General features: G+C 50.2%; 1 protein-coding gene across 10 annotated transcripts; it reads left to right on the forward strand.

Annotated features, from left to right (window-relative positions):
* The first annotated feature begins 30534 nt into the window (after positions 1 to 30534).
* On the forward strand, positions 30535 to 192454 carry PTPRS (protein tyrosine phosphatase receptor type S). Of its 10 annotated transcripts, XM_056335715.1 has the most exons (35): positions 30535 to 30698; positions 34401 to 34480; positions 93556 to 93723; positions 112563 to 112708; positions 113661 to 113802; positions 121961 to 122149; positions 131831 to 131941; positions 144703 to 144972; positions 147142 to 147723; positions 148617 to 148750; positions 148918 to 149062; positions 154992 to 155297; positions 156720 to 156913; positions 157347 to 157373; positions 159184 to 159301; positions 162852 to 163442; positions 164119 to 164216; positions 164710 to 164963; positions 165385 to 165478; positions 165696 to 165911; positions 167675 to 167832; positions 170690 to 170802; positions 173165 to 173212; positions 177392 to 177489; positions 180213 to 180336; positions 183130 to 183305; positions 183890 to 184009; positions 184137 to 184291; positions 186163 to 186448; positions 186942 to 187120; positions 187951 to 188077; positions 188157 to 188282; positions 189364 to 189518; positions 190232 to 190367; positions 190854 to 192454. In XM_056335715.1, the coding sequence occupies exons 3-35, from the start codon at positions 93636 to 93638 to the stop codon at positions 190920 to 190922; spliced, it is 5775 nt and encodes a 1924-aa protein (XP_056191690.1). In that variant the 5' UTR covers positions 30535 to 30698; positions 34401 to 34480; positions 93556 to 93635; the 3' UTR covers positions 190923 to 192454. The 10 variants fall into 10 exon arrangements, with proteins under 10 accessions (XP_056191690.1, XP_056191689.1, XP_056191695.1 ...); XM_056335714.1 differs by lacking the exon at positions 34401 to 34480; XM_056335716.1 differs by lacking the exons at positions 30535 to 30698; positions 34401 to 34480 and adding an exon at positions 56662 to 56784.
* Positions 192455 to 207083: the final 14629 nt, after the last annotated feature.

A 207083-nucleotide genomic window follows, 5' to 3' on the forward strand; every position in this document is an offset into this window, starting at 1 on the left:
ATTTGTTTTCTTTTTGATATACAGCTGCAATAGGAAGCCATGTGTGAAGTTTATTAAGCCTGGGTAATTTTCTATCAGTTCTGCATGCTATTGATTTCATCTGTACTGTTATCTTGCTCTGCCTGAACCTGAAAAGTCATTTAAAAACCACCAAAAAAAGCATATAATTCTTGAAAAACGCAACTATTATGGGATGTAGGACGTTGCCATTTTGGATGCATTAACAACATGCTGAAAATGAATGCGTTGGAGATACAAATCTTATTAAGGAGGCTTTGATGATACCGAGACGAAAACAGAGGGAGCGCTCTGAGCTGAACCAAAATGCAGAGCCGAATCTGAACTTCACTCCACAAAAAATATCTGTCTCAGAGGTGGAAGGAAAATTGGATTTGCTTTGGCTCCCCGCCAGCTTTGCTTCATCCTGACTGGCTATCCACTGTCCAACCTCTCCCACGTCCTTGGAGTTACTCCCAGTTTATGGCATAAGCAAGAGTGAGCTCAGAGCGAGCAGCTCTGCCCACTGTGCTGGCAACCCTGGGAGCTGGCACAGGGCCACCTTGGGCTTGCAAATCTTGCACGGTGTCAGAAATGCAGATCCTCAATGCAGAAAACCAAACCTTGAAGCCTCCTCCAGACCACAAAGCATTTGCAAAGATCTTCCCATGTGCTCCTCCATGTAACAACAGCATCCAGGGGCCATGGGATGGAGGGGACCGTGTCCTACCGCCCAGCCCTATGCCCAAGGCCAGCCATCCCAAGCCACCAAAGCTTTTCCCATAGCTGCAACATCAATTTGGGGCTCCACAAATCAAAAAGACAACAGTGACAGACCAAGTTAGACACGGGTCCCAGCCAAATCCAAACCTTCCCAGAGCTGTGGGATGCCAGGATTTGGGTCAGGCCCATCTGTATTCAATTCATCAGCTCTCTCTGCTACTGGCACAAACCACCCTGTGGTGACATTTAAAACATATTAATTAAGAAATCAAAATTTAGTAATTTAATTTAGCCTCTTCCTCAAGCCCAGCTCCTTGTCAATCATGGGGACTGGCACAACCTGCCCATCTCCAAGCTCAGCTTTCCCTGCCCTAACCAGAAATACCCCTTTTCCCCCTGATTTTCCATGGTTTTAGGTCACCTTCCTTTTCTTACCAGTCAGACCAGTGTAATTCAGGGACATCAACCACCCCAGACCCACAGCACAAGGAGAATTTGACCTAGCTGGACTTGAAAAAAAAAAAAAAAAACAACACCAAAGTACAGCTGAAGGCTGCAAGATGAGTTGCGGGAATGAGAGTGCTTTGTGGGACATCATCCAGTTCCTGCTGGACAAAATCCATCATCCCCTCAGCACTCACCTGCCTCTGCACCAAGAGACACCAAAGATAGCTAGGAGCTTCGGAGACCTCCAAAACTTCATCCTACCAACTTGGGTGGAGCACTTTAGGGGACAGAGAGGAGAAGCCCCAAAGGAGATTGGTAGAGCTGAGAAGCATCCAGAAAAACCCGACAGGAAGCAGCAGGGCTGCTCACCACAGCCCGTAACCTTGTGGTTGTCCCAGGTGTTCTCCAGACTTCCCTGGAGAACATCTCTGCAGCACCCTGCAGGCAGCCCAAGGGAACAGCTCTGGGATGAGCTCAGGCTTAAATCTCCTCTGCAACTTAGCTCATTGCAAGCATCTGTGGGCATTTGGGGAAGGGGCGAGATGCCTTTATCACCTGCCAGCCCCAGGTCTCATAGAGATATGAAGGGAAATATTTGTGTTGGTAGGTGTTTTGGGTTTTTTTTCTCTTTTTTTTTTTTTTTCTTCTTTTTTTCCCCAGTGTATTATTGGGGAAAAGATGAACAGAGTGGAGGAAATGACAAACTTCATCTGTAATGCTCCATCAGCAGCAGCTGAAGGCAGCCAGGCACTTCCCAAAGAGCTGAGGAGCAGCCCCATGGCTGTGACATTTGCGATGCATTAAGTTTAAACATTTTCAATAAAGAAAAACAATCCATTCAGACTTGCTTTATGATTCATAGTAATTGCAAATAGAAGCAGTTAATATAATTGTCCAGCTGAGACCAGCAGGCTGGGAACATGTAGCAGTGAGATGTACAATCAGGGAAGGTTGGGAGGGAATTTAAGTGCAGGTTAAGCAAATGCATTACTTTAATAACACACAGAGACAGCCCTTGTAGTTATAAAGAGGATAAAATAAATATTGTACCAGAAATCTACAGAATGGGCGGTTTTATCACCAAGAACTGCCCGCTTGCTATTTACTTTCAATTTAGATTTTACAAAAGCTGCACTTGCCATGTTTTTTATGTATGGAAGAGAATGACTTGAATTGACAAATGACCTTATTTCTCCATAAGTTTTACAATGGAGCCTCAGTTTCTCAAAGAAAAATGATCACCTCCCAGCAGTTGTCCTGGAGAAAGATCTTTTTTTCCTTTTTTTTTTTTTTTTTTTTTTAAAAAAAAAAGGACTATAATTCAAAGAGGAGATGGTGCTTCTGCTCCTCTCTGCCTTGGAGGTGGGCCAGCCCCTTTGACTTCAAATCGCAGAGGGAAGGGGCCAGCTCCTCTGCAGTGGTTCTGTGCCTGAATTCCAGCCTTTTCCTTACTCTGTCTCAGATGTGACTGTGGTGGTTGTTAATGGCCTGGGATGAAATTCCAGCTTTGGGGCACGGCTCTAACGTTGTGCATGATCCTACTTTAGGTTTCCCAATCCTGAAAATCAGGCTTTTCCCCCTTTTAAATAATTAACTTGAGCTGGTTCAGCATGAAGCATGTAAAAAGGAGGGCGGTAAAGAAGAAGCAATTGAAAGACATCATCATCATCATCATTTATCCAGCTTAACCAAACTCTGGCTCTCCAGAGGAGAACTATAGTGCTTTATTTATTAAAAGATATTTCTGAGGGCAACACATTAAATTAAAGTATCTTGTTTGCAGCCTCCCAACTTAACGACACATAAACAGCTAAACAAAATAGAACATCGGCTCATTACAACCATTTATAAAATATTAAGGGTCTTAAAAATTAACTATTCACAGGCACCTTCTGCTTGTTTATGGGGGGAGAATGAGGATATATGGGCTCGAGCGGGCTACCTGCAATACAGAAAGAGAAATATTGTTGTAAAACTCCCTCTGCATGCTAGCTGGTGTCCCCTGGTATTTTTTTTTTTGGGGGGGGGGGGCGGGGAGCGATGGATTAATGAAATGGGTTAATTCTGGGGTAGCAGTGCCTGGGTGTTGTCACCTCCACAGCAAGCTGCACCCTCCTGCATACCCCATCCAGGTGAAGGGCTGAGAAATGCAGGACAAGAAATGCAAAATGTATCAATATTCACCCCCCCACCCAAATGAGGAGCAGCTCCTGCAGGGCACCCCAGGACTGCCCATCATGCTGCATGGTTGCAGATGCAGTAAACAAGCCTGTATCCAGAGGGCTTCATACCAGGGGAAGAAGACAGGGAGTGTAATTTTAAAGTCGCAGAATTTAGCATAAGAAGGTAATGGGATTGCAGTCGCTTTCCAGTAAATGTCATTGCTGTAATTAGGAGAACAATTATTGTCAACCGGCAGAATTGTCCCCTATCTGTCATTTCAGCAGGAGCAGCCAGAGCCACAATTAACACCCACACAGGTGGGTCGCCCAGTTCAAACCCAGCTAAATGGGATCAGTGAGGGCAGAGCAGCCCACACTCTGGCCAGAGGTGCTGGGGATGGGGATTTCTGGGGATCCATCCCCACCGGTCCCACTCCTGATTCACACTAGCCCTGCACAGGGCAACCTCACATCTCCAGTCTTGATGGAGCTGTTTATGACGGCACCAGCACGATGCTCTGGGCTTGTATAGGAAGGTCTTTAAGGGACAACTTAATCTGGAAAAAAATAATGTGTTGAACTGATCTACAAATTTGTGCCCTTGGAGGCCAAACCTGCCTCCACCTACAGCAGAAGGAAGCTGGAGGAGCTCCAGGGAGGAGGAGGAGGATACCCCAGCGATGAAGCTAGCCCAGGAATGTGTGTTATCACCAGCCTCACCCCCATCTAGTGATTTTCTCGGTGAGAAGCTGCTGTAAGTGCAGCTGACAGCACATCCAAAGTATGGGGCACTGATGAGTAAAACAGAAGTTCCTGTGATGTTAGGGAAAGGAGGCGGCTGCAGCCGTAACCTGCTGTTGATGGCATCTGAGCCCCCAGAGAGAGCTTATCCCCAGCTGGAGCCCTGCATCTCCTGGTACACGGCCCTGAGCCCCCCAAATCCCCCTTCCTCATGGCACAGCCTGACGTGCAGTGCTGCTGCTGTTGAGCTGCGATGCAAACTGGGGCTCCAGGGAGCACGGCCCTGCCCCGACACAGAGGGTGTCACCACCAGCGAAGCTGAAATAAAAAAGGCAAGTGGTACCACGCATCCAGATTTCTCATCTTGGGTAGAGGAGATGTTCCTGCTCAAAAAGGGAAAGGGGATGCAGCGGAGGGAAGGAACGGGGGGCGATGACATCCACTGAAAGAATTTGCACCATCTTTGTAGCTTGCTATGATTAACTGTGGCCAGAGTGCTATTAGCAGCCTGGTATGATGATTAACAAGCTCTCCTAATAGCTGTTTTTAAACCTGCATTAAAAAAAAAAAAGCTGGAGCAGAGCTGGAAGGGGGTGGGGAGACCTGGTGGTATCTCCAAGGAAACCAGCAACAAAATGGGCTTTGGCACATCACAGAACCAGGCGGGTAATCAAAGATTACAACCAGTTTTAATTTAAGGTTAATTATTGTTTACTCTCTGGAGGCTGCCCCATCGGGAAGCAGCAGTTGGTCTGACCTTCAGCAGCTCGTGGTGGGGCCCTCCGGACCAAGCCCCCCAGAAAGGCCAGCCGGCATCTCTCGGTCGGAGTGGGGATGGAGGGGAAGAGACAGGAGCTTTGAGAGGGAGGAATCGATGGAGGAGGATGGTGAAAAGAAATGGAGATGGAGGCATCTGACCCTGAGACGGATCCTGCCCCAGCTTCTGGCTGAAAAGCTTCATTCCGCTTTATTGCAATGGCTGCCCCCCACTGCAGATACAGTTAATTAATATTGGAGTCCTATCGATTTCCCATTCAGTGGAATCACACTGGCATTTTTGCCCCATTTTTATCAATGAAAATGCCACATGCAGAGGCATCTTCCCCCAGTGAGATGATCTACACCCGTGGAGGAGGAGATGGAGGCTTTAATATGGGCAGATCATGGATGCTTGCTCAGGGGGGGGATCCTTCCTGGGGACGGAGCCAGCCAAATGTGAGGATCTGGGGAGCTCCTCTTACCAGGGGCCACGACTGATCAGGCACCAGCACAGCCCCCAGCTCTTCCTGCAGCTTATCCAACGGGTGGGTAAGGTCAGCCCCTTCCCCCAGAGCAGACACGATGTCCATACATAGCAGTGGGCAAGGATGGGGGCTCAGCACCCCACGCTCACACATCTCCATCCCTTTTTCTCCTCCTCATCACCCAAAGATGCCCATGAATCCAACTCAACCAGCTGAACTCTGACTTCACAAAACACCCCTCCTGCTCCAACACGCCCTTGCTCTTCTCCAGGCTGGATCCACCCTGCTTTTAAAACACCAAAGCAGAATGCAAAGGCACAGGACATTTCTCAAAGTCTATCCTGGAAGACATTTCCCCCCCCCCAAACCACATTTTGCCACCACCCTGACAGCGCTGCTGAGGAATGGCAGCTGAGATTAAGGATGGTGACAACTCCCCTAAGCTCTCCTCCCTTTGCTCGGAGACAGACATATTTAATTATGATAGAAAGACAATCCTGGTGCGTGCTGCAAATACTTAAGGTGATTTGAAGCATGAAGCTGCATATGGTTGGCAACATTTGAGTTCCCAGTCTTTTTGGGCTTGTTTAGACCATTTCTGCTGTCTATTCCCTCTGTATTTTCACATGCTTTCTAGCACATGGGGACTTCAGAAAGAAAAGTCTGAAAAAATCGTTGCAGAGAAGTTTCGATAACTCCATTCCCATGTGATGCCTGGGATGAAACCCATTAGCAGCGATGGGAGCGTGGGGTAGGGTGAGGAGGGGATGAGTCCTGGAGGAGGCATCACTGCTCTCCAGGAGCAGTTTTCAGTCCCTCTCTTTGGGATTCGTCTCTCTCTTGCTCATCACCTTACTGATCATTTTGCTTTGGCTTCACAGGGGTTTGCGAAGGTCTTTGTAACCAGGTGTGTGTATTGGGACAGGAGGGAAGAAGGAGAGGGCTTCCCCACGGTGCTGATCCCTTGAGGTGAGGTCTATATGTTGCTCTCCCCCTGCTACAAAATTCAGGGTAGATGCGGTGGCATCAGCAGGACAAGGACACTGATGGTCCTCGTGGTGCAACATGCCCAGCACAGAGAAACCTGGGCTGCCATCAGCGTCCCCTTCTCCTGCACGCCTGCGGCATGGAGAGCCAGCAGAAAGCAGCTCATGGAAGTCAACATGAACCTTGGTCACCTCGCTGTTCCCCGACCCAAGTGGTTCACATGTGGATCCTGGAGATCAAGGGCTGGTTTGGGATCTCCCCCAGCTACCAGTGAGACATGAAGACAACAGAAAGCAGCTCTGGGAAGTCAATATGGGCCTTGGTTGAGCCTCTGTCCTCCAGTCCAACTGGACATAGATCCCAGAGATAGAGGGCTGGCCTGGGATCTCCCCAAGCTACCAGTGTGTCTGTTTGCTTTTAATCCCGGCAGGAGCTGACTGATAGCAGATTTCAGACCTGGAATAAACCCAGGTTTAAATCCTGCCTGGTTAGAAACACTGCAGATATTTGAAGAAAATAAAACAAATGGCTTTCCAGTGTTAATATTTACCTGGGAGATCAAATGATTAAACTAGAATCTCCTCAGAACTTTTCTTCTAAGTTGCCTTTGAATATATTTATCACACTACCTTCTGCAGCATCACTATCCCTGCAGTGACCATGATGCCCTCCAACCCCAAGGAGACGCGCCCATTTCCACCAAAGAGGCCAGAAGCAGGGCAAGAACTTCAAGACAACAAAGTGCTATCCCAACACTGCCCCATTTGCCCCAAACAGCTAGATCTTGGCTCCTTGGCTGTCGGAGGATGCTCTGGAGCAGACTGTCTTCCCCCAAGGGAGGTATCTGGGCTGGAGAAATCACCCTCCCACTGTCAAATGGAGCTGGGATGACTCCAGGTGGCCTCGAGTAGGCCTTTCCCTGAAAGCTGCCCGAAATCAGCAGAGTCCTTCAGCCACAAAACATCTCCCTTCCAAGCTGACGGATGCTCTGGCTCCAGTGCTCACTTTGTCGCTGTGCTGCCTTCGTTTCCAAAGATGCACTCAATTAAATGCAAACTTTCTGCATTCACTTCACCGAACCAGGTTTTAAGGTGCTCAGCTACAGATAATTAAATCTTACAGATCCTAGAAATTGCTGAAGATGTATTTCCTATAGGAGATGTGCTGCGGTTCCCTATAGTATCATTTCTATAGACACCCATTGCTTTTTATCCCCATTAAATACTACAAGCATCTCTTAGGATTTCTTTTGTAAGGACTTGCCGTGATTCCCAAGACAGTAACTTATATTAATCTGCCTTGGTCCAGCTCCCAGTACAGCCCTGGAGCATTGTACCATTGGGTTTTGCTGGGAGGTCTGATCCTGGCCGGGTGCAGTGAGACAACAGCAGCCACACAGTCTGGCTTTGGCTGAGTCGGGGGCTTTGACCCAGCCAGTGGGTATTGATGAGGGTGAAAAGGCAAATATTTCCCTTGCTGGAAAATAAATCCCAAGTTTTAGGCAACCAAGAAGCCACCATGTACATAAACGTTGGATTTGGGACAGACCCTCAGCATGGCACAGCAAACATCCAAAGCCTGTGGTGCTATAACTGTCACACGCTGCATGATGTCCCCAGGCGCATCCCTGTCCTGAGCTCCTCCTCATGTGCACTGTCACAGGGTCCCTGGCACACACATTTGCACATTCCCAGGGTGCGTCATTCCTGTGGACACACAAGGGCAGCCCTCAGCCCTTTCTGAGGGTGCAAATGGAGCATCGTACCCTGCTGCTACAGCTGCAGCGGGGACATGGACAGGGGTGGCTCAGCCTTGGTGTATGTGGCCATTTCACACCTTTCTTGGGCTTATTTCCCCCTCTCCAGCTAGTGAAGCAAGGAGCATGCCCCAAACCCTAGTGGCTCGGTGGGCAAGATGGTTACCAACTCTGCACTGAAAAAGGTGCAAAACATGGAGAGAAAAACTAGCTATTTTGATAAATATCCTCACAACATTACCTGTTTGAGATATGGGCTGGGAAGGTGGATGCGCTGGAGAATGGGATGGTGCAGTTATTTACACCTCGGGTGCAGAGGGTGCTGGGCAGCAACAGCTCCTGAGCTGGTCCCAAGGGAAAAAAAACAGGCTGGGGGGAGCGAGGCAAAAGGGATGCTCTGGGTTTTGTGGCGTGGAGGACTTGTTTGTTTTGCATTTTAAGCGGCAATTTTGCATCCCTGGTTGCCATGGCAGTGCAGAGCAGACCATATGCCGCAGAGCCGGGATCAGCACTGCCTTGAGCAGGGCTAGTGATGGCCAAGCACAAGTGGGGCCCCAACAAGGTGTCAGAGGCAGCCCCAAACCCGCAGCGAGCCTCAGGGCAGAGCGAGGAGCCAGCCTGGAGCCCTGGCAGAGGGCTGGGACCTACAAACAGGGACACATGCCGTCCCCTGCCCGGGAGCTCCTCGGCCACCGCTTTCTGCAGGACCCTCCGCGCTGCCCCACCACCCTGCAAATGCCCTTTTAATGCGTATCAAACACCAGCCAGGCGGGCTGGCAGGAAAGTCTTGCAGCTTTTTTTTTTATTATTAAATTGGTTGGAAACAGAATTGCTGAGGTACTAATAGGCTGACTCCTGTTCTTACCTCTGCCATCAAGTGTGGTTCCAAAGAATGTTTATTGATATGCTGATAGGTGCTTTATATATATAAATATATAGATATAAAAAATTAAACAGCCAGACATGACACTTCTAAACCCAGTGGCAGCTACAAAAAATTAGCACCTTGCCCTTCCCACCCAGGGTGACCCTGGCAGCACCTTCTTCTTGATCTCATCCTCCCGATGGCACTAAGGGGCCATTCCTGCTGCCGCCCATGCAAAAGGGCACAGCAGCGAGAGACACAGGAGCCCAAATTCACACCTTCAGCACCTTTCCTGGCTGCTGTTTCCCTTGTGGTTGCTCCCAGCATCTCTGCTCCCATCTCAAATCCAGGCTGTCCTCCCCGTTACCTTGAGTGCTTCTCTTTATTGTCCTGTTTGTCTCCTCTCCACAGTGTAATTTTATCTTGTTAGAGTGACACTGGGCTTTGCTTACTTTGTTATACTTCTGTGGTGCTTTTTATTCTAAATTCTCTTCATCTGGGCAGCACTTTATCAGCAAGGGAAAGCCAAAGGAAGCTATCTTTCATCCTTATCGAGATTCCTCTCCTTTCATTATCTCCAGTGCTGCTACAGAGCATCAAAAGGGCATCTTTGTTCTTGCAATCTAATGTAATTTTGAATGTAGCAATTCAAGCCTTTTGAGAAAATTATGGATGCAAACACACATCCATTACCACCTCTCTCCCCCCACACACACACCCCTGCAGTACCCCCATGGTTTGGGCTTAAGAGATGCAAGGTGAAGGAAAAGGACATTTTTAGGGCCAGGTGGGCTGAAGACAGAGGATGGGGATGAGCCAGTCTTGAGCATCTCTGGTCCTCATGCTGTCCTGTGGGTGTAAGGATGGCCCCAAGGTCTGGGAGGGGGCAGTGGGACCAGTCAGGAGCTGGCACTGGGCAGCACTTTCCTCTGCTGATGTGCCCACGCTTGGCTGGAAGCACTGCTCCATGACAGATGCCATGCGAGATGGTCCAGATGTTTCCTTCTGGCTCCATCTGTGGCAGAGCCATCTGCAGTCATCAATCTCATTGCGCCTCCCACACAAGGAGCGGCGCAAGGTCCAGGGTGGGCTGAGGGAGTCGTAAGCAGTGATGGATGATGATGATGATGATGATGATGATGATGATGATGATGATGATGATGATGGGGAGTAGTCCAGGCACACTAGAGGAGGTCATGGGTCTTCCCTTGCAAGATGTGACATGGACAAGGTGAGTGGCCAAAAGGAGATGAGGAAAGCAAAGTCATGGGGAACTTCTGCCTTGGAGGGTTTCCTGGGCAAAGGGACTCACTGGAGAGGTTTGAGGGAGGATCTGGCTTGAAATCCTCCTTGCTGGGGCAGCCAGGAGCCCCACCCATCATGTTCCTGCTCTCCCTTAGTCCCAACTAAGATGAAAATCCAAATTTTGCTCAGCCATCAGACAGAGCCAGTGCAGGGTTTTCACCTCAAAACCCTATGTGACTTCCTAAGAACATTCAGTAAAACCCGGTTCCCCCAGCCCAGCCTGCACCTCCAGCTCCTTTTCTCCCCCATGCCCATCCCAGCACATACCTGGAGGTCTGGATATGGCCATGTCGCAGCCCAGCGTAACACAGGCACCTACGTCCCCCTCTGCACCCCTCCAGCCGCTTTGTCCCCATCACTGCTCCAGCCTGACCCCTCTGCCCAGCTCCTCCACATTTCAAAGGTAACCAGGTGTGAAGGTGGAAAGGCTTTTTAAAGCTCCTGGAATTAAGGAACTTGAGGGGCTTTGGATAGGTTTTGGAATAAATTGCCCATGAAAGTACTGGGGAAAACCTATCTAGGGAAAAAAAGTGAGAAAGAGGGTGAGACAATGATATATCTAGGAAGGAGAGGAGAGGAGAGATTGGGAAGCGACTGGGTGATTGTTCCATAAGCACCTCTTAAAAGCAAACACAATAGACATGAGCAGTTTTTAAAATGACAGACAATACAATGGGAGATAATATATTTAAAACCCATATCAGTTGTTAACAGACCATAAAAACGCCGGTACATTAATCTATGCTGTCTGTCATAGACTCATGAAGCAGCTGTGTTATTTTATAGTATCATTCCTGCGGGCTTCTCTGACACTTCCACAAATACATCTCAATTTATTTGGATAAGAACAAATAGAAATATTGAATTCTTCTTCCTCTGCTGCTACTCCTTTTATATTTTTTCCCCCAGCCCCAACCACTCATGGAAGGCACTCGGTGCAGCTTTGCCAGTGTAGTCTTATCTGCCAAAATGACTGTTTTAGGAGAAATGTACCATGCAGATGCATGCCTCGTCCCTCACTTCAGACTTTCTGAGCTCCTTTTAAACTGAAAGAGGGGAGATTTAGATTAGATATAAGGAAAAAATTATTCACTGTGAGGGTGGCGAGGGTCCGGCACAGAGTACCCAGAGCAGCTGTGGATGCCCCATCCCTGGCAGTGTCCAAGGCCAGGCTGGATGGGGCTTGGAGCAGCCTGGGCTGGTGGCAGGTGTCCCTGCCCATGGCAGGGGGTCGGAACCAGATGATTTTTAAGGTCCTTTCCAACTGAACCCATTCTGTGATTCTTCTGTGCTTCACAGCTAGCGGGATGAAGGCTGGGCTCCTGCAGCACCCCTGGGTGCTGATCCTGGCTGGGCTGGTGGTACGGTGCAGAGCAGGCAACTTATCTGCATGGGGCAGCGCTCTCCATCCCACATCACTTGGGACTCAGCCAGATGGTTCTGAAATGCCAAAGCAGGATGTGATTTCTGCCTTAATAAATGTCCATCTTTCACCTTTACTTGCAGACCTCTGTCCCATTCCCCACCTTCTTTCTCCCCCTGCAAGGTGGGACCATCCCATCCCTAAATCCCATTGCCTTCCCTCCCTATTTGCTTTTATTTCTAAAGAAGGAGGGGGAGAAATAATGTTCTCCTTTGCTCCCAGGGAACATAAAGCATGGATGAGGTATTTGCTCAAAGCCATAGTTTTGTTTTCCTTCTAAATTTGCACTCATCTTTGTTAAGCATCAATTTTGTCATTATAAATACACACACACACACACTGCTGTCGATGGCAGGGACGGCAGCTGCTCCCAGCCTGCTGCTTCCCAGTGCAGAATGGCCTCCAGTGCAGCTTTTTTCCAGGACCCATCCTACCCCCAGCCAATTAACCCCACGAGCAGCACTGCTCCCCAGGGGCTCTGCAGACCTATGGGCACCCCCACAAACACCCTGGAGATGCTCTCCCCCGCTTTGCCACTCTCTGGCACAGCCCAGCAGTAAGGGGAGTTCTGGTCCCCGCACCACTACAAGCAAATGTTTAACATGAATTATTCCAGGCGATGACACGTGGTAGGTTCAAAGCTGGGATACAGGCTTTGGTGTGGGTCCTTCAAAGAAGAGGCATTTCTGCTTCGTATCCCATGGGATGCTGGTTGGGAATAGCTTAAGAAGCTGCAAAGCGCTCGGTTCATGTCTCTAATGAGGGTGGAAGGAGAGCAGGAGCCTGCCTGAGGAAAAGCAGGCAGGGGTCTGCAAAGGGCTTGTGATGAGGGAGCCGGAGCGGCTTTTTTTAATGCTGAACGAGGAGCTTCAATCAGCCTTAAGATGTGAACTGAGGCCTGGTGCTGCCTGCAAGGGGAGATCATCGTGCCCCCTCCCCACGCAGCCTGGCTGGGCCATGGCCCCCGCTTGCCACTGACGGCTGCTGCAGCTGGTACCCCCAAAACTCAGCACCCATGGGACCACTGCCTGCGGTGCTCCCGGGTAATCTGAGCTGCTCCCAGCAGCAGCAAAAGGAGGACAAACCTCTCTGCCCTGGCAGACAGGGAAAGCACCCACCCAACAGCTACCATGGATGAGCCCATACCTGGGAACTCTTCACCATCCCACTGGAATTTCCCCCATTAGGAAATCACTGGTCAGATCTCCATCACTGCCCTGGGAGAGAGAAAATCATCTTCAAAGCAGATTGGGTGTACAGAGAAAAAGCCCCACCTTTATTATTATTATCATCATCATCATTATCTTTCTTCTGCAGCCACTCGGCTGAAGCAGAGCTGGGCTCCGACCCGTTCTTCCTACCCTGCCCCAAAGGAGGAGGTGCACACCTGGAGAACGATTGCCATTCAACCTGCCAAGCCAACACAATTACTGCCCTTCAATCATAAAAGTATACAAATAAACATCTGTCATCCACACATAACCTTTTGGTTTGGCAGCTGAAATACTGCTGCTGTCCCCAGTATATTTTATGTCCCAACCCAAGCCCGTCCCTGCTATCTCCAGATCTCGGGGCTGCCACTCAGCTGCAATTTCCCACTCTGGATCTGCAAGAAGGAGAAGCTGCGAATCCTCTGGCACTGTCAGGATATCATTAACCTTTGCTTGGGATTTAAATGGTCTCTTCTTGTCAGTTCAGAGCTGTGCAGTCATTTACTTCCAGCCTCCTTGCTCACAGCCTCCTTCCATCCTCCAGGTCTTGGGCAGTGCTTCACTCGGTCTCAGCCCAACTTGGAGCTTGCACGTGCCCCCCCGCCACGCCCTCAGCAGGCAAGTGTGTCTCTGTCCCACTGCCGTCTTCTCCATCTCCAAGGAGGATGCCCATGGCAGGACCGGCACATCCACCCAGGAAACCCAGCTCTGCCGCAGCACCAGATCAAAACTGAGCAGCCTGATGCAGTGGAAGATGTCCCAGCTCATGGCCGGGGGTTGAACTCTATGACCTTTAAAGGTCCCTTTCCACCCAAACCGTTCTAGAGTTCTATATTCACCAGCATGGCAGCAAACCTCATCCCAGCGGTCCTGACCATGCTGCCACTCTCAAACAGACGGGATCTCCTCCAGCTTGCTCCACGCACACATGGGCTGCCAGGCACGCTGCTCTCATCACTGCTTACAACACAGCAAGGGATGCACAGGCCACCTCCTCCTCCACCCAAACTCGCCTTTCCTCCCCTATGACATGTAAAAATGAAACACTCACTGCAACCCCAGGTGCCCCTTTTCCCCCTTGCTTTTATCTTAATTTGTGCTCATTACCACAGGCTCCAGAGAACAAACCAAGCAGTGGAAACAACAAATTTCCACATCTCCAATTTGATGTCTTTCCCCAGCAGCCCTGGTTTCTCCCCTTTCCAGCCATGCAACGATTTTAATTACAGAGGCGGCAGCGCGGGGGAAAAGGCATTGACGGGGAGGGTGGCTCGATAATGATATTAGCTGCTTCTCCCCCTAAATCACTCTCCAGCGTTGATTTGTATTTCCCAAGGCGCTGGGGGGGTGGCAGGGTTGGGGATCGTGATCCTGATCCTGCGGATGCTTCAGGGCTGATAGCTTTTGGTCCAGTAACTCATTGGAGTTTTCTCCCTTCCACATCCAAGGAGCTGCAGGAGCATCAGGAGCATGGCCAGCTCTGTTCCTGGGAATTTAGTAGCAAAAAAGTGGTAACTTTTAGGGGTAGATGTGAGATATGAGCTCCAGGTGCATTTATAGCAGCTCCTTCCTCAACCAAACCCTGAGACATCTCTTTGGTTCATGGTCTCCCGTCACCTCCCTGTGGTCCTGTCACTATGGGCTGCCTGGATCAAGCATATAAAAAATAAGAAAACCCCCAAACATGTGACTTTTCCAAATGCAAAAGGTGACTCTGCTCCTCTGATGCTTTTTGCACGAGGTGCAGGTAGAAAAACCTTCAGCTGCAGCTACTCTGCACCTCGCTCAGCACCCAACAAAGCAAAATAGCAAAGACCACAAATTCCAGAAGCGTTTGGCTCCTGCGGCACCCAGGTCCCGGCTGGGGATGTGCATCACATCCTCCTCTGTCAGCGGCCAGGAGGGCTGTTGGCAGCTTTCTCTGCTTTTGCTTTTCACAAAGTTTCTCTCTCTGTGTTTCCTGGCTTGTAAACAGCTGGGGCTGCGGTGATGTGGCAGGGCTGGAGTGGGGACGGATGGTGATGGATAAATTGCAGCCTGAGAGTGACTCTGTCAGGCTCCCAGAGAGACTTCACCTTCCTCTTAAAAAAAAAAAAAGAAAAGAAAAAGAAGAAAACAAATAAAAACTAGAGAAGAAGAACGAGGCCGAGATCAGATAGCTCACTCCGGAGGGCTGACAGCAATGAGATCTTCACGGATGATTGAAGAGACACGGCCAGGCTGCCCCAAATTGCCTTTGCCACGGTCAGGAGAAGCCAACCACATTTTGGTGCAGAAACCAGCCGTTTGGTGATGGAGCTGCAGAGCTCTGCGCTGCCGAGGCATTGCTCTCTGTTGAGGCCCAGCGCCACACGAATGTTAAATGATCATCAAATATACAAATATAATGAGGAGCGGGAGGGAGCGAAGCCATCAAATCTGGGATGGGAGCCAGGTGCTTCGCATCGGCCCCGCGTCGCTCCCAGGAGGCAGCGGCAGCTCCCAGAGCTCTCATGGCAGGCACAGAGATTTGGGGTTTGCTTTTGAGCAAGGAAACAAGATTTTCTTTTTCATTATTTCTGCCCCCCCCCCTTCCCCCCAGAAAGGGAACTTTCTTCTCCCAGATCTCCTGTCCCAGTCCAGAGCCAAACATTTAACATGAACTAATGGGAAATGGAGGTTTTTGCAGAGGTTTGGGAGCCAGGCAGAGGGGAAAGGGCAGTGCTGGGAGAGGATTTCAGCAATATCAGATATTTCCGTCATTTTAAAATGAGTCCTGGTTTTTATGCCACTTTGCACGTGAATTTGTTCCCAACTCAAGCTGGAGGAACAGGAGAGTTTTTCTTTCTAAGCACCAGAAAGGAAGTTTTGATCATTTCAGACTAGTTTTGTCCATCAAAACCAAATGTGCAACTCAGGGAACATGCGGAAATCAGGTCTATCCAGTGGAAAATTTAAGTTTTAACACGAAAAACACTTCTGAAAATGAAAAAATAGCTGCAGATCCCTTCCAGCTATGTGATGACAGGAGCTCTGGGTGCTCATGGCAGATGCAGGTGGACCCCATCATCTCTCCTGGACAGAGCACAGGCTGGTGCGATGGGGCTGCAGAAGCCTGTGGCCCCATTTTGGCCTGATTTTGGCCCAGTTTTGGCCCCACTTCAACCCCGGTCAGAAGTGTGATGCACGGGGGGTGGCAATGCTGCTCAGCAGTGTGCTCCAGCTCGCCCGCACCTGTGTGCTGGACATGTCTCCCCACGGTGCCATCCTCCCAGATCATTAGAAGAAAACAATTACTATGCAAAACTTAATGAATCAAGGCCGCAACCCACAACTGGGAACATAAATATCAAAGTGCAGGCTTCGATTGAAGGCAGAGGAAGAACTGTAATTAATTCCATCATGAACTGCCGCCCCACTCCAGCCAAGAGCTGGGCTGAGACTCACCATGGGGAGGACAGATATAGATGTGCCCATGCACTGGGCTGGAATCGGGGTGCCGGACCTCATCCCATTTGGACAGTGCTCCCCCCCGCCCCGAGGACACAGCTCCGTGTATCTGGATCTTGGCTCCCGGCTCAGAATTAAAACGTTATTTGAGACTTTGCCAATTGCTTTTAATCTGGTGATGAAAGACGATGATAAATCTTAAGAGACCCAAATTAATAGAGAGGAAATTGATTTTGTAACGTGTGGACTTGTTTTATTAGACTCCTGCAGGCTGGGCGAGATTGGGAAGGCAGCAGCGTGCGGCTGGAGAACGGCACCAGCACGTCACTGCCAGCCCCATTCATGCTGGCAGCATCGCATCCCGCGCAGGCACCATCTCCCCCTCACCCACCTTTACACAGACATGGGCAAAACAACCCCATCTCCCGGCCCTGCCCCCACAGCACCCCTTGCCACAGGCCAATGGGTGCCCATGCAGGTGCCCAAACCCTTCCCCATCTCTGCCTCCTTCCTTGCCATGCAGCAAGAAACATTTGCTTATTTAAAGGCTGCAGATGCCACTTCTTCTCCCTCTTCCACAAATTACTCCCCAAACCCAGAGCATGACCTTCCAGCTGTGAAGATCTCAAGGGCCGGAGTGACAGCTTTGCAAATAAGGGAGTTAGCAGCCAAAGGACCCTGCGCCTGCATCTGTTTATTAATTATAATGACTTGCTGTCGTTCATTAAGAGCTGGAATGTATTTATCAGGCAGAGGTGGAGTGCCATGCAGCATTAGGGTTTGGTTTTGTTCTGTGAGATAGCAGAGGAGCCCAGGAATTAGGAATGAGTCTGTGCATTGGGCAGGAAAGAGATGTACAGATCAAGCTAATGACATGAGAGAGAAGGAAAATTGAGATACATGGCGCATGCCTGCTCCGCTCCAGAGGAGTAAATGGACGTACATATTATTATTGCAATATAATTTGAGCGAAGTATTTTCCTAGGATCCAGAGCATTTGCTATAGTTAATTGAGATCCTGAAGTTCAGTGCCTTTCATTACAGCAAAGCTCTGGAGCAGAATACTCTCAGCTAATGATCAGAGCAAGATGGAAAGGGCATTTACTGGAGCTGCGTAATGCAGCTCAGAGGTGGGAGAGTGTCAACAAACATGCTCCCACTCCCACGCTGGGGCTGCTCTGAGGCATGGCAGTGTAAACCTGAAGTAAGCTGCAAAAACCTTCCTTGGGTACAAAAGAAAGTTGGAGTTTGGCTCAGTGGAGTGAAGGGCTTGCAGGGAGAAGCTTTGCATGTCTGAACTCAGGGAGTGGGTGAGCATCACAGCCTTGCAAACAGGGTTTTGCTCTCCAGGTCTGTGTCTCTGCACAAGGATGCTGCCTCCCCGTAAGCCCACCTTCCTGGGGAGGAGTGGGACTGTCCCCTCCAGCAGCCCCCTGCAGCCTTGGGGGACTGCAGAGCTTCCCCTGCCTTCTCCCCCAGCCGCCCTTCCCAGCTCATCATCACACCATTTTCCGAGCAACAGCTTCTCTCTGCCTTTCTCCATCCCCAACTAACCTAAACTAACAACAGGAGCAGTTATCCTAACAACCTCCACCTGGCTGGAGAAATAATTACTGCAAGTCCAGAAGCAAATGTTAACAAAGTCATAACAGAGCTCAATGACTGGCTGAAGTCATGGGATGGGAGCCTGGTGAGCATGCCAGCAGCAGCTCCGGCTCAGCCCATGCCACCATCCCAGCCTAAACCCACTGGGGACAAGCTGGACGCCTGATACGCCTTTGCATCCAGGAGGAAAACCCACTGTGGACCCTGTCAGGGTGACAGCCAGGTCCTACGTCTGGCAGGAGGCAGCAAGCCTTGGCTCCTGGGTCATTTTCATGCACCTTGCATGTTTTTTACACCTATTCTCATATTTATGCCCATGCAACCATCACAGCATGACCTGACCTTGCACCCAGGGGATCAGCAAAGCACAAACCAGAGGCTCGGTTTGCACCGCCGGAGCGATGCTGCCTGCCACAATCCCTCTACCTCTCGCCTTTTCCCAACGCAGAAGTGATATTTTATCACTGACCAGGCTGCAAAGGCATCGAACACCAGGGGCTTGGGGGTCTCGTCCACTCACACCACCCCCCTCCCCCCAAAAAAGGCTCCCCTGGGAAATGTGAGCCCTCAATCATTTTGATGTGCACACCTCAGCGCCTGTCATCCGTCCCACTCCACCTGTGCACAGCAGGCTTCGCTTTTCATTAGAAATAAAAATAACCCTTGTCAAAAGGTGGGGTGTTTTTCCCCACGGTTGAATGTGGAGATGGCAGATGAGTGTCGGCTGAGCCGGGGCCCCCTGGCAAGGCTGGAAGCTGGAGAATTTCTCTGGAGTTTTTCTAGGTTTAGCGAGGCGGAAAATAGACAAGGAGAACACAAAAGCAAAGGCCGTCACTCAGGGTGGCTTTATCTCAAATTAATCCTGCCAAAATGTGGCAGTGAGGGAAGGGCTAGGGGGGAAGGGAAAAATAAAATCAAATGTAGTATAGAGAAAGTTATAATAAAAAGGTGTTTTTTCCCATGGCAGTGGCACAGGCATTTGCTCCCTGCCACAGCCCCCAGGGTGCCGGATTTCTCCCACCAGATGAGGAGGGTGCCCAGCACATCACAGCATCTGTGAGCGAGGGATGCCCCAGCACTGGCAAATTCAAGGTTTCAACCAGCCAGAAGGCAATTTCAACTTCATTTTAAAATTGAGACTTGGGTGGGGTGGAGGGCCAGCCCCAAAAAGATGGGTGCTGTGCAAGGCTGGATGGTGCTGGGGACGAAGGGATGACTGCACCCAGCACTGCAGGAGGGAAAGGGGGATGAAGAAGACCTGGCGGGTGCATGGAGCTGGGATATGTGCTGGGCTACACTGGAGTCTGGGAGCACCCAGAGGCTCTGGCACTGCTTCTTCTCCCCCGTGCACTGTAGCTGCTCTTTGGAAATTAAATTGAAAAGCTGCGTGAGAGAATCATCCCCCTGGATGCTTTGGCAGCAGGCACCCCACGCCGCGCCCCGGCATCACTGGGTCCTCTCCTCCTTTTACCATCACTTTGCTTCCCACCAATGCTTTTATTTTATTTATTTCCCCTCTCAGCTGATTCCAAGCACCTTCACCCGGTTGCTATAGCACCTCCTGTGCCAGAGATGCCCTCCTCGCCCACAAATCTGCTGGATTTCAGCCCGAAAGTGGCTGGGTGGCTGCAGCCTCTGCCCATCGCGGAGGGAGGGCAGCCTGGGGTCACCCCACCACCGGCTTCGTGGCTCCAGCGCCATCACCCCTCTCTCCCCGGTCCCTGTTTCTAGCTGAACAGGTTCTCACTGGAAACAAAAAAACTCCTTATTGATGGAAAAGAAAACCTATGCATCTGCCTGGGGTTAAGCAAGGTGTTATTTTAAACTTGATCTGCTTTAAGATGGTGCCGGTGCTGGGCGTAGGGGTGGAGTAACGTGTTTACACAAGGAGCTGGGGAGACCTGTGGTATTAAGCCTTGTCATGCAGAAAACACCTTATTTCCAGCCGCTTCCCCTCCTTCCTGCGTTTTTTAACCCCAATGCCCCACATCTGGTGCTTTATTGGTGTGAGAAACACAGCCAAGATCTCTCCCTGCTACATCCCCATGAGCAAACTGGGACCCGTGCAAGAGTCATTGCTGGGTGAGAGCTGTGGGGCAGCTTGTTCAGAGCAAGGGATAGCTCAGCCCCAAGCTGCAGCGCTCTCTGCACCTGTGTTATGCTGGTGTCAATGACCATGTCAGTGCCAGGGAAGAATGAAGTTGTGATTTGGGCTAGGAGGAAAGCAAGCTTAAAATGCAGTGTTCATTAAAAGTTAACGCCAGAGAAGAAGGCTACTGAAAAAAAAACAACCCCAAACAAAAAACCCACAAAAAAAACCCCAAAGAAACCCACGCAAAACCCCAGACCCACACCATCAAACCAAAACCCCTTCCAGATCTTATTTCCTTCTTTCTTAGCCCAATTTCCCCCTGGAGGAATGACATTTCCTCTGTGAGGGTCACTCCGCAGCCTCCCGCACCCTGCGCTCCACCAGTTCTGCTGTAGCCCCTTTCCTCCTGTTTGCTGGTCTTGAGATTTACACCAGGACATTAAGACTGTCCCAGAGGTGGGTAGGTGATGCAGGGTTCAAGGGGCAGCACCCACATCTCCCCCACCACCACAGTGCACCTGGTAAGAAGGAAGGGGGTAGATGGGTGCAGGGACACATCTGGCAGACATGAGTCTGCTCAGCCCTAACACATCTGGACAGATGAGCATTCATCTGACAGAGCTCATCAGGCAGGGAGTAGGCAAGGGCTCTGCAGCATTAACCCCGCAGGTACTGCGTGCGAGGCAAAGCTCAGCTGGGAAAAAAATAAGCAAATCCCAAGGCATGCGGCAGGGAGGGCTCTGGTCTGGTTCCCTGGTCCCAGTCTCGGTCTGGCTGGGTGACCCTGGAGGTGAGCTGGGTGTGCACTCATCTCCCTGAGCACCCCATGCATTTGGTGGTGGGTTATTATAATAGCACCCTTGTTAAATACTACAAAAAGCCACCCAGGTAATACGGACAAATGGCCAACGTGCCTTTGGAGCTGCTCTGAGAGCGTCTGGCACGTCCGTGGGAAAATCAGCCAAGCCATTTGGTAAGCAGCCAGGTGGCAACCTGAAGCTGGAAAAGGGCTTAAAACTCCAAAGATTTACAGCCGTCCGCCCTTGGAAATCCTTTCACGTGATTAGTGATGATCATGGTCTGTGTGTCAGGTGAAAGCAGGACTGCTGGTACCCAGCATGGAGTGCATGCCGCCACAATGTATCCAAGCCCCATTCGGCAGAGAGAAAAAATAGAATGAAACCTCTATAGGTGCCTGTAGGCTCATATATGACAGAGCAAGGATCACATACACTGATGATGGCATATCCATGTATTGGTGTGACTGGTACCTGAATGGATGCCATGAACACAGGCAGCACATCCCTGTGTTGGTGAGTAGTAGGTGCTGCACATGTAGCTGCGGGGCATGTGAGCCCATGTTGTGCACAGGGTGCCCGAGGGTGGGCTGGCATGTCCTGGTGAGCCCAGGGAGATGCTTCCTCCGACGTTACCTGCAGGTCACTTCCCAGCACTTGCAGAGAAGAAAAACATTTTTTCCTGCCCAGCGACCAGGTTGAACTTCCCAAGCTGTTTGAGTGCCTGTGAGTGAAAACTTCAGCTCATTAATTAAGCCCAGAAAATTAGAAACTGGCCTAAATATAGCTGCCCAATAAGACTGCAAAACGAAAGGAAAACAACCTTCCAAAGCGCCTCACCCGCCCACCCACCTGTGCTGGCAGACAAATAAAAGCCAGAATTTCCCATTTAAACTCGACTTCCCCCATGCACGAGTGAAGCTTCAGGGACCTGTGCACAGGAGAAATTCACTTAGAAAAAGAGCTGTTTGTGAAGAGGTTGGTCCTGTCTCCCATCCTGCGGGTCCCTGGGATGCGGGAGCTTCCTCCAGGATGGGGAAGCCTCCACTTTGCTGCACACTGTGAGCGTGCGGAGCCTGTTTCCAGGCTTGTGCTGCCAGCAGCCGGGTCTCCAGGGCTCTCTGGCAGACATGGAGCCAAACCTCTGCAGTTCCCTTACCAGCCTCTCATTTGGGAGAGGACAACAGGGAAAGGGACAGAGGAAAGAAGGAAGGAAAGAAGGAAGAAATATAAATTCTCTTCCTCCTCAAGGGCAGGCAGAGCATGAAGACCTCATTTGTTTAGCACAGAGATCACCAGTGTCCCACATGGCACATTTCAGTCAGCCTTAGTAGACTGTTTCCTATTTTATATTCCAGATAATTTAACTGAGTCCAAACAGAAGCTTCTCTCCCTGCTCCAAGCACAGCAATTCCCCAACGCACCTGCACACGTCAATGGGCACAGACCTGCAAAAAGCCTTCCTGGGGGGCAGAGCTGGATTTTTTTACCCCTGGGTACATGCTGGAGGGTCATTCCACTGTTAGGTCCTACAGGACATATGCACACACACACACAGATTTCAGGCTAGAGTATTGCCATAATTTTGCATTTCCTTCTGATGGACTTTTCCGTAAAGAGTCACCGGCTTCATCAGGCACCTTTGCTGGACCAGGGGCAATGGAGGTGGTGATGGTAAAGTGTCACTCGCTTGTGCCCATAGACAGTCCCAGCCAGCTGCCACCTCCTAGGAGGTGACGATGCTCTGGCCTCAGCACCTGAGCCTGGAATTGTGCACGGGCTTTTCCTCCTGATGCCTCTTGCCACAACTCCTGAGCTTGCTCTGGTCCCTTCTGTGGTGATGTTCGCCTGCAGTCACTCCCCAGTATCAGTGGGAAGGGCTTTGGCGTTGGAAGGCAGTGGATGTTTTGCCATCACATTGCCATTTTCCCATGGTGGGGCTGGTGCTGGCTCAGTGGGTGCAGCACCCAATGATGGGTGCCAGCCTGTGCAGCTGTGAGTGGAGCCAAAACAGCAGGACCTCTGCAGCCACTCTTGCTCACTCGCTGCAAACTGTGGCTTTGCTCTCTGTGGGCAGCAATGCTGCAAACCCCGTGGACACCCGGAGACGGCAAAGCCAGCAAAGCAGCCAGGATGAAGGGCTGCACACAGGCACGTGGCGTGATGGCATCTCCCTTGCTCCCGGGATACAGACTGCTAGGGTAATGAGGGCTGTATAAATACCAGGCATCAATCGGCTATAACTCCCCAGCCGAGGAAAGCAAGGTGGTGGGTTAATGACAGCCTCCAGGGCCGGATCTTCAGCTGCATAAGAGGAGAGCAGAGAGGGATTCCCTTTCCTCCCTGCGCATTCCTCGGGCTCGGCAGCCCCGGCTTGTGTCCTGCCACACCACAGACGTCCTGCCATGGCCCATTGGAATTTACAAGCCCGTTTGCTGCTTCTGCTTCCCCCCTCTTTTAGCTTCCAGAGCCCATGAAGACAAAACCAAAAGCAGAGACAGGCTGAGTGACACCCATAAATCCAGCCCCACTGGCACGGGGGTCTGAGTGCTGGGGCTGGAGTGAGTCAGCTTGCAAGCGACAGCAATGCTTGAGTGTCTCAATTAGCCGTGGCTCCCAAAGAAAGTGAAATGACTAATGACTAATCTCACCATGCTATTCCAATCAGTTTTGTTCTCATTTCATTCAGACAAAAAGCCTCTGCTGCCTGCTCTTGCTGGGGAGGAGCTGTTCTAAGAACAGCAGTAGCAGTAATGCTGGTGGCTCCCATTCGTGCTGTGCTGCACAAAGGTGGGGTTTTTTTATTGGCAGCTTCATGGGGCGACCCCAGGCACAGGGGAGGTGGGATGGGTGATGAGTGGGACTTTGGGGTGCAGGGCTGATTGGGACTCAGCCCTGGCAGCAGGGATCCTTCTGTGTTGGGCTGGAGGAGGTGCACGCAGCACGGGAGCAAACCCAGGGGAGGCAAGAAGGTGAGGATAAAGCCTGGTTTAGCAGCTGGAGGTGGAAGAAGAGGTGATAACTAAAGGTTGGAGAGTGGGAGACCCATGGGGACTCAGCCCAGAGGCAGGAGAGAACCCCCCAAGATACACCTTGCAACATGCTCTCCATCCAAGCGCTGTGGGATTGTTTTGCCTTCAGGAAAGTCTGGTGCCTGGCTGATAGCAGCATCGCCCAGGGTGCATGCCCATGGCTGTGGCCAGCCCAGCTGTGATGTGCCACCTCCTCCCGGCCCCTGTGCCACCTTTTCCACTGCAAAAGGGAAAATTCACTTGCAGCAAGGAGGGGAAATTCCTGCCGTTGCTTCTCCCCTCCTCCCTTGTGCTCCCGCAGGGTCCAGCCGGTGCTTGGGAAGTTGGCCCGGCAGGGCACCCACCATGCTGCTGTTTCACATCAGCTTTGGCTCATGGTGGGGAAAGCCAAACCCCAGTGCGGGTGTGAGCTTGGACCTTACACACAGAGTGGGTTACATTCGCAGCGAGGCTGTTCGCAGCATCCCACGCAGCTTTTCCTTATTTAGTTCATTCCATATCTATCCCACGGGCTCCTCTACCCACAACACAACCCATCTCAATTCAGCCATGGCAGAGCAGGGGGTGAACTCCAGCCTCACTGAGTAGCTGAGCTGGAAACATCCCTCCTGGAAATGAAACCGGAGGGAAATCGACTGATGGCTTATTTCCCCAACAGATTGCTTTCTGCATCTAACAGGTTGCTGTCAGCACTGGGCACAAGGATGCTGCTGCCTTGATCCAGGGCACCCGCATTCGCACCGAGCCAGGCTGGAGCACAGAGAGCTGTTCTTAGGCTTGGAAAGGAAAAAGATCCATCACGATTTTATAGCTTTTGCTCTGCAGTTATGAAACAGTGACCACAAGCCAAATACCTCTGTCCTTTACCTTCCTGCAACACCAATGACTTTGGTGCAACGGAAAGCAAAATTCAGCCTGCCATTTTTCACTGCAAAGACAGAATTCAGCCTGTACCAAAGCAAAGTACCAATGACACAGCTGAAAAACATCAGTGGAGCAAAGAGCAGTGAAAACTTCCCTGGGCTTCCATATGGCAGCGCTCCATCTTGGACTGCGTTGTTATTATTATATTTCATCCAGCTTTAGCTGCTTTCTGTGTTATCTGACGCGGGGAAAATGTTGATGGGGAGGACTTGGGTACAGACACTTGGCTTTTCTCTCCCGCCAGTGCGTGCCGCATTTGTATTCTCCCCAGTACTGCAACGTTTTCAAAATGTTTTGTTAAGTTAATTTGTATCCGCAGCCACTTGTGAATTTTTCAGATTATTTGATCTGTAACTGAACTAACATGAAGAGTAACTATTGTTCTGCAGGAGCAGACGGTGCCAAAGCATGTCTTATGTGTTTGATGCGTGCCCATCTTCTAACCCCAAACAAGGTCCCCAGGCATCAGCAATGCTGCTGGAAACCCCTCTGGGGATGGCACTGGGTGCATGGCCGCAACGCTCCAGCCCGAGCTGCCACCCCGCAGCCTGCAGGCACCATCACCCTCAAAAAAAGCCTTTCTGGAAGGCATTTGCCTCCACTGTAAATCACCCCAGATTACAGATTGTGCCTAAAATGTGCTCCTGCAGCCCAGGGAGCTTTTTCATGTGTCTCACGGACATGTGTTTTCTGGGGAACCTCCAAGCAGAGGCAGCTTCCTCGCAGCGCATCCCCTGGCTCTGCTTAACGTGGCAGGGGGGTTCGTTTTTCTTTATCAGTCTTGGCAGCTCCATGGCGTTTGGGCAGTGTGGGGGCCAAGGCCGGGGCCGGCAGGCAGCCCACGCAGGTTGGATTCACATGGACTCCCCCATTGCTGTGATTGGAGACGAATTTATTCCTCACCGGTTTTCCCTGGAAAACAATGTAGTAAGGATTTGGGAGCAAGGACAGAGCACAAAGCTGCAGCAAAACCTCCTGACGGCAGCAGGGAGCTGGGCTTTACCCCCTTCTGCTGCTCCATCAGCCTGGTTGGCCCGGCACCGCTGCTGCGCGGGAGCCGGGTGCTGGTGGGGCGACAGCGGTGGAAAGCCACCCTAAGTTAGACCAGGAGTTTCTGCCTCAGGAGTGCCCCGGGACGAGTTTTTGCAGTGATGTCTCAGCCGCTGATGAGACACTGCCCAGGAGGGTGTAAAGCAGGCTCTGGAAAGCGGCGGGGTCGGTCGCTCCCCATGGCGGACCTGCCAAAATCTTCCAGTGACCACTGGAACCGCTGATGCGCTCTGGTTGGAAGCAAATGGAAACGAAACAGAAAATGCGATGAGAATGCAAACTCGGTTATCCCCTAGCTTGTCTACCCCAGGTGGCAGGTACGTACGCACTCAGCGTCTGCCAGAAGTGGTAGCGGCAGCTACGGTCCTCGGCATGGGGCCGTGGCACGGGCTCCTCGCCCAGCGGCTGGGGTTGATGGATCCACCTGCCCTTTCAACCAGCCGCAAGCTGGCATCGATCGCGTGCCGTGCTTGCTCTTGAACTTGTTGTTTTACCAGCTTTAATTTAAGAACTGAATTCAAATGCCGTCAAGGGGGAGATCAATAGCTTTTTTCATGACCCACCAGTGACCGCACCTAGGCACAGCGGCTACAGCTGCTGGAGCAGCTTCACTTTCCACACGGCTTTTAGATGAATTAAAACCCAGGGGAAACAAAAAACAGGTTGCAAAAGAAGTTGGGAGCAAAGTCGGCTTCAGCACAAACCCCAAGTGTCAAGGTCAAGACCCAACCTTTGATTCCCTTAGGTGATGCCTTTGAATGGGGGTGCTGGGTTTACAGGATAAGGGATGCTCCCACCTTTGAAAAGTCGTGCTGTGCTTCGGAGGACCCACAAAACATCTGCATGGGCCGGATCACATCATCTGGGGGCAACGTGATGACAAGCTGGCATTAAAATGTGACTATCGCACACCGCAGGAGCACCGCAGAAGCTTCTCCGCACCAGCCGCCGCTGGGCTTGTGAGAGGATGTCACACGCTTTAGTGGATCAACCGATAAAAAAATAAAAAACAAGCGGGATTTGGGGGCACATCTCCGCAGGCTCCACGTGCACCTGAAAATTCACCCATTAGTCATAGGACACCCAGCAATTGCGCATCCTTGCAGTCATTCACGGCTTTATGGCAAGTCATGAGATATTTGGTATTTTCCTTCAAGCAAACAAAAGCAGATGATTAAGGAAGAGGCGCAGCTTGCTCGCTTTCAGGAGGAAGACAGCTTGCAAAATGCAACTCTCAGAGCTTCAATAAAACTCCAGAAATCAAATAAACAGCCTGGCTGAGAGGAGAAGGCTCCCAGTTTCCTGGATTTTAAGCCACATTTTGGATTCTATGGGGGGGAAGGATGGGGATTACCTCCTGCAAAACTGGCACCAGTGAAAATGCCATGAGAGCAGGGATGCTGAAAGGCAAAGAGAAATGTGTGTCACAGCCCCAGCCTGGCTTTTCAGGCTGTATATACACCAGAAACTTCTCAAACCTGGAATGGGAAACCATTTCCAAATGGAAAGACAAAAAGAAAGCAGCTGAGTTTCACCTTTTTCTATTATTTTTTTTTCTGGGGGGTGTGTGTGTGTATTCTTTTCATTTCCAGAGCCATTTTCACCTAAGGCAACATGTTTATACAATACACTTCACTCACAAAAAAAAATAATCATAAAAAAAGAGAACTATTTGCAAATGAAAAAATATGCTGTCAGAAATTTCCCGGCCACCTCTCCATTTCATGCCAATGCTTTGCACACTTGGAAGGGCTATAAATGACTGTGCAGCAGGAAATTTGGCCACTGAGATTTTAAACCTATAGCAGCCCTCTATGCACAGGATTTACCCCCCACACACACTTATTTTACACTTTCCTTCACAACTATCTCTCAGCTATAAAATATACATGGATGCATTGATTGCTCGAGTGATCAAATATCCCTCCCTTCAAAAATATAGCCTATCCAGAAAGCATCCTAATTACGAATATGTTGGGGAGTTGAATTGCAAATGAATCAATTCCTTCCTAAAAAAAATAAAAATCCAGTCAAGCGAGACCAGGATGGGATGGTTAATAATTGATATTTACATTTCTCCCATGTCTGATCAAAGGATTTGATTGCATGACAAATGAGGAAATTGCTGTAAAGTATTATACATCCATTAAGAACACAGATGCAGCAGATAGGACGCGGGAGCCGCGGTGGTGCGGTGCTCGCCACCAGGCTCTGCAGCCGTTCGGGAAGGAGTTGGGCTGATGGCAAAAGCGGATATTTTCCGGATGCGGAAGAAAATCAGCGCTCCATCCCTGGTTCATAGGAGATGCTGCAGGAAAGCCTGGGAAGGGGTGTCTGGAGCAGAGCCTGGACTCTTCCAGGAGACGGGAAGGTGGGGCTGGACCCTGCCGCAGCATGGTGGGTACCTCGTAGCCAGTCTTATGGGAACCTATGGGCTCCTATGGATCCCTGTGGATCCATATGGGACTCTTATAGGTCTGTGTGGGTCCCCATGAGATCCTGTGAACCTGTCTGGGTTCCTCTGGGCTGCTATAGAACCCTATGCATCTGTATGCGCTTCTACGGATCCCCACAGGTCTGTATGGACCCCTACAGACCCCTACAGGTCTCTATACGCTTCTGTGGACCCCTGCAGGTCTGTATGGACCCCTATGGACACCTCCAGGTCTCTGTGGGCTCCTATGGACCACTGTGGGACCTCACAAGCTCCTATGGGCTCTCACAGGTCATGTGGGTTGCTATGGACCCCTATGGATCTCTATGTGCTTCTGTAGACCACTATGGGCTCTTACGGACCCCTATGCATCCGTATGGGCTCCTATGGACTCCTATAGGTCTATGGAGCCCTATAGATCCTGACAGGTCTCTGTGAGTTCCTATGGACTTCTGGGGGTTTCTGTGGGCTTCTGTCAGTGGAAATGGCTCTTTCTTGCAGAGGAAAATGAATTAGAAAACCGACATGAAGGTTCCCTGTGCTGCCCCACAGCCTCCTGCTCACGCGGCACCTCCGCCTGCCGCTCTGACGCCACTGCTGAGACCTGATGGCATTTTCCCGGTGTGTGGAGGGACAGGGAGCAGGCTGAACACCCACATTTTCTTTCTGAGGCTGTACCACCGGTGGCTGGCTGGCCCAGCAGCCGCGGCTCTCCTCCCGCAGGAAAACCAGCAAACTCTGAATCGAAGCATGTGCCCTGCGGCTGTGAGGCGGAGCGGCCGCCCTTGGCCCCGGAACAGCAGTGGTAACGTTTTCCTGCTGGATTTTCCCGGAACAGCCCAAACTCGGTGCTTGGCTGACGTTTGGTCGGTATTAGGAGGTGTAGGAGGGGATCAGGTCAAGTTCACGGGGCAGCAGATGGGGGAGGGGTGGTCACCCTTGGAGCGAGAGCACCCACCTGCTCCGCCACTGAGAAGGATTCGGGCCCCGGAAAGGAAAAAGAGAAAAAATTGTATTTTTTCCTTTTCCTCCCCCCTGCCCCCCCCTCCCATCCTTTGGGGTAAATTTGTGCCATTCTTTTGCTAATTTTTTTATTTGGCCGTCAGAGACGGGGGGGCATCACAGGGCAGCGCGGGCTGTGGGGGCACCAGGGTCTGGCGATGGGAAGAGCAGCCACGGTGGGGCCAGGCGGTCCCTGGCAGGGGGCTGCGGCCATGGGGAACAGCAAGGGGAGGGACAGGCGAGGCACTGAGGTGGGAATAGCAGGTGCGGGACGTATATTGGATACGGGGATTTATTAAGTACGGGGATTAGATTAAATAGGGGGAATATATTGAGTATTATGTATTAAATAGGGGGAATATGGGAAATAAATATGTTGGCTGTGGTGTAGATATTGGGTATGAAGAATATATTAAATATGGGGAATATATTGAATATGAGGAAAGTATTGAATATGAAGAATATATTAAATACAGGGAATATATTCAACGTATAGAATGAATACATTGAATATGAACAACATATTGAATATGGGAAACAAAAGTATTGAATGTGGGGTAGATATTGAGTACGAAGAATATATTAAATATGGGGAATATATTGCGTATGAGGAATATATTAAATACTGGAACTATACTGAAAACAGTAAATATATTGAATATGGTGTATATATTGAATATGAAGAATGTATGACATATGGAGCATACATTAAACATAGGAACTATATTGAATATGAGGAATACAGTGAAGGTGTGAAGTGTCAGCTGTGACATCTGTATCGCAGGTATGCGCCACACAGAGCAAACCGGCTGCGCACAGGTAACACACTGAACACTGGCAACGCATCAAGTGCGGCAAATGCGCCGCACAGGAGCAGGTTGGCTACCAGGGGCGTCGGGGACGACTGTCGATGTCCCCGGTTGGTCGCGGCTGGGCTCAGTGGCCCATGGGAGCCCAGCGAGGGGGGACCCTCGGCGGCAGGTAATGGAGGCGCGCCCGCTAGGGGGGACACACTGGGAAACGGGCTGCAACAGCCGGCGCGCAGCGGGAAGACCCCCATCCCCGCCGGAGCCCCCCGGAGCCCCCCGGCGCTGCGCCTCCCCGCGGCCCTCGCGCCTCCGCGCCCACGTGCGCGGGGGGCCTTTAAGGCGCGGCCACGCCCCTCGCCTCCGCGGTGACGTCAGCCGCCCCCCGCGCCCGCCCCCCCTTCCCCTCCCTCGGCCGGGATGGGAGGGGGGGGTCCCGCCCCGCGGTGACGTCAGGCGGCGGCGGCTCAGGGAATGACATCACCTGTGCGAGTGGCCGGCGGCGGGCGGGAGCTCGCGCCGCAGTGTCCCCGCGCCGCGGGCCCAGCGCAGCCGCCGGGCGGAGGCGGAGGGAGGAGGCGGAGGAGGAGGAGGAGGAAGGCGGCCGCGGCGGCCCTTCCGCGCCCCTCCGCCGGCCAGCATGGGAGCGGGCGGCCGCGCCGGCAGGTACGGCGGGGGGCGCGGTATAGCGGGGGTGTAGCGGCGGTGGCTGGCGGGGCGCTGGTGTCGCTGCGGGGCCACGTTGTAGCGGGGCAGGGGGGAGCGCCGGGGGGGGGGGGGGGGGGGGGGGGAGTCGTGCTGGGGAGGGGTCGCGTTATAGCGGGGGCCTCAGGGTAGCGACACGGTGCGAGAAGGGCGCAGGTGGCTCGCGCTGGGGGCAAGGGCTGACGTTATAGCGGGGGGGTGTCGCTGGGGGGGTGTGCGGGCAAGCTGCGTTGGGGTCTCGTTGCCGGGGGTGCGGCCGGGTGGTGTTGGGGGTGGGGGTCGCGTTGTAGTGGGCAGGGGGTGTGCGGGTGGGTGGCACCGGAGACCTGGGGGCGTGTTATGTGGTGGGGGGGCTGCACTGGGGAAGGGGCCGCGCTATAGCGGGGGGCGCAGGGAGGGGGCGCGCTGGCCCACCGGCACTTACAGCGGCGGGGGGAGGACGTGAGGAAGAGCCGGGCTGGGGGCTCCGCGCCGCGCTGGCTCACGGGGAGGGGGGCAGCTGGCCCGGGGGGGCCGGGGGCGCGTCCCGGTGCTGGTCCGCGGCGTGAGCCAGGCTCCGCGCCCCGGTACTGGGCTGGGCTCCGGTGCCCGAGCTGGGCTCCCCGCTCCGTCTCGCATCCCAGTGCCGGTTCCCGGGGAGGGCTGCTCCGTATCCCGGTACTGGGCTGGGCTTCCCGCTCCATCCCACATCCCCGGTGCCGGTTCACCGCGGGGGGTCTGCTCCATACCCCGGTACCCGGGCTGAGCTCCGTGCTCCGTCCTGCATCACAGTGCCGGTTCACCGGGAGGGGGGACATGCTCCATGCCCCGGTACTGGGCAGAGCTCCCTGCTCCATCCTGCATCCCGGTACCGGTTCACCGCCAGGCGGGCGCCTGCTCCAGTCGCCGGGCTGGGCTCCCCGCTCCATCCCGCGTCCCAGTGCTGGTCCCCAGGGTGAGCCCCTCTGCGGTGCCCCGGTACCTGGGCTGGGCTCCCCGCTCCATCCCGGTGCCTGTTCACTGGTGGGGGGGACACCTGTCGGACAGGGCCCCCCCATCGCTGCCGCGCTGCTCCTGGGTCCCCCCTGTCCGCCTCTTCCCGCCCGCGGTTCCAGCGGGTGCTCAGTGCGGGGTGCGGCCCCCTGGGATGGGTGTTGTGGTGTCACCCCCAAGCAAAGGGCTGTGCTCCTGCGGAGCAGCACTGTGGGACCACCCGTGCTGGCGGGGGGTGGCCGAGGGCCCATGTCCCCTCTTGGTGGCTTTTCCACCTCCCACCACCTGCGTGTGCCGGGGATGCTCCAGTGGCCAAGCCGGTGTCGCTCCTGGAGCTGCATCGCCGGGGCGCAGGTGTTGGAGGAGGAATCGGAGCATTCCCAGCAGGGCAGTGTCGCAGCTTGGGGACACAGCTCTGTCCCCCTGGGGTGCTGCCCTCTCCCCACCCCAAACACCGGTGACACCGGGGCGTGCCTTGTCCTCACCACCAGCTCTGGAGCTCATCAGGAACTGAGTTTCACCTTGTTCCTCCTGACTGTGTGGTGGCCTGGTGATGGTGACAGCAGCAAGGAAGGGTATGGGTCATCCCAAAACTACGCAAGACCCTGTATTGGAATTGGGGGTGGGGTGGTGTCCCCCTGCCTTGCGGCAGCTGCACCAATCCTGTGCCTCCTGCAAGGTGTAGCTGGCTCGGGGGGGCTGCGGGATGCCCCTGGGGTGGGCAGCTGGTGGTGATTTCCATCCACCCTCAGGGATTTCAGCTGAAATCCTGAGCCCTGGAGCCATCCTGCGGTGGGCGAGAGCTGTCCCCAAGCCAAAACTGTGACATGGAGGGTAAACTGCACCCCGCCACCCCCCCAAAAAATAAAGAGTAATGATTAATAGCGTTTGTGTTTCACTGGGAGGATCTTGTTGCAGTCCCTCCTGGGGAAGGAAATGGTGCAAATGTAGGGTAAGGGGGGGGAAAAATGCTGGTGAAGAGGTGACACCTGTGGGAGGGGTGCTGGGCTCTGCGGGGATGGGCGCTGTGCTCTCCAGGGCAGGGGGCAGCTCCGCTTTTTGGGCATTTGCCCTCTCTGAGTCCCAGGAGGCTTTGTTTTTGGAAAAGCGATCGTTACAATTGGGAAGAAAAAGCTGTTTTGGTTGGGGCTGGGGGGGGCGGGTGGGTGTCCAGCCCTTCCTCTGAGCCCGGACACCCCACGGGGGTGAGGGGCTGCACATCTGGAGCCTCCCCCCATCCCCTCCCCAGGCAAACCCCCTGCCAAATTTGCAGGGGACGTTCCCCACGGGCACTTGTGCTTCTCCTCCTGCCTGCAGCTCGGCTTGGACAGGGACTTGTGTCCTGAGCAGCAAAATATTATGGATTGACATATATATGTTAATATTTTATTTTCCCCTGTAAAGCATGTTTTTGGGGTTGCATACCTGCACCGGGCTGGGGGAGCTGGTGGCATGACCTAAAGGGGGTCCCGCTGCGGAGGACAGGGCTGCTCGTCCCCTCAGGGTGCGAGAGGTCCTGGGGGGGCGAGGAATAAAGTAGCATCTGGGTGCTAAGCATGGAGCCGCGTCCGTGCTGATGCGGGGACCCTCCTGCCCTTCCTAGGGGGAAGGTTCCCCCCTCCTCCTGCCAACTTGACGGTGGGAAAAGCTGTTAATTGTTCCCTGCCAGATTGACTTATAAATTAACGGGTTTGCTGGCACTCTCCTCCTTCCTGTGCGTGGTAAGGGCCCATATTTCAAATGGGGGAAAAAGTCATACTTTGAGTAATGCAAGAGGAGCTTCCAGCTGAAGCTGTGCCACTAACGTGGGGGGCTGCCCATGGGGAGGGGTTCCACCCCCAGCAAAGCCATTCGTGGGTGTGGGGTGATGGAGGTAATGGGTGGCAGGGGGTCCTCGAGTCCTCTTGTAGTTGACTTCTGGCATCAGCCTTGTGGACAGGACGGGTTCAGGTCCCTTGGGTCTCTGTCCCCCCGGTCCCTGGTGCTCTCTGGGTTTTATAAATGCGAGTTGGGTAAATGCAGCATCTTCCTGGGGTGTCTCGCCCCACTGGGCATGGGGGGTTGCTCCACCTCTGGTCTGGATGCTGGAGAATGTGTGACGCAGTGCCTACAGAGAGGAGGCAAAATGTGCCTCCATGAGGGTGGGTCCTTGTTATCACTTTATGCTGCTGCTTTGGGGGGAGCGGTGGGGCTGAGGGAGAGGAGACACCTGAGGTCCAGCCAGGTGGGATGTCCAAGGAGATGATGTGGCTGCACCCTGGAGAAACTGAGGCAGGGGCATGTTTGTGACCCTTCATAGCATAGGAGCAACTCCTGCCTGCTGCGCTTGTCCAGCGGGCTTGGATTTAGGGACCCCAAAGCTGTCGTTGAGGTGGGAGACTGTCCCACCTGATGCTGCTTTGAGATCTCAAAATACAGTGGCTGGCGGTGGGTTGGGATGGATGCCCTCTGCAGTGCCCAGCTCAGAGCAGGGTGAGGGTCCCATCCAGCTGCTCGCCTTGTTGCTGAACAACTCAAGGTAGTAAACACATGTTGAACTGTTTATCTGCTTTTGCACGTGGCACGTGAGGTTGCGTGGGTGGTGAGTTGCTGCGCTGGATGCGAGATGTTGCCTGTGGCCTGCCAGTGCGTATGGATTTTATTTAAACCCTCTCTGTTCCCAACTAAAACAGTTTTTCTCTTGCATTGCAGAGATAAAATTGCGAGCATAGGATACAGAGATAAAGTGAAGCCAGATCTAACCCGAGTCAGTGTGGCAGTGCGAGCATATGGTAAGGAGAGAGGTTACTCGGTTCCATTAAAAAGGTGCTGCTAAGTAGTTTAATCCACACTTGGTGAACTTTGAGCTTTAAATTCTTCTTATATGAGTTGAGAAGAACATGCATATTATTCATAACTCTCTCCTCCAAAAAAGAAAATCTGCAAATGACTCCAGTGAAGTATCGTTGCTTCAGCAGCGTGAAAAATGTGCCGAACTTTCTGCTTCCAATAGTCCCTTCCCTGGGCCCAGCTCCCCCTGCCCATGGAGCTCTTTGCTTCCCGCTGTGAGTGCGGAGGCTGGCTGGGCGTCCTGGGCTCTGCCCCAGGCTGGTAGCTCCAGGCAGGATCCCCAGAACGTTTTGATATTTGGAAAGGGAAGAAAACAGCTGGGCTGAGAAGCTTCTGGCTATAACTGTATTATTATATTTTTAAAATTATTGTCATTCTTAAAATTGTGAGCCCTGAAGCAGTAAAGCTCAGGCCAGCCTCCTTTCTGCAAAGTTTATTTCATGATAAGCTGGAAAAATCTGAGGGCTCTATTAGACTTTTTTTTTTCTCTAGACCTCTTTCTGATTGTTTACTTTACAACTTGACCAATATATTTATTTTTTTTTACATCAGCCTAGCAAACTGTAAATTTGTCCTGCAGATCTCCAAGTCTGATCCAACATGATACTCTTCAACTTCTTTTTTTCTAGTTCGGTTATCATTGTCTTGGCTTAGTAATTTATCGAGCTTGGCATTCTCATCGTAGTAGCTGCCTGCGCTGTCGGATTATTTGCTGCTCACCTGAACAAGCTCTCACAGAGCCATATGTCCTGCATGTGGAGCCCACGTCCCGGTGCAGCCCCACCATCATCCAAAAAAAAGTAATTTTCAGCCCGTGTTGTCTTCTTGACATCCCTTGATAAGGAGCTGGCTGGGAGGTGTGAGTTTCTTTGAACTTATTTGTTTAATCTGTGAAGCCTCTTGGCTCCTGGTCTCCCACCGGCTCCCAAGGGTGGGTGGGCTGTGCGTGGCTCCCACGCGCGCAGGGCGCAGGTGCCAAGGGAGGAGGTGGAGGTGCTGCCGGGGCAGAGGGAGGGGATGTGTCCCCCAGCCCAGGATGTCCAGGTGTGAGAAGGAGCAGGGTGCAAGGAATGCAGCGTGAGCTCTGTGCACACCTGAGGTTTTTAAAGGAGGCGCAGATCTTCACCGGGGTTTGCGGTGCTCTGCTCTGTCTCTGGATGCAAAGGGGTGGTGATGAGGGGGACGACAGCTTAGCTTGTGGGCACGGGGGGCACCTTAGGACCCCATGCTGAGATTTTTCCCTGGGAGGCTTGTTTGGCCCCATCAGGGACTTCTGTGCCCTGCTCCGGGAAAGCGAGTATGGCTGTGTCCCAGCCCAGCCAGCCTGCTGCTGCCCTGGGCTGTTTGGGACTCCTCTGGGTTTGGAAAGCTCCAGGCAGAGCGGAGCCGAGTTTTGCAGCCCTGCTGTGTGGCCAGCTCAGAGACATGGGAATTTTAGCATTCCGTTCTTCCCTTCACTGCCATAGCTGGGGCCATTGCAGTTTGAGTGTGGTCATACAAACAGGCTCTGTCATCACATCCGTGCTCCAGTTCCCTGGCAACATCCGTGCAGTTTTAAGAGCAGCTTTAGATTAGAAAGCAGATCTCAGTTTGTCTAAACAGGTTTAAAACCTGATCAAATTAAACTGGGCCAGGCAACTCATACAACGTGCACACGTAAATTGGTTTAATATTTGCATAAATCAGATTAAATCAGGGCTGTGGGATGGTTTAGGTTAGGAGGAAGCCTGTGGCTGTTTCTGCCCAGCTCCTGGAGGTCTCCACTCCTGCTGTGGTGTTGGGGCTGTTTTTGCAGAGCGGCAGCTGAATCACTTGTTCGCAGCCGTGTGTTGTAGGTGACCGCTCTGTACGGCACTGGTTTACATCACACCAGGGCATTGCAGTTTGGCTGTGACCCCACAAGCGACCAGGATGCTCCCACCTTCGCAGGGATGTCCTAACCAGGCAGGGAACCCGAAGGCCGGGTGGGTTTTGGTGGCACCATTCGGAAGGTGGGAGGGCAGCCGGCAGCACGTGGCTGCAGTAGGAGATGTGGATTGTGGCTGGTTCGGCTGCAGCCACGATCTGCAGTGCGTGGCGGGTCCTGCGGGTGGTTTGCAAGAAGGATCTGTCGCTCTGGGGGGATTTTTAAGCCTGTTAGGGTTTGAGTAGCGAAGTGTCTGTGTGTGAGTCCATGTGCGGGGAGCGCGGTGCCTGGGGGACCCTGCCCATCCCGCTGCTGTCTCCCTGCTTGGCTCTTGGCCATCTCAGACTGTAGGTCTGTAGGGGCATGAAGGGTGGGAATGCATCTGGTGTCCCGCTTTCGAGCGCTGAGTTTCCTCTGGTTAACCAGTTTAAGAGCACAAGAGGTAAGCCTGTCTGCCCAGACCTCAGGAATGATTTGCTGTCTTCGGCACCTGCTGCTGTGTTCCTGGGAGGTGGTGGATTAACACGCCTGATGGAGGGATGACTTGAGATACACCAGATCCTAACTTCAGAAATGCCCTAACTTCACATAGTGCTGCTTTCAGGGGTCGTGTCCCGTCCCCCCTGCCCCGCCCCCGCCCTTTAATTTCTGTTTGTGGGCAGTTGACATGTGAAGTGATGCTGTTACATGGGGTAACCACATGTGCTGGGTGCAGAAGGCACCAGGCTGGAGGCCAGGTGCTCTCGATCTCCCTTGCTTGCAACCACTGAGCTGGGATCAAAAATCATGGGAAGGTGAGGGAGGGCACAGTGTGCTGGTCCCTGCGTGACTTTTCAAAATGCAATAATCTCATCTCAGGGAAACAGCAGCCTTGTCTGAAATGCAGTGTGTTGACCCTTTGTGGTGCTTGAGTTGTATCTCAGCATCTCTCCCTCTGAGCTGTTGCTTAATTGTTTTTCTTTGTGGTGTCCCCGTATCCAAATCCATGTTGCTAGTAATTCCACAGATGATTGCAATGTGAAAGGTTCTTTCCTTAGAAGTCCTGATGGTGCTTCCCTCCATTTTGCTTTTGTGAAGACAGCAGAGGTGGGCAGACTGCCTGCTTGCTGTGCTGCAAATGCATATGTGTGCATGTGTGCAACATCTGCAGGAATTGGGATTTTATTTTTTTTTAAAAGAACTAATCTTCAGCTCTGGTATCATCAAGAGTTTGCTCTGATTCCTGTGAAATGGAGATGGCTGCTGCTACTGGCTTGCACCGATCAAGACCTCCCTCCTTCTGCTTCTTTCCTTTGTTTTCCGCGGTGCTGTTGCTCGCTGGCAGTGGCTTTGACTCTTTCCTCTGTGGGCTGCAAAGGGCAGTCGGAAGCTGAGCAGCAGTTTCCAGTCACCACGTGAAGTTCCCGTGTCACCCAACCAGCACGGCTCAGGATGTGCAGAAAGCAAAGGTGATGGGCAGAGCCGTGTCCTGCCAGGAGCTCTGAGGTGGAGCAGGCAGGTGGGGGGCAAACCGTTCTTTCCTCCCCACGGGAGGGGACATGCCTGGGGCAGAGGGGTGGCCCTGGGTGGGCAGGGATGGTGACTGGGAGGATGTGCTGTCAAAGCACATCAAACGTTTTTCTCAGGATGCTGTGGTTTCCACCAACGAATTGTTGTCCTCTGGGATTCATCCTGTCCTTTCCAGGCAGCTGGCCAGCGCACCCAAGGTGCCCTGGGTGACCTGGGGGAAGGGGAGAATCGGGGCTGAGCACAGCCCTGCACCCATACCTGAAGGCAGGCACCCGATGGGCCGCCTGGGTGGTGGCAGAGCTGTCTCCTGCCCAGGCGTGACCTGGCTGAGCCAAACACCCTCAAAGAGCAGGGGGATGCTGTGGAGCCCAGAGGCACAGGTGCAGGAGCGATGCAGAGGGCTAGGCGTCCTGGCGGCAAATGCATGAGCCTTGCCCAAGTGCAAACCAGTTTGTGAACCAACTGGTGTTCCTGTCCTCTGGTCCCCAGCATGGGGTGGCTGGTGGTGGCACAGGCCTTGGCCCTGCGGCATTTAGTGCTGGAGTGGCACAGCACCCTCCCACTCAGCTCCTTCCCTCTGAGTCGCCATTTTATTTTTCTTAAACGTTTATGTATAACTGTACACTAACCTATAAAAATTAGTTTAGGATGGCTGCCAAGAAAATCTCTGCAGTGCCTTGTGGGTAACTCCCTGTGAATTACCATAAAAGCTGTAGTGCCGAGGCTGCTGTGGCAGTTGTGAGGATGCCAGTCATAATGCTCTGTATTTAAAATTCAGATGAATGTGTAATGCATTCGTGTCTGGATTGCAGCAGCTTGTAGCGTTTCTGGCGCCCCATCCCTTGCATGCTGCTGCACCCACTCTTGCTTTTTAATGTCGTCTTACACTCTTCCAGTGTTTTGCCTGATTAGAAAATGCAACAGGTAGCAAAACGTGGACTAGCCACGCTTGGAGGGAGAGTGGTTTCTGATAGCTTCCTCCCAGGAGGGACGAAACCTTCTGCTTCCATTGAGCCGGCGGCAATATTTCACTTAAGGGAAAAGCCGCTCCATAACCCTTCCCCTCCGCATCCTGCCCGGATGACGTCCTGTTTCCGAGGGCACTCTATTTCTGGGTATGCTAAACGCTGGGACCCGAACTCGCCCAAGTAAATGAAACACAGGCTGTCCCCATCCTTGGCGGAGCCACTGCAAGGAGATCTCACTGCTGTGTTGGAGAAGACTGTGGCTCCCTTGCAAGCGAGCGTTACTGCTTCGCTGTGTGCCCTTGGAAATACGAAGTGCTTTTCTTTATCTCTTGCTGCTATTTTTCCTCAGGAGCGGAGAGCCAAGGTGACTGCAGGGCTCCAAAGCGGAGCCTCGGTCGAGAAGCCGCTCCACTCGGTGCGGGTGCTTGGCAGAAGGTGTTGCTGATCTTCTGCTGGGCATGATGGATCATTTCATTTAAATTTTCCTGAAATATAATATTCATCACAGTGTCAGTGTCCCTCCTTCATTATAGCTTACTGATAAACATCTCTAATCGGAGAGTGATCTCTCTGCCCTGCCAGAAGCCGCCTGGGGATAATGAATACATTTTTGGAGCTGGGAGAGGGTGCCTCGGGGATGTGTTCCTGCTCTCCTGCCTGGGTGTAGAGAATCGCTTGATAAATAAAGAAGCCACTCTGTTTTTCCCAGGTGTATTGGTGGTGTTTGTACGTGGCTGTTTCTGTTCGGGGCTCTAAAATGGTGGTGGTTCCAACGTAACCTGGTGTCCTTGGCACCCGCCCATGCTTTCTTGTCCAGGGATTTCTGGAGGGACCCCTGGATGCAGCCCCTGTCCTGCCCGCGGCTGGGGGTTTAGGGCAACACTCCAATGCAGCTTAACCCCCACCACACTGGGCAGCCGGGCTACCTCTCCCACCCCCTGGGGTAAATCCCAGCCGCTGTCCCGGCTGGATTGTGGCAGGAGGGGATGTGCCACAGGCTACCGGGGTGGCAGTGGCCCTGCATGCAGCAAGGAATGTGCCATGTATGGTTCGGACAAGCCGTTCAACCCTTTTGCCTGCATGCCTGGAGCAAGGATGGGAGCCTGCAGGATCCAGCAGGAGTCCTGGGAGTGGTTCAGCCGCTGGCAGGCGGGGTGTGATGCTGGGCGGACTCAGGGCATGTAGCACAGCCACGATAGCCTCTGTGTCCCCACGGTGCCAGCAGCCAGGGAGCATCCATCAAAGTGCTGCTTGTCTCATTCTTCTCTTAATTGGTTTTACCACTGAGGTGGGGCTGCGGTTGCATGGAGAGCTCTGGCCAGGGGAGCTCAGCAGTGGGGTGGGCTGGTGTGTGCCAGCTCCTGGCCTTGGCCACCAGTTCCAACAAGGAGGTGATGTCTGCTGCACCCAGGATGAATTATTTTTTTTTTTGTCTGCACAGCAGTGGGAGATGGCAGCTGCTGGTCCTCTGTGCCGTTGGGACTTCAGCAGGGAGAGTTGTTGGCTAATTGTCCTCTGAGCCCCTTTTGGGGAAGACCCTGGAGGTTTTGGCGAACCAGCTCCCGGATTGTCTCTGGGGTTTTGACTTACGGCATCAGAATCAGTGTTGTGAGTCCCCAGAAGCCTTGTACAGACTTGACCCCTCAGGCCGCTCTTCTGGAAAGGGCTTTCCTCTCCCTGCACCTCCGCTTGTGCCTCCGTTTCCTCCTCTGTATTTGACCCAGAACAAGCTGAATTTTCCTCTGGTTTGGGATTTCCTGTTACCTCTGCTCCTCTCCGGCATCCAGGCCCTGAGACTCACAGCCTCTTTCTGTTCTGTTGCACAACTTGTCAGGAGGAGGAAAGTCCCCCTGAATTTGGAGTCGCCGGACACCGTCCATCCGTAATGTGCAAACTCTAGCTTTGCTTCCAGACCTGCTCAGAGCCCTGAGAAGGGCAGCCGAGTTCCCTGCTAACTCCTCCCTGGAAGTACTTGTTACACCATACTGATAAGAAGATTTATTTTTTCCAAAAGCCCAAAGCACAACTTGGCACCCTCAAAAGCCGAGGATAAACCTGCTGTTGTGCTCCAAGCAGGGCTGGGCATGAGGCAGGAGGTCATGGCAAAGTCCAAGGAGGAGCCACCATTGCTATGGGTCCTTCCGATGTTGTCCTGCTTCCCTGGAGAAGGATGAGGAGGGAGCTCCAGCAGCCCTGACCACATTTCAGCACCTCAATTTTAGCCCCCCTGGGGCTGCCCATGGACTACGTGCCCTAAAGCCTTTGCTGCTGGTCCCTGTACCGGGATCCCAGTGAGGCCGTCTGGGTTTTGAGAACGACCACAGACCTCCAGCGCTCTCAGCATCTGCTTGCAAGCTGCAAGATGACCACTTTGATGCTTTATCCCTTCATCTGTCTGCAAAGCAGCTTGAAAATCCCCAGGCGGAGCAGCTGCCCCAGCGGTGCAGGGGGCATGAGCGTCCCTTGGCTTCCTCTCCCGTTGGAGGTTATACAGGGGATGGCACCCATCCAGTGGCTCCAAGATGTGCTGACCTAAAAATAGGTGTGAGGTTGCTTTGGAAAGAGGAAAAGTAAGGAGGTGGGGAGGAAGTGAAGTGTTTCTTAGAAGTAAGAGAGGCAAATATTAAATATTGTAATGGCCCTTGCAGCTAAGGCTTCTTATCCCGGCTGCCTTGGGGAGTGTGCTGCATGGGTTGTGGGTGCCCAGATGGGTGCCGTGGCCCTCTGATGTGTGCCCAGCCTGGCAAGGAGCTGGATGTTGGGCTGGGTGAGGAGCAGTGAGGAGGGGATGAAGAGAGGAGGTGCAGTTTTCATGCCTGGAGGTGTGTTTGCAGCTGGCAGGGGTCTTCCTGGTCCAGGTGTGTGCACAGAGCTGCATGTCAGGACCCACCTGCGACATCGTCCTCAATGTCCTGCCTCATCCTGAGCTTCAGTTACCAGGCTGTCCCCACTTACCAAGGACAGGTGATGTGGTTGGGTCTCTGCTTGTGTCCAGGGGAGCTGGGGCAAAGCAGGGGGGCCAGGTAGGTCACGTCTGTGTGTCTTCGGGTGCCCCCTCAAAGGGGTGAGCTTGCTGCATGCTCGAGTGCCTCATGCTGCTGGAGCAGCCCATGCCCAGTGTGTGCCGGTGGGATGGGAAGCCTGGAGACAAGCACTTCAGCTCTTGCCCAGAGCTCTTCTGCAGAATGCTTGGCAGCAGGGCAGAGGGGTCTGTGCGCTCCAGAGCTGCCGTCCCCAGTGCCAGTCTGGCCGCTTCAATCCCCGGAGCACGTAGGCTTGTATTTCACTCTTAAAAACCACCCAGAGCCAGGCTGTAATTAGGCTGCGTTGTCTTGTAACTGGATCTTCCAGCCCAATGCTTTGTTCTTGGCTTACCCTTGACTTTTTCCAATGTCTTTGAGCGAGTCATATCCCTTAGTTGTGCCTCAATTTTTCATTCTCCATCCTGGCTCCTGCAGGACAGATGCTCTCGAGGCAGGGGCTGTCTGGCAGTGTCTCAGGTGCTGCTTGCCTTGGGGAGCCTTGCTCTCCTCCTATCCCTCTCAGCCTTCTCACGAGGAGTGTTTATAGGTGACTTGATTGCAGGTTTTTCTAGGAAGTATTGGATGAGCTTGTGATGCCGAACTTGCATCAGGCCCCCAGAACACGCCATGGCGCGCTTTAATCTTTAGGATAAAATTAAAACAAGACTTTCAACATGGATTTTTCTTTGCAAGTCACTTTATTTTGAAACCATTTTTTTTCTTTCCTAATTAGGCTCTTAGGAGGGGGGGAGGAAAAACAACATATCCTGAAATCTTGCCTATGTAGATAGTTGCTGGTCTTGGGCTTTTTTAAGTCACGAGATGGCTGTACTGCTTTCCCAGTGCACTCTGTCAAGGCAGTGCGGAAAGCAGGGGCATCAAATGGAGTCCTGTCTGTCCATCCCTTTCGGTCTGTATGTGCATCTCCTGGCTCCTCTTGCGATCACAGCCTCCGGATGTGGGGTGCGGGACAGAGGTGCCCTTCGGCACGCTTGTGCCTGCAGTTGGCTGATGCCGGGAGCACGTGCTTGCTTGCCATTGAGTCTCTCAAAGTGTACTTTGGCACAACTAGGCAAAAGCTGGGAAAACCCACGGTGCTGCTTGGCAGCACCGCTCCGGCAAGGGTTTTGGGGCTCTTGAGAAAGCTTTGGGGCAGGCGGGATGGGATGAGCCGGGAGCGCTCAGTGCAGGCGCGTGGGGGAGGATGGAGCGGGTGGCAGCAGACGGGTGCGCGGGGGATGCCGCTGGGAAGGAGGCGGTGGAAGGGACGCCAGGTGCGGGAACAGCCCGTGCAGCTCGGCGGCGGAGGGGGTGCGCAGCCCCGCTGCTCAGCTCAGTGCCAGCTGCCCCCTCTCCGGCTGTGCTGCTCTTCCTGGCGGGGCTCCGTGCCATGGCCACCCCCTCCCAGGAGATGCAGGAAAGCTTTGGTGGAGCCCCGTGCTGTGGGAGTGGGAGCTCCCTGCTGCCACAGGAGAGTCCAGGTTCTATCTCACCCCCATGGATGCTCGTGGCGTCTCTCCCACGGGTACTGCAGCACCGGGCATGGGGCTGGCGGGCACTGCTCGGCCAAGCTTGACCAAAGTCACGTCTGCCTGTTCTCTGCTTCTGGGCTCTGGCTGCATGCTGCTGCCTGGGTCAGGCCCTCCTGGCAGTGCTTCTCTTGGTTTCTGTTTTTCCTTGTGCCCCAGAGACAAACTGGTGCAGCATCCCTGCTCTGCGTCTTAGGCAGAGAAGCCAGCAGCCTTTCCCACTGCTCGGATCAGGAATCATCCAGCGAGCCTGGCAGGCCGGAGTGGGAAGCAGCTTTTGCTCTCTCAGCTGGTACCTGCTGTGCTCTGGGATGGGGGTATGGCATTTTGGGACAGGGGTGTGAAACCCCAGCGTGGGCTCCCATGTTGCATCACATTGTTGTGCTTCAAGTGTCACACAGAGCCTGAGACGTCAACCAGCAGTGCGACATCCCCATAACCTTTTGCCTGCAGGCTGGTGGGAGGGATGGAGATGCTACAGCTGACCTCGGCTGCTGACCCCCTGTGAGTGCGTGTGAGCAGAGGTGCCTTTTCAGCCAGCATCAACACACGGGGAGGCTCCAGCCCTGGGAGGCTGGGGCTGATGCACAGAAACCTGCGGCAGCTCATTTTCTCCCTAGACTCCTGCAATTAAACACGCAACCAGAGCGGTGTCTGCAACAAAGCTGCTGCTGGTGGACTCGGCGGCTCTGACCCTGGGAACAAACGAACACCAACCGTTCTCATTTTCAGGTGCTTTTGTGATTGCAGGCTGGCCCTCTCGCTGTGGGGTGTTCTGTTCTGCCTTGCCTCTGGCATCGGCCAGTCTGTAACTGTATGTTCCCTGCTGTAAATTCACCCGTGGGGGGAGGTCTCAGCTTCCCTCCTGGCCGGAGGGGTGACCAGGAGCTGCAGCACTCGCTCCCTGCCCCGTGCATTGTCTTGGTGGGGAGCGCAGCCCCGTCTCTGGCCATGGCCCCTGCGGCTGGCTCCCGCTGTGCTGGCACAGCTTTTGGGTCCCTCTGGTTTGGAGGCAGGGTGCCCTGAGCCCTGCTGGGTGGCTGGCCCTTCTGGGCATCCCTGCGCTGAGCCCCGGCTTGGCAGAGGTCAGAGCAAAGCGCTGTTGCGTGGTTCACCAGCATATACCGTAAACATGGGCTCTGCCCTGCCTCCGATGCTCCCACGGTGTCCTGCCCAAGCAGCAGGTGCCCTGAGTGGCTGGGGGGGGGGGGGCAAAACACTTTGGCTTTGTCTGTTGTTGCTGTTACTGCCTGTGGTAAAACGGAGCAGCATCCCGGGGGCTCTGGGGTACCTGAGAACTGGTTCTGGTCTCTGCTGGGGCACAGGGAGCTGCTTGGAGTGTTACTGGCAGGCTCCGAGCAAGTGTTGTCCCACAACCAAACCATTCCGGGGTGCAAACTTTTGCTCTCCTCCAGGGAGGGATTTGCAGTGGATTTTCCACCCTGTGGTGGGACAGCTGGTGGCACGGCTCTTTCTTGGCTGTTGGGGCAGATCTGCCATAGTGCATGTTGATTGTTTATTCTTTTGGGATGCAAGAGCTTGGCTAAGCATCCTGGCTATGTTATTTTGCTCTGGGGAATCGCAGAGGCAGAATGAGCCCTCTGTTACTCGGGGTGGTCAGAGCAAGGTGGGGAAGCTCAGGGCAATGCGATGGTCCCAGCTGGCCCCTGAGTCGAGAGGAGTGTGGTGGAGGGGGTTTTGGGGGCCAAGGCTTGTTTGCAATCGCGAGTGGTGCTTGTCCTCTGGTGCTTCATGTTATCGTCCCTCTGCACTCTGCTGAGAGCTCATGGGACTGGGAGCACTGGGCTTGCACCTTGGGCAGCATGGGCTGATGGCCTCGGTGGCCCTGTCTGCCTCATCCCCCTTCCCTTGGAGCTGAGCAGGGGCAGCTCTCGGAGAGCCTCTCTTGACCTTTCCAGCTTCGTGCCCTCAGCTGCCACCAAGTGACACGGTGACATTTCACGTCTTGCATGTCTGAGCAATTTCATAAAGAAAAAGCCAGCAGAAATGAAATGCTTTGGCTTTTTGTGTCCGACAAATTGGATTTGTTAACCTGAAGCTTCATCTGTCAGCTGGCAGGGCCCCTCCGTGGCCAGCGGTGGATCAGACAGGGTGGTAGAGGGAGGGAAAGGGTGGTAAAGGGAGGGAAAGTGCAACTGGGACGCAGGGAGGAGGAGCTGGGGGGGTGTTACACAGCCGTGTGTAATTATTTGCTGCATTTTCAGCAGTGCATTTCTGGAGGTCTTTTTGGAAGAGATGGGTCTTTGCATCAGGCATGGGACAGCTGAGGTGTCACTGCTGCAGTGCAGCCTGGTCGAGGTGGCAATTCCCGTTTCTGTCTCCCAAGCCGGGAAAGTGGAGTCTGTGCCTGCCTCTGTCGATGAGGTGATGCTACCCTGTGCTGATTTACCCTAGCATGCTACAGTGGCAAAGCAAGATCAATGCAAACAACTCTGCCGCAGAAACCACAGCCTGGGCCCGGACAGGTCTGGACAGGGCAGCGCTGCAGCAGCTGCCAGGCTTGGTGTGCACGGCCCTGGGCACGAGCCTGTCGTGTTTGCACAGAGCCCAGGCCCCGCTGGCCAGGGTGGGAGGCAGGCACCAGCCCATGCCGCTGCCTGGCATGACTCTACGTGCAGCAGACTATTGCACAGAACCCACTTTTAAATAGCATGCTGCGCGTCGTGTTATTTGTGGTGCGTGTGTATGGCAGGTAGAAGGTGCACCCCTGTGTCCCTTCTGTCATCCCTGGGGAGTGTGTGTGCAGGGGGAGGACATTTCCTCTGCTTTCAGGCTCTTGGAAAGCTCTGTTCAGACTTAATGCATTTAACCTTGCTCTGAGGATGGATGCAAAGAGTCCTGGGTCCCTGGAGAATTTGAAGTTGCTTCCCTTCCCGTTTTCTTTTTCTAAAGAACGCAAACAAACAAAAAAGGCTCTCTGTGGAGCGCGTGAATGTGCGTGGGGAGAGCCAGCTCCCTGCCAAACTGTGGCAGGCAGCAGCCACCGCTGCCTTGGGGCTTTGGGGACCCTGCACCAGCCCAGTGATGCTGGCAGCGCTGGAGCCGGCTGCTCTTGTTCTCTGTCCCTGCGTCCCCTCAGCTGTGGCACATGGCTGCTACAGCTCCCTCCGCCTTGCCTGTCCCCAGCAGTGGTTTTGCTGTAAGTCCTCGGTAGATCCATCACTGCCCACGTGGTCCTTGTGGCAGCTTGCAGCCTGCGTTAGGGTTTTGCAGGTCTCGCTTGGCTGCTCAGCAGGCTGCAGTGTGGGATGGCTGCAGGCTCTGGAAGACTCTCCAGTCCTGCTCATATGGAAAACACTCTCAGTAACCACAAAGAACGGAGATGAAGCTTAAAATATGCAATAAAAGGTCATCGGTAGGGTCCTACAGGGTGGGGATATTGAAGCTGCCTGGCGTAATTTCTGCTGGGGTTGTGGGACTTGAGAAGCTCCTTCCCCTGAGGGATGCTGTTACGAAGCGGAGCTGCACAAGGGACATTCCATCCCGCGGGTGTCGTTGGGCTGGATGCTCCCTCCCGCCCATGCGCCCCGCCGGGCCAGCACCGCCAAAACAGCCGGCTGGCAGCCCTGGTGACACTTCCTCGGGAGGGCTGATTAACTCGGGTTTTTTGGTCACATGAGTCCTTGTGCTTCAGCACTCTTGGAGCAATCCCATGGGAGGGCAAAAAGCGAATCTTGAATCCTCCTGTGTGAGCAACCACGGCCATTGGGACGGGAGAGGAGCTTCAGCTCTGATGAGGACGTTGGCACCCGCGCTGGCCCCAGCTTGCTGCTGACCTCAGAGGGCTCCAGGAGGGCTTGGGGCTGTGGCAAACATCTTGCTTGGGTCTTGGAAGGGTGTGAGAGGACTCAGCAAGGTGCTGCTGCATTGTGAGCCACTGCCTGGTGTCTCCCATGGCTGTGTTCTTCCAGGAGACCTGGTAGAGACAGAAGCAGCTTCCAAGATTATTTGGTTCCTGATGACCACGTTGCCATTTTTTCTGTCCTAACATCACCCAGAAAGTCCCCACCTCCCTGAGCATCAGGGATGTGCGGAAAAGTCCAAGGCCAGGGTCTGTGTTTGAGGCTGAGGTGTCCAAACCATCCCTGGGCTTCAAGCAGACCAAGGCTCAGGCACAGCAGGGAGTGAGTCCCATAGAACGTGGCTGCCAGAAGAAACCCAATGGGGTAGAAAATCCCTTTATTCAATTTTCCCATGTCTGCAGTGCAACTGGGAGACTTGGATGTGGTTTTTTTCCCAATGCAGAGAAAGGGGCGAAACCACCTGCCCAGGCACCAGTGCCATGGATGCGTGTGGCATGTTCTCCCTGGTTCCTTTGCCTCGATTTGAGGATTTGATGTATCCTGATGTTTAAAAATAAATAGCTAGTTATTTTGGGCCAGGTAGGCAAACAAATGAACAGGCTAGTGATTTCTTCAATCATCCTGCACGCTGTACAGGGGAAAAATTAATAAAGTACCTGCCATCCCCAGAAGCTATTTGTTAAAGCCAACGATAATGATGGGCAAAATTGAGTTCCTGCTTATGACGGGTTCACTCAAGCTCTTGCGCTCCCACTCCCTCCCCAAGACATTGCTGTTCCTGACAGTGCCGTGGTGGGACAGGAGATCCTGATCTGCCATCCAGGTCTGAGATTTTCCAGCATTGGCAAGAGCAGCACAGGGCTCCCCAGCCTCTCTGGGGACTTGCTTGTGCTCTGAGAATTGGGTCCTTTTCGGTGTTTTGGGCTCTGTGAGAAATCTGGATTATCCATAGTGTCGTTGTCCTGTTGTTATTGCTCATTTCTTGGTGAGTTTGGGCTATTGGAGGGTTCTCAGGGCTTTGCAGAAACTGCGCCCAGCACGTGCCTGGTGAGAAATGCCTCATGTGGTGGCTGTTGGAGGGAGGATGGTTGGGAGCAGGCTCCATTCTCTGCTGCAGACCAAGGGAACATTGTTTTTCCAGTTCATTCCTGAAGTTTCTCATCTGTGAAATGGGCACACACGGAGCCGTGCTTCATCAGGCATCCAGGCCTCAACTCACTGTGCATCTATGAGGTTTTCATGGGACAGCCATGAACTTAGGAAGACCAAGCTTCCCTTGGGCTACTGATGATTCGCTTAAAGCAGCAGCCAACGTTACCTGGCTCCTTGGGGCTGTTGGCTACTCTGTGTTGGCTCTTCAAAGTTAACCAAAAAACATTTGGCTTCTGACATTGAGAATAAAGCACCGCATTGTGGAAGCACCCAGAATCTCTTGATTGCAGAGTTAATGGTGCAGGAAGGCTGAAGGAGCATCCTCACCTCTGGATCTTGTCTCTGCAGAGCAAACCCCCATGGACACCAAGTGTTGTGTGTCCCCTACTGAGCCCCTGTGTTCAGTGGCATCCAAAATACTCCTGCAGCCTGGTGGCAGGGACCTCCCACAGCTGGATGCAGTTTTGGGAGGCTGCTGTCCATCTGCCGCTGTTGCGTCTCCCTGAAGTTTTCCTCCTGGCCAATTTATTTGAGGGATATTTAACGCCAAGTGATAACAGTTCAGGTTCCCGTGTCAAGAGAAATGGAGGGTTTGCCCAGCTGGGAGATGGGGCTCTTTGTTTACTGGCGTAGGGCTGTGTGTGTATTGCATTGCTTTTGTGGAATATTAACTATGTAAATGGCAGGTTAAATGGCTGTAATGAGTGTAAGAGCCAGCCCCAAACACGCTGGTGTGGGGGCCAGAGGGAAAGCTGGGCAGGTAGACGCTCCCATCCCACAGCTCGAGTGGACAGAGGTCTCTTGAGAGATGGCTTGAGAAGAAAAACCTTTCTCCCCCCTGCCTGGTTTGGTAACGCTCCATCCTTAACCTTGTCCACAGGAGCCCTGTTGGCATCAAGGAGGCTGAAGGCCGTGTGTGCCGCTCCATGTTTTGGGGTGGGGTTTTTTTGATGAATATTCTCCTCCCCCACAAAATATCCCCCTTCAGGCTGCTTTCATGTTCAAAGCAAGAGGAACGCGGCTCCTCCTGCTAATGAACCTTTGCTGGTTGCCCCAGCTTGTGGGTGGGTGTGAAGAGCAGATCTGGATTTAGCTCGCTGCTGGCAAGGCTTCGGGAAGAGGGGGGGAAAGTCCCTTTCGAGTTTACGGTTGCCGTAAGAGATGCAGGCTCCGTGGCTGGCGCTAATTGGGGAACGTGGCCATGAGGCAGGACGAAGCGGCCGGTGAGCTGAGGGTGAGCTCCCTGGTGGGGGATGAAGCTCCCAACCCACTTACCAGATGGCTCATGGGTCCTGTCTCGGCACCACTGAATATTTAAATCAAGAGTTGATCTGTGTTCAGATAATTTAAATTAAATGGAGTGCAAGCTGTATTTTTAAGCTGCTGGTGGTGAGCTCCCATGGGTGGAAAGGACCCCTGGTCAGCGGTGTCTCACCATGGCCAGGCAGCCCCTGCCCCTTTCCAGCAAGGTTTGTTGTGGGGCTCTGGGTTCCCCAGTACCTGTCTCTGTGCATCCTGCACCTCTTTGCAAGCAGAACGATACGTGGTCATTTTAGTGAAAAAACATTAGCCTGCAGTGATGGCAAACGAGCTAAAATGTCACTGCTCTTGGAGGAACAGAGATGATCTGGTTCATGCTGGGTGTAAGCGACGGGTTGAATCCCAAGTCCTGTCCTTCGGCTCTGGATGTCTGTTTTCATCTCGGAGTGGCAGGTCTGAGGCTGGACTACCCCAAGACACCCTCTCCTGGGGGCCAGGAGGAGCCCATCTCCTCTTTGAGGGCCGGGTTGTGTTGGGGCTCCAAGCTGCTCCCATCCCAGTGTGCGGGGACCTCGCCATGAGCGCTCCCGGTAACACCGTGTGGCAGCCACTGCGTGCGACTGGGGCCTTCTCTGGCACAGAAAGGACAAATTAAATAAACATGCTTGATTGCTTAAACATTTGTTTTTTAAATTAGCAGCAGCTTTTTTATATTAAAGTATGTGGATATGCTGTGGGGAACACTTTAGCAAGTTGTTTTTTTCTTCCTGGTGCTACTTTTCCAGAGTGATTCCTGATTTAAAAACCAAATGCAAAACGCAGGCCAAGTTTGAGGTTTAATCCTGTAAGAGATGTCGATGGGAAGAAACTGCGCTGCTCCGAGCTGTGGGGCCCTGTTTGGATGCATGATGAGACAGGCCTGAAGGCAGCGGCGTTTGCAAACTGTGCCTTGCAAGTGCTAGGGAAAAGGGTCTATGAACGGCTCATGAGGGGCTCCACGACCGTCCGCAGCTTCTTGGGAAAAGTTTTAGTGGTCCCTGAATTGTCAAAACATTGAAATCTCGTGCAAGGAGGTGTTGGGTGATGCTGTATATGGGAGTGCCTGTGCACTCCCAGGGATGTGGATCTGCAGCCCTGGGGTGGTGGTGGTCTTGGGGACCAGCTGGGCTTGAGCTTGGCATCTTCCCCTCCACGCATGGCATGGTGGTGACCCTGTGCCAAGCTCTTCCCTGGCTCTGCCTCTGGTTTTGGTTTTACTCTTTGGTTTCTGTCCTGTTTAGATGGCAGAGACAGCCCGGCATGAGGGTTACAGCTTATTTGATGTTATGGGATAAGGGCATTTTAGATGCTGCTCTAATAGTAACCAAGATTGCTAAATAACATCTCTGGGAAGGCAAAATGCAGCCAGGGAGATGCTAATGCTTCAGACTGACCTTGCTTGAAGTGTGTGAGGGTTTCGCTGTTTCCATAGGCTTGCTATCCGTGTCCTAAAATAGCATCTGTCCGAAAAAAATAACACCAATAACCAAGCAAGGATCCCTGTGTGTGTACCTGTGGGAATACTGGCCCTGTGAGGGCTTTCTGGGTGTGGTGGCATTGTGGATTAAACTGTGCTCCTGCAATTTTAGAAAAAAAAATAAAAACTGAATTTCCACAACCCTGCTGCTTTTGGTGTCCTTCCTCCAGGTTGTAGCAAAGCTCTTGGCAGCTGGCTTGGGGGCCAGCCCGGCTGGGGGGACCCCATGGGAGGACCCTGGCCTGGCACTGCTCCCTTTCCCTTTGCATGGACCCCAGGCCATATCCTTAATTTTGTAATTAATGGATGCATCCTGCATGAGCACAGTTGCAGCTCACTGGCGAGGGTCCGTGTGTGGCTGCAGGATGCAACCTGAGCAGGGAAGGGGATGGGGGAAGCAGAGGCTGCTCCATGCCCTGGCTCTGGGCTCTTCCTAAAGGCAACCAGCAGTGGGTTTTGTTGTTGTTATTTTGGTTTTTATATATTAAAGGTTTAATAAATGGAATTAAATACTATGAAAGTTCAGGTAATTAAATGTGGAAGCAGAAGGAAAAAAATTGTAAAGCATCCTCTCCAGGAAACTAATAGGCTCCATGCCTCCTTATCGTAATGATTTTCATAATTTAGCTGAATGCAGAGATAATGGATCTGATGAACGTTTCTGGAGCTAACTTTAGATTTAATGGGCTTCTTGCTGGGGAGCAGGGTGGGGGCAGGTGCAATCAATGCACTTGAGGAGGGAGATAATAGCAAAAGAGGCTGAAATAAACAGCCAAACGGGTTTTCTGAAGACTGAAAAGTTGCTGCGTGTCCACTCTTGAGTGCTCCCTCCTTCCCACCTGGAATTAACCTCAGAAATCATGTTCAGAGGCCACATGATTTCCTCTGGTGCGGCGCTGCCAGCAGGTTTTGCCTCTCTACACAACCTCTGACCCTCCCCGGGACGAGGGAGCCGCAAAGCCGGGATCATCTCTGTTAATCTGGTCTCATTGAGGCGGGATCAGTGAAACCACCTCGCAGATTCACTGTATTATGGAGCAGATTGAGGGACTTAGAGAGCAAATTTAATAAATATCATTTCGATATTACTTGGTGGAAAAAAAAAATATATCTGCTGAGTGGCTGATGTCGAAGCACTCCGCGAAGGGTGAAGAAGGGTGTGATGTGTTTGGGGAGAGGGGATGGGGAAAATGCTGAATATTGATGTGGTGTGGTGAGGATGGGGGAAAAAGACATTCCTCAGGGCTGGCCTTGGCCAAGAGCTGGGTGACAGCAGCACGTGCACAAGCAAGTAGGGCTGAGTGTGCTTGAGGAAGGGGGGGAATGGTGATGTTAGCTAAGGGATGGAGGTAGGACCTGCAATTTTGGTTCTTCTCTGGTGCCGTCGCACGTTTCCTGCTGCCTCCTCGGCTCTGTCTGCACAACCGGGATGCGCGGGGTGCTCAGGCTCATTTAGGAGCAGGGTTGGGTTGGCCCTGAACCTGAAGCAGCTTTGCTGTGTCAGTGCAGTGATGGCTGCCCGTGATGCAGAGCAAGACAGACCTCCGTGTACCCAGGGCCAAGCCAGCACCTCTCCATGGGCACTCCAGGCAGCATAGCGAGTGGCTTGAGAGCTGGTGGGGAAGCTGGGGTTAGTTTTGCAGCCGGCTGTTTGAAATCAGCAGCTGCCATATAGGTTTAGGGCTGCTTTGTGCCGGGGAGGTGGTACAGCATGGTGGTACAGTGTGGTGCCACATCCAGGGAGGCTCCTGGGACAGCCCCAGGTCATGGGATTTGGGGGTCCCGTGGTGCTTTTGTGTCTCAGGGCTCCCTGTAGTTCCTGGTGGAGTCTTTGTTCTGGGCTCTAACATGTCCAAAGTCTCTTTGGGAGCTTTCCAGTGGAATAATCAGAGCTGCTCTAACAGGCCAAGGCCGTGAGTGGGGGGACATGAGGTGGGTGCAGGCACCCGGGTTGCCTGAGTGCGACCCTGGGAGCCGGTGCTGTGCCCGCGCTGCGATCCATGCTCTGTGATGGGTCCTGCCTGCAAATGGGGTCTTCTGCCCAGCTGCAAGCAGAGCGGTGCAGCCAAGCAAAATCCTGCCGATGGGGCTGGGGGAAGGTTCTGGCCACAGGGGAAAAAGGGAAAGCGATTGCAGTGGAAAACCCCAATCCCTTTCTTCCAGGGAGGGTTGTGGTGAGTGAGGGTTTGGCTGTGCCGTGGTGTGGGGGTGGGTCACTGTCTCTCGTGGGAAGTGGGAAGTGTGCCTGGATCGTGCACCTTCCTGAAGCGCGCCAGCGAGGGCAGCGTGCCCGTCCTGCGCTGGGGACCCCCAGCAGAAGGTGCAGCACTTGCAGCCAACAGGCAGCCGAAGGGGCTGGTTTTCCTTTGTCCCCGGCAGGACCCTCTGCCTGCTGGAAAAACACTTGGATTAGGAGAAATGTGTGACCTCTTGCTAACCCCCTTCCCCTTCCCCTCATGCTCTGCAAGATGTTAAAAAGGAGAAAGAAAAAAAAAAAAAGAAAAGAAAGAAGAAAAAACCCCATGCTGCGGCCAATCCAAGGAGGGTGAGAGCCGGGGACCATATCATTAAAATGCTAAAAATGAGCGTGCTGAAAACAGACACAATTGGGTATTTAAAGCGCTGAATGAAAAGAGTGTGTGTTAGCTGGCTTGCGGAGAGCCAGTCTCCCAGAGCCCCTGGAAAATATGTGGTCAAGCCCACACCATTAACTTTTTGTTTCTGGTTTGTAAAGTAGTTGTGAAATCCTGGGGAGGGGGCCATGGACCCCACATCCCTGCCAGGCTGGGGAGGATGCCCATGCTCTGCCAGAGGGATGGCTTTGCCAGTCGCTTGATGTATGTCGGGTAGCAGCTTACGCACACCCTGAGCCTTTTGCTCTCCTGCGGCAATCTTTATTCCAAAATGCAGTGCTCAGCACAGGGACTTGTGTGGCAACTGTGTCCCCGTGTCACCAGGGACCCCTGTGCCACCTCTGTTGCGGACCAGGTGGGATCTGCACCAGCCGGTGCCTCTTGCAACTGAAGTGTGGAGTGCGTGGATGGAGGGGTGAAGTGGGAGACGCGACTCCAAGCGGCAGCTGCTTCAACCACAGATTTCCTCCCGGGTGCATTGCCGCTACGTCACTTCAGGGTTGTGGCATCATTTGTTTGCAGCTTTTTAAAACCTGGGCAGCTTGGGCTTCTGGGGTCTGCCAGCTCAGGTGCCCAGGGCTGTGCCAGGAGATGTTGAGGTCCTCCCACGGTTTGTGGTGCCTCCTTTACGTGGCAATGTGGATCTTTGCAGGGCTCGGGTTTGCCGGTGCCAGCTCGTCCCTGGGCAGAGGCTGTGGCCCGTGTTTAGCTGCAGGTTGATGTGTGCCATGCGGGAGGGCGAAGGTGTGTGCGGGGTCATCGCAGTGCATGGATGCAGGTTTCTCTCCTGTGTGTATCCAGAGAGATCTGTGAGGGTGCAAAATGCCCCTAAAATGTCGCTTAGGGGCAAGTATTAGCTGCCAGGCTGGGCTTAGCTCCAGCAGGCAGGAACAGATGAATCAGACACTTAATGGTAAAATCAAACCTCTCAAAGTATTAAAAACAACCCAGCTCCAGTGGGGGCCTCTCTGCCAGCCCTGCAGCCCCAGCGAGAGGGAGCGAGAAGGTATTTTAAACCAAACTGGGATTTTTTTGGGGTCACCCCGTCCCCCCCATATCTCTTGGCTGCCAGCCTCTCCGAAGGGGAAGTTTTACCCCGCCTCCCGCGGTCTCGGATGTCAGGTTGGCAAGAAAAATCCCATCTGTTTTCAATCTGGATCCTCACTTCCATCCACCCAGCCTTTCTCCTCCTCGCGCTCCCCCGCTCCCAGCCCCCAGAGCTGGCGTGCGCGCCAGGCAGGCCTTGGTGGTGCTTTTTTTTTCTTCTCTTTTTTTTTTTTTTTTTTTTTGGTGGGTTTTTTTTCATCTAAAAATGTATGTGGCCTCCTTTGCCCCCTGCATCCCCCCCTCCTTCTCCCAGGCACATGCTCCAGCACAGCCCTCTGCGCTGGGGCCAGCCAAGAGCCTCTCTGCGCTCTGCCCTGCTACAGTCGCTGGCTTGGAGAATTCCCAAGTGACCAAGGATTTTCAACCCTGAGCTTTAAAAAAAAAGAAAAAAAACAACAGACACCCCCCCCCAACCAACCAACCCCCAAAACCCCCAAAAGCAAAATATCTCTCTGTGGTGGGTGGTGGGGGTGGGGAAAAAAAAAAAAGGCAAAATCGAGAGGAGAAGGAATTTTGTTGTGATTTTTGTTTTGTTTTGTTTGGTTCCAGCTTCTTGGTGTTATTTGGAAGAGAGCAAGTACAGAGTGTTTTGTTCCTGCCCAGAGATAACAGAGCTACTCTGAAATCCTATATAGAGTCAATGCAAAGATGTATACATAGAATGGTGATATCCTAATCTCTCGCTGAAGAAACCCTTTTGTTGCAAACCCCTCTCGCCTTCCTCTTCACTGTCCTCTCTTGCAGCGTTTATATCTTATTTAAACTATGAAGTCCTCAGGCTAGGAATTACCTTCTCTCTTTACAGATGGCTGCGAGAGCTTTGCACGTCTGTAGAGTTCCATGAAAAATAAATGAAGAAGGTTGTGCCTTTTGTTGTTGGGTTTTCTTTTCTTTCTTTTTTTATTTTTTTTTAAAGTGTTGGGAGGTGAGAGTTTCTCTGATCCTAGAGCCCCGCCCAAGGTAGCCAGAACCCGATGAGTGGTGCTGGGCTTTGTATTGCCAAAAATCCCAGGGCGGGGGTTATCCTGGCTGCCCCTTCCCTTTTGGCTCTGCGCCGGGCCGGCATGCGGCCCCTCCAGGTTGCCCCGTGCTCCGAATTTTGCGCTGTGCCTGGGGTCTGGGGGGCTCAGGGGGAGCCCCAGCTCCTGCTTGGGTGGCGTCTGCTGAGGGTAGACCCCCCGGGTGCTGCTGGCTGGAGGGGATGGGGTGCATGTGCTGGCTGTGCTGCCTCAGTTTCCCCATCGGGCAGGCGCTGCCAGCGGTGGCATGGCTGGGGGTGCTGGGGGGAGCGGCGGTGCGCCCCGGTTGGAGGGGGGACGGGAACTTCTCTTGCTTCTTTTTTGGGGGAGCACTGTGTGGGCTGGGGGGGGGGGCAAGGACCCCAGCGATCCCAGGCATGGGGGGATGGACCCCAAAGGGCCCAGGCACGCGGGGATGGACCCCAAAGCCCAGGCAGGACCCAAGGGCAGGCTCCGGGAGAGCCTGAACGACCAGGCTGGGGTGACCCCGGGGCCAGGCCGGAGGCGGGGGCACCCCAAAGGCTCAGCTCCGGGGGCACCGGGTGAGGAGTGCGGGGCCGGGCTGTGAGTGACCCCGTGGCCGGGCGCTCTGAGGGGGGCACCGGCCGGGCCTGGCGGGCCGCCCCCCCGGCGCCTCCCCCGGCCCCGCTCCCCCGGTGCGGGTGGGCCCCGCGGCCCGGCCCCGCCCCGGCCCCGCCTCCCCCCGCCCGGGCCGCGGCGGGGCTCCTCGGCGGGGTCGCGGCGCCCGTGGGTCCGTAGGCGCCGAGGGCGGCGCGGGTGGGACGGCCGGGCCCCTCCCGGTAAGTGCCTGCCCCGCGTTCCCGGGGGTCCCCTCGGCCCGGGGCCGGCCCGTAGCCCCGCCGGCACCAGACTCCGCACAGTCGGTTTGATTTAAAATTTTATTTTTGTACTCATTTTTAAGAAGGGGAAGCACACCCCTCCACGCCCCCTCCCCCGCCGGAGCGCCTTCCTGCGGGGAGCATCCCGCCCGGCCCGGCCCTCCCGGCGCCCCGTGTGGGACGGGCCCGCGGCCTGGGGGAGCGGCGGGGGCGGCCGGGGGGGGGGGGGGGGGGCGGCCGGGCCGGGGGTGGCGGGGCCGGGTCGCACTGATGGATGCGTGTGGAGGCACCCGGTTCTGAGCGGCTGCGCGGGGCCGGGCCGGGCCTGGCCTATGAGCTGGGGGGCAATGGGGAGCGCTGCTTGGGTGGAGGGGAGCGCGGCTGGGGCTGGGGCCGCGATGCGCAGGGACCCCCTTCTCCTCCTCCTCTTTCTCCCTCCTTCTCCCCCCCCCCCCCCTCCCCCTCCCCCTCTCCCCCTCCCCCAGCCCGGGGCTCCTGGCAGAGAGTTGCTGCGGAACAGGACACCGAGTGCAGCCCCCCATCCCCGGCTGTGCGGGGAGCGCTCGCCGCGTTGCAGAGGGCCGGCTCGCCAGCTCATACTTTTTCTTCAAGTTACCCCTTTTACTACCTTTTGGTTGTTTTTTTTTTTCATACTGGAAAATGCCTTTTATTTTTTAATGAGTGAAAGGTAGCTCTGGTCCGCAGCAGTCGCCTGCAGGATGCTCTCCACAGCTCGGGGCTGGACTTGGGCTTTGGGCGTTTGAGTAACGTACAGAATTTATTCACTGTAAACATTGCACAACTGCTGTGCTTGGTTCCCAGGATTAAAATATAACTGGCTTTCTCTGTTCTATGTGACTTGCTTGCTAGCCATTACATTACTGCTCAAGCTCAAGATGCAGATTTTTCTAAAATGCATAATTTTAGAAACATAAGAGAAGAAAAAGAAATGCTGCATTTTGTTACGGGAACCGTGTAGCTAGAACTTTCCTGAGAAATGGACATATTTTATCCCTTTATGATTTCTTTCTCACTCTGCAAAGGCAAAATACTTCTATGTTGCAGGTAACTTTTACGTCAAGGCTCTAACTTTGAATTTGCAGCAGCTGGTCTGACTCAAGGCAGTTAAAGGAACAGTTGAAATTAAATTTAAATTTATATTGTTTGTTGGCAGAGGACTCTCCTGCAGTTAAGGAAAAAAAATTAAAGATTAAGTTGATCATTACTATACATGAAAAGCAGTTTCTAGTGTTAACATTATGGTTCCTCTCTTAAAAAAAAAAAGCGTTCTCTAGCCTGTGCTTTGTTTAGCTGCATCTTGCTATTCTTTAATTTCCCTTTTCCTGAAAACGTCACTTAACAGAGAAGAGATCACAAATTCTAGTATGCTGGGATTGCCACACGTGGAAAAGAGGAACATCTGTTGAAAAGAGACTTTCTGAGAATAACAAACCACCTGCGCTGGGAAATTGTTCTTCTCTCATAACTAGCTTGGTGTTTGTTGGGTGTGCGTCAGTAATCCACTGCTGGTCTGTTTCTGGCTGCAGAGGTGCGTGTCAGCCCTGGTGTTTTACAAGGCTAATATTTATTTACAGACTTACACTGTTGGTTAGGGTTTGGGTTGGTGGTGGGTTTGGGTTTTTTTTTTTTTTCACCAAAAGGAGGAAGTGAAAAATCTGCGTTTGAGCTAATTGAGCTATTTTAACAGTTTCTTCGTGATTTGCGTTTTCTCTAACGTAATGAGCGTCTGGAGTTGATTGGTGCCTTTCAGGCCACCCCCTCACTTCTTGCGGAGGAATGTGTTGGGTTGGGGGCTTGGAGATGGTGAGTAAGGCTTGCTCAGATGGCAGCTCTGGCTAAATGAGGTGGTCCTGCACCTGTGACTGAGCTGGAGGAGGGGCTGCACAGAGGGTGGCAGCTCCCAGGCTGCGCTTCCCTCTTCTGCTTTTCATCCCTGGGTAAAAACTGTAATGCTCACCATCCTTTCGTGTTACTGTTCCAAGAACCTGGCAAGTAGAACAGAAAGTATCGTTATCTTTTATCATCTGTGGATTGTGTCGTTGATCCCTAGTGCAGGAAGAGGTGCATCGTCTCTGGGAGAAGTGCGTACGCTTGTTCCAAGTCCAAAGCCTGTCGGAGTGGGAACAAGGGAGTGCAGGAACGTCAGGGCTCCTGCTCTGCCATCCAGCTGCTCTGCAACCTCCTCCTGCAGCCAAAGTCAAAGCAGTAGTTTTTCAACGTTGTCGAAACCAGAGAAGGCCCAATTACACTTCTGACATGGAAGAGATGTGTACCATTTTTTGGGGGAGGTAGAGGTACCAAAATAAACCATCTGATGGTTCAGTGTGCAGACAGAGAGTGAATTTAGTATTGGGTACTAAATTCCTGCAAAGGTGACAGTTGCAGCAGGTATATGAGGAAATCCCTCATTACGCTGCAGAGCTGGAAAAGCAGGATATGGTATTTTATTATGTTTCTTAACCTTGATCACAGCAAGTTTCAAACACCCTCTTTACCCTAGCTGTTGAATCTGGCCTGTGGGTACAGATTCTTGTAAGGCAAAGCTATTTCTCTAGATTTAATCTCTAAGGAGCGTGCCAGAAAAACAGCCTTGGGGAAATGGCAATCTGCTAGCTTCCTTGTCTGTAAAATGGGAATAGCAATGCATAACTTCTTTCCGTAAAGTGTTTTAGGGTTGACCAGTGAAAAGCGCTGAAGTGCCAGGGGTTGGATCGTTCAGCCAAAAAGAGACGAGGCAGAAGCAGTAGCGAGGCTTGCCCAGGCTCATGCGGCAGGTCAGCAGCGATGCCAGGAATAGAGCCGGTATCTCTGTTTTTGGCTCTAGCGTCCCTGTCTGCTGCGTGTGGGCACAGGCCAAAAAAGAGCAGCAGTGCCAGTGTCACCCAGCTACCTGTAAAGGAGAAAACTGAGGTTGCATAATCCTGTCCTTGGTGTCTTTTCAGGGTCTGTCCCATGGTGCCAGGTGTCAGAGTGACAAGTTGTCTGACACTGGTCCACGAAGAGCTGGATTGAAGCCACTTACTCATTTCATGCTGGCTTTTGTGTAGTCGTTGTGTAGTAATGACTTTGTAGATGCTGCTCACCTGGGCTGAATTTTTAACCAGTCACCTGGAGATGAAAGGCACTCGATCCCATTACCATTCCCCCCAAGCCTTCCTCTGCCCTCTGTTTGAAGAGTTTTTGAACCCCAAGTATGTTTTATTCCCATGCAAGGCTTGGCTGTTGGACTCAGCAGAGATTGCAGTGCATCCTGTGGCACCAGGGAAGTGTAATCTTGTTGCATTTGAATTTATTTCATGCTGTGTTTGCAGGTGTGAAGAATGAACTGGTAAAATTAAGGACTGCGGAATGTGAGACACCGTGTTTGTTTGAATGCTGATGGTGGGAAAACATCTGTTGGATGCTCTCTTTGAAGGAGTAGCTGCCCTTCCAGAACTATTTTGTAGGAGTTAATAACTGTTGCAGTAGGTGAAGCCTTCTGCATCAGGAGGCACCTGGGAGCTGTGAACGTGCAGGGGCTGATGCAGGGATGGAGACCTATCAAAGTGAACCCTGCAACACCTTTATTTTTCCTGTGCATCTTCTGTCATTTCCAAAGTGACTGCTGCCTTAATTTTGTATGAGCTGACACGTGCTTGGGTGAGTTCAGGTTTTTAAAGAAGCTGTTCTGCCTTTCCTGTCTAGTTATGGATAACTCTTTTATGGATTTGTAAGGGTGTGTTTCAATTTCTCCCTATACCGGTTAGTGCTCTCGTTAGCACTTAGTAAGTGCATTGCGAGAATTCTTCATTAAAATCTGTGCAGAGGTAGGTTTTACTCATGTGAGGAAGCCACAAGGTGCTTGGTTCCAGCATCAGCTCCCAGGCTGCGGGATGACTTACCTGCTGATTTTGACTCACTATTTACAGCCAGGCAGGAAGCAGTGCGTTGCAGCTGAGGGAACTGAGGCTAGCCCCTTGTTTATGGTAATTCTAAAATAGTTCATTTGGGCGTAATGCCTCTTTTTACAGCTGATTCTCTACTACAAACAGATTTTCTGATAATGGCACCTGTGCCATTCAGATGGAATCATTATTATAATAGCAGCAAGTATTGTTACGGAATCGGTATTTGGAATTTATGTGGGATCGTTATAATGACAGGAGTAATACCATAAATAAAATGATGCTGTAACAGCAGCACTAAAGCTGGGTGTAGTAGGGAAAATGACAGTTCAAATTTCCCCCCAGCCTCGGTACCTCCAACCTTGGGAGGATTTGTCGTGTCAGGTCCCTGTGTGCAGCAGAGGTGGGAGTGTGGGTGGCTGGGGAGCGCAGGGGCTGTCCCCACGGCACAGGGATGCTCCGGTATGGGAGGGAGGAGAGGTGCTCCTCCCGTACAAATCGGGGAAACCATTAGCTGGAGCCATTTCAAAAGCCAACCGGGGAGATTGTTGCAATTAATTAGTTGTAGAAACAGGGCATTGCTCTCATGCGGCAGGGAGCTGGGTTTTGCTCATGGGCTGGCTCCACTAACACAGGTTTTTTTCGGGATGGGTTTCAGGCGGTGCTGTTGCACACACAGCCTGACCCTCCTGCGCGGTGCTGGGACGGTCTGTGCTGGCTGGCATGTTGCTTCTCCCATTTCTCTGCAGGAAATGTAGGAAAGCTTGAAATTGCATTTGTGAGATAAGGATGGGGGGTTGAGGCTGTCAACTGCCCAGTGGGACTTGACAGAGGAGGCTGATGTAAGTAGCATGCCCTAATTCTGGAAGCAATAGTACCAAACCCCCACAAATGAAGGAAAAGGGAAGAAAGGGTAAAAAATCAGTGCATTTGAAAAGGTACTGAATATGTGGAGTGGAGAATATCCCCCCTCCCCTTTTCTTTCTATGAACAAATCCCTGGAGATGGGTGTGTTGTTTTAAAGGCCGGTGTTGCGGTTGGGTTTAGCAAATACAGATAATCCAGATGGCTAATCTGGAGCATGGTTTGGCTAGCAAAATCCTTCTGGCAGGCAGTGAGGAGGATGCTGGGAAGAGGCTTGCAACAGTCATATTTAAACAAAGTCGTTGCTAATGCTGCTTCAGCCGTTGTGTGGACAGAGCACAGATGTCTTGCTTGGGTTTGATTATTTTTTTTTAAATACAATCCCTTTTATTTTCCATCACTGACCCCTGTTTTAAATCCCTGATCCAAGAGGGGGAATTGTAACCCTTCGGTGGGCTCAGATGCGGTTAGAGTTGCATTGCCGTGGCCCCTCACCGGCGCTGGTGCCCGGGGTGTGCAGCAGCAGAAGGATGCTTGCTTGCGCAGGTGGGTTGTTGCGCTTTAAACTCTTTTTTTGCCCAGGGGCCCCAACGGGACAGGAGTGATGGGGCGACTGCTTTTTGATGCTTGGTGCTGCCTTTGTCAGTGGACATCTGGTGCCAGGATTGCTGCTGTCGGGGCTGGGGGTGGGCTGCTAGCCCAGGGAATTTGATGGATTAGTGTGGTTGGAGGGCTGGGGGAGGGGATGGGTAGGGTTTCAGCTCTTGCTGCAGGTAGAGAGAGAATTTGGGGATTAGGGGCACTTTTCTGCAAGCTGCAGGGGGGGAGGATTTGGAGAGGAGGAAGGTTTGGGAAGAAAATAGTCTTTCCAGTTTTCCCAAAGAAATTACATTTGTCTGCTCTGTAAGGCAGCACAAGGGAAATGTGTGTGTGTCTGAAGCAGGGGATGAAAAAAATCCACAGCAAATCTGGTGCTGGTCTGTCCCTCCAGCTTTGTAACCCTTGGGAATTCTGCTGGCTTGCGCCTGGCCTCAGGGTCACTTAGTTCATTCCCTGTTGCTTCCTATGGATTCAATAACCTTCTCTCCCCAGAGATCAGCTAAAATTAAAACTTCATCCTTTACTTAAGGAAGCGCGCAGCAGCTTCTCCCCATGCTCTGTTACAGGATCTGGGTAGTTGCATGTCCCTGTCCATCCGTCTTTCCCCATGGTCACCAAATGGGCTGCACTGGGAATCAACAGCTTTTGAGCCGGAGGAGGAGGGGGATGTGGGATATCTTCTGCCCCATCTCATTGAGTGAAGGAGTAGAAAGGAAAATCCTGTTTTCTAAAAGCCTCCCCTGAGGGCAGATGCTTCAATACGCTATGGTTTGGAAAGGGAAAAATTGCTATTTTTCTTGGAGTAGGACCAGCCTCCTGGGGATGTCGCCGGGATGCATCGCATGGTCCTTCCCCGGAGTGCTCTGCCAGCCAGTGTCCATGCGTGGGTGGAAATACCCTGTTGCTTGCCTGCCTTCGAGAGCAGGAGGGTTTGCATAGTGGTGAGAACTGCTGGGAACTGGCCGAAATGGGGACCTCGAGGAATAGCCACAGTGAAATCCAATCTCCGACCAGCACCGTGTTTGAGGATCAAGTCCACGTGTAAAAACTGCCCAGAAAATTTAACGTCTGCTGGCTTTGCCTCCTGGAAATGCTGCTGCAGGGAAGTTGGCTCTCCAGGAGGCACTTTCAGGCCTTTGATTCATGTTTTGGGGGCTACACGTGCACACAAGTGCGTCATAAACGTTGGTTTTGTTCAGGACTGGGTTTGTTTCGCGTGGGGAGGGATGTCCAGCCGCCCCGCACACAGCTCCTTTCCTCCTGCCAGACACGGGCAATGTACAGTGGAGGCAAGGCCCCAGCCAGGCAGGGAGCTTCGTGCTCGTGTTGTAAAATAAGCCCTTCTGGGTGATTTTTTTCCCTCTTTCCAGCAGAATTCAAGAAAATTGGGGGTGGGGAGGAGCAGGAAATTAATCTGTAATGAAGGAAACTTTGGGTTTGAGCTGAAGGAGGTACTGTGAAACATGAGACACCTGAGGAGTGTTGGAGGGTTTGAACCGGTGGATCTTTTGTCTTTCCTTATGTTGCTGTAGCCATAATGTCAAGGCTGTGGAACTGCTGTTTGAATTTTGATTTCTTCTCTGTGTTGAACAAAGTGGTGGCTAAGGGCCATGGTAATGCAGCAAGCCTTGTGCCTGCAAGGTTTCTGAAGTTGGAAAGCCTGGAAACACTGGTCTGAAAAGAGGAAAATGAAAAATAAGGTATAAAATTATGACTGCCATCCTGAAAATGTGTTTATTTGAATGGGGGAGAGGAGGGAAGAACTCACTGTAAAAACACATGCAGGGAAGTGAACAGCTGTGTTGTTCTGTGAAATGGGAGCTGCTTGATTTCAAAGGATTATTTCACTAACCAAGACCTGGGTTTGCGCTGAGGCTGAAGGCTGTAGCCCCAAGTGCGCAGGCAGGAGGAAAGCTTGCGAAATTCAGGCTGCTCCAGGCTTCCCAGGTGGGTTAATTCCTGCTGGAGACGAGCCCCGCTAGGCAGGAAGGCTCCAGTCTCCCCAGCAGTATCCCTGTATTGTAGTATCTTACGGTTCCTGTTCTCCTTGGAATGCTCTTGTGCCATCCGTGCCTTGCACCTATTGCATTGAGTATGTGTCAAGGAGTGAGAACTCAGTTTTGCCACCGTTTCTCCAGCGTTAATGGATTTGGTGTCTTGGATGCTGCAGAATGCCATTGGCAAGCGCTCCTGTCTGGTCTCTGCCCCACCAGACTTGATCTAGTCCTGCTTCAGGTCCTCTGCCAAGCAGTGGTGGCTTGGAGCTAGGGAAAAACTTCACCCAGACAGGTAATGCTTCTGAAGCGTCTGCTTTTGGGTGCTGCTGGTGATGGTGTGTTGGACTAGATGAATCACTGTTGCCTCCAGCCTGACGTGTTTGATGCTTGCAGCGCTGCCTTCCTGGGGAGGAAGGATTGTAGTCCATTACCAGGAGTCCATTTCTCTTACGAAGGTGGAGCGTCACACAAAGCACTGAGTGCCACTCGCTGAGTGTGCCCGGTTCCTTGCAGCAAGCCTCGCTCGTGTGCCATGAAACACTCGCTTGACAGCACGTTCCGGAGCAATATCCTGAAATGAATGATGGGCCTGCGCTGTGTTTTATGCGCTGCCCCGAGAGGTGGGAATGTGTAAATCGCACCATCCGTATGATTTAGCCCCAGGTGTAGTTGTGATTCAAAATGAATTTCTATCCCTGCTGCTCCCTCGTGCCAGTGCTGGAGCAACTGCTTGCTATAAAGCAGAAGATTGCAACAGCCAGCGTGCCGGGCAGGTTGTACGGGGCTGGGCTGGGAGGGGGTGTGGCTGCCCCTCCTCGGTCCCCTGCATCCTGGGGTCTCAATGTGCAGGCGCAGGGATGCAGGGTGGAGGTTTGATATTGGTCCCTCACTGTCTCTGGGTGATTCATCCAAATCTGTGTCTGTCCCTAAGCGGGGAGCCGCGTGGCACACGGTTTCCATTAGACTTAATAAGGAAGATGAGTGACATGTTAAAAGTGGCTTTAGGTTTTATGCAAAGCCAATGATGCTTAAGACAGCTAGTGGATTTTAGGGTTTTCAGCAAGTTTCATTGGACAAAAATATTCCTTTGGAAAGCATCTCAGGTCTAGTGTGAAAATTTGGTGGAGATGAACACGATGGGAGTTGTGGGTGGCTTGTGGTGCTTCACACCTTGCTGCCCCTTTGGGGAGTTGCTCATCTTCCCTCCTGCTTTGGGGGAAAAATGGCAAAATCATGAGAAATACATGGTTTTCTTTGTGACGAGGAATGAACATTAGTATTAAAATGTTTGAGGATTATGTTTCTAAAGATGTGTTTTTTCTTCTTGGCTGGTACCCTGGTTTAGAGCTCCTGGAATAGCTTTGGAAATGCAAGTCTAGGCAGATACGTAGAAAAGATGAAGCGTCAACTCCACTTGCAATTTGTGGAGCTCTTCTAGTGCTTCACTGCTCTCTGGGTGCTCCCTGATGTCCAGGAGTTGGTTGTTTCTTAAAATATAAAGGTCAGAGGTACCAGAGGAGGGATGAACCCCAAAGACTCCATCATTTTTTGAGGCTTCAGCTGTCCTCCTAAAGCAGACCTGGCATGGGTGCTTTCTTCTCAGGGAATTCTTAAGTCTGCCTGTATTAATTTCATTGATTTGGACTCTAGAAATTAAAACATGCTGGTAGTTTCTACAGAAAAATATGCATTTGCTGTTCTTTGCCTGTTATGAAGCATGGCTTTGTGGATAGCCAAATAAAATTCTCGGTTTGACGTGTTTCAGCAATGTGTTAAAGTTTATGGAGCATTTAACAAACTTTTTTAGTGTGCAATAGTTTATAGTGCCAGCAAACAGCCAAGTGTCACATCAAAGTTGTAGTCTTTTCTCACTTAATAGCACAACGTTTAGTGCTGCTTCGGTTTTTCTTGGGTGGCTTTTCAGTGTGCAGTTCTGCATGGCTTTTTCTTTCCTTCTCACCCACCCCCCCAAAAAAAAACAACCAACCAAACAAACTCTAAAAAGCAGGTTATGAATACTGATTTAGGGCCCACAATTCAAGCAGAGTGGTTGGATTTCCTTTTATCTTTAAAGACAAAAAAAGGCAAAAGCAAATAATCATGGTGACTTGCAGTGGTGTTCTCCCTGGGCAGTTCCCTGCTGGGCTGGTAGAGCAGAGCAGTGAGATGACATCCGCTGTCACTGAAGGCAAGGAGAGTTTTGCCATCAACTTGTACAAATCTGTAATGATTTTTTTTTTCATGCAGGAGCTGGGCTGTGTCTCAGACAGGGCTGGTCTCTGCAGCTGAGATTGGGCAGATACGGTTGAGCCAGAGCCCACTGACACCAGCATCAATGAGGCTGCAAGTTTGGTGCATTTCGCCTGGATTTTGGGATTTGCTACTCTTCTGGGCTGGAAGAGGATGAGCTTTGGAGAGCTCTGCAGGGGCTCTCCTCTGCCCCAGTGCTTGGGATCGCAGTCACGTAGGAGAGGAATGAGGCGGCAATATACAGGGAGTTAAGCCTCCTAAAGCAGCTGTCTCCATTGGGAATGTCCTAGAGCTTGGGGTTGTCATTTCTACTAAATTAGAACTAAATAGGTGTAAAAACTCAATAACAGTTTCTGGATAATGCATCATAAACTGTCTTACTTTATTGTAGATTTAATTATGATAATGCATATACATATAATTATGTCCACACACAAGATCTATTCAGTAGTAAAGGGTTTCTATAACATTATAAATAACGAAACCTGAGCTGTATCAGGGGCTCCCAGTAGCATCCTTTGTCATATCCCAGCAGAAAGTGGGAAGTCTCCTCGTCCGTGTGAATTACACATGGTTGGGATTATGGAGGTGCAGCCATTTCTGAGAGGTTGGGTTATATGGCACAGGGTGTGATTTTCATCACGTCCCCTGCATTTCAGTCTTCATTTGCTTTGGAAATTTTCTGAGAGTGGAAGGCAGCAAAAAATGTCTTATTAATGTTGATGAGATCTGTCATTGGCAGTAACCAGTGAATTGGTGTATGAGAGGGGCATGTAAACGAATTTGAAACCAAAATAATCTGACTGTGCATTATTAAAAAACAAGCCAATATGCAGCAATGTAATATAAGGAAATTCCATTTTGAGTTTCTAACAACAAATCTTTTGCACGTTCCTCCCGTGATTTATATAATTGCTGAATCGCTTTGATGGCTTGATGGAATTACAGCTCTGCATTACACGATGGATAATCAATCAAAATAAACTGTGTTTACCCCTTTGCTAAAGCATGTGTATGAAACAGATACATTATAGTGTGAATTATTCTTTAACGCTGGTGTTTGTACTGAGTTTCGGGTGTGATTTCAGGATCTGATATCTGTGTGAACCTGAGCTCACCTTGTAGGCTTTGAAATCATGCTGGCTTAAGCAGGGGCTGTAGTAACTTGCTCTTTCTATGGTGCATGTAGGAACATTTCTGCGTAAGTATGCAGTGGGCTTGTTTGTTTAAATATCACAGAAAATAAAACCACAGCAAGGAGGCAAAAGGTGCCAACACCCGAGCTCTTTGTAAAAGCTAGGTAAGGCTTGTAGGTTGAAATCCTGCCTTTCTAGGCAAGCTTGGAGTTGGTTGTGTCTGATATTAAATAGGCTGTTCCCTGCCTCATTTGCCGCACAAGTTATTTGCGTTTTAGTCTACGGCTTTAGAAGAATTTCTTACCCTGTTTACCAGATGTGCTGTTGTGAGATGTGGAGAACCTCTCTTTCTGAGGGGTTGCTGGAGTAAAAATTTAAACTGGGCTTTGTAGTGAGTGATAGCTGGGATAACGTACAAGTGGTTAATACTTGTATTTAAATAGATGACTTGTGCAGGAGATGATCCTGTTTCCTGTAACATGGAGCACAGTTGTACCCTTCAGTGGGCCTTTCGCTGTTGCCTACCCCCATTTTTAGTCCGTTTTCCTCATGGCAGGCTCTTTTTTTAGGGAGGTTATGAAGCGCAGTGTTTGTTTAAATGGCTTCTGTGGAATTACAGACCTGGGGCTGTGCGTACGCGGCGTCCCTTTGGTGTCTCTCCTCCGCATGCAAAACCTGCCAGATTCTGATGAAAGGGAGATAAAATGGATGGACTCACCCCACTCATATTCCTTGCCGCAGCATCTCCATCTCCGGCTGGGGTTTATTTTTGGGCCTTTCTCCTGCAGGAAGGCGTCTCTCCGCGTGGCTTCTCCCCGGAGAATCCCTTCGCCTCTCCCTCCTTGCCTCGCTGTAAGGGGATCACAGCTGCTGAGTAAATGTTAAGATAATAGTGTTATTACGGAGTAATTATACTGCAAGTTATTGAATTAAAAGTGATGAGACTGCCTGTAATGCTGAATGGGGGAGAGGAGGGAGAGGAGGGAGAGGCTGGGTGGGAGACTGCAGACCAGGGAAGGTGGAGAATAGAGAAAACCTAATAAATTTTCTCTTGTCGAGAGCCCCTCGCTGCCGCTGGTACTGGGACTGAGAATGAATGAAAGGGAAGCTCAAAGAGCTAATAAATAAACCATTTCCCTGAGAATAGAGGGTATAATTAGAAACCGTGGCCCTGTGGTTTTGTGTCTGCCCTGGGGTGGAATCTGCTCAGCACTGTACTGTGGTGATAAAACAGGGAGACAATGCAGAGATGATGTCGCACAGTTGTTAACTTTTGAGGAAGGAGATGCTTTGTTCCTCTCTTTTTCTAGGAAAAAAAAATAAAATTTAAGCTTTATGTTGCAAAACTTCAATAACTGACTATACCCTGGAGCTTCTTCATCAGTAACTCTGGCTGATCTTGCATTTTTCTTTCTGTATATTTTCGGGGGGGGGAGTGTGGTTTTCACTGTAGACCTTAGAAGACTTTACTCTTTTTTTTCATTTTTCTCCCCAAATGTGATTGTTTCTTTTTTTTTTTTTTCTTTTTCTCCTGTGTCAGGCTGAGATTTACCTATGAATTGAACATCTCTCATTCTTACCCTGCTATAGCACTGGTGTTGCTGTGCTTTTAAGGATGGTTTGCTAATTGATGGTTCCCGTTCCTCTGAGTTTTTATTTTGTCCTTATTAGCTCAGCCTGTGTCTGCTCTGGAAGATCCCACCATCTCAGCTGTGGCATATTGGCCACAGGACCTCCCAGCTTGCAAGTATGAATGGCTAAAACTTAACCCAAAAAAAGGATAATAGCGTGTTAAACTCAGGTTTGCATTTGAGCTTCAGTCTCCTGCTTAGACCTCAGGGTTCCTCCGTGAGCTTGGACAAGCCGCTGCCGCCTCTAGTCCTTCCATTCTGCATCTTTGGGTTGGGGATAACGGGTGCAATGGCAGATGCGCAAAATGTCGTGGAGCTCTGCAATAAATGCAGCAGTAGGTGTGTGCCGGGGATGCATAGGTGGGAAGCTACAGGAGCATCAGTAGCCTTACAGTCACAAGGAGCAGAAGGAAAAGGGGATGTGTACCCTGCTCTCTGGGTGTGGACAGCCTTTAATAGCCATGGAATTTTCATAGTTGAAAATTTGCTGTCTCCTTCATCTCCTGACAGAGGATGTATCGGTGTCTGCCTGCGGCCTGTTGCTCTGCGGCCATCTGGGTGAGGGTCAGGGGTTGGTACCCTGCCCGTGCCCTGCTCTTGGCGCTGGAGCCCGACGTATCTGCAGAGCCACGGGCTGGCGGGAGCGGGGCTGCAGCAGGGCCAGGCAAGCTGCTCCTTTTGTTCATCATAATCAGTGGATCTTTAAAGAGAGGAGACAATAACTGGTAATGAAAGCCTGGGGGAGGAGGGAGGAGAGTGCATTTTGCTGCTGTTCAGCTCAGAGTATCTTGGGTGGCTTTGGCTGAAAAGGGGGATGATGCACTCCTGTCTAAATAGGAAGGGTCCCCCCACGCGGGTGTTTGTGGAGCTTAAGTAATTATTTCTGAAAAGCGCTTTGGTAGGTGCTAGAGAAATGTGGAGTGTTTACCTTACTTTACAATTTGAAAAGCCATAATAAAATACACAACAGGAGTATTAACAATGAAACTATTTCGAGGATTATTAAGCTATTATAAAAGAATGGAATAAAATCTGCCTGGCATTATGTTCTATGCCACTAGATATTTAAATTAATGCCTTTCCTATAGCAGATCCTTCAGAAATCTCAAGGCACTTAAACATCTTCAGTGAATTAGATACTTGGTTTTGTTAAGTAGCTCTTCAGCGTTCTCTATTCATGTAGCACAGGGGGGAAACTGAGGCAGAACGATTTGGCCAAGACATTCGCTGCTGGAAGAGCTAAGCGGGGATCTGATTAACTTGGGTTTCTGTGACCCTTTGGCATGACATATGGTGGAAAATGTCCTTTTCTAGCGGTGCTTCCCACTGCTTGGGGATGCCAGACTATATTTCTTTCCTCTTCCTCATCTTGTCCTGCCGTCGTAGAGCAGAGCCATGTTGTGGGCCCCAAGAAAATCCTTATGGCTTTGCCTTTTGCCTAATTAATGCCATTGCAGTATTTACAGCGCTGCCTGTGCCCATCTCAGGGAAGCCCATAAACCCTGATATAATGTTATTTATTTGTAAAAGGCAATTTGTACAGATCTGTCTGGGGGCTGCTGTCACCACATCCACGGGATTTATTTCCTATTTATTTACGGTTTGTGCCCATGTATATGCGGTGGTTCTTTCCCATCATAATCCGAAACTTGATTGTTCTTTAGACTTTGCTGTCACTTGCAGTGTCAGCTGCGTGGGTCCCAGGGTTGCCTCTCACACAGTTTGATCCCCCCCAGAGGATGGAGAGGAAGATCTGTAGGCATTACATGAACCTTGGCCTTGAAATTTGCTTCAGGAGGAGAGAGGAGGGCATGGAGCTTCTGGTGCAGTTATACTGTGAGTGAGCTTCCCTGAAAAAAAACCCGCCCTTTTTCTTTCTTGCTTTCCTTGGTTTGGCTGCTGGGGGATTTGTCCCTGTATCTTTTTATTTTCTGCAGTCCCAAACAAACGTTTTTTCTTCCCCTTTTCAGACTTCTGTTGGAAGTGAAGAAACTTAGCTGAGCAAAGGATGGGAGATAGCACCTCTAGGGCAACCTGGGTCCTTTAGATCAGACAGCAGATGCTTTTTTCCTGCATTTACCCCTGCCCAGAGCTGCCTGTGCTGCAGAGTAGATAGAATTAAGGGCTGCTTGCTTCCAGGATGGTGGTATCGACCAAGCGTTGCTTAGAACAGGGGCATGTGTGCTACAGCAGCTCTTTTGCAAGCGGTTTGGAGCTGCATCTGGCTGGGCTGGGGGAGGCTGCAGCTGCCAGGCCACTGGTAGCGGGAGGAAGCCGTTAACGTGGAGCAGCCACCCCCACCAGCACCACCACAAAGATTGCGTGTAAAATTCTTGGCTTTAGATTTGGGTTAATAAAATGAAGGATTTCCTGGCTTTGATGCATGAATTGTTTGGTTCAGGGATGGATGACTGATTTTTAAGGGATGATTTGTTCCTGGTCACTGCAATCCATTTGTGGTGGGGTCTGGGGACTCTTCTTGCTTTACCTGTTCTTAAAAGCACAGAGTGTAGTAGGGCAATACATGGAAATACTCGTTTAAAAATAAGGATGCAGCATCCAGGAAAGGGCTCCGATGCTTTAAAGGTCTTCAACTGCCAAAGTTTGGTGGATGCGTAAGATTGCTCCTTGCTTACACTCATAATGATCCCACCCAAGAGAAAGGCTCAGCTCTCCTCCATGCTGGATATCCTTGATGGAAGACAACCTCTGCCTTGAAGGGAAGCAGCCACTGCAGATCTGCGACTGAGCTGGGAATAGCTCCCAGATCTCAAGCATCAATGTGCAGTCCCTCATCGAGCAAACCTTGGAATAGATCCTGGCACAACCACGGTCCTGGGCGGACATCTGAAGCAGTTGTTGTGGTAGCTGCTGCTGCAGGGGTGCTTTCTTCAAGAAACAGTTCAGAAAAGGGACTTGAACTGGTGGAGTCATTCCGTACATGGAGGAACACGCTGTAGATATTCTGAAAAAAACGAAATCAAATAGGAGAGCAGGTAGTAGAGCTCTTTGAAAATTGTTCAAAGGGACCTTGTCAATGTGAAACTCCTATTTATGTTTTTTCTTCCTCCTCCTTTCTTTTGTTGATACAATCTTGGAAGTGGGAGGATTTACAAAAATGCATGTGTTTTTAAGCCGCTCCTTCAGACACCTTTTTTCCTTCGTAAATATTGTGTAAGAGGCCAAAATGAAAACCACAGAAAACAAACATGGAAAAGTCCTCATCAGACCCTTCCTCTAATCACTTCAGAACCTGAAAATCAGATTTGTTGTTGGATGTGTCGTAAATGTACCCCCACAGCTTTGCAGATGCACCGTAAAACCCATCACTGGGACCCTCCTTTAAGCCAGACCAGTGACTCCTTGAAAGGTCTGGTCTGCCGGAGAAGGGATGCTCAGCACCGCCGGGGCTGTCAAGGGAGGTGCCTCTAGACTCCTCAGCCCGACAAGGCTCCTGCCTCCGGGAGCTTTGGTCCTTCTTCTGGTGGACCCATCCAGTCTCTGACTGGGAAGAATTACTTTGGTGTCTTCAAGGGCGTCTAAAGTAACCGTGAAGTTGATGGAAGAGGAGCAGCCTTCAGCCTCCCCTGTGCTGGAGGGACTTTCAAACCTCTGCTCCCCATGTTGGACCTCATCAGGGCATCTCCAAGGATGGCAATGAGGAGTGCTCCAGTGGAGAGAGGGCTGCCAGCACTTCAAGCAATAAAAGTGTGGTTTCGGAAGGTTTTCTGCCGCTGATTTCAGTGCTAGGGTGGCATGAGTGACATACAGACCTGGCCCACAAAGCCAAAGGGAATTGAGGAAATGATGTGTTTACTAAAGTTAGCACCGAAGGCTCTGTGGATGCTGCTTTTTTTTCTCCTTCAGGTGGGTAACTGGCTACTTGGAGGCTCAGGAGAAGGTTCCATCAGAGCAGACTTACAATTTCACACGAATTAAGAAGGGAAAGCAAAACTTGTGGGGTCCCTTGGCTTTTCACTCACCACCTAGCTCATGGGAACTCTATATGTACTTTGGCTTCTGGGTGATGCTCTAACAAGCTCACGTTAAAACCATGCCAGCCCAGAGTTTGCGAGAAACAGTTTCTTAAATCACAGTAAGTGTGTTTATTGTGGATTTGCATTGGTTTGGCTGAACCGTTTGCAAAGGTGTATGTGAACAGGGGAGAGGTGATGGCAGAGCTTTCCTCCCTGGCCAGGGCCATGTGGCTTCGTGCTGGCGGGGTAGTCTGTGTGACACACGCAGGCAGAGAACAAGAGCAGGTGATGAAGGGTGTAATTACAGGGAAGGATGTGGAAACCTGTGCGCTCAAAGGCAAGATGATTTGCCCAAGGACATGGGGTGATGGAGCTGGGGTTGGAGCTCAGCAGCTCCGTTTCGTGTGCTGGAGCACTGTGTCCAGGCTGGTGCTTCTGCTGGGAAGTGGTTTTGGGGTAGATTGCCAATACCTTTACCTTGATTTTTCTGGCTGTCAAAAAACCCATAAAGGCCTGGAGGACTTGAGTTCAGATGACTGGTCTGAATGTCTCTCCCTGGAAGCTATGGAAAGCAGTACTTGCAGTCCTGTTTGAACTTGTTAGTCGACAAGTTAAAAGGTTGTTTTGACCCTTCAGGATATTTAAAAAAAATAATATTTCTTTCACCTTCCTTCTCCCAGTTTTATAAGAGGACTGAGCCAAGAGCTTTGTATTCAGCAGTAGGAGTGTAATTACAGCAAGTCCAGGCCAGCGATTCTCCCCCAGGGCTGTTTCATACTTGGTTTTCAATTCTTTTTTTTTCTTTTTTTTTTTTCCCCTCCTCCCGCTCTATGTTATTGCTCTTATTCCTCCGCCTCCCTACGCACGTGCGATGCCGCAGCAGCTGCGGGACCCCACTCCTTCCCCCCGAGCCCTGGTGAGAGCGGTCCGGTTTTGCTGGGGGATGCAGCCCTTGCCCACAGGATGCAGATGAAGCAAACTGGAGCTGGAAAGGAGCAGCAGCCAGCGGGGTCCGTGGCCAACCGACCCTGAGCCATTGCAGCAGAACGGCTGGACAGGACCCAGCGCAGCTGCTCTGGCCTGGGGAGCTGAGCCCAGCTTTCAGCCCGCCTGTCTGTGCAGACTGGAGCTGGGCAGGACCAGGGGGCAGATGGAGGGCTGCCCGCCTGGGAAGCGGCTCCCAGCTCCCCCTTCCACAGCGGGGTGGGCACGCGGGGTGTGTGCCGCCGGCGGGGCTTTGCAAACTCTTGCTTTGCTTGTTTGTGCTGTGTTTTGTGAGCAGAGGTTTGGTTTTTTGGTTGCCTCTCGCCTCTTGGAAGGTGCGTAACTGCTGCGGAGGCTGCGTGTCCTCGGCAGCTCTCGGCCTGTGAGTCTGTGGCATCTCAGGCTCTGCTGTAGGAGCACAAGGGCAGGGGAGGCTCAGGGAGCAGCCGCTCTCATGGCGTGTCCTTGTGTTCCTGCTCTGAGCTGGCTTGGGTCTGGTTGTGCAACTGCTGGGCATCTTGTGCCCTGCTGCGATGCTGCTTGCTTTTTTGGGTGTGGAAACAAGCACTGACCATTTTCACGGGGGAGGGAGCAAGTGTGATCAGCTCAGTCTCCTTCCCTGCTGCTGCTGGTGGCATCTGAGATGGCTACAGAAGCTGGGGGGTAGATGCATGGCTCTGCCACATCCCTGCTGTGTGACCTTGGTCATGCTCAGCTGCATATAGGATGTGAAATCATCATTCCATAGAGGAGAGCGTGGCACGCACCCTGCCCTTCACCTGTGGCACCCTGGCCCCTGAACTGCCCTGTGCCTCTGACCCTGGCTGCCTCTGGCACATGCCTGTACAGCACTTCCCTGGGGTGCACGGGCACTTTGTGGTCACACATCCTCTGTTGGAGGGGGTTTCTTGGGGGGGCTGATTGCCATTAACCCGCCTGAGCATGTTTTCAACCAGAATGAGCATGTGAGCCGGAGCATGGAGAGCATGGACATTTGCTGTTGTCCATGGAAAAGCCGGTGTCTTTGGGGTCTGATATTCTCCTGTGCACATGTGCCTTTGCATCTCAGCTGGAAGGCTGGATTTATCCTGGAATAAACTGGATGCAACCCCAGATCTTTTTTCTGCTGGTAGAGCAATGATCATTGAAGTCCCCTCGATTCTCAATTAGTCTGTCCACCCAAGGCTTTAAAGTTGGTTAGATAAACCACATTAGAAGTTAAATCTGAATTAACCTTTCCTTGCATAGGCGACCCCTTGGAGCCCCGACTACAGCAAAGCAGGACTGGGTGCAGAGCAACGGGTTCCTGTTGGGGCACCCCCTTTCTGGGGCTAAAGTGGGTGCTTTTGGGTGCGTTCCTCTTGCAGGACACCCATCTGCTGCTCCTCTTTCCATGGCTCAGCCCTGCCATGAGCTGACCCTTGGCACAGGGCTGCCGTGCCAGGGTATTTTTAGAGAAGATAAGAGTGATGGCAGGAGGGAGGGCTCCATTCCAGGGAGCTCCAACTCTTTAATTATGTTTTTGGTCTAGAAAATTATATGGTTCCTAGAGCGTAAATAGAGAATACATGGAAGGTAATTGCACCTTCGGGTGCAGATTAGCTGGTAGCAGAGAGAGGCTGTGTAGAGGCTGGGATCAGAGGGAAGAGCTGGGTGGAGGGAGAAGGAGAAACCAGCTCCTCGGGGCTGCCAGGCATTGCCCTGCTGCGGGGCAGCTGCACCCTGCCTTGCCCGGGGCTCCTTGCACCCTCTTCCTCTACACAGTGCTTATGGGGGACCCCACAGCAAGTGGTTGGGGGGCCCCCAGCCCCCTAAGGGTGAGGACTAGTCCTGTGAGCCACCTCATTGCCATTAGTCCCTGCGTTTTGGGGGCGGTTTACTTCAAACCTGCCTCGGGGGATACCACGTTGGGACCTCGCTGGGCACCAAGGCTGGTCCAGGTTTACTGGAGATGATGGAAATCTGCCCTCTGCCTCTTGCTGCCTTATGCCCTGACCTGCATTTGGCTCCATAGGACGGAAATAAATTTAAAATGTATTTTCATGCTTGCGCCTTCCACCCTGCTCAGGAGTGGGGTACATGCAAGGAGAGCCTCAGTTTTCTCTGCATTTTCTTTTTCTTCAGAGGAGCCGTGATTTCAGATGTGTAATCCAGAAGTGCGTGGGTGTGGGGTATGGGGCTCAGTGTGCATCCCTCGCTGCTGTGTGCTGCCAAAAAAGATGCTCTCATTCTGCAGCAGAAAGGGAGAAACCAGGAACTTTTTCTTTTAAGTGCCTTTTTTTATTATGGACAAGCTTAATTTTTGGTGCGTCCTTTTAAAGAAAGCATTAAATGAAAAAAAACGCCCAAAGTTCTGCGTTGGCAGCAGTGATTTTCTGCGTGGTTCCCTCTCCCTTCCCTCCTTCCATGAAGTGCGAGCAATTTGGATGGAGGATCCTGCAAACAAAGAGAAGGGTGTGAGCTGGGGCTGGCTGCACGCACCCAGGAGGACGGTGAAGGGCAGTGCTTTGAATCTGCCGGGTGCTGCTGAGCGTGACTGGTCTTGTAGAGCCAAGTGCCTGCAGCAGCGAGGAGCCAAAACCTTCATTAGGTGCAGGAACGTGGGGTAACTCTGTCCCTGTGTTTGCATGGGTCCTTGCTAATAGAGACTCCAGGTGGGACCTCATTGTCCAGGCACCTCCCAGTCCATCCCTGGAGTCCTGATCTTGGGATCTAGAGCCTGTATTCTGCCTGAGTCCAGCAAACTCGTTGCTTGAGAGGAAAATCAAATGTTTTGGTGATGGGAGGAAGCCTGGCTGCTGGAGCCGGGAGATAGGAAAGGGACTCTGGAGAAAACAACTGGGATTGGATAAGGAAATTTGGGCCTCTACCTCAAATCTGTCTCCAGCTGCTGTTTGTGAAGCTGTTTTGCAGAACCTTCCCCCAGCCTCCCTGCTTCGGTTTAACCCTCCACCTGGCCAAGTGCTGGGGATGTGGGATTTCCCCCACCGCCACCTTCTTCCTCCCAGTTCTCAGCATAAACACATGGAGCAAAGCCGCCAGCTCTGTTTATTGAACACAAATAGAAGATAAAATAGTGGAAAACTAATTTTTTCATGCTCATTGGTGGGAAAGATTAAAATTATGCAAATCCTCGGCAGCGAGCTTGGTGCAGAGATAAGGGGATGTTCAAGTCAGCTGGCTGCCTGCTAATTCACTCATTGAAAAAGAAATGAGCAGGAAAGCTGTGATCAGCGTCACCAGCCCCTCGTGGCGCTCACGGGGCTGGGATTTCTTTGCTGTGCTGGGAGGAAGCTGAACAAAGGAAACCTTTTTTTTGGAGGCATGCAGGATCTGTGCTGAGATGCTCACCCCAAAATCATGTGTCTACCGAGTGCCGGCCACGATTGCTGCCTGATGAGCTCTGGGATGCAGCACCTAGACCTTGTCCAAGGTGTTTTCTGCCAGCCTCCAGCCAGTTTGCAATGACCTGAAAACCCCTGGATGCATTGGGTTTTCTTTCCCATAGCTTGAGGATTCCAGGGGTGAATGAGGTGAAATCTGCCATCTGGATTGCTCCGTTAGATCCATCCCATAAGCAGAGCAAGGCTGGGAGTTGAGTGGCAAAGCGCTGAAAATGAGTGATGCTGGTGCTTGGTGCTTTCTACTGCAGTGGTGTGGCTCTTGGGGGGCTGCAAGGGGCAAAGTGGGGGTTTGCAGGAGGTTCACTAACCCAATACGAAGGGTTGTGCGAGGCAGAGGAAGGGCAGGTCCCTGCCACGTACTGGATATGCACTTTATTCCACGATCCCAGTGCTGCGTCGATGAGATGGTACCCATGTCTCCCCAGGAGACACCCGCTTCGTAGCGGAAAGCTAGTCTTGAAATTCCTTGTATAGGCACATTAATTAGTTTTTGCAGACCAGCAGTGCTGTGGGGGTTTTCCCGGGATGAAAGGCTTGTGTGTGTCCATCCATGAAGGATCGGGGTATGTGCAGATGTGTTTGTGGTCAGGAAAAAGCGAGTGTGAAGCGGCATCCCATCAGCCCCCTGACTCCGGGTCTCTGACTCAGCCCAGTGCTTTGGCTGAAGGAGAGATTTAACCCCTTTAAACCAAACTGAGCCTGTAGTGCCAGAGAGCGTTAGCTGGGTGCTTCTCCCCTCCCAGAGAGAAATTAGGGCAAATAGTGAGTCTTCTGCTTGTTGTGCTGCACACTATGTCCAGCACCGGCTCCTTGGCTGTCCAGCCCGTGCATTTACTTCTTGAAATAATTCCTCAAGATGATGCCGGTGAGCGACACCCGGCCTGGGGGGGACTGGTACCCCCTGGAATCCAGAACCCTGAGAAGCAGCTCAAACTGCCAACTGTGCAAAGGCACCCATAAAATGATGACGGCTGCTCGTCGTGCTGGGAGAGGGACCTGGTGCCAGCGCGTGTTTTTGGAAGGGTTTGTCTGACTTCCTGTCAAATCAATATTTATTCACAAATCTATTTGTTTGCTTTTGTCACTGAAAACTCTTGTGGGCTTTTTTTGTGTATGTGTGTGTGTTGTTTTGTTCCCCTTGTGTATTTTTGGCTGCGCAGTGCTGGCGAGAGGGAGCTGCTACAGCTTTTGCTGGCTCCAGTCGTTTCAGCTGCTTCTCCTAACTCATGGTTTTGAGCCTCTTTTATGAGGAGGGACTTGGCTGGCAGCTCTCCTCCGGCTGGGCACGTCTTTCTCCCCGCACCCTTGGGCCAGAGGTGACAATGCTGCTGGGATTGGAAGGGGTTGACCTTAGCCAACGTGGATGGCATTTTTCCATGACTGCATTATGGATCACGGTGGATGAGGGGTGGAAGAGATCAGCTGTCCTCTGAGGTGCAGGGACGGTATCGGTGCTGGCTCTGGGACCTCTGTGTTTGGTTTCCTTCATCTGCATAGCTGTAGCCAAAGCCATTGCTAGTTTATGGAGTCATAGAATCATTTAGGTTGGAAAAGACCTTTAAGATCATTGAGTCTGACCATTAACCCAGCGCTGCCAAGTCCGTCACTAAACCACATCCCCAAGTGCTGCATCTACACAGCTTTTAAACACCTCCAGGGATGGTGACTCCACCACCTCCCTGGGCAGCCTGTCCCAGTGCTTGACAACCCTTTTGGGGAAAAAATTTTCCTAACATCCCATCTAAACCTCCCCTGGTGCAACTTGAGGCTGTTTCCTCTTGTCCTGTCACTTGTTACCTGGGAGAAGAGACGGACCCCACCTGCCTTCAGCGTCCTGTCAGGCAGCTGTAGAGAGCAAGAAGGTCCCCCCAAACCTCCTATTCTCCAGGCTGAGCACCCCCAGTGTCCTCAGACCCAACCCAGGATATGAGGTGCAGCCTCACCAGCGCTGAGTACAGGGGGAGGGCTCGATGGGAGCACTCTCTGGGTCCTGCGGGGCGTGGGACACCCCTTGCATCCACGCGAGCCCATCGGTTGCAGGAGCTGCCTGGGTGGCAGCATGCTGTGCTGGAACCCCTGCGCCACCTCTCCCTGCCTGCCCTGGCAGCCTGCCTGGGACCGGGGGAGGGGGGGGCGGCGCTGTGTGCACCAGCATTTCCCTCCAGGATTGCAATCGTATTCAAGTTTCGCCATCACCACTAACCTTCCCGTTCATTTATTTTTCCATTTTATTGCAAGTGAAACAAATAATGGCTTTAGCTTCGCCCTCCCTCCCACCGCTCTCCCCCTTCTCTCTGCCTCCATCCCCTGACTCATTCCCAACCCCCTGAGCCCATCCTGCTGGTGTTTGTTTTCCTCCCTACCCATGCTCTAGCTTTCTTTCTGGTTTATTTGCGCTGCTGTAGTGCTTAGCGTATGGATGGGGACCGTGGATGTAGCACCTCTCTTTTGCTTCCAGCTGGCGTGGGTCCAGCTGTTTGCAGAGCTCTTTACACCTGCTAAAAGCTTGTGTCTGATGAAGATGGTGCTGTGATGAAGGCACAGCCCCAGGGCTGGGGGTTGGAGCTGCAGGTGGAATAAAAAAGGGGGTTTTTAGCAGCTGGTTGAGGACCTGCAGTGTTCCAAGAGCCCCTTGGGTGTGGGGTGAGCGTTGCCTCCTCTTGGGGTTGTCTGCAGAGCCTGGTAGCTGGAATATTATTTATCTCCCCCTAGCCAAATCATGCAAAGCTAAATTGAGCTGTGGCAGGCAAAAGTGTGAAGCGTATTATTAGGAACAGGGAGCTCTTGTTCCACAGCTGCTGCTGCTTGCTGCCGTTGGTAATTAATGTTTGAGGAATTGCAGATCTTCATTAGGAGAACAATTAGATTAACGAGAGAACCCGAGCAGAGGCTGTAGTGGGAAAGGATTGGGGGGAGGCTTTAAAAACAAAATAAAATCCCGCCCTGGCACCCTGCCTTGCTGCTCCAGGGACATGCTGATGCTCCTGGAGGTGTGCCGGGGGGAGACGGGTCCCTTCTGCCCGAGCAGTGACAGGCGGTAACCGGCTTGCGGCTTGCGTGGAGGGGGGCGTGCACGGGGGGATCATTAGGGAGAGGAAAGAAGCAATCTACGATCGTCATAAATATTTAAGGCAGGCAGCCCAGCACCCATTGTTCGGCTGCAGCACTGGGTTATTAGCAAAGGGAACACTGGGTGAGAGCTGCTCAGGGCTTAGCAAGGTCCTGGGTGTGCATCGTTAAAAGCTTTAATTGGTGGCCTTGTTGCTGGAATCACTGACCCCTCCCAGGCAACAGCCATGCTGGCCACAAGGTATCACCTTCAGGGTCTGGGCTTTAATTCAGGCCAATGAACAGGCCTGAAGTTGAGGGGTTCCGGATGCTTCTTGACATTATTTTTTTTTTTCAGTAAGAGGTGTTTGGGGTTCCCCCCACCCCTTCTTTTCCTCCCCATGGGCTGCCCCCCTGCTGGGTCCATCCCTGCACCTGCAGTGGGTTTGCCCTCACACTGCGTGGCCAGACTAAGGGGCTGCACAACTGGCTGATGAGCAGGATGCAGCAGGAATTTGCTCAGAATAAATGAACCGTTTAGAGAGGCTGTAAAATCATAGAAAGTAACGACAGAAGGGAGGTTGGAAGGTCAATTAGTCCCTTTCGCTGGCCCAAGGCAGCGTCGTGCTTTTGGAAGTCGTTTGAGGTAGATGCATGCCTGGCCTTCGTAAAAACCTGCGGTGATGCTGTTCCCATCCCTGGGATGTGCTCCCCGTCTGCCTGTGCTGCCTGGCTGGGGTCCCACTGCCAGCTCAGTCCCACGCGGCCTCTCCTGTGGGACACCAGTGATGCCCTCCCCTTGGGAAATGCTCCCCATCGGTCCTCCGGACTGGCCACACTATCCCCTGCATCTGGTGAAAGGGATGGGATGGGGGATTCTCATCTCCTCTTGTTTTAAAAAACTGAAGCACAAGAAACTGTTTTCCAGCAAGGTGGAACCCCTGAGCAGGGCAGGCAGGAACGAACTGGTGGAGGCTGTGGGTCATCCCCCAAAAGCAGAGAGTGTGGGGGCTCGGGGGGTTATAAAGCCCGAGTGTGTTGCAGAGGGGGCTCAGCTCTGTCTCACCCATCTCCCCTTGTACGGGGAGAAAGCAGAAAGTTTTGCCTTTCAGGGGCCGGTAGATTTCTCCCTTCAGTAATTGATGAGGAAAAAGAAGTTGCATTTCCCAGTGACTCCAGATGGTGCAGTGAGAATAAAAGCATTTTCTGCAATATGGTGGCTTCTGTGCGTCCGAAGGAGAGATTTGTTGTTGGACCCGTTCCTATTTGGCTCAGTGCCTCTGAAGACGGACAAGTCCTTTCCGAGTGCTCATGCTGGCTGGGTGGGCAGAGGGGTCGTGGGCTCTGGAAAGCTTCCTGCATCTGCACTCATCAGGAGTGAAAGAATCTGCTTTTATCAGGCAGTGCTCTTCCTTGCCCTGCTTGAAAATGGAGGACAAAAAGCATCCTTCTCCCTGGCCAGGCTTAGCTCGTTGCACACTGATGGTCTTCACCTGCGAGTAAATATTATTGCATGTTTAATTCATTGCCCACTTGTCACGGGGGCTGTGTGTGCCCGTGCATATGTGCTGTTTGGCATTACAAAAACATTGCTGTGAATACTCTGCCAGCCTACTCAGAAGAATCTCTTTTTCCTGATCTTTGTCATGATTGACTGGTAACAAAGACCACCTAGATGATCTCACCAGCTTGTCAAAAAAACCCTTATGCTGGTTTAAAGTAAAATACAAAGCGATGTGCCTACTGGGTCGAGTCTTTTTGAATCCTGGGTAATGGGTAGGTTCTCCCAGGGTCCTTTTGCAAGCTCCTTTCCTACAGCCTGCTGTAGGAGGGATATTATCAATCTCTGAATGCTTATAAATGTTTTAAGCTGCCTCTGATGCATTGCTGGCACGGACTGGCTGTGTATGGGTTGCTTTATCGTAACCAATGAAATGCAGCTACTCTGGGGTGGGATGTCAGCAGGACCATGCTGCTACAGCTGCTCAGAGCAGAAAGGGAGGAAAATCATATTTAATAGAAGTAAGCCAGCCTGGCAAGATGAGGCTGTCAGGCAGGAGCTGGAATATCGTGAGGGTGATGTTACTCCCAGTTTCTGCTTATTTAGCAGCCTATTAATTTTGCATCTCATATGGAGGATGAAAATTGCAGCACAGCCCTGCCTGGCTGAGCTGCTAGGCTGAGAAGCATTCCTGGCTTGCACCACTCGGGCGCTGCTGCACGCTGGTGTGTTTTGTGGGGCTTCATTCAATGCGTTAAGGTAACTCATGGAGGCGCCCGCTCGAGCTGGGGCACTCTGCAGGGACGTGACAAGGGCCAGAGGCTTCCCTAGATAGACAGGCCAGAATTAAATGAGAGGGAAAGCAAGCATGGAGCATGGATGCAGCTTCCTAGCCCTGTTGCTGACCTTGAGTAGTGCAGCCTAAGACCCTGTCCAGGCTGCTCTGGTGTCTGCTGGTTTGCAGGGCTCCACCAGCCCAAACAGTGACCTACCATCCTCCCAGCTTAGCTCTTAAATTCAGATGAGATCATGGCAGCAAGTGATGGATGGGTTTTTTTCTTTCTCTCCTCCTTTCTTAATCTCCCCTGGCTGGTGGGTCTGAGACACAGGATTCCTGCCAGAGCAAGGGAAGGGATTTGCTCATCTTCTGTCTTGCAAGCTCAAAACCAAATCCTCTTTATGGAGTTTAACCCCTCTGTTGGCTGGCAGGGCTGGAGCACCTGACAAGGAAATGGTTGGGGGAGAGATGCTGAAGGAACAGGCAGGTTGAACTAGAGAGATCGGGGAGGTCCAGGAGCGATGTCTCAGTGCCCAGGGGGTGCACTCTGCCTTTGTGTTGGTCTTGATTGCAGCATGCTTGATCCTGGGGTGGAAAAAACACACATGGAGGCGCTGATGGGTCTGTGGCTGTGGGAGCCATGTTGCCCTGTGTGCTGGCCAGTGGTGGGTCCTCATGGCAGGGTGGAGCATCCCTGGTGTGCCAAGGTTGGGTAAATGTCCTCCCGTGCAGTACTTCTGAGCAGGCTGCTGCAAAACCCAGGGAAGATAGCACTTACTAATAACCTTGATTGGCTTTACTTGCTGGTCACTAATCAGCAAGATGCAAGCTGTGGCGGCGAGGCCAGCTCTGTGGTGTGGACAAAGAAAGACAAGAATCTTTATCCTTCTTACTGCGGCTCAGGATCCCCGTCCTCGCTTGCTGGGGGATTTGCTGGTACAGTGGTGCTGTGCAGAGCAGCAAGACTCACCCTTCTGTTCCCACTGCTGCTTCTAACCCTCCCTAACTGAAGCACAATTTTACCTTTTTCATGGGGTATGAGGTAACAAAACAGATCATCAACTGCACTGATGCCGCAATGATTTTCATTTACCACCACATGGTAATTGGGCTAAACTTTACATATTTGCTTCACTACTTTTATTTCCTCTCATTTGTTTTTTGCTGATAAGTGGAGTGTGTGCAGGCAGCTCCATCCTTGCACAGGGACTGCGCACTCCCGTCTCGTCTCCCAGCCTGGCTACCCAGGGACGTGCAGACAAGAGTGGCCATGTCACATCCAGGCCATAGAAGGAAATAGATTTCTTTCCTTTTTTTGTTTCCCAAGGCTTTTGGCTTGTCTCTGTGTGGGCTTGAGCTGTTCCAGCCTCTGGAGTTTAATTGCCTTTTCCAGAATGGGAAAGCCAGAGCAGTCGTTATGCATGTCTTGGCCATGGGCAACCCTACAAATGATAAGCAGGGGGTCAAGTTTTCCTCTTAGTGTAAATCCAGACCAACTTGGTATTACTCAGCAGGAGCCCCTCTGGATTCAGTGGGGTGTGAGGGAGCAGGGTCCTTGCCTGGGTCTGTAGTGATGGGTTGAAATTCTCCAGGGTGTTGTGTTTGGAGAGAGTTTGGGGGTTTGGTTTTGGCCTGAGGGGTGTGTATGTGTGATTTGGGGATCTTTTGGGTTATTTCTATTTATTGTAGCTCATATTATTGGGGATTGTGTCTACCTGGGGAAAAAAAAGGAGTCATGCAAAATCCGGACAAAGCTGGTGGTAGCATTCCCCTCCCTGGGGTGATGCTGGTGGTAGAGGGGTGCCTGCGCCAGGGGGGTGAGCTCCTGTGGGAGCACCAGGAGGGTCTTGCTGCCACCGTCCCATGGGGCCCAGCAAGCTGCCTGGGTGCTCGGTATTGTGTTCAATGGAGAGCTCTGAGAAGCCCGAGCGCTGATGGAGGCAATTGATCAGCAATTGCCTGTAATGAGAAGGTTGTTCTTGCAAGAGGACTGGTGGCATCCTACACTGATCCAGCACTCTAAGCTGGAACTGATGAAGTACGCCCATCTTCCTAATTAACTTATTTTCTTTAATATTTTTTTCTGTCTTCTGCATGGGCTGATGAAGGCTGGCGTAGGATGCTTTACTTGGACACAAACTCATAGCAGCAATGGGTGGGCAGGCTGTGTCGCTCAGCTGCAGTCCTGCCCCAGAGTGATGCGCTCTGTGGGAACTGGCCTCCCGTGCTCCTGGCCTGGCTGCTGGGGCTGGGAACCCACCACTTGTCCTCAGGGGAAGGTTTGCATGAGACTTTTTGGTAACAACCACCTATTTTCTGAAGAAAGCAGGTTAAATTGCCCTCAGAGGGCAGCAGAAAGCTGTAGGAGCTGGAGGAAGGCCAGGCAGGTTTCTGTCAGCAGCTGAGCTGCCGTCAGTGAGGAGCAGCGTTGTCAGCCCCAGGAACAAGGTTTGACCCCTCCTGCTTGCACAGGGTTTTGGGGGTGAGGGGAGGGGGCCATCACCTCCTCCTGCTGCTGACAGCAAAAGGAGCCCCTGTGCAGGCCTGGCAGAGGGTTTAGAGAGTGGAGAAGGCTGCAAGATGCAGCAGCATCCAAGTTGCCATGTGAAGGGAGCAGTAAGCCAAAGCTGGAGGGATTAGCCTGTTTGGAGGGACAGATGCCATTTGGATGGACTCTTCCCAGTACAGGTCATCTTCATGCCATGCTGAGAGTCAGGAAAGCACTGTTTCCTCATTGTTCAGTGTTTTTCTCATATGTTCTTAGTTTGACACACACAGATGTGAGTCCAGGAAGTCTTTCCCGGGAAGGTGGAGCGCTGATCTGATCCTTCATTTGATCTGGGGTGGAAAAATGCTTTTTCTTAGCTTGGACTCCAGACATGAGAAAGACTGTTGTGGTTTTGCTGGCAGTGGGCTGTTGTTTGGTTGGGCTCTTTGTTGAGGTTTTTTTCTGTTTTTTTCCTTTTTTTTCTTTTGCTTTGTTTGAGTGCTGCTTGATATCTCTGATTTGGAAAAGGTCCAGTGATGATTATGGCTGCGTTGCCCGGGTCAGAGAAAGGATGGCTGTGATGGGGAGAGGTGTTAGTGCTCTTGCCAGTGCAAAAATTTCAGTGAAGACTTGCGCTACACGACACAGACTGGCAGATTGCTAACAACCAACATGAGTGTAAATGATGTCAAGTCTCTTGCAAGAGATGGTGTGTGTATATATGAAGGAACTGCAGCCTGGGGCGCTTGCTGTAGGTCAGAGTGGGCGTATATTCCTTTTCTTCAGACTTGTTCAGGAATCCCTACCTGCTGCAAACATTTGGGCCAAATTAAAAAAAGATTTTTGGTATTTTTTTTAAATCATGTATAATCTTAGTTGGCAGTGTGCCTGGTGTCCCAAAGGCCAGTGTGGTTTGGTGCTGGTGCATGCTCCTTTGCTGCCTGGCGTTTCCCCACCAGTCTTGAGCAGGTTGCAATAACCCAGCATCACCCATCTGCTGGGCTCCCAGGCTTGGGATGCACATGCTTTGGGAGGGGAGGATGTTGGTGATTTTCTCCTTGGCATTATTTTATTGCAGAAGATCGTGTTTATTCCCCTTGTGGAGGCTGGCTGGTGTGCTGTGCTAAGGATGCTGTGAGCTGAGACTGACGGACGATTATTTACCCAGTGCTGTTGGTGTGCACATGGCAAGCGCAGAGACGAGATGCAGTCTGTGCCCCAAGGAACTCCCAGTCTGTCAGGCAGCTAAGCTGGGGCTAATGATGAATGACTTCCTAAATAAATAAATAAAGCTCGAAGACCTGAAAAAAGAAATGTGAAGTATTACCCTGAACCACAAGGAAATGTAGTTGTCGATGATCACTGATGCTGTCTGGTGCTCGGCAGAGATCTGCGATGGTTTGTTGGTAAATTCTGAAGGATAGTGTATGTTTGCGTGCAGGGGAAGGGGATGGGGCAGAGGGGAGCCTGGGTGGGTTTCTTCCCTGCCTTGTGCCTTTGTGCATCCCAGCTCCTGCCCTGCATGCACAGAGGCAGAGGAGAAGCTATGTCTTTAGCTCAGCTCTGTGCTGGGCCCAGAAGGATGCTCCTGGGGTTTCTGGTTGCTCTGGCATTGCCTCCCTCTCACTGGTGATGCCATGGTGCTGCCACTAGCACAGGCTTTTTGCTCTGCCTTCACTGCAGCAGGGGTGGTCCTTCAGGGGTGCTCCCTGGGCTGCAGCCACAGCACCTCACAGTATGGTTGGGCTTGGGCTTAATAGGGGTGCATGCTGGCCATGGGAGTTGTGCTTCCTCCTCCTTATCATCATCATCATCCCCTCACTGCTGGTTGCCTCTGGCTATGGCAGTGTCCCCTCTGCCCCTGTCTGTGCTGCACCACACCTGCGGAACGCTTCCTGGCCGCCACAGATGCATCACCGCTTGTCAGAGCTGTCACTGCAGGGAACGTGGTGGTGGGAAATTAATTTCTCCTGACCATTCGAACCCAACGGGGAGCTCTCCTGTCTCATTTCTCCTCCGGTGACCATGGCTTAACCCTTTCTGTGCCATTACGCCCCTGGGCAGGGAGTAGCATCTCTTGCAACACCCGCAGTGCTGAACCCCAAAATGCCCTTCGTGCCTATTGCTTGGCGACAGTGCTGGGCACTTTGCACGCAGGAGGACCAGGAATGCTGCAGGGACAGAAAAAGCGTGTGCATGTGTGCGTGCAAACACAGCGAGAGGCAATATGACTTCATGCTCAGAGTGCTGTCTTAGTGTGCAGTTTATTCTGGTTTCTCACGTTGTAAAAAGGGATAATACTGTCATATTAAAGCACTTGGAGATCTGGGGATGAAAAGCAGCGTATAGGACCAAGACAGTTCTGATCAAAGCTCTTTTTTCTCCATCTGTGTTTGTTTCCCCACGGAAGATAATACTCTGCCTCATACTTGTAAATATATATTTTTTTAAGATCTGAGTAACTCCCTGATAGATAAACAGTCATGCTTAGCTCTGAAGGATCTCTACTGGCCGCTCTAAATGTGGTTGCCAAGACCATGGCCTGTGTTTTGAAGTGGGTTGGTCTGACACCTCCTTTTTCAGGCAGACTCACGCGTTTTGAGATCAGTCCTTCCTGCACAGCCCTTGGAGCCGGGCACCTAAAGCCACCAGTTAGTCTGGAGATGAGCTTTGACGGTGAATGGGGTTTGTATTTGGTTTATTAAGCTTTATTGAAGCACTGTGGGGGAGGTGGGTCCTGTGGGAGATGGGAGCGCGGCAGTCCCACGTGCCCCAGCAGAGACTGGTCCTCTGAGCAGCAACAGGCTCCCCCACACCTGGGGTGTCTTTGCTGAGGTGAAGAGGCCCAGAAGACAAAGTCATTTTAGGGGCTTTGCTGGCCTGATGAGGGCGATTCGGGAGGCTCAGGGTGAGGGGGCTGCAGAGCATTAGGAGTTTCCCTGTTGTGGGGGAAGGATGTGCATGGTTCTGGCAGCAGGTCTCGCTGGGACATTTAGCATTTCTCTTTTGTGGCTGGCAGGTTTCTTTTGGTTTTTTTCTCTCCCATAAGCTAACCCTGTGAGCGGCAGCAACAATACCATTGCGTGCAGACCCTGCTCTCTGGGTGAACTTCCTCAGGGGCTCTCCTGTCTAACCAAGATTTGAGGTCGCGTGGCTGCTTTCTGAGCAGGGGCATCAGCAGCATCTTCCTCTCTGCGCCCCCACTGGCTTTCAAATTCCTGATAGGGAACCACGATGGCTGCGGTTTACCCCGCCCCCCCCCCCATTAAATAGGGTCAGCATGTTAGTGCGTGGGAAGGGGGAAACGAGCGTCAGAAACACATACTTGGAAGCTCGTGTCTTCATGCTGTGTTTCCTACATGAAAAGAGGCTAATACTTGCAAACAAAGCAACCTGAGTGTGGAGACACGGGCTGTGCAGGCTTCCAGGATAGCATTGCCTGTTGGCATCTCCTTGCTCCCCAGTGCCCATGGGGACCTGGGCCAGGTCCAAGCAGGCAGCTGCCTGCGTTGCATGAGGCACCAGCACTGGCAGCCCCATCCCAGCGCTGGCGGGATTGGGTTTGCCGAGGGCAGGGTGTTAGGTAGGAGCAAGACAGAAACGTGGGGTAGGAAATTTAAATTTCATCTCTCCCCTCCCCAGGGGAGGTGACAAATGAGCTAGTGGTTGTGCTAAAAGCTTTTCTGTCTTTCTTTAAAGAGGTTGCTGGGAGGAAATGAAGTGACCCACTGACCTTTGTTAATACGCAGCACAAACTAAGCTGGTGCTGCTGGAAGGAAGAGAGCCCTCAGTTGCAGCCCTCTGCCTGCAAGGTGTTTGCTTCGATTGATATGTCTAATGGGAGTAATTCTCCCGCAGCAGCTACTGAAAATGAAGATGTTTAATCATCCGCTAGATCTGTGTGGAACTTTTTGCAGAGAATTTTTTTAAAGTCACCCTTCTCCTTTTCACATGCAGGTGAAACAGAAGAGAAGCCCAAGTGCTTTTTTTGTGACGTTTTTTCAGGTTGTAATATTCTAATCTGAAATGAAGATGTGGTCCCTCCCTCCTGTTTTTTTTGTAAATGCTGAGCAAACATTTTGATCACTGGCTCCAGGGGGATTAAGAAAAAGTAACATGTGGCAAAATACCTGCGTAGCTCTGACCCATCCTGGTGCCTGTAACTGTGCAGACACTTGTTTTTAGCAGCATTTCCCACAGGCTCCCTCTTTAAGCATCGGGGACCAAGCTAACCAAACTTACCTGTAAATAAAGCCCCCTCCTCTTATCCCCTCAGATACCCGAAGTAGCTTAAGGGAGTTAGGTGTCCAGCACCCTCTGAAATGGAAGTTGCTGGGAGGAAGATCTTCAAAAGCATCTTAGCAGCTTAGGTTAAGTCCCTTTGACTCTCAATGGAACTTAAGCTCTTAAGAAATGTAGGCCCTTCTGAGCATTTTACCCTTTGTGCCTGGCACCCTTGGGTCCCTGGAGATCCCTAGCTCGGTACTGGCTGGAGGAGCCACAGTGGGAAGCTGCTTGCAAATGCTTCTTAGTTTTATTATTTTTAATAATACTCTTCAAGGTCCTGTGCTCAGCACTTACAAGATGTACACATGTACATACTTAGAGCTAGAGATCAGGCAGTGCACAAGAATGAATGCCTTGCAGGAGCTCTTTTACTGTAAGAATTAATCTTATTCCTGAAATGTGACCGTATCTAGCACAAATCTGACCCCGTTGGGGGCCATGGCTTCACTTAATTGCATTCTTTAGCAAGGATTGAGGTCTATTAGGTAGTTTGCTTGTGTTGCAGGAGATCCTGTGCCAGAGAATTTAGTGAGGGTTTGCAGGTCCGTGGAGCAGCTCAGGAAAGCTGCCATTATGTTTACTCATATGGTGCCAGGAGCTTGGCTGGGTGCTCAGCAGACAGGCAGGAGGAGCGATGCAAACCTGCTTCAAAGAGCATAGACAAGGTAAGCTGTGCCCGTGCAGAGGAGAAGAGAGAATGGGTGATAGAGCCCTTATGATTTGAGCATTCATCAAAGCAATTCCTACCTGAATTCAGCACCACTGGGAGGGCAGGAGAGCCTTGTTGCATGGTAGCTGGGTTTCCAAATGTTGCGTGTTCTGCCTTGTAGGCAGGAATCGTCCGTGGGTAAGAGTCTGTTTGCAGTCTTCCTATTGGCAGGGTGCTTCTGGGAAGGCAGAGCAAACTCCTGTCCCAGCTGCTCCTTGATACCCGCAGGGGAACCAGGTGGGTGCACAACTTGCTGTCCTGAAAATCCCATATCTGGGGGAGACAGCCAGTGATGTACCTGCTCTGAAGGATGAGTTGCTGGATTGAAGCTGACATGTCCTAATATCTCTGCCAGCACTTTCTGTCTCCATCAAGGGCTCAGGAAGCACATTAGCACCGGAGCGGAAGTGTCACCCTCTGGCATCTCCTGCTCTAATCTTGGAGATGTTGCTATATCCCCTTTACCAGACCTTCTCTATTGGAGCCCATTATACGGCATGAAAAGCCACACTAGATCCGGGACAAGACCTTCTCTATCTCTATCTTTACCAGACCTTCTCTATTGGAGCCTGTTATATGGCATGAAAAGCCACGCTAGGTATGCGACAGCAGAGCTGCCAGGCTCCTCTCTTCGGAGGAGGCAGAACATTTCTCTGACATGCCTGCATTCAGCTCTGTTATCCGGGGGACTTTGGGGGCATGCTGCATGGGGCAGCACAGCTCTTGGCTACTCTGAGCTGTGGAAGGTCACTGGTGCCGCATCTGGAGAGCAGATGAGGCTCAAGGAGATGTTTGGTAGCATTTACTGGGGCTGCGGGGGGGATATTGCTCTGATAAAGAAAAACAGTAGTTTCTGAAATGCTGACTGAATTAGCCCTATGTTGTTGGTTTTTTTAAATCTAGAGAGCTAAAATGGTTGGGGGGATGCTTGCTCTTTCAGACTCCTGCCCTCTCCCCCTCCAGCCTCTCTGGTGGGAACTGGGAGCTGCATGACTGAAGCAGGGAGAAGGGAGAGCCAGTGAACAGCAACTCAGTTCCATTTGTTGTGCTGGCATTGATACCACATCCCCAGTTTAATTAACAATTACCATCACAGCTATTCATAATGTTCCCGGTCTCTGCTCGCCTCTGACAACAACAAAAGAAACCCCAGCGCGCTGTTCTGTGCCCTTGGAACCCTGTGAACCCCACATTAAGTCTGGCTGGAGCCTCTGTGTGTTTCTCTGAGTGCATCTAGAACAAACATTTGAAGAGATTCCCAGTGGTATAATTCAGATTTTTTCTCTTTTTTGTAAGAGTATCGGTATTTATGCTTGGTTTTCACAAGCCAGCACTGAAGCACAATGGATCTAGACTAGCACAGAGCACACAGCAGAGGCTTTGTAATCCTCAAAGTGCAAGTCCAAAGCTCCTTGCTGAAAAGTTGCTCTTTAGGGCTGAGTGCATATGGGGACTTCTTGTTTATCCTGGCTTTTCCTTTAATTCTGTACAGTTCAGCCTTGGAGAGTTAATGGGACAGAAAAAGATTAAAATGCCCCTTCACATGGCCTGTCCCGATGGTCTTATACCCTGATGTGTATCAGAAAGCTTAAGCAACCTCACTATCCCCTTACTCCTTTTAAAGCCTTTGATCACTGTACAATATCTCCTACCTGGCTTTTCTCCAAAAGGTGATAAACCCCGGTTTTGATTTTTAATTGGGGTAGCTGATAGCAGGAAGGAATCCGTACAGATCTGAGAACATCCTTCACAGAACTCTAACCCATTATTCTGGTGCTCAGAGCATGTCTGATGGAGGAACCTCTTAGCTGCCGACCCTGTGAGGGGGTTGTGACAGCAGTTTTCACTCTATTTTCATCCCTTCTGGGGCAAAGCTTGTCTCTATCACTGAAGGAAGCATTTACCAGTATTGACACACAGGACTGGGGTAGTTGCTAAGAATACAGCTCCCTTAATGCCATTCCAGCTTTGCAAAAGGATCAGGATAAAGCTGTAAGCAGGCAGCTCCGTTTGGAGTCGGGAGTTGTCTCCATGGAAATGTGCCAGCAGGGCAAGGGGAGCAGGCTGGTGCTGGGCTTGCTCCGCTGTCGCAGCTGTGCTAATGTGCTGGTGCTTTCCTGCAGCCACGTTCTTCCACATCCAGGGCAGAAGCGGTCAGGAGAAAATCTCTCCTGCACATCCCTTGCAAGTTGTTTGTTTGCTGTGCCTTTTGGTCCATCAGGATCAATGGTGGTACCCCCTGCTCCAGGTTTTGTCTCCTCCAGCTTTGTGTTAGCTCAGTAACGCCGTTCCTCTGTGTGTTGCGGGTGGGGAAACTGGGGCACCGAGCAGGGTAGGGACTCTCAGCCGTGCAGCGTAGCTGCTGTAATCCCAGCTACGGTGAGTAGCCTGGGAGACTTGCGAGCATGCATTTGCCTTGCAGGAGGGGCTCTGGAGCACCTACGCTGATTCCAGGGCTGAGGTTCAGGCTGGCTGCATTGGGGTGAGTGCTGCACAGCACAGAGCCTGCCTCTGCAGGAAAGAAATCCCTCCCCCAGATGCACGGATCCTCAGCAAACAAAAGGGAACACGGGAGACATCTCCTGCTTCATCTTCCCTCTTGTGGGGGATTTTTTTTCTTCCTTTCTGGGTTTTTCATGAGTGAGGTTTCAGTTTTTCTTTGCCTGCCCTGTGCTTTTGTGGAAGAATCGCCCTTTAAGAGGGTCCCTGAGCCCTGTCGGGTCAGATCCCTTCACACCTCATTGCGTGTGTGCTGCTTGGCCAGCGCTGCCTTTCTCCTCTGTTGGGGAGGGGAGAGAAGCTGATGGGTGTTAAACTTCAAACACGGGCTCTGTGCAGTTGGTGCCTTCTGATTACACTTTTCTTTCTTGTGCTGTTCCCTCCCTTTGTGTGAGTGCATGCACAGAAATGCTCCATTACCTGCTGAGGCAGGGAGGCTGGAGCAGGCTGGCCTCATGCCCCCACCAGTCTGCTTGGCGATGGAGCTGGCCAAGTCCTTTGTGGTATCAAGGCGAAGGACTGCCTGGCCTCCCCACAGAGGCCGTGCACAGCAGTCGCTTTCTGGGGACCCTGCTGGTGCTCTGGGCACTGCTCAGCTGCCCCCTCCCTCTGCAATGTCGGCTGCCCTCGACCTCCCTCCAAGTGCTCACCCCTTTGCCTTTGTGCATACGCAGGTGCTGACAACGCTGGGGAGACGCTGTGAGTCCTGCTGACCCGGAGCCTTCCTGGCTGGAGCTAAAGGCCATTGCAGAGGATGAGGATCCTTCCCAGCCCTGGGATGTCTTCGCTGGTCTCCCTCGTGAACCTTCTCTCCGTGCTGCTGATAGGGTGCATAGCTGAAAGTAAGTGACTCTGCTGTTCCTCTGCTCCTTATTTTCACCCATGCTTTGCAGGAACAAGCCTTAATGCTTAGAGCCAGCAAAGTATCCCCCTGTCCTTTTTAGCATCAAAGAAGTGCTTACTACCTGATCATGTATCTTAATTTTCCAGCGTCTTTAGCTTTCCACCAGTGCCTTCCTGTTGTTCCCAGTCCTGTCTTAGAGGGACGCAGGGCAGCTATGTCCTCATAGCCTGCGTTGAATCTCAAGTTGCACCTAAGACTGCCAGAGAGCTGGAGAGAAGGGGAGGGAACTGCCTGACAGCTCTTGCCAGAGCCTTCCTCCCCTTTCTCCCGGCCCCATCTTCACCCAGCTCACCCATATTGTCCTCTCCTGCTCTTGCCTTTCAGGCATCTGTCAGACACTAGTGACCGTTGTCATGTTACTTGCTGGGGCTGGATTCAAAACAGCATCCAAAGAAAGAGCATTGTGTTTCTCCTTCCCCTGAGTGAACCAGTTCCAGTTTAACACCGTTTTTATCTTTCACTGCCTTTCAGTTCTTGCTGTAAAAAATGAAAACGGGAAGAAAAAAAAAGTTAAAATCTTCAGTGACTTGAATGTAATGTTCCTTCGACACGAAGGCTGATCACTTGGGATCAGTGGGGAATAGACTTTTCCAAGCTGATTGAATTACGACTTTTTTTTCTTCCCCAGCAAAGCTGCTTGAAGCTGGTGAGAGGGCTGCTTTGGTCAGTGTAGCCCTTGACAGCTTTTAACGTAATCGCTTCGTTATCAGGGTTTATTAAGATGATGCGGTCACCGAGGATTGAACGGATCCTCGACCTTTTGTTGCTGGGAGATTTTTTTCTTGAACGTGGCTTTCTCTCTTCACTGCGGTAAGCGAGTGGGGTTATATTTGCCATTGCCATGATCGAGTTTTGTTCAGTTCATGTTCAGCCCCCCTTTGGTGGGACAAATGTCCTTGTGAGGAAAGGTAATGTTTCCTTTTGTTCTTCTTCATTTAATGAGCCCGGGAAGTGAGCTGGGCTCCGGGGGGATTCACTATATAGGGCCATTTTTTTGGCATGTAGCTGTGGGTCAGTCCATACCTCAAACGGTGCCACTAGTGTTCAGAAAGACATACCCAGGCTTCAGTTTGAGCTGCCTGTCTTGAGCAGCAGGAGCAGTGCAGTGGTTGGCAGCAAGGAACCGAGCATGAGCCTTTTGCCCAAGTGTTTATTCCAGGGTCCTACTTGGATGTTGCAGCCGATGCTCTTGTACTCTGTCTGAGAAGCCAACGTGGATGGTTAAAGCCAGCTGCTGTGTTCCACCTGGGCTGCGGTGGCCTTGGTGGCTTGTGAAAGTGGGCGCTGGTGGGAGGTAGGCTGCTACCTGCATTGGCTCCTGCAAAAGCAGGAGGCTGCAAAGCAGAAATCTCCATTCCTGGCTCTTTGTGCAGTAGAGTCAGGAGGGGAGGGGATGCAACAGTGGAAAATCCAGTGTCAGGGCTCCAGAGTCCCATTCTTGCCACTGGTTTGCTGCAACACTCCTGGCCAAATCACTTTGTCCTCCTTTTTACAAAACAAGCAATGCAGCTTTGCAAGCGCAGATGGAGATTTGTGTGTGCAAGTGCCTCTCTGTTTAAGTAGAGCCCTGATTCATCTGCTGTGATGTCTTGAGTGCCTGTGAGAACTGAGGTCCTCTTTTCTTTTAAGTGTACACCAAGCCATGTGTGCTCACTGCTGGGAGTGGGCACTCTGCAGAATCAAAGCTCCACAAAATCATGGCTGTGTGGCTTCAGTTTTTCTGTGTGTGTGGTTTTCCTGGGAAGGAACGAGCACCTTGTCTGTCCCTGTCTTCTGTGGGGCAAGACTTGCTCAGAGGTTCCAGCAGAGCTGGGAGATCCCACATGCTGTCTGACTGCTACGAAGCACTTTTGGTGGAAATGTGCCCTCAGGAAGGGCTGATGCTGATCAGACACAGAAGGCACCAGTTGTGTGGCCCAAGCCCCGCTGAAATCTGTCACTGCTCAGCAGACACCTTGCCGCTAGCAGCCAAGTTTCTCCCTCCTGTAGTTCTGCAGTGTCCTTGGATTCTGAACAGTGAGGTTTTGCGCTTTTTTTTCCTCTTGCTGCTCACAGATGTACATACAGGAACTTTGCAGGTTGCAGGACTCGGTGTCCAAGGCAGGGCTGCTCTTATCTGCTTGATGCGCAGGTGAAGTTGGCCAAGCGGTGTCTCTTCTCCTAACCTGTAGAGCATGTCAGCATCTCCCTGACCTGTTTGCCCTTGGAGATGCTCCCCGTTATGTTGCCAGTTGTTTGAACTGCTCTGCAGCTGTTGTTCTCTGCCTGGTAACGATGAGTTGAGAGCTCCTGGTTTTGGAGGGGCTGCCGAATCCTGCCTGGAGGAGGCCTGGCCTGTGCCAGGCCAGTCAGTAGCATCTGAGCTGGTCTGCAGTGCTCCCCACTGAGGCGTGCAAACAGCAAACAGCTTTGTCTGTCACAACTGCAGAGACTGTGTGAGGACCTGTCACTCTGTTCTGACAATGTCCTCTCCCATCAGATGGCCCTGGGCTCTGTCACACTGCCTCTCGCGTAATCCCTTGGCCAGCTTCCATTTGGCTGGCACTTGCCACGACGCTGACCCGATTTCCTGCCCTAATTCACCAGGGGGGCTGCCAAGGCATTACAGCCCCCCAGGGCGTGCGATGCCAGGCAGTGCCGGGGTGGTGCCCCCGCGGGGGCCAGAAGCCTGTATCACAGGTGGGAACCCCCTGGGCTGCTGGCTCCTGGAGGGCACCACCTTCCCAGCGTCGCCGGGAGGCAGCTCCCCTTCCAGCAAAGTGTGGGGCTGAACGCTTGAACTTGCCTCCTCTTCCAGTGCGGCACTGAAGGAGCTGCGGCCTCTGCAATCAAAGGACCATTAAAATACTTCCCTTGTTTCTGAGGCTAATTGATCTCAGTTAGTGATTTAAATCTTTCTATGGCAGGAACATTCTATTTAAAGGAAACTGCTATTTAAATTAAAAAACCAAAGCGCCACACTGCTTTCTGCCTACTGTTCTTCCCTGTGAAGCTGAAGAGGATAATTGAAAGGTATAAAGCAGACCTGTTTCTTCTCTTTTTCTTGGGTTGCGTATGGACACTTTCTTTGTTTCTTCTGTTTGGTCAAGTGCAGCCGTAGAACTGGAAATTGCTAACTGTGATTATTTTCAATGGCTTCACATTCAATGGAATGTATTAGCGTTTTGTTAAGAATTCAGCTGGTCGTGTGAGTAACGTTAATCGGCATTACTGCAGTGAGTTAGGGGAGGCCTTTCCCAAGAGCTGTGCCTTGCTGTGCTGCACTGCACAGCCAAGGAGGCAGATCTTGTGCCCCTTTGAGCTGATAGCAAACCAGACAGCACAGATAGGTGAGGTCTGGGTATGGGTCCAGGGAGGGGAACAGTTTCCGAAATTGCTGACGTACTTGGGCATGGAACCAAGCCTTGCTGTTTCCCGGTCATGCACCCAGCCCTAGTCATAAAATCCCTGCAGTGAGCACCTTAAAGCATCTCATTTTGTGCAGAATCAGTCTTGTCTGGCTGGCTGTGGCTGGGCAGGATGTTTTCCTGCCCGCACTGGGCAGGGTGCAGCTGCATTTGACTGGGGTTTAGGGCAGTGGTCAGGTACTCCTGCCCTCCTGTGCTATCTGAAGGAACAACATGCCCACTTTAAGTGCTCCTCAGTTGCAGATAAAAAGCCACTTATGGTATAGAAATGGGGTAATTTTTATAACTGAAATCAGCATGCTCGCTGTTTTCAAGTGGATTTTTCCATTGATTAAACCTTTGCGTTTTACAGTAGTGCTTTGCTAATTGGTACTTTGCATATACAGAAGGCTGGCATGTGGCTCTCTCCATCCCAGCAAAGATTTAATAGCAGATGCAGTAGTGAACATTACTTATTACTTAGGTTTCCTTCCTTTTATAAATCACATTATAGAACGCTTACTAGCACACTCTGAAGTATTACCATAAATAATTAAATCTAAATTGCAATTGACAAAATAAAAGAATAAAGCCCTTTTTATGATGCATTACCCTGGCTTGCTTTCCTTTTAATTGCCCTTGCTCCACCATTAATTTGCAGAACACAGTAATTCATGCCACGTGCATGTGTGCGGGAGGCTCTTGCGCTTCATGAGCTGCAGTGCATCCGTGGAGGCTGGCAGCAGATGGCAGTAAGGGTTGCACCATGCATGCGGGGATGGAAAACAAGTGCTGTGGGTTGGGAGAGGAGCTCCTGTAGGTCCATGTTCAGGTTGACAAAGTGGTACTGCATTTTGGGAGCTGATGCAGTGAAAAAAGCTGTGTGGAACGTGTGTGCTCCGTGGTGTGAGATGTAGGAGCTGGTGGCTGGCTGCAAGACTTGCCTTGCTGAGATCCAGATCACAGTGACTTACAGGTGTATCTGATTCCTCTCCTCTGAATGGTCCTGTGCTCTTATCCACAGAGGATTAGCCTCTACAGCAGAGCTCGCAGCATTTAGCTCTGAAGGTCCTAGTTTTGATCTGTTGTTGGCCAAGACAGCAGTTGTCAGATAAAATGGCAGTAAAAATCAAGGAGGCTCCATCTTAGGACTTGATAGGCATGTTAAGTTGACATCAGTAGGAAGTGAATTGTTCTGCATTGTGGGAGAAAGTTGCTCCATTTATGAGTGTTGGAGACTGATTCATGACAATGCAACAGTGCTGTCCTAAGAGAAGGAAGATGCCGAAATGTGGTGAGGCTGAACTGCCCCACGAGCAATTGAGGTATATGACAGTATACCTGCTGGGCGCTGAGGAGCTGGGGGGATGCTGTGGAAAGGCTCTTTTCCCTTGGTGAATGTGGGCTGTAGCAGTGTGCAACAGAAGTGAAGGTGGGGACCTGTGGGAGGTTGTGTAGTCGGTTGGTAGGTGGTGGAGTTTCTACTTGGTGTTGCACATTGTTCCTTCAGTGAGTAGGGTCTTAACAGTGTGCAACAAGAGGCACCATCTGAATTGCATCCTCCCAGAAGGCAGAGATCCCTGCTGCCCTGCCCTGGATCCACGTGCTGCTTGTATTCCCCATGCACCAGTTGCCTTTGTAGGCAAGGAGACACCTCGCTTGTCCTTGTTTCTGAATTGCCCTTTCCTTTGCCACCATCTCCCTCTGCCAGCTGCGATCCAGGCTGCGGTTGCTGAGGGTTCTGGACTAGTTGTTCCACTCAAGGACACCAAATGAAGCCTCTGTATCACCTTCTTTAAGTGCCTGATTGAATTAAACCTTGCCTGCCTGGATTGAGTGGTGTGTTTCTCTTTTTTTGTGTGTCTTTTATTTTTTAGATAACTTGAATTGTAAAGTTTGTGTCTTCTATAGGACCTGAAGAGGAAATAAATCATCTTTTGAAAGAGCTTCCTTGGGGGCAGGGAGGGCTGTCACCTCCCAGGTCTCAGCTGTGCCCCACGCTGTGAATGCTTATTAGATTAATCTCTGCTGAGGAGCACCTGGGGACAGCAGCAGCTACGGGTGTTTGGGACCCAGTCATGGGTGTCTCCTGATAAAGGATGTTTTCCCAAACAGAGGTTCTTGCTCAGCTTCATTAGATGTCTAAGTTAGGGGAAAAGAGCATCTGTTTGTTGTGTAAACAAGCAGCTTGTGTGAAAATGTCATCTACAAAGTGTTTGTGATAGAGAAAATCTTCGCCATACCTGGATGCCAAGACTAGGGCTTTTACTCTGTGTCAGGCTTTACCAGAAAGCCAATACTTACTTCTTTGTGACTTTCCCCTTTGGGTGTCCTTTTTGCCCAACAGTTCTTGCACACGCTGCCAGGAAGGACAGGATCTTTCTGGTGTTGCACCAAGACCCTGGGTCACGTCAGCTTTTCATCTGCCTGGCAAGGTCTGCGTGGTTGTGTCTTTTCAAGACAGGATAGATAGGAAAATTCTGGGTCACTAAAGGGAATCTGCGAGGGTATTCCCACCCTTTTTGTGGCCTGGCAAGCCCGATATTATTCTTAGAAGGCAAGCAGAGTGTTTTTCAAGGACACCCGACCAGAGGAATGTCGTTCTTCAGTGTGTGTGGGATGGAATCTGGGCTCAAATTGGCCTGTGAGACACAATCTCCAAAGAACAGTTTTATTTACTCTGTGCCAGTCTTCCCCTCCAGTCAAGGATGTTCTCTTGCAACATAATTGGTCCCAGTTCCCACCTTAGAAAGCTATGATGTTCTCTGCACTGCAGCTGCCTTTAATTTTGGGGGATTATTAAAGTTCATTAAAATAGTCACGTTTTATACCATCTGCTGCACGTGGTGGAGCTAACCATCATCCAGCCTATGGGCCAGGTACTAGAACAGGAGTCAGGAGCGTCCTCGCTCCATGGGTACACCTTCCCAACCCTCCTTCCCCCCTTTTGCTTGTCTAGATTTGCTTTTTTGACCAAGGACTACTCTTGCCATGTTGTTGTCCGCTGTAATTAGTCTCAGCCTTGGTTTGGGGTTCTCATACTGCAAACGCTAAATAGTCATGTTACAGTTTGGCAGAGGAGGCGCCTGTTCCGTCCAAGGGCACAGCAGATAACAGCGTGACTGTGGAAGAGATCACAGCTAACCTAAACCTGAAGATGGCCAGGAGAGAGCATTATAAATATATTTTGGATGTCTACTGCTAGGACTTTGAAAGGGCATACTGCAGTGAGTGATTTAAACAGTTGACAAGAAGGAGCATGAATTGACCTGTTTTTACAGTATCGTTGTGTAGAGAATTTTTCACATGTCCCATCTTGCTTGTTGCAGACATGACACATGACTGTTTCATACGAGCTTGGTTAAAACCAATGCCGCTAGCTTAATCTGTAATGCACAGAATTATTTCTGTTTCCTTTTGAGGCTGAGAGGAAAAGCAAAGCTTTAAAGAGGAAAAAAATAAATAGAAGGAGCTGCAACTGGTTTAGCATTCTACAAAGTTTCTCTGAGTCCTCCAAACCTTTAATTGACTCAGGAGCATAAAATTGAGAAGGGGAGAGAGTGAGCGAGTGTGCGGAGTGACGTGAGCGATTTGAATAATTTATTGTCCTTTGAAGTTGCAAGAGAAATTTCAGCTGCCTTGGGGAGTAATTTCTCCCCGTTCTGAAAGGGTTTCTCCTTGTTTTAAACTCATTCAGAGGATGATAGTTTTGCATTTTCTGCATAATTAATGAGCATACCTCCCCCCACTCTCGTACAACCTCTGAAGAGTGGTGGGGTGATGAAACTTGGTGGTTTTTTTAATTAATAAAATCAAATTAATTTGGCTATGTCATCTTCCTCCCTCAACTCCGTTAGAATTCATAGATTTATTTATAAATTAGTCTGAGCACAGTGTTAGGAGGGCTGTCACTTACAAATCTTTAGCCTGGACTTTGATTTGTTTGAGTGAATTTCTAAAAAGATGGTGTAGGTTTTTTTCAGTTCAGCTGTTAAAGATCACCTTGAGACTGACTCTCATGGGATCACCCACTGAACCAGGAAGATCCTTCAGCTCTTCGTTTTTCTTTGTCTGTCTGCACGAGTAGGATCTGTTTGGTTTTGAGAGCCTTCTCTGTGGTTTTTTTTCTTTGTAAGTGCTGTGATACTCCCCTTTCCTTGCAAGACCTGCTAATTGTAGTTAATTCCAATAGCTGCCACTTGAGGGACCGCCTTCACCTGAGAGGGGAAGGCATCTTCTGCCCTGGTGCCTGAAGGGGCTGTATTACAGCCTTCTGATAAGAAGCCATCCCTTGCCTTCCTTGGCAGGTGTCAAACATGAACAGAAACCTGTCCTAATAAAAAAAAAAAAGCTCACCTTCCTCAGTTGCTGTCTTTGATAGAAGAATTTAAGGGGTCCTTGCTGCTGCTTTTTCGTGTTTCCATTTCTCTCTCGCTCATGTGTTGTGTTATTTTTCTCGCTCACTGAATCTCTAGTTACGCCAAAGCTGAATTTGGTAGGTTCCCACCACTGTCAGTTCTCAGCACTGTTGTTGCATTCTCCCTTTTTTTTCTTCTTTTGTGTTGATGTGCTTGCTACAAATCTGAATGATGAGTATGGTGGTTAAGAGACAGAAATTGTAATGACTCGTGTGGTAGGAGTCAAAGTTCATGATCATTAAAGGTTGTGTTCATCCATTAATCGTGGCTTTGGTAGGTTTTGGTTTCTTGTTTTCAAGATCTCCCATCCTGAGCTCCCTTGGCATCCCAGCCTCAATACTAATAGGCAGTACAAGCTCACAATATACCGTTAAGACCCAGGGTAAGATGCTTCAAGCTTGTATACCCAGAATCTCCTTTTGTTGCATGGAAAATGTGGGCTGAGAGCTCTTACCAGAGGTTGGATAGGAGTGATGTAACAAGCTTTTGAAAATACCCCAAATTCTGTGCTCTAGGAATTATACCTTACCCTTGTCCTGTAGACCAGACTTCCTCTCTTGCCTGAAAGAGAAGCAGACAACAGCTAGTAAGTGGAAGTCATATATCTTTTATTTACAGGAGTAAAAGAGCAGAGTTTTATCAGATGATATTTTATTTATCTGGTGTGCCTTTCATCCCCAAATGATCCCTACATATATGCATTAGCTAGCAAATCTTGGTTGAGATCGTTCATCTGCTGTAGTGCTGCAGCCCCTTCCGAGCTGGCAGTACAAGGCAGGAGACCTAGCTGTGTTTACATTTTGCAAAGGTCTTTGTCATATCACTAAACCAAGGATCAGAACTGATCTCCCTGATGACATCCTTGGGGCTTCTAGCACTGTTCTTCCTCTGAAAGACCATGAGATGCAGAAGCTTGTAGCAGTTTGTTTTCCCCATTGCTGCTGACTCTGCTGTCACTTCTCGGTGGCTCAGGACCTCTGCTGGGCTATATTAAGATGGCACGGCCCCCTGGGAGTTGTGATCTTTGCTCGTTAAGCTTTTTCTTCTTTCAGGCTTGTCCCATAGGAGGTGGTTTTTCATGTTCTGGTATCCCCCCTGGACTCTGATTCTTTGGTGGCTTAAACAGAGCAGCGGAGGTTGAGTACAGAGCCAAGTCTTTTCTAGGTAGTGGGTGAATCGAGCTTCTCCAGGATGCCAGTATCGATGACACAGCTGGAGTAGAAGCTGTCCTAGTAACATGGCAAGGGGAGGGAGAGCTCCCTGCCTTAAGCTTCTAATGTCAAACAATCTGGGATTGCTGTTGTGACATTGATGGACAAGGGGCTCTCATTAAGTGGCCAGGATAACTCCTTGGGTTTCTTGTTCTTTCTCTGCTCTGGGTTATTATGCCTTGTTATAGGGCTTGTGGACAAATACGAATGAGATGTTGTTACAGTTGACTGAAAGTGCTTGTGTACCCCCAGGGTCCTGGCTGGACACGTTGCTGAGGCTGCATGTGCTCCTGTGCTTGCTGGCCCCTCAATGGCTGATCCCAGGGCTACCATCTTGTCTGCTTCAGCTCTTGCTGATCACAAGGAGCAACTTTCTTCCTGGCATTGTGTTGTAGTGCCAGAAGGTGAATGAGTATCCTGGCCAGAGGGCCATCAGCATTATCACTTTCTCCTTTGCCCCTCAATTTGATTTGTACCAGGAAGGGAGGGTGGAACCGCCATGTGCTGGGTGCAGGCAGCAAGCATAAGGAGATGTGGTTAGCACACCTCAAGCGCTCTCCATCTGAATTCATAAGAGAAGGGAGGTGGGGAAACTGAGGCACGGGAAGAGGAGGTTTGTGGAGTGGGGCCACAGAATGCATTGAAAAGCAAACTCAGTCTTGTATTTTCTACATCATGTTCCCTCTTGCACATACTTCATATGCTGCTAAATGCTGCTTCTTTTCCATCCTTTCTTGCCTTATGTGCAGAGTCCATTTTGATGCTGGCACCAGCTGCCTGCCATGTTTGCTGTCCTTTACTGCCAAAATACAGATCCCTTCACCCCTAATGTTAATCCCTCATTTTTCATTCATTAAACTGAAGCTCACATGGTGCTCTGGGCTTCCACCAGGTCACGGCTTTCACAGGATGGGTGGTTTCTGATGTGTGCACACTGCATGGCTCGAGGCACCAGGTACATTTTCGTGTGTTAGGGAGGGAGGGAATAAGAAGGTCCAGAATACCGTCCCACTCCCTGTAGGACAGGGACAGCTCTCCATCCTGCCCTGTAGAGCAGTTTGCATCCTGTATATGTGTATCCCTACAGTGTGCCCTATACATTTGCATAAATCACAGCTGGAAGAACATTTTCCTTGGCTCTGTCAGGGTGCCAGTCACTGGGGCTGGTACTGGGGCTGATCTGTGGCAGTGACAAATACCATTTGTGCTATGGAGGGAGGCAGATCCTTTCCATACATATGGATGTACGATGGTAGCCTGGAGATGTCCTGCCGAAACTGGATGACTTTGTACTAGCTGCTGTTCCCATGCGATAAGGCACTGTCCCATCCCTGAAAACTAGCAGTTTAAATAGACCAGAAGGAAGGATTATGCTTCCCCTCCAGCAGGCAGAATAACGTGGTTTTTCTCACCTTGGGTGTCAGAACTAGGAATAGATCTCCGATAGCCTCAGTCTCATCCTGCCTCCACTACTGGAGGCTCGTACCTGCTCTTCCAGAGGGTCTGTATCTGAGTGCATTGCAAATAGGAGCCTGAAGGCTGTACGGATGTGCCAGATCCCCAAAATTACAAGCCTCATGGCAAGAACAGCTTGGCACGGTGCTGGCTACGAAAGGTCTGCTGTCTCATCCTGGCTGAGGGGAAAGGTGGGAGCTGGCAGCACGGGCAGGCGTTGGAAGGGAGCAGGTGCCGGGGTTGTTGGACAGCCAGTGTAGTAAAGATGGATGAAATGAGTTATTGATCTTTCTCACCCATTTTCTGTTTGTGTTAAATCCTGTGCTGGGTTGCCTCCTTCACTTCTGTCCTTCCCTCTCTGGGGCCTTGCAAGAAAGGAGAAGAGGTCATCTTTCAAGTGACATTCCCTCATGTCCAACAGGGAACAGCCTGCATTCACCTGTGTATAGCCCAGCTTTTCTGAGTCAGGTAAGGGCTTTCGTGGATCAGCAGCAGGGGAATAGCAAGGTGGAAGTACTTCACTTCCAAAAAAATACTTCGTCCTTTTTTTATACCCTCCTTTCCCCAACCTTGCCAGTCCCATCTCCCTGAAGGGAGCCAAGAGCTGCTGACAGTAAGAGGAAGTTTCTGTCTGAAGCCTATAATTATCCTGTCTGCCTTCCCAGAAAAGGCCAGTTGGGGAGCGAGCGTGCTTCTGTTTCATGGACCAGCCCTGTGTTCTCCTGCCTCCCCAATTACTGCTTAATGGACTTTTTATGATGATAAGACGACTGGGTTGGGGAGAAGTTATTGACGGGGAAATGGAATATAATTCACTCCCTGTTTGTTTGTTCTGTCAGAAAACCCTCATTTTAATTTTATTTGTGAGGCACTGAGAAACAGCCCTTGGAAAAAAAGTGCAAAATCTGTCAGTAAAACCCTGGATTTCATGGGAACCAGAGCCTCTGCAGGACCTCTCCAAGGGGTGTTTTCAATCTTATTGAGTGTCTCCATAGAGACCCTCCCCACAGCCTGCATCAGTCTGCTCCCACTTTGCAGCTCTCGCTCCTCTCGTGAAGAAAAATGTGAATTATGGAGCCATCTTTCTTGCCTCTACCCCTCTTGCAAGCTCCCCCGCTCCCTAATGCTGCTGCTTTGAAATGCGTACCCATTCCAAACATTGCATTCTTGCTCCCCACTCTCCATCTGTCTCAAATTTGGCTGCTCTCTCCTGTTTTCATCTGCTCTGTGGCTTGTCTGCTTTATCTAATCTTCACTTCCTTGCTCTGGCTCTGAACACCTCCCTCCTCTCCATCTTGCTCCAGTTCTCTTGCATTTTCCCTGTTGATCTCTTCTGTCCTTATCCTCACTGATTTTCCCATCCTTTCCACACTCTGCTCCCCTCTTTAGCTTCCCTGTTCATTGGTGTGACAAAGCTGTTCCTCTGCTCCGCTGGCCATGCTTCCCAGTCTGTCCCCAGCTGCTCAGTGCTCCCATCTCGATCCCTCAAATGCAGGGCATGCATCTGCTGCATGCGAACAGACCGCAGCAGCGCATGTGTGTAAAACAAGTTTCCTAATCCAGCGAACACTCAGTGCCTGGCCAAACCTGGAGCTCACTTTCCCAGAGAGGTTTTTGGGAGGGGAGATGAAAGCACTACCACCCAGGGCTGTAGCTGGGGGAGCAGCTTGTGCTCCTTCTCCGATGGTGAGCCTGTTAGCAGTTATGGAAAACAGAGATGGAGTTTCACTACATCAGCAGAAAGTTTAAGCCCAAAAACCACAGGGAAGGGGGAGGAGGAAGAGCAGGAGAAGACAGGGGGGTTGACCCTTTGCATGCCGTTGAGAATGCCATTGGATTCCTTCCTGGTTGCTCTCGAAGTTAGAAGAGGGTGAGTGACATATGATGAGAGATGTCCCTGTTCAAGCTAACATGGCCTGGTTATTGGGAGATTGCAAAGCTTTTGTCTGGGTTTTGTTTTTTATCTTCTTCTCCCACCAAGAAGTACATGTGGGAGAAGGTCTCTGACTTCTGTCTCTAGCGGGTTTTTTGTGTGGTTGTTTTCTTTTTGTTTGTATTACGATATTTAGAGGCTGTAGTTGTGTGCAATACCACCTAGGGTGTTGAGTGCTGAACAGATCTATTCTGAAACCATCCTTTGCTCCAAATTGCTTGTAGTGTCTAGACCAAGGCAGGCAGGCAGGTGTGAGAAACGACGATTGTCACCTCTGCGCTGCGTGTGGCAGACTGAGGTGCAGGGAAGGGTGTGTGTCCAAGGTCAGCTGAATTCGTGTCAGAGCCAGAGATCTGAATCCCGATTGTAGGAATCATCTGGAGCCTGGAAGAGCAGACTGGGGTGTGCTAATGCTAACAGCAAATTAACATTGACCACGTGTGGCTTAATGGTCTCATCTTTTACCTTTGCTCTTGAAAGGCAGAACTGCACGTATGTGTGTGTATATATATGCCCAAAAAAGGGTGAATTTTGATCAGTTGAGCATTTTTGAGCTAGGATAAAAGTTGTCACTGGCTAAGATGCCCTGAATGTCTCTTGTAGTGTGGGCATGCTCTCATGGTGGGCTGCTCTGCAGGGAAATGTTGGGCTCAGCTGACATTTTGTGGGGCCATTTGTTGAAGGTCAGCCAGGAGCAGTGAGCAAAAAGATGGCTGCGGCACTTGTTTAGGAAGGCTATGATAAGCCAGCTAAACAGCAAGAAAATGGCCTGGCTGCTGTGCTTTTGCTTTCGTTTCTGTGGCAGGTCTTGGGTATGGCATTGAGCCGGCTCCATTCCCCATGGTGGAGATGGTGAGGGTTTATTCACCAGTGAAGGAGGAGCTGAAGCTTCGTGTGCCATCACTGTGGGTCAGCAGGACCAGCACGTGGGCCTCCTCCACAGTGATGACAACAGGGTCCAGGGCACTGAAAATGGAAGCAAAACCTTTTAAAATACACGTTCTCTAGCTGGCTTTCTTTTGTTTCCATGGATTGCTGTCACTGTGGGTGATAGGCCCTGTCAGCCAGGTTCACACTGCTCCCTGTGCTGGGGCCAGATGAAAGAATCAGGGCTTTGTCTTTATTTGTGGCCCATTGTTGGGATGCTTCCCTGGGGGTGGTGGGAGGGGGCTGCAGAAGGCGGAGGTGTTAAGCGCAGAGGTGAATTTTGCCATCTAAAATCCACGGTGGGTCCTTGCTGGGGGGCTGGGGGTGAGGGGGGTGAGCGGGGGGTCAAGAGGAAGCAGAGATATGGAGGTGCCTCTCTGCAGCCCCCTCAGGGAGAGCCTGCGGGGCAGAGGGTCAGCTCACACACACTGCCCATTCCCTCCCACAGCTGGGGCAAATAATACAGTAATTGTGGTCAGAGACCATCCTCTGGGCCCCTGTGGGGTGAGACAGGCCTGTCACTAAGGCAGTGACACCTCCAGGCCTCCCTGTGGGGCGCAGGATGAAGGGAACATGGTGGACATATTGTCACTCTCCCTGTGGGAGCAGCTTTCTGCCTTGGAGCTGCCGCAGAGCTGGCAGGCTGCAGCTCTGGAGGGAGGAGCTGTTTAGTTCGCAGTTGGGTCTCCTGGCCATTTTGGCAGCGAGGTGTGTGGGGTCTTCTCTTTCCTCATGGCGGAGAGGTGGAGGGCGGCGTGCTGCCGGCTGGTCCTGTGCCTGTCGGGGCGGAGGGTTTCACCTCAGAAGCCCCGCAGTGGAGGGCAGGTTCTGGCCATGTCACCCAGGCCGGGGGGGCAGGGTGCGGGCTGCTCTGTGTGGCCCATGCCAGGCCTTGCCCAAAGCGCCTCCTCTTCCTGAGCCAGCCCCGGAGCCATGCGGCACAAGATGCTTGGAGAATCAATCTTGTCTGAGAAAGACCCAGGGGAGTCAGTGTCTCCTCGCCGTGACCTGCCTCTCTCCTTACCCCCTTGGGGCTAACCCGGGTCGGTCTTCCCTGAAGCGACCCAGGGAGCTGGGCAGTGGGCTGGCAGCTGCCATGCCAGTGTCACACAGCCTGTGGCACCGCCAGGGCTTCGTTCAGCTGCCTCGGCTGAGCCGGTGTGAGTTTTCCTCTCAGCTTTTCAGGCTCTCTCCCATTTTGTGGCTGGAGCATACTGGGGTAGTGTGGAGAAAGCTGCTCCTGTCCCATGTTGTGGTCTGCGAGGCCAAATGTCTCATCCTTGTCCCTCTGTGAATCCACCTGCAGTGCTGCAGAACCACCACCAGCTCTGCTGGGACACGAGGCTTGCAGGAAGCAAGGGGGAAGGTCCTGTGGTGCAAGTTCTTAACTCTGCTTTTTCTTTTTCTCTCCTCCACATCCTGCTCCCCTTTAGCTGTCAGCTCAGGTATATTGAGCCCATTTGTGCTCCTGCCTCTACCACCCTGAAATCCCCTCTGGATTCTCCATCCCTTTCTCTTCGGCTTTTGATGTTTCAGACAGGCATATGGTGGCCGGCTGGCCTGTCTCCCTCGCTCCTTGTCCGTCACCCACTGTTCACCATAGCATCAGTTCGTGAGGGACATTTGGGTTTAAAGGGTGAGATGTCCCCTCCTTTTCCCTACTCCTACGTCTTTCAAGCTTCTTTACAGCAAAGCTTCTCAGGCTGTTTTGTCATCTGTGTATTGTTAGCAGGGAGATATTGGGGTTTTTTTTACATGACTGTGTTTGAAGAATTTCTGCTTTGGTGTTACATGAAAGAAGGAAGGAAGGAGAGGTGAGGCAGCACCATTTTCCTTTTCTGTGAGGAAAGCCGCCTTGCTGTGCAGCCCTTGTACGTGGGCTGATGTCGTACCATGCTCCTCTAGTGCGTGTGCCTCGGCGATGAGTAGGAGACCCCACCCTTATACCTTGCAGCTTCTGCTCAAAGTCTACCTTAGAATTCACAAAATCCCAGCAGCAAATGTGCGTCATGTCCCTTCTGAAGAGATGCCAGCACCACCCATGTTCCCCTAGGTCTGTGCTGTGGAATGTGAAGCCAGCTGGAGATCGTCTGCACAGGAGTGACTGGGATGGTGAGCGCATGGTCCCATCGCCTGCCCTTGGCAGCCTTCGGGAGCGCGGAGCTCTCTGGAAGGGGTGGCAGAGGTTGGGTCAAAGGGCAGGCAGCATGTGTGTTGATCGTCTTTGCAGATGCAATTACAGAGTGCGGGGTGGATGGTGAATATGTGTCTCTTCCTTACAGTCTGTGGCAACTAGCCAGTGTGTCACTTGCCCTGGCTGTTGCTTTTGGGAAGTGCGTAGGTGGTGGGCAGGAGGGAAGGGTTCAGTTTGACTTGATGGCTTTCCATTAAGCTGTAGAGAAGAATCACAGGTACACAGCAGCCATCCGGTCTTTTCAACCTTCTCTCCAGAGACCGAGACCCTGCAGGAAGCCTCTCATAGTAGGAAAATTCTTTTAAGCTCCAGGGTTTTCCATACTGCAAAAAAACAGGTTCTGCTACTTTGCAAGCAGAGAAAGGGGAAAAAGAAAAATCTCTTGTAACCACTGGACCTAGGTGGAACTCAAACTTGGTCTTTCCAACACTGACTTCTCTCAGCTCTCCATGAGGGAGAGTATATGTGAAGTGATATAAAATCTCCTGGATTGCAAGTATGTCATCTGGAAAATGCCTGTCTCTGATTATTTATTTATTTGAAATGGAGGTCCTGCAGTCTTGGTAAATGAGGGGAAACACATAAGCCCCTCTGAGTGGGCTGATAGTGTTTCATTTTCACATGGCACCTTGTTCCTGCATTTGGAGGCTTTCAAAGCCATTTGCAGAGCTGAAGACTGAATTCTAACTGTATGTTTCATTGCAAGCTGGACCTGGCACAGCAGAACTGTGGCAGTCCTACGCAGCATGTAGGAATTTGTTTCAGCTTTGTATCATCACCACCTTGCCTGTGATAGTGCTGGCTTTCTTGTTCCGAGGGGAGAGGGTTGTTCTGTGATTGGCGTGGGCTGCAGTGACAAGCGCTGCAGTGACTAGGGGTGCATAGGTGGGGAGCACAGTGGGTGATTGGGGGTGGGTGGGGGCGGGGAATCAAAGTGTGGAGTTCTGAGGCCTGGGTGAAGTTAAAATGAACAATTTAACTTTGATTTGCACTGATTTTTACAAGCGAGTAGCAACATCTAATAGATTGTTTGATAAGGATGTTTGTTGGGTTTCTTTTGTCTCTCACTGTCTAAGGGTTTATTGTAGGCAGTTCAGCATTGCAGTGAGCTCAGGAAAAGCAGCGTTCACAGGTCAGCTTGGCTTCCCTGTTAACCACACACTGAGTCAACAGAGGTCCCCAAAAAGGGATTGCTGAGCAATGACTCCAAGTTCACTATTTTTTTGAGCACTGTCCCTTTCTTCAGGACAGAAATAGAACCTTATTTTTCTCCTCAGCTGTGTTCTGCTCATACTGTTTGTGCCCATTTAAATGTATATGTGACATTAAGGATTATTAGGGGGTTTTATTTTAGGAAATGAACTTGCATCAATAATATGTTCTTAAAAGCCTTGGATGTTTTTGGCTGTACCTGCAGAATTGAGTTCTGCAAACTCTTCAGAAATTGAACTGAGAAGAGAGGAAGAAAGTCAGGTTGCGGGCAGAGTGAGCATTTATACTTTAGCCTGAAGCAAAGTTTTGGGTTTGCCTTTCCCAGATGGAAGACAGATACCCCAGTCCCAGAACCTCCAGTGGGACTTGCTTGATAACCTTTAGCTGTAACATTGCAAAGAAGACTCTGACCTCTAAATATAGATTTGGATATTTATAAATCCGATGCTTTGTACACACAGCATTCGGTGGGACATAAACAGCTCCAGCAAATTGTGTTTACCTCCAGCGTGGAAACAAATGCTTGATTGCATCACATGAGCTTGCTCAGTGGCTTTTATTTATATACTGCTGGCCACACCAAGCAGGGAAGGGGAGAATTCTTCTTTTTGTATTTTGACCCCTAAAAGACCCTGGAGACTTCTCTCTAGCTACCATTTGCCCTCTTCTTAAGCTCCTTGGTAGGCTGTTTACATCTTATTTTATAGACTCTGAGTATGTACATATAAATACACACATTTCAGAGTCATGTGGTCTGCTTTTCTCAAGAATAACAGACGGCAACTTTATGATCTGAGTGATTTTATTTGAACACAGCTGTGGCCTTGTAATTTAAATATTTCAATAAATTTTAAACTAACTAGATGAGATGAGAGGAAACCGTGCAGGGAAAACAGGTTAGAGCATGGAAGGAGGATTCCCTGAGGGTAGAGGCAATATGGGCTGTGCACAAACACTCCTGGCCTCGTCTTCTCATGAGAAGGCCCTTGATACCTTCCTTGGTCAGAAAGCCCATCCCGGCATCTTTCCCCTCCTTGCAAAGGCAGTCAGACATGGATGGAAATCAGCGGCAGGGGGTGAGGGAGAGGTGCTGCAAGCTCAAGTGTTGTTCCTTTGGGTCCAGGCTGGCTAAAACGCAGCCCCAGGCTCTGGGTGTGCTTGTTCAGGCATCACTGCACCTTTGAGCATCTGGTTATGAGAGGAGTTTGAGAAGCTTTTAGCTTCTTCCTTCGGCAGCATGAATTTCTTGTTTTTCTCAGATGTCTCATGATGAGAAGAGGGGATGGGGGAACTGCAGGAGCAGACTGCAGACTTGGCTGCCGTGCTCTTGGTTTTGACAACTGGATGGTTTTGAAATGATCACAACTTTCGTTTGTTGGGCTGTATCCTATCAACTTGCCTGTTCCAAAGGGTGGCATACCTGTTGCTGTGTAAATGTACCAGTGAGGGCCAGAGAAAAAATTTGCTGATGGAAACAGAGGTGCTCAAGCCAAGGAAGTTTCATATTCTAAAGCCACTGGCATCAGCCTGTTTCACACCTTCATCCTCAGTATCACTGTGTGCCAAGTTACTGCACCATTTATTTCATGGTCCTTCTCCCACTTTTTACCCCTGCCTTGGGTACATTCCTATAAATCTCCCCCATTCCTTAATAATAATATAAATCCCCTGCTAGGATCTGAGGAGTGCAATTCAGTGTTTCTAGATGTTGTTTTCAGCTCTGGCAGCTTTTGGTGGTGATCATTAGATGGACTTTGCCAGGGCAGTTTCCCCTGTGCAGAACAGTTTAAAAGTCCACTTTTAAAAGAGGCTTTGCAACATCATCGCATTGAAATCTCTTTGTAGGATCAGGCCCTTAATAATTTTGTGCTGTAGCTTCTTCATATGTAAAATGGAGGTAGAGACTGTTTGTTCCTAAAAAGCCGAGTAATTTCATCTGGGATCATTAAAGAATAGCAGTGATAATGCTACTAGTAATTACAAACAATCTGTTAGAGTTTGTCTTTCCTTGTGCCAATGATGATATTTCTTTTTTTTAAAGGTCCCCCTGTGTTCATTAAAAAACCTGTGGACCAAATTGGTGTGTCAGGAGGGGTGGCCTCCTTTGTATGCCAAGCGACCGGAGACCCAAAGCCACGGGTGACCTGGAACAAGAAAGGAAAAAAAGTAAACTCTCAGAGGTTTGAGGTAAGAGAAGTCCTTGAAATCTGTGCCTGTATCTATAGAGAGAGACTGGTGCAAAGCAGTTAGTGCTTTTCTTTGGCCATTTCCAGACCCGATAATAAAGGGAGATTTGGAAGGGGAGGAGTTTTAACAGTGGAAGGAGTGAAACGCAAGCTCTTGGCCATGTCAACAGCTGGGTTTATTCCAAAGAAGGAGAGAACTTGGCTCACTTACATGATTGGAGCTTTTTCTTTTGTTCTGTTGGTTTTTTTCCCCTCCTGGGATATAATATAAAGCTGTCTTCTTCCTTCCCTAAAAAACCCCAACCCCCAAGTGGTACTTCGGCTCTGTAAATGCACCTTCATACCCATCCATGGCTCATTATTTTAACCCTGGGACAGCCTGGAGTAAACGTTACAGTTGCTGGCAACCAGACCCAAACAATTGGCATTGTTTAGATAGAAATGAGAGGGGAGGAACAAGGACTAGGAGGTCATCCTGTGGAATTTGCTGTGGGACTCAGCCCAGCCAGGCAGCTGTGTGCTGAGAGGAGCTTTGTGGTGTCAGCTGCCCATGCAGATGGAGGAACAAGGCAGGAGTTCATTTTCATTTTGTTTTCACTTGGTCTTTTTCCTCCTCCTTCATCACAGTTGTCCTCTGAACACCCATTCCATACACACTGTCACCATGGCTCATTCTTTCAGTGCATTTGAGATGTACATAGCAGTGCTGGTGGGTCAGTGGTCAGAGACAGGGTCTGGCATGTGACAGTTCTCTGTTACCTTGAGGTTAGTGGAAAGACAAGTTGACCATGTCGGTTATGTGCAGGGCATTGTGGGGCTGCTGCTGAAGTATGTTTGTGAGTGTGCGTGCTTGTGTGTATGTTGCTGCCTCCTTTAGAAGCAAGAATGAGCCTTCTGCTTTTAATCCAAGGAGGCTTACTATGTGTTTGTCTCTCTTTCCCTTCATCACCCAGACAATTGAATTTGATGAAAGTGCAGGTGCTGTTTTGAGGATCCAGCCCCTCCGGACTCCCCGGGATGAGAACATTTACGAGTGTGTTGCTCAAAACCCTCATGGGGAGGTCACCGTCCATGCCAAGCTCACCGTCCTCCGAGGTAAAGAGCATGCCTGCCTGCCCTATGTCAGTGTCACAGGGGAGAAGGGACCCTTCAGATTCTCCCTTCAGATGAGAGGAAAGGCTGTTAAAAAATGTGTGGCCAAGGCACAAAGTCCTCCATTTTTTGGTTTATTCTGACCTGTCAGATCTATTTGCTATTATTACCCCAGAGAGTCATGAGATTGCTATGTAAGAAACAAAGCTAAAAATGGACCACTTCAGGAGCTTTGGATGATGGGCTGAGGTTCCTTCCAACCTGAATTATCCTGTGACCCTGTGACCTTCCCTGCCCTCCAATAAAAATTCCTTCCCCGGGTTTATGAGCAGCACCAGAAAATCCCCATCATTATCCTCAGAAATGTGGCACCATTCATCCAGACACCCAAGAAAACCTTAGCTGAGGAATCACTGAATGGGCTGAGGTTGGTTGTGTATCTGCATGGGCTTTCATACAGCTGGTAGCAATGCCAGCCTCTTCCCATGTGCAAGATACCTATTTTGCCCTTCTGGGCATCTTCCCTCTTTCCAGAGGTCCTTTGCTCCATGTACTCTCCAAGAAAACAGTTCCCCTCTCCATTTTGTTCTGGTTCTTTTTCACTTGTCCCCACTATAAAGGATGTTTACATGGATGCCTCCTTCATGTCATCTGTTTGAAATAGGCTCCCTGAACTTGATGTGGGGGAGGGAACAATATGGTCTTGCTGTGGATGCCTCTGAATGATTACTCTTACCCCAGAGATCTGTAAAATTGCTGTGTGAAACACTAAGCTAGGCTGCTTGCTAAAACTGACCCGTTTTAGTGGAAAAGGTACATAGTGGTCTCTGTTCACAGTGTGAGTGATCCTGGCAGAAAAGGCGTGGTGGATAACTGCCTGAGAGCTCCTGAAGGGAGTTTAGCTTGGGAGCACTGGCTATTGATGAAGCCATCAGCAGGAGATGCTGTAGAAAAGCCATGGGCTTTTGAATCAGGGTACTTTCAGCCAGAGCCATTATTTGTGCAGTGAGCATGGCTAACCATAGTTTTAGGTGCTCCAGGCAGTGTGTGATCCTCGTAAGGCCAAGTGGTAGCTCTGCCTGTATGACAGTTGCTTTTTCTTCTGCAGTTTCTGTGTTGTCTCCAAGAGCATCTTAAATCTTCTTGTTTGAAGAGACAGTGAGCACATCCTTAATAGTGCAGAGCGAAATCTGTGTGCAAATCCCCAATGTACGGCTGTAAATAAAGACCAGACATAGAGGGCGCATGGCAGAGCCCTTGACCTCCCCTTGTAGTGGGGAATATCCCTTCTGTTGCCCACCTGGCAGGCTCTGTGTTGTCAAGATGCTGGCTGCCTTTGAGCGTGCGGGCTCATGGTCCAGTCATGTCTGACAGATTTGTGTATGTGCATTTGAATCTTTGTGTAGCTCCTTTGCCTGGCATGGCATTTAACCTTCTGTTAGCAGTACGTGGTGGGATGTATCTGTCAGGTGACTGGAACAGCGCTTTATGGCACGAGTGTGTCTAGCTGCAGTTACCCTGCAGGGCTGGGAGCCTTATTCTTCACACTTATTCCCATATATTCTTTGGGAGCTGTGACAGTTTGAGGGAAGTGCTCTTGCAATCATATTCAAAGTTTCTACCCCTTGACTTTAGCTACAACCAGTGGCAAGAGAGGTGGTTGTCCTGCAGCTGCTGCCCTCACAAATCCTGGATTCTCACAGCATTTTTAAGGCACTCTCCACTGAAAGGAAGCTGCAGTGTATGGGAAACGATGAGCTGAGCTCAGTGACTGTCCTTAGGGACCAAGGTTCTTCGTACGTGTCTTTTTGCAGCTCTTCCTTCCGGTATCAGCATCATACATGTCAGCTAGAGAGCCAGATGACAGAACAGGAGCTACATCTCCCCGCCGCCTGACTAATTACGCACTTTGCTGATCCCACCAGAACATTATTACTGTGTGCTTTGCTCCTGTGTTGTGCTGCTCTTGCAAGCACTCCTGTTCTGTTTGCCTAATAGGACCTGGTGTGGTAGCTTTGTTAACTGACAGTGCAAGAGCAGGTAGGGTACCCAGTTTGTCAGATTTGGGGAGCAGTAATCGGCTGCGGGCCTGGGCCAGGACATTGCTGAAGAGCATCAAGGAAGTAGTTTTTACAGCATACCCTCCCCATCCCTGCCTCAGTTGGAGTTATTCCATCCTTAATCTCTCCTTAGCTTTCACACAGCAAAGGTTGTCTCCTCTTTTATCTGCATTTTTAAGTGCTGGGGAAGTTAAAAGGATGAAGCACAAATCCACTAATCTCCACAATGACAAAGTTAGCATGCTGGCATCTATTCCTCTCTTTTTCCTCCCCACTTCTGCATTCACCCACTCTTCTGTTTGTCTCTTCTCCACCTTTCCTTGCAAGGCCTCCTTGTCCTTTCCAACTCTCTTCTCTCACTTTCAGAACTAATGCTTAACATGTGGGGGTGGGGGGGCTGCTCCACAGCTTGGAGATGAATGTGAGCTGTCATCGGCAGAAGCTGTTACCTTGCCGTACTGTGGAGTATGGAAACCTGGGCCCCAGCTGTTACAAGCTCTGCAGGATGGGCTTGGTAGTAATTCCGCAGCCTGTTGGCTGTGCTGTTGTAATCACAGTTCAGCATACATGTGTCTACCTTCATGCTGTACACATGCATGAACAGTTACAGGATTTCTTCAACACTGGTGGAGTCTCATGAACAGAAGAGAAAATAATACATTCTTCCCTACTAGATGCAGCTGCTGAAGGTTTTGAGAGTAAACCCTTTTTTGCTTATGCACATGACAGCTACTGGATCAGACCTTGTCAGAAATCCACATGCATTAAAAAACAGGAAGCTGCAGGAGAGGAAACCTTTGGGAGCTTCTGAGAAGCACAGCTTGTGATGGATGTGGTACAACTTAGACAAAGTCTCTAACACCAGCTCTGCTGGCTTGTTTGTCCTTCCTGCTCTTCCTCTCGAGGGATCTGAGTTTTGATAGGGCTATGGAGACTTGCTGTTCTTCCCACAGCTGGCCAGACATAGTGCCTGCAAACCTGATTCCTGTAGAGCCCAAAGAAAAGGAAAGAAAATGGTTTGGGGAAGTGTTTTCCAGTTATTGTTGACTCCAGGTGCTGTCCTTTTTTCATTGTAACTTAGGCAGAAAGGAAGCCAGTTGGCACAGGCAGCCCAGTTCCCACTTGGTATAGTTTCTCTAAGCTCCACGCTCCCAGGAAAGATATACAAATTTATTAGTGTTGTTATTGCTTCCTGTTTATAGATTATACTTTCTCTCTGCTTCTTTAACAGCCTGAGACAGAGGTTCTCATGCTGCAAAAGATTTTCCTATGTTGTTGGCAGCTGAGTGGGCTGAGAGTACAGGGGAGCCTTGATGCAACTTTCTGCTTGTGTTGCCTCTGCTGCTGGGAGGCACAAGCTGGATTTCAAGAAGGGCCAGCCAGACTGGCTTAGTCCTTTGCTCTGTTGAAGCTACTAGAGTTCTGTGGAGGTTACCCTTTGTAAGTCGTTAGTAAATGCAGCGCGATCCCATAAAAAACAGTGCTTGGTCCAGCTACATGTAGTGGAACAGAATTCACTGTGCCCTGATACATCACCGCATACTGGCCAGTGCTCTCTTTACCTGACGATTACTGTACTCTGGAAGAGGGAGGAAGGCTGGCTGTTAGACAGGTAAGGTCTGTGGCACTTGCTACTGGAGTATGGTTCAGGCTGCTATGGACAGACTTTCAGAACTTCTTTTTCTAGTGATTCCCTGTTGATTTCTTTGTATGAAGTGTTCATACATTTCTCTAACAATTCTGGCCTGAAATTTTCCTCACATATTTCCTGCTCCAAGAGGACATCTGGTGTGGGCATGTATAAAGTTCTAGCAAGATCCCTGCTGTTCTGTTGTTTTTTGTAATTGTTGGCTTTAGATCAGCAAAAGGTAAACAAAAAGCAGTTCTAAATGCTCAGCAGAAAGCATCCAGTCCCCCAAGAGCATCCCTTAAAGAGAAGTTGGCTCCTCTGAAATGTTACCTTGCCACTTGAAAAATTCTTGTCAGTCTTTCTTCAAACTTGACTTGTTTTGCTTTTCTTGTAGTGACCTGAAAATCAGGCAATGTTGAAAGCAGATTAGTTCTGTAGCTTATGAATAATGTCAGAGTGATTTTAAATCAAGATGCCTTTACAAGGAGGGTACGTAGGGATACATTAGTGTAGAGAAGACAGTGTATTATGTGCATCATTACGGGGTCCAACACACATACCTAAGTGTGTATTCATTGTCTGTAAGCCTGAAGGTTTTTAATAACTTTGTTAGGCTATTAGTATTTTCATAGTAAAACTTGCAGATCAAAAGAAATGGGATCAACAGACTGAAGATGTTACTGAGACTCCTTCACATATTAAAATTGTCTTTGACTGTGAAATAACAGTTAACTAAGACACGCGTACTTACACATTGATAGAGGCAACTTGATGCAATTTCACAAGGTGCATAATGCCAGAATACCTGTTTGGGAGGGAGCAGCAGCAAGTGTTCATAAAGTTAATGAAATGAACAGGGATAAGTTTCAGGAGTGCTGGATCTTAATCCTGATTCTGCTTAAAACTAGTGTCACTCAAGCTGCTTCATCTCTGTGTTCTTGGTTCTTCCACCCTGAACTGAAGATAGTTGACTGCTTTAGAGACCAGCCAGCATCCATGAGCTGGGCTGTATGTCTCCAGAGAAGAGCAAAAAATTACTGCTCCTCTTCACTTAAGCAGCATCCTTACTGTGGCTTTCTGCATTCAGTACATAGAGCGCCTGTACATGCTTACACCCTCCTTCTCCTCTGAATTATTAAACAACTGTGCGCACCCTGTGGAAAAAGAGCAGCAGCAACACCCGCTTTATCTTTCTTTCTCATCCTCATTTCCAGCGCAGCTAATTATCTAAACACAGAGCTGCCACCTTTTCAAGCGACAAGGAGACAGCAGGCACCGATGTCTCCCCTCGCTGTAGCTGCCGACCCTTGCTTTTTCTGTATGATCATGTGTGTGTGGGCGCACGCGCCCAGGTTGGTTTCAAGGCACGTCACCCAGCACAGAGCATGTCCTCTGGTAGGATTTATTATAAATGAATGCTGAAGTGCTCCTCTCTTCTCTCCCTGCCTCCTTCCATCCCTCCTCCCCTATTCTTTCTCACCTTACTTTGTTCAGTGGCCTTCAGGTTTTCACTGGGGGGGGGGGGCTTTGAACAACTTGGTCTAAGAACAGTTATGAACAAGGTGTTTGGGATGCTTTGTTAATACGGCAAGTGCAACACGTGAAAACATTTGCCTGCGTAAGCTAGCGTGATTTTCAATAGCAGTCAGCTGTCCAGATGTGCCCTTGAAGCATCTTCAGCTTGCGTCTTGGTTCTTTTGTTCTTGTAGTTGCCTGGGCTGCATTTAGAAAGGGAATTCACAATCCAAACCATTCCTTATTTATTTACTTGGTTTGGGGTGACATTTGGGGATTGATGGGGAGAGTGGCAGGGCATGTGTGCTCATGTCTTGTGGGGATTGAGTTGAGGTTGTAATTGCATTATTACAGGGAATCCAGTTGTTAGGGGATGAAGGCAGTTTCACTTTCCTGGCAGGAAGGAAATTTGAGCACTTGAATCAGTGCAATATGTGATGTTCAGAGATGCTTCCTCTGCTGATCCGATCCTCAAATCTGATCACGCCTCTAGTCGCAGTTGTTTTAATTAAACTCAGAGGAATTCTGCACATTGTGCTGCAAGATTAACATTTTTGTTTAATTAGAAACACTCAGTAATAATAGTTGTACCAGGCCTCCCCCAACACACACACATGTGCAATCACACACATTCTCACACACACACCCTGCCAGTCAGGAGGGTTAGTCTCTCTGTAGATTAATTGGTTCATGAAATTAACGGACTGCAGGTTTGAGCCAGGTGGAGTAGCATCACCAGGGAGCAGGATAAAAGCAGCAATCAATAATGATGTCATCTTCAGCCAATGCGGCAGCTGCTCTGTGGCTCCTTAACAACACACCACCGCCTGGTTAAATAGCATAAGGGAAGAGAAGACGTTAAAAGCCTGGCTGAAAGCTGTGCAAAGGCAAAGCAATTCCCAGGGCCCCTCTGTCCTGAGCTCACTCTTGGGGGGCTGGGGTTTTGCAGCACACGTGATCTACAAGAGCACACACTGTTTGGAGTCTCCTGCGGTGCCCAAGCACAGCCTGGTGAACTGAGATCTCAAAGGTTTGGTTCAGTCCCTAGTTAAAGACGTTTATTTTTCTAATTTAGAATGCAATATCCTGGTTTAGAGGTGCTTTGGGTGCACCGAAATGACTACACCTTTTGTACAACTGTAAGCCATACTAGGAGATCAGTATTACTTTAGCAGTTATGAAACAGTACGTATATTTATTTGTGGTCAGATTCCTTTGATATATGAGGAGAGGTGTGGTTAATACATTTCACACTCCAGTGAGTCACAATAGGTCCTTTATAACTCTCCAACAATGGTCAGAGGACAGAAACAATGCATATTTCTAAACACACAACTGAGGCATTTAAACCCTTTTCTTCTCTACAGTAGCTGTGCACTGCTAATAATAGTATTGGACAAGAATTTCTTGGCACTGGGCATCAGAGCAACATACATACCTTTAGCTCTGCCTTCATGATTTCATAGATTTTTAGAAGTCGAGTGTGAGGTGGCAGCGTGGAATAGCTCCTAACCAAATCATGAGTGTGCTGAGCTTGCGTAGAGCAGCACTGGTGATTCTGCTTTGCTCTTACAGGACAAGGCACCACCACAGCAAGGCCACTGGATTTCTCTCTCATTCCACCGTCTCCAGGTTTGGCCATATGTACTTTGGCGCCATTCCTTCTGATACATAATGTTCTGGCAGTAGGAAATGAGCTTTTGTTGTGTTTGTAGTCGGCAGGGATGTTTCCCGACCAAGGCAAGGGTTTCCAGCCCATCTCTGCTGCCACTCTGATAGCTCCCATTGGTTTCACTGGGTGACTGATGGTGCTGTATGTTGCTTTTTGAAAAATCCCACCTTTTTTAAATTTTCCGTGCTATTTCCCTTCTGTTCCTACACCTGCTTTTGGGTTGGATTCAATGCCATGGATTTCCGAGACTGTGATTCCTCAACACGCCTCATCTGAAATGACAGAGAATCCCTGTAAAGTCTCGTCCCAGTGCTGGCATCGTCCTTCCAAGCTGCCCTCTTCCAGAGACTGATTTTCTGGGGGGAAAAAATGCCACATTCCTGAGCTGCATCAGCCAGCAGAAGACAGCTCTCTTCCACATGAGTTAGGAGGTCGTGACAAAGATTATGGGGGAAGCACTGGAGTTTTGTGTTAGTTATCACAAATTAGTCAGCATCGGTTAGGATTGCCCTCATCACCCTTATTAGTGAAGGCAAAGGCAAGATTGAGAGGAAGCAGGAAGCTCAGCTGAGCCTGCCTTCTAGGTGCTGGTGCCACATCCCTCTTCTTCTAGGGCAGCAGCACTCTGAATTAATAAATCCGAAAATCACACCCTGTCTGACGGCACTTGGCGGCGTATTGTTGTTATGTGTGTCCTCTCTGGTAACTGCTGCATGGTATTTTCCTTTCCCCTCTCTCTTAGTATTCACTGGGTCATTGACAGGCCTTTTCACATAGTCGCTTTCACTATTTCTCTTATGCAGTTTGTTTTGTTCTGTGGGGTTTGGCAGAGGAAGGTGAACCCCTCCTTTTAAATGTGACTGTAGAGACTGTACTCTGCAGCACAGGGATCCTTGCCATATGTGAGCACACCTTCTGCTGTAAAAAAGAAATAAGTGCCAGTCACCTGACAGAGGGATTCAGTGCAAGACCTGGAGAAACTTTGAAATGACTACTCCCATGCCCCAGAGAGTTTTAATAGATTGCATTTAAATGTAGAGTCTTCTTGTGGGTAGTTAGAATAGTCACACAAAATGGACAAGCTGGTAAATTTTACTGTATAGCGTGTTTTCACATACCATCTATGGACCATTTACCGTAGCCTTGTTTTAAATTGCATTGCACAGAGTCCTGGGCAGCAAGTCTGCCTGATGCTTTCTTCGATGTATTCCGTTGCACAGGTCCATCAGGCACCCCAGTCCCTAGTACGTGTTTAACCACTCTTCCTTTTTTCTTTACCACCAGAGGACCAGTTACCTCCTGGTTTCCCAAACATTGATATGGGTCCGCAGCTGAAAGTGGTGGAGCGGACACGAACGGCCACAATGCTCTGTGCAGCCAGTGGGAACCCAGACCCAGAGATCACTTGGTTCAAAGATTTCCTGCCTGTCGACCCCAGTGCGAGCAATGGGAGAATAAAACAACTGAGATCAGGTAAGGTCTCTGTGTGGGACTAGAGGAACTGAGACCTAGATAGAGACGTGAAGAGACTGCTCAGGGGTTTCTGAAGCAGAAGAGAGGGCTGATAGACATAGGCCCCACTGGTGTGGATTGGGGCATTAGCTTTTCTTTGGGTTTGGAACACAGCGTTCTTACCTGGGGAGTGCTTGGAGTGTTTTCCCCTCCAGCCCATCCTCCTGGTCTTCCCTACTGCCTAGTTGATATACAGGGAATCACAGCAGGGAAGCTGGTTCCCAACTAGGACACACTGTAACTAGTTCCCTGGATAACAGTGCTCTCGCGGCCCAGGGGAAACTGGGGACTGGATGGGGGCTGAGGGTTTCCTCCTCAGACCAAGAAATGGGTAAGGAAGAAAGAACTGCTGTGGAGATGCGGCTTTTTAGGCTGCATGCACCTGGTATAGGGTCCACAGCTCAGGGAGCCTCTTACTGTTGTAACATGGTCCTGTTGGTGTAAATTGAGCCTCTCAAAGCTGGCATTGAAGAACAGCTCTTGCAGGATCTCTCCAGCATCAAGTCCTTGCAGCCATCGCTGGAGAGCAGTTGTGAACATTCTGGAGTGATCCCTTGGTGCTCAGTGGCACTGCCCATGGAGTGGATCTCCATGAACAGATGTACCCCAGCTCTGTGGCTCTTGTCAGTTTTCCATCTTTCCCCATCTGCTTGTCCATCTGTCTCTCTTGTTTGTTTTATGTTTGTTGTTTTGTGTGTGTGTCAACATGACATCTCTTAATATTCACGTTTCAGGAGCTGTTTTTATACTTGTTAAATCTTCAAGTTCACTGTGTGAGAATGTGTGTATGTGTGGAAAGAGGGCACAGGTATATTTATTTTTGAGTACTACTCATAAAGCACTTCCATTGATAGCTGCAAAAATGAAACAAGCTTTGAAAGTTTGAAGTTTTGACAAAAACTAACCTAAGAAATAATCCTTTCCAAATACTGCTTGGACTGACTGCTTTGACCCAGCCTAGACAAAACGTGTCACTGTGGTTGGACCCAGCAAGCACTAGCATCACTTCAGCTACTCAGAGCATTCCTTCAGCCAAGGCAGATGGAGCATTTTCAAGGTCTTTTTTGGCGAAAGAATGGCATTGTTGCAGGCAAAGGGAAAGCAGAGGCTTCAGTGAAGCAACCGAGTTTGCTCTGTTCATGTTAGACATTTAACAAGTCAGCCAGTCAAGTGATAGCTGACTACTTCTGCCCAGACGGCTGCTGGCTCCAGAGAAATCAGTTCTGACTACTGTCGTCTTGGATCTGAACATCAGAGAACGTAACTGCCTGATTTTTCGCTTGCCCTGTTCGGCAAAGATTCTATGTGAAGATTTTTAGTTCCATGGGCCACGGGTGGAAAAGATTCAGTATAGTTCCAGTTCAGTGTAGCTTTTACACACCTGCATAAATGCATCCTTATTCAGTGAAGCAAACTTACAAGCAGATACTTAAACTGCTTTGTTGAATTAGAATGGATTGTTGAATCCCACAAACACAGATGAGATTGACCTCCCTGTTTTATCGTAACAGCTGAGGCAAATGCAAATAAAAAAAATCACTCAGCATAAATAATGAGGGGTAAACTAGAATTATATCATGCTCTGTGACCATGATCTGAAGTGTGAGTAATGCATAGGCAGAATATTTTTTATACGTTTATCATCTTGCTAGAATGCCTTTATACTCTTTAACAGGATTTGATCTGGTGTTTTTCTTAAAGCTACCTGAGTGCTGCATTTTTATTCTAGTGGATTGTTAGCTACAGGGTGAACTCTTGGCCTTTCTGATAAATCAGAAGATACCTGCTGAGAATTAATCTCATTTACAGCTGCTTTGAATTAGTGAACTGGTGAAACCCTGAAGCATCCCTGTTGTCCTTAGGGGCAGAAACCTGTTGCTTGTGTGAAAGGGAGTGCAGATTCCTGAACAGTCAGGACTTCAAGTTGTCTGATTTTATCTACTTTTATGGCCTTTCAAAACTTTCATGTTCTGTGATGCAAAGGCCTGTGAGCAAAGCATGTTAACATTAGGGTCATCTGTGCTGGGTTAGTATTTTGGTCAGTGGAAAGGAGTTGTTTTAAGGCCAAGGCAGACCAGATTCAAGTGTGTGTTTGTAACCTGAGTGTGGTGTGCAAGGCAATGGCTGGTTGAGCGCTGATGGTGTGAGTGCTGCTGAAGTCAGGTCTTAATTTAATATATTTATCTTTCCAGAAAGCAAATTTTGCTGCCAGAAGCATGACACTAGCACATGTTAGGGCATTGGATGCTTCAGGACACTGCTAATAAGCTTCAGTGCCTTTCACCCACAGGTCATCACTATGACTCCTGCCCAGCTTCTTGGGGATTAACGATTACACCCAACTTAACGGGTGTTCAACAAGCCCTCTGTGAATAGGAGTGCAGGGTGGAGGAGTGACCCTGGTCCTAAATCACAGCTTCATTGCTACACTTTGTGCTAACAGATTTAGGATGGAAGCCAGTGACTCTGTTGTCTCTGCAGACTTACCTGTGCGTTGCTCCCTGACGGAGGCTGGGCCAGGCTGAGAGAGCAGCAGGACAGGACAGTCACCCAGGTTCTGCCCTGGAGATAGTCATCAGGATAGCAGCCATGCTGCTTTATTACTGTGGGTGTTAAGAACTGAATTTATATCAATATATGAGTTAGTGGCAAAAATGCAAATTAGTTCATTAAAAGGTACAAGTGAAATGTCATACACAGAGCTCTGCAAAATCAGGTAGCCGTGTCTGGATTTGCTTCTCATTTATATGAAAACTGAATGTTTCACTAGCAATATAAATGGACCTCTGAGACCACGGTCATTATATTCACATCATCCTGGGGACCCGTTTATGTTATGGGTCTTCAGTATAATTGGGAAACAGGTGATACATCATTAACCATAGTGGCTTTTCTCTATTCATTATTTCTTCTCCTTTCTACCTCCAGATAAACTTTCCAAGCAATGGGAAATCTTTTAATGCTTGGGTGTTTTGACTGAATGAAAAGCTGAGTTGTCAGTCAGAGGAGGATGGCAAGAAGCTCTGTCCAAGCTTCTGCTTCCCTTAGACATACATGAGCATCTCAGCCTTAGAGACCCAGGTTGTCTAAGGGCTGCAGTGGTCTTGGTGGTGGAAGAGAAAGGGGTATTTCTGCTTCACCCCGATGCAAGCAGTCTCGGGACATTCCGAGTGGGAGCCGATGTCCTTTACTCAGCCGTGCCACCTAGGGGTGTAACGGGAAGCAGCCTGCACCCCCACTCCTTGCATCATAAGCACTAAAACCTTTTGTGTCTTATGTGTGTCTTCTGTTTTCTAAATAACTGTCTATAACAAACTTTGTTTTTTCTTTTTGTTGTTTTCTTTTCACTTTTTTTTAACATTCAGAGACCTTTGGTAAGTTTGTTCAATTTTAAAAAAAAAAAACATCAAACCAAAAAACCCCAAACCTGCTGATGTCCAGATTTGTAACCCTTGCCCTTTAAACTAATTCCTTTGTAACAGCTTCTTGATAGGCATGCTGTGCATTTCTTCTACTAACTCTTTCAGTAGGGATATTTTGCCCTCTTAATGAATTTCTGCAGGGGTATTGCAGGCTACAAAAAGAGTAAAAATCATCCTAAATATAATATATCTGTATAAAGAATAACAGCTAAATATGAACCTCCTAATATTTGATAGGTATTTCTTTTTTATCTTAGCAACAGTTGTCCTGTAATTCCCCAATTACACAATAGCCTGTACCCTGGAACTGTGATAATTGTGTTCACACCTGCAGGAGGCCTTGGAGTTTCACATCTAACAGGGTTATTGGCATTTTTAGAAGGGAGAGGTGGGGATGCGACATTTTCAAATTGAAGCTGTAAATCACAAGTCATCGGGTACAGGAAAAGGTTGAGCAAAGGAAAAGCCCCCCCCGCCCCCAGATCATCTCCGTCCCTGGAGAAGCCAGGAGCCTGTCTGCAGAACTCACGTCACATTTCCTCTGTGTGCCAAGTCCCCTTTTGTTATTAGAGATGTAGCAATTGCAGCTGTCAGCCAGGATCCGGCATTTTAAAATTGCAGAAGACCCTTGATGATTGCTTGCTTGTTTAGAATAGAAAGCGCCCTCCAGCCCTTGGGAGAGGAGCATAGCACACACATGTTCTCACACGTGGCCTGACAGAAGGTGGGGATGTGTTTTCTGTCATTACCATGGCAATGGTGACTGTCCTCCTCTCCCTGTTTTCAAGGCTTGCAGAATCCGTAGGCAGCTTGGTGTGTGGGAGGTCAGAGGAAGGGATGGTGGAAGAGCAGATACTGTCCTCTGTGACAGAGAGGAACACCTGCATGGGGTATTCTGCCTGGTACCATCTTGGTCCTTTATAATCCAGAGGCAAGTTCTTTAAGCTGCCTTTTGTCTTTGCTGCTAAACACTAGGCTGGCCAGCTGGGCTCCTGCAGCCTCAAAATTTGCCCTAAATGGGCAGATCTCCTGGTCCTGGGAGGCTGTGGAAGGAGATATGAATAGTTTGCACATGGCGTCTCAACACCAGCTTTTCACTTGGAAGGTCAGCGTCCAGCGTGAGTACTTCTTCCATTCGTTTTCCTGCAAAACTGGTTATTCTGCCCTGGACAGTGGTTATAGCCTTGTGCATTTGCTTGTGCACAGTTTAGGACACCAGGCAAGCCAGCCTCCACCACCACAACCCCATATCCAATCTTACAGGACCTGTCAAGAGCTCTTCAGAATAATTGTTCTATTTGATATTGTCCTCTAGCACCATCCTGCTGCCCTTATATTGAATATGAAGCTGGTTAGATGTGAAACTCCAATAGTGAAAATCTACCATCTGTGTCTCCGCCACCATTCAAACTGCAGTTCTTTCCTCACAAGTTACTTGATCTCATTTTGATTCAAATTCTGTCCCTTCCATCCCTGGTATGGGGCATCTTGCAAAACATGTTTTGCTCCTCACTTCTGTGTCCTGTGTGTCAGAGTTAGAACTGGGAAGACCAAGGTGGCAATGCTTGGCTTATCTTGCTCTCCAAGAGCACTGTCTCCAAGGCAGTCTGTCTCTGAGAGCTGCTGACAACCTATTTCCAGGGGCAACGCTGATGCTTAGAGGGAACAGTGAATAACTAACCTACAATGACACAAGAAGGTAACAGCAGCTGTTGTATCTATGCTTACATAGTTCTAACTTCCATCGTGTTTCTCCTGCCAATTAGTGTGAACCTTTGCAGTTAAGTGCCAGGCTTAACCAAGGCCAAAGAAGCTTTATAGCTGTGGGTCATGTTGGGGTCTCTTCCCCTCTAACCCTCTTTCCATGAGCCTTGTTCCATATTTGTGCCACAGATGGCAGATTTTCACTCCGGTTTTGAGACAGAAGGATGTATCAGAGGCTGTTTTTATTTCCACTGAATTGAACTATAACCCTTTCCTGCTTTTTCTCTCTTGCTTTTTAAAACCTTTCTGCCGTCTCCTGTGTGGAGATCTGCCCAAGTACACGCTCCCCCACCTCTTTCTCTTTCAAGCGCTGTCTCTTCAACCTTTGTCCTGATAGCTAACCAGCCTGCTTTATTAACCTTAGCTAGTTCCTAACCCTAACTAGATGCTAACTTTTCTCAAGCAAATAACCTAACCTCTTAACTAGAAGCTGAGTATAACTAGAACCTAATATCCTAACACTATAATACCTCTCTTCCCTCACCTCCTTTGAAAAATAAAAGTGAACTGTAATCAGTATCTATATTTTTTTACCTTCTATCCTGAGAATGGAGGTTTGAACCGCAGCAGAATAAGGATGAGCAGGGCTGAAGGATAAAGGAGGGAAGGGGTTTTCTGGTGGTTAAGGCAGATTGGCATGTAGGAGGCTCTGACTCCTCCTGGTCTTGCCTCTGCCACAGACTTCCCTCTGTGCCCTTGGGCACGTTGCTTCACCTCTGCCTGGGTTTCCCCATCTGTAAAGCGGGGGTAGTAATGCTGCTGTACCTCCCTGGGGGAGAGGAGAGGGTCTAAGGCTGATACTTACCATGTAATGTGCTATCCAAGCCCTGGCTGGGAGGTGCTGCAGAATGGCAGCAATGTTACCACTGCAGAGGAGCCCTTGCATTTCTCCCAAGTAAGAGGCAATACTTGGAATTACGGAATCTGCCCTGTTCTCAGGATTGGGGTAAAAACAACCAGCTAAACCCCCCCTTCTTTGATAAGCTGTGTGATGAGTTTGAATGCCGCTGTGAGCAAAAGGACCTGCCATGTTTTCAAAGGAAGATGGTTGCAACCTCAGGAGGTCAAACGGGGGGACAGTGATTTTACCGTTGATGGTGGCATGGTTCACCAGCCACAATAGCACTTTCTCCCACCTGTGAGACCTGCCTAGGCAGAAGACTTATGTTAGGCACTTAAAGACAACTGGAGGGGGTTTGAATAAAAGTAATCCAAGGGAGATGCAGTCAACAGGCAAGTGTAGCAGGACTCTTCTCTCTCCATACAACCCCCTCCTGCACTGGCAGGCAGAGAGGCCTCCAGAGCAGTTGCATGAGGTCGCCCTTTCACTTGTACAGTAGCGTGGCCTTCTTCAGCGCAGAGCATCTGGCTTCAGTCTCTGTGCAGAGCCACTGAAGGTCCCGATAAGGACGTGCATTGAATTCCTTGCATATCTGTGCCAATAACTAAAGTTTGAAACTGGGAATTTGCCAGCAAAGGTGGTCTCAGACCTGCAACTCTTAATGTGATGCAAGGTACCTGGATGTCCCTTTCCCTGTCCGGGCTAACACAGCTGTAATGCCAACCCTTTTTCCCAGGAGTGATGAAGAGAAATGCAGGTTCATGTGTTCTGCAAGTAGCAAACAGTAATGTTAGCTGAGAGCTTGACGATTTTCTTTGCATTCTTAGCAACAAAATGGAGCCCGTCTTAAGAATTTTCAAGCAGAGTGCCATGGAAGCTCTGTAAACAGCCAGCTGAATGGGACTGCTTTAAAAAGGGCATCCCCACCTTAAGTACCCTGAGCTCTCTTCAGTCTGTCCCTATAATTGAAGATGAGGTAGAGCAGGAAGTTTCCTACTGGGAACTGTCTTCCTTGACTCAGGTCCTTTTCCCACGGGCAGTCCAGGTGTTTGGGGTTTTGCAGTCTTTTCACTTACTTTCTTTGTTTTCTTTGCAGAAGGTACACCGATCCGAGGTAAGACACCCCCAGCTCACTCACTCACCCACTCTCCAAACACTTATCTCCACTCAGTTCCCGTTTCATTGACCTGTGCTCAGTACAGATTCTTGTTGTTGTTGTTATGTTTTCTTGTCCTGCTTCACCTCTGGATATTTCTTTTTTATACCTGTATTTATTTTATATATGGTTATAATGTCCTTTTTTGTTTGCTGGGTGCACTTCGTAATACTGATACTGTTATTCTAATAATATCTCAGGCTGTGCTGCCTCAGATTTATGGCAGAGTTTTAAGAGCTAATCTCTCCAGGACTGTGAAGGACCGAAGTTTATCTTGAGCATTAAATTTTGTCAAAGCTTGGTAAATACTTAGGACCTTCTTGGTTGATGCAAAGTGCTCCTGAGCCACTGATGGTGGCAAAAGTTTTCCAATCCTTTGCTCAGTCAGATCTCCAACACTTACCATCTCAGCGTGGCTTCAGAGCCTTCTTCCCCCTTCCTCCCCACTCTTAGGTTTCTCTGGGAAAGATATTTGTGGCAAGTAGCTTGTGCACTGTCTCTTTAATGGAGCCAAAAAGATGCTAGACCTCAAGCTGTCATTGAAAGTCAGCAGGGATTGGGCATGCACCCCCTGGAAAGACCCTGCTTTGGTTTTATCTACACTGGCAAATTTAAATAGTCCATAATAATCTGCTGGTAAAAGCAACAGGAGGTGCTGTAGGTGAGATTTACTTTTTTGCACATAATTTCTAGTGGCTCCTGACAAGTGCTGAAAACTCGTTGACCTCTACAGTATAATTTCCACTGTTGCATTCACCAGCAAAGCTGCAGTGGTCAGGATGAAAGGGGTGAGTCCTTACTCCCCTGGCGAAGCTGCCTGCCTGCAGTTCATGGTTCTGTTCCTGCTCTGCAGTGTGGCTTCGTCTCCCTTTGTGTATGCTCAGCTCATGAGCCGCACAAAAAGCATTGCTCATGAGCCACACAAAAAAAATTGTCTGGTACCAGTAGGAGCAACCCACAGATTTGTTGAAATGAACAGAAATTTCTAGGAAAACTCGCTGACCAGCTCTCCGCCGAAGTGGAGCTTTCCAATCACAGAGCATGCTTGAGCTGTAATTCAGTATGAAATATGCTCAGCTGGTGTCTCAGTGTGAAGCTTCATTCTATTTGGTTTCTAACTCCTGTTATGCTGAAATATCCACAGATTCTTTTGAAATGAATTTGGTTTGGTTTAGTGGCTTGGGTGGAAGGTTTTCGGTTTTTAATTCTATCTGTTCTGCTTTTGGGAGCTACCAGGCACAGTGGATGCTGGCAGGAGTCACACTATCACACCCCATCCCTGTCATAAATACTCTCACAGCCTCACATCTTCCCACGCAGGATCCTTTTTCACCCATGCACACACAGGGGAACATGAGCTCCATGTCCTCCCCATGTGAACACGTTGGTTTTTCCTTCCTGAAGAGGCTGTATCTGCAACCAACAGTGATATCATTTGCACTTCTCTTGCTTAAGATTTTATCAATAATATTACGCTGAGCTGGAATTGTTTGGTTTTCATATTCAGGTTTTTTTCCAGAGATGTGAGTTAAAAGAGTCTTACCACGTGAGCACTGTCCATATCTGTAGTATAATCATGTACTCCTAATACATAAAACATTTGATAGCCTGTTGAATTATTTATGCAGTATGTATTTTAACTGGAGTTTTGCAGGGATGAAGCCTTCTGAGGTAAATGAGGCAATTTTCTTCTGTGTAGTTACGTGCTGAATATCTCTGCATGTTTGCTTACAGGAATGTTTAGTATGGGCTCTGGATATGTTCCTGTAGGCTGTAGTAATGTGCAGGTTTAAGAAAAACCTTAATCCTTTTGGCCCAGTTGGTGTAAACCACACAGGCAATTTGGAAATTCCAACGCAGTGTTTACAGGGTTTTCCCTTAGGAATATCCACTGTCAGTAAGGTGCTTTTCACACTGGCTCTTACCTCCTGTAGAATTCCTGTGAATCAGGTATTTGGGCACAAAACAAAGGCAGCAGGGATAAAAGTGCTCATGGGGTCCTAGGCAGTGGGTGACAAAGCCTTTCACTTTTATGGTCACTGCTTCGAATCGAGCAGGGGAGAGGCGACTGCCTTCTGATAGATTTCTGGGGGTCACAGTACTATGGATTACTGGTTCAGTTCTAGTGCAGAATGCCTGCATTGCAGAAGCCACAGAAGTTGATGGTTTTGCTGAATGGTTCAGTATGGAGAGCAACACTTAGTACAGAGGGGGGTATTAAGTTTTCTCTGCCTGTTGGGTGCACATCCAGCCGTAACACTGAGCGCAGGCAGCAGCTGATGTCGGGCAGGGGGCTTGGTGCTGCCAGAGCTCATAGCCCAAGACCCCCAGGCAGCGTCCCAGTGTGTATTAGCCCAAGGGGAGGAAAAAGCAAAACTCTGATGCTATTGCTCTCTCTTCAAAACAGAACTAAATGGTGATGATCGTGTCTTTGCTGCCGTCTTCTTCTCTCCTCCCAGGTGGCCTGCAGATTGAAAGCAGCGAGGAGACAGACCAGGGGAAGTATGAATGCGTCGCCAGCAACAGCGCCGGAGTGCGCTACTCCTCCCCTGCTAACCTTTACGTGAGAGGTAGGGAGCACATCGGCTCACGACACTGGCAAATATCTCCCTCCCCGTGGCCTTCCTTTGTCCCCAGCTTTTTGATTCGATCCCGTCCCTGAGCGCAGGGGAAGCACTGGTGTTAATTGGCTGGATCCTTACAGCGAGCTGCTGAGCTTGCAGGGGCATCCTGGTGCGCCCTTACGCACCCTGACTTCCTCACCATTGCTGGTGGCTTCAGCTCCTGTGCCAGCATTGCAGAGCAGCAATACAAGGCTGCGTCACCCACAGCAAAGTCAATTATGACCCAAAATAGTGTGCCCAAGAGTCTACCAGCATCAGCCTGCAGAGCCCAGAGGGGAACAAACAGCTCTGACTGCAGAGAAGCCATAATCCCCTTTTCTCCCAAAGGATCCCTGCTCTCTGGAAGTGGGAAGGTTTCAGTTCTATTGGTGTGGGTGTGAGAGGAGGGGAGGACCCTCTCAGCCCCCTCCACTGAGCTGTCTGTCCCCAGGATCTCACCAGATTGCAACAGGAGGGTGCATTCTCACTTCTGGTCTAAGTCCCAGCTGGTTTTCACTTTGCCAGCAGTAATTTGTCACTGGTTCCCTGGGCACGAATGCTGGCCATGGGCAGACTCGCAGAAAGCTGGAGGTGGCCAGCAGACATCTCTGCCGTAGTGACAGATTCCTTCACCCATGTAGCACGGGGAACAGATGACAGGGGGATTGGCTTCTGCCTGATGCCCCCTCGATGTTCTCACACCCAGTGGGGCAACAGCCTTTCTGTTTTCTTTGTTATTTCATTTTAATCTCTCTGACCTGTAATATTTTGTGTATAGCTTTGGTTTAATATCTTTCCACAGCAAAATCCTTTTGGTAATGAGAGAGCAGGGCTGGTCCTTCTCACTTTTTAAAAAAAAGAAAAATACCATTGGGAGGAAAAAAGAAAAGTTACATCCCAGCAAACTGTTCCCATTTCCATCCCATCGACAGAGGAAGCGCCTCCCACCTACACTCACGTTAACTCTGCAGTCAAACGCAGAGCCATGCTCCTATGTGCACTCCTTTCTCTCTCTCTTTCTCTCTCTCTCGTGTCTCACGCTCACTAAATCACATGCACATGGAGAGAAGGCTTTTAATAATTTAATGTTTCCAAGCTAAATTTTTAAATAGCCTTTTGTGGCCAGCTGGAAAATTGCGTTTGAAATTTGCCCTGTTGCCTGGGCCCCAAAATTCTTCTTTTGGGAATATAAATCTGGCTGTGATCCTAATTCAGGGCTAAAATCCTTTGCAGACAGCTTAGCTGGAATGTTTTGGGTTCTTTAAAAAAAAAGAAGCAGCAGGAAAAAATACGGGGATTTTTTTATTATTCTTTTATTTCTAAATTTCCTCAACCTTTCTGGCCACTCGGAAACTAGCAGGAGACAAAGGTTGTAAGCCTGGTGTTGCTTGTCTCCACACCTGGATGAGGGTCGGCTCCAGGTGGATAGCGCTCTCTGTCCCGGTTAGCCTGCCTGGAACACAAAGCCAGCATTAGCCGGCCGAGAGGGTGCAGGAAACGCCGTGTAAGCAAGCTCAGCCTGTGGTTTGGGTGTTCTTCATACTGTTTAATTCCTTGTTTCTTGTGTGTTAATATCGTGGAAAGGTAACAAATTTCTGAAATGGATTTGCTTTGGGGGGAGGGAAAGTTCATGCACATTTTTCTTCCCGTTTTTTGTTTTAAAAGAGTCTTGAACACTCTTGTGTTTCCAATTGACTTGTTTCTCCCATAACATGCTTGTCTCTATAGAACACCTGGGATAGGAGTTGTAAGTTTTAACATTGCAAGGAAATGTTTTGGTTTTGTTTTGCTTTTCTTTTCTTCTAATTATTTCTTTTTCCTTATTCAGTCCCATTGTGAAGTTAGCACAAGCAGGGCTGGGTGTGGGGGCTGGTGGGAGCACGGGCTGGGGGAGCGGATTTCCAGCTTGGGATCTCCTTTGTATCGGGGTCTCCTCTGCCTGGTACAGGATCCGCTCCCCCTTCTCTAAAGAGCAGATGCACTTAAAGAAGTGAGAACTCCCGGCCGGGGTTGGCACCTCTGTCGGGTGCTGATCCTGGGTTAGGATTGCGCACCGTCTGACCTCCGTGCGGAGCTTGGTTGGTCTTAACCAAAAGGTACCTAGCTGGATGGGAGGGGGAAAGTCAGGAAGGCAGGAAAGAGGGTCGTTACTATCTTCATTTTTTCCTTTCTTTTTATTTTGGTTAAGAGAAAAAAAAAAACAATCAATTTGCAGCTGACAGCCTTGAGAAGGCCTTTTTTTACTCTCTCTGTGTTTCCCCTATTTTTCTCTTCTCCTCATGTCATTGTGTTCCGCATCAAACCCCCTTAACATCCCTCAGAGCTACGAGAAGGTTGGTGTGGTTTTTTTCTTTTTTACTTTCTTTACCCACATTTTTACATTCTTAAGAGAAAAAAAAATGAAAAAAAAATTAAAAGAGAAAAAGCAAGAAATTAAGATGAGCGAGACCCGCCTGTTCCCGGGTCTCGCAGAGATGAGTTGAGTTGCATTGTGGGCCTCTCTATGCATCCTTTGGTAATGTTGCTGAGTTCTTGCACTTTTTTGTCGTCATGGTTACCTTGCCGTTTGGACATTGGGCCTGATGCATGATAGGAGAATGTAACAATCTTCTTTGCATGCCACTTTTTAAATTAATTATTAATTATTTTTTCTATATAAAAATATGTACAGTTTTGGGTTTTTTTTACAATTCTGGTTTATTTTAAGTGGATTTACTCTTACTTTCTAAATTTTTTGTTCTGTTGGGTTTTTTGCTTTCTCTTGATTTCCTATTTCATTTTTGATTGGTTATGCTGTGCTGTAGTTTATTCCAAACGCATTGTGAGAAGCCAGTGTTCCTGCCCACCCGGTGGTAACTGAACTCCTCAATCCCTCCAGGAGGAAAGGAGTCACACAGCTCTAACGCCTGTCCATGGAAGCCCTGCTATTTGGGACAAGCCTTTGTTTTGGGGGGAGGGAGGGATCTGGGAAGTGGAAAAGACGGTAAGAAGCCAGGGTGTCATTCCAAGACTTAGAACAGACCCTGGGTCACGTTATTACTTACATGTTTCTTGGAGGTGTGGCTCTTGTTCCACATCCTGCACACAAAGAAAAACCCTGATCCCTGCTCTGAAGGGCTTCCCCAGCAACGCCGACTCGCTCACTGGTACCTGGCGTTTCCCTCCAGGAATACCCAAGGCGCTGCGTATGGGAGCTGAACTGCCGTCAGCCCAGGATGGGTAGAGGCAGAAAGCTTCCCGCTGTGGTACTGAGTCACACGCAGTGGCCTTTCCTTCGGCACCCACGTGTGCGTGGAGAGCCCATCGTCAGGCAGTGCCTTGTCTCGTCTCGTCAGCAGAGCTTGGCAGCTTCCCTTGTAGGAGGGTGATGCCTCGTCCTTGCAGTGTCGGGAGAGAAGGGCAACCAGCCAGCCGCCTTCTGCAGAAGGGTAGCTGGATCTCACGGCTCTGCCTCTCCCCAGTTACCATCTTTCTTCCCTATCATTTAACCATTACTGCCTGGCTGCCAGCACCTTGAAAACCAGCCAGGTCCAGGGAAGGTAGAGCCCTCCTTTCTAAAGGAGTGCAGAAAGAGAAACGCAGCAGTGCTAGACACTGAGAGAGGCTGCCGGGACACATCTGGCAGCTGCATTTCTATTGTATAGAGCAACAAGAAATCTGACAAGTTACACTCTAGCTGAAAATGCCTCTTTTCCCTCTTCTCATCTCCCTGTTTATCCCCATTAAGCTTCTGTTGCCTCCCATGTGTGCATCCTGAGTGGGTGAGCCACATGGGATAGTAAACAGGTGGGTTTTTTGCAGTGTGTTAGTTGTACCGTTGGTGCTCGGTGCTTTGGCCCTTTGCAGAATTGAATGTCCTTCCTTTCCCTGTTTATGCATTTCCCTCTGCCCGTGAGTCCTCACTACTCAATAATCTACCAAAGGAGTGGCTTTCCTAGTGTACAGGTATTAAAGCTGTGTGATTTTTGAGAAATCCAGTGCAGTATTGACACAGTATCTGTCTCTTTCTTTCTCTATCTCTCTCTTTCTCTCTGTCTGTCCTTCTCTTTTTTCTTAAAATGCTGAGATTTCAGTGCTCGGACCCTCAGTGCTGGTATTCTCCCCTCCCCCTTTCAAGTCTCTCCCCCTCTCCCCTTAGATACAAGGGTACCACTCCGAAATGCTGCACTGTTGATAATGTGTTTCTGAAGCGGCCAGCTGTGGCTTTTCTAACTTTGATGCCAAAAATAGCCAAAAGTCATCCCCCAGCCCCAAGGCTCTATTTAAAGAAAAAGAAAAGAAGAAAAGGCTTGTTCTATGTAAAAAGAGCAAGAGAGAAAGAATAGTATTTGAAATTAGGTGATCCCATCCCACCTCCCTCCTGCCTAGGACTAAAAGGTGATAATCACTACTAATTACAAGATTTTCCTTCATTAATAGGAGTTTGAGTTTCAGGATTTAGGTGCAATTAAAAAGGGATTTATACACCATTGTTTTTTATTTGTTTATTTTATCTTTTATGAAGTATTTCTAACATGTCCAAACTGCACTGCTGCTGCTAGAATCTCTTGTGATCTGAGAAGGTTTTAAGATTAAATTATTCCATAAGAGCCAATAAAAATAATAATATCAACAACAATAAATAAAGCTAAATTGGATCTAGTCATGATAGGCTGGAATGACACTGGGCGAGGAAATAGAGACTTGATACCTGGCTAAAAGAGCTGATACGGTTTGCCACAGGTTATGGGCATGGTCTTGAAATTATTAAGGGTTTGCCTTGTGTATTATTACAGATCAGATCATGCCGTGGTCCAAAATAACAAAGAGTTTGCTAACAGGGAATTTCCAAGGTCAGATGCAGAAGTATCTTTATGGAGACCCACAAAAGCAGATTAGAAATAGGTGTGAGATGGATTCTGCCACCAGTCTGGGGTGTATGAAAGTTTCTAGTCTGAGCCAGTTGTCCAGATTTCACCCGTAGTCAGTGAAAGGACACAGCTCTTGCAGGCAAGTCAGCACACCTTAAGATGGGGATGCTGATTTTTAGGGGAGCTATACAACCCACCTGGCTTTCAAAAGTCCCATTGGATGCTTCTCTGTATCCCTAGGGACACAAATACTATCAAACTTCTGGCCCATAGTGACTGTAGGAAAAGGACAGATTGAAAGTCCTGTGTATCAAGAGAATATGTCTCAGTGGCAGTGGTGGAGAGCTTCATGCCTCTCCTTGCACAGCAACAGGGGCTTGCTTAGCACGGGGGAGGCTGGGTTGAGAGCCTGGCAGTTCCTAGAGCTAATTGGAGAGCGAATGGTCGTGTATAGCTCCCATGCAGCGAGCCACGTGGCTTGCTTTCGGCTAGGATGGAAGGGACACATTTTTGCCCTTTTCAATAGGCTTTGTATCTTGCCCAGAAGGGCTGAGATGCTTACTCCGCTTTGGTGGATAAAACCTGGTTGAACCTGACAGTATTTTTCTCCTCGCATCAGTGAGTGAACACGTGCAGGGTCCAGGCTTTGCCCCAGAGGGGGCATGTGTCTGCTTGGCCAGGATCTATGGCCACAGCTGTTTTGCCCCCTTGAAACGGAGCACTTTGTGGCTCTCCTGTTAATTTTGAAAGCTTCAGACTTCCACCTTGATTGCTCTGTTTTGATCCAAATAGCCAGCTGCTTGGCTCAAAATAGAGCATCGTATGTAAGGACCGCATCTCTCTACGTGCTCTCCCATGTTACAAAAGGAAAGGAAGAATGAGCAATGCACCATGGAGCTGTGTGGGCTGTGCTTTAGCAACCTCTGAGTACGCAGAGCTGCCGCTGTCAGTACAGGACAAATTGTCGTGGTTGAATTTACCAGAATTAAAAATTTTCCCCTCTTTCACACAGTGGTGCCCTGTCAGGAGTTACAAAAGGCAGCAGTTGTGGTGCTGCAGGGATAATCCTTTTTTCCCCTCTACTTGAGATTCTTGTTGTTCTGCTCTTTTCAAGCCCAGGGAGTTTTAAATGGTTCAGCAGGCATTTAAAACAGCACGGTGCACTCTCTGTGCCTGCTTAGGCCTTCCCTCTTCTGCTGCAGGAGTCAAGTACAGTGCTTAGTCACCCAGAATCAGGTTCTGCAGCCCAGGTCCTGCTGAGAACATTTCAAATATTTTTCAAGGCTCTCAGGAAAACCTGCACTCATTGAGAGACCGAAGATGAAAACAGGCCAGGGCTAAACACATAATAACGAAGATAGTTGAAATCAATTAAAATAAACTATAGAAAATGCAGAAATAGTGTGCCTAGGACCTCAGGAAATAAAGCTTCAAAATATATTAAAATGTGACTAATTTAACAAATAATTTAGCCTGTAGCTTGCTCCTGGGTTAAGTTTGGCTCATGGGTAATTTGACCATCAAACCAGAGCTGCTGGTGGCTCAGCCCATCCCTTAATAGGCAAGTGGAACAGTTGCTAAGCTTTTCGCTTTCAATGCCATTTAGAGGTTGGAAGGAAATAATTTCACTTGCACTATAGATTTAAAAAATAGCCACAAGGTCAGAACAATCACTGATATTTTAAAATGTAGGAATTTTAATACCTTTTTAGACTAGCATTGATAAATTCTTTAATGGAAGAGGAGAGAGGCAGAACCACCACTAGTTTGTACAGCTGCCCCTGTAGTGCCATTTTCCAGGTGCTGGAGTTTAGGGAGGGAGAGTTCTGTGACAATTTTTAAGCATTATGTTAGCACTTCCATGGGTGGGGGAGCGCCCTGTCCGTGTTTGGGGTGTCCTCAGCTCTGAAATTCGAGTTCGAAACCAAACAAAGCCAACAAACGACTTTGCTGTGTTTCTGCAGAAGGATTTCTCAAGGGTATCAGGAAATGGAAGTGGATACAAAAAGCCACCCCCCCAAAAAAAAAAATCAAAACTGTATATATATGAATATCTCTCTATAGAGGGCACTTTGCAGGAACACTGTGCTGTACTGATCTCGAAATCTCTGCCTGCCTGTGTCTCTTACACCTTTTGCATCGCTGTTCTCTTTGTTTTAGGGGAAAAAAATTAGATTACACCTTGTCAAATTAAAATAACAAAAATAAAATAGTAAAGTCTGTGTTGAATGTTACAGAGCTGCTTGAAAAACAGTTGGGTTCTGATTATTTTATATTCAATCCTGTAAAAAACAACAGGAAAAAAAAAAAAGAATTGCAAAAGACCAGAGATGTTCAGCCAGCCTGTCACTCAACTAATGTGTTTTTTTTAAGTGGAAAAGTAACAATGATTGGGAAGGTAATGGATTTCCTCCAGACCAAATCCAAGCCTTGGTCTCATTCTTTATTTATCTACCTATTTACTTATTTATTTTTATTTACCGTGAAGGAAATTAGGAAGGAGATGGGCATGAGGAGGGAAGTATCTCGTCCTCTGGAGGGACGGAGGTCGGAAATCCAAACCCGAACAGCGTCTCGCCCCAGCGGAATGAACTTGCAATTGGAATGGGAGAGGGAGAAAGCAGAGGCGGCTGCACGGACAGCACAGGGGCAGGGACGGACCACCTTTTGGGAGGGGAGGACAGGTGTAATCTAAGCTTCACTAATAATGTAGAGGCTGCACATTATTTTGGCACCCTTTCCCCTACCCCCTCCTCATTTTGGAGCAAGACGGAATGACTCCTGTCTCACCAAAATGGCCAATAATGTCCGCCTTCTCACCTCATTTGGAGCAGCAGCTTGCTGAGTGTCAAAATGTTTAATACCATTTGGTTTTGTTTGGTGCTTTCAACCAGTCACTTCACTTTCTTTTGTTTCCTTTTTCAATTAATTTCTTCTTTAAGATATAAAATATGTTTACTTTTTAGTCCGTTTAATGTGAATCGGGGTTTGAAGTGACGGGTTCTTGTCTAGTACGCTCCCCTTTCCCCACCTCGCTCCTCCTCCAACATTTTTCTCCCTGAGCTAATCTGGAAGGGGCTTAAAAAGTGGAACTGGTTGGTTTCCTCAGCACAAACTGGTTGGTTGGTCCTCAGATTTCTCTCACTAGCAGCGTCCTGGGAACACATTTTAAGGATGGATTCTGGTGTTGCAAAAGTCAACCCTGGATCTCCCAGTGTCTCTTCCGACCAGGTCTGTAAATCTGTCCCTTTCAAAAACATCTCTCACCTTGTGGACCCCAGCTCTCTTTTTTAACTGAGTGGTGGTGGTGGGGAACCTTAGCAATGTTGATTGGTACCTTCTTGTTGGAAAGAATAATGCACTGAAAGTGCCACTCACAGAACACAAACTGGGTTAACCTCTCTGCATCCGTGAGCAGCAACAAAACCAATTGGCTTTACAAGGGTATGAGAAGTTATGGATCTGTTCCATTTCTAATGCAGATTATGTTAAGCAGAATTTGGGGTGCCGATTTGCCTGTGTGAAGTACTTACCCAACAGGCAATATCTAAACAGATTCATAACTAACTGCACTTAAGACATCTTTCTGTGCCTCTGAAATGGCTTATCTGCATTGAAGTAATTTGACTTGTATCACAAATGTCCAGCTCCAGTTCTAAAATCTGGTTCTATCAATAACAAGCTGTATCCTTGTTTGAAAAAAAGCTCCTGGGAGTTTTTTGGCCATTGGAAATGTGTGTTTATGTGTGCCTGCTTGTGTGTGTATATCGGGAGATGTTGCACATGCACATGGAGCATGCACGTATGTGTATGCATGCAAGGTTGGCTTCGTAAAACAAGTCTGACAAAGCTGTCATGGAAACCAGCATCCCTGAAACTCAGGGAAGGTGCTTCTTGAAACCAGTAATTGGTAAAAGTATTGGATAAGTGTCCATAAAGTAGAGCCTCGACTGCCCCATCCTGACTTTTCCTTTCCAAAGAGGGCAGTTCTTCTTTTCTTTCGTGTCCTTTGAATAAGTTGGATAGCAAAATGGAAGGAATCTCTTCACTGCTTTTTTTACGTGTAAAATTTCACTCTTACAGCTGCTAATGTGTGAAACTCAGCTGGACCCAAAGCTGAAATTGTTCTTGATTCAATCTCTAGCTGCACTTCAAGCTTTCTTCCCACCACTGCTGTCCTCCTCCTAGGCCCTGACCTAAACGCTGACCCAGAGATTCTCAACTTGACAAATCTCATGTCAACAGCCAAATCAGAGTGGTATAGCAATTGAAATAAACAGCAGCATCATGGTTCTTAGTATCCAGAGACCAGCCCTTTAAGTAATTCCTGTTACAGTAAATGTGGTTGTCGCAGCCCCGAGCCGTAGCAGGGATGTACCTAGGGACTCTCTCAGGTCTGCAACGTTTAATGCTGGGAGTTGTTTTCACATCCTAGACTGGTGTGTGGATGTTTGTTTATTTGTGCACACACTGTGTAGCTTTTTTTAAACCAGGATGCACAACAGAAGGGCTACTGCCTCTTCTGGTCTTGCATTAGCCTGCTGCTAACCCTAATCCGAACTCTCCCTTTGGGTAGGATGCGCATTGTCCTGGGCTGGCACCCAGGTTTTCTGGTTGCTTCCCAGTAGTTAACTGTGACGAATGCCAGTGTTAAAACAACCAAAAGTAACGCTGCCCTGAGACCCTGCGAAGCTGACCTCTAAACCCCTGGGTGCTGCGAGGAGGGTGGGCAGAATTGCTTCGCAGTTAAGGAGCATGCTCTGCACGGCTCCGGCTCCGTGGCCCTGAGCTTGTGTTTTGTGAGTGGATCTCTGCCCTTCCCTGCCCCAAACCACGCAGACAGCAGCAGTCTGTTCCCTTCAGACTCCGATTCTCAGCACTCCACCATACATCAAATGACACTTTTCAGTTATTAAATTCTGGTTTGTTCTTCCTTTTTCCTTTTTTTTTTTTTCTTTTCTTTCTTTTTTCCTTCTTTCTCTTTTAGTCTGGTTTTATTTCTTTGTTATTAGCCTCGGTTTGAATTACTTATCTTGTTCTGTTTCCATGACAACTCAGTGTTTGCATCCCACCTGCCGTTGTTTGTTGCTGTTGATGCTGTTTGCTGACCGGATCTTGTCCGGCATATGTCTCCCCATTTCTCCTCACCTCTTCCCACCTTGCCTCCCCTCTCCAGAAGGTTACATATCAGCCCCTCCTCAAAAGAGTCATCCCCACCCCAGATCTGTCTGCATGTTGACCCCACTTGTTTCTTTTCAAGTTCTCTCCATCTTGCCTCAGATTGTGACCGGTGTGGTCTTCACGTGGCTCCATTTTCTGAAATGCAGTACCTCCTGAAGCAGGCAGTGGAAAGAAGGAGGGAGTAGGCAACAGGGACATGCCCTCATCGCTATCTAGGGCTAAAAGTCTTCCATAGGGTGTGACAGGAGGGAGAAGGAGCATGTTGCCTAGTCCCTTGAGCCTGTGCTGGTGCCTGAGGTTGTGCAAATGCCATCTTACACCTTTGTCTAAGCAGGAAGTAATCTCCTACTGTTAGTGTCCAGGTGAGTTTGCAGTCTCTCCCTCCACACTCTGGTCCTTTCCCCAGCTGCGCTGGAGGTGAGGGCATGCGCTCCATTCTTTTTGCAAATCCCTGCATGCAGGAATTCTCCTTTGCTCTAAGCTCCTAATGCCACAAATCTGGAAGTCAGGTCTTCCTTGCCTCTCAGTACTGGTTCCTGCATACTGGTAACCATGCAGAAAAGGATCCAATAGCACAATGGGAAGAGCACACCTTTCAATGAAGACATCTCCTTGTCAGCTTGCAGGAGGCGGCAGGGGGGCTATATTTGGCTTTTGTTTGACAAAGTCCCACTAGATGGGAAACAGCCACTACCGCTCCTGGCAGCACCCTTCCCATCTGAAAAGATCCGTAATGTTGAGCAGCAGCCAGGGAAGTGGGCTGGAAGATAAATACTGGAAAAACCCAAGATACTGCTTCCAGGGGACATCTGAAGGCCCTAGGACTTGGGAAGAGTGACAGCAGGCTAAGCTCTGGTGTCCTTTGCATGGCTTTTGCATGGATGCAATTGCCACTGATTTTTTAGAGAGCTTGTTCAGAGAGTTTACCTGGGAATAGGACAGGAGGGACAGATATTTTTCCAATCCTAGCACTGCTGACTCTCCTGCCCCCCTCACCCGCCCTGCCTGAGGGGAGTTTACTGCATGGCTGTCTCCGAAGCTGCAGGAAACCTGCGCTCCTTTTCTCCTTAGGCTGCTGCTGTGTCTGCATCCTCTCAGGGTCTGTACCCTTTGTCTTAGCTTGCGGCATGGGACCTTGCCCCCAGCTCCCTCCTTAGGACCTCTCTGAGCCGTTTACGTTTCTCCTTTGTCCATTCTCCCACTTTCAAGCCCTAAGGAAGAGCACCCACCTCGGCCAGCCAGCCAGCCCAGTTAGTTCAGAAAATGGAGCCAAGGAAACCACACCCCCCCTCTGCATCCATGTTCTTACTGTGTAAGGTCTGGAAGCTGCATCCACCTCTCTGCTAAGGAGATGCACAGAACATGTCACTGTTTTTTCAACGTTAAATTTTCATTACCTTGTTTTTCTTATTAATTCTATTCTATTTATTATTCCGCCAGGGCTGAGATGTGACAATGTGAGCCACCACATTGGGTCACATCAGCTAGAAAAAGTATGCAGCATTAAAGTGGGTTTCCCCCTCCCCTCCCTCTCTTTCTCTCTCTTCTTTCTCCCTTCCCCTTCTTGTTCTCCTTTCTTTCTCTGTTGCTCACTTTCTATTCAGTATCCATGTGGGCATTTGCTAGCCGCCCATAAATTATATTCCTCTGCATTTTCCTCTCTCTTTCTCTTTCTATCTTTCTCTCTTTCTCTTTTTTACCTATTTTGCATGATGTTTGTGACTCTGAGAGCTGCATCTATCGATGGAACCGTGTCAGATCTTAAAGAGGCTTCGTTAGGGTTTCTATACCCGAAAACCACAAAAATTTCATTAGAGTTTCTCATCTTTTCCACACTCTTTCTCGCTCCAGAGGGACTGCCTCCCCCTGGACGATTCTCACACGCAGACACTAACTAAATTCTGTCCTGCTCCGGGGACTCCCTCTCCTCCATTTTTAAAATATTTTTTACCTCTTTACTTTTCAAGTGGTGTCTCTCTGGCATTTGGGGACGTGACACTTCTCTCTTTGTTGAATTCTCTGGGTCCAACAAGGCAAAATCTCGAGAAGTGTCCATCTCCATCACAGCCGCCTCCTCGCCACCACCCCACCTCTGCAGCATCCCTGGGGCAGGGAGCGGCTGGTGGGCTCGGGCCCCTCTCTGGAGATGGCCGTGGTGGTGGAGGGGCTGTTTGGTTTTGCTGTGGGAGGAGGTGTTGCGGCAGTCAGACTCCGCTGGAAAAGGGGAGGAGCAGGTTTCTCGGGGTGCGGTGCGGGGAGCTGGGGGCCCCAGCGGCTGTGGAGGAGATTTTTCGACGCACGCCATGCCAGCTCTTGCCAGTAAAGATGAGAAATTGCTAATAAATTTTTGTGTATTTATCTGTGCTGTGATGGGTCTAATCTTGATCAATGGAACCCTGTTGCTATGAAATACCGCTTTTATGTCTATATTCTATATATTGTTTGTGAAGTAAAAATTTATTTGGAGTTTAATTTTTTTGGTTTTTGTTTTTGATTTTTTAGTTCATTTGTTTTCTGTTTTGTTTTTAATGAAGGAAGAAAATAAATGATGACAAACCCCATCTATATTTAAATTATCTTTTGCTCTTTTTCTTTTTCTCCCTTCTTTTCCTTTTCTTTCTTTCTTTTTTGTTTTGTTTTGGTTTTTGTTTTTGTTTTTGTTTTGTTTTTTGTTACCTCTGTGCGTCTCGTCCACAGTTCGCCGTGTGGCCCCACGTTTCTCCATCTTGCCCGTCAGCCACGAGATTATGCCTGGTGGCAATGTCAACATCACCTGCGTGGCCGTGGGTTCGCCCATGCCATACGTCAAGTGGATGCAGGGAGCAGAGGACCTGACACCTGAAGATGACATGCCTGTGGGCCGTAATGTCTTGGAGCTCACGGATGTCAAGGACTCAGCCAACTACACGTGTGTGGCCATGTCCAGTCTGGGAGTCATAGAAGCCGTTGCTCAGATCACGGTGAAATGTAAGAGAGTGTGAGCACGCCTGCGTGAGCGAGTGCGTGGGTTCCCTGACTGCATGTTTGTAGGAGTGTGCATGCACAAGCGTGCGAGCTGCTGCATGGGTGTATATATGTGCAAGGCATGTGTTGGGTGCACAGTTGTAACAGAGTGTCCGAGCACATGCGCAAAGCAAAAGTGGGCACATGTCATGTTTATGCATGTGAGCCTTTGTAGATCTGTGGTCGTGCCTGTCAGCCTTCACCGGTGCATGAGTGGGAATGTCACAGTGTGACTGTGTGGGTACCTTTTTCTGCTTGTGTCTTTGTGCATCTGCATGGGGTGAGCCTGTGACTGATCTGCACATGAGGAGTGTGGGGATGTAATTATGCATGTAAAAAGGTAGTCGTGCATGAGTGTGTGTGTGCATGGAAGAAAGAACAACGTGACTGTATGGGCATGTGGGTGCTTGGCTGCATGTATGTACGTCCATGTTGTTACAAGCCTGTATGTACATGCATAGGTATATGAGCTTGAGCAGGAAAACACACTTGTGCACCATGAGTGCCATGTGCTAGTGTCTGTGCAGGCGTCTTTGGGGATCCCGCACACAAAGAAATCCACAGTGAATGGGAAGCTGGTGGCTTGAGACGTTTCCTCGCTTTCAGACAACTGAGCTGTTTGTTATGAAGCAAACTCTGATTCAAACCCCTGCATGCTTGTTTCTGTCCTGGGGTATGAGGCTGGCTGGGCAGTTTGCAAGGAGCCTTGGATGGCTTGAAGCCTGCATGCCATCCTGTTCCAAGGTTAGAGATTCAGCCAAGGCCCTGAGGATCTCTGGCATGTGTACCCTTGCAGTAGAGCCTAGTTCCAGCATCTTAGCGGCTGTTGTTGCCTCAGCAAGAGGGGAATAACCCCAGCTTCCAGCTAGCAATTCCCAAGAGGAGCACGGGTGCAATCTTCAATCTATTCTGTCCTCAGCAGGGGAGTATTAAAACCCAAGCAGGATGCCCCTGTGGTTGGGTGAGTGTAGAGCTCTTTGTATGAGCTGGTGTCTGCTCTGAGTGATGGCATTGCCCACGAGGGATCTGGGGAGAAAGAGGGTGGGAGAGGATGTGGGTGGGGAGGGGGGAAGAGGAGGAGAAATACTTCGAAGGGGAGGGCTAAGGAAGAACAATCCTGTTGTATCGCTTGATCTAAGGAAGGTCTGACAGTAGAAATGAGTAGGGACTAGTGAATCTTGCCACGACACATCCTGAGCTTTTGCAGAGGGAGTGGGCTCACGTGCTAGCAGAAGGCTGCCTGGGACTGGGCTAAGGCGCTCTTTATTTCCCTGAGTATTTTCTTCCTTCCCCTTTTTCCCTCTCTTACCCTGTCAACTTCAAAAGATACTGTGTCAGATACCTTACTTCTGCTTTCCAGCTGTCCTGTCTCCTCAGACGGGGAATCTTGCCCTGCTCGTACCTTCTGCCTTTTGTCATTGTATCTGTATTCTGTTCCCCCTTATGTTCCTGTGTGTAAGCATCTGCAATCTTTCCCAGGCAGAAGATGAAAGAAGTTAGAGCTTTAGAGGTGCTCAAGTCTAGAGAAGATGAGGTTGGAAAGGGTCTGAAGTGTGTAGTAAGGAAAACACATAAAGCTTGCTGTTAAAGGTGTCTGACACTTAGCATGCTGTCTCCAGCAAGCTCCAAAGGTAGTCTTCTGGATGAGGGGCAGGGGAGATGAGTATTAACACATGTTTGTGGCTTGAGAGGAAGCACTCCCAAGTACTTATAGGTTTTTTTGTTCTGGAGAGCACAGTCAGCGCTGTGCCGTTACGTGCACGCTAAACATGGAGAGATTCAGCAGTGCCGGAGCCGGGCTGCCAGCACTGTTTCGGAAGATGTGATTACGTGCTTGGAAGGAGCTCCTGCCAAACTGCTTTTCCTTACTGCCGTGTGAGCTGGCGGATGTGCAGCTGAAGTCTGTGCTAATGATTCCAGATGTTTAGCTGAACACTTCCCTTTTGATGGAGCAGTTTAAGGATGATAATAGAGTGTATAACTAGGTTCATAATATTTCAGCAGCACTTTACTGAACTGCCGCACTGTGATCAGTACTGTGCCTCTGGCTTCTACAAGCCCTAACTAGCCCAATTAGGCACCATTTCAGCATATGTGGTTTTTTTTTAAATGTCTGTTCTTCCTGATTCTCAGCACTCCCCAAGGCTCCTGGGACGCCAGTGGTGACAGAGACAACAGCAACAAGTATCACCATCACCTGGGACTCTGGAAATCCAGACCCTGTATCTTACTATGTCATTGAATACAAGTCTAAAAGCCAGGATGGACCATATCAGATCAAAGAGGACATCACCACCACACGCTACAGTATTGGGGGGCTCAGCCCCAACTCTGAGTATGAGATCTGGGTCTCTGCAGTCAACAGCATCGGGCAGGGGCCTCCCAGCGAGTCAGTGGTCACTCGCACTGGGGAACAAGCTCCTGCCAGTGCCCCCCGTAACGTGCAGGGACGAATGCTGAGCAGCACCACCATGATAATCCAGTGGGAGGAACCGGTGGAGCCCAATGGGCAGATCCGTGGCTATCGGGTGTATTACACCATGGAGCCTGATCAACCCGTCAGTAACTGGCAGAAGCACAACGTGGATGACAGCCTCCTGACCACAGTGGGCAGCCTTCTGGAGGATGAAACCTACACAGTCCGGGTCCTGGCCTTCACATCCGTGGGAGACGGGCCTCTTTCTGACCCCATCCAGGTTAAGACACAGCAAGGAGGTGAGCACCTGTGTCACTGTCCTGGGAGGCACTGGGCTGCGGGAGGTGGGGTGGTGGCTCATGACATTATCCAGCTGTGGCTGCGGTGTCACCAGAGCATTTTTGTCTTTATTAATTCAATTTGGTTAAAACAGAAGTAACCTTCTGGGAGGAAGCTCGGTCCAGTGGCTGGAGCCAGAGGGCCTGGTGCATGATTTCCGATTTGTTTTTTTTCTCGGAAAGGTTGTTGCTTAAATGGGTAGGGCAAGCAATTAAGCAAAGAGAATCCATTCCTGCTGCGCCATGTTTCACAGTGAGGTATCTTGTTGCTTCCAGTTTCTAAATGTCTTTAATAGACCTAAAAACACTCACTGTCCAGGCAGTAGTGAAGCTTAACTCTTCCTAAAGTACCCAGAAACTACCTTCTCGGAGATGAGTGGGGGATGAGCCTTATTTGCCATTGCCATTGCCACATTTGCCAGATGTGTTGAGCTGGGAACGAAAGGTGTTGTACCACAGGCTGTGGCCCAGCATGCTTTCAGTGCCCCGCTTGCGGCGAGGGGTGCTGGTGAGGAGACCCTGCATCCTCAACGGGCTGCTCAGGGGCTTCCCGCTTCCAGAATCCCTTAGTACTGGGGATTAGTGGGAAGGGCTGGATTCTGCAGTGCCAAGAAAGAGGCATATGATCCAGCAGGACTCTTGCAGCTTTGGACATGCTTGAGTCCTGCAGTGGGATTTAACCCTCCAGTGCTTTAAAGGAAGGGCTGCCTACTCTGCAGCATGGCAGTTTGCTCCTGATTTGCACGCAGGCTTTGAGGAAAACAGCATAGGAGTTTTCTAATTAGCCAAGTTAATGTGGCTTCTCCTGTCTCTCACCTTCCTCCTCTACCCCATCGGTTTCTTCTCTGTGTCAGTCCCCGGGCAGCCGATGAACTTCCGAGCAGAAGCCAAGACAGAGACAAGCATCGTGTTGTCGTGGAGCCCTCCCCGCCAGGAGATCATAGTGAAGTATGAGCTCCTCTATAAGGAAGGAGACCACGGCAGGGAGGTGAGTCCAGAGAGAAGCAGCACAAAGGGTTGGGACGCTGAGGAGCATCCCACCTTCCGTTCCCCAAGGTGGCCGAGTGAGGGGAGTAGGGCAGGTGTCTGGGCAGGGCTCGCCTCTGCTCCTTTTTGTTTGGTTTTATTTTTTTTCTTCCCCCTCGCCCATCTCAGGTGCCGAAGAACTTCGAGCCAACGACCTCCTTCACTGTGGAAGGCCTGAAGCCCAACACTGAGTATGTCTTCCGTCTGGCCGCCCGCTCGGCTCTGGGCCTGGGGGCCTTCACCCCGGAGGTCAGGGAGCGCACCTTGCAGTCTAGTAGGTGTCTCTCCTTTTCCCACCCTTCTCTGAGGGGAAGACAGTCAGGGAACCAGAGATGGTGGGCACAGGGGTACGGAGCTGTGGGGTGGACATTCGCGGTGCTGCGGCATTTCACACCTCTGGGGTTCCTCTGCAGGGAGGTGGGCAGCGGCGGGGAGCGGGGCACCTTTGGGACCTGCTCCCTTCTCCCTTTGCTGACCCAGAGAGCTGAGATACAAAGGAGGGAGCAGAGCCAGTGCATGCTTTGGGCGGGGGCGGTGGGAGGCCAGGTAGCACCGTCCACTTGATGGGGTGGGGAGCAGGGAAGGGCTTGCTGGTGGGCTGCGCTGGCCCGTGGTGCTGAGCATGCTCAGGGAGGAGGGCAGCCCACCGTGGTGCAGCAGCTTGCCTGTCCGCTGGCAGAAACTGAGCAGCAGTTGTCTGGAAGGGGGGCACAAGCAATGGAGTGGGGAGACAGTGGGGGGATCAGGAGGAAGAGGAGAAGGGAAGGTGATTAATCAAAAGTCCCAGCATTTTCAGCAGCCTTTGGGGAAGCGGTCCTCATGCTCTTTTCTGTGAGCGACTTGGTAGCCGCAGGGAGGAAGGCCTGCTGGCCCAGCAAGTGCTGGGAACGATCCCGTTTGGGCTCCGGCAGAGGGGGAGAGAGGAGTCATGTGGAGCTGGGGCGGGGGATATTAATGACACCAGGATGGAGTGTAAGCAACCAAAATGTGCTGGTTTTAGTTTAATGGATTGTCTCCCTTCGCTGTTGCCCTGGGGACAATAACCCTGGATGGCAATATTTCAACCTGGGCTTTTCACAGATCTTTGCTTTTAAATGAGGTGTTTTTTCACTGCATGAGTGGCTGTGGCAGCTGTTCTTTGTGTTTTCTGTCTCCTCTCATCTCTACTAAATCACTCCGCTGCAGTTTGGAGTAGCCGGGAGCAGAACTAACTCAGAAATGGCTCTGGTCACCAGTGTGAGGAGAGAGAGTGCCTGCTCCCATCTCTCAGAGTCCTTAACAAGGGAGAGCAGCAGGCTCTCAGCTGGGTGCCTGCCCCGTCTTTCCGTTTTAATTGTCACATCCTGCTGTCTCTCTTTTCCCCTGTCTCTCTCCTTCTTTCTCTCCCCCCAGGGAGTGGGAGGAGAGGGGAGTCTGTTTCTGCATAGACAGAATTCCTTACTGGGGCTTTCTCAGGCCTCCAGTCCATTCAAAGATACTTTGTTTTCTTCCTTCCTTCAAATGTTTTTTACCCTTTTTCCTTCCCCTTTTTTTCCCCTTTATTCTCTCTACATATTGAAAGAAAATCCTTTCCTGACTCTGCTGCAAATCTGCTGGTTCTGATCCCAGTATGGTACTGTCAGAGGGAGCACCACTGTGGGGTGGGGGGAAATGAACTGAAAGGACCTGAAAAAACACTCTGCTTCTGTTTTTCAAGGGGTTTCCCTCCTTGAGATTTGTGGGGATGGGAGGAAAAGAGGGTTTGTGCTTTCCGGGTCAATAAAAACTGGCTGGAAGGAGGGGTGTGGGAGCTGATGGCAGTAGGGCTTAGTAACACTGAAAATTTTTCCCTGAAGGGTGAGGAGAAGGGGATCTGGGAAAGGGGAAGGCTTTGGGGCTTTTTGTAACTCGGCACTTGCCCAGAATGAGGCCTGGTTTGTTTCTCTGTAGCTCAGCTTTCATAGGGGTAGTTTCATTAATTTAACGCTCTTCAGAACGTCAGCTGGGAGCTGTCAGTGTCCTGTAACATGGTGAAACATTTTTTCCTGGCTGGCTGTTGGAGGAACGAGTCAATTCTCCCTGGTCCGGGCGACATCCTTCGGCTCACAGACCTTCTGGCTCAGGACAGGCTTTTGTGTCTTCCCTCTGCAGCTCCTTTTCCGTTCAGCTCCTCCTCGGCCCGCTCCATGGCTCTTCTTTCTTTTCTCTTCTGCTGTCTGCTTGCCTGCCTGCATGCTCTCACAGCCCGATGAAACCAGCTCCCTGCTCTCTGTCTGTCTGTCTCTCGCTGAGCGGTTTCACACCACGATGGCATCTTGTCTCTGCAACAGCAAAGCCTCCTTCGTCCTCCCGCAGCCTGCTGAGGCGTTCAGTACTCTTCCCCTCCTAGCTCAGCTGGCAAGCATGTGCCTGCATGCCGCAGCCCTCCCCGCATTGCACACCTTTCTGCACAACACCCTCCACCTCCCTGTCAGGGTGGCTCCTCCTGAGCATCATAACCAAAGTAAAATCCATTAAACTAAAGGTAAAGTATCTTTTTCTTCTTGAAGTAGCTGGGTTTTAACTCTTCAAGTACCAGAGACGTAGATTGTAAAACCAGCAGAATCTCATGGTTGGAGGAAGCTGGTTTGCCCTTTCTAACTAGCCATGACCTTCCCAGGGCTCCTTGGCAGCTCTCCGACTTGGAAATGTGAGAGTGCAAAGCACGTGTCGACAGACAGGGGTGGCAGGGTGGGTGCTGTGAGGCTGCATGTGCAGGTGTAGAGGAACAACGGGGCTTTCTTACCCTGTGTTCCTTCCCAAGAAAGGATGTTTCCCCCACCCATTAGCTCTGCTCCCCTTCCCTTCCCCCTTCCTTACATTAGATAAAGTGAACAAAACTTATACAAAGTCTATGGTACCTAAAGGGTTAAAAAACACTGTATTGTACAAGGTCAGTAAGGGTCATTCTTGTGGCTTGGACAGTCAACTTTAAAGCATGTAAAAGATGCAGTTCAGGTGAGTACTGGCTGGTCTCAAGCAGATTCACAAATACAGTCCACCCTGTCGCTGCAGGCTCACACACACGTGTGTGGATCTGCACACGCTCATGTATGTCCTGGAGCCAGAGGGAGGGGGGATTCCAAAGAGCTGTCTGCCTGCTAAAAACGGGCCAGCAAACAACGATGGTCGTCTCCTGGCTGGGGGGGCTCCTGTCTGCACTGTGGCTCCCTTTCCAGCAAAGGGGCTTGTTGCAGAGGTGAGCTGAGAGCCCCTGGTGTGGGCTGTGGTACTTCGCCTCGTGCATACAGCTCCCACCTTCTCGATGCTGTCCCCACACACGCACGTCTCCAGGGTCACGCAGGTTGGGCTGGATTGTGAAGGAAACTCGCAGTGCCATGAACTCCCCAGATGCGTCTCCAGTATGGCCAGCCAGCACTTGGTGGCTGTTTTCATCCAGGTGCTGTAGTCGATGAGAGTGACGGGGAGGGAGTCGGGGTGGGATCTGGGCCTTCTCCCCCATCACCCACCCACTCCCCACCCCCACCCCACCTTTTTTGACCAGAGAAAGTGCAAACCATCCCAAAAGGGCCTCTTGGTAGGTCCCTGTGCTGGAACGTAGAGGGTGAGTGAGCAAGCGAGCGTGGCCACGCACAGCAGCTGCCAGTGCAAACAGTGAACCCAGGTGCCAGCCGGAGCTGCAGCTCTGCTTACTGGGGCTTTCATAATGAGTTTCAGGATGGAAAGGGTAGGTCAGGTCAGACCCTCTCTGCAGTGGGTTTCTCAGCCGTGCTGGCTTTGGCTGGACTGCTAAGCAGGAAAGGTGGCTTTTAATACTACCAGCCCCTGATGGGGAGAAAAAAGGAGCCAACAGCATCATGGCAGGCACTGGAGGAGGGTCGAGTCTTTTCCTCCATACGCTGAAAGGGACTCGAGTTGCTTCTGGGGTGTGGGTGCTATGTCAATCACAGCAGATGGAGAGAGCTACAGGGAAGGGGAATCCGGCAGTGGGAACCTGCTGCCCAGCCCTCTGGTCCCTGTGCAGGTGGCTTAGCAGAAGAGAACAGACTGGGCTCCAAAACTGCCATTGCTGCGGGAGCTCGGGCTCTGCTGGCAGGGGGAGTAACTCAGCCAGGGGGGCTAGCGGTGGGGCAGGGTGGCATTTTAAAAGCCAGTCATGTGCAGAAACCCACCAGGAGCTTGGTCTGGCCTCGCAGCTCAGTTTCTCTTGTTTTCTCTTAAGAAAGTCTTGTAAGTTAGCAGTTGAAGCGTGGAAGGTAGGTAAACAGACGGGGAATGTTCTGGAAGGAGTCACTTTTTGTATCAGTATTATTTTATTATTATGATTTCCTTTCTGATGTTTTTTTTTGTTGTTTCAAATTACTGGCTTGATTTATGATTTATTTTCCAGTTTGTTCCTTTTGGTTTTGTTTGTTTGACATATTTTGTATTATTTTGCGTGGCTAGCCATGGCTAGGGATCGTCACTCTCTGCAGTAGGTTTTCTGAGGATAAGGGTTTCATTCTGCCATTTTAAATACAGCCAAAATGCTGCAAAGTAAAGCATGAAAGTAGGAGGACAGCACCCAGAACGTCCTACTGGACAGAGTGCTCAGCTCTGCAGTGTGAGGACTATCATTACACTTTCTGCAAAGCCCACTTCTGTTTAATGGAGGCACAGGCAAAGCATGTGGTTTCCAGTCCAGTGCAAACTGGGCAAAGTATGACTTGATTTAGCAGAGTCCTCAAGGCAAGCTGGGGCTAAACGTCTGTTTGTGACTCAGGGATGGGAGTAAGAGGTTTGAAAAAATCATTCCTTGGTAAAATAGCTTTTTGTCGATTAAAAAGCAACAGAGGAATGGGAAATGGTAACCAGCATTTACCAACTCCCAGGCTTCTTGCAGGTGATGCTTTGGGGGCTTATAAAGATGCCCCAGTTTCTGGCAGTGTCTGCAGAGAGTTAAAAGCTATTTATTGCAGTTTGACTGTATGGGCTGAGATTGCGTTTGCAGATTAGCCTTGCAAATGTATCACTCTCTCTGCTTGCCTGGGCTGATTGATTGTAATTAGTGATTGAAAGAAGTCTGGTCTAAGATTTCCCCAGGTGCCCAGGTTACGGTTGGGTTACAGAAGTGGCAGACTCTTTGTCCCAAGTTTGCCAAGGTCTCAGACCTGTGGCATCTCTGTCGACAAACCTGTGCTTCTTGCAGTTGTATCTCAAGGCACGGCTGTGGCATGGCAGTGTGTGCCCCAGCACGTAGCGTCTGACAGAGCTGGTGTCAGCGTCCTACTGAGCAGCCCGCACTAAAATTACCTACTGCAGCTCAGTAAACACCACAAAGTGAGCAGCCCTGTGCTAGAAAGCTATGGTTTACACCTTCCCCATCTCCTGAAAATCAGCCCTTGGACAGTTAGCTGCTGCCACCGTGAGAACAGGCAGCTGCATGGGGCCGCGTTTCTGAAGGTGTGCTCCCAGGATTCTCGGGAATACCCTGGTGCAGTACAGGCAGCAAGTGCAGTGGGAGTTAGACCGGCTGCTGCTTCTGAAAATCTGGTACCTCAAGAAGCCCTGTGCCTTGCTCATTTGCAAGTCTTTCCTCTAAAGCCCCTCTGTCTAAACCCATTGGGGACCACTACTTGGCAGTGTCCTGGGCGTTTCCACCATGGGGTTTTGCCTTCTTCAGTCTGTGGACAGCTAATAACTTCCATCTGGAGGTACAGACTCATCCATTTAAGCCTCTTGGCAAAAGATTTGCTCTTCTTACTCACTTTTCACAGATCCCTTCAAAGAAATTCAAGATCCCAGAGACTGCGGTTTGGAAACAAGTGCTTTACCAGCCAGGGCAGGATTTGCCAGACTGCTGTAAACCAGGGAGCTAAAGGAAAGGGTCTTTTGCAGAGTAAAGCTGGGTGCTTAGTGTTGTGCCAGCCACACTTTGGGGAAGCAGCAGGACCCCTCTTGGCTAGCCCGCTTGCTGTTTCAGTTCTTTGCTTTATAACATTTCAGTTCTGATGCCCCATTCAATTTCCGTTGGCTTTTTTTTCTTTTCATTTACAAAAAAAAAAAAAAAGACAACAACAAAAAGCTCTCTCCTTTTTTAATTTTATCTTCCTAAACCAAATTTTTGTACGTTTTATTTTAGATTTTTTTGTTATCATTTTCCTTTTTTTTTTTCTTTTATCTTTCCCATCTTTTGTTTTTTCCCCTCCTCTTCCCTTTCCCTCCTGAATTTTCCCCCCTCGTAGAACCGTCTGCCCCCCCTCAAGACGTAAAATGCGTCAGCACCAGATCCACCGCCATTCTGGTAAGTTGGCGGCCGCCTCCGGCTGAAAGCCAAAATGGCATCCTGGCTGGCTACAGCGTCTACTATCGAGCGCTGGACTCCGAGGACACGGAACTTAAGGAGGTGAATGATATCCCCCCAACCACCAGTCAGATCCTCCTGGAGTCCCTGGAGAAGTGGACAGAGTATCGCATCACTGTCGTGGCTCATACGGAGGTGGGGCCGGGCCCGGAGAGCTCGCCGGTTATCGTCCGGACAGATGAAGATGGTAATTGCGCTGTTTCTGGTTTTCTCCTGAGCCCCCTGGTGAATGCGTGTCCCTGGAGTGGGCTTTGCCCACGCTGGGGGGGACGTGGCCAGTCCCTTCTCCTGGCCTGTGTGGTGCAGGAGCCAAGGCTGCCGGGCTCGGCACAGCCTCCGCCCAAGGGGCTGCTGCCCCCTGGGTCCCCCAGGATCCGCGGTCCAAGGGTCGTCCTTCCCTGCTTCAGGCTTGGGGCTGGCTTTGATTTCTGGGTTTTTTTAATATCAAGTCTCTCAGCCTTGACTGCGCCACTTCTCCTGAAAAGATGCTCTTAGCGAGCAAGGAGGCAGCTGGGGCAGCAAGGAAATGAAATCAGAGACGATTGCTGCCAGAAACTGTTTTAAAATATTAAGAGTTCTTCCCACACATTCCTTGTTATTAACTCCTCATTAAGTCAGAGTTTTGGTTAGTGGTAGAAAGGAAGGATCTCTGTTAAAGTTTAAAAAATCCTTCAGTGACAAGCAGCTTAGACTCCAGTTCAGTGGCCCAGCTCTGAGACTTTTTAGCATGAACAGGAACAACGAAGCTTGAATTTCCCTGGCATTTCTACAGTAAAATAAAACCAGGAAAAGATGTGAACGTGTGCTTGAAGGGAGAGCACCCTTCCTGTGAGGGTGAGGTAGAACCCTCAGATAATACAGGTCAAGTAAATGAAAAATATTAAAATATAAATATAAAATTTAAAAATAAATTCCAAACTTTCTTCCTCCATCCTAAATAAAAAGATTTTTTTAAAAAAGCTAGAGGTTTGTCCCCAGTGTGGGTCCTGTTCCCCTGAGTGTCTGGACGTACCCAAATGGGTAGAATACCTTGCTCAGATTAAGCATGGTTTTCTAGCAGATGAAGCTGTTATGCCCATTATTATTATTATTATTTCCAAAAATTCAGCCCAAATTCATCCTGGACATCTCTTGTTTCCTGTCTTGAGATGACACAGCGGCTGTAACCGCATCCCCCTGCCCTGCCTGGGAGACCAGGTTGCTCCAAGGGCAAGTCCCTTTCGGCATCCTCTCCACCCTGACATCCCACAGGCAGGACCAGATCTTGTCTGGTGCATCAGAGAGTGGCTTTACCCTCAGGATGTGAGCTGGAACTGTATGGTTTCTTCCGTCTGAGCAAACTGGGGACAAAGAAGCCTATGGAAGAGTGGCTGGACTATGAGATGGACCTGTTTCCATGCGTATCTCCGAGCCATGCAGATGAGATCCCCCAGAACTCCTTCCCTGTTTCACTGAGTGAAGGCCAGTGACAGATGGCGGCATGTCTAGTTTAAGTGCCCCCCTCCTTTTGGGGCTGTAGATTTGGGGTGTGTATGTCCCATAGGTGAAGTGAGAGGCTCCAGATGGAAATCGCCGAGTGACTCGTAGCCCTTCCTTCCCTTCCTCGCAGTGCCCAGTGCGCCGCCTCGGAAAGTGGAGGTGGAGGTCCTGAACTCCACCGCAATCCAAGTGTTCTGGCGCTCTCCAGTCCAGAACCGCCAGCATGGCCAGATCCGCGGCTACCAGGTCCACTATGTCCGCATGGAGAACGGAGAGGCCAGGGGGCTGCCCCAGATCAAGGATATCATGCTGGCTGACGCCCAGGTAAGCACTGGCCTCCTACTCTGGTCTCTTCTCGCGGAAGCTTTCGGGGGGTGGGTGCTCCTTGTCTCATCCCAAGCAACATAATGCTGGAGAAGGGAGATGAGTGTCTCCATGACAAGGTATATGTTGTCTTTCTGCAGTTCATTTGCACTCCCAGACAGTAGCTGTTGTGGAAGAGTATGAACTGCAGTCCCAGCACTGAACTAAATACCATCCATCCTCCCTGTGTCTGGGAAGTCTTTTAAGACAGGCAAAGGCCACAGTGGAATCTACTAATTTCTCCCACTCTACTTCTTCCTTCATGCTGGCCTGGTAACTTCTGACCTTGTGTGGCTGCTTGCTCAGGGACTCCTTCCTCATGCTGTGTCTCTGTCTTTCCCTTCTTTCCCCTCTTGTATTCTCATGTGCAAAACCTCTCTTGTTCTCTGCCCAGTGGGAAACAGATGACACTGCTGAATACGTAAGTAAAAAAGTAAAAACCCTCCCATCCTGGTTCTGTCCCTTCCCTTCTCCCACTCCCTGTTGCGGTGTGATATTTTCCTTTTCCTTTATTTTTTGCAGTGCCAGTGTGCCTGTTTTAAAGCCTGTTGTTGGTGTCCCCACACATTGTCCCCACCCTGTTCACTTTGCTCTGCCACCCTGTGTGACTGTGTCATCCGTCAGCACGCAGCAGGACTGCAGGGTTTTCCCCTCGGTTCTGAAGGAGGGATGAGTCCGCTGCTCCTCCTGGGGGAAGCAGATGGGACGTTGGATTTGGGATTACCTTGAACATACACTTAAAGATGGGCTGGTCTGCGAGCACCCCTGGCTTGTGGCTGAAAAACATGGTTAGGCTGGAAAGCGCTGGGTGTTGAGAGCCCCCTAAGTCCTAAGCTATCAGGGCACGAGGAAATGCTTTGTGCCCTCAGAGGGCCAAGGTTCTTAGATACTTCATTGATGCAAAGCTCTGAATCACTATTGGCACTTTTAAGTAGACCTTAAAAGCAGCTTGGCTGTTCGACATTTGCTACTTCTGCTAAAATGCTAAATGTTTTTCGTGACCTTACAGCTACAAAGCAGTAAAGAAAGCATTTCCTTCTTGGAATGGTGTGATCCCAAGATAACGCACTACTAAACTGGTTGTATTCATGTCTCCTAGCGATTGCCAAGTGCCCTGCAAAAGTGAGGGACCTCTCTTTTACAGATGGATAAACTGAGGCCTGTGAAAGGCAAAGTCTCGTGCCTAAATTCTTAACAAAACTCAGCAGCAAGTGTGTGAAAGCAGAACGGGTTTCTTGACTTCCAGAAGACAGACCTGTCTCTGTAGCTAACGGCTTCCAAACTTCTTGATCAAAATCCCGCTGTTTTAAAGTTCTGCTGTTCCACTCCCTGCTCAGCTTTGGGGGCAATACAGATATTTTCAGGACCAGCAAATTCTTCCCATGTGCTGCCTTGAGATTTAATATTGAAAGCACAAAGGGGCAGCGGGGGGGTGAGGGAGAGGAAGGCCATAAAACATGCACAAAGTTCACATCTCCCTCCTTTTCAGGCCCTTGGAGAAAACCCTGCTGCATACGCTGTCATCCTGTTTGATGTAGTACGGGTATTCCTTTTACAACAGAGCCCTTTGAAGGGCTGAATACTTCACGGGGAAGGGCTATTCTTGAGGCCAGTCTTCTAACAAAAGCTCCTGGGAGCCAGGTGTGGTGAGGCTGATAGAGGATGGAGGAAGGAGGGTGTTGGGGATTTAGCAGGGAGCTTTAGTGTGCAAGCAGAAAATGTCGCCTTGCACTTTGCGTTAAAGCAATCCCTTTAATATTATGAAGGCATTAAAAAATATCTCTGAGAAGAGGAGGGAGGGGGTAATGGTGAAAAAAATGTAATCTCCCTGAAACCGCTGAGACCTCCTCTGAGACCGCATAGTGATGAGGAGCACTTTGAAGAGCGCAGCAGCATTTTGATGGCTGAAGCAGTTTGTGTTGAGATAGGGAATGCGTGAGAGGTAGATCTGGAAGAGAAGGCATTGAACCAGGGCCCTGCAGGGACATGCTGTGTTTACAGAGGGACTGCTTGCAGCCAGGGTGTGCGTGCTTCTCGCTAAGGAAACGTGGCTCTCATCCTCCTGCTGATTGCCACATCTACCCAGTTGCCCCAGAGCATCTCCTGGTTTCAGATTCAGTGAATGTTCCTGCATGCTAGAAAAGGCCTGAGACTCCTGCAAGGAGGAGAGATCTACCCGTGTGTATGTACCTGAACATTTACATGATTTTCCTTTGGAATCTTGCAAACAGGAAATGATCATTGCTGGGCTCCAGCCTGAGACTGCCTATTCCATTACCGTAGCCGCTTACACCATGAAGGGAGATGGTGCTCGCAGCAAACCGAAAGTGGTCACCACAAAGGGTGCAGGTAAGAGCCTTTTCCTGAACTGTTGGGATTCACCAGTTTCCTAAAACCAAGAAAAGCTCTTTCTCCAGACTTGGCTTCTTTCATCCCACTCCCTTCATGAGGGGCAGACTTGCAGCAAATGCTGTGCTGCCCCGAATACAGAATTACTTCTAGGAAGGCAGAAACCCCTTCGTTCCTCACTTGTAGCCCTCACTAAATTACACACTTTTCTGTCAAGTGCTGCAGAAAGCTCAGACACACCCAGAAATGCAACAGAGGATTAATTAATTGGTTGTAATCTCTTGTGCTGTAAATTCCAGTGCACCAGATGTAAAGAGACTCTCTGCCTGGTCTGACAGTGGAGAGGCTGTGTAACTTTGATGGTTTGCACACACAGGTACCCCGGGAAGAAGGAGAGCCAGAGGTCTGTGGTCGTGGTGTTGACTTGCAAAGATCTGAAAAGCAGTGGGCAGACAGTGGTAGCTTATACTGCCCACTCTTCTACTATTGTCTCTGAATATAAGTCCCCTTTTTACTCAGGACTAGTGGAGGGAAAAGTACGGGCAGTATTGACCTTTCCTCGCTAGCATTTCTGGGACCTGGGCTCTGTCTGCACATACCACCCAGATTCATTGCTCCCTTTGACCTATTCTTCGTGGCAAAGTATCTGTCAGCCTCAGAGGATGTGGTGCTGAGCTGGGGTGGCAGGGCCCAGACAGAGGAATGACAAAGGGCAACAGGGTATCCGTTACTCCTCCAAATAGTTTGTGCTGCAGGCAGAAAGGAGACACTCCACCTGTCCTGTCAGTGTTTGCATTCCTGTGGTTTCTGCTCTAGTGACTAAACTGCTGCTCTGCAGTGTGGGATGGGTTTCGTTGCAATGGAGGGAGGCTATGGTGCCTAGACATGGAGTTGTCCCTCATCCAGCCCATCTCTTGTTGGACTGCCATTACCTTCTCTCACCCCGTTTTGCTTGTGCTCATTCTCTTGTTCCTGCTGTCAGATGATGGCTTCTCCACTTCTTATTTCTTTTCTTTGTGCACTAACTTCCCAACCCTAGCTGTTTTATTTGTTTTGGGGTAGTCATCTTCACCCTGCCTGCAGCAGCTGCATAAACTGACACCATCCCTTGCTTCTGGAAGAACATGGCTCTCTGCCTTTGCAGGGATCGAAGGCCTTTGGTCAGCACTGCATAATTAATCTGGAAACCTCTGCTCAGGCTCTGGAGGCAGCACAAACACTCCACTGAGTGTACAGGACAGAGAGGGCTTAGGGGCCCTGGCCCGAAACGCACAGGGCTGGAGCCGCGGCTGCCCTCCATGCCCTTGCCTTTTCGCTACCCTGACTCACATCTTCATCTCATTTTATGTTCCTGTGTTCAGACAAGCGAATGGGATTTCAGGCTTCCCGTCCTCTCTTGCCTCTCCTGCCTTGTTAAGGGAACAGTATTCAAAAGAACAAGGTTGCTTTCTAGGACACCAGCTCTTGTAGACGTTACAGCAGGGTGCGTTTGGATGTCAGCATCTAGGCTCCTGTCCTCACGCCTTGTCGTGCCAGTGTGCTGTTAAACCTTTTCCTTCGCTCACCCTTCTCTCGTCCCCCTCCAGCTTTGCCCCTTTTTTTCTCACTAGCTCCCTGGTGCTCTCTTCTCGTTTCCTTCCTCCCGAGGCTCTCTGCTCTTCTCATTTTTCTCTTCCGGAGCCTTTCTCTCTGCCTCCCTCCCTTGTCACCCTCCCTCATCTCTCCCCATTAGGATTTGCAGAGCAGGTGATCAGTCACAGAGGGATGTTTTCTCCAGCACAGCAACTATTACCCAAAACTCAATTTCCCCCAACTTGAAATAGCTATTAAAAAAACAAACCCACAAAACCTTTCAAATGGCTCTGTATCATTCTTACCTTCTTTGCATTGTTGAGTCAATATACCTTCTGAGAGGAGAGATTTCTTTCTTTATCATTCAGGGCTCGGGGCTGAATTTAAATACAGTAATACATCCAGTTTTCTCCCTTAGTGTCCAAACCAATTGCAAAATAAAACACACACACACCCCTAGTGCTTTCTTCTCACCTTCCTTCCAAACAGTATTTGCTGTGCAAATGTAATATTTTCAAGCTCGGCTGATTATAGCAACGTTTGTGATAAAACCCGAAACATAAAGGTAATGTCACTGATTTTCTCCTTAATGTGTTTCTTAAGCATTTCCAAGGGAGACTCTCCCAGCACTGCTCCCTAGCCATTCTTTGGCAGTTTGAAATGGAGAAAGCATTTGTTTCAGAGGCTACCCCTCATCCCAGTGTTCGGCTGTCAGTCGGTGCAGCAGGCCGAGTGGTTTCCCCAGTTTGACTCTGCCAGGATCCCTGACACAGGCAGCATCCTTCCCTGCCAGCTCCCTCCTGCTTGCTTCATGAGTCGTGCTACAGTCCTCCAGCCTGGCGATGCTTGGCCAGACTCACGCTGCGAGAGTGGGCCGGGATCTCTCCAAACTCCATCTCTCTCCTCCACCTGTTCAACCAGAAGAAAGGCGGAGAGAAGGAAATTAGATCTCTTAATAGTGGAGCTGAGTGTAAATGACGCATGAGCTGCTGGAATTAATGCTCTGGTTTCTCCAGCTTCAGGAACCTCTGAGCCTACACATGCCATTTAACTGTGGCTGTGGATTTGCTTAGCGGTCGGGCAGTGCCAAGGCTCATTAGACAGAGGCACAGCACTGCTGATCTCCCGCAATAGCCCCCCAAATGTGGAGGAACTAACTGACAGGTTAAGGAGGGAGTAAGTGAAAACACACCAGCATTCAGCTCTCTTTTTCCCTTCCTCCAGAGGGGAAACTGCACAGAGTAACCAGCGACTCTCCCTGCCCTCTGCCTCACACAGACTTTGGGCACCATTTCCATCCTCTCCGTGCTTCCTTCTTTCTGTACCCAACTGGGTGATCAGATGCTGCCAGACTCTCTTTGCTGGCCTCGTGCCCGCTGCTCAGGACCTGGGGCTGCCCAGACTTCTTTCCCATCCTTCATTACTTTACCCTCAGCTGCTCTGGACTTCCCAGCCTGAGCCAATCTGTTCCCGTCTCTTTCTGCATGAGTTGTGCTGCGTAATGGAGGGAGAGAGAGAGAGGATCGGAGTCTGGGGGACTCCAGCGTTCCTTCCTCGCTGCCCTGGGAAGCAGTCTGCTGGGGGGATTAGGCCGGGAGGCTGGGAGTCAGGAAACCCGAGTTTGTTCTTCCCAGCTGTGGGAGGCTCCGTGGTCCCGTGGTAAGGCAGGAGCTGTGCATACCTTCCCATCCTGAGGAAAGGGAAGAAAATAAATCCAGAAACATGATAGTACCTCACAGCTGACACGCTGGCAGTGCACCTCGTTTCCTGAGCTTGATAGAGACCGTCCACCTGTCCCACCACTGGTGGGTGGCAGCAGCTTGATTTACAAGGGGATACACTAAAGTGCACAGAGTAGAGCTGAAAGAAACCTTGGCCCTGATTTGAGGAACCTGTTGCCACAGCTTAAGAGTCTGCATCTCCTCACCAGCCACGCTCTGCCACACGTGTGACTGGAGGTGTCTCTCTTCTCTCCCAGTCCCAGGGAAGCCCATCCTGTCTGTGCACCAGACAGAAGAGAACACTCTTCTGGTGAAATGGGAGCCTCCGTTGGATGCGGAAGGCCAGGTGATGGGCTACCGGCTCCAGTTTGGCCGCAAGGATGTCGACCCCCTGGCTACCTTGGAGTTCACGGCCCTGGAGGATAAGTACACCGCTCCCAGCATACATAAGGGCGCCACGTATGTTTTCAAGCTGGCCGTGAAAAGCCGGGCTGGCTTTGGGGAGGAAGCTGTGCAGGAACTCACCACCCCTGAAGACATCCCCAAGGGTTACCCCCAAATCCTCGAGGCGAGCAACATCACATCCATGTCGGTCCAGTTTGGCTGGCTTCCCCCTGTGCTGGCCGAGAGAAATGGAGCCATCGTCAAATACACCGTGGCCTACCGGGAAGCTGGTTCTCCCGGCAACCTGCTGGAAAAAGACCTGCCCCCCTCCCCAGAGAACTCGTACACCCTCAACGGCCTCAAACCCAACACTGCCTATGATGTTAAAATCCGTGCTCACACCAGTAAAGGCCCCGGGCCATACAGCCCAACGGTCCAGTATCGGACATTCCAGCTGGATCAAGGTAGGACTTACCGGTTTCTCCTCCCTCTCTCTCCCCTTGTACCCGGGGCTGGTGCCGGGAGGCAGAGAGCTGGAGAGGTCAAGCCAGGCTCAGCCAGGCTCGTGAGTAACTGAAAGCACTCCGGTTTCACACTCAGTCCCTCAGCTCCAATCTGCCTTGTGCCAGGTAAGTCCCTTTTACCACTTTCTTCTAAGTTAAGTCCGGACACCCTTCTGTCACTGGCACCTGAAGTGGGGGGCCAGTCGCTATACAGGTGGGAAGAGCATTTTCTTCAGCTTTTGCAAACAGCCAAAAGAAAACAGAAAAAATAAAAAAAACCCTCAAAACGTGACCTGGGATGGGTTTCCTCACCTGAGCATGCTCAGAAAGCCAGCACCTCGTTCCTGCAGCAGCCACCCAGACCCATAAGTGTGTGGGCAAAGCCATGCACCCTCCCTCACCCCTCCCTGGGGTTAGGCGTGGGGACAGGGAGCATGGGGAGATGGACCTTGGCAAAACACGAGCAAAGTGTGGAGGAGGGAGCAAGGTCTTCCATCCCTGCAGCAGCAGCCAGACCCAGCCTGGCAGACCCTTTTGCCAGTGCCTGACATTCTCTTCCTTCTCTTTCTTGCTCTTCCTTCCCTCTGCTGCCTTTTCTTCTCCTATCTCCTGTTCCTCCTCACTTTTCTCTCAGCAGTTTTGCCCAAAAACTTCAAGGTGAAGATGGTGACGAAGACATCTGTCCTTTTGAGCTGGGAGTTTCCTGAGAATTACAACTCTCCCACCCCATACAAGGCAAGTGAAATGGAGGGGTCAGAACTGTGCTTCTTCCCAGTTCCCTGGGAGTCTTGTCTCTTGGTTTGAGTACGAGGTTGTAAGAGGCAGGAATTCTGAATCCCTGCCTCAGATATGGGCAGACGATGGTTTATCACTACAACAGGGAGGTAGGCCAAAAATCAGGGCTGTTGGGTTGCATTCCCACCACTGTTACCATAGCACTGCCTCCCTAGGCAAGTTACCACAATTTTCCCATTCCTGAATAAAAATTTCTTTCCTAGTCTCAAATCTCAAGGCTTTTGTCTGCATCTACCTTATGCTTGGGGACCCTGCAGTGGGCACAGGAGATGAGACGGCTCCCCACACATGTGCCTTCTATTCCTGTGTTCTATTCCTGCCAAAGCTGTGCCCCTCGCTGCAGACCAGAGCAGTGGGGAGGAGGGAGTTTGGTTGCTTGAGCATTATTAGCCTTGCTCATGGTACAGCTTCGCTGCCTTTTCACCTCCCACAGATCCAGTACAACGGGCTGAATGTTGATGTGGATGGCCGCACCACCAAGAAGCTCATCACCAACCTGAAGCCCCGCACGTTCTACAACTTTGTTCTCATGAACCGGGGCAATAGCATGGGTGGCTTGCAGCAGAACGTTGCTGCCTGGACAGCTGCTGACATGTTATCAAAGAAGCCAGAGGTGACCCACAAGCCTGATGCTGATGGCAACGTGGTGGTGATTCTCCCAGACGTGAAGAGCTCTGTGCCTGTCCAGTAGGTTCCTGTTAAACTGCAGATGTGGGGTCTCAGTTCATGCTGGGGGGGGGTCAGCCCTGATGGCTGGAGTCCACAGTACAAATCCGCAAGGGCAGTGGCAGGGAGTGCGTTCCCTGCATTTGTAGCCTTGCCTGACTCTTGTCTTTTGGAGCCATTTTGCAGAGCTAACAGGGGATGGCAGAGAAATGCAAAGGGAGTAGATAAGGAGACATGTCATAAGGGGCTGCCACTGAATTCAAGCTTGCTCCAGGAGCATCAATTACAACTGTGCTAAAGTAAAAATAAGGGGCTTGCTGGATTGAGCCAGTGGGGCTGTTTTGGCAAACCTAGCCTTCTGCATCATTGCATGCACTCTCTTCTGCTGTGGCTCGGAGGAGATCAATTCCTTGTATTTCTTCTGATTATCCCCAACTCTTAGGGCTTACTACATTGTGGTGGTGCCTCTAAGGAAGTCCCGGGGAGGACAGTTCCTCAACCCCTTGGGCAGCCCTGAGGAGATGGATCTGGAGGAGGTGAGTGTGGATGAAACTGAAGCCAGCTGTGGGCGTAGAGGAAACAGCTGTAATGGGTGGGATGGTGACCTGGGAAGGTGGTTTTGGGGTGTCTGTGCTCCACGTTCTGAGTAGCTATGGTGTGGCCAGCCTGAGTGGGATGGTTTGGCTCACCCTTCCTGCTCCCTTGATGGTGCTGAAGGCATCAGGGCTCAGAGTGTTCCTTTGCTCCCTCCAGCTTGTTCAGGACATTGCCAGGCTCCGACGCCGAAGTCTGCGTCACTCCCGACAATTGGACTTCCCCAAGCCCTACATTGCTGCCCGGTTTCGCTCCCTCCCCTCCCATTTCATCTTGGGGGACATGAAGCACTACGACAACTTCGAGAACAGAGCCCTGGAGCCAGGGCAGAAATATGTTGTCTTCATCCTGGCAGTGCTCCAGGAACCCGAGGCTGTAAGTGCTGCCTGCTTTCTCTTGCCCTCTTCAGATGCTTGTGCCCCTCTGTCCCCATTAGTGACCAGAGACAGCAAGTGCTCCCTTGCGAGCTGCCAGCAGCCCTGGTGCCCTCCTGGCATTCGCTGTAACTCTCCCACCAGGTGCCAGATCTTGAGATTTTTGTGTTTGTAAAGACCTTCCAGTCCAGCTGTGAAGCTTCTGCATATGGCTGTTGGAGCTGTTTGTGCTTGTGTCTGCACGCAGCAAACGTGTTTTCCCAAGCAGAAAGGCTGATGATGCGAGCTTTTGTGCTCTCCTGCTGCATTTTGCTGGTCTTCATAGGCAGGACTTGATATACCTACAGCTCCAGATTGGAGTCCAGAATGGGGAGTACTGAACTATCCACGCAGGACTGCACTCAAGTTCAGAGATCCCTAGGTCCAATAAAGGGTAATTTCTTGTAAAGCCTGTCCTTTTATTCCTTAGAGCAATGACCCTAGCCATCCTGCTTTAAGAACAGCATGTCACACGCCCTGGTCATTACTAAGTTCCCTGTCAAGCAGAGAGGGGAGTATTTTTTTTAATGCAAAACTACATATGCTTTCTACTACTTCAGCACCTCTGCTGGCTTCAGTGGTGCTGTGTTTGGCTTTAGGAAAACAACTGTTTTGTAATATTTACCTGCCTCCTCCCTCACACACAATAGGAAGCAGTCTAATACTTTGCTGTTTTTAAATCCCCCTATGGAGTTGTAGTGGAGAGCTATTTGAAATTAAGGGTTTTCAGAGTTTTTTTTCCCCAAATAAATATTTAGTTGCGTATTTGATATGAAAGGATTAGGCTGACACGCTTCTGAATGGGTTTCTCAATCGGATTACTGCAGCTTGTGGTAATTTCTGCTTTAAAACAAGGTACTACATACTCACTCACAGCGGCCTGGATTCACAGCAGTTCCCAAGTATGTAGCAGTATTTCGGTCTTGCCGAGAGCTGACAGAGTTCAAGCACTTGGAGTCCAGATCTTCTCTTCTTGTCCTGTCCCAGACTTTTCACTCAAACGAGGCCATGCCAGTTCTCCTCTGTGCATTTTAGTTTCTGTATAAGATGGAAATGCATCCTTCCAGGGATGGGGAGATTGTAGCGCTCACGAGAGTGCAGGCAATGCTCATTAGTTTGGATTCTGGTGCGTTCAAACGTGCCTCTGATTCTCCTCAAGAGCCCAGCTCACTGCAGAGGGAGCAGAGGAGACATACTGCATTTTATTTATTTATATTTCAGGGTTGTTTTTTTTCAGTCATCAGACCAGACTCTTTATAAGCGTTAATTCTTGTTTTAATCCCTTCCCTCTTTCTCTGTAATCCCATCTGACTGTCAAAATCCAGATGGTTGCATGAGAGCTTGGAAAAAGTGTTTGTGGCAGTGAAGAGGGCTCAGGGATGTGGTGGAACAGAGGCATAGTCAACTGGTTTTCTAAAAGTGCCTCCTGGCTACAAGATGAGGTGAGCCGTAGGCACGAGGCAGTCTTACCACTTCACGTGATGTGATCTTCGCTTCTCATGTCTTACCCAGAGCACTGGAGGAGGAAGATACCTGTCATATGGATGCTCACAGACAAGGGTTTTTTCTACAGGTGAAAGAGCACATTTTTCTCTGTTATTACATGGTTTGTGCTGCAGAGAGCTCACATCCTGTCTAGCAATTTCTCTTGTGGAGTACTTCTCCATTGTTTTCTGTCCCAATTCCATCTCTGAACTGTGTCCCACAATTTCTCGTGTCTTCCAGACTTTTGCTGCTAGTCCTTTCTCCGACCCCATCCAGCTGGACAACCCTGACCCACAGCCGATCATTGATGGAGAGGAAGGGCTGATCTGGGTCATTGGGCCCGTCCTGGCCGTGGTATTCATCATCTGCATCGTCATCGCTATCCTACTCTACAAAAAGTAAGAGATGCTTCTTGCCCAGATCTGTGACCATTCTGAATGTCCCCAGCTCTAGTCCCTAAAGGGAATTTCCTCCTTGGTCCTGTAGTTGTCAGCTGAGGGCAAATCCTTCCACCAGCAGCAGAGAGAGGAGCCCTGAGGCACAAATGGAGGGGTCTGAGTGGCACGGAAGAGATTAGCAGTGGGTTGCAGGGACTTGCACCCATGGCACTCTCAGTAAAGCTGTGCTCATCTTACAGGCAGTCTGTTGTTATACATGTGCAATGAGTTTGTCAGGTCTCTTGCCTGTCTCCCCCAAAAGAGCTGCTCACAGCCTCAGGCTCCCCTTTCTGTGCTCTGTGTGCAGAGTGGGGGTGCTGCAGAGAAAGCATCTTTGTGCAGTGGATCAGCAGAGACCAGAGACCCCCATTGTTCTCAAACTGGTTTCCAGCTGGAGGTGGGAGATGAAAGCAGGGTTGTGATGTGAGTCTGCAGGAGAGAGAAGGGAACAACCCCTGGCAATCTCTCCCTTTTCCTTGCCTGGAAATCTCGCCCTTTTCCTTGGCATTCTGAGCATCTCATGGTGCGTGGATGAGACCGGGGGCCTCTCGAGCACACCCAGGCTACACTGTGCAATGAAAGAGAAGAGGAAAGGAAGCAGATGCTGAGCAAAATAAGGCAAGAAAAAGGGCAGGATGGCAGCTATAGCCAATGCAGGGGTGTCCTTACCTGGGACATCACATACCCAGGATGGCAGCGAGCTCTTTTAACCCTGCTGCATCTTTCATCCTCACAGGTGTGTTCACTTATGCACAAGGGTGTGTCTTTTGCATCCCAGCAGGTGTGAAGCTGCCAGGCTCACAAGTGCTCTGGGGTCAGACACTCCAGTGGTTCTTGGTGTTCTTTAGCCCTGATCTAAGTGGGTAATCTCTACTGGTCCCACCTTCTACCTGTGCTACCAGGGTTAGAGCTGAGCAAATGCTTCCCCTTTCCTCTGCAAGGTCTTTCTAACCTGAACATTTGTCTTGTCTTTTCTCCACTTACTGCTTTCCTGGACAGCAAGCCAGACAGGTAAGAGCACCAGATTTGCAATTTGTTTAGGTTCTTTCTTGCTGTGTGCCAGGCAGTGTTTAGTGTCTGTGGTGATGGGGCTTTGTTGGTATGGTTCCTACCGTTACATCTGTCCTAACAGGAGCCCTGTGTCAGACTAGCATGAGACCATGTTTGAATCAGGGCAGAAAAAGTAAAGAAAGCCCAGCTTTCTCCTACTTGTCTGTTCCTAAATATAATGGCCCTTTCTCAAGCTGAGCAGCAGTGACAGTAAACGGCTCATAAAATGTTAAGTTAATGGAGCAGAGAAACACCCATTTGTGTTGCAGTCAGAGGTGGAAGTGGGTTTCTCCATGTCTGACTGCTCTGTACAGGCTGTCCCTGAGCCGCTGGCATACTGGAGGCAGAATCTTACCAGCTGAGTTGTCCTCGCCCCGTTGCAAAAGCTATTCTTGCCCCATCAGCCAGGGACTTCTAACAGAGTTCGTTTATGACTGCAGAAATTAGACTTATTTCAAACCATTTCCGAGGCTGGGAGAGCTTTCACTGGAAGTAACTGATGGGTTTAGCCAATGAACTATTAACAGCAGTTTCAGAACTGCGGCAAAAATAAACTACTCCCAAACTGCAAAGTGGTATAATTCTAAAATGCTGCCCCATGCAGTGCTGGCAGGGCTCGTGCCACTTCTTCTAGCTATTAATGACATTAAGAGACAGCTAAAAATGTACTGAATAACCTTCTCTCTGCCTAAGTAATTGCCATTACTGCTGCAGGCATATTATTAGAAGCTTCGGTGCAACCCTAGCAGGTGAGGTGAGGAGCTCTACAGCCATCTTGCTATAGAAGAGCTGGACAATATTTGCAAGCCGCAGGGTGTGGGTACACATTCTCTGCCCACTGGAGAAGTTCTGCTCCCGGCAGCTTGTCACTGTTCCCTTGCCAGAGGTTATGACATCTGCAGATCATCACTGGGCTTTGCTTACAAATTCTTTTCAAGGAGAATGAGCCACTAGGTCAGCGAAGACTTTCAACTGCCTCAGCTAACTTAACCCGTTTTGAGTAAAATATATTAGGAAGCACTTAGATGTGCAGCTCAGCTGGCAGGTTGGAGTGGGCTTCAGCTTCTGGCACGAGGTGAGACAGATCTCAGCAGGCACAGCTGTGATGGGAAAGCGTGTGTCTACGCTGTTTTTTGAACCCAATTTTTAGGGTTCTGCAGATCAAGAAAGGCTGAAAATCACTGCTTTGACTTCTCTGTCTGCAGCAAGGCACTGAGAGCTCCTAAACAAGCCAACAGAGCAATAGCAGTACTTTTCATCCAAGGTCACGGTCAGGAGATTCTGTACTTTTCCAAATGATTTTCCAAATGATGTTGGCTGTGGTTCTCTCGGGCTGAAAATGGCTTGGCCACGATTGGAAAGGCTTCTGCTTGCAGAGCTCTGCGAAGTTCAGTGGAGGCTTGGCTGTGCAGGGAGGCTGAGGTGTGAGTTCACAGCACCTCAGCTGTTCCTTGCTGCCTGTCTGTACTTCTGCTGTGAGAAGGGGGAACTTCCAGATTTGTCTGAAAGCTGCTAAGGGGCTGCTGGGCCCTTGTAAACCCATCAAATACAGCACTTGCAAAACCCTCCGAACCTTATCCCTTTTCTGATGCGTTTTATGTAATCTACATCCTTGTCTGCCTCGGACCCTGGTGTTGGTGGGAGCTATGCTCAGGTCTGACTGGCCTGAGTAGCTGAAGAGACTAAAAGGCCCATAAGCTAAGCTGCTTTTCTTTTTGGTTTTTTTGTTTGTTTCTTTTTTTTTTTTTTATTTCTAATTTGTTTAAAGCAAACGGAAAGATTCAGAGCCACGGACAAAATGCCTCCTGAACAATGCTGAAATCACCCCTCACCACCCTAAGGACCCTGTGGAAATGAGGCGCATCAACTTCCAGACTCCAGGTAACCGGCTGCTAACCGGCCTTTCTCACGGGGAAGGCAGGAGCGGAGCAACTGCCCTTCCCTTGGCCCCTCCTGCCTGCGTGGAGGCTGCTGCAGTGCTGCCTGCCAGCGCCCGCGCCAGCCCGGGATGCAGCCAAGGAACCTCCAGCCTTGCCTGTGCTGAGCGAGACGGCAGAGAGAAACCTGTGCCAGGCAACCTCGGGGACCTTGTGCAGGCTGTGCCCCTGCTAGCCAGGCGGGAGGAGGGGCTGCGCCGCATCCCCTGCTCAACTGCTGCGTTCTGGGCTGAGTACACAGCTGCAGCGCCGTGGCCGTGCCAAGCTTGCCGGAGCACCGATGCTGCCGCGCAGCACCGTGCCTCGTGCTGGGAGATCCCCTGGGCGGTGGAGACGAAGTGTGGCAGGCTGCCCAGCACGCAGCACTCCAGCCACGTCTGTAACGGGAGCTTTCTGCTTATGTGCCAAACACTCCTGCTGGGAGCCGGGCCCACCGGCGGGCTGTGCGGGGACAGGGGGCAGGGGGTTGCTTCGTGCAGGCGAGGCAGCATCTCCTCGCTCAGTGCAGGCGCTGCCGCTGCAGGCAGCTGCTGAGCAAGCGTGTAGCTGCACTCAGCTACCAGGCGGAGAGGCTCCACGCACCCTCCTCTCTCCCCATGTGTGTCCCCACGTACGTGCACGTCTAAGCTGCCTGCATGGCACCTCTGCAAGCCACCACTGAAAGCCCAGCACGGGCACGTCCTCACGTAGACAGACACTTGGTGATGCTGAACAGTGCCTGCACACTGATACACACCTCTGCCTCCGAGTTCCTGGTGCTTGAGGATTTGGAAGGGAATTTATTGTGCTCTGTGGGGGCTGGCTGTTGTTTTCAGTTTGTTTGTATTTTTTTGCTGTTTTGTGCTTGTTAGTAATGTTTCTGCAGCTCCTGTTTCCCCTTCCCATCCCAGTCCTGTCCTTAGCGTTGTCTGAGTTTTCTCTAGGGTGAGCATGGCAAGTCAAGTAGGTACCTTGAGGGCAGGGATCTTTGGGGAAGCGCAAAGGCAGCACCAAGCTAAGGGCTTCATACCAAAAATATTTAGGAGCAGCCTGCTAGTATCGGCCCAAGCTTAGCAACGATTGAGTCTGAGCTGAGGGATAGAAGCAGGTTCCGTCTAGCATGCAGGGACTGAATGCAGAGCAGTTCAGCAGCAGTTAGGTCCCTAAATCAGGTCTTGCTTAGTGGTGCTCTTGCGGGAGAGTCTGAAGGTGTTTTGAGATCTTTTGAGTTTCCCCAGCTGCGGCTCAGCAGCAGTTTGCATTTGTCTGGGCTCAGTGTTACATACTGGGTGCAAAGGGGAGCTCCTTTTGGGAGTGTTCAGGTTGGCTTCTGGGCGCTCCAGGTAGTGGTGTGAGACCCAAGAGGAAGAGTTGCACTCCCACATGTGAAAACTTAGGCTAAGATAACAATAAAGATAAAAGGTTGTGGCCATGCAGCTTAGCCTGGGTGCTAAGAAGCAGCTGGAAGTACGGTTTCACGTGTTTCCCTTACTGGGTATTTCTCCCTGTCCCCGCAGGATAGCAGTCAGCTAAGGGCACTTGGAGCTTCGGTTAACACGACTGATAGATGAGTGAGTCTGTCTTCTACTGACCCTGCTGGTTTGGTCATGGTGCACCTCTGAATTCTTGGTCTAAGAGGCTTGTGAAAGGTAGCTATGGCATGCAGACCTGCCGCTAAGGCTCTGCTAGGCAAAGGTCTGCAGATCTCAAAAGGCTGCCTGGCTTTGTCCAGTCCAGCTTTAGAAAGAGGCTGCCACCTTTTCTTTGTAAGTTTATCTAGCCAAAGAGTTCATCTCGCTCATTTATTCAGCGATATGGTTTGTAAAGCAATAAAAGGTTTTAAAGGGTTTGGGAGAGCTGGTCACCTGCCTCCCACAGAATTTTGCAGACAATTGGCTGAAGATGGAAAATCAGAGCTTGGAGTGTGCAGGTGGTGATGGAGAGTTTGTGGTGGTGCAGTTTGCAGGGGAGGACTCCATAGGTGCTGTCTGAATTGAAATAATTTGAATTAAGTATGTTGTGGTTTAGAAGAGGCTTGTAGGCTCTGCTCCAGCCAGGTGACCCGGGGTCCAGCAAGTGGAGTCTCTGTCGTGTCCCCAACAGCAGAACGGAGGGGCGACATGGGGATGGGAGCGTGCGTGAGCATCTGTGCAGCTGGGAGAGGGGGAAGCATAGCACATCTTAGATATCCTGTCCTAGCCTAATTAGCACAAAAAATAACTTTCTTTTCCTCTTTGCATTTATGTTGTTTTTTTGGTTTTTTTATTAGCATGAAATTTTTACAAAAGTGTATATTTTATTTATTTATTTTTTACTGTTTTCTGCAGATTCTGGTCTGAGCAGCCCTCTCAGTGACCCTGAGTTTGACTTTGAAAGTTAGTTCCTGTGTGTTTTTGTTCCTGTTGGTTTCATTTCCCCCTCGCCCCCCATTATTATTTTTTTTCTCTTCTGTCGTTTTCCTTTCCAATTCTGTTTCGTTCCTGTTATTATTTTTTTTCTAATGCCAAATTCTCTGTATTCCTGCCGTGTTTGCCCATCTCATCCCTTTTCTGTGCCATCTGTCTGTCTGAACTGCGCTTCCAGTTTTACAGTATCAACTCACAGGCCTTTTGCAAGACGAGGGTAGTCACAGCAGCAGAATAGAGCCCCCAGTAGCAGCGTGGGACACTGGCCGTCCTTCTGTGTCTCTTTTGCTGTCTCAGGAGAAAGACCTGGGTTTCAAGGCTTGCTTTTCTCCCCAGTATTGAAGAGGTTTCATTTCAGCAGCTTGGCTAAATGTCCCCCGTACTTATTGACGGGCAGAAGGTGATCTTTTGTGCACTGGTGTGTGAGCGTTGTATGTGTGCGTGCCTGTGCTTTTGTGTTCATTGCTTCGTAACGCAGGGAAAGAGAAAACCGGAGCTGCAGCTGATGAACCCCCCTCTTTGGAAAGAACCGCACAGGCACCTTTCCATGTCAGGCGAGGAAAAGGGCCGTTTCCCATCTGTGGCAGGTGTCTGTTCCTTGGCATCCACTTGTTCCAGGAGCACAAAGACCGGAGGCCTCTCCACGGTCCTCCACACCCCCTGGGTTTCATGCAGAGTGCCATCCAGCCGCGGTGATTTTGCAAGGATAAATGGGCTCGGGCCCATGTAACAGATGTTAGGGTGACGTTTCTGGCGAGTTGGCTGGTGCATAGAGAATCAAGTCTTTTGTGATAAGATTAGAGAGATTCAAGTGATTGAAACGTTAGATGAGACTGGCTCTAAAAGACTTCATCCCATTAGAAGCCAAGATCCCAGCTTTGCAGGGTGGGTTTTGGGTTTGATTTTATTTTTTTTTTTAAATGCTGGGCAGGGAAGTAGATGTGAGGTTTCAGCTGACAAATGTGAAGAATCACAGATGCTGCTTGTGCTCAGAGCTGTGAGGGCAGGGGCTTTTTTCTGACTAGTTTAATCCAAATGTTGGTCTCTCTGGTATTGAATACTCCTGCCAATACTGCCCCAGTCCACCTGCCACCTCCCCTCAACCACCTTATTGTAACAGAGGGGGTTTGTGTGTTTTTTCAAGCCGCACCGATCCTCGGCCCCCGGCAGTGCTCCCGCTGCCATCCTCGCCGCTGCGGGAGGTCTCCCTGGGTGGCAGCCCCACAGGTAGCCAAGAGGCTGCTGAGCAGAGCAACCTGCAAGCCATTTCTCTTCATGTCTGAAAAAGAATTATTGAATTAAAGCAGACAAAAGAGAAGCTGCTGCAGCTGACACAGCAGTGCCGACTGGTACCACTGGGAAGTACCACTTCTGGCTCATTTAAGATCAGACTTCTCCTGGATCTTAATGGGAACCCCCATGCACTTGGCATTTTGACCAGGGAAGTGTTTATCGCTACAGAGGTTTCTGGTCTTCTTTTATAATAAAGAGCCCTAGAAATGGATCCCACGAGGAGATTTCTGTCTCTGACAGCAGCAGAACAAGGCGAGTTCCCATGTGCTCTCAGCCAGTGGCTGTTTGCAGCGGGCTGGAGGTGGGGACGGGATGTTCCCCAGCAAAGAGACAGAGCTGGTTTTCAGGAGCTGGTCACACTGAGGATTTTTCCAGGAGCTTTTATGAAGGAAACTTGTGAAATGCCTTCAAGGGGAATGTGACTTCTCATTCCAGATTGGCACAGTGGGCCTTTCTTGTGCAGCCTGTTTGCTCAGAGGGAATGACACATATTGCTCCATGACTTCTAAGCCAAAGAGAATCTGGGGGATTTTTTTTTTTCTTGCTTGCTCATTATTACTGCGTTTTTCGATTGTTTGGGGTTTTTTTTCCTTTTGACCTACGTGTTCATCATTTGGGATTTCATTTACAGCGCTGTGTTTCTAAGCACACTTCAGCAAATAATCTCTAGCTTTTTGCAGCAGTCAGGTGGTAGCAGCTGGGCTGAGAGCTGCCCAGCTGCCTCCCAGCCCAAGGGGAGAGAAGTCAGTGAGGGGGTGACCTGCAGAGGTCTGGAGACAGCTTATTGTGTTGCCAGAAGTTGTTCTGAGTAGGCTTTGGCTTTGCTCTAATGTCACAGCTCAAGTTATGTTTGCTGTCCTCTTCAGCCCTTACTTTCAGAGGCAGGACAGACACTGAGAAGAGTGTTTATAGTACTCCTTTGGTTTCATCTCTGGTCTCGGGCATCTCAGCCGGTGTGACCTTCCCTCCAACGAGCTCCTCCAAGCCCCCTACCCCCCCTGTCTGCACCCAGTGCTGTGGTACTGGGGTGGGTGGCAGCCACCTTCCAGTCCCAGGCGGGAAGCAAAGGGGAAATCCTTCCTGGGGTGCGGTGGGCTACAGGACAGCAAGAGGCTACCTGGGAGCTTTTCCTCCATGAGCCAGGAGAGACTTTCTGCCCTGATCCTCAGCAGACTCGTATGAAGCCAGTGCAGCCTCCAGAATACCTTGGGGTTATTTTTGGGAACTTTTTGGTCCATTCCTCCCCACCCATCCTTGTAATTTTCAGCCAGACTTCCTTGTGCTGAATACAGATGTCTAGTTAGCTTAGGAGACACCTGTTTGAGTGGTGGTCTCGAATCCCCACTCTGTGGCAGACTCGTCCTGTCCCCAGGCCTGGGGGAGGCAGCATCTCTCCAGAAGTCACTGTAAAACTGAGGATGTCATGCTTGCTTTGCCATCTCTGTGCTGAGTTTTCAGAGTATCTGACCATGCTGCTGCCACCGCCACTGCTTTGTCACACACCAACACCCACGGGGCTCGAAATTCTCCCTGGCTTCCATCTCTTCTCCACTCCTGTCCTTCTCATGGGGGATATTGCCTAGGGCTTCTCGGCATGCTGCTGTCCTTGCCCGTCCGCTGTTGTTTGTAGCAGGATCGGCTAGCAGACAGCATGGGAAGCCTGTGGAAAAACATAACCCAATGCAGATGAGCAAAGCACGGAGCGCTTTTCCACCCCGATTTGTAGCATAGCTATTTGAGATGATGGGAAGGGAAGGTTCCCTGCCCTCCCCACAGCTCCAGCTGCCCCTCTCAGAGCACGAGGTGCAAATAATGCTTCAGGCTGAAAACCAAGTCTGCCTTGGCTGCTCAGCCCCTTTGTGGCCGAGATATGCCTGCAGCCTGACCGGTCCGATGCAGCGGGGCCCTCCAGTGTGTCTTGGAGAAGATCAAGTCTGTTCCTTGGCAGTTCTGCCTGCCTCAGTACAAGCACAACTAAGCGCTGGGGAGAATTGCAAGGGCAGCAGGTGAACCAGGGCTGGGAGGCATCGGTCTCTGCAGCAAATTGTTTCCCACCCCAGACTGAAAGGGGCAAGAGGATCTTTTGCCTTTCCATCACAAACCAGAACGGCGTCCCCAGCAGAGCAGGACAGGGCTGGTACAGCCCTCCCTGCAAGTGGAGGAGGGAGGGCGAGGAGGACAGCAGCACTGGCCGTGGCTGAGCTGTGCTGTAGAAGGAATATGATCCACTGGCCACGAGCGGGAAGAGGAGCCGGTGCTTGACACCTCCATACCTGGCCACACTCTTGGAGCGGGGAAGGTTAGACAGCTGTCCCTGAGCCCACCAAGGAGCTTACAGAGCCAAGGTTGTGCAAAGGACAGTTCCTGAAAAGCCTCCCCTGCTTCCCTCCATCTGCATTCCCTTCCCCTGCCCCACATCACCATGGTTGGCTGGATCCCTGCCCCTTCCCTTCTTTTGTGTTGGAGTTTGTTTATGATCATTGCGGGTGCTGTAACATTTGCTGCGTAGGTTCCTCTGGCAGCGTTTGCTCATTTTAAGTCCACTATTGGAATTGCTAACATGCATCTGCTCTTCGGATTTTCCTTTTTGTTTTGCTCTGATTTACACATTGAAAATGGGGCCATCATGGGAACACTCATTTTAATGGTTTTTTTATTTCCTTGATTTTTATTTTTGACTTCCAAGGACACAATTTCGAGCCCTGAATTCTTCTCTTCTAACTTCCCTACTTTCATTGCAGATCTACATTGTAATTTTTTTTCTTTTCTTGTTTCTTCTTTCTTATAAAATGTGCAATGGTTGTGAATTTTTGTTATTATTAAATGAGATTCTTTTCCTGCTGTCTTGTCTTTTAGGTATGCTCAGCCACCCACCAATCCCCGTTTCCGAGCTGGCTGAACACACAGAGCATCTCAAAGCTAATGATAACCTGAAATTGTCCCAAGAGTATGAGGTATGAGCAAGAGTGAGTGCTGTGCATGAGTTTGCAGAGCCAGGAATTAGGAAATTGAGACAGGCCCTCATCCAAATGAACATAGCTTCATTTTAAGGATCGGGTTAGTTGAAATAAAAAAGCTATTTGCATTTTGAAAATTAAGTACTTGCTCCCTGCTTTGCTAGGTTCAGTTCCAGATCATAAAAAAGAAAGAGGCTTGGTCCATGAGCCATTCCTGTCCAAAGAGTGGGCATCTGGGACAGGGTCTGAGCTCCCTTCACAAAGGGGATGCATTTTGGGAAGATGACTGCCAGACAGATGGGTTGGGGAGTTGTCCTTGGGGGGTGCCTATGTCTTGCTCCTGAGTATGGAGAGGACCAAGCCAAGGAATGTGGTACCCAGTTTTAGAGAGCTGAAGCTAAGCGAGATGAGCACCAAGTCCTCTGCAGCTGACATGATCAGCAGCCATGGAGCTAAAGCTGAGAAAACAGGATAATTTGTACCTTCCTTGTCTTGTCTGAGGGTTTGTGCTCTTTTTTTTTTCTCCTTGCTGCTAATGTTTGGTTACTCAGATGGGCTCCTGCAGGCAACCAGCCAGGCAGAGCCGCAGCTGCTGGTCTTGAATTTCAGGTCGCTCCCCCAGCCTGTGCGGTTCCCACCTTGCTGGGGCTGACAGGTCAGGCCAGTCCCCAGGCAGCCGGTGGGGGGAAGGTGAAGAGCACCACAACCCCCCGTTATCATGCGTTATCACTGCCGCTCCGAGCATGGCATCCTTGCTGCCGCCGGGAAGGGCTGTGTGCTGGCACCAGCCTGCTCCTGCCCGCTTGCGGTATCGTGGCCGCATCAGTGCTGGTTAAATCCTGCTGCGAATGCCCGGTGCGGTCGGGGCCATCGGTACACAGGTTGCTTTCATTGCAGATAGAACTTATGACTGGATTTTTTTTGTTGTTGTTCAAAGACATAAAACGCCCCGATATTTTTAGACTAACAAGTAGTCTAGACTGCCCAGTTCTGTTCACCAGCAGAGCACGAGGGGATATTTTCTGAACAAAGGACTGGTTCTGGGATGCTTTCTCCCTGGTCTGACTTGCAAACATCGGTATGTGTGAAGCAGCTCTGTATTCACGGCTCCGCACCCGTGATGGGGGGTTTGCGTGTTGGAGAAGGCACATTCGCTCTCCTGGGGTCTTTCACCCCACATTGGGGTGCCGGGGGGGGCGGAGCAGCAGCCCGTTAATATGCTCTATCCAGATTTCAAAGACTGATTTGCATAATGCAATATCCCAAGTGCCCTGGCTTCGTTCCAGTACAACCTCCTCTAGTGGGAGAGCCAGAGCTAAACAAACATCGCTAATGAAATGAATGTGAGGCATGATTAGAGGGATAGAGAGCAAACAGACACATTACAATAGTATAAATACCCATTAGTTAGAAATGCTCCGCAGCCAGGGTGCGAGAGGACGTCTGTGTCTGGTGGTTTTGTACCAGCGTTGCCCCGACCGCTGGAGCCGAGCTGTGCCTGGGGAGCTCTCGGGGCGGCACGGGTGCCTGGCAAGGGTTGACCCCTGCGAGCTCAAAGGGGCAAATCCAGCCAGGCGCGCGCAGGACCCTGTCCCCACCGGCCATGAGTGGCAGGCAGGGAGAGCGAGCAGCAGGAAGCACAACTCGGCACGCTCCTGCCAAGCCTCCAGTTGAGGCAAACCCCTAGGGCTCTGCAAAATGATGAAGGAATTAAGCCTTTTATTTAATTCTCTGGCTGAGGATTTAGAGGTAAACGTAATTAACCTAATTTCCATATCTGGGACAGCTGGACTTAAGACAGAAAAAAAAATCCAACCACCAAACCTGGCGTAAATCACCAACATGGGCAGAGAGGAATTTTTGTCCAGTGCATTTTGTTGTTTACTCCTTCATCCCTTCCAGGAAAAGCCATGTTGGTTCAGTTCCTTAGGGCCAGGGTGCTCACCCCTTCTCTGCCTGGGGAGGTGCCTGCCCCTGCCACACTCCTGTGGGGCTTCCCACCTCCCTTTGCACCAGGGAGACCTTTGGCACCCAGTCTGCGGTCCCAAGGAACGCTTTCTGCTGTCTCTGCTCTGTGCAGAGCAGCCAGCTGCCTTCCTGCTGCCCGTGACAGCAAGTTTTTTCCCTGATGTTTCATATCGCAGTTGCACATGTGGTTATAAAGCCTGTCCTAGATTAAATATCTTCTTTGCCAGGTATTAGTACCCAACAAGACACCGGTATATTTATGCCATCTTAATTGTTTAGTTTAACCATGCATAGATTTAGCCTCTTCATCATTTCATAAATACGTTCTGATGTGATTGTTCCTGTTCTCTCCCAATTCCCGGCCGTTTGTCTGTCGGTGAGGCAGGGCTGTAACTAATCCGGTGCGGCCTCAGCAGAAGTACGAGCCAAGGCTTCTGTACTGCAGCCTGAAATTGCACCGATGCTTTTGCCACGGGGTTGCACTGCATTGTGCCCGAGGGGGAACTGTCGCAGGTACCACTCTGGGTGTGCTTGGGACTGAGGGATATGGGCCATGAGCACCCTGTGCCACCCAGCTGGGGCTTTTCCGCAGCAAAGATTGGTTCTTAAGGAAGCAAATGCTGGGAAATGCTGCGTTCCCCAGCTAGACCTTCAGAGCCCCCATCTGTCCTGTGCAGAACAAGGTACGCAGAGCTTGATTTGCTGCTTTTCTCCTCTCTGAGTCTTCCATTTTCTTTCCCCGATTCCTCCAGTCCATTGACCCTGGCCAGCAGTTCACCTGGGAGCATTCCAACCTCGAAGTGAACAAGCCCAAAAACCGTTACGCGAACGTGATTGCCTACGACCACTCGCGCGTCATCCTGCTGCCCATTGAAGGTACCGTAGTGTCTCTACTCCTACGCGGTAGCGCTAGGCTGAAGTTGCTGCAGGGAAACATATTGCGTGTGCTCTTCTCCCTTCCCTCTTACCCTCTATTTATATTCTTCTCTTAACATCTCGCTGGGAGTTTAGCAAGCAGGAGATACCTCTGTAAAGCAGGCGTTTGTTCAGTTCTGGTGACTGACATATTCCCTGGAGCTGCAATCCCTCATTTCAAGGGCTGGTTTATCAAGAACCTGTCTTCCCTTTACGTGGAGATCCCAGCTCGATACGTTTCTGGCTAACGGGAAGAATTCAGACCACATAGTGCTTTAAAGAGAGCAGGAGCGGGGCAGTGGGTGGCGGTGAATGTGGAGTGTACCTGTGCAGCAGATGAATGAGAAGTAAGCACAGGGCTAATTGTACTAATGTTGAGTGTCAGCAACGTAGCAAAGATGTGGTTGCTGAGTTGTACAGACCTAAAGATTACTTGATATGCAGTTCCTGCTGCAGTCCTGGCCCCTAAAAGGCTAAGAATAAGAAGGGGTTAGCGTTAGCCTGGTAGGTCATAAATTGTTTCCTGAGCTGCTTATGTGAGTGATGGTGCAGTCAGAAAATTTACATTAAATCTCAACTCGTGGCTCTTGACAGAGTTGCTCTGGTGCACGCTACGGTAAGAGGGGCTTTTGGTGGAGAGGAGATGGAGTTTAACAGGGCATCTGCTTTGGTTGCTGCTGCCGAGATAATATTTGAGTTTCATCATCCCAGGTTGTGTGTGGCTGTGCGGAATAGATAAAGCATTTGGAGCCAGGCTGGCACTGCCAAGAGCTGATCATCTGAGCAGAGAGGATATGGGGTGTCCTAATAACCCCCTGGTGAATGTAAAGGTTAAGTCAGAAGCCTTCATGAGAAGGGAATTGCTAGAATAATCTCCCTCTGCCAAGAGGGAGCTCTGAGGGACGTGGGGAGATGGAAGAGCCGTTCCTGGGGTAACGACAGATCACGTTGTTTTGCCAAAAGCTGCACAAATCTGGATCGGTCTTGTCTGCCATTAGAGGATTTTAAATGTTTCTCATTGTGAAGATGACTGTGTTCTGGCTTTTTTTTTTCTTCCGAGATTAATATTGTATGAGCCAAGGAAAACAGTCTTTAAAAAGTTGCCTTGTCATTGAAGGGAAAAGAGCAGAGCACCAGTGTAGAAATGAAGGATGCTTTGGGCTCATCTCAGCTCTCGGGAAAACAGGAGCACGGGGCTGGATGCAGGCAGCAGCCCTAACTCTGCCCAGGTGGCAGCGTGAGGGACTGATGGTGCGAGTGTGACAGGCCAAGGTTTAATTTTCAAGCATCTGAGAGGCTCTGACATGCCTTGGCTGGTGCGTTCCTTCCTACCAGGCTGTATTTTACGCTGAGGGCTGGAAGATGAAAGGAGTTGGAGGAATTAGTTGTTGCTTTCTCTTTGTTTTAAATCTGGATTTGTCAAGGCTGCAGATTGTCACAGTCTGCTTGGTCAGGAAGAAGTACTGGCTTTAATTCCGTGACTTGTCTCTAACTGGGCTTGTCACACAGCAAAACATTGCGGGAGTTCATGGCCACCATTTGAAATTACAGAGTGGACCCAGGGGGACTGGAGAGGAGATTAATTCCGGAAGCTCAGCCTTGATCACGTCCCTGCCACTGCTGCACAGCCACCTTCCCTCCTGAAATTTCAGATTGAGAAGGAATGGGGGCAGGGAACTCTCCAGAAATTTAATCAAAAGCCATTTCTACCAGCAGCTGAAATTACCAAGTACCCTTGAGGACTGGCAGGCAATTCAGCGTGGATTGCACCTCGCCAACAGAAGCAGCAATGTCTACTGCTACATCAGGATGAGGACTAGCAACCCAATTTCATATTGGTGCTGCTCCCCACCCTTGGCTGCCCTCGAGACAGGAGTTAAGCATTCTGTACTGAGCTAATCATAGGTTAGCAGAAACCTGCCAGCTGTGCCAGCTGCTCTGCTGTAATTAGGAATGGGCCAAATGGCCGAATGGCGCGGATCTGCTGTGCCAGCCTTGGAGGCTCTCTAAAGCTGAACCCGAACATCACTGCTTGCCAGTGTCCATTTTAAGTTCAGAGCAGTTTTCTCCTGCCATGTCCCCATTGCCCTCTTTTCTCTGGCAGCGCCTCCTGCCACTCACAGCGAACCCTGTGCGCAAGGACACGGGCAAGCAGCTGTAACTCAACAGCCTGTAACTCATGCGAATAGGGAGAAAAAACACACTCCTAGAAATGACAGCGGACAATTTAAAGCAAGTCAAAGCCTGTAATTTCAAAGCCTTTACTGGCTGAATCAAGCCTGCTTTTATTCCTTCCTTTGTCCAGCTGTGGCTCACTGCCTGGGACTACAGACGGTGCCGTGCATCCCCAGGTGCACATGCCGCCCAGACACCAGGCGTTCGGGATGAGGACTTGGCTTTTGTCCTATCTGAGGTCAGCGAAGCAAGAGCCAGAGGCCAGGACTTCAGCTCCTGTCTGCAACACCAGTCAGAAGAGCATGGTTTCACGGCTTGATGTTCAGTCTCTTTAATACCTTTTGCAAGAAGTTATTTGTCTCACTGCAATGCAGGCCTTCAAGGCGGGAGCTGGAGCTGGGAAAAACATGCAAAGAGCCTGCTACTCCCAGCTGTGATTGTAACCCACCAAGCCATGAAGGCTCAGGTGGTTTTGCAGGGGAATTATCTCTAACAGCATTCCTGCAAAGATCTCCTCATGCTTCCAACTGTATAAAGTCCTGTGCAATTCACTAACTTGCTTTTGCTGATTTAATGCAGGAATTGTGGGCAGCGATTACATTAACGCCAACTACATTGATGGCTATCGGAAGCAGAATGCCTACATTGCCACGCAGGGGCCTCTGCCAGAGACCTTTGGAGATTTTTGGAGGATGGTGTGGGAGCAGCGTTCAGCTACTATTGTTATGATGACTAAGCTGGAGGAGAAATCACGGGTAAGATGCATGAGAGGGATGACTAGTTAGTCATAATCCTGGGGGATTGGAGGGTAGGGTTGGGGAACAGTAAATCCCTTTGATCTGCAGCCCACGTTTATGTCAGTGGGGGATTTCTGCCTGCTTTGCCAGCACCCTGAAAGTTCAGTGATTCATTGCTTTTTAAAAAACCAAACCAATCACCCTGGAAGGCTGCAGCCTCCTTTGCAACTCCAAGAGAAGAGGGCACTCAATCCCATCGCATGCTTTGTAGGTCTGTCTCGGAGTTAATCATGTGGCACGTTTCACATTCAGTTCTCTTGTTCAACAGACCCCAGTACGTTCACTCTAATCTTCAAGATCATTCCAGTCTATTGTCTAGATGATTGATGTGGTGCATCAAAGCCTGTGCTTAGTCAGTAGGAGCTTTTCATGCCGGGTCTGTCCCTTCCCTGGTGCTTTGGAGAGACATTTCTTGCACCTTCCCTCCCCTTCGCGACCTGGGCAGCTTCACCTGTACCAGTGGTTGTAGGGCAGCCTTGGAACGAGCTTCCCCTGCAGCGCAGGGTTTGTTCCAGCACTGAGCTCTGCCTTTTGCCTTGCAGATCAAGTGTGACCAGTACTGGCCAGGCCGAGGTACCGACACCTATGGAATGATACAAGTGACATTACTCGATACCATCGAATTGGCCACGTTCTGCGTTCGAACGTTCTCCCTTCATAAGGTGAGCTTTCTCCGGCTCTGGTTTTTCCCTGGAGGTGGGCTGCAGCGTGCCCTCCGTTCGCAGCAGCGGCGGGTACGGCAGCACGCTGGCACCTCACGTGACTCTCGGTGCCCTTCTGTCTTTGCAGAACGGCTCCAGTGAGAAGCGAGAGGTCCGGCAGTTCCAGTTCACAGCGTGGCCTGACCATGGCGTGCCCGAGTACCCTACCCCATTCCTGGCTTTCCTGAGACGGGTGAAAACCTGCAACCCCCCTGATGCTGGTCCCATTGTGGTGCACTGCAGGTACCGATTTCCTTCACCTAAGCCTTGAGTGGGGCCACCTGCAAGGGAGCCAGGAGTTCGGACCCGTGCTGATTTGCACCCAGGAGACGTGCACCGTCTCCCAGCGAGTATCCAGCAGGCCAGAGCCGTCCATGCTGTACTGGGCTCTGGTTCTGGGCACAGTGGGGAAGGAGGAAGATCACGGGCAGCCTGGGAAGCTGCTTTGTGATGCTGCATCAGGTGTCTGGGAGGCAGAGCTGCCTCGCTGTCAGAGAGAGAGCTGACAGTGATTGAAAGAGGGTGGGGGTGGGTTTTTTGAGTGCCGCAGCCTTTCTGATAATGACCAACTGAAGGCCCCTATGGGCAGGTAAGGTTCCTAATTCAATTTACAGCCCAACGAGGAATGCTTGCAGCCTCAACTTGGATAAATCCCTGTGTTCCTCAGGAGGGTGTGGAGGAGCCTGCAGGTTACTCGGCACTGAGGAAAGACATCTGAATTTTACAGGCTGCTGGGGGAAGCTAACCCTGCCTCTCCTAGAGGATGCCATTTAAACAGTCTTTGTAAGTGGGCAACTTATCACTAACCTTGCAGATGGCAATTATCGTGCACCTCTCAGAAAATGACTAAAGAGAGCTGTCAGCTCACAAGGTGCAGGAACTGGCTCCCAGATCAGCTGCTAAATTCTTGCCAAAGCTCCCAGTCACCTGCTTGGTTCAGGTGTTAGGCAGTCTAATTAACAGAGATCAAGGGGGCTTCATGAAAAAAGGGGCTGCACTGGCATAGTAAAACAAAACCCTTTATTAGCAGCAGCAAATGCACAGATCCACAGAACCCTGCTGATTCACAAATGCCACTACATACAAGTTTGATGTTACCTTGATGCACAAAAACATTTAGGAAAAGAGGTGATGCAAGTTACTCATTACAACATCGGTAGTTTCTGAGCTGCTGGAAGATCTGAGTGATTTTGCTGGAAGATCTAAGTGAGACCGTGGTTTTTAAGCCTCAGATCGTGCCAGCCTTTTGTTCAAGCCTGGAGCCCCCTACCTAGAATTGTCATAATTGTGTGTCTGCCAGGAGAGCTTCTGTCCTGGGGGTGTTGCAGATGAAGAGGCAGGAGAAACGGGGCAGATCGGTATGGAGGGGCAATAAGGCTCGTCAGCAGAGGCAACTTTTTCATCTTCTGTCCTGTCCTCGGGTGACGTAAGACCAAACTTGGTTTGGGAAGTTTTTGCTAAACTGAGTCGAGCAAAGCAAACCTTTTGAGCTCTTTGGGGCTAAGCCTGCGTACGGACCGGCACAGCTGAGGGGACCTTTCCATCCACTGGCCCTGATCCAGCAGCCTCTCCCTGCTGTTGGGGCAGCACTGGCAGAGTTCACAGAAAACGGCTCCTTAGATTCCGGTGCAGGCTTCACCAGCCCCAGTGCCGCACTCTGTGTGACTCGGAGCAGCAGTGACTCTGGTGTCACCGCTGTCCTCCACCACACGCTATACAGCTGTCCAAACCCAGCACAGCGTTTTTAAACTACGTGACGAGCAACGCGCTGAGGTGAGTGGGCAGCAGCACTCGCAGCGCCGGTTCCGTTGGGCAAGTTCCTTTAGTACAACAAAACTCATGAGAGGGCTGGAGACACACATGGGCGTGGGTTTGCCGAGATTCCCTTTGCCTCGGTGCATCGGTAGCCACGTTCACAAGGCCGGGGCTCCTTCCCAGTCACTGAGTGCATTTCTGCTTCACTCTCCGCCCTGTGCATCTGTTTCCACCCTGTGTTTGCTGCCAATTGTGGCAGGGAAGGTCCTCACTGCTGGGTGGCCGTCTGCAATATTTTTCTCCAGTGGCAGAATAACCCATCACTTTATTATTATTTTTGTCTCCCCTTTTCTTTCCAGTGCGGGTGTTGGACGGACCGGCTGCTTCATTGTGATCGACGCCATGCTAGAGAGGATAAAACATGAGAAGACAGTGGACATTTATGGGCATGTCACCCTCATGAGGTCGCAGCGCAACTACATGGTACAGACAGAAGACCAGTACAGCTTTATACACGATGCCTTGCTTGAGGCTGTCGCTTGCGGCAACACAGAGGTCCCAGCTAGGAATCTCTACACCTACATCCAGAAACTGGCACAGATCGAAGTCAGAGAGCACGTGACGGGCATGGAGTTGGAGTTCAAGGTAATGGTAGATGCTTGAATGGGGACAGTAGTCACTGGGGAAGGCTCCGTGTTCTTCCCGGGAGCTTTGTTCTGCTGGCACTCATGCATAGCAGACAGGGAGCCTTTATAAAGCTGATGGGAATTTTTTGGTTCCATCTTAGAGAAGTAATTACTTTTCTGACTTATTCTACCACAGTTCTCACAGGAGAGCTACCTGTTGCTGTGGGAGGCTTGTCTGGTCATTTCAAATCCAGCTTGAATTTACTCCTGCCTTAGATTGGGTGGGGTTTTTTTTTATTTTTCTTTTCTTTTTTTTTTTTCCTCTCTGAAAGTTTTGCTTAGGGGAAGGGTCTCAGACTCTGTCCCCACCCCCAGAAAAAAACATACAAGGCACACCAGGCTGAACAGCATGGTGGAACATGGCGGGCAAGTTAAATGGGCGGGCACAGGGCTCAATCAAAACAAAAAAAACCCAACTGAACAAATGGTTGTGACTCTGCTTTTGCCTTCAGCGACTTGCCAACTCCAAAGCCCACACCTCCAGGTTCATCAGCGCCAACCTCCCATGCAACAAATTCAAGAATCGCCTTGTCAACATCATGCCATATGAGACCACGCGGGTCTGCCTCCAGCCCATCAGAGGAGTGGAGGGCTCCGACTACATCAATGCCAGCTTTATTGATGGCTACAGGTAAGCAGCCCCGCCGCAGCCGGGGGGTTTGCTCTGCAAGGAGGCAGAGGTACTAAGGGCTGGACTAGGTCTTAACAGGGGCAGTCCTGTTAATTCCAGATGAACAGGAATCCTGTCCCGGCACCTAGCCGTGCCCGCGTGCAGTGCTGGAGGTGAGCTCTCGCGGATGGCCAGCGACCCACGCATACAGCCTTTTGATAGCTTTATTCTCCATGGTCCCCTAAAGCAAACCAAACCCTTCTCCAGCAGCAGGTCCTAAACATAGAGTGTCAGTGAGGGGTGGATTTTGCTGTTGGGAGGTTTCTAAAAACAGATTAGCCTTTTTATTACTTTTGTGATTTGGGGACGTTGCAGTTGTGACAGCTTCCCACAGGCATTATGTGCCACGAGCTCCAGCCTGAGGAGCTGCAGCCCTCCACTGGTGTGCTCGGAGCCCAGCACCAAAGGAACAAAGCAACCCCCTGTGCAGGATTCCTCGCCGGGGTTAGGGCTTCTCCCTGGTGGCGGCTGAATTCTTGATGCTTCTCAGGCCCAAAAACCACGGATTCTAGTTCCAGGAAGCCCAGCATCTTACACCTTCCTCCATGTGAGGCATCATGCTGGAGTAATCTAGTTTTACCCCTTGGAAACGGTATTTAGAGAAAGCTTCGCCACTGACTTTTTTTTTGACTGTTAGCACCAAAGACGCTTCCAGCCCCTTTAGACCTTGCACTGTTCTAGTTCTTTCCCAGCATTGCCATTTGTTCTCGTACTCTCCAGCCGTTGTATGTGTCTGCCCAAGCAGCTCTCGGCAGCCCCCTGACCCACCCCTTGCGTTTGGGCTCTTTCAGACAGCAGAAGGCGTACATCGCTACTCAAGGGCCCCTGGCAGAGACCACTGAAGATTTCTGGCGGATGCTATGGGAGAACAACTCCACCATTGTCGTGATGTTGACTAAGCTTCGCGAGATGGGTCGGGTAAGCGGGGGCTAGAGGAGGAGCGTGGGGAGAAGCCTGCAGCACGGGGCTAACGGGGACCTTTTCTATCCCTTGGCAGGAAAAGTGCCATCAGTACTGGCCAGCGGAGCGTTCTGCCCGGTACCAGTACTTCGTAGTAGATCCCATGGCTGAATACAACATGCCTCAGTACATCCTGCGAGAGTTCAAGGTCACTGATGCCAGGGTAAGTGCTGCAGAATGTTCAGCCTGTGCTTGCGAGGGCTGTAACGGGCTGGAGTGGTTCAAAGCCAGGTGGGAAGGTGGCTGACAGAAAACAAGGCAGTTTGGTGTGGTTTGGCTCCCATGAGAAAGACTGAGGTGTGAACGGTTTCTCTGTAAGTCTGGGATTATCGTCAGCGGAGGAGAGCTTAGCCACGATAACAAAGAAACAAAACACACAAACACAGACTGTACTTGAATATATCTTCTGACAAACTGAAAGTATTCTAACCTCTGCTCAGTAATCATGGTGGCGAGTCGCTTTACTAGAGACGTACCCAGCCTTTGGTTTCACCTGCAGCTTATGTGATGTGGAAAGCAGAAAAGAGTATCTCCTCAAAGAGCTAGTAAAAAACCCAGACTTGCAAAGGATGCTCTGCACCCTACAGAACACGTACATTTCTCCTCTGGCTTTAAGAGGAGCCACTGTTACTCATATTCAGAGGGGCACAGCCACTCAAATAATCTCAGATTCAACGTCAGATTTCTCACCCAAAGGAACATTTCAGTACCTCTGAAATTTGTTCAGCAGATGTAACCCTCGCTCTCGGAGTAGTGTTTCATGCTTTTGAGGTTGCCAGTGTTACAGAACCTGATAATTCTATTTGCAAGGTTGAGACAGAGGATGCCTCATCAGTCCTGGTAGAAGATGATTTATCTTCCTGTCAGCTGTAATTCTGACACTGTGGCAACTCTTCTGAAGATTGATAGAGAGGCCATAACCTCACCTTGAATGTTCCTTTGCTGAGGACTCCATCTGTGCCGTTGTTGCAGTGGTCAGAGCTTTCAGCACACCTGCCAGAAGTATAGATCTCTACTGACAAGCTGACTCCAGAAATGTCAGCTGCAACACGAGCAGCTTCATCATTATCTAGCTAGATAATATATACGTGTTCATGACCGTAACACAAAGTTGGTTCAACTTTTTCTGCCCTTTAATGAACCAGCAACAAAATGGGGGCAGGGGGTGGGGGGGTGGCGCTGCCGTTTGTATTCAGTGCCACAAACACAGGATGTTTTCACTATTACTGGTTTTTCTCCCCCAGGACGGTCAGTCACGAACTGTTCGCCAGTTCCAGTTCACTGACTGGCCAGAACAAGGTGTGCCAAAATCAGGAGAAGGTTTTATCGATTTCATCGGACAGGTACATAAGACCAAGGAGCAGTTTGGCCAGGATGGCCCCATCTCTGTCCACTGCAGGTAGGCACGTGCAGATAGACATGGCTAATTCAACTGGGGATGCAAAAGTGCAGAAGGAATTAAAGCCCTACCGCTACCTCCCTCCTTTCCCACACCCTTTGCAGGCAGATTTCTTGGGGGTGTCTGGAGGGGAGGGTGTCCTACACTACTGCTTCTGCCAGCCAGACTGGTCTCCCTCGGAGCTGGGCACTGCCCACAAGGCCTTTGGCCCTTCAGGTCTAGGGGAGAGGTCGGAAATGCTGATCATCCTCTGAAGGAGATGGGAACCGCCGTGTTAATCAATATTTGACCTGCAGAATTAGAAGTATTTTTTTTACCAGTCGTAGCCCAGTTCGGCACCTCTAACGCTGCTGGGCTGGGTTTGCTGGTGCTAGTAGGAAGAATTGTACCTCCCTGCCCCTGGGCCAGAGAGGATAACGTGTTCTTCAAACTATTTATTTTTAAAAGCCTAATGTGACATATTTGGTAATAGTTTTCCACAGTGAATGCTGTTTATCACTGCCCGAAGTTTTTGATTTTTTTTAATTTCACTTTCTCAATTTGTTTGGGTCACACACTGGCAGTTTCACTGTGTCCTACCTCCTGGAGGACTGACTGAGGCTCTCCAGCTCTGACACGCTCATCACGCAGCTCAGCCGTACAGAACGTCAGCATTTAGAGAAGCATCTGAACGCTGTAACATACGGTTTCCTTCTTTTGTCCCATTCCTGCAGTGCCGGCGTGGGCAGAACTGGAGTGTTTATCACATTGAGTATCGTCCTGGAAAGAATGCGTTATGAGGGTGTTGTAGATATTTTCCAGACAGTAAAGATGCTGCGAACACAACGACCCGCGATGGTGCAAACAGAGGTAAGGCGGAGTGGGGAACCCATCTCTACAGGTTTGGGGGCTGAGTAGCAAAGCCTCCCCCTCAGCACCTCGGCTGCGTGGAACGTGCTTTTTGCCTTTCTAACCACAGCAAAACAAAACCTTACCTGAAAATTACTGAGCGAGCCCAGGCTGCGCCGCTGCTTTTACCAAAGTAATGTATGAAGTCTGTTAGAGCTTTCATCCCAGTCTGCCAGCCGTGCTCCTTATCTCATCCCCACCTCCGAGGCAGGGGCGACTCACCTGCCTCGAAACACAGCCCATGTTGGCTGTGGAGCCAGAAATGCCGACCTGGGAGACGCCCAAACAATAAAGGGAAGGGATTTCCTTTCCCAGTCGTTCACAGTTCTCCGAGGATAAAAGGTTCTGCGTGTGGCTCCTGCCCAAGCCTGTGCTAGCTGGGAAGCAGGGCAGGGATGCTGAAGAGCCGTTTCAAACCTCTGAAGCTGTTCCCTTTGCTGTTTGCAGGATGAATACCAGTTCTGTTACCAGGCAGCTCTGGAGTATCTGGGAAGCTTTGATCACTATGCAACATAAAAAGCCATCCGTTGTGCAGACTCTACCAACCACTTAAGTCCTGGAAGGCCTCTTTTGACCCAGGAGGAGCGCTTGAACTTACAAACTGAATCAGAAGAAGTACCTTTTCATCTGGACAATGCATTGGGGAGCAGGGGGAAGGATTGCAAGGAACACCCCTTCGGGAACTCCATGTTGTAACCTGGACCGTAAAGAGGCAGCTCAGGAGACTGCTGAAGGACTGCTTTAAGTGGTGAACTGCTCTTGTTACCTCAAGTGGTGTTCGCTGTGGAGGACGTATGGACATCATGAAACAGATCCAAAAGCTAAAACACACCTTGCGAAATGTTGCCGCTGGAGAAGGGAAGGAAACCGACTTCGGTTACATCATTAGAGTTCAGTTTATTTACTAATATAGTTGGCAGTCTTTAAAGGAAGTCACTTGCAGAATTGAAGGTGTTCCGTAAAAGATAAGAAAAGGAACTAAATCTCAACACTTAGGCAAACTTAGGGTCAGGAGTTCTTCTAGCTGGAGTCTTAATAACCTCAGTATCAACATTGGGATGATTCTGGGCTTACAGGCACCTTGCAAACAGCATTCACCGAAGGCCCCTGCCACGCGAGAGGTTTTATAGCTCACATTTTGAATACTTGGAACATTCCTCATTTCTTCTAATTCCAAAATTTATTTTTTAGGCTATTTAAAATTCTGGAGACAAAGCGAGAGAGGGAGAGAGAGATCCAAACCCCATACCTGGCTGTGTGGTGTGGCCCCCTCCCCTTGCACGCCAGTGGGGCAGGTAGAGGTGGCAGCTCCCCGGGGCTGGGTTTGCTGGTTCTGTTCCCCTGTTTCAGCACATCCAGCTACCACACAAAGGCATTAAACCTGGGCAGGACACCCCGCAAGGAACGGCAGCCCCTTTCCTTTCTCTTTGCACATTCACACAACCCCACTTCTGCTGCAAGCAGCTGTGCCACCCCACCAGTTCCTGCCGCAGAAGGCCAGGAGCATCTCCCTGAAAGGAGCCCAAGAAGCACCCTTAAGAATTTTATTTCCAATAGCCAACTGCTTCTTGCTGCCAACCCCTCACCTCTGAACACTGCGGCTCTCCGGGAGCGATGCAGAGAGACTCTCAGGACTCTCCTGGTACCATGTCACACCACGCTCCTTGGCACAGCTACGAACGTGCCCTAGCTGTATAAATAACTGGGAAAGATCAAGTAAGGTGCATTCAATGGCATATACTGTGAGTGGCTTTCTTTAAAGTATCGATGTAACTGTAACAAGTGACATTACCTTTTTTTTAAATAGTGTATTTTTTCCTTTTTTTTAAAAAAAAAAGACAAAGAATATCAGTCAATGAATTTAAAAGAAAAATTTGCTTATTTGTTCATATTATGTTCAAAGACAGTCTATTTTTTCACTGTAGAAATGTTACGTGTAATGGCTGTGATATATAAAAATGCAGTGCAAATTGCTACTTCTACATATTGCTTTTCTACCATTTAAAAGGTTTAACTTGCTCATGTAAGAATAACATGTCCTTTCTGGATTTTTTTTTTTTTTGGGTTCTTTTGTTTTAAATCGATCGCAGACATACCCCATGTCTCTGGAAGGGTGTGAGATGAGCAGGCAGGCCTAGACACGGTGGCGGTGGCAGTGCCAACCCACCTCCCCTTCAGCTGTGGCCATGTTCTGGGCTTAACTGGGCCAGGGCTGAACTGGGAGATGAAACAATACCAGTGTCTTACCATGACTGAAGACAGAAAGACGGTGATATCGGCGCCAGGGCAAACATCAGCACGCACACAGGTTTTTTTAACATCAAAGGTGTATCGTAGGTAATGGCCCATCGTGCGCTGCGTTGTAGATATAATGCTCTTGCAGGTGTACAGGACGAGGAGTTTTCTTGCAGAAGTGCACAGAGGACAGCAAGTCTAGGAGAAGACACACTGCCCTGAACACTGCTTGCCTGTGACTTTTCCTTTTTTTATTTTTCTAGAAGGGGTAAATCATGGCCATCAAGTGCTACCCAGAAAACCCCACAACAATCTATTTCCTGTCTTTAACTAAAAAAAAAAAAAAAAAAAGAAAGAAACGAAAGGCTTCTTCAAGATTTTCCTTCTTATTTGTGTGAAAATTGCCCAAATTTCTAAGTCTGTTGCAGCAAAATTACTGGACAAGCTGGGGGGAGGGGGGAAGTTTTTTCCTTTGTATGAGAGCAAAGTGCTGTTGCTTTCACACTGTTATTTCAAACTGAAACAGTAAGTGGTTTTCATACCACTTGTGTATGTAGATATATTGACTTTGTATTAAAGGAAGATTGTCTGAAAGGCCTGACTGCAAACCTGTTTGTTGGTAGGAGCGGGCAAGGAGCGAAGCAGCCGCTTGGTGTAACGCAGCGACCGCAGAAACGTTTTTGCTGGTGCCCAGGGCCAGGTAGCAGGTTGCTTTCCCTCTGCTGTGCTTGTGCTCCTTCTAAAAATAGGTCACCTTGACAAGCCAAACATGTGGTTGCAAAGAAACCAGCTCATTCGGAGAGCTTTTGGGCAAATAGCTGCAGTGACACAGGTGGGAGCTCGCGGCGAGCTCAGAACGACAGCCGGGACCACCGCAGGACTGAGAAGCCACAGGTGCACGGGTTGTGGCCACCTTGAGGTGTAAAACCTTTGGTGACTGCAGTTCCTGCTGCCTCCTCTGCATTTCCCTTGGGTGAGGCAGCAGCTCTCGGGCTGGAGCCCAGGTGGGAAGAGGTTGCCACCACCCGCTGTCCAGGTGCTGTCCTGGCTCTGGATGATGGCTCTGAGCCTGCAGGCAAGGAGTAAAAAACAACTTGGTGAACAGACAGACTGATTTACTCCAAGCCCACAGCCGCAGCAGAAAGCAGCTCACAGCTCCTCCACCGCCTGGAACAGCCCGTGCCCCAGCTGCAGCACGGTGGGGTGGCGATGCTGAACGCAGAACACCTCGCTGCCCTCTCCACGCCGGTGTGAGCTGCTTCAAAAACCATTGTCAAGCTGAGCCAAAGCCTACGGAGCTTTAACTGGTCTGTGCCAAGAGTGGCTCCTACCCCTGCTGCTCACCGGTGGGCTCAGACCGAGCTTCCCTCTTCATCCACGTCGAGGCAGCGAGGCGCTGAGCGGGGCAGGGCTGGCGCGGACACGGAGGACGACGCAAGCATTCCCTATCAGGTATTTTTCCCCTTCCTTTTACCGGCACCAACCCTCTCTCCTTACTACAGTGACACCACCATCAGCATTTTGGCTCAAGTTTAAAGAAAAGAAAAAATAATAATATAGCAAGTTAGCACAGAACCGTGATCAAACATCACGTGAGCTGTGAACCCAGGGAATTACATCACCTCCAAAATGTTGTTATTCCACGTGATAGATGGAGCAGAGGGGAAGTGGGGGGGGAGCCAAACAAACATACATCAAACAGCAACAACCCTGATGGCACAGGAAAAAAGGAGAAAGGGGGAAAAAAAAGAAGAAAAAAAAAGCTGGTTTATAATCATGTCTCATGTACATGAGCACCCCCAGGCAGCTGTGTGAATAGTAATGATTTTTGACTCATCATAATCTCCTGGATAATTTGTAGCACTGAACTCTACCGATCAGCTACGCAACACAGGACATCAGCCTTACATCAATCAACGTCTTGATTTTTGATGCTCACTTTGTTTTATACTTGAAGAATAGAAAGGAAAAACTGATTTTTCTCCTAAGCTCTGTTCATCAGCCTCCCTAGGTCCCTCCTGTATCTACCTACTCTCCTGTACTCTCAGCAATACTGTTATTGTCTCTCTGTGACACTAATCGCTCTCATCACCGCTCTCCAGTCTCTTATTTTTCTTCTATCCTTTTTTGAGCTGGTGTGACTGTCCCCCGTGTTGAGATGCAAAACCCTTGCAGCACAGAAATAAATTCTACATGGAGTACAGGAAGGTGAGTGACAAAGAGAATTGGAACAACAGCTGGGAACTAAGTAAATCTTCAAAAAAAACCCCAGCCAACACAGTAGGAAGCCAGTTAGGGAAGCAAACACAGAATGAAATCTTCTCGGCGCAAGAGTAAGGCTTAAAAAAGCTGCAAAGTGAGGAGTGACACTGAGTCTGCCTTGAGGCTGCCGCAGTGGGGATGGCCCCCCAGTGCTCCTCTCGGAAGGTCAGGAATCAGAAGCATCATTGCTAGGAAAATCCCGCTACCATCTTTGCCTTCTAATGGCCATTGCATCACTCCACACAAAACATAAAGCATGTGAGCAGACACTGAAGCAGAGTCCTTAGCAGTGGCAACAACCTCGGTCCCCCCGTTCCGTTCCTCACGCCATAAGACCAGGAAGAGCTGGCGGGAGGGAAGAGGCAGCGGAGCCCTCCGCCGACGGACACACCGGGATGCTGCGGGTAGCGATGCTGGCACAGAAAAACCCACCTGAGGCATCCTGATTGCAGCAGCCGGAGAAACCCCCACCGACAAGGACAGGAGCCAAGATGCCCATCGCCAATAAATAGCTCTGAGGTTCCCTGTGGCCAGAACAGGTGGGGACACCGCGCTCGGATGTGCCGCAGGTAACTAATGAACACGCTCACTGGTCTGGGAAAAAAGCGCCACATCGCTCAGGGCCTGGCAGGGGCTGGCTCAGACCATCGGAGCCGAACTGCGCTGGTCCTTGCGCTTTTAGGGACCTAAAGATTCCAGCAGTAAAGCCCAAAGGACCGTAAGCAAAGAGCAGATGCCACGTACAGACTCCTAAAGGCAAAGAGAGACAACAGAGGACCTGCAGAGACCTGATCTCCGCTCCACAAAACCCTCCTAGCTGGAACACTTGCTACTTTGACTTAGCTCAGTCATTCCTACTGCAAAGCTCATCACAGACCCATTTCATCAGCCAAGATAACCAGCGGGTTTTATGCTCTGTCTCTGCTTTAGGCCAGGACAGCCTCAGCCAAGGCACCACCGACACGGGAAAACCTGCACGACTCAGCCCCACTGAGGCAGCCCTCCACCGGTGCTCGTTGGCTGCTGACACGGCATCCGAGCGTGCGGTGTCTGAACGCAACAGGCCAAGGTGCTGCTGGGGGGATTGAGCACAAGCCATTCTGGGCTCCAGGATGTGGTGGGACACCCTGGCTGTGCCGCGGCGCTGGCCCTTGCCGCAAAGAGCAAATGAAACCCAAATTCCTGCTAAAAGCTCATCCTTTCAGGGTCTGCTCTGCCAGACAGCACCAGCCTGAAACCTGGCACGCAGCTCGCTTTCCTTTCATTTTAATTAAACATTAAGTGATGGACCATTAATGCCCAATTTCAGCAGGGCAGTAGGGAAGGCTCTTGTTTCTTACTGATCCAAAGGTCTTTTTTTTTAAATCTCTGTCTCACTCCTCCTTTAACATGAGCTCCAACAGACAGCTTTGACAGCAAGTTTATTAGCAATGCTAGCACAAGGTGGAAGGAGTAAACCAGTGTAGGTAATATTTTTACAGAAAAGGACTGTCACCAGGGCACTAGATGTACGCCGAGAGCGATTCTTTATGGAGGACCAGGGTTAAAGCATACACAGTGGGTTTACAATGGAGTCTCAGCAGCAGAGCCCTCTTTTACTGAAGGGGAGAGAGACACTGAGAACGGATCCAAATCCACCCCTCCAAGACAGGCTACACGCAGGGAACGTTTGCCTTTCGGAGTGTCCGGGGCGTATTTCAGTGCTTGCTCTGAGGAGCAGCATCCCGCAGCAGCGCAGGCAGCCAGGAGCCCCGGCAGGATTCGGAGCTGACCCTGCCCCACGCTGGTCCCATCCCCAGGGACCCTGAGGGTGAGCACCCATGTCACCGGAGCCAGTGCTCACCCCCAACCCCCCAGCAGCTCCCCCCCGCAGCAGGTGCATCTCAAGGCATTTCTGACGTCATTTACGTGCAAACCCTGAACAATTCTTTTCAGAGTTTAACAAATGTCTCGTAAACCCTCCCCCCCTCTCCTCTCCCTTTAATGTAACTCTCTATTTATGCTACATCCAAAGGTCAATCCTGAATTGCTCTTTCTCTGCTCGAGCGCTGCTCCTGGAAGGCCACTGAGCCTCCCTTGCCAGGGCCACCAGCAGACCCCATCCTGGCACATGGCAACCCCACCCTGCCCCCCCCAGCCTGGCCACCTCACCCCCAGGCAGCGGGGACCCTGCGTGTCCATCCTTCCATCTGCCATGGGACACCCAGCTGGGGCCATGAGGGGCAACCAGACCCCCCAGACCCCCCGGTGCTGCCACACGGAGCAGTGCTCGGCGGGAGCAGGCTTGTCCCCATACTCATTTATGCCATGTTGGGCAAAACCAGTTTATGCCTCAGCCTTAATTTGCAATGGCCTGGACACCAAAGCGCTGAGGGACTGATTTGCAAAAGCCCCTGCGCCTCTGCACAAACCAAGAGCCCCTTCAGTCCCCCGCAGCAGAACAAAGACTTTAAAGTAGATGTAACTGTAATTTACATTCCAGAGGAAAAGGAAAAGCCTTTCTTGGTTTACAGAATTACCCAAGTGGCAAACCAGTTCCCAGGCCAGGAGAAATTCTTCATGTTGCAATACGCTTTAATTATACCAAGAGAAGCAGTAACGGAATGAGAAATCAATTCCTGCTCCTAAATAAGATGGTTGCAAATTCCAAGTCAGTAACTGAACAGATGTAGAACTGAAATGGAAGTAGTAAATACCCTCACAGGCGCTGAGAAAATTGTCTTATTATCTCAAGTTCATCCACCGGTAAAGGGATACAGGCAGACTGCTCCCAAATTTCTGAAGAAGGAAACCACAACAAGCTCATGTCCATGGCAGTGTCACAACAGGCACCCGAACAGAGACGCCGCTGCCCCTTCCCCTCACCCAGGGCGGTGCAGGACACCCACCCACCCCCCGGCTCAGGAGCCAACCCCATGCTGGAGCCCCACGGCAGCTGCACCGCCACAGCTCTCCCCCCTCGCATCCCACCCGCCGGCGCTTCGGGTCGGAAGGAGGAGCCCACCCCACCTACCACTTTCTTGCCACCAGCTGCTCGCATCCCTCCTGCTCTCAGCACCACCCTCAGCTCATGCAGCACCAACTCCCAGCGCAACCGCAGCCATCCCCGGCCCATGCGGCAGCTGTTCTGTCCTACAAAGCCAAACACCCTACGGGGCGGAGAGGAGCCCCGCTTGCTAGCAAACCCCTACCTGCACTGGCATCCTGAAAGCAGGAGCCTGACACCTTTAACTCCACGGGCTCCAAGGATGGTCCTCGGACCCCCGCTCACCACCCCACGCATGCAGGAGCGAGGGGCCATGGATGTTCCCCTCTCGGGCTGGCGGGCACTGATGGTGCTGTGCTGGCCGCAGTGGGCTGGTTCGGCAGGGAGGGACCCCCTGCACATCCCCACGTCCCATCGCCAAATCCATCTATATATAAGCGGAGCCGGGAACGTATGGCTTGCCCTGCACACGCTGCCCTCTGGGCTAACAGCGGCACTGGGACCCCACGCCACCAGCAGCGCAGATCCAAAAGACTAAGACTGAATCCCAAGTGTTGCTTTAGCTTGACCTGTAATTTCTTGTTCAAGATGATACAGGAGGTATCAAACAGGCTCGGAAAGGAGACAGCTTTGCTTCCCACTCAGCCAAGAGGAAGGCCAGGGAGGAGGAGTAAGGCACAGCCCCTCTCTGCTTCTACTGTTGTCTGAAACATCTCTGGGGTGGAAGGGGGGGCATATAAATATAGCCACATTTAGGATATAGCAGATAAAGAAAACACAATCATGAAGAAGTTGAAGAAAACACTGTCCTGGTGGCTAACCAGGGCACGACCTGGCAGCCACAAGCAGTGTGAGTGGGGGGGGGATGCAAACCACCACGTTGTTCCAGACCTTGGGTGACGGCTGCAGCCTGAACAGCAGAGCTACATTTCTGTTTGCTCACAGTGTGCTCTCCCCCGCTATTTAACATACTCATCCTGGTCCATCTCTCATCTGCTTATTTTTCTCTTGTCTACTTATCCACCCACCCAAGCAGTAACTCCAGATCCCCTTGCAATTTGTCCAGAGATCAAACCCTGAAGTTGCTATCCCACCGCGCCTTTATCGCCTGGAAGACCAACATGCACAATTCCCTTCAAGTCATTAGAGATTCCCGATTAAGAGAGTTTGGGGCTCCGTCCATCTGTGTATGTATGCGGCGACGTGTACCTACAAGCACACACATATATGCAGATGGCAATGCCAGATTAATAGTTACACAAGGGTTTTAACCCAGGCTTACTGAGGATAATAAACCCCTCTAAAAAAAACCAAACCCAAAATCATGTCCAAATGATTAAAAAAAATATCTCCTTTTTTTAAATACCTAACATGCTGCCTGAGCTGCATGTAAGGTGCTGTTCAGGAAATTGCTAACATCGCTAATTCAGGCTCCACTCCCACCCCTTCTGGCTGGGAGCACCAGGTGCTGCCCACCGGAACACCCGCTGGCCCTGTGGCAGCCATGGGGACAGCACACGGCTGTTGCTGTGACCAAAGGGCGGCCCAGAGCCACCCGCGGACATCGTGTTGGGTTCAGGACAATAAATGCCCCCTTAAGGTGCAGGAGGTGCCTGCCCACGTGTCGAAGGAAGGTGGGGTGGTCCTGGTGCCTTGCCCGTGGAGGAGGAGGGGACGAAGGCTCCAGCGGCACGGCAACCACCGAGCCCCCCAGCTCCACCCCAGTTCCTGCATTTCCAGGACTCACCGTTACAATCAGTGGATGCCGCGCTCCTAAAGACAGGGGTGGGTAAAGGGGAGCTGTGAGACCTTTACCCTGCGGTTTATTTAACTGCCTCAAACTCTTTGGGTCCATTTTGCTAACGAGCTCCAGGTTGGATCCAGCTGTTCCTCACCCTCCCGGCAGCACCAGGACTAGACCAGAGCAACCTCCTTCGCTTTCCCTGGCCAAACCCCAACCACAACAAGGGACAAAGCAATCCAGTGGAAACGTGTGTTTGTGGTTCCTATTTTTAATTCAGTCCCTTACAGCAACCCAACTCATTTCTGCCAGCCACCCAAGGGACTTTTCCTCAGAAAACTTGCCCTTGGCTTTCTAACACAACTCGCACCAAGACACCTCAATCAAGGGCAGTGGTTTTGAAGGTATCTCCACTACATTCTGAACCCTACCAAGCTGTTATTCCAAACAGGACGGCACCGGCACCAGTATCACCATCATCATCTGGCGAAGCAGAAGCACAAGTGAAGCCAAGGGCTCGGCAGCAACCTACAGCCATGGGTCTTCCGAAAGGACACGGCAACACCTACTCAAACAGCAGCAGAGATCTTCTGCTCGGTTTGTTAATCCATACCATCGTTTTAAAATAGGTGACACTGAAATAACATTTTCCCACCACTACATTGAACAGACAGAAGAGGACACAGTGGAGATTTATACATATTCTCCTAAAACATGGGGGAGGAAGGGATGGTGGAATTTCAGTAGAACCTGCATCCACCTTCACTTCCTCAGAAACACTACAATGAAATGAAGCTCGCAGAGCATTTGCCTCGGGGGTGAGGTGCAAATCCTTCTAACCGGCTGGCCTGGAGATGACAGCCAAGGCATACGGCACCTCGCTGAATCACACAGCCAGAAATACAATGCAAACGACCAAAAAATGCAAATGACTGAAAAAACCCCACCTGCCGTGGGCCCTGCAGATACCACCCACGGGATATTTTTAGGGGCTGGGGAGGAGATGCTGAAGACGTGCCTTTAGAGGAGCGACGCCAGCTTTTGGCAAGCCCCAAGGCAAGCACAGGGCACTGTGCTTCTCCCTCTCCTGGCAGCTCCATCTGAGCTGGGGGGGGTGCGGGGAGCGCGGTGTGTGTCTCCCTGGGTGCCATGTGGTCACCACCACCTCCAGGACAGAGCTGGATCAACACGAGCTTTCCCACACCACCACCAACCCCCACCTTAGAGCCTCCTGAAGCAGCTCAGGCACTTCACACTAGCAAAGAACATCGACCTGGGGGGCCAGCGACAGCCGCTCCGATGCTCAGCCCCCTGCAGCAGCCGGACAAACAGCAGGAAGGCAAAAAAGCCCTGGAGAGGGATGCAGCAGGGACCAGGGAATAACGTCAAAGCAGAACAAGCCGGGAGGACTATGGTAAGAAACCAGCGATACCTGTAGCTGCAGACCCACCTCGTCTTGCAACACAAACAGGACGAAGCTTCAGCTGGCCCATCCCTCCATCCATCCCTCAGTGTGAAGCCTCCTGGACACGCTGAGGACCTGGGACTGCCTGGCTGCCCTGGGACCAGCACGGGGAGGACGAAGCAGCAAGCTGGGGCAAAGCAGGGCTGGAAATGATCAGGACCTGAGTGGCACCAGGTGTGGGCTTTGGGCAGCCAAGCAGCTGGGCGGCTCTAACAGCCCCTTCCTGGCCACGAACAAAAGCATTAATGTTCTTCTCTGCTTCTTTAGCTGAAAGAGAAGCAAAGAGAGAAGCTGTTACAGCTGTCACACAAAAGAAAAGATCTTTAAAATGTTTCAGAATACAGTTCCCAGAAACCTGCACTTCCCAAATGCAAAGCAGACTGGCTGCTGACCCTCACGCTCCCAGCTTCGGCGGCTGTTACGTTCAGAAGATGCTGCTCAGCCCCCCAGGTACTTTAACAACACAGCACCGTCTGCCTGGCAGGTGGAGGTGCCCTGCTGCTGCAGAGGAGAGGAGGGTCCGTCCGTCCCGCTCCCCCGCAGAGCTGGGGGTGCTGGGCGGGAGGAGAGACCCTCGTCTGCCCAGCCAGGTGAAGCTGCAAAGGGCACGACAGGACCCACCTGTGTGGCTGCCACAGGGACCTCCCCGCTCACCAGACGGGGCAACATGTGAGAAATTCCTGCTGTAAAACAGTTTTTCTTCTACCAGCGACCGGCCTTTGACCAAATCCCACTCTCGGTGTTTCCACGCTGAACACCCCTGCCCCAACCCCTGCCATGTCAAGCTGAATCTCTGCAAAAGCCGTGCGAGGCACAGTGTCTGGAGGTTTAGACTTTGTTATTTTATTTTATTTTTACCAAGGGCAAGTTAGCATTACTCTGGTGAAGCGGCAAGGTCTAAAAATCACATTCCTCGAACCTGGATGTTTATTCCACAGGTGAGACCTCAAGGTCTTCTTGCTGTTTTCCACATTCAGGCACCGGTCAGATCTTACACCACCGGCCCTTCTCCCTCTGCCAGGGAGGTGGCTTTTCCACCTCGGCCGGTATGCACAGCCCATACCGCGGTGAAATGGGATTAAGAGAATTTGGGATAAAAAGATGAGCTCCAGGGCAATGCTTGTCCAAGACAGCAGAGCTTCAAAAGGAGACTCAAGCAGGTGTTTAAACACAGAAACCATCAGCAGTCTGCACACCTTTGGCACGCTTCCCTGTGGAGCAGAATGCCATTTAATGTACACGTATACATATATATGCATGTTTTTAATGTTAACGTAGCTCCACTGAGGTCGATGTGCTCAAACTCCCCGGTGATGACCTGCACAAGCACGCCCAGGGCTCGCTCCAGCTCTTCACAGCAGATGAGAGAGGCACAAACAAACCGTCGACAGGTCTAATTAGTATGGCAGATTGGTGTAAGGGGGGGACACCTTCCACAGGCGTCATGTGGAAACACAAATTTCACCTTTTTAAGCAGAAGGAAACGCTCTCACAATCTCTTGGCCTCAAATGTCTCGCTCCCCATCACCCACTACCATCCCACTGCATCCCACAGCCCGCCTCCCTCTCCTTAAAGGTATTTTAGGATATCGCCTCTCAGCTATACAAGAATTCTTTAGGTTGAAACCTAAAGATAAATCAAAACAAATTACTGTTCCACCAGGAAAAGCAGATTCAAATTGCCATGCAATTTTTTATCTAAATAATGTTTAAATTTTTAAAAGGGGGGTAAAAAAACCTAATTACATCTTTGTGTGGAAGATCATAAATCACATAATTATAATGGGAACCTCTGCATCTTTCCAACAGACTAAAAGCAGACTACGCAAGTTCTTATCTCATTACTGTTTAATTAAGAATTATGTTTGAGCATCTTCTTTTTAATTATCACGGAGCCCAGATGACTTCTAATCTCCTTTTTTTACCCAAAATGAGGTAAGGTGCGGTCCAAAATGGGCACCAATGAATTTACAATTTGCTCTTTGGGGAACTTTAATAAAATTACTCCACACAGAAGATTAACGCCGATAAAGTGAACTTCTAAAAAGAACATTTGGTTCCTTTCAATTAGCATCGTACAACCGTCAGGAGCTTGTAAGGAGGATGCTGAAGGGGGCAGGGGTGGGTGTCATGCACAGCTCAGCGGTGGTACACCCACCCCCCCCACCACCACCCCCCAAGCACATGGGACAGCAGTGACGGAGGGGGAACGGAGGCCGGCAGAGACCAGCACCGGTGCCAGCAAATGGTCCTGGCCCTGGCAAGGCTGAGGCTGGCGAATGGCTCCTCACCCATCAGACGAAAAAAATAACCAGACCCTAGCACATCCCACACTGACCGCAACAACCTTAACCTGAAGACAAAAATCTCTGTATAGCTGTACTTTATTTTTCTGTTGTCTCTGGATAAAATCCATTTATTAAGGCTGCAGGGGCTCCGTGTCCAGCTACACTAGATCAGCTATTCAGCAATGACCCACGTAGAGGCAGTGGGATTCCTCCGGCTCCTGAGCTGCCCCGTTTCCCTCCTCTTAACATCAGGGGACAGTTTTCCCCACCAAAATATTTCCCCACTGAGCCCGAACTCAGCCCTGCTGACTATCACCACCCGAGGTAACGACCTGCAAACACCACACATCTATTTTTTTAAACCCAGTGCACAGAGAACACCTTTTAATTCAATTGGTTCAATCGACACAGAGAGATTATTAGTTTTCGGTAAGATTTGATTCAATAAATTAGCCTGGAAATATCAGCACAGCCAGGCAAGCAAAGAAAAACAGAGATAAATCCCTGCCATAGCACTGCTTCATCTTTTAAAGGCAATTAACTCTTAGTTATTAGCTTTTAATTAGGGAATAATAATGACACCATTAATACAGTTTATTATACTTGTCAGCAGACAGCTGTTCCAAACAGATTTTATTATCAGATCTCGGCAGCTTTTGTCTGCTCCCTTGTCCGCAGGGGGAAGGCAGCAGCTCCCCAGGCCCAGGTGGGGGGTCCCCGGGTGAAGGTCCCCCACATATGGCCCCCACCACGCAGGAACCCCCCTGGGTCCTTGTCCCTAACCTGCTGTCGGTGGGAGCTGGCTCCCACCCCAGCCCCTCTCCAAGGAGGGGTGCAGGATGAATGTCAGCTCCCTCCGAGACTCCAGAGGAGCCTTACAGAATTCTCAAGGATTTTACTTTTTCTTTTTTTCTTTCTTTTAAAAACCCCACTGTCTAAAATGGTTTCTCTCTCAGAGAAACCTGGTGGCAGCAGGATCCAGCCTTGGCTGTGCATTTGATGTCTCTCTCATGGGTAACAGACATGCCTTTCCTGGGGTGGGGCGGGGGATGCTGGATCGGCACCGAAGCTGGTTTTACACCTCGGCTCATAAATCTGAGACGGCATCTGACTCCCGAAATATTTATGATGCCAAAAAACCTCACTGGTTTATTTTCCTTTCTTCTGAGCTTATCTATCTCTTTGGGCATGCGGTGTCCATTTAGAGCACAGAGCAGAGATGATTGGCACACAAATGATCACTTTAAAGAAATTTAGCATTCCAAATAAGTTTATCCATTCATAATCTCATTCCACCCTACTGCCAGGTGCATGTCAGCACGAGAAGGCAGCTGCAAAGGTTGCTGGAAATACCCTGTAATACTCTTTCTTCTTGCCCCAAATTTACCCTGAAACTCTAAACCTCAAATCCTTCTGTAAGAGTAACCACTACCACACTGGCAGTGGCCAACTGCCTCAAGTTTTCACTGATGCTTTTTTATTTCTTTGTATACTGCATCACTAAAACAAAATATCCAGAAGGCTCGTAAAACTACACACACTGTCACAGGTGCAGCCAGCCACATGTTCCCATTATTTTCACCGTCATCCTTTGTCACAGTGTCCTGGAGCTGTGGTACCTCCCCAACAGGGACCACAAACCATTGCCAGGGCACAAGCCTGTCTTAACTGTGTTTTATTATTCCTGTCTTAATCCCACTCGTGTACACAGGATGCTACTGTAATGCAAAAATGCAATGCGATACCTTTCCCTGATCTGCTTTGGAGTTAATACATCACAAAAACACTGAAATAAAAAAAAAACCCAAACAAACAAGTGTAAAATATTGTGTTCCACTACCTTGATTTTAATTTTTGTTCCTTGCTCTGGACCGGAGGAAGCCCCAGGAGAAATACCAGGAGCTCAGAGGAGCTCTTCGGCACCAACAGCCTGCTCGTGGCAGGCGTTTTCCTCCTCCTCACCCAACACGGCGCAGCCAAGTCCCAAGGAAAGAAATTAACCTGGTGTAGGGAAAAAAAAGCAGCTGGAAGAACCTATTTGCAATTTGCTACAGGAAAGCAGAGAGTTGTCAAATTGAAAGCAAGGCTGCTCAAAAGAAGAAACCTCCCCCACTGAGACCCAGCATACAAATCAGAAGGATGGCAGGATTATAACCATCACCATACGGGTTTAGGAACGGAGGCATGGAAGAGTGAGATGCTGTACCTAAGGCAGAAGGCAATGGCAGGACGAACATTGGCATCGGGAAACCACATTGGGACAGGGCAGCTCTCGGGGCAGGCAGCCCAGCTTGCCCCACAGCTCGGCTGGGCCTCCCAGCAGCTAATTTTATTCTCATTTTCACCCCGGTGCTGACAGGAGCTTCGGGTCCCAGGTGCGATGCTGGAGGCGTTTTGCGCATCTGTGTCGGCACGCAGCTCCCAAATCGTCGAAGTTCGCTGTTCCTTCACACTGGTGACTAAGCCTGAATATTTTAGGAGAAACTGTTTTAGAGATCTTGGTGCAACTACGAAAACTTCTCAGCTGAGGGGTTTTTTTTGTGCTCAGTTGTATCTGGGCAGAAGTTGGGAAAAGAAAACCAACAGATAAATTAAATTTCATCAAATTTTGGCTCCAAAATACATTTGATGCCTGAGATCAGGAGAGACTTCAGTGCTACTTAATGAACAGCTTGATGTGAGAGCTGTACGGGAACTGTAATTAGTGCTCTGGCAGCACCAGCACTCCCCAGAGCTCGAGGCACCTCACCTTTAGTTTAAGCATCCCCATTTGAGATGGCATGGCCGTGCTGGGAAAGGCTCAGTCCCGGTCCCCAGGGGACGACGGGTTCCTCCCGCTCTTCAGTGAGGAACGTCCATCAGATGCAGCCAAAAGGAACCCCCCAAAAGCTCAGTGGTGGGAGAGAATTAACTTCCCCGTGATCGGAGCTGTGCGAGCGCACCTCTGCTGGGGTTCCGGCTCAGCCCCGCTGTCCCTGCCCAGTGCAGAGCCGGGGGGTCCACACACATGTGGGTGTCCCCCAGCGGGAACACAACACATCCAAGGTGGGCAAATCTGTGGAGAGGAGCGAGGAACAGAACACCGAATGCTTTGCCTTTCTTGAGTCAAACAGGATAAGGGGAGAATGCTTGTCTGCATGCCGGGGGCTGCGGGGGGCGGCCGTGGCTCCGCTGACCCCCGCTGAAGGCGAGGGGAGCGCAGCCCCTTCCCCGAGCCGCCCCTGCCGACCCCCCGATCCCCCAGTCTCATGCTAGGGGATTGATTTCCAATTTTCCTGCTGCACTTTATCGGAGAGACAACTCTGAAGGGCACAAATTTTCTCCCCCACCATTGACCCGTCACAGTGTCCGTGACGCTCCCAGCAGGCCCGCTTTGACGTTCAGTAAATAAAAGCACGTTAGAGAGGGGACAGGGCACTGACAGGCTGTATCCACCTTGCGTCACAGGACCGAAAGGGCCGATCATGCTGTGGTCTTGGCAAAAGAAACCCAAAGGACGTTCCCTTTTATTGGGCTTTTGGTGAGGGCGAGAGGCAGGAGCGTGAGGCTGAAAACACTCTGGTGTAGGGTGAGGAGCAGCCGAGAGCCCAGGCTGGGTGGAAACTGCACAAGGAAAAAGCCAGAGGAAAGCGGTTAATGTTTTGTTTCCTCCCCTTGCAGTCCATCACCCGCCGAGAGTGAAATACTGCAGCGATTGCTG

Source organism: Falco biarmicus, chromosome 4, assembly GCF_023638135.1.
Source record: "Falco biarmicus isolate bFalBia1 chromosome 4, bFalBia1.pri, whole genome shotgun sequence".
Classification (NCBI taxonomy): domain Eukaryota; kingdom Metazoa; phylum Chordata; class Aves; order Falconiformes; family Falconidae; genus Falco; species Falco biarmicus.

Excerpts from the sequence above, each read along its gene's own strand:
- PTPRS (XM_056335715.1), top strand. The coding sequence starts at position 93,636 with ATGAGGATCCTTCCCAGCCCTGGGATGTCTTCGCTGGTCTCCCTCGTG. Across the intron at positions 186,449-186,941 it reads GCATGGAGTTGGAGTTCAAG|CGACTTGCCAACTCCAAAGC; the intron begins GTAATGGTAGAT and ends TTTTGCCTTCAG. Across the intron at positions 190,368-190,853 it reads CCGCGATGGTGCAAACAGAG|GATGAATACCAGTTCTGTTA; the intron begins GTAAGGCGGAGT and ends TGCTGTTTGCAG.